This window comes from Pseudophryne corroboree, chromosome 5 (assembly GCF_028390025.1).
Source record: "Pseudophryne corroboree isolate aPseCor3 chromosome 5, aPseCor3.hap2, whole genome shotgun sequence".
Lineage (NCBI taxonomy): Eukaryota > Metazoa > Chordata > Amphibia > Anura > Myobatrachidae > Pseudophryne > Pseudophryne corroboree.
In genome coordinates, this window is record NC_086448.1 from 687,387,715 (window position 1) to 687,676,072 (window position 288,358).

At 43.5% G+C, this 288,358-nt stretch overlaps 1 long non-coding RNA gene across 1 annotated transcript; it reads right to left on the reverse strand.

Annotated features, from left to right (window-relative positions):
• Window positions 1-59,968: 59,968 nt before the first annotated feature.
• On the reverse strand, window positions 59,969-216,509 carry LOC134929330 (uncharacterized). Its single transcript, XR_010178478.1, has 4 exons — window positions 216,106-216,509; window positions 214,955-215,042; window positions 67,366-67,482; window positions 59,969-60,309 (listed from the first exon to the last, which is right to left on the reverse strand). It is a non-coding gene; the product is annotated as an uncharacterized LOC134929330 (long non-coding RNA).
• Window positions 216,510-288,358: the final 71,849 nt, after the last annotated feature.

Consider the following 288,358-nt stretch of genomic DNA (forward strand, 5'->3'; position numbering starts at 1 on the left):
TCTTGTCGTACAGTCTTTGATTTCTGCCTCTCGTTCCCAGAGGGGTATCCCTTCGTCAAGTCTGTTAATGGTTTAGCCATGACAGAATAATTTGGGATGAATCAATGGTAGTAACCGCAGAATCCAAGGAATGATCTTAATTCCTTTAATCAAGTAAGGCGGGGCCAGTTCCTCACAGCTCTCACCTTTTCTGGGTCCGTGGCTTTCCCATCCCTGCTTACAATGTGCCCTAGATACTCTTGAAACTCAGTTGACACAGGTGACACTTATCTGGTGATAATTTCAGCCCTCCTTCAAGTAGCCTGTCTAAAACTTTGAGGAGACTGCAATTATGTTCTTCCAGATTGGTTCCAAATACGATATCATCCAAATAAATGATCACCTCACGGTAATTCATGTCTCCGATGATTTTCTCCATGGCCCGCTGTAACATGGCCAGAGCTCCCTTTACTCCTTAAGGCATTTGAAAAAACTCTAAGAATCCCAAAGTGCATATACAGGATGTTTTTTCTCGGCCTTTGGGACACATCGGTATCTGGTAATACCCAGTACGCAGATCAAGCACTGAAAATAGAACACTCCCCTGTAAACAATCTAGGGCCTCATCGATACGGGGTACTGTGTATTGATCAGCCACTGTTCATTGATTCAATCGATACATTGATACATTGATTTAATCGATACATATCCGGATATTTCAGTTTTTCTTCCATGCCACGACTATTGGAGAGGCATATGGGCTTTTGGACGCCATTATTACTTGGTTCTCTAATAGCCCCTTTAAATGTTTCCTCACATCCTCGAAGTCTGTTGGGGTGATCCTCCGGGAACACTCCCGAAATGGTGTGTCGTCTTTGAGCTTTATACACTTCACTTCAGTAGAAATGACTTGCTCCCTGGACTTTAATTCCTCTACCAGGTGGTAACTTTCTTCCTGCGTGAGTTCACTTCCTAGAAAACAGATGTCAAAGAGGCCATCTCTCGCCTTAGAGGTGTCTTCCACTTTCACACAATATGACTGGGGTGGCCCATTGGTTGATCTCTCTTTTTTTTTAATCCCATCCATAAGAATAGGGTAAATTCTTGTGTTCAATAATTATAGGGGGCTCCTCTCTACCTTCTGGGACCTCTGAACAGACCAGTGCAATTAGGGGCACCTGCAGTTTGCCAATCTCATCCCCTCCCTCATGGCAAATCTCTAGGGTAATTGTGATATACCCTAAGTAGGGGTGTTTTTTAATGCTTAACCCCCAGATAGCAGCAGAAGGGGAATATCATGCAGATGTCTTCTATACCAGTTTTCAAAAACAATGGGGACTTGAGAGCCACTATCAATTAACACTTTGCAATGATGCCCATTTATCATGGCCTCCATTACCAGAGCAGGTCCCATTAGTCCCTCGGTCAGAACTCCATTCCACCAAGTGATCCCCATCGCACAGCGTCTAACCTTTAGGAGGCCTGTGTAGGGTCCACAGGCCTTCCCCATCCATTTCTCTGATTTTGACTCTCATTATTGGAGTCACTGAAGCAGTTATTAGATACTCAAGGGAAATATCGTCCGAGGTTGCACTCAAAGGCCCTGTGGCCAATTCTCCCACACCTGAAACACCCCCTACTATTGAAGTTACTCCGTCTTCCTGCTCCTCACATGGTTTCAATAGGGGCAGCACTTTGCAGATGGCTGCTGGTGCTTTGTTTTGCAATGAGTTGCTCTATTTTTTTATTTTGTTCTTCCATCATTTTCAAGATTTTATCCTCCAGTGGGTGAGTCTCAGCTATCGACTACACTATTTTAACCTTCATTATTGTTTTTTCCCTCATCTCGATTAACACTTCTTCCTGCTTCACTTCCTTTAACAATTCATTGAACCCCGGGGGAGGGTCCCTGATTTTGGAGCACCTCAATTTCTACGCTATGGAGTTGGTAGTTAAAGTGCCTTGTCTCATGCGACTTTTGTTTACTTCCTCTATGGTCATTCCCCACTTGTCCAAAATCTTATATAGGAGTTTGTCGATCCTTATCACATATGCGCTCAATTTTTTACCTGGGTCCTGAAAGGTGTGATGTAGCCTGGACATAAGATCCCCTACATCCTCCAACATACCATAGGTATAGCCTAATGCTTCCAGATATATCTCTAGTGTAGCATTAGGGTTTCCTCGTCTGGCCGCCTGTACAATCCCCATAGCAGGCCCTCTCAAACTCTTCACTACACACTGTAATTTAATCTTGTCAGGACACTGCCACTCTTCTGCCTGTTGTACTGCAGCCTCCTTCCAAGCTTCATATGTCTCCTCCCCGGTAGGTACTGGTACAATTCCCGAGAATATTCGCAGTCTGCGATATTTGCCCTCATAGTGCCATCTCTCTAACTGAGAAACCACCCTGTCTACCATAGTCTCAAACTGTCCTCCGTTTATGTTAGTATTAATGTTACTGGTGTCACTAGCATCCCCTACCTCAGATAGACCTGAAAGGGCAGAGAAAATACGAGCACTGATCGCCTCGTCATCTATCATACTGGTTCCAATAATAGACCATTTCTTCATGGTATCTTCATCAGCTACCACCATGAGCGGGATTAAATTAACATCTAACTCCCTTTCAGTTTCTATCAGTACTGCAATTCATCTCTCCAACTCTACATCCCAATTATCCGCTATAACAGGTCTAATTATTCTATATAAAGTGCCTACTTTCCATAATATTTCTTCATCTGCAACTTCTGTAAGGTCCCCTCCTACTCCTTTACACTTTCTCAGGTTTGTTCCCTTCCCCAGGCACCAAGTATGAATATTTTCCCCAGTGAACATCTCCACAGTCATGACTCCTATATTTTACAATTTATTAGATAGGATAAGTAGGGTATTTTCTATTTTCTCCAACCTACAACACCAGCACAGCTCACTGAGGATCTCAGCAGTGCCTCCACTTGTAGCTAGAGATGAGCGGATTCGGTTTTACTCGGTTTTACTCGGTTCTCAAAACCGAATCTTATTGGCTCACGGATGTCATGTGTTTTGGATAGCCAATAAGATTCGGTTTTGAGAACCGAGTAAAACCGAGTAAAACCGAATCCGCTCATCTCTACTTGTAGCCCTCCTGTGCTGGTCTTGATCCCGGGTCAGGTCTTTTATACTCTTTTAGCCTAGATCGGTCGGGCTATACTAATAAACTGTGCCTCCACTCAAACTAAGTTATTTATTTCAGGCCTGTTTGGGTAAGCCTATAATATGGTGTGAAGATATATGGGAATGGCAACCTATATACTCCCTTTGTAATTCATATACATGTACCAGTTCTCTTTTTCCCTTCTAGGTTGACCGATTCAGTGGGTTCGCCTTCACCTCGGTAGTGTTTCAGGATCAGTCAAACAATGGTAAGTATGGTAATAATATCTTATATAACAGGTAATCTTCATCCACAGAAACATTGACCTCTGAATTCTCAGGTTTACAAACCTCTATAGAGTGCCTCAGCTACTCTATTACCTAGGCCTATTCATTAAAACTCTTGCATGCACTACAGAAAATCCTTTTTACAAAATGACACAGTATTGGAGTGACCTGGGTACTCAATGTTACATTAGTGCACTGTTGGGGCCCTTACCTCTTGTATCCAAGTTTAATAGAAGTACAACAGCACTTCAGGGTACTCCTGGTTCCTTAATTTCCCTTAGGATGTATTAGCTGTCACTGGTAGGTCCAGAAGTGCACTCCCGTGACGTTGTTTAAATAGTATTTGAGTCTACGGCTCCCATCCCTGGAACCGGAGCTTGAAGGGGTAAATCCATACTAATTTACTTACAAGGAGTATAGGACAGCTATGCAAAGTTCTGTTCTGGTGGTGCATGACAACCTTGGTGCATAACAATTTAGGGTTGAGCCCTTCCTTAGACCCTTTCTTTACAAAGGCAGGGCATTAGTACAATATGCCGGTATTATCCAATAGTCTATGAACTCCCTGCCCACACGCAATGATTAATATGCAATGTCTTTCCTAATCAAATTAGCCCTTCCACCTCCGTTGAGTGCACACAGTCTATATATTATCACTCTCACCACTGGCTGGGTTAATGTCTCTACCTGAGTGAGCCAATGTCTTTGCAACAGCACCTCAATGTCAGCTATGAATGTAGATACGCCTCCTGCTGCTAGGCAATTGGTTCTTGGATGCTTTTACTTTCAATACACTTTGTCTCAAAATAAGCTATAGTCTCTATGGGCTATATGGTGCGATTTGCTTTTATCTCACCTCCTCTGCATTAAAAATTCTCCTTAAATAACGTGTAGCATTCATCTCCTATATATTAGCCCTGTGACTCTGTGGCTGCACTTCTAACGCTGGGTGGAGTCACAGACCCTGCCCTATCTGTGTCAGCACACCACATGACACACTATAGGAGAAGGGACCACCAGGAGACACACCATTCTCACTGACGGCCCACACTGCCAGGTAAGCAAACACCCACACACCCTCACCCCACTCTACTACACCCACCTTACCCACCACACACCCGCTACTAAGGCCGCCGCTAGCCCCCCCCTACCATCTCACTCCACGACCACACTGCACAGCAGCCTCCTTCATATCCACCCCCCTTCAGCAGCCAAGCAAAGTTCACCACACCTCCTGCCTGGCCAGCCGCCGCTGCCCGCCAAGCCACCATTCACTGCCTGTATTCCACTGCCCAGCCGCGGACTGCACAGCAGCCGCCACTGGGCGCCAAGCCGCAGCCGCTTCCCGGCCGCCCGCTCCCATACCTACGCTCCCCAGTCCACGGACGCCGCTTCCCCCCTCCCTCCCGTGGTTAGCTTCTGCTAGCCGCTACCCGCCACAGCTGCGGAGCCGCGAACGGCGCCTTTGTATGCAGAGGGGGGAGAGCTGAAAGGCTGACCGCAGACAGCTCTCACGGCAGCCGCGGTCCGTCTCTGAGAAGGCAGATTGCGTGGGGGGGAGTAATGCCCACAGGGAGGCCCCATAACTAAGCTGCGTTTAAGGCAGCAAACAGCTCAGGCTATTAAGCCTGTGAGGGGTCAGTGATTTACAGGACTGCTGAGCACTAACATGTGTGTGTATATATATAGGGGTGTAGAAATCTATATGGATGTGTGTATATTTCTGGATATATATTTCCTAATAAAATATGTTTGTATATGTGTGTGTGTATTGGAGTCACAGACCCTGCCCTATCTGTGTCAGCACACCACATGACACACTATAGGAGAAGGGACACACCATTCTCACTGACGGCCCACCCTGGCAGGTACGCAAACAGACACCCACACACCCTTACCACCCACCACCACCTACTACACCCACCTTACCCACCACACACCCGCTACCAAGGCCGCCGCTAGCCCCCCCCCTACCATGTCACTCCACCACCACACTGCACAGCAGCCTCCTTCACATCCACCCCCCTTCAGCAGCCCCGTCACCCTCAGCACACCGAGGTGTACCACTGATGCTTACACACATAACACCCCCTGCATCAGTGCCACTTACACACGTAACACCACCCTGTACCATTGACACTTACACACATAATAATGCCCCCCTTTACCAGTGACGCTTTCACACGTAACGCCCCTGTAGCAGTGCCGCTTAGACACCTAACGCCCCTGTACCAGACCCGCCTAAACATGTAACGCCCTCTATACCACTGCCGCTTACACACGTAACGCCCACCCTGTACCAGAACCGCTTACACACGTAACGACCCCTGTACCAGTGCCGCTTACACACGTCATGCCCCCTGCAGCAGTGACGCTTACACACGAAACGCCCTCTGTACCAGTGCCGCTTAGACACGTAACGCCCCCTGTACCAGTGACGCTTACACATGTAACGCCCCCCCTGTACCACTGCCGCTTACACACGTAATGACCCCTGTACCACTGCCGCTTACACACGTAATGCCCCCTGTAGCACTGACGCTTACACACAAAACGCCTTCTGTACCAGTGGCGCTTACACACGTAACGCCCCCTGTACCAGTGACACTTACACACATAACGCCCTCTGTACCACTGCCGCTTACACACGTAACGCCCAACCTGTACCAGTGCCACTTACACACGTAACGACCCCTGTACCAGTGCCGCTTACACACGTCATGCCCCCTGCAGCAGTGATGCTTACACACGAAACGCCCTCTGTACCAGTGCCACTTAGACACCTAACGCCCCCTGTACCAGTGACGCTTACACATGTAACCCCCCCCCTGTACCACTGCCGCTTACACACGTAACGACCCCTGTACCACTGCCGCTTACACACGTAATGCTCCCTGTAGCACTGACGCTTACACACAAAACGCCCTCTGTACCAGTGGCGCTTACACACGTAACGCCCCCTGTACCAGTGACACTTACACACGTAACGCCCCCTGTACCAGTGACACTTACACACGTAACGCCCCCCTGTACCAGTAACGCCTACACACGTGACACCCCTGTACCAGTGCTGCTTACACACATCATGCCCCCTGCAGCAGTGACGCTTACACACGAAACGCCCTCTGTACCAGTGCCGCTTAGACACCTAACGCCCCCTGTACCAGTGACGCTTACACATGTAACGCCCCCCCTGTACCACTGCCGCTTACACACGTAACGACCCCTGTACCACTGCCGCTTACACACGTAATGCCCCCTGTAGCACTGACGCTTACACACAAAACGCCCTCTGTACCAGTGGCGCTTACACACGTAACGCCCCCTGTACCAGTGACACTTACACACGTAACACCCCCTGTACCAGTGACACTTACACACGTAACGCCCCCTGTACCAGTGACACTTACACACGTAATGGCCCCCTGTACCAGTAACACCTACACACGTGTTATCACGCTCAAGAAAAGCACATCACGTCAAAGTACACATTACACCAACTGAACAACAAGGCCAGCTCCTTGGTGACACCCAACACTTTACTAAAAATGTTGTTTTCACTCAAATTTTTAACATGTAAACCATATCTTCACATACTTGCCTTGAACAACCATCTCCTCTATACATAACATTGACACCTACAATCTTACCAGCCTCCCCTATACACACTGCTCACCCACTCACAAAAGCCTGCACCCCATTCACCAGCACATTCCCTTTTGTCATACTACATCTACCCACAAACAAACCAACCATTCCACCACAACTTCACCATCTACTATTCTACTCCTTCACTTTTCTGTCCAGTTTACCGGGGCGTAGCCCCTTACGACGGTGTGAAGAGCGCCCGTAGGGCGCGATGAATCACCTAGTCATATATATATACAGTACTTCAGCTTATATAGATATAACACTTCACTTGTCTCCCTGAGCCCTGACTCAATGTGATGGAGTGGAGTACTCTCCTCTGGGTACTTTCATCAGTCAGTGTCTTTCTATGGGATTCAATGTCTCTAACAGGTTCACTCATTTACACATGGTATACTCAAATTACATAGCTATTCCTCCCCCTTGAGCTACTTGTGTTCTGACAGTTTGTGACACTCCCCCAACTCTTCCTATATCTAAGCTGATTTAGTGAGGTATTTGGCTTCCCTTCACTTAGGCCAATGGTGCTGATTCTGTCATTCAGTGTTTTACCTTACAGATACTCGAGCGGGGTTTGCCCTGAAGACAACCTGCCAGTCAGACCTATCTCCGCCCCCTGCACTCTGGTTCCCGATTTCAGTGATTCCCACACTTCACCGATTAAGTCGGGTGTCACCTCCTATACTGATAAGTGATCCCCCTGTCCTCCGTCACTGCTCCTTTCACTGCCCGCTGCCGCTGCTGTTCGGTTTACTGCCCAGTGAATGATGTGCACTGCTCAAGCCTCCTCACTGTTCACAGACTCCCGGCTCCCTCCCCTAACTGCCGCACCAGCAGTCCCTTTTATAATCTCCTCTCCAACCGCTCGTGACTCCTGCTCCTCAGCTATGGCATACGGATGATGCTGCCGTGAGGACATTCTAGCAGCTTCTTCCCCCTCAACTGTATTATAGCATACACTGCTATAAACCCTAACCTTCCCTGTTTTAATAAACTAGGCAGCACCTATTCCCTTTACCATGCCTACAGTGAGTGTTCCCCTCCTTTTACATAATTAGGCATGGTTAAACTCTTCCCTTGGTGATCTACACTATTCTCTTGCCTAGATCACCATATTCCAATCATCTGGGATATACTGAAAGTAGGGCCAGGTAAGGACCACATTTGAGAGTACCACCCTAGGGACTGTCCAGGGGGACCCTAACTGATCATACATGAGCATTAAAGGGGGTCGTCTGTGCCTTGTAGGACTATCTATCACCCCCTCATCACATCTTCTTCCCCATAGGGTGAGTAACTATCAATTCGTTCCTGCACATCACTACTTTCTTCATTCAGAACCCCTCCTTCAAAAGCTCTGGGATTAACATAGGGATCTCCCAAATCACCATAAATGACTCCAATATCCTATATATATATATATATATATATATATATATATATATAGATAGATAGATAGATAGATAGATAGATAGATAGATAGATAGATAGATCATAATTAAGAGATACAGGTGATATTTTAAGGAAAAATTTTATATTGGAAATATGGATAGATGCTTATTAGTTAGTGTTTAAAGAAAAAGGTTTGGAGGCTGTGGCATATTTTTTAGATAAGGATGATACAGATCCCAAACTAAAGAAACTTATATTGGAGAGTATCACATTAATTTTTACTAATAATTATTTTAATGTAACTTATTTTCTGCAAGTCGTCAGTATGATGATGAGAGTGGAGAGGCAGGATTTACATCAAGAAAAGAATAAGAATAAGGCAAAAGTCAATAGGTATGATTGGGCATTTATTACAAAGTATGTCCATTTCCATACACAAATAGAGAGGATTTTTAAAAGAAATTGGTGCCTCTTAAGAAAGGGTGTAACTTTTAAGAATCATTTGCCTGAATATCTCTCCTTCATCTACAGACGAGCAACAACTATTAAGGATAAGCTTGTCAGGAGCACATGAAATAAAAAGAGGTAGTGTATGCAGCAGAGGTTTCCACAGATGTGGAAGTTGTCTGCCACGTGGAACTACAAGTAGTAAAAAAAATGATAGAAAGATCACTGAATTTGAGGTTAATTAATTTATTTATAAAATTAACCAATTTTTGAAATGCAATTCAAAAAATGCAGTCTATATAGTCTATTCAATTAGTGTCGGATTTTCCGAAAAGTTTGAAAAACAGCACTTTTTGACTTTTTTAGGTCGAATTTGGATTCGAATTAGCCTTGGATCCATGTGTTCTGTCGAATTTGCGGGTGGTTCTGACAGTTTTTTGGCCTGTTTTCGACAATGTCAATTCGACTTTAAAAAAGTTGAATCGGCATTGTCGAAAACGGGCCAAAAAGTTTCGTAATCGCCCGCAATTGAATAGGGGGTGTCGGATTAGAGCCAGATTTCCGACTTGTCAGAAATTCCGACTATAATTGAATAGACACCTATGCTGTGTAATTGTTAAAATGTAAGTGTTCTGATATACACGAGAAAACTCCAAAACCTTTAAAAACCTGTAAATCAAAACACATCTTGTATATAACATAAGAAACAGTCTTTTGTCTCATTCAGTATATTAACATTTTAAGAAAAAACATAAGTGCAAAGAAAGTAAAATTCTAGCTTTTTGGCCAATAGAACAAGTAACCGATATTCAGAAAAGTAGGGATTTAGATAACAGATTCTCTAAAACAGAGATGAAGTGGGTGTTTGATCATAAGAATATGATACCAAGAGTATTGGATGCCGATTTCGAGTTAAAGTGATTTTTAGTAAAACGTTTTATTTATAACATATTATACCTGTTTGTTTTATCATTTGTACTGTGTGTCCTTTTTAAATGTACTTAATTGTATTATAGGATAATGTCATATAATATTTTCCATCAGGATAGTAACATAGTAACATAGTATTTGAGGTTGAAAAGAGGCAAAATGGCCATCGCATTCAACCTGTTTATTGTATTAAGTTGAGTTGATTTTAATGTACCTGCTGAAGAATGTTTTATGACTAGTTTACAACTACAAATTACGTTACACCCGGATTAACAACTTCAATATTTTAACTGTTGTAGCCTTGGATATCCTTTTCAATCAGAAATTCATCCAATCCCCTTTTAAATGCATTTACAGCGTCCACCATTACCACCTTCCCTGGGCAAGGAATTCCAATCCTTATTGCCCTAACAGTGAAGAACACTTTCCTCCGTTGCGTGTAGAATTTTCTCTCCTCCAGCCTCAGCGATTGCCCGCGTGTCCTAAATAGAGTTCTTTTAATAAATAACTCCTCTGATAACTCTTTGTAGTGTCCCTTTACATATTTGAAGACATTGATAATGTTTCTTCTTAGACGCCTCTTTATCAGTGTATACATGTTCAACCTAGTACTCCTTTCCTCGTAATCCAGTCCCTCAAGCCCTTTAATCAATTTAGTAGCTCGCCTTTGAACCCTCTCTAGTTCACCGATATCTTTTTTATACAGTGGTGCCCAAAACTGAACACAATATTCCAGGTGCGGACGTACCAATGATTTGTACAGCGGAAGAATTACATCCTCGTCCCTTGTCTCAATTCTCAATTATGCACGCTAACACCTTACTTGCCTTCTTTACTGTGCTTTGACATTGTATACGGTTATTAAGTTTATTATCAATGAGTACCCCCAAATCCTTTTCCAAAACTGTTACCCCTAGACTTTCCCCGTTTAATATGTAGGATGCAAGTTTGTTTTTAGTCCCAAAATACATAACCTTGCATTTTTCTATATTGAACCTCATTCTCCATTTAGATGCCCAGATTTCAAGTTTAGATAAGTAATTCTGTAGAGACTCCACATCTTTTTCTGAATTAATTACCCTACACAGTTTAGTATCATCTGCAAAGATTGACACTGTGCTTTCCAGGCCTATTTCTAGGTCATTGATAAATATGATGAACAGTAGCGGTACGAGAACGGACCCTGTGGTATTCCGCTGAGAACTGATGTCCAGCTTGAGTACTTCCTATTGACCAGTACTCGCTGTGCCCAGTTTTCCAGCCAGTTACTTATCCATGTACAAACAGTTTTTCCTAGGCCAAGCTCTTTTAATTTGATGATTAATCTCCTGTGAGGCACTGTATCGAAGGCTTTTGCTAAATCTAAGTAGACCACATCCACTGCTTTTACTTGGTCAAGATTGTCGCTCAATTCCTCATAGAAATTAACTAAGTTACTTTGACATGATCTGTCCCTCACAAACCCGTGCTGGTTCTTGCTAATAATCTTAGTGGTCTGCAGATACTCCTGTATGCTATCCCTTAGAATTCCTTCCAATATTTTCCCCAATATAGATGTCAAACTAATCGGCCTGTAGTTACCCAGATGATTTTTGGATCCCTTTTTAAATAATGGCACTACCTCCGCTATACGCCAATCCTTCAGTACCATGCCAGATCTAATTGAACTATTGAAAATCAAGTACAGGTGTCTTGCTAGTTGTGACCTAAGCTCCATATGAACCCTCGGATGAAGTCCATCCGGGTCAGGTGATTTATTAATCTTTATTTTGCATAATATCTCCCTGACTACTTCTTCACTTAAACAAGTATCTAACCACGAAACATTACTGTCACTATCACTATGCACTACTCCCACCATCAGTTCTTCTCTGATGAACACTGACGAAAAAAATTTGTTCAGTATTTCTGCTTTTGATTCGTCATCATTTAACAATACTCCAAATTCATCTTTTAATAGACCTATGATCTCCTTTCTTAACCTTTTACTGTTTATGTATTTTAAAAAAAAATTAGGATTGGTTTTACTCTCTTAAGCAATTAGCTTTTCGTTATCAATTTTAGTTGCTTTTATTGCATTTTTGCATCTTTTATTGCATTCCTTGTAGTACTGGAATGAATCCTCCTTTCCATTAGATTTAAATGCCTTGAAAGCACGCCTCTATTATCGATTTCAGCCTTGACCTTCTTGTTAAGCCACATCGATTTGAGTTTGGTACTCCTGCGCTTACTGCCCATGGGGATAAATTTGTGAATATTGCTGTCCAGCAACCCTTTTAAAGCATCCTACATTTCTGAAGTGTTCTTGCTATGAAACAAAACTTCCCACTCAATGTCATTTAATGCACATCTCAGCATACTGAAGTTAGCCTTCCTAAAGTTAAATGTTTTTGTTGAACCCTTATAGCAATGTTTCCTGAAACTGATATCGAATGTGATCATATAGTGATCACTGTTACCTAAGGTCTCCCCAACTTTAGTATCCGATATGATGTCCACATTATTAGTATTTACTAGATCTAAAGTAGTTATACCTCTAGTTGGGTCCTCGACTAAATGAGACAAGTAGTCATCTTATAACAGATTTAAGAACCTGTTGCCCCTAGCTTTAACACCATGAATCGTTACTTCAATTAATATCAGGATAATTAAAATGCCCAATCACTAGGATGTCCCCCAATCCCACAGCCCTTTCGATTTGCTGCAAGAGTTGTTCTTCCTCATGTATGCTAACATCTGGCTGTTTTAGCAGATGCCTATAACAATTTTTTTTGCATCTATACCCCCACTTAAGATTTCAACCCATAATGACTCCATGTTATCACCTGTCCCCTCATAAATAACCTCCTTTAAGTACGGTTTAAGAGACAGTTTAACATAAAGACATACACCTCCTCCTCTTTTGTTTACCCTGTCCCTCCTGAAAAGAGAATACCCCTCCAAGTTTGCAACTCAGTCATGAGAGTCGTCCCACCATGTTTCCGTAATACCTATAATATCATACTCAGCCTTTGATGCTAACAATTCCAATTCCCCCATTTTACCTGCTAGACTTCTTGCGTTTGCAAGCATACATTTTAGTTTAGTGGTTCCCTTATCTGCTTGTTTTTTCAAAGGTATCTTATCATGGTTTACTAGAGCCTCCCTAGAGTTACTCTTGCGGACTGTCCTTCTCACTTCCTTTCCACCCCCACCATACTTAATACTGCCCACCTTACTCGTCTCTTTGATCATCCAGTGTTTTGGCCTAAATTTTCCGCCCTGACATAAGTATTATCCCTTATGCTACGTACATCTTTTTCTATATTCTGTAAAGATGACACATAGATGTTGTTGGTTAATGCTTTTGCAATACATTTGTTAGTACCCTTTTTAGAACCCATGCTAATACCCTTGCCAGCTGCTCTTCCCCCCCTTCTCCACCCCATTTAGCTCACTACCACCATCTTTACTATTTTCGCTGCACGACCCATATTTTCTAACTATACCCTCCCCCCAGGCTCCTAGTTTAATAGCTCCTCCAACCTACTAACCATCCTTCCCCCCAGCAACGCAGCCCCTTCCTCATTCAGGTGCAATCCATTGCGACAAAAAAGATGGTGCCTGACTGAGAAGTCCACCCAGTGTTCCAAGACACGACCCCCTCCTTCCTACACCAGTCTCTCAGCCACACATTTGCCTTCCTAATCTCCCTCTGCCTCCCTGGGCTAGCGCGTGGCACCGGTAATATTTCGGAGAATATTACCGTAGATGTCCTTTCTTTTATTTTCTGGCCTAGGTCTCTATAATCTTTCTTAAGGACATCCCACCTGCCGCTAACTTTGTCGTTTGTGCCAACATGCACCAAGAACGTCGGGTCTTTCCCAGCCCCTCCCAACAATCTATCTACCCGGTCCGCGATATGCCGTAGCCGAGTAACGGGGAGACAACAGACCATACGGCGATCATGATCCCGGTAGCAGATTGCCCTATCTGCCTTCCTGATGATAGAGTCCCCTACCATCAACATCTGTCTGGGTGCCTCTCTATTTTTCATCCCATCTGAGCCAGAGTAACCACTCCTCTGGTTTCTAGAGGGAGCAGTCTCCTCCCGTTCCGTAATTTCCTCACTATCATCCACCGAATTTTCGTCCAATCGGGCAAATTTTTTTGGGTTTGATAGATCAGAGATGTCATGCCTCTCCCTCTTTTTTTTCCTTCTAACAGTGACCCAGCTGGCTACCTGATTTTCCTCATCTACTGGTGACCCCTCCCGCAACTCATCCACCGTTCTATCTAAACCTTGCTCGAGATTATGAATATCCCTCAGTCCCGAAACGGTTTGCTCTAGATCAGTTACCTGGGCTTCCAGGGCAACCGTTCACACACATCTTGCGCAAATGTATTCGCACTCGGACGGCTGCTCCAGGTGCGCATACATCTTGCACGACACACACTGAGTGAGATTCTCAATCACGGCCCCTCCCATCGTTTGAAAACTCAACTCTCTATTACCTTTAGAAGAACAATGCAAACAATACAAAACTATTCAATATGATATTGACTATGACCTAGCTGTGAAGAGAATCAGTATTCACAACACAGCAGAAACAGTCAATTCAATTACATATACAATACAGTAGATATTCAACACTTATCTGAGTGGGCCTTCTCCTGCGTCTCCGATACTCCTCCTTGCAGATGCTCAGCTCTCCGCACCTCCTTCTTGCTAGCTGCCGTGCACCTGGCATGTGCTTCGTCCACAGTTCACAGTCCACACTCACGCAGTCTGTGGCTGCCGCAGCACACCCTCACACTCAGCAGCAGCCCTCACACCCTATCTCTCCCCTAGCAACACACTCTCACTCACTCTTGCCCTGCAACAGCACCCCCACTCTCTCACCCCTCAGCAGCGCCCACTCACTCACTCACTCACTCACTCACTCACTCAACAGCCCTCTGACTTCCTTCCTTCTTTCTTTCACACCCTTTTTCACACACTGAACGTGGCCCACACACACTTACTTGCACTCACACACTCACTCACTCACTCACTCACTCACACACTCCACTGGCTGCTAGCATCAACGGTCCGGTAGTGGTAGGGTCCTCACTTTTACACACTCTCCTTCACTCTCCCTCACTCACAGCAGTGTCAGCACATACACAGCACACACAGCAGTGTCAGCTCACACACAGCAGCGTTAGCACACACACAGCACACAACCAGCAGCTGCCTCACACACTCACAGCACACTCACAGCAGCGGCGTCACACACTTTCAGCACACTCAGCAGCGGCGGCAGCAGCAGCGATCCCCTGCTGCCTGCTCTGCTGTAATCCGCTGTACTCAGCCCTCAGCCCGCTCCCGGCTCGCGGCACCCGGCACACGTCCTCCTCCTCCGCTCACATGCGCGTGCGCCCATCCCTGCTCATTACTTCTGCCAGTAGTATCTGCTCGTCACTTCCGCCAATAGAAGGATGATTGTTATATGGACGCCGAGTGGAATGCATGTTGCGAAACAGGAAGGGGAGTCAGTGGAACCTGATTCTGGACCAAAAAGGATGTTTATTGCTGGTTGGAACACATCGGGGGTCATTCTGAGTTGATCGCTCGCTAGCTAGTTTTAGCAGCCGTGCAAACGCTATGCCGCCGCCCACTGGGGAGTGTATTTTAGCTTAGTAGAAGTGCGAACGCTTTTGCAGCCGAGCTCTGAAAGAAAAGTTTGTGCAGTTTCAGAGTAGCTCTGAACCTACTCAGCGCTTGCGATCACTTCAGCCTATTCATGTCTGGATTTGACGTCATACACCCACCCAGCGAACGCCCAGCCACGCCTGCGTTTTTTCAGACACGCCTGCGTTTTTGCAAACCCTCCCCGAAAGCGGTCAGTTGACACCCAGAAACACCCCCTTCCTGTCAATCTTCTTGTGGCCGTCAGTGCGACTGAAAACTTTGCTAGAACCTGTGCAAAACAACAATGGACTTTGTACCTGTACGACGCGCATGCGCATTGTGGCCCATATGCATGCGCAGAAATGCCAATTTTTTACCTGATCGCTGTGCTGCGAACAACGGCAGCTAGCGATCAACTCGGAATGACCCCCATCATGCGTTAAATACAGGTGCAAAGAAGGAAGCAGAAATTACATCACAGCGTGCACTACTTTAGAATGCAATATGCTTTCCATTGCGCAGCAGTGGTGGCTTGAGCCTAAACAAAAGGATTTACATAGCAAAAGGCATGCAGTCCAAGTATCCGCAGTGTCAGGGAAGGAAACGGAAACATGTTGCAGCTTTAGCTTGGACATAGGGAGTAACTGGGACTCTCATTTACAGTTTCTGCATGTCTGACCCTTCTCACACCATCTTGCCATCTGGTAGGCATTCTCACACACTGGGACAGTTTCTGTTTTTATCATTTGTAATAAGTTTTTTAGTAAATTTATGAAACAGTATTACGCTAAGCACAATTTATCTTTATGCTATACTTCGTTTGGAAGGTCTACTCTGAAGTCATAATAAGTATTTATATCTTATGTGGAGTGTGAAGTGCTGATTAATCTTCTTATGGAAATTCTGCTGTGCTGATTATTCCTCTGTGTTGAGCTAAAGTAAAAGGTAACCTCTTTACCAGAGGGGTGTCAAAAGGTGTGTGATTGAAGTGTCATTTGGATTGGGCTATTCTCTACATTAACTTTTCCAACAGTGGAGTATTTCACCTGTGGTGGATATACATAATACTGTCAAAGCAATGTACACTATGAAATATTTCTTGTTTCTTTGAGGGCATAAGGATAAAAGAGAGCACCATCACCAAAGAATACTCCATTATCTACCTATGTATTGGCCTAATACTACTAGTGATTGCTACAGTTTGATTTACAATAATCCAGATAATGTCCAAGTGCCTCAATTAACGGATTACAGCCTGCTTACCTTGCCCTACCCTGTGTGGTTCAATAAAGCCTTAAATTCACTTATCTCTGTGGTGCATGTGTGCTTCTAGTATTAGACACACACACACACACACACACACACACACACACACACACACACACACACACACACACGCGCACACACACACACACAGCAAATTCCTTGTGAACTGTGACAGGGTGGCAGCTTTTTCATATCTGGCTACCCTATTGTACTAGTCACTTTGGGCCTTGTACCTGTCACCTGTCAGGCAATCGATTTTGAAGGAGACGTAGAAAGCTGCCATACACAGATGAATCTTTCAGTTCTGGACATCATTACTACAGCTTAATGTCACTCTCAATGTGGTTGGAATTCTGTGGAAAATAGTGAAAAATGTGTTAGACTCTTGCACTGGGAACACCTTGGCATTAGAACACATGTAATGCACATTGAAGATATCAATTACTAAAACATTGCAAAATTAACCATTAACATGCAGCGAGAATTTGATAATGTGCCCGGGCCTATTACCTATGTTAATGTGGGTTAGTTTTTTGTTCATTACGCTCCAACCCTGGCTTTTTCTGCTCTGTGTTTTAATCTGAGGTAGCCAAAGTCTACATTGATTGTCCAGTGTGTTAGATGGTGGAACCTTTACATCAACTCAAGGCCTCTTAAACTAATTGGGCGTCAACTGAAAACAATAGAATATATTTAATTTTAACCCTATAGAACTTCATTAAGAGGATGTAAGTTTATTTTAGTAGTGGTAGACTATTACACTAGATTTCCTGGAGCTTTCCCATTACACACTATCACTGCTATACTAGAGGCTAATTGATTTATTCTCCTGAGCGAGCCTAACTGAAGTTGTCCAAACAGATCATATCTCATGCCCAAGCTAATGCAAGGGGTCCGGAGGCTATGGAAAGTCTTCTTTGTCTGCATTAGCAGACTTGTGGCTTAGATAAGTAATTTAATTATACTTTTAAGGCTATGATTAAAAGATTTGTCAAGACAGAAGAATTTGGTTGGACTTTGCAGTTTGGAATATTAACTAGGCTTTGAGGGGCTTTTTTTATTTTTTACAATTACACCTTCTATATGAAAGGAAACTTGGGGTATACTTGATTTGTTGTGGTATTCATGAGAAGAATAGACTTTCATAGAGGAATATATTAAATGTGTGTAACAGCCTGGTATATTGCAGGCTTACATACAGAATGACAAAATTAACTTTTGAAATTACTTAACATCCAACTAGAAAAGGAAATAAAGAAACCTTATCTCTTAAAGGTGATGAAAGAGCAAGACAGTTTATGTGTACACCCCATGGGTGATATTCATTTAGGTCCCCAGGTCATGGGTAGCCACTTGTCAGAATCCTTTGTAACGAAACATTACTTTACAATAACCAAGAAGAAACTTTAGGTATCTCGGTAAGTAGTTTATAAATGTATTATCTGACAGAAAAACCAATGTGGTAAAGCATAGAGTAACATTTTTTACACCGCCAGAGCTTACCAATGAACCAGTTTAAAAAGCAGCTCAGGAATTCTAAGGATAGAAGTCCTTAAAGAGTAGAGATGAGCGGGTTCGGTTCTCAGAGAACTGAGATCACCCAAACTTATCTGAGTAGATCCAAGATGGAACTCGGACCTCCCCACATGCCTCGGAATCCAAAACGAGGCAAAATATCATCCTTTCAGCTGTTGGATCTCATGGGTTTTGGATTTTGGCGCCAATTTCAAAGTTCCATTGAAATCAATTGGCTGTCTGCTGATTGACTGAGAACCGTCTCTTACAGCGTTGTTGCTAAACCATCTGTGCCTCACTTGAGGACCATTTGAGAAACACAAACAGACTGCAATTTCCATCTTTTATAGAAGAACCCATACGATCAGTGCTTAAAGTGGTCCTGGAGAGGTGATGGAACTCATTTAGACCGCCACCTAACCCCCCCCTCCCACCACCACACACACACACACACACACACACACACACACACACACACACACACACACACACACACACACATTAAGCGGGGCCAGTGCTAATGTTTTTGCCACCTTCCTGCCCTATTTCCCATACTTTATAAAACTATATTGATTTCACAAAGAAACAGCACGGTACCCCCAATTCAAATTACACCACACAGTAGCACAATCTTAATCATATGACACTGCATGTAGTGCCCCTAATTTATATTACACCACATAGTAATGCCCCTTATTATGGTTACATCAATTAGTAGTGCCCTTTAATCATGTTGTTTTACAAAATGGTACCCTTTATACATGTTATGCACTCAGAAGTGCCCCTTATATGCAATACCCACAGTAGTGCCCCTTATACACAATTCCCACAGTAGTGGTGCCCCTTACACATAATGCCCACAGTTCTAGTGCCCCTAACACATAAGGACCAAAGTAGTGCCACTTATACATATAATTCAGCTCATCAGCAACACTAGCACTGCCTTCATCATCAATTGACAGAGGAATTACATGTTGGAATTACTGTTGGAATTACTGTGCAGGGCAATGGAGGAGGTGAAACTAGTTCCCCCTACCATAACAAGTTCCACCTCGTACCCCCCCACTTCAACCCCTGCATACGATAGAAAGGCACTGAAACAATTTGACTTCATTGCCAATTTGATCTATTGCCTATTGTAATTGATTGGGACTAGTGAGGCCAATCCTGCGCCATTTTTTCAATTCCAGGGATCAGGATTGAAAAATGATCAATCCCAGGATTTCCGAGATACCCGGGATTGGGTTGTCAATGTTCCACCCGCCCGGCCCCCACCCCACTGAAACTTACCATTCTCAGGTTCCACTTACAGAGGACTGCGGTGCTGTGCAGTGAGGTGGGGGGAGTCTGGGTGGCGCACACGGCTGATGTGAGGCTGCGCTCCATGACCTCTAACATCATGTCACATTGTGCAGTGCACACAGCAGGGGGCAGAGGGAGCCGGCCAGTGTCTGAGCCTGCTGAAGAAGCTCAACGCTGCCTGCCACTGAAAATAAGAGGGAGCTTGCTAATCCCGAACAATTTTAGACCTAACTCCCCGGATCCTGCTGATCCCGAGATTGACCACCATAATTGGGACACAAAATATTTATTCTGACACAAAGTGACCTGTTAGCAACTGGCCACAGAATTGTTTTATTATGTGATTGTTTGATTTTATCGCATTGCTTTTTATTGAATGTGCATTTTTCTTTTGTAAATAAATGTAGAATAAATTTTTATAAAAACTGTTGGTATCATGTTAGTGGATGCTGTTTCATCCAAATGCTGTCTCCTTTTTAAAAACCACATTGTATGCGAGCATTGTATCCAACCCGTACTGTATTTGACCCACACTGTAACCAACCCGCACTGTAACCAGAAGTGTGTCCGACCTGCACTGTATTCGACCCGTACTGTGCATCCCACACTGTAACCTGCTCTGATTCCAAAGTATTCCACATCAGCAGGATGCTGTTTTTATGGTTGGGGAGATTTAGGGGGGCTGCTCAACAAGAAGACTGATTGATTGTGGGCATTACATGGGCACAGAGTGCCAGTCATCAGTGGCCCCAGGAGGGAGGAACAGATTGGGCACTGAAAATAGGCATGTGCACTTGTGTAGGGGGCATCCACATCTGCTGTTGCTATTTTACATATGGTTTAGTTTTTTTTTTTGCTGTTTGTTGACTACTATTACTTTTGAGCAAGTATATTCCACATACGAAGCAATTAATGTGTTGGATTATTTTCTATTGAAAGTGCTTGTGAGTTGGTTTGATTGGTTATTACTAATACATTGCTAATTTGCAAAACATTTTTAGTCAGAAGAAACTGCCGTGTGTTTGTGATGCTGCTCTGTTGCTTAGTTTAGCCTATGGCCTATGTTGGTGAACAATATTGTGAGCTGGGAGGTGGTAAAAATAGACTGTAAATGACTGAAAATGAAAGTTATTGAAGTTACTAATACTGTAGGAACAAAAAAAAAATGCCCAAATTATGTAATTTTAGTTGTTTTATCAATTTTTTTTTAATACAGATCCAAAACCAAAACATGGTGGTTGGCATACATCTCTATTAAAGAGTCTATGAATGGGCATTGTAGCCCATTTGTCCTTGTCTTGGCTGTTGGAACCATTTTATCTGTATAGTTCTATAGAGAGAATAGTGTCTCTAGATTTGATTCCTATCTTATGCCACATGTGAATGAGTTCTTCAACAATCATGGGACTGCATAGTGCTTTTCCACCCTGTATTTTGCAAAAGGGTGTTTTCAGCATCTGATGACCAATCATGTTGCTGATTTTACAGATAATAAAAAGAGCATTAAGAGATTTTTAAAGCAAGTACTGTATCTAGCATGTATTATAGAAATGCTTACTTAAAGCCTATTGATAACAAAGGCTTGGCTCTGAAAGATGCCTGTGGCCCACAAAGACAGATATGTAATCTTTCCTTGGCTTAACAGGCTACTACAATATATGAGTTTTTTTTCCAATTTCTCTACTTTAACAGCACTTTTACCAATTTGTTGAAAATTTGGGCAACAATAGGCAAGGATAGTGGATAGTGGAATTTTACAACTTAATGCAGACTATTTGTCAGGCATATGGGTGGAGTGCCAAGCTTTCCCTGGGCTTCTCACAAAACAACCTACAACCAGGAGCTATGTGGCAGGGTGGAGATCTGACACATGCTTGGAAGGAGTAAAGACCTCATAGACTCTGATAGCTCCAACAATTTCTCATATAATTGAGTGTGACTGTGCCCTTTTTAAGGGCCTCTATTGGTCTACATCAAGGAAAAAGTGCATAGTGATGTTAATTAGAGCTGGATACCTAGACTCCTATCATTACCTGGAATATATATATATATATATATATATATATATATATATATATACAGTTGTGCTCATAAGCTTACACAACCTAGTAGAATTTGTGATTTTCTGGCCATTTGTCAGAAAATATGAATGATAACTCACAAACTTTTCTTTCACTCGTGGTTAGTGGTTGGGTGAAGCCATTTATTGTCAAACAACTGTGTTTACTCTTTTTAAATCATAATGACAACAGAAACTACCCAAATGACCCTGATCAAATGTTTACATACCCTGGAGATTTTGGCCTGATAACATGCACACAAGTTGACACAAATGGGTTTGATTGGCTACTAAAGGTAACCATCCTCACCTGTGATCTGTTTGCTTGTAATCAGTGTGTGTGTTTAAAAGGTCAGTGAGTTTCTGGACTCCTGAAAGACCCTTGCATCTTTAATCCAGTGCTGCACTGACATGTCTGGATTCTGAGTCATGGGGAAAGCAAAAGAATTGTCAAAGGATCTGCGGGAAAAGGTAATTGAACTGTATAAAACAGGAAAGGGATATAAAAAGATATCCAAGCAATTGAGAATGCCAATCAGCAGTGTTCAAACTCTAATTAAGAAGTGGAAAATTAAGGATTCTGTGGAAAGCAAATCACGGTCAGGTAGACCAACAAAAATTTCAGCCACAACTGCCAGGAAAATTGTTCGGGATGCAAAGAAAAATCCACAAATAACTTCAGCTGAAATACAAGACTCTCTGAAAAAAAGTGGTGTGGTTGTTTCATGAGGCACAATAAGGAGGCATTTGAATAAAAAATAGGCTGCATGGTCGAGTTGCCAGAAGAAAGCCATTACTACGCAAATGCCACAAAGCATCCCACTTACAATACTCCAAACAGCACAGAGACAAGCCTCAAAACTTCTGGAACAAAGTCATTTGGAGTGATGAGACCAAAATTTTACTTTTTGGCCACAACCATAAATGTTACATTTGGAAAGGAGTCAGCAAGGCCTATGATGAAAGGTACACCATTCCTACTGTGAAACACGGAGGTGGATCGCTGATGTTTTGGGGATGTGTGAGCTACAAAGGCACTGGAAACTTGGTCAAAATTGATGGCAAGATGAATGCAGCATGTAATCAGAAAATACTGGAGGAAAATTTGCACTCATCAGCCCGGAAGCTGCGCATGGGACGTACTTGGACATTCCAACATGACAATGATCCAAAACACAAGGCCAAGTCGACCTGTCATTGGCTACAGCAGAATAAAGTGAAGGTCCTGGAGTGGCCATCTCAGTCTCCTGACCTCAATATCATTGAGCCACTCTGGGGAGATCTCAAACATGCAGTTCATGCAAGACAGCCCAAGAATTTACAGGAACTGGAGGCTTTTTGCCAAGAAGAATGGACAGCTTTACCATCTGAGAAAATAAAGAGCCTCATCCACAACTACTACAAAAGACTTCAAGCTGTTATTGATGTTAAAGGGGGCAATACACAGTATTAAGAACTGGGGTATGTAAACTTTTGATCAGGGTCATTTGGGTAGTTTCTGTTGTCATTATGATTTAAAAAGAGTAAACACAGTTGTTTGACAATAAATGGCTTCACCCAACCACTAACCATGAGTGAAAGAAAAGTTTGTGAGTTATCATTCATATTCTCTGACAAATGGCCAGAAAATCACAAATTCTGCTAGGGTATGTAAACTTTTGAGCACAACTGCATATATACTTGCTGTACCCTTGCTCCCTTTGCACTTAATGCCATGTTCCTGGTTGCTGTGCCATTTCTGTGTGATTCCTGCTCCGCTGACACTAAAAGACATCTACTTGGAACCTCTGTGTCTATTCATTACTGACTCCACAGTTCCCCCTACTCAATGGTGGTCATTCCGAGTTGTTCGCTCGCTGCCGATTTTTGCAGTGCAGCGATCAAGTGAAAAAATGTCAAAAATGCGCATGCGCATGGTACGCAGCGCGCATGCGCTAAGTACTTTCACACAAAACTTTGTAGATTTACACAAGCTCGAGCAACATTTTTTTCATTGCTCGAGTGATCGTAGTGTGATTGACAGGAAGTGGGTGTTTCTGGGCGGAAACTGGCCGTTTTCAGGGAGTGTGCTAAAAAACGCAGGCGTGCCAGGTAAAAATGCAGGAGTGGCTGGAGAAACGGGGGAGTGGCTGGCCGAATGCAGGGCGTGTTTGTGACGTCAAACCAGGAACTAAACGACTGAGCTGATCGCAGTCTAGGAGTAGGTCTGGAGCTACTCAGAAACTGCAGGGAATTATTTAGTAGCAGTTCTGCTAATCTTTCGTTCGCTATTCTGCTAAGCTAAGATACACTCCCAGAGGGCGGCGGCCTAGCGTTTGCAATGCTGCTAAAAGCAGCTAGTGAGCGAACAACTCGGAATGACCACCAATGTCTCTCATCAAGGCTTCTGTTAGTACACCACAGGGTTTCTACTAGGGATGAGCGGGTTCGGTTCCTCGGAATCCGAACCCGCCCGAACTTCAGTTTTTTTTACACGGGGCCGAGCGACTCGGATCTTCCCGCCTTGCTCAGTTAACCCGAGCGCGCCCGAACGTCATCATCCCGCTGTCGGATTCTCGCGAGACTCGGATTCTATATAAGGAGCCGCGCGTCGCCACCATTTTCACACGTGCATTGAGATTCATAGGGAGAGGACGTGGCTGGCGTCCTCTCCGTTTATAGAGAAGAGAGTGAGACAGTAGAGAGAGACACAGTAGTAATTTTGGGGAGCATTAGGAGGAGTACTAGTAGTTACTTGCTGAAGTGATAGATAGTGTGACTGTATTATCTGACTTGTGGGGGAGACACTGACAGTGGGGAGCAGTTAGAGTCTGAGAGCAGGACTCAGGAGTACATATAACGTACAGTGCACACTTTTGCTGCCAGAGTGCCACACTGCCATTGTGACCACACTGACCACCAGTATAATATATATTGTGATTGTCTGCTTAGGAGTACTACTTGCAAGTTGCTGATAGTGTGACCAGTGACCTGACCACCAGTTTAATAATCACCACCAGTGAGTTTAATATATATATATATATATATATATATATATATAATTGTATATAATATATATATAATATTGTATACCACCTACCCGTGGTTTTTTTCTTTTCTTTCTTCTTTATACATACTACTATAGTAGCTTACTGTAGCAGTCTGCGGTGCTGCTGAGCTGACAGTGTCCAGCAGGTCCGTCATCAGTCATTACATAATAAATATATATACCTGTCCGGCTGCAGTACTAGTGATATTATATATATATATATATATATATATATTGATTTCATCTCATTATCATCCAGTCTATATTAGCAGCAGACACAGTACGGTAGTCCATGGCTGTAGTTACCTCTGTGTCGGCAGTCGCTCGTCCATCCATAAATGTATACCACCTACCCGTGGTTTTTTTTTTCTTTCTTCTTTATACATACTACTATAGTAGCTTACTGTAGCAGTCTGCGGTGCTGCTGAGCTGACAGTGTCCAGCAGGTCCGTCATCAGTCATTACATAATAAATATATATACCTGTCCGGCTGCAGTACTAGTGATATTATATATATATATATATTGATTTCATCTCATTATCATCCAGTCTATATTAGCAGCAGACACAGTACGGTAGTCCACGGCTGTAGCTACCTCTGTGTCGGCAGTCGCTCGTCCATCCATAATTGTATACCACTTACCCGTGTTTTTTTCTTTTTCTTTCTTCTTTATACATACTACTATAGTAGCTTACTGTAGCAGTCTGCGGTGCTGCTGAGCTGACAGTGTCCAGCAGGTCCGTCATCAGTCATTACATAATAAATATATCTACCTGTCCGGCTGCAGTACTAGTGTGATATAATATATATTGATTTCATCTCATTATCATCCAGTCTATATTAGCAGCAGACACAGTACGGTAGTCCACGGCTGTAGCTACCTCTGTGTTGGCAGTCGCTCGTCCATCCATAATTGTATACCACCTACCCGTGGTTTTTTTTTTCTTTCTTCTTTATACATACTACTGTAGTAGCTTACTGTAGCAGTCTGCGGTGCTGCTGAGCTGACAGTGTCCAGCAGGTCCGTCATCAGTCATTACATAATAAATATATATACCTGTCCGGCTGCAGTACTAGTGTGATATAATATATATTGATTTCATCTCATTATCATCCAGTCTATATTAGCAGCAGACACAGTACGGTAGTCCACGGCTGTAGCTACCTCTGTGTCGGCAGTCGCTCGTCCATCCATAATTGTATACCACCTACCCGTGGTTTTTTTTTTCTTCTTCTTTATACATACTACTATAGTAGCTTACTGTAGCAGTCTGCGGTGCTGCTGAGCTGACAGTGTCCAGCAGGTCCGTCATCAGTCATTACATAATAAATATATCTACCTGTCCGGCTGCAGTACTAGTGATATTATATATATATATATTGATTTCATCTCATTATCATCCAGTCTATATTAGCAGCAGACACAGTACGGTAGTCCACGGCTGTAGCTACCTCTGTGTCGGCAGTCGCTCGTCCATCCATAATTGTATACCACTTACCCGTGTTTTTTTCTTTTTCTTTCTTCTTTATACATACTACTATAGTAGCTTACTGTAGCAGTCTGCGGTGCTGCTGAGCTGACAGTGTCCAGCAGGTCCGTCATCAGTCATTACATAATAAATATATCTACCTGTCCGGCTGCAGTACTAGTGTGATATAATATATATTGATTTCATCTCATTATCATCCAGTCTATATTAGCAGCAGACACAGTACGGTAGTCCACGGCTGTAGCTACCTCTGTGTTGGCAGTCGCTCGTCCATCCATAATTGTATACCACCTACCCGTGGTTTTTTTTTTCTTTCTTCTTTATACATACTACTGTAGTAGCTTACTGTAGCAGTCTGCGGTGCTGCTGAGCTGACAGTGTCCAGCAGGTCCGTCATCAGTCATTACATAATAAATATATATACCTGTCCGGCTGCAGTACTAGTGTGATATAATATATATTGATTTCATCTCATTATCATCCAGTCTATATTAGCAGCAGACACAGTACGGTAGTCCACGGCTGTAGCTACCTCTGTGTCGGCAGTCGCTCGTCCATCCATAATTGTATACCACCTACCCGTGGTTTTTTTTTTCTTCTTCTTTATACATACTACTATAGTAGCTTACTGTAGCAGTCTGCGGTGCTGCTGAGCTGACAGTGTCCAGCAGGTCCGTCATCAGTCATTACATAATAAATATATCTACCTGTCCGGCTGCAGTACTAGTGATATTATATATATATATATTGATTTCATCTCATTATCATCCAGTCTATATTAGCAGCAGACACAGTACGGTAGTCCACGGCTGTAGCTACCTCTGTGTCGGCAGTCGCTCGTCCATCCATAATTGTATACCACCTACCCGTGGTTTTTTTTTTTATTTCTTCTTTATACATACTACTATAGTAGCTTACTGTAGCAGTCTGCGGTGCTGCTGAGCTGACAGTGTCCAGCAGGTCCGTCATCAGTCATTACATAATAAATATATCTACCTGTCCGGCTGCAGTACTAGTGTGATATAATATATATTGATTTCATCTCATTATCATCCAGTCTATATTAGCAGCAGACACAGTACGGTAGTCCACGGCTGTAGCTACCTCTGTGTCTTTTAGTTGTGCCTATTAAAATATGGAGAACAAAAATGTTGAGGTTCCAAAATTAGGGAAAGATCAAGATCCACTTCCACCTCGTGCTGAAGCTGCTGCCACTAGTCATGGCCGAGACGATGAAATGCCAGCAACGTCGTCTGCCAAGGCCGATGCCCAATGTCATAGTACAGAGCATGTAAAATCCAAAACACCAAATATCAGTAAAAAAAGGACTCCAAAATCTAAAATAAAATTGTCGGAGGAGAAGCGTAAACTTGCCAATATGCCATTTACCACACGGAGTGGCAAGGAACGGCTGAGGCCCTGGCCTATGTTCATGGCTAGTGGTTCAGCTTCACATGAGGATGGAAGCACTCAGCCTCTCGCTAGAAAACTGAAAAGACTCAAGCTGGCAAAAGCACAGCAAAGAACTGTGCGTTCTTCGAAATCCCAAATCCACAAGGAGAGTCCAATTGTGTCGGTTGCGATGCCTGACCTTCCCAACACTGGACGTGAAGAGCATGCGCCTTCCACCATTTGCACGCCCCCTGCAAGTGCTGGAAGGAGCACCCGCAGTCCAGTTCCTGATAGTCAGATTGAAGATGTCAGTGTTGAAGTACACCAGGATGAGGAGGATATGGGTGTTGCTGGCGCTGGGGAGGAAATTGACAAGGAGGATTCTGATGGTGAGGTGGTTTGTTTAAGTCAGGCACCCGGGGAGACACCTGTTGTCCGTGGGAGGAATAGGGCCGTTGACATGCCTGGTGAAAATACCAAAAAAATCAGCTCTTCGGTGTGGAAGTATTTCACCAGAAATGCGGACAACATTTGTCAAGCCGTGTGTTGCCTTTGTCAAGCTGTAATAAGTAGGGGTAAGGACGTTAACCACCTTGGAACATCCTCCCTTATACGTCACCTGCAGCGCATTCATAATAAGTCAGTGACAAGTTTAAAAACTTTGGGCGACAGCGGAAGCAGTCCACTGACCAGTAAATCCCTTCCTCTTGTAACCAAGCTCACGCAAACCACCCCACCAACTCCCTCAGTGTCAATTTCCTCCTTCCCCAGGAATGCCAATAGTCCTGCAGGCCATGTCACTGGCAATTCTGACGAGTCCTCTCCTGCCTGGGATTCCTCCGATGCATCCTTGCGTGTAACGCCTACTGCTGCTGGCGCTGCTGTTGTTGCTGCTGGGAGTCGATGGTCATCCCAGAGGGGAAGTCGTAAGCCCACTTTTACTACTTCCACCAAGCAATTGACTGTCCAACAGTCCTTTGCGAGGAAGATGAAATATCACAGCAGTCATCCTGTTGCAAAGCGGATAACTGAGGCCTTGACAACTATGTTGGTGTTAGACGTGCGTCTGGTATCCGCCGTTAGTTCACAGGGAACTAGACAATTTCTTGAGGTAGTGTGCCCCCGTTACCAAATACCATCTAGGTTCCACTTCTCTAGGCAGGCGATACCGAGAATGTACACGGACGTCAGAAAAAGACTCACCAGTGTCCTAAAAAATGCAGTTGTACCCAATGTCCACTTAACCACGGACATGTGGACAAGTGGAGCAGGGCAGGGTCAGGACTATATGACTGTGACAGCCCACTGGGTAGATGTATGGACTCCCGCCGCAAGAACAGCAGCGGCGGCACCAGTAGCAGCATCTCGCAAACGCCAACTCTTTCCTAGGCAGGCTACGCTTTGTATCACCGGTTTCCAGAATACGCACACAGCTGAAAACCTCTTACGGCAACTGAGGAAGATCATCGCGGAATGGCTTACCCCAATTGGACTCTCCTGTGGATTTGTGGCATCGGACAACGCCAGCAATATTGTGTGTGCATTAAATATGGGCAAATTCCAGCACGTCCCATGTTTTGCACATACCTTGAATTTGGTGGTGCAGAATTTTTAAAAAAACGACAGGGGCGTGCAAGAGATCCTGTCGGTGGCCAGAAGAATTGCGGGACACTTTCGGCATACAGGCACCACGTACAGAAGACTGGAGCACCACCAAAAACGCCTGAACCTGCCCTGCCATCATCTGAAGCAAGAAGTGGTAACGAGGTGGAATTCAACCCTCTATATGCTTCAGAGGTTGGAGGAGCAGCAAAAGGCCATTCAAGCCTATACAATTGAGCACGATATAGGAGGTGGAATGTACCTGTCTCAAGCGCAGTGGAGAATGATTTCAACGTTGTGCAAGGTTCTGCAACCTTTTGAACTTGCCACACGTGAAGTCAGTTCAGACACTGCCAGCCTGAGTCAGGTCATTCCCCTCATCAGGCTTTTGCAGAAGAAGCTGGAGGCATTGAAGGAGGAGCTAAAAGGGAGCGATTCTGCTAGGCATGTGGGACTTGTGGATGGAGCCCTTAATTCGCTTAACAAGGATTCACGGGTGGTCAATCTGTTGAAATCAGAGCACTACATTTTGGCCACCGTGCTCGATCCTAGATTTAAAACCTACCTTGGATCTCTCTTTCCGGCAGACACAAGTCTGCTGGGGTTCAAAGACCTGCTGGTGACAAAATTGTCAAGTCAAGCGGAACGCGACCTGTCAACATCTCCTCCTTCACATTCTCCCGCAACTGGGGGTGCGAGGAAAAGGCTCAGAATTCCGAGCCCACCCGCTGGCGGTGATGCAGGGCAGTCTGGAGCGACTGCTGATGCTGACATCTGGTCCGGACTGAAGGACCTGACAACGATTACGGACATGTCGTCTGCTGTCACTGCATATGATTCTCTCACCATTGAAAGAATGGTGGAGGATTATATGAGTGACCGCATCCAAGTAGGCACGTCAGACAGTCCGTACTTATACTGGCAGGAAAAAGAGGCAATTTGGAGGCCCTTGCACAAACTGGCTTTATTCTACCTAAGTTGCCCTCCCACAAGTGTGTACTCCGAAAGAGTGTTTAGTGCCGCCGCTCACCTTGTCAGCAATCTGCGTACGAGGTTACTTCCAGAAAATGTGGAGAAGATGATGTTCATTAAAATGAATTATAATCAATTCCTCCGTGGAGACATTGACCAGCAGCAATTGCCTCCACAAAGTACACAGGGAGCTGAGATGGTGGATTCCAGTGGGGACGAATTGATAATCTGTGAGGAGCGGGATGTACACGGTGATATATCGGAGGATGATGATGAGGTGGACATCTTGCCTCTGTAGAGCCAGTTTGTGCAAGGAGAGATTAATTGCTTCTTTTTCGGTGGGGGTCCAAACCAACCCGTCATTTCAGTCACAGTCGTGTGGCAGACCCTGTCACTGAAATGATGGGTTGGTTAAAGTGTGCATGTCCTGTTTATACAACATAAGGGTGGGTGGGAGGGCCCAAGGACAATTCCATCTTGCACCTCTTTTTTATTTCATTTTTCTTTGCGTCATGTGCTGTTTGGGGAGTGTTTTTTGGAAGGGCCATCCTGCGTGACACTGCAGTGCCACTCCTAGATGGGCCAGGTGTTTGTGTCGGCCACTAGGGTCGCTTATCTTACTCACACAGCTACCTCATTGCGCCTCTTTTTTTCTTCTTTGCGTGATGTGCTGTTTGGGGAGTGTTTTTTGGAAGGGCCATCCTGCGTGACACTGCAGTGCCACTCCTAGATGGGCCAGGTGTTTGTGTCGGCCACTAGGGTCGCTTAGCTTACTCACACAGCTACCTCATTGCGCCTCTTTTTTTCTTCTTTGCGTCATGTGCTGTTTGGGGAGTGTTTTTTGGAAGGGCCATCCTGCTTGACACTGCAGTGCCACTCCTAGATGGGCCAGGTGTTTGTGTCGGCCACTAGGGTCGCTTAGCTTACTCACACAGCTACCTCATTGCGCCTCTTTTTTTCTTCTTTGCGTCATGTGCTGTTTGGGGAGTGTTTTTTGGAAGAGCCATCCTGCGTGACACTGCAGTGCCACTCCTAGATGGGCCAGGTGTTTGTGTCGGCCACTAGGGTCGCTTATCTTACTCACACAGCTACCTCATTGCGCCTCTTTTTTTCTTCTTTGCATCATGTGCTGTTTGGGGAGTGTTTTTTGGAAGGGCCATCCTGCGTGACACTGCAGTGCCACTCCTAGATGGGCCAGGTGTTTGTGTCGGCCACTAGGGTCGCTTAGCTTACTCACACAGCTACCTCATTGCGCCTCTTTTTTTCTTTGCGTCATGTGCTGTTTGGGGAGTGTTTTTTGGAAGGGCCATCCTGCGTGACACTGCAGTGCCACTCCTAGATGGGCCAGGTGTTTGTGTCGGCCACTAGGGTCGCTTAGCTTAGTCATCCAGCGACCTCGGTGCAAATTTTAGGACTAAAAATAATATTGTGAGGTGTGAGGTATTCAGAATAGACTGAAAATGAGTGGAAATTATGGTTTTTGAGGTTAATAATACTTTGGGATCAAAATGACCCCCAAATTCTATGATTTAAGCTGTTTTTTAGGGTTTTTTGAAAAAAACACCCGAATCCAAGACACACCCGAATCCGACAAAAAAAATTCGGTGAGGTTTTGCCAAAACGCGGTCGAACCCAAAACACGGCCGCGGAACCGAACCCAAAACCAAAACACAAAACCCGAAAAATTTCAAGTGCACATCCCTAGTGTCACAACTGAGGGCCTGAGCTGACGGGAGGCAGCCTCAGTTGTAGGGGCTGAGATGTACCGGAACCTGGGAGGTAGTATCAGACCCCTGGACATGTAAGTAACATGAATAATAACTGCCCGAAGGCGTGACCACGACAACTTAGATAAAAGTCAATGATGTTTATTATGACAACTCCGCATCACAGCAGCAATAAAAGAAAACGTAAAAGTCAGCAAAGAATAAATACAGTTCCTGAGTACTACAGCATGGCAGGAGCCACAGGGCACTGGTAGTGTGAGATAGTTCTTATGATCTTCTAGATGGAAAGTCCTTACCAGGCCCGGCTGTAGCAATGGAGATAACCCAGGATTGTACCAGCTGGTGTTCCAGGAAGAGCTGGGTTGCTGAAGGTAAAACAGCTGCTGTGGATACTGGCTGGAACCAGACTGTTGTTAGCACGGAGTGGATACTGGCTGGAACCAGTTAAATAATAAATGAACTTTGGGAGCGATGAAATGTGAACTGAAATGTAGAACTTGAGAGCGGAGAAATAATAATTCCGGTGGAGAGTGGTAAAGTGTAGAAAGGACACCGGCCCTTTAAGGGAAGCTGTACTCTGCTGGAAGCTGAGGCTGGAAGCAGGTAGTGTTGTAGCTGGAAACAGATGAATCCACAATGGATTGGAGAGTCAGGCTACATCGCAGGTGGAATGCTGGTGCGGGTCTCTATGGTGGAAGTCTTGAGACAGGAGCTGGAACCTGGAAGACAATCATAGAAGAGAGACAAACAGGAACTAGGTTTGACAACCAAAGCACTGACGTCTTCCTTGCTCAGGTACAGCTTACTTATACCTGCAGCAAGGAAGGGGTTGGCTAGGCAATTATGCAAATCAACAACACAGACAGCAGATTGGTGGAAATGATCAGATGACAGAATCCAAGATGGCTGCGCCCATGCAGACACTTGGAGGGAAGTTTGGTTTGTAATCCATGTGGTCTGGGAAACAGTAATGGCGGCGCCGGCCACTGGAGACAGGAGACGCCAGGCTGATAGATGCACATTTAACCACGCGGGCACAGCGGAGGCCGCGGCTGATGAAAAGACCACTCTGCATGTGGAAACTCAGGAACAGCGGAATCCGGTCCTGGAACGCTGAGCCCGCCTTAGGAGGCATCTGAAGGGTAAGTAATGGCGTCCAGATACCCGGATCGTGACACCTAGTTTCTACTCAGTGCTGATTGTTGTTCATCGCTGTTAGGTAAAGCAAATCTGCAATGATAAGCTGTCATTGTTTCAGATGCAATAGTGGATCTTAACATTTCTTGGTAAGAAGATGTACTACCTGTGATTACTGTAAGAGTAATAGAGGACCATGACTTGTCTGATTCAAGCATCTTTCAGCAATGATCCACACTTGCTTTAAAAACAAATTGGTGAAATATCTTTACAGTTGTTTCCTAGGGGATAGTTGAGTTCAGTTAAGAATGGAACATCTAGTTTTTTCCCTGAATATGTGGTTATCTGGCCTTTCCATGTTTTAGCTCACTGAACTGTTGTGCCTATACTACTTACTCTGCTTTTTCAATCTCTCCAAGCTGCTTGCATTAATCCCAAACCTTGCAAACCTCCATGACGGAATCAATCGATCATTGCAGCTGTTTGATGTTAAATAAAAGGTTGGTCTTGAGGCATATAGATCGCAAGATGATAACTAAAGCTGCTTTGACTCTGCCTCTGGGGCTTAATACAAATAGAAAAATGTAAAATCATTTGGAGTCAGCCTGCAGTTGATGTTTTATTTTTTATTAAATGCATCCAGTTTCCACCCTTGTCTTGCAACCGGTTATTATAAGCAGGTTAGATAGAAACCTTTCAGACTAAATATACTCAGGCTGCTTTCGGAATTGCTCAAGTTATTCGGTGAAGTCTATGTGATTTTAAGCTATGGCCATTTAACCCAAATAAGATGAAATTGAATCTCATGGTTACTGGCAATAATGCTCGAAATGTCTTGACATTTATTTAACCCCTCCCCTGCCAGTGTCTCCTGAAACACTGTAGAGCAATGCCGTGCTGACGTCTTAACCAATCAGAGACTAAAAATAAAAAGAGAAAGAGGTTATGCCTTGAAGCTGAGAAAATAAAATAAAGTGAAATAAATCAAGCATGTGCACAGCTGATGGGAGCTTTTCTGAAACCAAAAAGGCAGATGTACTGATGTATCAAGTCTCCTACCAAGTGGAAGAAAAGCATTTCCCTATGAAAGCAGACATTCTATTTCCTGTTTCCAGTTGTTGCTGAATTATTTATCCATGTTTGTCTAGCACTGATGCATCTGCATTTTCTAGATAGAAAACATTTTATTTTTACTTGAACCTCCTTTGATAGTAGCCAATACATTCAGCAAGTGTACAGGAACAGCATTTGTAGATACCATAATACTTATAAATATAATAGTAAAGAACAAGACAATCAAGCTAAACATTCAGTTTGTGTATTATTAACAGTATGCAGGGGTGCCAAAATGTTTTGTGGTTGTGAAGGAGCATAAAAAATAAAATTGGCACCCCTCCTCCCTGCTTTTCTTTTTCCCCACCACCCCCAAGGCACCCCCCCTCCCCGGTGCGGGGAGCGCTTACCACGCAATCCCCGTGGAGACTCCTACTTTAAAAAGTGCGCTCTGTGCTGCAGCAGCATGCTGCCCCCTGTCCTGTCTTAATTGGCTCTTCACTGATGCATTACTGGGAGGAGGTGTAGCAATGCTGAGCCTGCTGCGACATCCCAGCCTCCTCTTAGTAATGCATTAGTGAAGAGCCGACTAGGACAGGACAGACTTTTAAAAATAGGAGTCTTTACGGGGAACCCATGGTAAGTGCTCCCACACCCCAGTGCCTGCGCTTCTGACATGTTTGGGGGGGGGGTGCTTCCCCCTTGCTCCTTCCGTTCCAATGCCTCTGACAGTGTTTGCAGTCCAACCAGGGGAGAGGTGTACTGCCCACCCTGCACCCACATTCTACACTGCTACCCCTGGCCTGAGGAAACATGTACATGCAGAGTAAAGTTGTGGCTAGAGAACTACTCAATAGTTGGTTAATACTGCATGGGTGTAGCTTTGAGACTCCATCACACACCTGATCCCATGCTGTAAATTTTCTCCTTTATGGTCCAGCAAGAATTGACCTGCATTCTAAACAGAGCCAGACAGCGCAAGAGTAAAGCTTTGTGCATCATTAACTTATTTTTCTTGTGTTTTATACCATATAAAGTGTTAATTATGTGCCATTTAGGGGATACAGTCACCTTGTTTACTTTCCAAATGTTGACACCACTATGTTGATCGTTATGGTTGAAATGCTGACATCTGCAGAATGTCTACAGTATAGATAAATGAGATTCTGCATGGAGTGTGAAGGTTAGGCTACAGGACCGAAGGGGAGTATGTTGTACTAGTGGGACGGTTATGGTTAGGCTACAGGACAGGAGGGTTAATGTTAGGCATTTGAGGGAGTGTTAGAGTTAGTCAATGGAATGGTAGGGTTAGTGTTAGGCAATGTTCACCTGACTGCCAAACTCAGAAGACACTACAGGAGTCATGGAGATCCACTACTGGGTTTGTGAAGGCGCTGCAACGGTACATACTATACTGTTCTGTCAACATTCTAATTCTAATTAATATTGACATGCTGCATGTTCCAATTGCCAATTGTTGTTAAACGGCAACCACTTTGTGAACCCCAGGGATCACAAAAAATATACAATCAAGCAGCGTCTCGATTGCAATAGCAACTTTGTAGTGTATGTTTTGATCTGTCCTTGTAAATTGCTCTATGTAGATAAGACAAACAGGATGTTTAAAGAGAGGTTAAGCCAGCATCGCTTATCCATCAAGAAGAGCCTTAATGTCTCTACAGAGATGAAGGAGTTAACTAATCTACAAGAAGCAAGACATTTCAAAACAGCAAAACACACCATCAATCAATTGAAGTGCTGCATCATAGACCATATCCACCGCTCCAAAGAGGAGGAGACAGAAACAATATCCTAATTCAAAGAGACATGCAATGGATTCACAGAATCAAGGGGGTCATTCGGAGTTGATCGTAGCTGTGCTACCATCAGGCACTCAGACATGTGGGGGGACGCCCATCACAGGGCTAGTCTTCCCTGCATGTCAGTGCCGGTTCCCCCCCTGCAGAAAAGCAAAAGCATCGCACAGCGGCGATGCTTTTGCATTTAAGGAGTAACTCCCGGTCAGCACAGCTCCTGCGGCTGGCCGGGAGAACCTCTTCGCTGCCCAGGTCGCAGCAGCTGCGTGTGATGTCACGCAGCCACCGTGGCCCGCCCACCCAAAGGTCCGGCTACGCCTGCGTTGACCGGACCACGCTCCCTAAACGGCAGCTTAACACCGCCGTCCAGCCCCCTTCCACCCAGTGACCGCCTCTGCCTGTCAATCAGGAAGAGGCGAGCGCTAGGCAACGACAGCCTTCGGCCATCTGGCATGTGCCGGTGCATGTGAAGTTTTGACCTCCATTCTTAAACTGCTGATAAAGCGGGTCAGTACTTAATACTCATGGGTACTTTGGAAAATAGATCTGTTACCATAGTCTCTTTTTATGCACCTAATTCGAATCAGGTGGCCTTTATTAGGAAATTGTGCTTAATAATCTAAAAGGTTTGTGTCGGTTCCCTGATCCTACTGGGTGACTTCAATTTAGTAATAGATCCGAAACTAGATAAATCTACTCAATCATCTTTAACTAAATCCAGAACTCGGCTTGGCCCTTCACTAGCGCTACGTAATGTATTGGCTGAGTTCGACCTATATGACATTTGGTGCATTCACAATCCCTCCGGTAGAGACTATACGTTCTTCTCACCAGTCCATAATTCTTATTCACGTATAGACCTGGTGCTGTGTGATAAATGGACCTTACAAGATTCTGGTACAAAAGATATTTTACCCATCACCTGGTCCGATCACGCACCGTTGTATTGGAAATGGAATATTGACAATACAGCCATACCCTCTAGACCGTGGTGACTATCTCCGCATTTATTGTCTGACCCATTGGCAAAAAAGATTATCTCTGACTGTATCTCTCTTTATACAGATACTAACTCCCCCTCTGATACTTCTTTGCAAACCTTCTGGTGCGCTTTTAAGGCAGTAGTCCGCGGTTCCACGGTTCCGCTATTCAGGCTGGAGCTACACTTAAGAAACAAGCTAAACAACTCCACCTAGACCTAGAACATAGACCTAAAGTAGCTGAAGATAAAAATAAGCAGCACCCTACTCGAATCTTACGCAAGGAACTTCCTGAAATTCGCAGCCAGTTACAAAAACTCTTAGCTATTAGAAACCAAGCAGCTTTAAATAGACTACGACAAAAATTCTACTTAGTTGGTAATAGACCTGGTAAAATGCTCGCTCGCAGACTACGAGCACAGCAGGCTCTTAACAGAATTAAATTTGTCTTTTCCTCTACAGGTTCTAAACTAGCAAATCCCTTGGATATAGCTAATCAATTCGCAGAATATTATACACAGCTATATAATTTACATTCTGACCCCCACATGTTCCAACCTACCTCTGCATCTATACAGACCTTCCTATCCTCTGTTAATCTTCCCTCTTTGACTCCTGACCTGCTAGACACCTTCAACGCCCCGTGGACCACACTCGAAGTTGAGTTGGCGATTAAATCTCTCCCTACAAACAAGGCCCCTGACCCCGATGGATTTATTAATGATTTCTATGTTACCTTCACAGATCGTCTCTCTAATGTTTTTAGCTTTCTTATTTAATGAAATCACCCATGTTGGCTCTTTCCCTAAAGAAATGCTGGAGGCCCAAATAGTAGCTATCCCCAAACCCAGAAAAGACCCTGCCTATTGCCAAAATTACCGTCCAATTGCACTGCTTAATAGTGATGTAAAGCTTTGCTCTGAAAAGATAGCATCACTTCTTAATGCTTATTTACCCTTGTTGATTCATCCTGACCAGGTTGGGTTTGTGTCTGGCAGGCAGGCCTCCGATAACACCCGCAGAGTCTTTAATTTGATAGACAGGTCCTCTGAAACCGACGGATTTCTTTTATTATCTCTAGACACTGAGAAAGCGTTTGACAGACTAAATTGGTATATGAGTACTGTTTTGGCTAAATTTGGTTTCTTGGATCAGATAATGTCATCAATTTTAGCATAATACAGTTTGCCAACCGCAAGAGTGTTTAGTAATGGCTTCCTGTCAGATGCATTTCCAATCTCTAACAGTACACGCCAGGGTTGCCCTCTCTCACCCTTGATATATGTCCTTGGGATTGAACTCCTGGCTGCTAAAGTTAGATAGGACACAGCATTTCCCGGCTTGACTCATGGTCAACTTTCTCACAAACTCTGCCTCTTTGCAGATGATGTGCTTTTATTTGTATCTCGCCCTTCCTCCTCCCTCCCTCATTTACACTCCTTACTAAATAGTTTTAGCGAAGCCTCATATTATAAATTGAACACTACTAAAACTGACGCTTTACCTATTCACCTATCAGACACAATCACGGCTGCTTTACGCTCTCAATATACATATATCTGACTCGCTTACATATCTTGGGATACATATTTCCCCTTCCACCTCTAAAGTCTTTGACGTGAATCTACCTCCCCTGATACTTACCTTTCAAACCTTGACAACTTCTTGGCTTCTCTATGAAATATCCTGGCTAGGACATTTATCTGCCTTTAAAATATCTTTACTTTCTAAGCTTATGTACTTATTTCGCACCATACCTTATTCCTTCCCTACATTTTATCTTGATAAATGTAGAATTATTTTGACAAAATATTTATGGAAATCACATCCCCCTAAAATGACTAGAAAGATCCTCCCTTGGCACCAAGGAGGTCTTGCTCTCCCTGATTTGATTTTATACCAAGAAGCTTGTCTGCTTGATCAAATTAAATCCTGGAAACTGCCCCATTCCGACTCCTTGTGGGCACACATTGAGAATGTTAGCTGCATAGATTACCCCCTAGAAGACTTGCCGTGGACTCCAAAAGCATTACGCCCTATAAACGTATCCATTCTATATTCTACGATCTCATCTTTACGGGTATGGAATAATTTAATCAGCAAACTCCCTGGCTATTCTATCACTTATGCAGCTCTTTCATTAAAGGCTGTAAGTAAGTTAATATCCAATTTAAATACTTCTGTATGGATTGCTTGCAATAATCATACCCTCTGTGATTTATTGGATGGAACTATTTTTCTTTCCTTTACCCAGATACAAGATAAATTCTCCCTTCTGCATATTGAACTGTTTCACTATTTTCAAATCAGACATTGGTTTAAGAGCTTACCCCACTCACAAACTCATCCCAGCTCTATAGTTCAATCTGTTTTATCCTGCGTGTTATTGCTTGCATCCTCTAATGTTATATCTTTTTGGTACAATATGCTCATAACATTAACTCCATCCCAAAAGTCTAATGCCCAGAAACGCTGGGAGAAGGATTTAGATATTTCCCTTTCTGAAGCACAATGGGAGAAATTATACTGTTTAACATTCCACATGTCAAGATGTTTAAACCATTCAGAAATGTACGTATGTAAAATTATTGAATAGATTATATCTGACCCCAGATAGATTGCATACCTTCTGGCCTTCCTGCTCTCAATTTTGCTGGAGGAATTGTGATGACATAGGCCATTTATTTCATGTTTTTTGGTCCTGTCCCTTTCTCCAATTTTTTTGGGCGGACGTGTTCAAGGTGATAAATAAAGTTTTACAATTGCCTCTTAGCCCATCCCCCACTTTGGCACTTCTCCATATATATCCCGCTACAGTTCCAGTTTCCCAAAGGTATTTATTAGGCCATATCTGTATAGCAGCGAGGGCAACATTAACCCAAGCTTGGAAACAACCGGTAGCACCTCCTGTCCTAAAAGTATTTCATAAGATTCATTTTCATTATACCATGGAAACTGAATATATGCCCTACTCTTCTTCCACCTCCTCACCTATTCTGAAATGGCTACATTGGCATGAATACGTCACAGTTGGAGACAGTGCTGCCCTTATATCACATCCAGCCAAGGTATCCCCTCTACAATTTAGCCTGAACGAAAACCCTATTTCCTGATTTCTCAATTATTTTTTCATCTCTGTGGTTCCCTTGGACGTGATAACTGTAGCATTATTGCTTTCTCTCTTTTGATATTTGAGATAGGGTTGATAAACCCTATTAGTCTAGTTCTGTGATTTTATTTGTCTACTGTACCAGATTACCTGGTTCGCTAATATATTCCTTGTATTCTATTTTTCTTTTCCATAGACATGTTTGACTTTATTGACGTGTGCATCCCCCCCTTTTTTTGCTGTGTCCCCCCCTCCCTCCTTCCTATTCTTTTCTGTACCCCCCACCTGTTATAAATTTCAATAAAAATGATTGATGTTAAAAAAAAAGTAATAAGAAGCCCTACTGTAGGACTTAATGTGTAATGGGCATTGTAGTGTGTGGCATAATGTATCATGGACATTGCAGTGTGTGTCATAATGTGTCACAGGAATTACGGTGTGTGGTATACTATATCACGGGCATTGTGGTATGTGGTATAATGTCTCATCGGCATTGCAGTGTGTGGCATAAAGTATAATGGGCATTGCAGTGTGTGGCATAAAGTATAATGGGCATTGCAGTGTGTGGCATAAAGTATAATGGGCATTGCAGTGTGTGGCATAGGGTATAATGGGCATTGCGGTATGTGTCACAGGCATTACGGTGTGTATTATACTATATCATGGGCATTGTGGTATGTGGTATGATGTCTCAGGGGCATTGCAGTGTGTGGCATAATGTATAACGGGCATTGTGGTGTGTGGCATAGGGTATAACGGGCATTGTGGTATGTGTCACAGGCATTACAGTGTGTGGTATACTATATCACGGGCATTGTGGTATGTGGTATAATGTCTCAGGGTCATTGCAGTGTGTGGCATAATGTATCACGGACATTGCAGTGTGTGGCATAATGTATCACGGACATTGTGGTGTGTGTCCTAGTGTGTCATAGGCATTGTATGTGCTATAATGTATCCAGGGCATTGCAGTGTGTAACATAATGTATAACGGGCATTGCGATGCGTGTCATAATGTGTCACAGGCATTACGGTGTGTGGCATAATGTCTCGGGGGCATTATGGTGTGTGGCATATTGTGTCATGGGCATTATTGTGTGTGGCATAATATCTAAGGGCCATTGCAGCATGTGACATAGTGTGTAATGCGCATTACTATAAGGAGGAAAAATGACAAATAATGTAAGGGGCATGAAGCAGGATTATTATTTTTTCCTTTGGTGGCCAACGTCTGGGCATGTAGGTTGCAAACTGGGGTATTAGGTAGTATTTTCCTGCAATGCCACGCCCATTTATGCAAAGCCACGCCCATTTATGCAAGGTCGTGCCCCTTTTTTGCGGCTCGTGCCTTCAGCGCGCACAGATTCATCGCTTTACTAGCGGCAATTATGATGGGGGGGGGGGGGCGCCAGAGAATGTTTTGGCTTGGGGGAGAAAAATTTCTAGTTATGCCACTGAGCCTAACCCCCCTTCTGCTGCCTAAATCTAACTCCCCCCCCCCTCCCCCCGTGGCAGCGGAATTTTGATACTGGCATCCCGTTTGGTGTCGATATTTTGATGCTGGGATTGTGTCAGCGCGTCGGGATTTAGCCTGCCAGGGTTCCGTTCGTCGGGAAGCTAACTGCTTCCCTTTTTGCTTATATATATATTTTACATACAGTAGGAAACACAACTTTTCTCACCAACACAAAAGTCCTGTCTAAATTCCAGAGCAAATAGTGCAATGGGCAAATCTGCAGTATTTTACCATTCAGAGATATATAGGGGGTCATTCCGAGTTGTTCGCTTGTTATTTTTTTTTCGCAACGGAGCGATTAGTCGCTAATGCACATGCGCAATGTCCGCAGTGCGACTGCGCCAAGTAAATTTGCTATGCAGTTAGGTATTTTACTCACGGCATTACAAGGTTTTTTCTTCGTTCTGGTGATCGTAATGTGATTGACAGGAAGTGGGTGTTTCTGGGCGGAAACTGGCCGTTTTATGGGTGTGTGTGAAAAAACGCTACCGTTTCTGGGAAAAATGCGGGAGTGGCTGGAGAAATGGAGGAGTGTCTGGGCGAACGCTGGGTGTGTTTGTGACGTCAAACCAGGAACGAAACTGACTGAACTGATCGCAGATGCCGAGTAAGTCTGGAGCTGCTCAGAAACTGCTAAGAAGTGTCTATTCGCAATTCTGCTAATCTTTCGTTCGCAATTTTGATAAGCTAAGATTCACTCCCAGTAGGTGGCGGTTTAGCGTGTGCAAAGCTGCTAAAAGCAGCTTGCGAGCGAACAACTCGGAATGACCCCCATAGTCCAATAAAAATGACAACATGAAACTGTGGTTTCATTATTAGCCAAAAACATGTGTATATGGCCTCCTCTATGTATATAAAGGACTAAGAAATGTGATGTGAGTTTTGCAATTAAAAATAACAGAAAGGTTATTGGGCTATTGATTGAGAATAAGCCAAAGTAATCTGTAGAATCTATATCTGCTACAATTTTTATCCTGGCTCATCCATAAACAGAAATGTAAGAAATTGTCATATATTGGATTGCTTACTATTGATCTATGATTGTCACCCAACCAATCATTATCATTTATCATAGTATTAAACACACATTAGAGTATTAGACATAAATCATGTGTAGCATGTAAAAAACAAGATTCCCAATAATTCCAGTGATGCAGGATTTATCAGCACCAAAATAATGTTTAATTATTATTTAAATATTGTCTCACATCTAAATGAGCAATGTATTTTACTTTGCCCATAGGTGGGAACTAGTACTTTTGTAAAAAGCTTGTGAATCTGTAATAAGGAAAACAACAAGAAATAATTATTTTCAACAAATAACAGAAGTGGTGATGTAACAGCACTGAGGTCTTGGGTACGATTCCCATCATGACTATAGCTGTGTGGAGTTTGTATATTCTTCATGTGCTTGCCTGAGTTTCCTCCAGGGACTCTGTTCTCATCTCACAATCTAAAAATATACTGGTAGGTCTATTGGCTCCACCCAAAAAATTAACCCACTGGTGCAGGGACTGATGTAAATGGTTAAACATTCTCTATAAAGCCCTGCAGAATATGTGTCCTATATAAATAAATGGTAATAAATAAATAAATAAATAAATATAACAGCTTATTAAATTACAAATTGCCACCAAACCCCCAAAAATAACAAGAAATAAATCTAAAACATGTCTTATGAATAAAGGTAATGACTTGGTCCTAACAATATCAGCACTAATTACAAATTACTTTAAAAGACTGTGATATGTATTCATGAATACCAATGCGAGTTACCCCTTTATCAGTAGCGGATCTTGCCACGGGCAAGCAGGACTTTTGCCCGGGGCGCCGCCTTCCGGAGGGCGCCGGCGCCTTCCGGAGGGCGCTGCACCATGGCAAGATCCGCCACTGTGCCCCCCGCAGTGCCCCCCGCTGTGCCCCGCCCCCCGCTGGACCCCCGCTGTGAAGGGAACCAGACACTACGTGTCTAGTTTCCCTTCGTGGAGAGGACCGTTGCTGTGCGGTGCGCGATGATGTCATCACGCACCGCACAGCATTGTGGCACAGACGCTAGGGGTCATAATTGACCTCTAGTGTCTATGCATACGAGGAGAGGAGCGGCGCCGGCGGAGGTCTGGAATCAGGAGCGTGGATGTAAGTATACTTTTTTATTTCTTTTCTTTCAGTGGTGCTACAAATGGGGGCGTAACTGACCATGCCCCATATTAAGCCACGCCCCTAACATTTTTTTTCCCGGGGCGCCACAAGGGCAAGAACCGGCCCTGCCCTTTATATAACCTTCAAAGACTATGGTGAGGTACTGTAAGCCTCAAAACAAGTATACACAGAATGTGATCACATGTGCAATGCTGGTATTTTGTATACAAACACTAAATACTTAAGGGGATAAGAGAGTAAACAAATTTAAAGATAAAAATATCAATTTATTCTAAAAATGCAATTTATAAAAATAACAATTTATTCTAAATAAGTAAAACAATAGTAAAAAGCTGATTAGCTGTATATATTACACCAATATGCACAATCACACAAGTCTGGCCTAATTCATATGAATGGGACATATACTGTATAACATCAGCTTCATGTAAGTATGCAGTATGACAGTTTTTTGTCTATAGCTCACAAAGAGCAGTAAAATGATTGGAAGTGGATCATACCCAGCTGGACAGACAGGATCCGCACGTGGTGTACAGCAGAGTATTTCCAGACAATACTCTGCTTTGGCTCCCAGGCAGTCCAAAAACAGATAAAACAGGTCCACAGCTAAGTAGCTGCATGTACAGGTCCTGGCCATCACGGCCATAGAGCTCTTGGTCTCTTCTTCAAGGTTGTCTTATTATATAAGATCTGTGTTAAGGGCCCCATACACTACAACGATATGTCTGAGGCTGAAGTTGGATGCGATTTCCCTTGAACTCTCCCGGGAACTTCCCAGGAGTGGTTCCATACGATTCCATACTATTTGGTACATGTGTGGCTATTTTTGCATGCGAACTGTTGCATGCGATATGTCATGCGGTAACATATCGCATGCGATTTATCACAATGCATTCACATGTACCATAAGATATATCTGATGGGCTGGATTAGGGTGCTAGGGTGGCTGGGCCAAATTGGCATATAAATATCAGCAGCCATTTTAGCCATGTGCACACTGCTGCTTTGTGATTAGTGAGGCTGGTTTATACCTTCTGAGCATTCCACATTGCTTCTGTGCTACCTGCTTTGTTTGGCTTGTTTCAACAAAGTGCTATACCCTATTCTGTGATGGATACCTACAGGCAGGGCCGGTGCTAGGGTGTTCGGCGCCTCCCTGCAAACTATAAAATTGCGCCCTCCCATATTCCGTTGGCGTGCGCCGGGAAAAGGGGTGTGGTCTCACAACTAAGGGGCATGGCCACACAATAGTACCCCCATTTAAAATTACGCCACAATGTAGCACAATCTTATTAATCTTATACGTAATGCCCCACCCGTAGTAGTAGCGTCCTTATATGTAATGCACCCCAGTAGTAGTAGCATCCTTATACATAATGCACTCACAGTAGTAGTAGCATCCTTATACATAATGCCCCCCAGTAGTAGTAGCATCCTTATACGTAGTGCCCCCCCAGTAGTAGTAGCATCCTTATACGTAGTGCCCCCCCAGTAGTAGTAGCATCCTTATACGTAATGCCCCCCCAGTAGTAGTAGCATCCTTATACATAATGCACCCAGAGTAGTAGTAGCATCCTTATACGTAGTGCACCCCCAGTAGTAGACGCGTCCTTATATACGTAATGCCCCCCCCAGTAGTAGAAGCGTCCTTATACGTAGTGCACCCCCAGTAGTAGACGCGTCCTTATATACGTAATGCCCCCCCCAGTAGTAGAAGCGTCCTTATACGTAGTGCACCCCCAGTAGTAGAAGCGTCCTTGTACGTAATTCCCCCCTAGTAGTAGTAGCGTCCTTATACGTAATGCCCCCCCCCCAAAGTACTAGTAGCGTCCCTATACGTAATGGCCCCCCCAGTAGTAGCATCTTTACATGTAATGCCCCCCCCCCCCCGTAGTAGTAGCGTCCTTATGCATAATGCCCCCCCAGTAGCAGCATCCTTATACGTAATGCCCCTCTAGTAGTGGTAGCATTGTTATACGTAATGCCCCCCGAGTAATAGTAGCGTCCTTATATATAATGCCCCCAAGTAGTAGTAGCGTTCTTATACGTAATGCTCCCCCCAGCAGTAGTAGCGTCCTTATACGTAGTGCACCCCCAGTAGTAAAAGCGTCCTTATACGTAATTCCCCATAATAGTAGTATCGTCCATATACGTAATGCCCCACAGTAGTAGTAGCGTCCTTATACATAATGCACCCCCAGTAGAAGCCTCCTTATATGCAATTCCCCCGTAGTACTAGTAGCGTCCTTATAAGTAATCCCCCCCCCCCCAGCAGTAGTAGCGTTGTTACGCGTAATGCCCCCCCTGTAGTAGCGTCCTTATACGTAATGCACCCTCCCAGTAGTAGTAGCGTCCTTGCATGTAATGGCCTCCCCCAGTAGTAGCGTCATTATACGTAATGCCCCCCCCAGTACTGGCGTCCATAAAGTGCGCGTACGCAGACATACCTCACACACACAATTCACACATATATACACACACATACACACCCACCCACCATATGCACACATACACACTCACCATACACACACACACACACACACACACACACACACACACACACACACACACCACTTACCTAAGCCAGTCTCCCTCTGTACTGCAGCCTGGTCAGTGTAGCTCCGCCCCTTCTGTCCCGTTTAGCCCCGCCCCCTTTCGGTCCGTTTAGCTCCGCCCCCTTCTGTCCCGTACTCAGCCGCTGTCACACGGGGAGGGGAGGCAGGAGGTATTTGATTCTGCAGGCGCTGCTGCCAGTGACTGTCATACAGTGACAGACACTGCAGCAGCAGCAGCAGGGGGGACAGGACGGCGCAGCAGTGAAGGGATTCAGAGCAGGGAAAGCGCCTCTCTGTCCCAGCGCCTCCCTGCACTGCATCCCTTCGCTGAGCGGGTAGCGCCGGGCCTGCCTACAGGTATCAACTTCTGTTAGCCTATGGCTATATGAGGCTGAAACGTGACAAGGATCTAAAATGGAAGAGGGTGAGGTCTGTTTGGAGCAAGGAGTGGCTGCTGAAGAGGGGAACTCTCTCTCACATGTCGCTCCTGACCGAGATTAAGGATAATAACCCTGAAGATTATCGCAACTACCTGCGAATGGATTATGATATCTTCCAGGAGTTGTTTGGCCTTGTGACTCCCTACATCGAGAGGCAGGACACCAAGATGCTGAGGGCCATCACTGCTGAGGAGAGACTGACTGCTATGCTGAGGTACCTGGCTACAGGGCGGTCGCTGGAGGACCTGAAGTTCGGGACCCTCATCTCCCCCCAGGCTTTCGGTCGGATCATCCCTGACACCTGCAAGGCCATTGTCAAGGTGCTGCAGGACCAGTATTTAAAGGTAAATAAAATACACATCATACCTGTTCAGTTTCTTAAACTGTTTATAGAATAATTTATTTTTTTCATTTTAAACAACTGTGCAAAAACTATGCAATGATTTGCCAACATGGCACATATAAATATAAAACATGACATCAAAATTTGGATATATATGTTATAAAATAGATAAAATGATTAAATAACAGTTTATTTTACTTTGAATTCTCAATACATATGGTGCTGTACTTTCACTCCTAAGATGAAGGGCTATATGGTGTTTTGGTCACAGATTTGATTGGGAGAATACACACATGCTGTAAAGTGCAGAATGAATGGGCCTGGCCCCATTATTATGCACCTATAGCATGCGTGTATCCTCCGCCAAAAATCTGCCCCCAAAACACCATATAGCCTATACTGCACCATATTTATTGGGAATTATAAGATGCCTACAAAAATTCAAACTGAGTCATGTCCTTCTCTGCCTCCAGCATAGCAGAGTATATGGCGGAGGAGCAGGTGGGTGGGGGAGTAGGCTGGGGTTGGGTGGGCGGAATAGGCTGTGGTTGCGTGTGTGGAATAAGATGAGGTTGGGTGGGCAGAATAAGATGGGGTTGGCAGGGCGGAATAGGATGGAGTTGGGTGGGAGGAATAAGATGGTGTTGGGTGGGCGGAATAGGATGGGGTTGGGTGGGAGGAGCAGTGACAGGAAGGCGGTCAAACAGTACAACATTGTCATGTAGTTGCACTTTTCGGGCCTTGTTAAGCATCTTGAAATTGAGATGCTCAACCTGCTCTGCTTCCCAGGTGGCAGGTTGCGCATAGCAGAGGCCATGAATTCCCCAAATTTGGTGTAGTGGTCAGGGGGCTGGACAAGTGTTGCCTTGATTTCCTCAAAGATGAGGTCTTTGCCCTCCTGCTTGGGGTTGACGCGGTGGAGTAGCTGGTGCTGCAGGACTATCTGGTTCTACAGGGGTAGCTGGTGCTTCAGGGATAGGATCAAGGGTCTGGGATTCCTCCATATCCAGGATGAGACTGAGGTCTGGGGTGGTGGGAATCTCCACACTTCTACTCTGTAGTAAATAATAATAAAAATACACTGTTTAAATACATGTTTTAATTTTTTATGCCTATTTTTTTAATCGCTCCCTGCAAGTACATCAGAATGGCAAGCCGTGGCAGAGGAGTTTGCCACCACCTGGCAATTCCCTAACTGTAGGGGAGCGATAGATGGTAAACACGTCCGCATCAACCCTCCTGCAAACAGCGGATTCCTTATTATAATTATAAAGGGTATTTCAGCATCGTGCTGATGACAGTGGTGAATGCCAACTATGAATTCATCTTCATTGATGTTGGCAAAAACGGACGTGCATCAGACAGTGGCTCACTAAAGAATACCACCTCCTACGAGCGGCTCACCACAAAGACCATGAACTTGCCATCTAGGGAGCAAACAAAGCACGGCCTCAGTTTTGTTTTTGTGGCTGATGAGGCATTCGCACTCCATGAGAACATTATGAAGCCGTACCCCCAAAGGCACCTGACAAGAGAGAAGCAGATCTACAATTTATAGGCTATCCAGGGCACGCCGAATTGTAGAGAACACTTTTTGGCATCCTGTCTTCTTGATATTCATAATGGCTATCAACTTGCAGGTGGAGAAGATAGATTGGGTGGTGACTGCATGTTGTGTCCTGCATAACTATTTGCGCAGAAACACCACCCAGCATAGGACACTGCCCAGAGCAGTGCCAGGAGACCCAGACCCAGAACACCCAGAGGAGACTTCACCGTTTTCCTTTGTGGAACCACCTTCATTCCATTCTAGGGCGATTGTACGGGCAAAACGGTGTGGGTGCAGTCGATTGGCAGGAGGACCACATTTTAGTGGACTGTGTTGGACTGATGGAACTTGCAAAAGCTTTAGTGAACCTTTTAATAACCTATTCCAGAAAATATACTTACAGATGCCGACAGAGATAGTTCACCCTCTTCAGGCTCTGGTGTGGCAGTCCGAGGGAGGGAGATGAATCCTGTCCGGGTAGGCTCCTGGTCCAGGACAAACTCCAGAAAGGGGTTGTACCAGAGCGAGGTCTTGTAAACCTGGGCGGAACCAGCTCCAGACCTCTTTGACTGTTCCATTTTTTTGTGTTCTTTGAGGAATCTTTTTCCTAACCCAGTCCTTGTTAGCACTGGACACAAAGGGCCTGCAGTAATCCACTAGCTCCTCCAAGGCTGCATTCTGCCGCACTTTATCTGAATACCCCTTCGCTTTGATCTTCCATAGACATTCATGGCTACAGTACATGTCTAGTAGGCCGGTGATGAAGTCTATGTCTTGATCCAGAGACATACAGATGTGTCCACATACATCTTTGCTATATCCCGCCATGTATGACACAGTTTTGAATGCCATAGACTCAGAGATTTAGACATGCCTTGTGATTTTCCTTAATTTGCTTCTTTAATATGTTACTTTATACATATTCTATTATGGCAAACAAAAATTTTCAAGTTCATCCACTCGCTACTCGTGAAAAACAGCTTAGCCGTGTTTTGCTTGTTGTGCCAAATTTGTAAAAAAGCAAAATTGTAAGTGGACACATCTGTATCTATAAGGAAAAAAAAGTTGTGCAAAAACTGTTATATATTTTCTGTTTCAAAATGTTTTTACATAAGGTATATGGTTAAATGGTTATATGGTTTTATGGTTTTATGGTTATATGGTTATGTGATTATATGGTATATGGTTAAATTTGGATAATATTTGTTTTTAAAATAAAGTTGTTTTTTCTTTTTCAAAATGATTTTACTTAAGTTTGAAAATATACTTTCGAAATGTTTTGATATATGGTTAAATTTGGATAATATATGCTTTTAAAATAAAGTTGTTTTTTGAAAATAGTTTCCTCATTACCCAGACATCAGTGGTGCAGCATTGGGGTACAGTGGTGGTGAAAACACATGGCCATTAGGGGGTTAAAATTAATTTGGGGACACAGAAACATAAGATGCAGCATTGGGGTACAGTGGCAGTGAAAACACATAGCCATTAGGGGGTTAAAATGACTTTGAGGACACAGAAACACAAGGTGCAGCATTGGGGTACAGTGGCGGTGAAAACACGTGGCCATTAGGAGGTTTTAAAATGACTTTATGCCCACAAAAATGAATAACATGTGAACAAGAATTTAGAATACATTGGTGGACAGTGTGATATACATTGGTGGACAGTGTAATATACATTGGTAAACAGTGTGATATACATTGGTGGACAGTGTGATATACATTGGTGGACAGTGTGATATATATTGGTGGACAGTGTGATATACATTGGTGGACAGTGTGATATGCATTGGTGGACAGTGTGATTACATTGGTGGACAGTGTGCTAGGTGGACAGTGATTGGTGGTCAGTGTGGAAATACATGCTTGGGGCAAAGTGAAATCCAATCAAATCAGATATATATGATGAGCTCTCCTCCTGCTGCATCGCTGCTGCTGCTGCCTCTAATGGGAGTGTCCTGATGGGAGTGTCCTAAGAATGCCAGTCAAACTTCCTATGATATATTGCATGCGATACATCGCAGGCACAAAAAAAAAACACCTTTTTCTATACAATTCCATGTGATTATGATATACCATGAGTGCAGCACTTGCGACCCGACACTAACGGGACCGCGCATCGAATCAGATCGGAAGGAAAACACATACGATTTGACACCTTTCATCTGATATATCGGACCGAAAGGTCGAAATCGCATGTAATTGGGCATTATCGTTCTAGTGTTTGGGGCCCTTTACTACATTAGCAATTATTATTATTTTTTAATATGCCATGCAGTATCTGGATCTTTGAACGACAGTTTAGGGACATAACCACCCAGCAAACCTTTGCACGGTTGGAGCCAGTCACATCAGCTAGAAAAACCTTATTATTAAAAATACAAAAAAAGAAAGGACAGGCATATAATGTTCCTATTCACAGAAGAAAGTTATACTGCAGTGAACAACAGATGCTCAGGATCCCGAAAGTCCCACTGTACCCTCCTATCACTGGTTAATGAGAAGATGTTTAAGTATATATAGACTTTCAAGTCAGACATTCCCTACACCTTGAGAAAGATCCATCCTGAATCAAAACACATTGGTGAGGATATCTGGCATCTACATTGATGACCTACCCTCAAGAAAAGGAAGGATTTTCATGCAGTGTGACTTTTGGTATCCCGGGATCTGTTGTTTACTGGAAAATAACTTATAATAATAACCCTATTTGCCTTTTCTTTTTTTTGTATTTTAAATAAAAAAGATTTAATATGGTAACCTTGTTTTTTTTTTTAATATACTGTATCAATACATTTTGCTGAGTTACTGGAAAAACAAGAAGGTGGTCCTGGTTTTTACACAAGATATCTGTGATGTGCCTTATTACCAGCTGAATATTAACAACCCCAAATATTATTCATTACACATGTGGTGGTCTAGAACCTGACACAAACGATACCATATACAGCATATGCCTGATTATCAGCTGAAAACTGTAAGTACTATGTGTGGCAGGCAACCCCAGTTAAAATATTGAATATCTGGGTGATGGTTAAGAAGATCACACATTAGAAAAAGAACATTTAATTTTATCCAGCGCTGTATTATAAAAGGATTACACGATTGATTATTTGTATAGATGTGCGGCTGGCACTTTTTTCGTGTTTTGTGATTTGGTTTTGGTTCTAATTCCACTTTCGTGTTTTGGTTTTGGCTTGGTTTTGCCAAAACCACCCTTTCATGTTTTGGTTTTGGTTTTGGATCTGGATGATTTTTGAAAAAAAAACATAAAAACAGCTAAAATCACATAATTTGGGGTTAATTTTGCTCCTATGGTATTATTAACCTCAATAACATTAATTTCCACTCATTTCCAGTCTATTCTGAACACCTCACACCTCACAATATTGTTTTTAGGCCTAAAAGTTGCACCGAGGTGGCTGTATGACCAAGCTAAGCGACACAAGTGTGCGGCATAGACACCTGGCCCATCTAGGAGTGACACTGCAGTTGCAGACAAGATGGCACTATTCAAAAACTAGTCCCCAAACAGCACATGATGCAAAGAAAAAAAAGAGGTGCACCGAGGCTGCTGTATGACTAAGCCAAGCGACACAAGTGTGCGGCACAAACACCTGGCCCATTTAGGAGTGGCACTGCAGTGTCAGACAGGATGGTACTTTTCAAAAACTAGGCCCCAAACAGCACCTTATGCAAAGATGTAGAAGAGGTGCAATGAGGTAGCTGTATGACTAAGCCAAGCGACAAACAATTGACCCATCTAGGAGTGGCACTGCAGTGGCAGGCAGGAGGGCAGATATAAAAAAAAGGCCCCAAACAGCACATGATGCAAAGAAGAAAAAAAGGTGCACTGAGGTTGCTGTATGACTAAGCTAAGTGACACAACCACCTGGCACATCTAGTAGTGTCACGCAGTGGCTGAATGTCGAGAGTGGGCCACAATTGTTCAGTCCACTGACATCATCTCCAGTATGCCCCTGTCATTTTTAAAAAATTCTGCAATTGGTGTACTTATACGGCAGTACCCCAGGACTAATACAGCAGTACCCCTGGACTCATACGGCAGTGTCAGACAGGATGGCACTTTTTAAAAACTAGGCCCCAAACAGCACCTTATGCAAAGATGTCGAAGAGGTGCAATGAGGTAGCTGTATGACTAAGCCAAGCGACACAAACAATTCCAACTGGAATTAAACGTCCAAATCACTGGAATTATACGTCCAATCACTGGAATTAATTGGCAAAATCACTGTAATTAATAATTATATGTCCAAATCACTGGAATTATATTGTAAAATCAATGTAATTATACGTCCAAATCACTGTAATTAATTGGCAAAATCACTGTAATTAATAATTATACGTCCAAATCACTGGAATTAATTGGGAAAATTACTGTAATTAATAATTATACGTCCAAATCACTGTAATTATACTGTAAAATCACTGTAATTATATGTCCAAATCACCGGAATTAATTGGCAGAATCACTGTACTTAATAATTATACGTCCAAATCACTGTAATTATACTGCAAAATCACTGTAATTATATGTCCAAATCACTGGAATGAATTGGCAAAATCACTGTAATTATGAAATTATACATCCAAATCACTGGAATTAATTGGCACAATCACTGTAATTAATAATTATACGTCCAAATCACTGGAATTATACTGAAAAATCACTGTAATTATACGTCCAAATCACTGGAATTAATTGGCAAAATCACTGTAATTAATAATTATACATCCAAATCACTGGAATGAAATGGCAAAATCTCAGTATCGCCTGCCTAGTGAAGTGGAATCTAGATGTGATTTGGTACTGGGGACACAATACCTCCATCAATTGTCTAAATCCCAGTGCACTAATGGCGGATACTAGACGCACGTCTAACACCAACGTAAGTGTCAAGGCCTCAGTTATGAGGGCTTCCATCGTCATGTGTAGCTGAACCACTAGTCATGAACATAGGCCAGGGCCTCAGCCATTCCTTGCCACTCCATGTCATAAATGGCATATTGGCAAGTTTACGTTTCTCCTCAGACCATTTAAACTTCTTTTTTTGGGTCTTTTTACTGAACTTTGGCTTTTTGGATTTTACATGCCCTCTACTATCACAATGGGCATCGGCCTTGGCAGACGACGTTGATGGCATTTCATCATCTATGTCATGGCTAGTGGCAGCAGATTCAGCACTAGGAGGAAGTGGTTCTTGATCTTTCCCTATTTTATCCTCCAAATGTTTGTTCTCCATTATTTTTCTGGAGTTATATAACACAATATGCGGCACAAGAGAGTGCACTCCTACACCTCACAGGGCAAACCCTGTAAAAATAATTTTGATTAAATGTTAATAACCCCTTTTTTGGAGTAAATAATATACAGCACAGGACAGCACCACTGAATTTATATGGCAGCACCACTGGACTGGATTTATACGGAATTATATGGATTTATATGGAATTATACGGCAGGATAACTGGAATTATACGGCAGTATCACAAATTATACGGCAATATCACAGGAATTATACGCCAGTATTCCGAGAATTATATGGCAATATCACAGGAATTATACGGCAATGTCACAGGAATTATACGACAGTATCACAGGAATTATATGGCAGTATCACAGGAATTATACGACAGTATTCCGAGAATTATACGGCAATATCACAGGAATTACACGGCAATATCATAGGTATTATACGCTAGTATCACAGGAATTATACGCCAGTATCATGGGAATTATATGGCAGTATCACAGGAATTATACACCAGTATTCCGAGAATTATACTTCAGTATCACAGGAGTTATACGGCAATATCATAGGAATTATACGCCAGTATTCCAAGAATTATAATGCAATGTCACAAGAATTATACGCCAGAATTCTGAGAATTATACGGCAATGTCACAGGAATTATACACCAGTATCACGGGAATTATACGGCAATATCACGGGAATTATATGCCAGTATCACGGGAATTATACGGCCGTAACATTGGATAAATGGCAGCAGAGGACACCACCACTGTGACTGGTCACTGGACTGATGCTGCACAAGACATTTCCCCTGGTCTAATGCAGGACAACACAGCACCACTGAAAGGGACTTATACAGCTACACTGGATATATGGCAGCAGAGGACACTACCACTGTGACTGGTCACTGGACTGATGCTGCACAAGACACTTCCCCTGGTCTAATGCAGGACAACACAGCACCACTGAAAGGGACTTATACAGCTACACTGGATATATGGCAGCAGAGGACACCACCACTGTGACTGGTCACTGGACTGATGCTGCACAAGACACTAGCCCTGGTCTGATGCAAGACAACACAGCAAAAATGCAAGGGACTTATACAGCAGCCAGCAGCACTGGGGACATATAGCAGCAGAGGACACCAACACTGTGACTGGCTGGACTGATGCAGCATAAGACACTGACTACACTGGACTGGACTGAGCAGCACAACACAGCACAAGACTCGCCACCCCACTTTCCCGCCCCCACACAGACACCGAGAATGGAGACACGTCCTCTCACTACACTCTCCAAGACTGGAGTGAAAATGGCGCGACGCGCAGCTCCTTATATGGAATCCAAATCCTGTGAGAATCCGACAGCGGGATTATGAAGTTTTGCCTCATTCGGGTTTCCGAGTCAGGCGGGAAAACCCAAGCCTGACTCAGAACCGGGCTCAGAGCGTGAAGTTCGGTACAGTTCGGTTCTCTGAGAACTGAACCCGCTCATCTCTAATTATTTGTTGTGTTCTTTCTCTTTTATGTTATGTTGGAACTTGAACCCTCTGTGAAAAGAGAGAATCTGGTTAACAGGGGAATATTATCTATTTTATATTGTTACCAAGCATAATTATACAGTACCTGATCCATTTTTAAATCTATGTATTGTGTGGTGGAGTTATGGTGTAGCTCCTTGTATTTAAGTATATAGGCTGCATTGGTTTGCGCACCGAAAGATACCAATCTTTTCTATACTTGAGCTATGGGTCCAACCACATCTTCCTGAGGAGTTTTAACATGAGTTACTCAGGTAGTTTTTCTTGTCTACCAAAGAGAAGGTAACAAGATCTGAACTATCACCTTTGAGCACTTTTTCAAAGGGGTGACTTCGCAACTGGTTAGAGTGAGGCCATCTGATTTTTTTTACACATGATGCAATACAATCTCTGCACCATTTTTTTACATTTTGTTGAATCCTAATCCAAAAAAATATTTTTCTCAGACTAAGGCTACCAAAAGAATCTGATTGGTCATGACAGGCCTTCAACAGCATAGCAGCTTTATGTTTCATAATTACAGCCTGTGTTGCTTGATTGCGTATCTTGAGTTCTACACTGCATCTGACTATGAGTCATTTTCTGATGAGCAGTAAAGTTCTTTGTCACCCCACCTATCTTAGAAATGAGCTCTCAGTCTATAGTTGTCTCCATTCTACTCCTTCTACATCCAGCCTAGGGCCTTCTTGCCCTTCATCTTAAGCAGACATGGCTTCTAAAACTAAGGCAGTTGGTGAACTGAAAGTAGGTGACAGGAAGGCTTCTGTACTCTTTCTCAGCAGTTCTCATCTTTCTCATTTTCCTCTGCAGTGGGTAGACATGATAATACATGTTGGTTTCTCCCACTAAGGTTTGTGATGGTAAAATGAACATTAGCCAATTTAAAGGTCCATCTCTGCTCGGGTGCATGTATGCAGTATGACAACAGATTATTATCTGTAAATACTACAATAAGAGTGGCCACTTGGAAGTCCTTTCATTTTTCAGTAATTACCCACACCAATGCCAGACACTCTTACTTGAAAGCACTGCACTCAGAGCTGCCAACAGAATTTGTGGGGCCCAGGACTGACAAAATAGACAGGGCCCCTCCACCCCTATGTGATGTAATACATTGTGACGTTACATATAGGTGGAGTGTTGTGGACCTACAGGAATGGTTTACAGAGAGCAGATGCGCAGATAAGACTTTTTTTAAGAAGTCCTCCTTGCGCATAAGACTGCTGTTGATTCACAGACTGGCGCAGCTCTACAGGTATTGGCGGTGGGAAACAGGGGTAGGCCCTCCTCTCTGTAAGGGCCCGGGACACCAGTTCCCACAGCCCCACCTGATGGGTGCCCTGACCACACTCCTTCTTTCTGTTTAAGAGGCATTGACTGGTGTAGCAATGGCTCATTCACAATGCTATAAAATGCCTTTTTATTTTGCCTTCATTTGTATTTTAGATTTTGTATACAATTTCCTAACACGCTACTAAGAAATAAACACACAAATATATTTATATTGGATATTTACTGAATATTTCCCGAGGACAGTACACTAATATGAACATAACATTTTTCAAACAGTAACATGGTAAATAATTAAGTTACATGTACATAACTATCTTTCAAGCAGATGGATTAAAGAAAAAATAACAAAAAAAGATAATTTAGCAAAATAAATTTAAATAAAACTCAGCAATACATGGTTGATCCTCTTTGTAGACAAAAAAAGGGATGTTATCCTGAACACATGAACGTAGTGATTGGTGCTGCTCAAATCGTTTTTGACTATGAATTATTTACATATTTAATTTTAGATTTTTATTCAATTGAATAATCCATTGGAGACCAAATTCTTGTTTCCATTGGGAACTAGTAACACAACTGCCTTGGAAAATTGCAAACAGATTTCCATAAATTTGAATACATACGCATCTCTATTAAAATTTAACAATATTATGTCCAACGGCTTCTCAAATGCTTCCAGGTTACGGTAATTAAGTGGAAGTAATAATTGGGATTGTATTGGATGTCTTAGATGTGAGAGCTTCTCTTCTTTATCAAAGGTATTTTTAATTAGGTGTTAATCTCATTGCTGATTTTTTTTTCTTCTTGTCTTTTTCTCTCATTTCAATACATGAGAAAATAACTCAGACAATCTCAGCAAATAATGCAACCTGTCATGAGAAAAGCATGGTCCTTTTAAAAATATTGTGTTTTCACTGTCAGGATGTGTTGCATACTACAGACACAGCATTTACGCTTGACAGACAATTATAAGCCAGGTATGCAAATTTCAAGACTGAATCGAGATTACATTTTCCTCTGATACTTACCTTATATCTGTCATTTATATTAACATATAGAACTATAATGCATATTATGATAGTTTTCAAGCTTTTGAACTAATCTGTGAATAATAAATGTACATTTTAATAATAAAAATAATATATAATTATTTGGCATAAATGTTTTCACTTAGGAAATTGTGGTCAAAAGGATACTGTATGCCTAATGTGGTGCTCATAGCAAAAGTGCATGGTACACATTCAGTAAAAAGGACATATGGTCAATACTGTTTAAATAAGACAGTTGTCCATGTCTATCACAGTCTGGTGTCCAGAACCAACAGTACATCCTTATGATTACCACATGCAATGCCAATGTCCAACCAGATATACATAACGTAGCAATAAAACCACCCCATGATTATTGTATAAGACACTATCATGCCCCTAATGAAGTTACCAGAAATGCTTTGAGGGGCTAATACAGAGTCACGCGCTACTGTGACCACTTTTGCGTCTTGCCATAGACATGTCTGTAATTTAATGCTAATGCTAGTATCCCTTCTTCTGGAGAACAGCAATGTATATGAATGTGCAAAGACTGAGATGCCTTCTTTAGCTGCTGTAATACCATTGGGTCAACTTTAGACATAGCCATTAGTCACACCATCAAGACCTGCAGCAGCCCTATGCTGGGTGCAAATTCTCTGTCCTGGTATGGCCTCCAATGTGAGCAATTAAGCATCTTGAAATCCCAGCCAGATCAGCAACACACCTACGACACTGCCATAACATGCCCGAAAGCCATAGGCTATTGTCCCTAGTGTACTACAGGTCCTTTCATGCTAAAATCCCTGTAAATTGTTGGGAATACTGATGTTTGTAGCAGAGCTGGATTAAGACCCTATGCAGCCCTAGACAAGATACTAGTCCCACCTCCCCTCATCAGATTAATTCAAACTGCTATTTATCTACCCTCTACATGTCTCCAACATTAAATAGGAAAAAAACAGATCTATACACTGCAATTTTAAATCCAACTGCAGAGATGATCCTCAGGATAACTAATCCACATTACATATAAAAGACTACAAATAGGGAATAACCAAGTGTTGCATTTTTCTTTGTTTCTGAATCACAACATCTACGGGTGATTAACCAATAATGGATCATAAGTTGAGAAAGGATTCCTTGTACCTAAGCTCACCTTGCCCAGGTGTAATAAAGCCTTGAAAGGTATCTTTATCCTTGAATGCACATCTCAAGATATTACATATCATCCAAGCCACTTCAGTGTGGAACTCCTCAAAGATAAGTAAGAAAATAGCTCCTCATATTGTTTTAAAGTTTAAAACATGTAATTCAGAGCACACTGAAGTATGCATATAGAAAAATCAACAATAAAATAACAGCAAAGAATGATATAAATTACGGTATTTGGTTGATAGATAGACAGTGTCTAGTTAGACAGTCAATAGATAGACACCATATGTTAGACAGACATTAGGTCAACGGGGTCAAAAGGTCGACAAGGTCAAAAGGTCGACATGAAAAAGGTAGACAGTACAAAAGGTAGACAGGGTCAAAAGGTCGACAGGGTCAAAAGGTCAACATCAAAATGGTTGATATAAAAAAGATAGAGATTTTTTTTTTAAATTTGACATGTTTTTGGACTATTTCATACCTTCTCTATCCATGTCGGCATAGAGTTGGTTATAAACCTTGTGGCGAGTACAGCGAGCCACCGAGCCAGAAGTGTGGCGAGCGAAGCGAGCCCTGCGAGGGTATGTCTTTCTACAATTGGGGATCCAAGATGACAAAACTATCCACACAAACCACAAAAATGCAAAAAACATGGTGTCTACCTTTTTTATGTCGACCATTTGACCCTATCGACCTTTTGACCCTGTCGACCTTTTGCACTGTCTACCTTTTTCATGTCGACCTTTTGACTCTGTCGACCTAATGTCTGTCTAATATATGGTGTCCATCTATTGACTGTCTAACTAGACACTATCTATCTTTTATACCAAACCCATAAATTACTGCTTACCAAATGTGACCTTTTAGAGAAAGACATGAGGGTTATAGGTGGAAAATCCTGGGTTAAACTCCTCTCCCTTCTGGTGTGTGAGCTCTTAAGATCCCTTGGGGATAGCAGCAGGCTGTCTCTACCACCAATGCATTTCGGACTGAGTCCTTTGTCAAGGTGTGTAGGAGCATTGCCCATCTTACATATTTATACCCTAAAGTGGGTCATGTGGTACAAGTCCCTCTTATGACCGGCATACATTTTAAATAACTTAAAAAGTGACCTAATAGATCAAAAGGAAAGCAAATATGATATTCAGTATTACAAAGATTGGTATACTCATAATAAGGGTGAAAAATGAAACAAAAATATATACAGAAACGCATGAAAAATGACATATAAAGTTAGTTGCCATTGCACTTTATATAATCCTTTCAGCAGCCTACTGTATAAGTCCGAAATGGAACATTGAAAGTCCAAGAAAAAAACATTTAAGGTAAAGCAAGATGTCCCATAAGTCCATTCCGGTACTTGTAATTGATGCTGGAGTCTTACTACAACTTCCGCGGTCTATTTCTAGTATTTGGAACACATCCGGAAGTGTCCTTTAAAATGTACATCCGGTATCCTGCAGCAACCGTCCGGAAACAGAAAGTTGTCACTGGAAAGCATACTTCCGGGTTTCATGCATTCCAGCGCTGGTTTTGGTGCATTCCAATGGGAAATCGTATAGAAAGAGGATTAAAATGATAGAAAACAGGTATAAGAGATGAAATACAATAAAAACAACATTCCAAACAGATGTTTAGCGAAGTTAATGCAATTCAAGGACATTACATATAGAATATTATAAATACATAATAACCTGCTTATTTTTCACAAAAACCATTTGGTTTCAAATTCAGCATTCAGACCACTGGATCAAAGTGTGCAATTCATAGTGCGCATTTCAACTCTCGCTAGATCACCCTCCAAATCATTACTCCTCCATCTGGGGGTTATGGTTTTGATTACACAGGAAGATACCAATTTTTTTTATATTACAACCATGTACCTTCTTAAAATATGAGGAGACATTATGAGTCTCCAGGCCTTTTAGAATATTTCTCTGCTGTTCTGCTTATCTAATCTTAAGCATATGGTTGTTTTTTCCTATATATTGCTTCCCACAGGAACATTCTAACAGATAAATGCAGTTTTAGTATGACAAGTGACAAAATCTCTAATTGGATAATGTTTTCCTGTAATATTTGATTTATATTCAACCATTTTATTGCTAACACTCTTAACTGTTTTGCACAAAATGCATGAACCACATCTGTAATTTTTTTTTAAACTATAGCTTTGGGTGAATAAAGGTTCAAATGAATACTCTGTACTAGTTTATTCTTAAGGTTATCAGCCCATTGGTATATGAACACTGAGCAAACCTTGTAGGTCGTAATCTTGGAGTAAAACACTCCAATGTTTCTTAAGGATGCTTTCTATTTGTTTAAATTGACTATTGTATTTGGTAATTAAACTGACACCTAGCATGTTCTCTTTATTTTGTTGTTCCACATTTTTGTTGAAAAAACTCTCTGTTTACTTCCTTAATTTTAACACGTGCACATTCCACTTCTTTTTCTTTATATCTCTTGGCTACAAATAGTTTTTTCAAAATGTCTGACTGCATATCATAGTCCACCACATCCATACAATTTTGCCTAATGTGCTAGAATTGTCCCACAGGGATGTTTCTGAACTAACTAATGTGATGATTACTCTCATAATTTATATATGAATTACAGTCTGTATGTTTGATGAAGTTCTTTATACAGATCTTCCCATTTTTTATGAAGATTGTGAGATCCAAAAAATTTACCTCCGAATCACTTATATTAAATGCGAGGGCAATATTCCATGTGTTGCTGTTGAGGTACAGTATGTACAAAAAGAGTCAAAAGACTCTCTGTTGCCTCTCCAAATAAATTTTTTTTTAATTTATCTAGTAGGCTCAGGATACCAGACTGTCCCCAAGAAAATGCCCCCTCTCCCCACACTGAGGTGGCGGTCCAGTGGTCCATGAAGAGGTTGGCATAGCTTGGGACCAGCCTGTGTCCATGGCAGTCTCTGTCAGTTGCAATAAAATAGAATCCAAAACCCAAACATAATAATTTCTTAGAATGAACTCAATTGCTTCTATAATAAAGGAATTGAGGTCTGCTGGTAATTACTCACCATCCCAAAAATATTGAGACTTTCGAGCCCCATATCATGTTGAATTATAGTATATAATGATACCACATTGGCTGTGACAAGGCACCAACCTTGTTCCCACTCAACCGTGGATAGATGTTCAATAATAGAAATTGTATCTTTTAAATATGATGGGGTTTTAATGACAATGGGTTGAAGTAGATGGTCTAGGAAGTGTGATAGATTGGAATTAACAATGGTGCCTCCCACACTTGGTCTACCTGGCTGTTTTTTGTCTCATTTATGAACCTTAGGTAAAATATACAAAACAGGGATGGATGGTTTGTCAATTGTAATATAAAGCAGAGTGTACAGGCAAATTAGTTTGTCTAAGCTATTTCCTATCCTATCTGTCAGATACCCACTTAGTTGTTTTTATAAGCGTGTGCATCGCACAATTGTCTTAAAACTTCTGCATTTTAATCTTCTATATCCAAAATCACAATTCCTCCTCCTTTATCAGCATGTTTCAATACTATATTTTTATTATTCCTTAATGACATGATGGCTTCCTTACTCAAATTGCTGTTTCTCTCCTTTTTAAAATTCATATGATCCAAATCTTCCTTAACTAGTGTTCAAAGGTTTCTACAAAACATCCTTTTTTGTGTTTTGGATAGAAAGCGGATTTGTGTTTAAAAACTGGGATGATGGTTTTTGGTTTTGGGTGTGTCTTTAGACTTAACTTTCTCACAAATCTCTGTAGTTCCAAAAAATACTTCAAATTGGTCAGAGCTGCTACTGGGGGCAAATTTGAGCCCTTTTTCTAAAACCCTTTGTTCATGCTCATTAAGAGTGTATTTGCTTAGTAGAGATTTCTGTTTTCATGGCTGAGGGAGCATCAACTCCATCAGTGGTAGCTACTGTATGTTAGAACTGACCCCCTTAATCTTTCTCCTTCTTTTGCTGTTTCGGAGTCTTAGTTTCCAACCTCTTTTATTGCATTTCTTAATCTTCTTACATTGGGTGATTTCATCCAGCATTGGTTAATCACCTGTATTTGTTGTGATTCAGAAACAAAGAAAAATCCAATGCTTGGTTATCCCCTATTTGTAGTCTTTTATGTCTCCAACTTTAATTTCCCTTTTTCCTCATGTTCAACAATATGACAATAAATGCATGTTTGTAAAGAAAAAAAGACCCTCACTCAGTCTGCGCAATTAAACACACCTGGCTGCCTTATTTCACCACAAAAAGGGGACAAACACAAACTTTGCAATATCAATAGAAAAACAATGAAGTGGAAGACACTGGCGCTAGGTGCATATGATGCATATATAACACAAGAGTGAAAGTGGTTCCTGTTTATATAGCCATTTCATTAACCATAGTATGAATGAATTTACAACTGTGTTTTAGGCAAAATATAAAACACACTTTATATACAGTATCTTCACGATTTGCATTACTATCTCATAGCTGGGTTTGTCAGCTGTGAGATAGTAATCCAAATCGTGAAGATTTTCCCTTTATGAGCACACACCTTGTTAAGGTGAGGGAGGATCTAATTTGCCATCAACATGTTCTGGATACCTCTCAGTGATATACAGCAATTTTATTTCTGTACAACATTTTTTAATGTGTATGTTACAAACTGTGTCAATAAACCAATAATTGGTACTATTGGCCCTTGTGGCCTTCTGTTTGGGTGATTTTTTCTGGTGAGGGGATATCAGTTCTAGGATCCCAGGAGAATAAACTGTGCAAAGATTTCTTCAATCTACAGTCTGCACCAATTGGGTCAGTGGCGCACGCGGGGGGGGGGGGGGGTTCCGAGTACCTGGAAACCCCCCCTGTTGAGCAGAGTTTTCTATTTTGAGACGGAAGCAGCTTTGTCTCCATCTCAGCAAAAGCCAAGACCGCGATCGCGGAGCCGAAGCAGCAATGGAGAGCTATTGAGTTCTCTGCTTAGAGAATGTCCCGGGGGAGCTGCTGGCTGCGCATACTCAGCCACAGCAGCTCCCTCCATCCTCACACTGCCGCCCTTCTGCTCCCAGTCCCTGGTGGATCATGTAAGTTAGAAGTCTGTATTTGCATGTTTGTATATATGTAAGTATGTGTGTTTGTGCGCTGGTGTGTGTACAGTATGTATGTACTCAGAGCCGGCGCTACCCGCTCAGCAAGGGTATGCATTGCAGGGAGGCGCTGAGGTGAAGAGGCGCTCTCCCTGCTCTGCTACCCTGCCGCTGCGCCTGTCAGTCTGGATGACAGGTAGCAGCTCTGGCAGCGAGTAGCGCGGCTCCCTCCTCTCCTCCTCCCCAGTGAGACGGCAGGCACTGTGCAGACTCACCCCTCACATAGCTCTGCTGCCGCCGCCGCCATCCCGCGGTCCGAACTATATTGGGGGCGTGTCCTAATCGCGGGAGGCGTGGCCACGCCCCCTTATGGAAAAAGTGGTTTTTTTTAAATCTTTATGGCGCCTGATGATCCCTGAGCCCCCTCCCCACCTATACAGGAACAGGCAGAGGCTCAGCAATATGCTGCTGCCCAGTAAAGAGGGATGGTGGTGGGAGAGTGCGGTAGACCAGGGTTCGTGCTGGGCCACTCCATAAGTCCCAGGCCTGGGTAATTAGTACACCTCCCCCCCCCGTCATCACTGCCGACATCCTACAGCCGCTGAAGTAACAGAGCCTGCAAGAAGGCGGAGAAGGGAGAGGAGGAGCAGCGCCAGAGCAGGGACCTCCTGCAGGTACTTGGGCCGCACTGTGGGGGGAATGAGTGGCTGTACCTGGCATAGCGGGTCATTCAGAGATGAACGCAGATGGATGCATATGCAGCCAGATCTGCGTTCATCTCTGCACATGCTGAGGGCCGCCCAGCACAAGGCAAGGCCGCCCAGCATGTGTGGCGCCGCCTCCCGATGCATCCGCAATTTGATTGAGGACGCATCTGATCTAAGGTTGACCCCTGGCAGTGAAGCCTGGTCAGCAGCCATTTTTTATGGGAGCAGCTGTGTGTGACATCCGGGCCTGCCCCCTTTTTTACCGGCGTCACCCCCGCAACACCTTAACTCCGCTACGCTGTCGCCTATCAATCACATTGTGGTCGCATCCATTGGGGAAGCGACCGCAATGTGTGTGGCCTCATACCCACGGCGCATGCACAGTTTGCTGCCACTGGCAAATTGCGCTGAGGGCCGCTATTACAGCGGGGTCTCAATGACCTTCATAATGTGTATAATGGGCTGTATCTGGCATAATGTGTATAATGGGCTCTACTCTGGCGTAATGTGTAACAGCGGCTCTCCTGTATGGCGTAAGGTGTATAAGGGTACTACTGTACAGTGTAATGTGACTAATGGACACTACTGTGCAGTGTATTGTGACTAACGGACACTACTGTGCGGTGTAATGTGACTAACAGACGATACTGTGCAGTGTAATGTGACTAATGGACACTACTGTGCGGTGTAATGGGACTAACGTACACTACTGTGCGGTGTAATGTGACTAGCGGACACTACTGCGGTGTGATGTGACTAACGGACACTACTGCGGTGTAATGTGACTAATGGACACTGCTGTGCGGTGTAGTTTGAATGACGGTCGCTGCTGTGCAGTGTAATGTGACTAACGGACAATACCGTGTGGTGTAATGTGACAAACGGACACTACTGTGTGGTGTAATGTGACTAATGGACACTACTGTGCGGGGTTATGTGACTAACGGACACTACTGTGCGGTGTAATGTGACTAACGGACACTACTGTGTGGGGTTATGTGAACTGGTACTATTCTGTGGCCCTATATTTTTGGCGCGCGCCTTCGCCGCACACTGTTCCTATTCTGAGCATGGCCAGAGGAAACTGTTGCCCTGAGCTCTTCAAGATCTAGAACTGGCCCTGTCATCGATTTTTAAATGTGAATAAGGGGCACTATTATGTGGCATAATATGAATCAGGGGCACTATGTTTGGGTTAATGTGCATAAGATTGTAATACAGTGTTGCGTAATTTGAATTGTGGGTACCATTGTGGTCACGCCCCTTCCTTTTGTGATCACACCCCTTTTTGGAGTGCGTGCTATCCCTTTTTTACGGATGGGAGGGCGCAAATTTATTATTTGCAGGGGGGCGCCAAACACACTAGCACCGGCCCTGTATGTACTGTATGTGTGTTTGTGTATGTATAAATGAATGTGTGCTATAGAATGTGTATATATATATATATATATATATATATATATATAATGAAAATCGTCACTCCTATACCAGGATAACAAATCACATCAGTCAGCCAAAATAGTGCAACGATTTGGGTATTTATTGTTGTTTGTACTGCCCGACGACGGGTAATAAATACCCGAAACATTGCACTATCTTGGCAACAGAGTGCAGATTTGCATTCTTTATATTTTGCACATACCTCTGAGCACCGTGACAGATGCAACTGAATGAGTGAGAGTGCCAGCCTATCGATATATATATATATTTGTATATACAGTATATACAGTATATATATATATATATATATATATATGGAGAAATGAAGAAGCCGGCGCTCGGGTGGTATAAGCGGTACTAATTTTTAAAAAAAATTTTTTACAACGAGCACCTAATTTTTAACCTATAACACGTCTCAATATTTCTTTGAGTGGCAGCTTATGAAACAGAAATTAGTGTTTGTTAGACACATAAAGGTAAATATAAGAAGAGGAGAACACAAGCGCCAAAATGTGTTATTTCAAAATTATATAAAAGGTGAACACGGATAGGTGAGGTGATAGGTTTGACTTGATCACTTATCTGGTTTATATGTGCAATGATCTGTCATCCACAAGTTGAAGTCCAACTACTGACGGACGAAACGCGTTGGGACGCTTTGCAGAGATCCAATTTATGGACAGATAAGCTTTATATGATTTTATTTCTTGTACGTGTGTCATTCAGCCATTTTTATATTATTGTATTAAATCTATGTTTTTAAATTTACACTGTTGTGGCTAAAGAAATATTTATTAATGGGAAATAGCTAAAATCCCTAATTATGCCGCTCTGACCCAGACAGTGTATATATGACATGTTTTATGAATGGTACACACTATGTTTTGCTTTGTCTCTATTTCCATGTACTGAATACAAACTGGTGGATGACAGATCATTGCACATATAAACCAGATAAGTGATCAAGTCAAACCTATCACCTCACCTATCCGTGTTCACCTTTTATATAATTTTGAAATAACACATTTTGGCGCTTGTGTTCTCCTCTTCTTATATATATATATATATATATATATATATATAGTACACATGCAGGCACATATACATACACACCCACGGAAACCCCCCTCGCTAAATCCTGCGTTTGCCACTGTGGGTCCGTTATTTTGGAAGATTTAAAGATTTAATATCCAATGAATATAGCGCACTAGGGAATTTTTGTTTTATATATATTAGACCCAGGTAGGTGGCACTCACGGCAGGAAAGAACAACAGGAGTCTTGTTACTGCTGTCAATGTTTCAATGTTAGATCAACATTTTCGTCAGGACAAACAAGTCAAACAAACAACATACCTTTATTACCTCTTCCGACTCTGCTTGGCGTCATCTGCCCGCCGCGTCCTGCTTCATCCAAAATGACATCATCTGCAGACGCTGGCGTCCGGCGCCATAGCAACAGACCGGAGTACACTAGACAATAAAAACAGTGCATAAAACCAGTGAATATAAAAACAGTGCAAATAAACAACATTAGGAACATTGTACAACATCCATAATACTACAACAATGATATTAAAGTAATAATCCGATCAGCAGCAGTATACCGTGTGGAAATAACAAAAATGACACCTGATGAAAGGCAGATAATATATAAATAGACAATTATCAACATGTGATGCATTCCAATAATATAAAGTCACAGTACAACGTACCACCATGAAATCGTACTCCACAGCAGTATCATTATGGCATCCAAAATTATACTAGCATCAACAGGGCATCTTTTCACATGATATATAGGCTAGAAGATACAGACCCGATCCACAAAGCCAAACATATTAGCTGCCTTTCATTAGGTGTCATTTTTGTTATTTCCACATGGTATACTGCCAGGGGCGGTTTGGGATCGGACACCAGCCCGGGAAAGTTATGGAAGCAGCCCTAATGGGGGTGGAGTCTGTTGAGGGGGAGGGGGTCTGTCAAGAGGGCAGGGTCACTCCTCAGAGGTCCTGATTCTGAGATAGTTGGGGCCTCTTTTGCTTTACGTTATGTTAATGCTTACCTGAGACTTTATGCATGTGCTGCTACAATGGCCTTCCCTGATGTAAATCATTACGTTTGAATATACAAGGACTGATATGCCCACTTTCGGTGTTTACTGACACTGCAGTCATGCCTTTAATCTACTACTGATTTTATTGATTTTTCATTCTACAAACCCCTTTTTTTTAACCTTATATGTTTCAAAGTACAAGGAGGGGGAGCACATACTACATACAGCACAGTACATGGATGGAGCACATACAAGTAGTGAAACACAGACACAGGGGACCAGAGCAGCAGAATCTGTCCCAGTAGCCAATCCGCCCCTGATTACATTAGTGATGAGCGGGTTCGGTTTCCGAGAAACCGAACCCACCCGAGCTTTACCTTTTTTTACACGGGTCCGAGCAGACTCGGATCCTCCAGCCTTGCTCGGCTAACCCGAGCGCGCCCGAACGTCATCATCCCGCTGTCGGATTCTCGCGAGATTCGGATTCTATAAGCAGCCGCGCGTCGCCGCCATTTTCACACGTGCATTGAGATTGATAGGGAGAGGACGTGGCTGGCGTCCTCTCCGTTTATATACGAGACAGTTGATCTGATTGCTTTGCTTTGCTTGTTTATTTTACTATTGTGGGGAGGATTGGGGACCAGCTGTTAGGAGGAGTACAGTGCAGAGTTTTGCTGATAGTGACCACCAGTTTTTTATCCGTTCTCTTCTCTGCCTGAAAAAAAGCTCCATACCATATCTGTGCTCAGTGTGCTGCATGATATATCTGTGCTGAGTGCTCACACTGCTTAATTGTGGGGACTGGGGAGCAGCTATAGCAGGAGTACAGTGCAGAGTTTTGCTGACAGTGACCACCAGTATACGTTTGTCTGCCTGAAAAACACTCCTGTGGCTTTTTTTTTATACTAGTAGTTTAGCAGTTTGCTGACAGTGTCCACCAGGTCCATTATACTGTATATAGCAGTACGGTAGGCCACTGCTGTACCTACCTCTGTGTCGTCACTCGTCATCCATAAAGTATACTATCCATCCATCTACATTGTATACCTGTGGTGGCTTTTTTTTATACTAGTAGTTTAGCAGTCTGCTGACAGTGTCCACCAGGTCCATTATACTGTATATAGCAGTACGGTAGGCCACTGCTGTACCTACCTCTGTGTCGTCACTCGTCATCCATAAAGTATACTATCCATCCATCTACATTGTATACCTGTGGTGGCTTTTTTTTATACTAGTAGTTTAGCAGTCTGCTGACAGTGTCCACCTGGTCCATTATACTGTATATAGCAGTACGGTAGGCCACTGCTGTACCTACCTCTGTGTCATCACTCGTCATCCATAAAGTATACTATCCATCCATCTACATTGTATACCTGTGGTGGCTTTTTTTTTTATACTAGTAGTTTAGCAGTCTGCTGACAGTGTCCACCAGGTCCATTATACTGTATATAGCAGTACGGTAGGCCACTGCTGTACCTACCTCTGTGTCGTCACTCGTCATCCATTAAGTATACTATCCATCCATCTACATTGTATACCTGTGGTGGCTTTTTTTTTATACTAGTAGTTTAGCAGTCTGCTGATTGTGTCCACCAGGTCCATTATACTGTATATAGCAGTACGGTAGGCCACTGCTGTACCTACCTCTGTGTCGTCACTCGTCATCCATTAAGTATACTATCCATCCATCTACATTGTATACCTGTGGTGGCTTTTTTTTTAATACTAGTAGTTTAGCAGTCGGCTGACAGTGTCCACCAGGTCCATTATACTGTATATAGCAGTACGGTAGGCCACTGCTGTACCTACCTCTGTGTCGTCACTCGTCATCCATAAAGTATACTATCCATCCATCTACATTGTATACCTGTGGTGGCTTTTTTTTTATACTAGTAGTTTAGCAGTCTGCTGACAGTGTCCACCAGGTCCATTATACTGTATATAGCAGTACGGTAGGCCACTGCTGTACCTACCTCTGTGTCGTCACTCGTCATCCATTAAGTATACTATCCATCCATCTACATTGTATACCTGTGGTGGCTTTTTTTTAATACTAGTAGTTTAGCAGTCTGCTGACAGTGTCCACCAGGTCCATTATACTGTATATAGCAGTACGGTAGGCCACTGCTGTACCTACCTCTGTGTCGTCTCATGTCATCCATAAAGTATACTATCCATCCATCTACATTGTATACCTATGGTGGCTTTTTTTTTTAATACTAGTAGTTTAGCAGTCTGCTGACTGTGTCCACCAGGTCCATTATACTGTATATAGCAGTACGGTAGGCCACTGCTGTACCTACCTCTGTGTCGTCACTCGTCATCCATAAAGTATACCATCCATCCATCTACATTGTATACCTGTGGTGGCTTTTAGTTGTGAGCATTAAAATATGGAGAACCAAAATGTGGAGGTTAAAAAAATAGGGAAAGATCAAGATCCACTTCCACCTCGTGCTGAAGCTGCTGCCACTAGTCATGGCCGAGATGATGAAATGCCATCAACGTCATCTGCCAAGGCCGATGCCCAATGTCATAGTACAGAGCATGTAAAATCCAAAACACAAAAGATCAGTAAAATGCCTCAAAAATCAAATTAAAAGCGTCTGAGGAGAAGCGTAAACTTGCCAATATGCCATTTACGACACGGAGTGGCAAGGAACGGCTGCGGCCCTGGCCTATGTTCATGGCTAGTGGTTCAGCTTCACATGAGGATGGAAGCACTCATCCTCTCGCTAGAAAAAAGAAAAGACTTAAGCTGGCAAAAGCACAGCAAAGAACTGTGCGTTCTTCGAAATCACAAATCCCCAAGGAGAGTCCAATTGTGTCGGTTGCGATGCCTGACCTTCCCAACTCTGGACGGGAAGAGCTTGCGCCTTCCACCATTTGCACGCCCCCTGCAAGTGCTGGAAGGAGCACCCGCAGTCCAGTTCCTGATAGTCAAATTGAAGATGTCACTGTTGAAGTACACCAGGATGAGGATATGGGTGTTGCTGGCGCTGGGGAGGAAATTGACAAGGAGGATTCTGATGGTGAGGTGGTTTGTTTAAGTCAGGCACCCGGGGAGACACCTGTTGTCCGTGGGAGGAATATGGCCCTTGGCATGCCTGGTCAAAATACAAAAAAAATCAGCTCTTCGGTGTGGAATTATTTCAACACAAATGCGGACAACAGGTGTCAAGCCGTGTGTTGCCTTTGTCAAGCTGTAATAAGTAGGGGTAAGGACGTTAACCACCTCGGAACATCCTCCCTTATACGTCACCTGCAGCGCATTCATCATAAGTCAGTGACAAGTTCAAAAACTTTGGGTGACAGCGGAAGCAGTCCACTGACCACTAAATCCCTTCCTCTTGTAACCAAGCTCCTGCAAACCACACCACCAACTCCCTCAGTGTCAATTTACTCCTTACCCAGGAAAGCCAATAGTCCTGCAGGCCATGTCACTGGCAAGTCTGACGAGTCCTCTCCTGCCTGGCATTCCTCCGATGCATCCTTGAGTGTAACGCCTACTGCTGCTGGCGCTGCTGCTGTTGTTGCTGCTAGGAGTCGATCGTCATCCCAGAGGGGAAGTCGGAAGACCACTTGTACTACTTCCAGTAAGCAATTGACTGTCCAACAGTCCTTTGCGAGGAAGATGAAATATCATAGCAGTCATCCTGCTGCAAAGCGGATAACTGAGGCCTTGGCAGCCTGGGCGGTGAGAAACGTGGTTCCGGTATCCATCGTTAATTCAGAGCCAACTAGAGACTTGATTGAGGTACCTTGTCCCCGGTACCAAATACCATCTAGGTTCCATTTCTCTAGGCAGGCGATACCGAAAATGTACACAGACCTCAGAAAAAGACTCACCAGTGTCCTAAAAAATGCAGTTGTACCCAATGTCCACTTAACCACGGACATGTGGACAAGTGGAGCAGGGCAGACTCAGGACTATATGACTGTGACAGCCCACTGGCTAGATGTATTGCCTCCCGCAGCAAGAACAGCAGCGGCGGCACCAGTAGCAGCATCTCGCAAACGCCAACTCGGTCCTAGGCAGGCTACGCTTTGTATCACCGCTTTCCAGAATACACACACAGCTGAAAACCTCTTACGGCAACTGAGGAAGATCATCGCAGAATGGCTTACCCCAATTGGACTCTCCTGGGGATTTGTGACATCGGACAACGCCAGCAATATTGTGCGTGCATTACATCTGGGCAAATTCCAGCACGTCCCATGTTTTGCACATACCTTGAATTTGGTGGTGCAGAATTATTTAAAAAACGACAGGGGCGTGCAAGAGATGCTGTCGGTGACCCGAAGAATTGCGGGCCACTTTCGGCGTTCAGGCACCGCGTACAGAAGACTGGAGCACCACCAAAAATACCTGAACCTGCCCTGCCATCATCTGAAGCAAGAGGTGGTAACGAGGTGGAATTCAACCCTCTATATGCTTCAGAGGATGGAGGAGCAGCAAAAGGCCATTCAAGCCTATACATCTGGCCACGATATAGGCAAAGGAGGTGGAATGCACTTGTCTCAAGCGCAGTGGAGAATGATTTCAACGTTGTGCAAGGTTCTGCAACCCTTTGAACTTGCCACACGTGAAGTCAGTTCAGACACTGCCAGCCTGAGTCAGGTCATTCCCCTCATCAGGCTTTTGCAGAAGAAGCTGGAGACATTGAAGGAGGAGCTAAAACAGAGCGATTCCGCTAGGCATGTGGGACTTGTGGATGGAGCCCTTCATTCGCTTAACCAGGATTCACGGGTGGTCAATCTGTTGAAATCAGAGCACTACATTTTGGCCACCGTGCTCGATCCTAGATTTAAAACCTACATTGTATCTCTCTTTCCGGCAGACACAAGTCTGCAGGGGTTCAAAGACCTGCTGGTGAGAAAATTGTCAAGTCAAGCAGAACGTGACCCATCAACAGCTCCTCCTTCACATTCTCCCGCAACTGGGGGTGCGAGGAAAAGGCTAAGAATTCCGAGCCCACCCGCTGGCGGTGATGCAGGGCAGTCTGGAGCGAGTGCTGACATCTGGTCCGGACTGAAGGACCTGCCAACGATTACTGACATCTCGTCTACTGTCACTGCATATGATTCTCTCACCATTGAAAGAATGGTGGAGGATTATATGAGTGACCGCATCCAAGTAGGCACGTCTGACAGCCGTACGTATACTGGCAGGAAAAAGAGGCAATTTGGAGGCCCTTGCAGAAACTGGCTTTATTCTACCTAAGTTGCCCTCCCTCCAGTGTGTACTCCGAAAGAGTGTTTAGTGCAGCCGCTCACCTTGTCAGCAATCGGCATACGAGGTTACTTCCAGAAAATGTGGAGAAGATGATGTTCATTAAAATGAATTAGAATCAATTCCTCCGTGGAGACATTCACCAGCAGCAATTGCCTCCAGAAAGTACACGAGGACCTGAGATGGTGGATTCCAGTGGGGACGAATTAATAATCTGTGAGGAGGGGGATGTACACAGTGAAAGGGGTGATGAATCGGACGATGATGATGAGATGGACATCTTGCCTCTGTAGAGCCAGTTTGTGCAAGGAGAGATTGATTGCTTCTTTTTTGGTGGGGGCCCAAACCAACCAGTCATTTCAGTCACAGTCGTGTGGCAGACCCTGTCGCTGAAATGATGGGTTCGTTAAAGTGTGCATGTCCTGTTTATACAACATAAGGGTGGGTGGGAGGGCCCAAGGACAATTCCATCTTGCACCTCTTTTTTATTTCATTTTTCTTTGAATCATGTGCTGTTTGGGGAGTATTTTTTTGAAGGGCCATCCTGCCTGACACTGCAGTGTCACTCCTAGATGGGCCATGTGTTTGTGTCGGCCACTTGGGTCGCTGAGCTTAGTCACACAGCTACCTCATTGCGCCTCTTTTTTTCTTTGCATCATGTGCTGTTTGGGGACTATTTTTTTCAAGTGCCATCCTGTCTGACACTGCAGTGCCACTCGTAGATGGGCCAGGTGTTTGTGTCGGCCACTAGGGTTGCTTAGCTTAGTCACACAGCTACCTCATTGCGCCTCTTTTTTTCTTTGCATCATGTGCTGTTTGGGGACTATTTTTTTCAAGTGCCATCCTGTCTGACACTGCAGTGCCACTCCTAGATGGGCCAGGTGTTTGTGTCGGCCACTAGGGTCGCTTAGCTTAGTCACACAGCTACCTCATTGCGCCTCTTTTTTTCTTTGCATCATGTGCTGTTTGGGGACTATTTTTTTGAAGTGCCATCCTGCCTGACACTGCAGTGTCACTCCTAGATGGGCCAGGTGTTTGTGTCGGCCACCTGTGTCGCTTAGCTTAGCCATCCAGCGACCTCGGTGCAAATTTTAGGACTAAAAATAATATTGTGAGGTGTGAGGTGTTCAGAATAGACTGAAAATGAGTGGAAATTATGGTTATTGAGGTTAATAATACTATGGGATCAAAATGACCCCCAAATTGATTTAAGCTGTTTTTTAGTGTTTTTTGAAAAAAACACCCGAATCCAAAACACACCCGAATCCGACAAAAAATTTCCGGTGAGGTTTAGCCAAAACGTGTCCGAACCCAAAACACGACCGCGGAACCGAACCCAAAACCAAAACACAAAACCCGAAAAATTTCCGGTGCACATCACTAGATTACATACATAGCCACCACATTACATACATAGCCACCATATTATTACAGGAATAGCAACACATTACACGTAAAGCACCACATCACACGTATAGCACTGCATTACATGTATAGCACCGCAATACACGTATAGCACCGCAATACACAAATAGTACCACATAACATGTATAACACCACACTACACGTATAGTACCACATTACCTTATTAAACAAATAGCACCACATAACATATGTAGCCACCGCATTACGGCCCTCATTCCGAGTTGTTCGCTCGGTAAAAATCTTCGCATTGCAGCGATTTTCCGCTTAATGCGCATGCGCAATGTCCGCACTGTGACTGCGCCAAGTAAATTTGCTATGCAGTTAGGAATTTTACTCACGGCTTTTTCATCGTTCTGGCGATCGTAATGTGATTGACAGGAAATGGGTGTTACTGGGCGGAAACAGGCCGTTTTATGGGCGTGTGGGAAAAAATGCTACCGTTTCCGGAAAAAACGCAGGAGTGGCCGGAGAAACGGAGGAGTGTCTGGGCGAACGCTGGGTGTGTTTGTGACGTCAAACCAGGGACGACAAGCACTGAACTGATCGCAGATGCCGAGTAAGTCTGGAGCTACTCAGAAACTGCTACGAGGTGTGTAATCGCAATATTGCGAATACATCGTTCGCATTTTTAAGATGCTAAGATTCACTCCCAGTAGGCGGCGGCTTAGCATGAGCAAATCTGCTAAAATCCGCTTGCGAGCGAACAACTTGGAATGAGGGCCTACATACGTAGCCACCGCATTTGCGGGGTAATTCAGACATGATCCTAGCAGCAAAGTGGAGCAGGACGCGGCGGGCGGATGTCTCCAAGCAGAGTCTGAAGAGGTAATAAAGGTATGTTGTTTGTCTTGTTTGTCCTGACGAAAATGTTGATCTAACATTGAAACGTTGACAGCAGTAACAAGACTCCTGTTGTTCTTTCCTACCGAGAGTGCTGCCTACCTGGGACTAATGTTCTACTGGACTGGGGGCTCGCTGTTGCACATGGAGGGCACCAGTGTTTGTTTTCTTTCATATTGTCTGTGTGGTGTGCCGCTTTAAGTGCTGCATTATATATATATATATGTATATATATATATATTAGAGATGAGCTGGTTCGGTTTGTCAAGATCCGTACCCCCCCGAATTTCACGTGGTTTACACGGGTCTGAGGCAGCCTCGGTTCTTCCCGCCTGACACGTAAAACCCGAACGGGGGAAAATGTCATCACCCCGCTGTCAGTTTCTCGCGAGATTCGGATTCCATATAAAGAGCCACGCATCGCCGACATTTTCACTTGTGCATTGTCGATTGAGCGGAGAGGGCGTGTCTACGTTCTCTGCCTGAAAAGCTCAATAGCTGTGCTCAGTGTGCTGCATTGGGGTGACCACCAGTATATAGTAGTATAGTACAGTAGGCCATTGCTGTATTTTGCAGCTCCGTGTCAGACTTAGTTCTAGTATCCTGATCAGTGCTCAATAACTGTGCTGCATTGTGGTGACCAGTATATAGTAGTACAGTGCTGCATTGTGGTGACCACCAGTATATAGTAGTACAGTACAGTAGGCCATTGCTGTATCTTGCAGCTCCGTGTCAGACTCAGTTCTATTCTCCTGATCAGTGCTCAATATCTGTGCTGCATTGTGGTGACCAGTGTATAGTAGTACAGTGCTGCATTGTGATGAACACCAGTATATAGTAGTATAGTATAGTAGGCCATTTCTGTATCTTGCTGCTCTGTGTCACTTCTATTCTCCTGATCAGTGCTCAATATCTGTGCTGCATTGTGGTGACCAGTATATAGTAGTACAGTGCTGCATTGTGGTGACCACCAGTATATAGTAGTACAGTACAGTACTCCATTGCTGTATCTTACAGCTCTGTGTCAGACTCAGTTCTATTCTCCTGATCAGTGCTCAATATCTGTGCTGCATTGTGGTGACCAGTATATAGTAGTACAGTGCTGCATTGTGGAGACCACCAGTATATAGTAGTACAGTACAGTAGTCCATTGCTGTATCTTGCAGCTCCGTGTCAGACTCAGTTCTATTCTCCTGATCAGTGCTCAATATCTGTGCTGCATTGTGGTGACCAGTATATAGTAGAGATGAGCGCCGGAAATTTTTCGGGTTTTGTGTTTTGGTTTTGGGTTCGGTTCCGCGGCCGTGTTTTGGGTTCGACCGCGTTTTGGCAAAACCTCACCGAATTTTTTTTGTCGGATTCGGGTGTGTTTTGGATTCGGGTGTTTTTTTCAAAAAACCCTAAAAAACAGCTTAAATCATAGAATTTGGGGGTAATTTTGATCCCAAAGTATTATTAACCTCAAAAAACATAATTTACACTCATTTTCAGCCTATTCTGAACACATCACACCTCACAATATTATTTTTAGTCCTAAAATTTGCACCGAGGTCGCTGTGTGAGTAAGATAAGCGACCCTAGTGGCCGACACAAACACCGGGCCCATCTAGGAGTGGCACTGCAGTGTCACGCAGGATGTCCCTTCCAAAAAACCCTCCCCAAACAGCACATGACGCAAAGAAAAAAAGAGGCGCAATGAGGTAGCTGTGTGAGTAAGATTAGCGACCCTAGTGGCCGACACAAACACCGGGCCCATCTAGGAGTGGCACTGCAGTGTCACGCAGGATGTCCCTTCCAAAAAACCCTTCCCAAACAGCACATGACGCAAAGAAAAAAAGAGGCGCAATGAGGTAGCTGACTGTGTGAGAAAGATAAGCGACCCTAGTGGCCGACACAAACACCGGGCCCATCTAGGAGTGGCACTGCAGTGTCACGCAGGATGTCCCTTCCAAAAAACCCTCCCCAAACAGCACATGACGCAAAGAAAAAAAGAGGCGCAATGAGGTAGCTGACTGTGTGAGAAAGATAAGTGACCCTAGTGGCCGACACAAACACCGGGCCCATCTAGGAGTGGCACTGCAGTGTCACGCAGGATGTCCCTTCCAAAAAACCCTCCCCAAACAGCACATGACGCAAAGAAAAAAAGAGGCGCAATGAGGTAGCTGACTGTGTGAGAAAGATAAGCGACCCTAGTGGCCGACACAAACACCGGGCCCATCTAGGAGTGGCACTGCAGTGTCACGCAGGATGTCCCTTCCAAAAAACCCTCCCCAAACAGCACATGACGCAAAGAAAAAAAGAGGCGCAATGAGGTAGCTGTGTGAGAAAGATAAGCGACCCTAGTGGCCGACACAAACACCGGGCCCATCTAGGAGTGGCACTGCAGTGTCACGCAGGATGTCCCTTCCAAAAAACCCTCCCCAAACAGCACATGACGCAAAGAAAAAAAGAGGCGCAATGAGGTAGCTGTGTGAGTAAGATTAGCGACCCTAGTGGCCGACACAAACACCGGGCCCATCTAGGAGTGGCACTGCAGTGTCACGCAGGATGGCCCTTCCAAAAAACCCTCCCCAAACAGCACATGACGCAAAGAAAAAAAGAGGCGCAATGAGGTAGCTGACTGTGTGAGTAAGATTAGCGACCCTAGTGGCCGACACAAACACCGGGCCCATCTAGGAGTGGCACTGCAGTGTCACGCAGGATGTCCCTTCCAAAAAACCCTCCCCAAACAGCACATGACGCAAAGAAAAAAAGAGGCGCAATGAGGTAGCTGTGTGAGTAAGATTAGCGACCCTAGTGGCCGACACAAACACCGGGCCCATCTAGGAGTGGCACTGCAGTGTCACGCAGGATGTCCCTTCCAAAAAACCCTCCCCAATCAGCACATGATGCAAAGAAAAAGAAAAGAAAAAAGAGGTGCAAGATGGAATTATCCTTGGGCCCTCCCACCCACCCTTATGTTGTATAAACAAAACAGGACATGCACACTTTAACCAACCCATCATTTCAGTGACAGGGTCTGCCACACGACTGTGACTGATATGACGGGTTGGTTTGGACCCCCCCCCAAAAAGAAGCAATTAATCTCTCCTTGCACAAACTGGCTCTACAGAGGCAAGATGTCCACCTCATCTTCACCCTCCGATATATCACCGTGTACATCCCCCTCCTCACAGATTATCAATTCGTCCCCACTGGAATCCACCATCTCAGCTCCCTGTGTACTTTGTGGAGGCAATTGCTGCTGGTCAATGTCTCCGCGGAGGAATTGATTATAATTCATTTTAATGAACATCATCTTCTCCACATTTTCTGGATGTAACCTCGTACGCCGATTGCTGACAAGGTGAGCGGCGGCACTAAACACTCTTTCGGAGTACACACTTGTGGGAGGGCAACTTAGGTAGAATAAAGCCAGTTTGTGCAAGGGCCTCCAAATTGCCTCTTTTTCCTGCCAGTATAAGTACGGACTGTGTGACGTGCCTACTTGGATGCGGTCACTCATATAATCCTCCACCATTCTATCAATGTTGAGAGAATCATATGCAGTGACAGTAGACGACATGTCCGTAATCGTTGTCAGGTCCTTCAGTCCGGACCAGATGTCAGCATCAGCAGTCGCTCCAGACTGCCCTGCATCACCGCCAGCGGGTGGGCTCGGAATTCTGAGCCTTTTCCTCGCACCCCCAGTTGCGGGAGAATGTGAAGGAGGAGATGTTGACAGGTCGCGTTCCGCTTGACTTGACAATTTTGTCACCAGCAGGTCTTTCAACCCCAGCAGACCTGTGTCTGCCGGAAAGAGAGATCCAAGGTAGGCTTTAAATCTAGGATCGAGCACGGTGGCCAAAATGTAGTGCTCTGATTTCAACAGATTGACCACCCGTGAATCCTTGTTAAGCGAATTAAGGGCTGCATCCACAAGTCCCACATGCCTAGCGGAATCGCTCCGTGTTAGCTCCTTCTTCAATGCCTCCAGCTTCTTCTGCAAAAGCCTGATGAGGGGAATGACCTGACTCAGGCTGGCAGTGTCTGAACTGACTTCACGTGTGGCAAGTTCAAAGGGCATCAGAACCTTGCACAACGTTGAAATCATTCTCCACTGCACTTGAGACAGGTGCATTCCATCTCCTATATCGTGCTCAATTGTATAGGCTTGAATGGCCTTTTGCTGCTCCTCCAACCTCTGAAGCATATAGAGGGTTGAATTCCACCTCGTTACCACTTCTTGCTTCAGATGATGGCAGGGCAGGTTCAGTAGTTTTTGGTGGTGCTCCAGTCTTCTGTACGTGGTGCCTGTACGCCGAAAGTGTCCCGCAATTTTTCTGGCCACCGACAGCATCTCTTGCACGCCCCTGTCGTTTTTTAAAAAATTCTGCACCACCAAATTCAAGGTATGTGCAAAACATGGGACGTGCTGGAATTTGCCCATATTTAATGCACACACAATATTGCTGGCGTTGTCCGATGCCACAAATCCACAGGAGAGTCCAATTGGGGTAAGCCATTCCGCGATGATCTTTCTCAGTTGCCGTAAGAGGTTTTCAGCTGTGTGCGTATTCTGGAAAGCGGTGATACAAAGCGTAGCCTGCCTAGGAAAGAGTTGGCGTTTGCGAGATGCTGCTACTGGTGCCGCCGCTGCTGTTCTTGCGGCGGGAGTCCATACATCTACCCAGTGGGCTGTCACAGTCATATAGTCCTGACCCTGCCCTGCTCCACTTGTCCACATGTCCGTGGTTAAGTGGACATTGGGTACAACTGCATTTTTTAGGACACTGGTGAGTCTTTTTCTGACGTCCGTGTACATTCTCGGTATCGCCTGCCTAGAGAAGTGGAACCTAGATGGTATTTGGTAACGGGGGCACACTGCCTCAATAAATTGTCTAGTTCCCTGTGAACTAACGGCGGATACCGGACGCACGTCTAACACCAACATAGTTGTCAAGGACTCAGTTATCCGCTTTGCAGTAGGATGACTGCTGTGATATTTCATCTTCCTCGCAAAGGACTGTTGAACAGTCAATTGCTTACTGGAAGTAGTACAAGTGGGCTTACGACTTCCCCTCTGGGATGACCATCGACTCCCAGCGGCAACAACAGCAGCGCCAGCAGCAGTAGGCGTTACACGCAAGGATGCATCGGAGGAATCCCAGGCAGGAGAGGACTCGTCAGACTTGCCAGTGACATGGCCTGCAGGACTATTGGCATTCCTGGGGAAGGAGGAAATTGACACTGAGGGAGTTGGTGGGGTGGTTTGCGTGAGCTTGGTTACAAGAGGAAGGGATTTACTGGTCAGTGGACTGCTTCCGCTGTCACCCAAAGTTTTTGAACTTGTCACTGACTTATTATGAATGCGCTGCAGGTGACGTATAAGGGAGGATGTTCCGAGGTGGTTAACGTCCTTACCCCTACTTATTACAGCTTGACAAAGGGAACACACGGCTTGACACCTGTTGTCCGCATTTCTGGTGAAATACCTCCACACCGAAGAGCTGATTTTTTTGGTATTTTCACCTGGCATGTCAACGGCCATATTCCTCCCACGGACAACAGGTGTCTCCCCGGGTGCCTGACTTAAACAAACCACCTCACCATCAGAATCCTCCTGGTCAATTTCCTCCCCAGCGCCAGCAACACCCATATCCTCCTCATCCTGGTGTACTTCAACACTGACATCTTCAATCTGACTATCAGGAACTGGACTGCGGGTGCTCCTTCCAGCACTTGCAGGGGGCATGCAAATAGTGGAAGGCGCATGCTCTTCACGTCCAGTGTTGGGAAGGTCAGGCATCGCAAACGACACAATTGGACTCTCCTTGTGGATTTGGGATTTCAAAGAACGCACAGTTCTTTGCGGTGCTTTTGCCAGCTTGAGTCTTTTCAGTTTTCTAGCGAGAGGCTGAGTGCTTCCATCCTCATGTGAAGCTGAACCACTAGCCATGAACATAGGCCAGGGCCTCAGCCGTTCCTTGCCACTCCGTGTGGTAAATGGCATATTGGCAAGTTTACGCTTCTCCTCCGACAATTTTATTTTAGGTTTTGGAGTCCTTTTTTTTCTGATATTTGGTGTTTTGGATTTGACATGCTCTGTACTATGACATTGGGCATCGGCCTTGGCAGACGACGTTGCTGGCATTTCATCGTCTCGGCCATGACTAGTGGCAGCAGCTTCAGCACGAGGTGGAAGTGGATCTTGATCTTTCCCTAATTTTGGAACCTCAACTTTTTTGTTCTCCATATTTTATAGGCAGAACTAAAAGGCACCTCAGGTAAACAATGGAGATGGATGGATTGGATACTAGTATACAATTATGGACGGACTGCCACGGTTAGGTGGTATAAAAAAACCACGGTTAGGTGGTATATATTATAATAATAATACAATTATGGATGGACGGACTGCCTGCCGACTGCCGACACAGAGGTAGCCACAGCCGTGAACTACCGCACTGTACACTGGTTGATAAAGAGATAGTAGTATACTCGTAACAACTAGTATGACACTATGACGACGGTATAAAGAATGAAAAAAAAACCACGGTTAGGTGGTATATATTATAATAATAATACAATTATGGATGGACGGACTGCCTGCCGACTGCCGACACAGAGGTAGCCACAGCCGTGAACTACCGCACTGTACACTGGTTGATAAAGAGATAGTAGTATACTCGTAACAACTAGTATGACACTATGACGACGGTATAAAGAATGAAAAAAAAACCACGGTTAGGTGGTATATATTATAATAATAATACAATTATGGATGGACGGACTGCCTGCCGACTGCCGACACAGAGGTAGCCACAGCCGTGAACTACCGCACTGTACACTGGTTGATAAAGAGATAGTAGTATACTCGTAACAACTAGTATGACACTATGACGACGGTATAAAGAATGAAAAAAAAACCACGGTTAGGTGGTATATATTATAATAATAATACAATTATGGATGGACGGACTGCCTGCCGACTGCCGACACAGAGGTAGCCACAGCCGTGAACTACCGCACTGTACACTGGTTGATAAAGAGATAGTAGTATACTCGTAACAACTAGTATGACACTATGACGACGGTATAAAGAAAGAAAAAAAAATACCACAGTTAGGTGGTATATATTATAATAATAATACAATTATGGATGGACGGACTGCCTGCCGACTGCCGACACAGAGGTAGCCACAGCCGTGAACTACCGCACTGTACACTGGTTGATAAAGAGATAGTAGTATACTCGTAACAACTAGTATGACACTATGACGACGGTATAAAGAATGAAAAAAAAACCACGGTTAGGTGGTATATATTATAATAATAATACAATTATGGATGGACGGACTGCCTGCCGACTGCCGACACAGAGGTAGCCACAGCCGTGAACTACCGCACTGTACACTGGTTGATAAAGAGATAGTAGTATACTCGTAACAAATAGTATGACACTATGACGACGGTATAAAGAATGAAAAAAAAACCACGGTTAGGTGGTATATATTATAATAATAATACAATTATGGATGGACGGACTGCCTGCCGACTGCCGACACAGAGGTAGCCACAGCCGTGAACTACCGCACTGTACACTGGTTGATAAAGAGATAGTAGTATACTCGTAACAACTAGTATGACACTATGACGACGGTATAAAGAATGAAAAAAAAACCACGGTTAGGTGGTATATATTATAATAATAATACAATTATGGATGGACGGACTGCCTGCCGACTGCCGACACAGAGGTAGCCACAGCCGTGAACTACCGCACTGTACACTGGTTGATAAAGAGATAGTAGTATACTCGTAACAACTAGTATGACACTATGACGGTATAAAGAATGAAAAAAAAACCACGGTTAGGTGGTATATATTATAATAATAATACAATTATGGATGGACGGACTGCCTGCCGACTGCCGACACAGAGGTAGCCACAGCCGTGAACTACCGCACTGTACACTGGTTGATAAAGAGATAGTAGTATACTCGTAACAACTAGTATGACACTATGACGACGGTATAAAGAAAGAAAAAAAAATACCACGGTTAGGTGGTATATATTGTAATACAATTATGGATGGACGGACTGCCTGCCGAGTTCCGACTGCCGACACAGAGGTAGCCACAGCCGTGAACTACCGCACTGTACTGTGTCTGCTGCTAATATAGACTGGTTGATAAAGAGATAGTATACAATACATACAACAATATACTACTATACTGGTGGTCAGGCACTGGTCACCACTAGTCACACTGGCAGTGGCACTCCTGCAGCAAAAGTGTGCACTGTTTAATTTTAAATTAATATAATATTATGTACTCCTGGGGGCTCCTGCTATAACAACCTGCAGTGCTCCCCAGTCTCCCCCACAATTATTATAAGCTTTGCCTTTTATACATTGATGTGCAGCACACTGGGCTGAGCTGAGTGCACACAGACTGAGTCACACTGTGTGACTGGCTGCTGCTGTGTATCGTTTTTTTTCAGGCAGAGAACGGATATAGCAGAGAACGGATATATTATATTAAAATAAATAAAAGTTAACTAACAACAACTGCACTGGTCACTGTGGTAAACTCTGTCTGACTCTGCACAATCTCTCTCTCTCTTCTAATCTAATTTCTAATGGAGAGGACGCCAGCCACGTCCTCTCCCTATCAATCTCAATGCACGTGTGAAAATGGCGGCGACGCGCGGCTCCTTATATAGAATCCGAGTCTCGCGAGAATCCGACAGCGTCATGATGACGTTCGGGCGCGCTCGGGTTAACCGAGCAAGGCGGGAGGATCCGAGTCTGCTCGGACCCGTGAAAAAAACATGAAGTTCGTGCGGGTTCGGTTTCAGAGAAACCGAACCCGCTCATCTCTAGTATATAGTAGTACAGTGCTGCATTGTGGTGACCACCAGTATATAGTAGTATAGTACAGTAGTCCATTGCTGTATCTTGCAGCTCCATGTCACTTCTAGTATCCTGAAGAGTGCTTAATATCTGTGCTCAGTGTCAGTGCTGCATTGTGGTGACTAAAAGTCCAGTATCTTGTGCTGCATCTTGCTTCTTGCTGCTGTAGGGTGCTGTGGTAGTGTCCTGTCACTGTGCATAGGTCATCATCATTCCAGTCACAGTGGTATCTGGTATCTAACTAGTGGTATCTTATTCCAGACATTACTGCCGTCTAATTCCAGATACATTACTGGCATATAATTCCACACATTAAGAAATGGAGAACAAAAATGCGGAGGGTAAAAAAGGGAAAGATCAAGATCCACTTCCACCTAGTGCTGAAGCTGCTGCCACTAGTCATGGCAGAGACGATGAAATGCCATCAACGTCGTCTGCCAAGGCCGATGCCCAATGTCATAGTAGAGAGCATGTAAAATCCAAAAAACAAAAGTTCAGTAAAATGACCCAAAAATCTAAATTAAAAGCGTCTGAGGAGAAGCGTAAACTTGCCAATATGCCATTTACGATACGGAGTGGCAAGGAACGGCTAAGGCCCTCTCCTATGTTCCTCATGACTAGAGGGTCAGCTTCACATGAGGATGGAAGCACTCATCCTCCCGCTTGAAAAATGAAAAGAGTTAAGCTGGCAAAAGCACAGCAAATAACTGTGCGTTCTTCTAAATCACAAATCCCCAAGGAGAGTCCAATTGTGTCGGTTGTGATGCTTGACCTTTCCAACACTGGATGGGAAGAGGTGGCTGCTTCATTTTCTCCCGCCACTGGAGCTGCCAGGAAAAGCATAACATTTCCAAAACATCACGCTGGCGGTGATGCAGGACAGTCAGGAGCGATAGCTGACATCTGGTCCGGACTGAAGGACCTGCCAACGATTACTGACATGTCGTCTACTGTCACTGCATATGATTCTGTCACCATTGAAAGAATAGTGGAGGATTATATGAGTGATAGCATCACTGTAGGCATGTCAGACAGTCCGTACGTATACTGGCAGGAAAATGAGGCAATTTGGAGGCCCTTGCACAAACCGCCTTTATTTTACCTAAGTTGCCCCCCCTCCCCCTCCAGTGCGCACTCCAAAAGAGTGTTTAGTGCAGCCGGTAACCTTGTCAGCGATCGGCGTAGGAAATGTGGAGAAGATGATGTTCATCAAAATTAATTATAATCAATTCCTCCGTGGAGACATTTACCAGCAATTGCCTCCAGAAAGTACACAGGGACCTGTGATGGTGGATTCAGTGGGGACGAATTAATAATCTGTGAGGAGGGGGATGTACACAGTGAAAGGGGTGAGGAATCGGACGATGAGGAGGAGGTGGACATCTTGCCTCTGTACAGCCAGTTTGTGCAAGGAGAGATTGATTGCTTCTTTTTTGGTGGGGGCCCAAACCAACCAGTCATTTCAGCCACAGTCGTGTGGCAGACCCTGTCGCTGAAATGATGGGTTTGTTAAAGTGTGCATGTCCTGTTTCATACAACATAAGGGTGGGTGGGAGGGCCCAAGGACAATTCCATCTTGCACCCCTTTTTTTATTATTTATCTTTGCATCATGTGATGTTTGGGGCCAATTTTTTTAAGTGCCATCCTGTCTTACACTGCAGTGCCACTCCTAGATGGGCCAGGTGTTTGTGCCGGCCACTTGGGTCGTTTAGCTTAGTCATTCAGCGACCTCGGTGCAAATTTTAGGACTAAAAATAATATTGTGAGGTGTGAGGTGTTCAGAATAGCCTGGAAATTAGTGGAAATTATGGTTATTGAGGTTAATAATACTATGGGATTAAAATTACCCCCAAATTCTATGATTTAAGATGTTTTTGAGGGGTTTTTGAAAAAAAACACCCGAATCCAAAACACACCCGTATCCGACAAAAAATTTTAAGGGAGGTTTTGCCAAAATGCGTCCGAATCCAAAACACGGCCGTGGAACCGAATCCAAAACCAAAACACAAAAATATGTATATATATATATATATATATATATATATATATATATATATATATTTATGTGGTAGAAGCCAGGGTTCCCTAAAGTGACTGTATGTGTCTCTCCATATCGATAAGGAATCAGGCGGCACTCGTTGGACTTTTGAAGAATCAAAGTATATTAAAATTAAGCAGCTACAGTACAAGCATGGTCTGACGTTTCAACGGCAGTAGGCGTTTTTTTCAAGGTGCAGTGCATATAATAACATGCCAACGAGTGCTGTCTGGTTCTTTATCAGTATGGAGGGACAAACACAGTCGTCTTAGGGTACCCCAGCTATTACAAAAAAGGAGGGCACCACGGTTATTGTCACCAGCAACATCCAAAGTTTCAATGTAGACTGTTGTTTTATCACCACATATTGTAGATACACAATGTGCACATCCAAAAATAAAGTGCATAGTTTAAGCAGCAAAGCAAAGACTGGTTAAGCATAGTAGCAGCATACACTGCATTGCAATGGAGTACATATCCAAAGTATTAGGGTTGTAGAGTTTCAAAAATGCCAGTCATCCTGCATATTGTACGCCACAGCTCGATAGGAGTTTCGGTGTACAGCAAACACCTACAGTAAGTCATGTTTCCTGTGGGCGGGATGGTTCGGATTTTATGTTTATTTTACAAATGTTCACCTTTATTCAGCATCATCATTGGTTCACTTATCCCCAAGATTACAGTAGCTTATAAAGTATGGTTCTTACTGCACTTGTAAATAGAATCTTGATAAAATAATAACAAACTAGTTGATGGGTTTCCTAACTTATCTGTAATTTTGTCACTGGAAACCCATCATGTTTGTAAATGTAGCCCAATGTCTAATAATACAATAACAGGAAATGTCAAAAATGGTATGGCACTCATGGTCGACACCCATTAGGTCAACACCTATTGGTCGACAGTGGGTAGGTCGACACTACAAATAGGTCGACATGTCCATTAAGGCAACATACACAAGGTCGACATGAAAAAAGGTCGACGTAGATCTTTTTGATTTTTTTTTTATGTAGTTTTCTCTGTCAAGTGACCGGAAACCCCAATTAGTGCACTTCGTCTCCTTGCATGGCGAGCTTTGCTCGCCATGCTGCGGGCAAGGTGCATCGCTTCACTGCCGCTGCGCTCGGCCAGGTTACCGTTCCCAATCATAGTTCATGTGGATCATAAAGTATGAAAAAGTAAAAAAAAAAACAATGTCGACTTTTTTTCATGTCGACCGTAGGCATGTCGACCTAATGGCCATATCGACATATTTGTAGTGTCGACCTACTCACTGCCGACAAATGGGTGTCAACCTAATGGGTGTTGACCTAATTGCTGTCGACCTGGAGTCTGGATACCGTAAAAAATGCCTTAACGTCAAATGTTTTCTTTACTTTACAGTTCTATAAAAAAACCACACACAAATAATACCTGTAAAAGCATTTCATTCAATGTTATTACTTGCTAAAATTCTTTTATAAAGATTCTTCTAACAAGAACAATATTAAAGAAGTTATCTATGCTTTATGTGTATTAAGAAAGCTTTAAAGCCGTAGACTTTAATGTTCAAAACCGTTTTGAACTTGGAGCTAGCTATTCACTGTACGTTTCCTACAATGCTTTGAGGTTAAATCAACCTGCTAGAAATGTGTTTTGCTTCCTCCTTGCAAAATCCTTGAAAAAGTTTTTCTCTGTTATCAAAACCTTTTTTTTTTCTTTAGGAGGAAAAGGGCAAAAAATCATATAAAAGGTAAAAACAATATAAAATCCCAAATATATACCTGTTCCTTCAACAAAAAAAAGAAGTATTGTATAATAATAATAATAATAATAATAATAATAATAATTATTATTATTATTATTGGAATTATTATTATTATTATTATTGGAATTATTATTATTATTATTATTATTGTTATTATTATTATTATTATTATTATTATTATTCTTAAATTGCAGATTAAATTGACCAAACATTTTTTAATATTGTTCAAAATCAACTTTCAGAAACCCTCTTCTCCTAGTGGCTCTTTACTGTTCACAGTTATTGTTATATAAAATTATAAAATTTTCTTTCTCTTATGGAAATACCCATTTTCTCTTAAACCTACAGTACATGTGCAGTTACAGTACTTGGAATGTGTTTATTGTCTTTAAACCATGTGGAGATGTCAAGTGGAGAAGTTGTCTATAGCAAATAATCAGATTCTACCTATTTTATAGAATGTGTTTGATAAATGTTGGCTAGATGCTGATTGTTTTTTCGTAAGGGATCTTGATATATAAACCCCCCCCCCCCACCACCACCATTTGTCCATGTTTTCATAATGTGTAATATACAAGGGAAAGAAATGAATATCAATGTAGGGGTCTCAAGTTACATATTGAAAAGGTAACTACAGCTCAGACATGTCTGGATGATCCTCTAGTCTAGCAGTTAGGTGTTTGTAAATGACAGGGTCAGTGTACAACACCTTTTAATTAAAGCTACAAGATTTTAGTTGACTGTCTGATTGGCAGAATGTATCATTATATCAATTTGAATTAGTCTAGTAGAGATGAGCGGGTTCGGTTCCTCGGAATCCGAACCCGCCCGAACTTCATTTTTTTTTACACGGGTCCGAGCGACTCGGATCTTCCCGCCTTGCTCGGTTAACCCGAGCGCGCCCGAACGTCATCATCCCGCTGTCGGATTCTCGCGAGGCTCGGATTCTATCGCGAGACTCGGATTCTATATAAGGAGCCGCGCGTCGCCGCCATTTTCACACGTGCATTGAGATTCATAGGGAGAGTACGTGGCTGGCGTCCTCTCCGTTTATAGAGAAGATAGTGAGACTAGAGTAGAGAGAGACACAGTAGTAATTTTGGGGAGCATTAGGAGGAGTACTACTACTTGCTGAAGTGATAGATAGATAGTGTGACTGTATAATGTATATCTGACTTGTGGGGGAGACACTGACAGTGGGGAGCAGTTAGAGTCTGAGAGCAGGACTCAGGAGTACATATAACGTACAGTGCACACTTTTGCTGCCAGAGTGCCACACTGCCATTGTGACCACACTGACCACCAGTATAATATATATTGTGATTGTCTGCTTAGGAGTACTACTTGCAAGTTGCTGATAGTGTGACCAGTGACCTGACCACCAGTTTAATAATCACCACCAGTTTAATATATATATATTTATATATATATATATATATATATATATAATTGTATATAATATATATATAATATTGTATACCACCTACCCGTTTTTTTTTTTTCTTTCTTCTTCTTCTTTATACATACTACTATAGTAGCTTACTGTAGCAGTCTGCGGTGCTGCTGAGCTGACAGTGTCCAGCAGGTCCGTCATCAGTCATTACATAATAAATATATATACCTGTCCGGCTGCAGTACTAGTGATATTATATATATATATATATATTGATTTCATCTCATTATCATCCAGTCTATATTAGCAGCAGACACAGTATGGTAGTCCACGGCTGTAGCTACCTCTGTGTCGGCAGTCTCTCGTCCATCCATAATTGTATACCACCTACCCGAGTTTTTTTTTTTTCTTTCTTCTTTATACATACTACTATAGTAGCTTACTGTAGCAGTCTGCGGTGCTGCTGAGCTGACAGTGTCCAGCAGGTCCGTCATCAGTCATTACATAATAAATATATCTACCTGTCCGGCTGCAGTACTAGTGTGATATTATATATATATATATTGATTTCATCTCATTATCATCCAGTCTATATTAGCAGCAGACACAGTACGGTAGTCCACGGCTGTAGCTACCTCTGTGTCGGCAGTCGCTCGTCCATCCATAATTGTATACCACCTACCCGTGGTTTTTTTCTTTTCTTTCTTCTTTATACATACTACTATAGTAGCTTACTGTAGCAGTCTGCGGTGCTGCTGAGCTGACAGTGTCCAGCAGGTCCGTCATCAGTCATTACATAATAAATATATCTACCTGTGAGGCTGCAGTACTAGTGTGATATTATATATATATATATATATTGATTTCATCTCATTATCATCCAGTCTATATTAGCAGCAGACACAGTACGGTAGTCCACGGCTGTAGCTACCTCTGTGTCGGCAGTCGCTCGTCCATCCATAATTGTATACCACCTACCCGTGGTTTTTTTTTTTCTTTCTTCTTTATACATACTACTATAGTAGCTTACTGTAGCAGTCTGCGGTGCTGCTGAGCTGACAGTGTCCAGCAGGTCCGTCATCAGTCATTACATAATAAATATATCTACCTGTCCGGCTGCAGTACTAGTGTGATATTATATATATATATATATATTGATTTCATCTCATTATCATCCAGTCTATATTAGCAGCAGACACAGTACGGTAATCCACGGCTGTAGCTACCTCTGTGTCGGCAGTCGCTTGTCCATCCATAATTGTATACCACCTACCCGTGTTTTTTTTTTTCTTTCTTCTTTATACATACTACTATAGTAGCTTACTGTAGCAGTCTGCGGTGCTGCTGAGCTGACAGTGTCCAGCAGGTCCGTCATCAGTCATTACATAATAAATATATATACCTGTCCGGCTGCAGTACTAGTGTGATATTATATATATATATATTGATTTCATCTCATTATCATCCAGTCTATATTAGCAGCAGACACAGTACGGTAATCCACGGCTGTAGCTACCTCTGTGTCGGCAGTCGCTCGTCCATCCATAATTGTATACCACCTACCCGTGGTTTTTTTTTTCCTTTCTTCTTTATACATACTACTATAGTAGCTTACTGTAGCAGTCTGCGGTGCTGCTGAGCTGACAGTGTCCAGCAGGTCCGTCATCAGTCATTACATAATAAATATATCTACCTGTCCGGCTGCAGTACTAGTGTGATATTATATATATATATTGATTTCATCTCATTATCATCCAGTCTATATTAGCAGCAGACACAGTACGGTAGTCCACGGCTGTAGATACCTCTGTGTCGGCAGTCGCTCGTCCATCCATAAGTATACTAGTATCCATCCATCTCCATTGTTTACCTGAGGTGCCTTTTAGTTGTGCCTATTAAAATATGGAGAACAAAAATGTTGAGGTTCCAAAATTAGGGAAAGATCAAGATCCACTTCCACCTCGTGCTGAAGCTGCTGCCACTAGTCATGGCCGAGACGATGAAATGCCAGCAACGTCGTCTGCCAAGGCCGATGCCCAATGTCATAGTACAGAGCATGTAAAATCCAAAACACCAAATATCAGTAAAAAAGGGACTCCAAAATCTAAAATAAAATTGTCGGAGGAGAAGCGTAAACTTGCCAATATGCCATTTACCACACGGAGTGGCAAGGAACGGCTGAGGCCCTGGCCTATGTTCATGGCTAGTGGTTCAGCTTCACATGAGGATGGAAGCACTCAGCCTCTCGCTAGAAAAATGAAAAGACTCAAGCTGGCAAAAGCACCGCAAAGAACTGTGCGTTCTTCGAAATCCCAAATCCACAAGGAGAGTCCAATTGTGTCGGTTGCGATGCCTGACCTTCCCAACACTGGACGTGAAGAGCATGCGCCTTCCACCATTTGCACGCCCCCTGCAAGTGCTGGAAGGAGCACCCGCAGTCCAGTTCCTGATAGTCAGATTGAAGATGTCAGTGTTGAAGTACACCAGGATGAGGAGGATATGGGTGTTGCTGGCGCTGGGGAGGAAATTGACAAGGAGGATTCTGATGGTGAGGTGGTTTGTTTAAGTCAGGCACCCGGGGAGACACCTGTTGTCCGTGGGAGGAATATGGCCGTTGACATGCCTGGTGAAAATACCAAAAAAATCAGCTCTTCGGTGTGGAAGTATTTCAACAGAAATGCGGACAACATTTGTCAAGCCGTGTGTTGCCTTTGTCAAGCTGTAATAAGTAGGGGTAAGGACGTTAACCACCTCGGAACATCCTCCCTTATACGTCACCTGCAGCGCATTCATAATAAGTCAGTGACAAGTTCAAAAACTTTGGGCGACAGCGGAAGCAGTCCACTGACCAGTAAATCCCTTCCTCTTGTAACCAAGCTCACGCAAACCACCCCACCAACTCCCTCAGTGTCAATTTCCTCCTTCCCCAGGAATGCCAATAGTCCTGCCGGCCATGTCACTGGCAATTCTGACGATTCCTCTCCTGCCTGGGATTCCTCCGATGCATCCTTGCGTGTAACGCCTACTGCTGCTGGCGCTGCTGTTGTTGCTGCTGGGAGTCGATGATCATCCCAGAGGGGAAATCGTAAGACCACTTTTACTACTTCCACCAAGCAATTGACTGTCCAACAGTCCTTTGCGAGGAAGATGAAATATCACAGCAGTCATCCTGCTGCAAAGCGGATAACTGAGGCCTTGGCATCCTGGGTGATGAGAAACGTGGTTCCGGTATCCATCATTACTGCAGAGCCAACTAGAGACTTGTTGGAGGTACTGTGTCCCCGGTACCAAATACCATCTAGGTTCCATTTCTCTAGGCAGGCGATACCGAAAATGTACACAGACCTCAGAAAAAGAGTCACCAGTGTCCTAAAAAATGCAGCTGTACCCAATGTCCACTTAACCACGGACATGTGGACAAGTGGAGCAGGGCAGGGTCAGGACTATATGACTGTGACAGCCCACTGGGTAGATGTATGGACTCCCGCCGCAAGAACAGCAGCGGCGGCACCAGTAGCAGCATCTCGCAAACGCCAACTCTTTCCTAGGCAGGCTACGCTTTGTATCACCGGTTTCCAGAATACGCACACAGCTGAAAACCTCTTACGGCAACTGAGGAAGATCATCGCGGAATGGCTTACCCCAATTGGACTCTCCTGTGGATTTGTGGCATCGGACAACGCCAGCAATATTGTGTGTGCATTAAATCTGGGCAAATTCCAGCACGTCCCATGTTTTGCACATACCTTGAATTTGGTGGTGCAGAATTATTTAAAAAACGACAGGGGCGTGCAAGAGATGCTGTCGGTGGCCAGAAGAATTGCGGGACACTTTCGGCGTACAGGCACCACGTACAGAAGACTGGAGCAACACCAAAAACGCCTGAACCTGCCCTGCCATCATCTGAAGCAAGAAGTGGTAACGAGGTGGAATTCAACCCTATATATGCTTCAGAGGTTGGAGGAGCAGCAAAAGGCCATTCAAGCCTATACAATTGAGCACGATATAGGAGGTGGAATGCACCTGTCTCAAGCGCAGTGGAGAATGATTTCAACGTTGTGCAAGGTTCTGCTGCCCTTTGAACTTGCCACACGTGAAGTCAGTTCAGACACTGCCAGCCTGAGTCAGGTCATTCCCCTCATCAGGCTTTTGCAGAAGAAGCTGGAGACATTGAAGGAGGAGCTAACACGGAGCGATTCCGCTAGGCATGTGGGACTTGTGGATGGAGCCCTTAATTCGCTTAACAAGGATTTACGGGTGGTCAATCTGTTGAAATCAGAGCACTACATTTTGGCCACCGTGCTCGATCCTAGATTTAAAACCTACCTTGGATCTCTCTTTCCGGCAGACACAAGTCTGCTGGGGTTCAAAGACTTGCTGGTGAGAAAATTGTCAAGTCAAGCGGGACGCGACCTGTCAACATCTCCTCCTTCACATTCTCCCGCAACTGGGGGTGCGAGGAAAAGGCTCAGAATTCCGAGCCCACCCGCTGGCGGTGATGCAGGGCAGTCTGGAGCGACTGCTGATGCTGACATCTGGTCCGGACTGAAGGACCTGTCAACGATTACGGACATGTCGTCTACTGTCACTGCATATGACTCTCTCCCATTGAAAGAATGGTGGAGGATTATATGAGTGACCGCATCCAAGTAGGCACGTCACACAGTCCGTACTTATACTGGCAGGAAAAAGAGGCAATTTGGAGGCCCTTGCACAAACTGGCTTTATTCTACCTAAGTTGCCCTCCCACAAGTGTGTACTCCGAAAGAGTGTTTAGTGCCGCAGCTCACCTTGTCAGCAATCGGCGTACGAGGTTACTTCCAGAAAATGTGGAGAAGATGATGTTCATTAAAATGAATTATAATCAATTCCTCCGTGGAGACATTGACCAGCAGCAATTGCCTCCACAAAGTACACAGGGAGCTGAGATGGTGGATTCCAGTGGGGACGAATTGATAATCTGTGAGGAGGGGGATGTACACGGTGATATATCGGAGGATGATGATGAGGTGGACATCTTGCCTCTGTAGAGCCAGTTTGTGCAAGGAGAGATTAATTGCTTCTTTTTTGGTGGGGGTCCAAACCAACCCGTCATTTCAGTCACAGTCGTGTGGCAGACCCTGTCACTGAAATTATGGGTTGGTTAAAGTGTGCATGTCCTGTTTATACAACATAAGGGTGGGTGGGAGGGCCCAAGGACAATTCCATCTTGCACCTCTTTTTTCTTTAATTTTTCTTTGCGTCATGTGCTGTTTGGGGAGTGTTTTTTGGAAGGGCCATCCTGCGTGACACTGCAGTGCCACTCCTAGATGGGCCAGGTGTTTGTGTCGGCCACTAGGGTCGCTTATCTTACTCACACAGCTACCTCATTGCGCCTCTTTTTTTCTTTGCGTCATGTGCTGTTTGGGGAGTGTTTTTTGGAAGGGCCATCCTGCGTGACACTGCAGTGCCACTCCTAGATGGGCCCGGTGTTTGTGTCGGCCACTAGGGTCGCTTATCTTACTCACACAGCTACCTCATTGCGCCTCTTTTTTTCTTTGCGTCATGTGCTGTTTGGGGAGTGTTTTTTGGAAGGGCCATCCTGCGTGACACTGCAGTGCCACTCCTAGATGGGCCCGGTGTTTGTGTCGGCCACTAGGGTCGCTTATCTTACTCACACAGCTACCTCATTGCGCCTCTTTTTTTCTTTGCGTCATGTGCTGTTTGGGGAGTGTTTTTTGGAAGGGCCATCCTGCGTGACACTGCAGTGCCACTCCTAGATGGGCCAGGTGTTTGTGTCGGCCACTAGGGTCGCTTATCTTACTCACACAGCTACCTCATTGCGCCTCTTTTTTTCTTTGCGTCATGTGCTGTTTGGGGAGTGTTTTTTGGAAGGGCCATCCTGCGTGACACTGCAGTGCCACTCCTAGATGGGCCCGGTGTTTGTGTCGGCCACTAGGGTCGCTTATCTTACTCACACAGCTACCTCATTGCGCCTCTTTTTTTCTTTGCGTCATGTGCTGTTTGGGGAGTGTTTTTTGGAAGGGCCATCCTGCGTGACACTGCAGTGCCACTCCTAGATGGGCCCGGTGTTTGTGTCGGCCACTAGGGTCGCTTATCTTACTCACACAGCTACCTCATTGCACCTCTTTTTTTCTTTGCGTCATGTGCTGTTTGGGGAGTGTTTTTTGGAAGGGCCATCCTGCGTGACACTGCAGTGCCACTCCTAGATGGGCCAGGTGTTTGTGTCGGCCACTAGGGTCGCTTATCTTACTCACACAGCTACCTCATTGCGCCTCTTTTTTTCTTTGCGTCATGTGCTGTTTGGGGAGTATTTTTTGGAAGGGCCATCCTGCGTGACACTGCAGTGCCACTCCTAGATGGGCCCGGTGTTTGTGTCGGCCACTAGGGTCGCTAATCTTACTCACACAGCTACCTCATTGCGCCTCTTTTTTTCTTTGCGTCATGTGCTGTTTGGGGAGTGTTTTTTGGAAGGGCCATCCTGCGTGACACTGCAGTGCCACTCCTAGATGGGCCCGGTGTTTGTGTCGGCCACTAGGGTCGCTTATCTTACTCACACAGCTACCTCATTGCGCCTCTTTTTTTCTTTGCGTCATGTGCTGTTTGGGGAGTGTTTTTTGGAAGGGCCATCCTGCGTGACACTTCAGTGCCACTCCTAGATGGGCCAGGTGTTTGTGTCGGCCACTAGGGTCGCTTATCTTACTCACACAGCTACCTCATTGCGCCTCTTTTTTTCTTTGCGTCATGTGCTGTTTGGGGAGTGTTTTTTGGAAGGGCCATCCTGCGTGACACTGCAGTGCCACTCCTAGATGGGCCCGGTGTTTGTGTCGGCCACTAGGGTCGCTTATCTTTCTCACACAGCTACCTCATTGCGCCTCTTTTTTTCTTTGCGTCATGTGCTGTTTGGGGAGTGTTTTTTGGAAGGGCCATCCTGCGTGACACTGCAGTGCCACTCCTAGATGGGCCCGGTGTTTGTGTCGGCCACTAGGGTCGCTTATCTTACTCACACAGCTACCTCATTGCGCCTCTTTTTTTCTTTGCGTTATGTGCTGTTTGGGGAGTGTTTTTTGGAAGGGCCATCCTGCGTGACACTGCAGTGCCACTCCTAGATGGGCCCGGTGTTTGTGTCGGCCACTAGGGTCGCTTATCTTACTCACACAGCTACCTCATTGCGCCTCTTTTTTTCTTTGCGTTATGTGCTGTTTGGGGAGTGTTTTTTGGAAGGGCCATCCTGCGTGACACTGCAGTGACACTCCTAGATGGGCCAGGTGTTTGTGTCGGCCACTAGGGTCGCTTAGCTTACTCACACAGCTACCTCATTGCGCCTCTTTTTTTCTTTGCGTCATGTGCTGTTTGGGGAGTGTTTTTTGGAAGGGCCATCCTGCGTGACACTGCAGTGCCACTCCTAGATGGGCCCGGTGTTTGTGTCGGCCACTAGGGTCGCTTATCTTACTCACACAGCTACCTCATTGCGCCTCTTTTTTTCTTTGCGTCATGTGCTGTTTGGGGAGTGTTTTTTGGAAGGGCCATCCTGCGTGACACTGCAGTGCCACTCCTAGATAAGCCCGGTGTTTGTGTCGGCCACTAGGGTCGCTTAGCTTAGTCATCCAGCGACCTCGGTGCAAATTTTAGGACTAAAAATAATATTGTGAGGTGTGAGGTATTCAGAATAGACTGAAAATGAGTGGAAATTATGGTTTTTGAGGTTAATAATACTTTGGGATCAAAATGACCCCCAAATTCTATGATTTAAGCTGTTTTTTAGTGTTTTTTGAAAAAAACACCCGAATCCAAAACACACCCGAATCCGACAAAAAAAATTCGGTGAGGTTTTGCCAAAACGCGGTCGAACCCAAAACACGGCCGCGGAACCGAACCCAAAACCAAAACACAAAACCCGAAAAATTTCAAGTGCACATCTCTAGTCTAAAGATGTATAATAATTGATGCTTAGACTGTTTACCTTACCATACCAATGCTCTGGAACTCTCAACCTGTATAATCTGGAATGAAGACATTATTCAATTATTTGTGGCAAATCATTTGTTATTCTATAATACAACATTCAACATTTTAAGTAATTGTATATTTTGAGATTTGTGTGCAAAGTATGATACATAAATATTACAATGTGGCCTATGTCAGGTATATACAGTACAGATGGAGCACATCTGTGTTTTAGAAACTGTGTAGATCTGGCATAAGGCAAAATGGGATTGCTGCAGTGTATCTAAACCCTCACACAGCTAATCCACAGTATTATTAGAACAGCTGCAATAATAAATATTTACACCAGCTGGCACATTAAAGTATCACATATGAGTGTTATTGCTTTCCACATTTAAGTAGGTCCTGATTATTGTTATTATACTGTAGCAATTGTGATGATGTGGATATACATTAAACAGTGCAATAATATCCAGTTATTCATGACATGTGATATTATAATGCTCTGTATGTCACTGCATAATCACAGTATGCACTCTACAGTAAAGAGTACATTCATTAATTTAGGCATAGGGAGGAATTCAATTAGCCGCAGTAATTTACCATGGCTAATTGATACACCCAGGGCTATTCATTTAGCCCCGATGCTGGCACTTATCGGGGATTATTCTGTGGGGCTGGCTAAAGTCCCGAAAAAAATCCCTGATAAGTGCCCTGTTTTCACACCATGATCTTGAAAACACATAGGTCTGGGAATTTATCCTGGATCCTATGTGTTTTTGTGCCAAAAAATAACCCAGCTTAAATTAAATTGCCGTAAAAAAAAACATTTGGGCAAAAATTTGCGGTAAAGCCCATTTTTTGGGTGGCATAATTGAATCCCCCCTTGGTGTTCTTCCTGGTGGAACTCTATACAGTAGATTTGGTATAGTCTTGCCATAGTCCACAGAGTACACAGATTTGAAATGAGGCACCAAGGGCCCACCAGTGTATGCAGTGGTAGGGACCCAAGCTTAAGTTGTGGCCAGCCATCACTGTGGGACTTGGCCAACCATTAGAGAAGATATGCAAAAAACAGGACCCCTTTATAAAGGAGGGGGCAGGTGTGTAAGGCCCAATCACTTTGATGGCAGGAGGGCTAATCTTGGTGTAATTTCCATAGAGACAAACCAAGCACCCAAGTTCATCCATGATACTGCTCCAACAAGCTACTGACCCCAAGAGGAGAGGGCAGGGCCCTCAGACAGTGAGACCCATTGGGGATTACCCCTGCACACCTGTAGGCCAGTCTTTCTCTGAGAGTACAATAGAGTAGGCATTTCAACCATGTTCAAAGGTTTCATGCAACTGAAACCAGATACTACTATTATAATAGGAGGTGTCAATATTCATATTTTTTTTTTAAAGATTTTAATAGATTTAATAGATGTTTGCCCTTGGCTCCAGATTCATTAGAACCGTCCCTGCTGGTCGTCGACCTTGTGTTTGTAAGGATCAACCCATTTTGGCAGTGTCGTGGGAGCATCTTTGGCAGGTAATTGAACTGCCATGCATGATCGAAGCTTTTGGACCAACATCTATTGCACCTACAGTAGCATCGGGCTGGCGCAGGTCTAGATACTAATGGCAGCAGTGGGTGGGACAGGCTCTGACATTCAGTAATTCAAATTTTCTGCACACTTTATAGAATTCTTGCATTAGCATGTGACAGGAAGTAGAAAGCCATGGGCATACAGAAAAGGGATCGCAGGTGCTTCCGAATCAGGCCCTAAATCTTTTCAGAGTACTGGATATCTGCATTTCTTTCCCCTTTTGAATTTTGTATGAGGGCAGGAGTCTGCATTTACGGGTTTTTTTTTCATTCTAGCTTCCTTTATTTTTCTAAATGTGGTTCTTTCCATATCTTTGGATAATAACTGTCTGTGACTATACCACCAGCAGCACTGAAGACACAGTTAGTTAATATAGTAAATATAGTAAGTAGAGATGAGCGCCTGAAATTTTTCGGGTTTTGTGTTTTGGTTTTGGGTTCGGTTCCGCGGCCGTGTTTTGGGTTCGAACGCGTTTTGGCAAAACCTCACCGAATTTTTTTTGTCGGATTCGGGTGTGTTTTGGATTCGGGTGTTTTTTTCAAAAAACACTAAAAAACAGCTTAAATCATAGAATTTGGGGGTCATTTTGATCCCAAAGTATTATTAACCTCAAAAACCATAATTTACACTCATTTTCAGTCTATTCTGAATACCTCACACCTCACAATATTATTTTTAGTCCTAAAATTTGCACCGAGGTCGCTGTGTGAGTAAGATAAGCGACCCTAGTGGCCGACACAAACACCGGGCCCATCTAGGAGTGGCACTGCAGTGTCACGCAGGATGTCCCTTCCAAAAAACCCTCCCCAAACAGCACATGACGCAAAGAAAAAAAGAGGCGCAATGAGGTAGCTGTGTGAGTAAGATTAGCGACCCTAGTGGCCGACACAAACACCGGGCCCATCTAGGAGTGGCACTGCAGTGTCACGCAGGATGGCCCTTCCAAAAAACCCTCCCCAAACAGCACATGACGCAAAGAAAAAAAGAGGCGCAATGAGGTAGCTGTGTGAGTAAGATTAGCGACCCTAGTGGCCGACACAAACACCGGGCCCATCTAGGAGTGGCACTGCAGTGTCACGCAGGATGGCCCTTCCAAAAAACCCTCCCCAAACAGCACATGACGCAAAGAAAAAAAGAGGCGCAATGAGGTAGCTGTGTGAGTAAGATTAGCGACCCTAGTGGCCGACACAAACACCGGGCCCATCTAGGAGTGGCACTGCAGTGTCACGCAGGATGTCCCTTCCAAAAAACCCTCCCCAAACAGCACATGACGCAAAGAAAAAAAGAGGCGCAATGAGGTAGCTGTGTGAGTAAGATTAGCGACCCTAGTGGCCGACACAAACACCGGGCCCATCTAGGAGTGGCACTGCAGTGTCACGCAGGATGGCCCTTCCAAAAAACCCTCCCCAAACAGCACATGACGCAAAGAAAAAAAGAGGCGCAATGAGGTAGCTGTGTGAGTAAGATTAGCGACCCTAGTGGCCGACACAAACACCGGGCCCATCTAGGAGTGGCACTGCAGTGTCACGCAGGATGTCCCTTCCAAAAAACCCTCCCCAAACAGCACATGACGCAAAGAAAAAAAGAGGCGCAATGAGGTAGCTGTGTGAGTAAGATTAGCGACCCTAGTGGCCGACACAAACACCGGGCCCATCTAGGAGTGGCACTGCAGTGTCACGCAGGATGTCCCTTCCAAAAAACCCTCCCCAAACAGCACATGACGCAAAGAAAAAAAGAGGCGCAATGAGGTAGCTGACTGTGTGAGTAAGATTAGCGACCCTAGTGGCCGACACAAACACCGGGCCCATCTAGGAGTGGCACTGCAGTGTCACGCAGGATGTCCCTTCCAAAAAACCCTCCCCAATCAGCACATGATGCAAAGAAAAAGAAAAGAAAAAAGAGGTGCAAGATGGAATTGTCCTTGGGCCCTCCCACCCACCCTTATGTTGTATAAACAAAACAGGACATGCACACTTTAACCAACCCATCATTTCAGTGACAGGGTCTGCCACATGACTGTGACTGATATGACGGGTTGGTTTGGACCCCCCCCAAAAAAGAAGCAATTAATCTCTCCTTGCACAAACTGGCTCTACAGAGGCAAGATGTCCACCTCATCTTCACCCTCCGATATATCACCGTGTACATCCCCCTCCTCACAGATTATCAATTCGTCCCCACTGGAATCCACCATCTCAGCTCCCTGTGTACTTTGTGGAGGCAATTGCTGCTGGTCAATGTCTCCGCGGAGGAATTGATTATAATTCATTTTAATGAACATCATCTTCTCCACATTTTCTGGATGTAACCTCGTACGCCGATTGCTGACAAGGTGAGCGGCGGCACTAAACACTCTTTCGGAGTACACACTTGTGGGAGGGCAACTTAGGTAGAATAAAGCCAGTTTGTGCAAGGGCCTCCAAATTGCCTCTTTTTCCTGCCAGTATAAGTACGGACTGTGTGACGTGCCTACTTGGATGCGGTCACTCATATAATCCTCCACCATTCTATCAATGTTGAGAGAATCATATGCAGTGACAGTAGACGACATGTCCGTAATCGTTGTCAGGTCCTTCAGTCCGGACCAGATGTCAGCATCAGCAGTCGCTCCAGACTGCCCTGCATCACCGCCAGCGGGTGGGCTCGGAATTCTGAGCCTTTTCCTCGCACCCCCAGTTGCGGGAGAATGTGAAGGAGGAGATGTTGACAGGTCGCGTTCCGCTTGACTTGACAATTTTGTCACCAGCAGGTCTTTCAACCCCAGCAGACCTGTGTCTGCCGGAAAGAGAGATCCAAGGTAGGCTTTAAATCTAGGATCGAGCACGGTGGCCAAAATGTAGTGCTCTGATTTCAACAGATTGACCACCCGTGAATCCTTGTTAAGCGAATTAAGGGCTGCATCCACAAGTCCCACATGCCTAGCGGAATCGCTCCCTTTTAGCTCCTTCTTCAATGCCTCCAGCTTCTTCTGCAAAAGCCTGATGAGGGGAATGACCTGACTCAGGCTGGCAGTGTCTGAACTGACTTCACGTGTGGCAAGTTCAAAGGGCATCAGAACCTTGCACAACGTTGAAATCATTCTCCACTGCACTTGAGACAGGTGCATTCCACCTCCTATATCGTGCTCAATTGTATAGGCTTGAATGGCCTTTTGCTGCTCCTCCAACCTCTGAAGCATATAGAGGGTTGAATTCCACCTCGTTACCACTTCTTGCTTCAGATGATGGCAGGGCAGGTTCAGTAGTTTTTGGTGGTGCTCCAGTCTTCTGTACGTGGTGCCTGTACGCCGAAAGTGTCCCGCTATTTTTCTGGCCACCGACAGCATCTCTTGCACGCCCCTGTCGTTTTTTAAAAAATTCTGCACCACCAAATTCAAGGTATGTGCAAAACATGGGACGTGCTGGAATTTGCCCATATTTAATGCACACACAATATTGCTGGCGTTGTCCGATGCCACAAATCCACAGGAGAGTCCAATTGGGGTAAGCCATTCCGCGATGATCTTCCTCAGTTGCCGTAAGAGGTTTTCAGCTGTGTGCGTATTCTGGAAAGCGGTGATACAAAGCGTAGCCTGCCTAGGAAAGAGTTGGCGTTTGCGAGATGCTGCTACTGGTGCCGCCGCTGCTGTTCTTGCGGCGGGAGTCCATACATCTACCCAGTGGGCTGTCACAGTCATATAGTCCTGACCCTGCCCTGCTCCACTTGTCCACATGTCCGTGGTTAAGTGGACATTGGGTACAACTGCATTTTTTAGGACACTGGTGAGTCTTTTTCTGACGTCCGTGTACATTCTCGGTATCGCCTGCCTAGAGAAGTGGAACCTAGATGGTATTTGGTAACGGGGGCACACTGCCTCAATAAATTGTCTAGTTCCCTGTGAACTAACGGCGGATACCGGACGCACGTCTAACACCAACATAGTTGTCAAGGCCTCAGTTATCCGCTTTGCAGTAGGATGACTGCTGTGATATTTCATCTTCCTCGCAAAGGACTGTTGAACAGTCAATTGCTTACTGGAAGTAGTACAAGTGGGCTTACGACTTCCCCTCTGGGATGACCATCGACTCCCAGCGGCAACAACAGCAGCGCCAGCAGCAGTAGGCGTTACACGCAAGGATGCATCGGAGGAATCCCAGGCAGGAGAGGACTCGTCAGAATTGCCAGTGACATGGCCTGCAGGACTATTGGCATTCCTGGGGAAGGAGGAAATTGACACTGAGGGAGTTGGTGGGGTGGTTTGCGTGAGCTTGGTTACAAGAGGAAGGGATTTACTGGTCAGTGGACTGCTTCCGCTGTCACCCAAAGTTTTTGAACTTGTCACTGACTTATTATGAATGCGCTGCAGGTGACGTATAAGGGAGGATGTTCCGAGGTGGTTAACGTCCTTACCCCTACTTATTACAACTTGACAAAGGGAACACACGGCTTGACACCTGTTGTCCGCATTTCTGGTGAAATACCTCCACACCGAAGAGCTGATTTTTTTGGTATTTTCACCTGGCATGTCAACGGCCATATTCCTCCCACGGACAACAGGTGTCTCCCCGGGTGCCTGACTTAAACAAACCACCTCACCATCAGAATCCTCCTGGTCAATTTCCTCCCCAGCGCCAGCAACACCCATATCCTCCTCATCCTGGTGTACTTCAACACTGACATCTTCAATCTGACTATCAGGAACTGGACTGCGGGTGCTCCTTCCAGCACTTGCAGGGGGCGTGCAAATGGTGGAAGGCACATGCTCTTCACGTCCAGTGTTGGGAAGGTCAGGCATCGCAACCGACACAATTGGACTCTCCTTGTGGATTTGGGATTTCGAAGAATGCACAGTTCTTTGCTGTGCTGCTTTTGCCAGCTTGAGTCTTTTCATTTTTCTAGCGAGAGGCTGAGTGCTTCCATCCTCATGTGAAGCTGAACCACTAGCCATGAACATAGGCCAGGGCCTCAGCCGTTCCTTGCCACTCCGTGTGGTAAATGGCATATTGGCAAGTTTACGCTTCTCCTCCGACAATTTTATTTTAGGTTTTGGAGTCCTTTTTTTTCTGATATTTGGTGTTTTGGATTTGACATGCTCTGTACTATGACATTGGGCATCGGCCTTGGCAGACGACGTTGCTGGCATTTCATCGTCTCGGCCATGACTAGTGGCAGCAGCTTCAGCACGAGGTGGAAGTGGATCTTGATCTTTCCCTAATTTTGGAACCTCAACATTTTTGTTCTCCATATTTTAATAGGCACAACTAAAAGGCACCTCAGGTAAACAATGGAGATGGATGGATTGGATACTAGTATACAATTATGGACGGGCTGCCGAGTGCCGACACAGAGGTAGCCACAGCCGTGAACTACCGCACTGTACTGTGTCTGCTGCTAATATATAGACTGGTTGATAAAGAGATAGTATACTCGTAACTAGTATGTATGTATAAAGAAAGAAAAAAAAACCACGGTTAGGTGGTATATACAATTATGGACGGGCTGCCGAGTGCCGACACAGAGGTAGCCACAGCCGTGAACTACCGCACTGTACTGTGTCTGCTGCTAATATAGACTGGTTGATAAAGAGATAGTATACTCGTAACTAGTATGTATGTATAAAGAAAGAAAAAAAAACCACGGTTAGGTGGTATATACAATTATGGACGGGCTGCCGAGTGCCGACACAGAGGTAGCCACAGCCGTGAACTACCGCACTGTACTGTGTCTGCTGCTAATATATAGACTGGTTGATAAAGAGATAGTATACTCGTAACTAGTATGTATGTATAAAGAAAGAAAAAAAAACCACGGTTAGGTGGTATATACAATTATGGACGGGCTGCCGAGTGCCGACACAGAGGTAGCCACAGCCGTGAACTACCGCACTGTACTGTGTCTGCTGCTAATATAGACTGGTTGATAAAGAGATAGTATACTCGTAACTAGTATGTATGTATAAAGAAAGAAAAAAAAACCACGGTTAGGTGGTATATACAATTATGGACGGGCTGCCGAGTGCCGACACAGAGGTAGCCACAGCCGTGAACTACCGCACTGTACTGTGTCTGCTGCTAATATAGACTGGTTGATAAAGAGATAGTATACTCGTAACTAGTATGTATGTATAAAGAAAGAAAAAAAAACCACGGTTAGGTGGTATATACAATTATGGACGGGCTGCCGAGTGCCGACACAGAGGTAGCCACAGCCGTGAACTACCGCACTGTACTGTGTCTGCTGCTAATATAGACTGGTTGATAAAGAGATAGTATACTCGTAACTAGTATGTATGTATAAAGAAAGAAAAAAAACCACGGTTAGGTGGTATATACAATTATGGACGGGCTGCCGAGTGCCGACACAGAGGTAGCCACAGCCGTGAACTACCGCACTGTACTGTGTCTGCTGCTAATATAGACTGGTTGATAAAGAGATAGTACACTCGTAACTAGTATGTGTATGTATAAAGAAAGAAAAAAAAACCACGGTTAGGTGGTATATACAATTATGGACGGGCTGCCGAGTGCCGACACAGAGGTAGCCACAGCCGTGAACTACCGCACTGTACTGTGTCTGCTGCTAATATATAGACTGGTTGATAAAGAGATAGTATACTCGTAACTAGTATGTATGTATAAAGAAAGAAAAAAAAACCACGGTTAGGTGGTATATACAATTATGGACGGGCTGCCGAGTGCCGACACAGAGGTAGCCACAGCCGTGAACTACCGCACTGTACTGTGTCTGCTGCTAATATATAGACTGGTTGATAAAGAGATAGTATACTCGTAACTAGTATGTATGTATAAAGAAAGAAAAAAAAACCACGGTTAGGTGGTATATACAATTATAGACGGGCTGCCGAGTGCCGACACAGAGGTAGCCACAGCCGTGAACTACCGCACTGTACTGTGTCTGCTGCTAATATAGACTGGTTGATAAAGAGATAGTATACTCGTAACTAGTATGTATGTATAAAGAAAGAAAAAAAAACCACGGTTAGGTGGTATATACAATTATGGACGGGCTGCCGAGTGCCGACACAGAGGTAGCCACAGCCGTGAACTACCGCACTGTACTGTGTCTGCTGCTAATATATAGACTGGTTGATAAAGAGATAGTATACTCGTAACTAGTATGTATGTATAAAGAAAGAAAAAAAAACCACGGTTAGGTGGTATATACAATTATGGACGGGCTGCCGAGTGCCGACACAGAGGTAGCCACAGCCGTGAACTACCGCACTGTACTGTGTCTGCTGCTAATATATAGACTGGTTGATAAAGAGATAGTATACTCGTAACTAGTATGTATGTATAAAGAAAGAAAAAAAAACCACGGTTAGGTGGTATATACAATTATGGACGGGCTGCCGAGTGCCGACACAGAGGTAGCCACAGCCGTGAACTACCGCACTGTACTGTGTCTGCTGCTAATATAGACTGGTTGATAAAGAGATAGTATACTCGTAACTAGTATGTATGTATAAAGAAAGAAAAAAAAACCACGGTTAGGTGGTATATACAATTATGGACGGGCTGCCGAGTGCCGACACAGAGGTAGCCACAGCCGTGAACTACCGCACTGTACTGTGTCTGCTGCTAATATATAGACTGGTTGATAAAGAGATAGTATACTCGTAACTAGTATGTATGTATAAAGAAAGAAAAAAAAACCACGGTTAGGTGGTATATACAATTATGGACGGGCTGCCGAGTGCCGACACAGAGGTAGCCACAGCCGTGAACTACCGCACTGTACTGTGTCTGCTGCTAATATAGACTGGTTGATAAAGAGATAGTATACTCGTAACTAGTATGTATGTATAAAGAAAGAAAAAAAAACCACGGTTAGGTGGTATATACAATTATGGACGGGCTGCCGAGTGCCGACACAGAGGTAGCCACAGCCGTGAACTACCGCACTGTACTGTGTCTGCTGCTAATATAGACTGGTTGATAAAGAGATAGTATACTCGTAACTAGTATGACTATAAAGAAAGAAAAAAAAACCACGGTTAGGTGGTATATACAATTATGGATGGGCTGCCGAGTGCCGACACAGAGGTAGCCACAGCCGTGAACTACCGCACTGTACTGTGTCTGCTGCTAATATAGACTGGTTGATAAAGAGATAGTATACTACTAATATTATATATACTGGTGGTCAGGTCACTGGTCACTAGTCACACTGGCAGTGGCACTCCTGCAGCAAAAGTGTGCACTGTTTAATTTTAATATAATATTATGTACTCCTGGCTCCTGCTATAACCTATAACTGGCACTGCAGTAGTGCTCCCCAGTCTCCCCCACAATTATAAGCTGTGTGAGCTGAGCAGTCAGACAGATATATAATATATATAGATGATGCAGCACACTGGCCTGAGCCTGAGCAGTGCACACAGATATGGTATGTGACTGACTGAGTCACTGTGTGTATCGCTTTTTTCAGGCAGAGAACGGATATATTAAATAAACTGCACTGTGTGTCTGGTGGTCACTCACTATATAATATATTATGTACTCCTGGCTCCTGCTATAACCTATAACTGGCACTGCAGTAGTGCTCCCCAGTCTCCCCCACAATTATAAGCTGTGTGAGCTGAGCAGTCAGACAGATATATATAATATTATATATAGATAATAGATGATGCAGCACACTGGCCTGAGCCTGAGCAGTGCACACAGATATGGTATGTGACTGAGTCACTGTGTGCTGTGTATCGCTTTTTTCAGGCAGAGAACGGATTATAAAGTAAACTGCACTGTCCTCACTAGTAAACTCTCTCCACTCAGTCTCTACACTTCTACAGTAACAGTACTCCTCCTAGTCAGCTCCAGTAAATCTCTCTCAGTCTCTTATAATCTAAATGGAGAGGACGCCAGCCACGTCCTCTCCCTATCAATCTCAATGCACGTGTGAAAATGGCGGCGACGCGCGGCTCCTTATATAGAATCCGAGTCTCGCGATAGAATCCGAGCCTCGCGAGAATCCGACAGCGTCATGATGACGTTCGGGCGCGCTCGGGTTAACCGAGCAAGGCGGGAAGATCAGAGTCGCTCGGACCCGTGAAAAAAAACATGAAGTTCTGGCGGGTTCGGATTCAGAGAAACCGAACCCGCTCATCTCTAATAGTAAGTAGAACATACTAAGGAAAGAGTTTGTGTGGTAAAGGTGGATAATACAGGTGAATGGAGAAGCTTATTTTCTGACAGTATTCATTTTGGCTCATCAGTGCTTTTGTTTTCTGATGCTACTTTATGTAATAACAGATTTTTTTATAATTACAATTTTATATATCTACGTTCGGAAATAGGAAAAAAAAGTAATTGAAATAATTTCAGATATGTATAAAATAAACACCTGAAGAACATACAGGGAGTTCAGAAAGTCCTTCCGCAGTGACTGTGTGCTAAGCAAGTCTCCCCGCAGAGAATGTGTGCTAAGTAATAATTGTTTTTAAACACTTTATTTACATGAAATTAAATCATGCTGCAGAGTCTCTGGTGGCTCTGTGATTCCCCACTGGCCTCCCACAGGTGCAGAGGAGATCTGCAGCCAGAGACAGCGCTCACTGCAGAGGGACTTTTTGAACTCTCTGTATTATATAAACTATTATAGAGCTTCTACCAACATGTAACTTGCTATGAGGTTTTTTTTTTACCTTTGCGTTGTACAAAGCACTGGGGATCACAATTTACTGTACACATTTTACAGAATTGGATAGATCATGTCCATTGTTTTTATTTTTTTTTCAAGTCTTCATTATTGCAATCATATAGATGTTTTTCTCTTCCCTAGGAGTTAAGGGGTTATTCAGGTTTGTCAGCAAACGAAAAAAATAAGCAATTGGGCAAAACCGTGTTGCAATGCAGGTGGGGCAGATGTAACAAGTGCAGAGAGATTTAGATTTGGGTGGGTTATATTGTTTCGGTGCATAGTAAATACTGGCTGCTTTATTTTTACACTGCAATTTAGATTTCAGTTTGAACACACACCACCCAAATCTAACTCTCTCTGCACATCTTACATCTGTCCCACCTGCAGTGTAACATGGTTTTGCCCAATTGCTTACTTTTTTGGTTTGCTAACAATCCTGAGTAAGGTCCTTATTTTTTTTATTATCATGATTTAGCATATTTCATTAATACTGTACACTCACTGCATGAGGTTGTTGTGACTGATACATTTGAGTTTTCTTTTCTTACACAAATGCTTATAGGCTTGTGTAAGTTTCCTTGGCAATGCCAAACCAGACTTCTTTTCTGATGTGGCATCTTCCACCTGTAGTGTATATAATGCAGGGTTGTGATGAAATAATCATCTCCATTCTTGATCATTTCTACACGCTTGTCAGTTTAAATGCTTATCAGCATACTGTATGCTATGGCTGCTAATTCTTCATCACCTACAGCGTCATTTTCTAACTGAGTTTCATCCTCATTAATTAGCATATCTTTACTCCTGTCATCAATACGTATTTGACCAGGAAAATCTTCACCGTTTACTGCATCTTGCAGATATATTTATTTTAAGTCATTGGTTTCAAGAGGACAGCAGCTTACTGCAGTGATCACCCATACCCACTGATGCATGCAGCTTAATGACTTCACTAGCGTGTGCTATAAGAGTAGTGAAATCGCTGCTGATGCCACATGCTTAAATACTTTGTGGCATCATTGAAGTGACACATCCATTAGTTATCATTAGTTGCCATCATCTTGCAAAACAATTAAATAACATTTCCTATTTCCAACTACAGTTATATGTAACATGATCATTGATTGTGTTTCTGCTGTTGTGGCAAATGGTTCTGCCTTTATAACGTGGTAAGATCATTTCATGGGCTATGAGATCAGTTACAATTTTACTGTACATTACTAATATACATTTACTATCTTGGTAAGTGTGCTAGACTCCCTGTACAATGAGATAATTAAAGGCCATGAGCATTTTTTCCAATATTCCATATTTTGGCTGAACTGGACTACTTTTTAGACATGAATAGTGTGTGAGTTAATGTAAAGGGGGTCTGATTGGATTTTGGGTGTGATTAAGTGTGTTGGAAATGTATTAGTCCTTATTCTGATTTTTTAAATGTTGGAGACTTTGCAAACTGGTGTCACAAAGCACTGCTAAGCAGGTCCTACTTCTCTACAAGTAGCACAATGGGGGTCATTCCGACCCGATCGCTCGCTGCAGTTTATCGGAGCGCAGCGATCAGCATGGAATTGCACATGCGCTGGTGCCGCAGTGCTTCGTGCATGCCGGACGGCCGAAAGGCGTTGTTCAGTAGCGATCGCCTCTTCCTGATTGACAGGCAGAGGTGGTCGCAGGGCGGGAGGGGGCTGGACGGCGGCGCGGTCCGGCCAACGCAGGCGTGGCCGGACCGTTGGGGGGGCGGGCCGCAGCAGCTGTTTGACGGCTCACGCAGCCGCTGCAGCCAGTGGCAGCGACGATCAACTCCCGGCCAGCCGCAGGACCTGCGCTGGCCATGAGTTATTCCACAAGTACAAAAGCATAGCCGCTGTGCGATGCTTTTGTATTTGTGTGTGTGTGTGGGGGGGGGGGGGGTGGACTGACAAGCGGGGTGGACTAGCCCTGTGCTGGGCATCCCCCCGCATGTCAGGGAAGATGATCGTGTGCTAAATTTAACACAGCTATGATCAACTCGGAATGACCCCCAATATGCCCAACAAGAAAATGTCATTTATATGGCGCACTCACCACTGTAATAATAGAAAAAGGACTTTAATACTCCCATATGTTGACACTTTGATCCATATCAGAAATTTGTTAAGACCAGCAGCATAACAATTCAATAAGTAACATCCATATTGTACAGCAGGAAACCATCACCTTACCTCTCTTCCATTAGATAGCCACCATACAAATGCTAGTGCCAGATTTCCGCACACCACTGGAAGTGGACTGCGTTCCAACTACCAGAAGTATGCGTTCCACCACCAGGGGCCTTATGATGTGCACAACGAGCCTCGATGTTGCCTCCGCATACAGCCTAGTCACAAAACACATCACCAGGTTCCCCTTGGGGATTTAAAACAAGGAACAGTATTGTGTTCATCCACTTTGGTCTCCACAATCATGGGGCCCATGATGACATCACTCCAATCATGCACTGTTGTATACTCAAAACAGGAACATATAGCAGATAATCACAGTACCTGGAATATCAACATAGCTCCTTAGAAAAGGATATATTTAAGATATAAATATGCAAATGGGTTTCAGCTAACAAGTTATCATCATATTACCACATAGGTGTGTTGGGATGGTGCTAGTCAAGGACCACAGGCATCATAGCATGCCACTAATATAATAATTCACACAGGTATATATGACAATAAAAAAATGAAAAAACATGAAAAAATAGAAAAATATGGAAATTATACAATTGAGATATCAGGCACAGAAACTTTTTTAATAATAAAATGGATTTTTCAAAGCTATGTTTGTTTAGGCCGTTTGGAAGAACAGTCCCCAACTTGTAAATCCATTTTGCCTTCAGATACCTAAGTAACAACTCTCTGTTACCTCCCCTTGATGGTACACAGTCAATTATATGGCATTTAAGAGCAGATGGACAAAGTGATTGCCTTATTAAACTGCAGTGATTTGCCATCCTCTCTCGGGATGTACAATTAGTCATACCAACATATGCATGTCCGCAGGGACAGACTAGAAGGAATATAACATGATCCATCAGACAATGTAATATTGATATCTGCTCTTTATAGCCATCCCATTATGTGAATGTGGAAACATTGACCCTGGAAGGAGTGAGCTGCACATCATGCAACCAACGCACTTGTAGCAGCCAGGCTTAGCCATGTAGAGCCATGATTTATGAACTATCTTTGAGTAAGACATAGACTGCATCAACAGTTTTAAATTCAATCCATGTGATATACCATCATGGATGGTCTCATCAAACTGCTCCCACAAGCAGTGTCAGTAGCAACTATATGCTAATTCTTTTTATAGACTGCCTTGTCTGTGCTGGGGTGTGATTGAAAGTACTAACAATGGTCATTCTTGTCACCTAATCTCGTCTGGTCTTTCAGTATTTTACGTTGAGCCCAAGTTAAACATCCTCCTATGACCTTGTGGTAGTAACACATTTGTTTAAATCATTCTGCCAATTCAGGTAGTTGAATTTTAGCTGTTAGCAGATTGGTATTATGTCTCAGGACCCTTTATAATTGTGATACTGGCAAGCTGTTTTTCAACTCAGGAGGGTAATTGTTCGTTGCATAGTGAGATGTGTTCCTGTCAGTTTCTTTCCAAAAAAAGGTTGTACTCAATATCTGGCCAACAAGATGCACTGAAATATCCATAAAAGCCAATGTCTCCACACTGAATTCCTCAGTTTCCCTCCAAATTGGAAAAATATTGTTGATAAATAACCTTTAAAACAATATTTTATCACCAAACACAGGCATATGTTTTAACTTGTACATATGCATAAATATATTTGCATACACTGGCACGATGCTGGAACCCATCGCAGTTCCCATAATTTGCAATAATATTCATCATTGTACATAAAATGATTGTTATTTAATACAAATCCTAACAATTCCACTAGGAATATCACATGTTGTCCCTGAATTCATTTCTCAATCAGCAAGTGTTTTACGGCAGTCAAACCCACATCATGAAGAATTATTGTAAATAATGAGTTAACATACCGTACGTGAAGCTAAAATGGCATCCTCCAGTAAGTCACCTATTTCACATAATTTTTCAAGGAAATCACATGAATCTTTTAGGAAACTGGGGATTGTGGGTACCACCATATGCAAAAAGCTATCTACAATTTGAGAGATTGTCTAGAGGAGGAATCCCCTGGCAGAAATTATATGCCAACATGGAGGGTTAAAAGTGTCTTGTAGACCTTCGGAAGTGTGTAAGAAATCAAACACACTGGAATATCTATCTTTAAAGATCAAGAATACCCTCCTCCAGCCAACCACAACTTACCGCCTCAGTCAATAATCTATCAATTCTTCTCTTACTACCCATCATCAAGTTGCTATCCAGCTGCACATACGTAGAACAGTCATAATATTTCACAGTTATAATCATCCCAGTCCTGTATTCCAATTGCCCTGTCCTCATCTGCAGGGAGAGTTGTGATAGAGGTATTTTCCTTGAGAGAGCGCAAGGCACATCTTTGCAATGATGAAAAGTTATTAATAACCGGTTTATACCTATATTCATCTCATCATTCATCAACAGAAAAATAGTGCGAATGCTTGCATTTGTAGACTGAGGATCAAAAGATCCAGGTTTCTTAAATTGCAATATCATCATTTGAGTGTTCTGTTTATTTTTATTTGTGAAGAATTCCCACAGTCGTAACTTGTGATCAAATTTAAAAGTATCTACATTAAGATCAAAGTCATCATGTCCATTACTGGGAATAAACGAAAGACCCAAAGATAAAAGGGAGTACTCTGTGTTTATGGGACTTGTGTTTATGGAACTTGTGTTTCATGTAGTATTCTCCTGTATACCTAAAAACCAGCAGGTGGTAGAGAGGCATAAGCTTTGGAGTCAGATGCTGACTGTGATGAGGCAGAATCTACTGTATATGCCACTCTGCGGCATGCAGTTGAGGAAACATTTGGTTACTCCTTTCACTGGTACTCCCAGAGAGCCACCCTTAGACCTGGTGGTTGTTGTAATCAAAGTTAACTGTGTTTAATTTCTTCCTTTTAAAGGAGATAAGATCTCTCTTATAACCTTCAACCTGTGTCTTCAGTTTATCACCTAAATCACTGAATTTATCAGAGATTAATACCATTAAGCTGCCTGGTTCAAATTTATCAATATCCTCCTGAATATTAGTTAATTTGTTCCCAACCTCCTCTACCACCAAGATGATCAGATCTGTTGACCATTTATTTAGTACTCCACACTATCTGCTGCAAAATGCAGCAATGGTTCTGCCGGTGATAGAGACATTAATAATTCAATATATATATATATATATATATATATGCCTCAGGACATTGACCTCTAATGTTGGGAGGCCCAACTATGTGCAAATTACTACAATGACAAGTGGGCACTGTCACTGTTCTTCCATCCTTGATATTACAGATATTTGGGAGCAGGAGGAGCCAGAATGCTGTGTCGGTCACAGACATCAATGGGAGGCAGGAGGAGTTGGACTCTGACAATGATTATGCGGACAGAGGCAGGTGGTGCTGTTGTGGATATCAGTCTTACGGGAGGAGCCAGGAAGAGTGAGAAAAGACAAATTAGCTACTTTATGTGCAAATGCATAAAGGAGCTTTGCGACAGACTTAGACATTTCTCGGTATGGTATATGCAGCAGAAAACAATAACTGATACAAACAAGCAATGGCAGCAACCAGTGGGAGCTCCAGAGATGGGGTTTCAGCACAGTCCAACATTCAAATAGGGGCATCACATCAACTGTCAGTGAGTCCCAGTCGGTGATGTTTGGCAGCATTTGGGATGGCAGTTTGCGTTGTTCCCCTATTTGAATTTTGGACTGTGCTGCAACTCCACCACCAGGGCCGCCACTGTCAGCACCCATCACTTTCATGCAATCAAATTGAAAAACCATGCCATCATTCTGAAAACATTGATGACTGCAAAAATCACTTGTCACTGGCCATCCCTACTCACAAGTCCTTCATAGGCTAAAAAGCTGAATGAGAACAGTCGACAGAGAGAAAGCAGCTGAGCTTATGGATAAAAACCTGTTTTTTTTAACACTTTTTACTTTCTGCATTAGGCACTACTGTATGTAAAAAACTATTTGTTCAAAAAGGATTGATACTCTTTATCAAAGGAAGGCTTAGAGAAATAAGGCAAGGTTCTGTATAATAATTACAATCATTTGATATGATTCTCAAAGACAGGTTGTAGTTATTCAGCTGCATCCATTGCACTTCACCTGCCATGACTTCTCAATGAACATAGAAAACTCCACTCATAATACAGTATGTGTTGAGTGTCACATGATTAGCGTTACAGGGTGAGTGACATGATGAATGATGAGTAATGGTTATCATCTGTTGTGTGATATCTGAGGAGTATGAGACATTATGTGTGACTATATTTATATATCATAATTTGTCAGAGTGGAGTGCCTACTAAACAGCAGTATAATACATTTAGAAGTTACAGCCAGGAGAGTATCAGCTTCTAGGTGGCTGCTAGAAACTAGTTAGGAAAATAAACCTTGGAAGTAATGTTGCTCTTGATTGAGGGTGTGCAGTGCTCATGGGCCTCTGGGTCCAGGTGGCACCCACGTACCCTGCACCCAGAGTATCCTTACCTTCTGCTGGCAAGTGAGTGACTCTTCCTCCATGGCGCCATTTTTCCAGTGACATCTTCAGATAGATGGTGCTGCTCAGTGAAATAGAAAACTGTTGCACTGTGATAGAGCTTTTGCTTTCTTGTGTTAAATAGTTACATAGTTAGTGAGGTTAAAAAGAGGCAAAATGCCCATCGGGTTCAACCTGCATTCTGTGTTAAGATGTGCATATTATAATGCTCATGCTGAAGTAATGGTTTAGTATCAATTGACAACTATGGTTCTAACCAATCCCAGATATATAATGTCACTATGTTAAGAGCTATAGTCCTGGATACTTTTTCCAGTTAGAAATTTGTCCAATTTGTTTTTACATTTATTTACAGAGTCCGCCATTATTACCTGTTCCGGCAGGGAGTTCCAAATCTTTATTGCTCTTACCGTGAAGAACCCTTTCCTACGTTGTGTACGGAATTTTCTCTCCTCTAGCCTCAGTGAGTGCCCACGTGTCCTATTCAGAGTTCTTTTAATAAACAAATCGCCTGCTAACTCTTTATAGTGACCCTTTACATATATGAATATTAATAATGTCTCCTCTTAGTCGCCTCTTTTCTAGTGTACACATATTTAACCTAGTAAGCCTTTCCTCGTACTCCAGTGTCTGTAACCCTTTAATCAATTTAGTGGCTCACCTTTGAACTCTTTCTAGCTCCCCTATTTTTTATAATATGGTGCCCAAAATTGAACATAATATTCCAGGTGGGGACGCACCAAAGATTTGTACAGCGGCAGGATTACATCCTCATCCCTCATCTCAATGCCCCGTGTTATGCATGCAAGCACTTTAGTTGCCTCTTTTGCTGCATTTTTACATTGTGTACTGTTACTAAGCCTATTATCTATGAGCACCCCCAAAATCTTTTTCCACCACAGTTACCCCTATATTTTCCCCATTTAGAGTGTGGGATGCAAATGTGTTTTTTAACCCAAAATGCATAACTTTGCATTTCTCTATATTGAACTTCATTCTCCATTTAGACGCCCAGGTTTCAAGTTTAAATAAATAATTTTGTAGAGAATCCACATCACTTTCTGAATTAATTATCTTACACAGTTTAGTATCATCTGCAAAGATTGACACTGTGCTTTCCAGGCCTATTCCTAGATCATTGATAAATATATTAAACAGTAGCGGGCCAAGTACGGACCCTTGCGGTATTCCGCTGACTACTGGTGCCCAGCTAGAGAACATCCCATTGACTACTACATGTTGTACTCTGTTTTCCAGCCAATTACTTATCCATGTACAAATAATATATCCTAGGCCATTCCCTTAATTTGATGAACAGTCTCCCGTGAGACACTGTATCAAAGGCTTTTGTAAAATCTAAATAGACCACATCCACTGCTTTTCCCTGGTCAAGCTTCTCGTTCACTCCTCGTAGAAGCTAATTAAGTTAGTTTGACATGATCTGCCCCTTACAAACCCATGCTGACTTTTGCTAATAATTTTAGTAGTATGCAGATACTTCTCTATGCCAGTGATTTTCAACCTTTTTTTACTCGCGGCATACCGAACAATATTTTAAAATTGTCAATGCACACCATCAGTTCCCCACAGAAAAAAACAAAACACACACATTGGCCCTCACAGTAATAAAAAAAAATCCACACATACATTGGCCTACACAGAAAAAACAATCCACATTGCTCCCCACATAAATCATGTTGCTCCCTACATTAATCCTATTGCTCCACACATAAATCAATCACATTTCTCCCCACATAAATCCTATTGCTCCCCACATGAATTTATCCCATTGTTCCCCCCATAGATCCATAAATTCTTATTCTCCCCACATAAAACTTATTGAAATCCTATTGTTCCCCACAGGAGAAATAAAATAACAAAATTTTTATTATCAGCTGTCCTCCTCCCTGTCCCTCAGTGGTGGGGGTGTTCATGTGGAGTTCTGTGAATACTGAGCAGCGGGCGGTTGGGCAGGTGTGGATGTGGGTGGGCAAGGAAAGCCTTCTATGCAGGCGGGAACTGGAAGATGTGTATGCAGGCGTGTGGCCTGGCTGGGTGGTAAGACGCGGTGGCCGTGACCTATGATATTACATAGTTTTCAAGGCACAGGTCATGTCCAGAGTACGACTGATCCTCTAAGAAGAGCCTAGGCCAACAGTTCACTCTGAAGGTGCAGGAAGCTGCTCTGGCTCTGCGGCACACCTTGCAACTGGTCGCGGGACACTAGTGTGCCACGGCACACTGTTTGAAAAAGCCTGCTCTATGCTATCCCTCAAAATTCCTTCCAATATTTTATCCACTATAGAGGTTAAACTAACTGGTCTATAGTTACCAGGATTATCTTTAGTTCCCTTTTTAAATAAGGGCACTACCTCAGTTATGTGCCAATCCTTTTTTACCATGCCTGATCTAATAGAACTATAGAAAATCAAGTATACAGGTTTTCCTAGCTGTGACCTAAACTCCATAATAATCCTTGAATGAATTCAATCTGGGCCTGGTGATTTATTAATCTTTATTTTGCTTAGTGTCTCCAGGACTACTTCCTCACTGAAGAGTTTCAAGCCAAGAGTCATTATCTTCACTATCGTTAAGCACTACTTTCACCCTCTGATCCTCCTTGGTGAATACTGAGGAAAAAAAATTGTTCAGTATTTCCGCTTTTATTTTGTCATCGTTTATCAAAGCTCCCAGTTCATTTTTTAATGGGACTATGCGCTCTTTCTTTAACCTTTTACTGTTTATGTACTTATAAAAAATTTTAGGATTGGTTTTACTCTCTATAGTGATTTGCTTTTCGTTTACAATTTTAGCTGCTCTTATTATTTTTTTGCGTCTTTTGTTGCATTTCTTATATACAGGAATGACTCCTCCCCACCATTAGATTTATATGTTTTGAAAGCACCCCTCTTTTTAGCCATTGCTACTTTGACCTCCTTGTTAAGCCACATTGGTTTATGTTTAGTACTCCTGCATTTACTGCTCATGGGAATGAATTTGTGAATATTTCGATCAAGCAACCCTTTTAAAGCATCCCACATTTCCGTTGTCTTTACCTTGAAACAAAACTTCTCAGTCAATGTCGTTTAGTGCCAGTCTTAGCATACTGAAGTTAGCTTTATTAAAGTTAAATATTTTGTTTGATCCCTTATAGGTATGTTTCTTGAAACTGATGTCGAATGTGATCATATAGTGATCACTGTTTCCCAAGGTCTCCCCAACACTAATGTTTGATATAATGTCCACATTATTAGTAATAACTAGGTCCAGAATAGTTTTACCTCTAGTTGGGTCCTCTACTAATTGAGTAAAGTATTGATCCTTTAATGTATTTAAGAACACGCTTCTCCTAGTTTTTATACATGAATCGTTACTCCAATTTATATCAGGATAGTTAAAATCCCCTAACACTAGGATGTCCCCCATTCCTGCAGCTTTTTCAATTTGCTGTAAGAGTTGTTCCTTCTCATGTATGCTAATATCTGTTTGCTTATAGCACATGCCAATAACTATGCTTCAGTGCCCCCACTAGTGATCTCAACCCATAGAGACTCCACGTTATCCCCAGTCCTCTCGTAAATTACATCTATGTAATATACCATATTCCCAAATGTGTATACCATATTCCCAATATGTGTATGTGCCATATTCCCAAATATCACTGGGAAGATGGCACTCCTGAGGTGGTGGGACCCACTTGCTGGCACAAGATACAGTGAGATGCGGGGCTGGGGAGGGAGACTTCTGCTCAGAGGAGGTGGTCCGCCACACATGGACCGCCTCAGGCTTTAATATGCCCATGCCACTTATATGATTCTTCATCACCGTGATGTAGTAAAGTGTAACATATGACTGCAGAAGTCACTTGATAATGATAAGTATCTTGCTGAATATATTATTTTAACTAATCAACAGAAGTGATATTTTATATAAAATTAACATTTCAATAGAAAAAGTACACAATAACACTTCTTTTTTCTTTAAAATTTTGTTTAATTTCAGGGTAGGTGTGGCACCTTCATTAATGTATACAGGTTTAGTATCCCTTATCCAAAATGCTTGGGACCAGACGGATTTTGGATATCGGATTTTTCCGGATTTTGGAATAATTGCATACCATAATGAGATATCATGGTGATGGGACCTAAATCTAAGCACAGAATGCATTTATGTTACATATACACCTTATACACACAGCCTGAAGGTCATTTCAACCAATATTTTTTTATAACTTTGTGCATTAAACAAAGTGTGTCTACATTCACACAATTCATTTATGTTTCTTATACACACAGCCTGAAGGTCATTTAATACAATATTTTTAATAACTTTGTGTATTAAACAAAGTTTGTGTACATTGAGTCATCAAAAAACAAAGGTTTCACTATCTCACTCTCATTCAAAAACGTCCGTATTTCGGAATATTCCGTATTTCGGAATATTTGGATATGGGATACTCAACCTGTACTATACAAAGTATCAAATATATATATTATTTTCCTAGAGTGTAGTTATATTATTTAATTTTCTAGTATGACTTTTCTCCACAAGCATACTGTTATTAGAGATGAGCGGGTTTCGTTCCTCGGAATACGAACCCCCCCCCCCCCCCCCCCGAACTTTACCCGTTTTACACGGTTCCGAGGCAGACTCGGATCCTCCCGCCTTGCTCGGTTAACCCGAGCGCACTCGAAAGTCATCATCCCGCTGTCGGATTCTCGCGAGATTCGTATTCTATATAAGGAGCCACGCGTCGCCGCCATTTTCACTCGTGCATTGGAGATGATAGGGAGAGGACGTGCAGCGTTCTCTCAGTTGTGTTCAGTGTGCTGCAAATACCTGTGCTCAGTGTGCTGCAAATATTTGTGCTCAGTGTGCTTGCAAATATCTGTGCACAGTGTGCTGAAAATATCTACGTTCTCTGCCTGAAAAACGCTCCATATCTGTGCTCAGTGTGCTGCAAATATCTGTGCTCAGTGTGCTTTATTGTGGGGACTGGGGACCACCAGTATTATATAGTAGGAGGACAGAGTTTTGCTGACCAGTGACCACCAGTATTGTACGTTCTCTACCTGAAAAATGCTCCATATCTGTGCTGCATTGTAGTATATAGTAGGAGGACAGTGCAGAATTTTGCTGTGACCACCAGTATATATAAAGCAGTATGGTACAGTAGTCCACTGCTCTACCTCTGTGTCGTCAAGTATACTATGCATCCATACCTGTGGTGCATTTTAGTTGTGCGCAGTATATATAGTAGGAGAACAGTGCATAATTTTGCTGACCACCAGTATATAATATATAGCAGTACGGTATAGCAGTCCACTGCTCTACCTACCTCTGTGTCGTCAAGTATACTATCCATCCATACTTGTGGTGCATTTTAGTTGTGCGCAGTATATATAGTAGGAGGACAGTGCATAATTTTGCTGACCAACAGTATATAATAAATAGCAGTACGGTACAGTAGTCCACTGCTCTATCTACCTCTGTGTCGTCAAGTATACTATCCATCCATACCTGTGGTACATTTTAGTTGTGCACAGTATATATAGTAGGAGGACAGTGCATAATTTTGCTGACCACCAGTATATAATATATAGCAGTACGGTACAGTAGGCCATTGCTATTGATATATTACTGGCATATAATTCCACACATTAAAAAATGGAGGACAAAAATGTGGAGGGTAAAATAGGGAAAGAACAAGATCCACGTCCACTTCGTGCTGAAGCTGCTGCCACTAGTCATGGCCGAGACGATGAAATGCCATCAACGTCGTCTGCCAAGGCCGATGCCCAATGTCATAGTAGAGAGCATGTAAAATCCAAAAAACAAAAGTTCAGTAAAATGACCCAAAAATCAAAATTAAAAGCGTCTGATGAGAAGCGTAAACTTGCCAATATGCCATTTACGACACGGAGTGGCAAGGAACGGCTGAGGCCCTGGCCTATGTTCATGGCTAGTGGTTCAGATCCACATGAGGATGGAAGCACTCATCCTCTCGCTAGAAAACTGCAGTGCCACTCCTAGATGGGCCAGGTGTTTGTGTCGGCCACTTGGGTCGCTTAGCTTAGCCATCCAGCAACCTTGGTGCACCTCTTTTTTTCTTTGCATCATGTGCTGTTTGGGGACTATTTTTTGAAGTGCCATTCTGTCTGACACTGCAGTGCCACTCCTAGATGGGCCAGATGTTTGTGTCGGCCACTTGGGTCGCTTAGCTTAGCCATTCAGCGACCTTGGTGCACCTCTTTCTTTCTTTGCATCATGTGCTGTTTGGGGACTATTTTTTGAAGTGCCATCCTGTCTGACACTGCAGTGCCACTCCGAGATGGGCCAGGTGTTTGTGTCGGCCACTTGGGTCGCTTAGCTTAGCCATCCAGCGACCTTGGGGCACCTCTTTTTTTCTTTGCATCATGTGCTGTTTGGGGACTATTTTTTGAAGTGCCATCCTGTCTGACACTGCAGTGCCACTCCTAGATGGGCCAGGTGTTTGTGTCGGCCACTTGGGACGCTTAGCCATCCAGCGACCTTGGTGCACCTCTTTTTTTCTTTGCATCATGTGCTGTTTGGGGACTATTTTTTTAAGTGTCATCCTGTCTGACACTGCAGTGCCACTCCTAGATGGGCCAGGTGTTTGTGTCGGCCACTTGGGTCGCTTAGCTTAGTCATCCAATGACCTCAGTGCAAATTTTAGGACTAAAAATTATATTGTGAGTTGTGAGGTGTTCAGAATAGACTGGAAATGAGTGGAAATTATGGTTATTGAGGTTAATAATACTATGGGATCAAAATGACCCCCAAATTCTATGATTTAAGCTGTTTTTGAGTGTTTTTTGTAAAAAAACACCCGAATCCAAAACACACCCGAATCAAACAAAAAATTTTCACGGAGGTTTTGCCAAAATGCGTCCGAATCCAAAACACGGGCGCGGAACCGAATCCAAAACCAAAACACAAAACCCGAAAAATGTCCGGTGCACATCTGTTATTACAGTTTTACATTTATTCTTAATGAAACCCATATCAATTTACTTGCTAAAGATTGTCACTCTCACCTACATCAAATCTAGAGATACAGTACAGGTTGAGTATCCCTTATCCAAAGTGCTTGGGACCAGAGGTATTTTGGATATCGGATTTGTCCGTATTTTGGAATAATTGCATACCATAATGAGATATCATGGTGATGGGACCCAAGTCTAAGCACAGAATGCATTTATGTTTCATATACACCTTATACACACAGCCTGCAGGTAATTTTAGCCAATATTTTTAATAACTTTGTGCATTAAACAAAGTGTGTGTACATTCACACAGTTCATTTATGTTTCATGTACACCTTATACACACAGCCTAAAGGTCATTTAATACATTATTTTTAATAACTTTGTGTATTAAACAAACTTTGTGTACATTGAGCCATCAGAAAACAAAGGTTTCACTATCTCTGTTCTACTCCAAACATTCCGTATTTCGGAATATTCCGTATTTCGGATTATTTGGATATGGGATACTCAATGTACTAACTAGCATTTGTCATTTTACAGGCTTTATACTTAGGAGCTAATTGGTGGGCACTTTATCTCTCTCCAAGCTTTGATAGATCTCCCCCTTCACCTTTTTCATCCAAAAACTTCTTAAAAACATTCCATCACACTAAATATGTGAAAATATATGCAGACACACTGAGAATATGACTCTTGATAACGAGGATAGAACAATAATCAATATGTTATAAGTAGTGATGAGCGGGTTCGGTTCCTCGGAATCTGAACCCCCGCCCCCCCCGAACTTCACCCTTTTTACACGGGTCCGAGGCAGACTCGGATCCTCCCGCCTTGCTCGGTTAACCCGAGCGCGCCCGAACATCATCATCCCGCTGTCGGATTCTCGCGAGATTCGGATTCTATATAAGGAGCCGCGCGTCGCCGCCTTTTTCACTCGTGCATTGGAAATGATAGTGAGAGGACGTGGCTGGCGTCCTCTCACTTTGTTTCAGGGGGCTGCAGTGCAAATATCTTTATTCTGGGGACCAGCAGTATTATAGGAGGAGTACAGTGCAGAGTTTTGCTGACCAGTGACTACCAGTATACGTTGTCTGCCTGAAAAACGCTCCATATCTGTGCTCAGTGTGCTGCATATATCTGTGCTCACACTGCTTTATTGTGAGGACTGGGGACCAGCAGTATTATATAGGAGGAGTACAGTGCAGAGTTTTGCTGACCAGTGACTACCAGTATACGTTGTCTGCCTGAAAAACGCTCCATATCTGTGCTCAGTGTGCTGCATATATCTGTGCTCACACTGCTTTATTGTGGGGACTGGGGACCAGCAGTATTATATAGGAGGAGTCAGGGGCGGATCCAGATAAAAATTACAGGGGGGGGCACAATAAGGGGCGTGGCTTCGTTGGAATGGGCGTGGCTTCGTTTGAATGGGCGGGGTATTGCAGGAAAAGACTACCTTATACCCCAGTTTAGCAACCTGCACGCCCAGACGTTGGCCACCACAGGAAAGAAAAATAATCCTGATTCATGCCCCTTACATTATTTGTCATTTTTCCTCCTTATAGTAATGTCCAGTATACATTATTCCACATACTGCAATGGCCCTTAGACATTATTCCACACACAATAATGCACATGACACAATATGCACACACTGTAATGCCCCAGACACATTATGCCACACACCGTAATGCCTGTGACACATTATGACAGGAATCGCAATGCCCGTTATACATTATGCTACACACTGCACTGCCCCTGATACATTATAGCACATACAATGTCTGTGACACATTATGCCACACACTGCAATGACCTTGAGACATTATACCACAATGCCCGTGATATAGTATACCATACACCGTAATGCCTGTGACACATACCGCAATGCCCGTTATACCCTATGCCACACACCGCAATGCCCGTTATATATTATGCCACACTGCAATGACCCTGAGACATTATACCACATAGCACAATGCCCGTGATATAGTATACCACACACCGTAATGCCTGACACATTATGATACACACCGCAATGTCCGTGATACATTATGCCACACACTGCAATGACCCTGAGACATTATACCACATATCACAATGCCAGCGATATAGTATACCATACACCGTAATGCCTGTGACACATTATGACACACACCGCAATGTCCGTGATACATTATGCCTCACACCGTAATGCCCATTACACATTAAGTCCTACAGTAAGGCTTCTAATTACTTTTCAAATACCTGCTCGTTGTCAGGGGTTTCATGCACTGGGTGTCATGCTCGTTGCCAGGGGTTTCATGCTCTTGGTTCCATGCACGGTGCCAGGGGTTTTCATGCTCAGGGTGTCATGCTCGTTGCCAGGGGTTTCATGCACTGGGTGTCATGCTCGTTGCCAGGGGTTTCATGCACTGGGTGTCATGCTCGTTGCCAGGGGTTTCATGCACTGGGTGTCATGCTCGTTGCTAGGAGGTAGTCCTTGTTGCTAGGGCTGTGCTCCCAGTGCCACATATGTCCCCAGTGCCAGATATTCCCCCACAGTGCCAGGTACTCACATGCCCCCAGTGCCAAATATAGCCCCCCCCATGTGCCAGGTACACATATACCCCCAGTGACAGATATTCCCCGACAGTGCCACATATGCCCCCAGTGCCAGATATCGCCCCCCCCAGTGCTATATATGCCCCCAGTGCCACATATGCCCCAGTGCCAGATATTCCCCCCCCAGTGCCACATATGCCCCCAGTGCCAGATATTCCCCCCCCAGTGCCATATATGCCCCCAGTGCCAGATATCCCCCCCAGTGGCATATATGCCCCCAGTGCCAGATATTCCCCCCAGTGCCATATATGTCCCCAGTGACAGATATTCTCCCCCCCCCCCTCCCTGCCAAATATGCCCCCAGTGCCAGATATTCCCTCCCCAGTGCCATATATGCCCCCAGTGCCAGATATTCCCCCCAGTGCCATATATGTCCCCAGTGCCAGATATTCCCCCACCCCCTCCCTGCCAAATATGCCCCCAGTGCCAGATATTCCCCCCCAGTGCGTCCCCCCCCTTCCTCCGCCGCCGCTGCTCCCCCCGCTCCCCTGCTGTTAGGAGGGACACGGAGGGCACAGTGCACGCCTCCCTGTGTCCCTCCTGTGTCTCCGGCGGCCGCGGGTCACTGTAATAAAGGAAGTGCTCACGAACGGCACTTCCTTTATGAGACCAGCGGCCGCCGGAGACCCAGGAGGGACACAGGAGAGGCGCGCACTGTGCCCTCCGTGTCCCTCCTAACAGCAGGGGAGGAAACGAGACCGCAGACTGACATGCGGACGCTCGTCCGCATGTCAGTCTGCACTGAAAATGACAGGGGGGGCACGTGCCTTGGTGCCCCCCCCCTAAATCCGCCACTGGGAGGAGTACAGTGTAGAGTTTTGCTGACCAGTGACCACCAGTATTATACGTTCTCTGCCTGAAAAATGCTCCATATCTGTGCTCCGTGTGCTGCATATATCTGTGCTCACACTGCTTTATTGTGGGGACTGGGGACCAGCAGTATTATATAGGAGGAGTACAGTGCAGAGTTTTGCTGACCAGTGACCACCAGTATTATACGTTCTCTGCCTGAAAAACGCTCTATATATGTGCTGCATTGTAGTATATAGTAGGAGTACAGTGCATAATTTTGCTGACCACCAGTATATAATATATAGGAGTACGGTACAGAAGGCCACTGCTCTACCTACCTCTGTGTCGTCAAGTATACTATCCATCCATACCTGTGGTGCATTTCAGTTTTGCACAGTTTGCTGACCACCAGTATATAATATATAGCAGTACGTACAGTAGGCCACTGCTCTACCTACCTCTGTGTCGTCAAGTATACTATCCATCCATACCTGTGGTGCATTTCAGTTTTGCACAGTTTGCTGACCACCAGTATATAATATATAGCAGTACGGTACAGTAGGCCACTGCTCTACCTACCTCTGTGTCGTCAAGTATACTATCCATCCATACCTGTGGTGCATTTCAGTTGTGCGCAGTATATATAGTAGTAGGCCATTGCTATTGATACTGACATATAATTCCACACATTAAAAAATGGAGAACAAAAATGTGGAAGGTAAAATAGGGAAAGATCAAGATCCACTTCCACCTCGTGCTGAAGCTGCTGCCACTAGTCATGGCTGAGACGATGAAATGCCATCAACGTCGTCTGCCAAGGCCGATGCCCAATGTCATAGTAGAGAGCATGTACAATCCAAAAAACAGAAGTTCAGTAAAATGACCCAAAAATCAAAATTAAAAGCGTCTGAGGAGAAGCGTAAACTTGCCAATATGCCATTTACGACACGGAGTGGCAAGGAACGGCTGAGGCCCTGGCCTATGTCCATGGCTAGTGGTTCAGCTTCACATGAGGATGGAAGCACTCATCCTCTCGCTAGAAAAATGAAAAGACTTAAGCTGGCAAAAGCACAGCAAAGAACTGTGCGTTCTTCTAAATCACAAATCCCCAAGGAGAGTCCAATTTTGTCGGGTGCGATAACTGACCTTCCCAACACTGGACAGGAAGAGGTGGCGCCTTCCACCATTTGCACGCCCCCTGCAAGTGCTGGAACGAGCACCCACAGTCAAGTTCCTGATAGTCAAATTGAAGATGTCACTGTTGAAGTACACCAGGATGAGGATATGGGTGTTGCTGGCGCTGAGGAGGAAATTGACAAGGAGGTTTCTGATGGTGAGGTGGTTTGTTTAAGTCAGGCACCCGGGGAGACACCTGTTGTCCATGGGACGAATATGGCCATTGACATGCCTGGTCAAATTACAAAAAAAAAATCACCTCTTCGGTGTGGAATTATTTTAACACAAATGCGGACAACAGGTGTCAAGATGTGTGTTGTCTTTGTCAAGCTGTAATAAGTAGGTGTAAGGACGTTAACCACCTCGGAACATCCTCACTTATACGTCACCTGCAGCGCATTCATCATAAGTCAGTGACAAGTTCAAAAACTTTGGATGACAGCGGAAGCAGTCCACTGACCACTAAATCCCTTCCTCTTGTAACCAAGCTCCTGCAAACCACACCACCAACTCCCTCAGTGTCAATTTCCTCCTTACACAGGAAAGCCAATAGTCCTGCAGGCCATGTCACTGTGAAGTCTGACGAGCCCTCTCCTGCCTGGGATTCCTCCGATGCATCCTTGAGTGTAACGCCTCCTGCTGCTGGCGCTGCTGTTGTTGCTGCTGGGAGTCAATTGTCATCCCAGAGGGGAAGTCGGAAGACCACTTGTACTACTTCCATTAAGCAATTGACTGTCCAACAGTCCTTTGCGAGGAAGATGAAATATCACAGCAGTCATCCTGCTGCAAAGCGGATAACTCAGGCCTTGGCAGCCTGGGTGGTGAGAAACGTGTTTCCGTTATCCACCGTTAATTCACAGGCAACTGCAGACTTGATTGAGGTACTGTGTCCCCTGTACCAAATACCATCTAGGTTCCATTTCTCTAGGCAGGCGATACCGAAAATGTACACAGACCTCAGAAAAAGAGTCACCAGTGTCCTAAAAAATGCAGTTGTACCCAATGTCCACTTAACCACGGACATGTGGACAAGTGGAGCAGGGCAGACTCAGGACTATATGACTGTGACAGCCCACTGGGTAGATGTATTGCCTCCCGCAGCAAGAACAGCAGCGGCGGCACCAGTAGCAGCATCTCGCAAACGCCAACTCGTTCCTAGGCAGGCTACGCTTTGTATCACCGCTTTCCAGAAGAGGCACACAGCTGACAACCTCTTACAGAAACTGAGGAACATCATCGCAGAATGGCTTACCTCAAATGGTCTCTCCTGGGGATTTGTGACATCGGACAACACCAGCAATATTGTGTGCGCATTACATCTGGGCAAATTCCAGCACGTCCATGTTTTGCACATACATTGAATTTGGTGGTGCAGAATTATTTAAAAAATGACAGGGGCGTGCAAGAGATGCTGTCGGTGGCCCGAAGAATTGCAGGCCACTTTCGGCATTCAGCCACCGCGTGCCGAAGACTGGGGCACCAGCAAACAGTCCTGAACCTGCCCTGCTATCATCTGAAGCAAGAGGTGGTAACTAGGTGGAATTCAACCCTCTATATGCTTCAGAGGATGGAGGAGCAGCAAAAGGCCATTCAATCCTATACATCTGCCTACGATATAGGCAAAGGAGGGGGAATGCACCTGACTCAAGCGCAGTGGAGAATGATTTCAACATTGTGCAAGGTTCTGCAACCCTTTGAACTTGCCACACGTGAAGTCAGTTCAGACACTGCCAGCCTGAGTCAGGTCATTCCCCTCATCAGGCTTTTGCAGAAGAAGCTGGAGACATTGAATGAGGAGCTAAAACAGAGCGATTCCGCTAGGCATGTGGGACTTGTGGATGGAGTCCTTCATTCGCTTAACCAGGATTCACGGGTGGTCAATCTGTTGAAATCAGAGCACTACATTTTGGCCACCGTGCTCGATCCTAGATTTAAAACCTACGTTGGATCTCTCTTTCTGGCAGACACAAGTCTGCAGAGGTTCAAAGACCTGCTGGTGAGAAAATTGTCAAGTCAAGCGGAACGTGACCAGTCAACAGCTCCTCCTTCACATTCTCCCGCAACTAGGGGAGCGAGGAAAAGGCTAAGAATTCCGAGCCCACCCGCTGGCGGTGATGCAGGGCAGTCTGGAGCGAGTGCTGACATCTGGTCTGGACTGAAGGACCTGCCAACGATTACTGACATGTCGTCTACTGTCACTGCATATGATTCTATCACCATTAAAAGAATGGTGGAGGATTATATGAGTGACCATATCCAAGTAGGCACGTCAGACAGTCCGTATGTATACTGTCAGGAAAAAGAGGCAATTTGCAGGCCGTTGCAGAAACTGGCTTTATTTTACCTAAGTTGCCCACCCTCCAGTGTGTTCTCCGAAAGAGTGTTTAGTGCAGCCGCTCACCTTGTCAGCAATCGGCGTACGAGGTTACTTCCAGAAAATGTGGAGAAGATGATGTTCATCAAAATGAATTATAATCAATTCCTCCGTGGAGACATTCACCAGCAATTGCCTCCAGAAAGTACACAGGGACCTGTGATGGTGGATTCCAGTGGGGACGAATTAATAATCTGTGAGGAGGGGGATGTACACAGTGAAAGGGGTGAGGAATCGGACGATGATGATGAGGTGGACATCTTGCCTCTGTAGAGCCAGTTTGTGCAAGGAGAGATTGATTGCTTCTTTTTTGGTGGGGGCCCAAACCAACCAGTCATTTCAGTCACAGTTGTGTGGCAGACCCTGTCGCTGAAATGATGGGTTTGTTAAAGTGTGCATGTCCTGTTTATACAACATAAGGGTGGGTGGGAGGGCCCAAGGACAATTCCATCTTGCACCTCTTTTTTCTTTCATTTTTCTTTGCATCATGTGCTGTTTGGGGACTATTTTTTGAAGTGCCATCCTGCCTGACACTGCAGTGCCACTCCTAGATGGGCCAGGTGTTTGTGTCGGCCACTTGTGTCGCTTAGCTTAGCTATCCAGCGACCTTGGTGCACCTCTTTTTTTCTTTGCATCATGTGCTGTTTGGGGACTATTTTTTTGAAGTGCCATCCTGTCTGACACTGCAGTGCCACTCCTAGATGGGCCAGGTGTTTGTGTCGGCCACTTGGGTCACTTAGCTTAGTCATCCAGCGACCTCGGTGCAAATTTTAGGACTAAAAATAATATTGTGACGTGTGAGGTGTTCAGAATAGACTGAAAATGAGTGGAAATTATGGTTATTGAGGTTAATAATACTATGGGATCAAAATGACCCCCAAATTCTATGATTTAATATGTTTTTGAGGGGTTTTTGTAAAAAAACACCCGAATCCAAAACACACCCGAATCCGACAAAAAATTTTCAGGGAGGTTTTGCCAAAATGCGTCCGAATCCAAAACACGGCCACGGAACCGAATCCAAAACCAAAACACAAAACCCGAAAAATGTCCGGTGTACATCACTAGTTATAAGATCTACAAGATGAAAGTGACCATTCAGTAATACCAATACACGATACAGCAAAATAAAATTGAGTAAAGTAAACCTTTTCCCCTGATATACAGTAGGCATTTGTCCCAAGTACTCTAGATATTTTCTTTTTCTTAATTTAGTATCTAAGGAATTAACAAAATATATATAAGAATACATAGGGCTGGAGTTCGGCGCCCCCCTGCAAGCTATACACTTGCACCTTCCTATAATTTACAAAGGGACAGAGTGCATCAAAAAAGGGATATGGTCTCACACAGAAGGGGCGTGGCCACACAATAGTACCCCCATTTAAAATGCCCCAGTTGTGGCGCTGCTTACACCTAATGAACCCAGTAGTAGCACCGCTTCCACATAACACTCCAGGAGTAGTGCAGGTTACACGTAACGCCCCCTGTAGTAGTGCCGCTTACATGTAATGCCCCCAGTAAAAGCACCACTTACACATAACGAACCCTCTAGTAGAGCCGCTTACACATTATGATCCCAGTAGTAGTGCCGCTTACATGTAACGCTCCCAGTAGTAGCTAAGCTTACACATAACGATCCCAGTAGTAGCACTGTTTACATATAACGCCTCCTGAAGTAGCGCAGCTTACAAATAATGCCCCCAGTAGTAACTCCGGTTACACATAATGCCCCAGTAGTAGTGCAGCTTACACATAACGCCCCGGTAGTAGTACCGCTTACACATAACGAACCCAGTAGTAGCGCCGCTAGCACATAATGCCCCAGTAATAGGGCAGCTTACATGTAACACCCCCTGTAGTAGCGTTGTTTACACATAATGCCCCAGTAGTAGCGCCGCTTGCACATAACACCCCAGTAGTAGTACAGCTTACATGTTACACCACAGTAGTAGCGCAGCTTACACATAACACCCCAGTAGTAGCACAGCTTACACATAACGAACCCTGTAGTAGCACCGCTTACACATAATGCCCCAGCAGTAGCACAGCTTACATGTAACGCCCCAGTAGTAGCGCAGCTTACACATAATGCCCACAGAAGTGCAGTTTATTAACATCCCTCCCTCCCCGCACACATACATAAATACACACACATACATACATACATACATACATACATACATACATACATACACAGACTTTCTCACTCTCCTTACTTTCTGCTCTCCTTTCTGCTTTCCTTTCTGCTCCTTACACATATTCCGAACACTACAGCACAACCAACCCACTCACATGCACATAGCACTCACACTGCAACTAACACTGTGACCTCTGCCTCTGCTTGGTTACAGATGTGTCCTCATAAATAGTGCCTCAATGCTAACGTCGGGCACACCTTTTGTTTTATGAAAATGCATCTTATTTGCATTGCTATATGGCTAGGATACACAAGCAGCTTCTGCTGATTAAAATTATATCAGCATGCCTATATACTGTGTGAGACTCTGGCTGTATATGAAATGCTACACACAGAATATATGCCGCATATCATTTTAATCAGCAGAAGCTGCTGATGCCCCTAGGCACACCTAATGCCCTAGGCAATTGCCTATTTGCTATGCCTATGGCCGGTTCTGGCAGTGGGGATGCAGAGCAGGAAGAGCACCTCTGCAGCCTGGCGCCTACCTGCACTGCATCACTTTGCTGAGTGGGTAGCGCCAGAGAATACAAAACAGTATACACACAATTTGAGTAAAGAAAAGAATCTCACTATAAAGGAAATATAGGATTGGAAACACATGCTGGTCAAAACTTTGACAAATGGGAAAACATTGTCAAAACATGTATCTTGCAGAAGCAAATAAATAGTTAAGTAATCCTGAATGTTCTAAAATGCTTATATTCAATCCTACAACGAACATTGAAAAACACTATCAAAACATAACATCAGCCTCCCAGTTCCCGGGCCCCAGTGACCTGCATGAAGGTGCCACTCCAGGGACACCCGCAGGCAAGAGGTACTCTTCGTCCGGGGATCTGGGGAGTCGGTGGATGTGTGCATCCCTTGTCCCTGTACACCAGCGCAGGATTAATTATGAATGCGCAGAAGTCCCTGTCCCGCCGCTGAATGTGAAGATGAGACTCGGGAGGGACTGGTTAACAACCGCTGAGCTGCGGGGCCAATGCAGTAGAAGCAGTAGCGGATCTTGCCGGAGGGCGCCGCACCAGGGCAAGATCAGCTGCTGCTGTGCCCCCCGCTGCCGCTGTGAAGGGAAACTAGACGCGTAAGGTGGTGCTCCAGGGACACCAGTAGGGCAGAGGGTGGGGGTGAGGGAGGAGGAGTGCACCCCTGTACAGTGTGTGTGTGTTAGTGCCCCTTGTCTCTGTACAATGTGTGTACTGTATGCGTGTGTGTCAGTGCCCCTGGTCCCTGTACAATGTGTGTGTGTGTGTGTGTGTGTGTGTGTCAGTGCCCCTGTTCCCTGTATACTGTGTGTGTCTGGGTCAGTGTGCCCCTGGACCCTGTAAAATGTGTGTGTGTTAGTGTGCCCCCGTCCCTGTACACTGTGTGTGCATAAGTCAGTGTGCCCCTGGACCCTGTACAATGTGTGTGTGGGTCAGTGTGCCCCTGGTCCCTGTATACTGTGTGTGTGTGTGTGTGTGTGTGTGTGTGTGTGTGTGTGTGTCCCTGTAAAATGTGTGTGTGTGTCAGAGTTTCCCTGGCCCTTGTACAATGTATGTGTGTGTGTGTGTCAGTGCATGCTCATGGTTCCTGTGTGTGTGTGTGTTTGTGTTCAGTGTGCCCTCTATATAATCTATTTATAAAACCAGCTAAAAACATGTAATTTTTGCAATCTAAAATCCCAAATTTGGATTTAAAATCCAAATTCCGAACAATGAGAAGATCGGAATCGGGACTCAGTTTGTCTCGGATCCCCTCACTGGAACTGAAACAGGACTCGATTCAGATCGGAATTGCAAAATTTGGGTGGGTTAGGATTTCTAAAGAACCGACCGACACATCTCTATTACAAATATATTTAGACAGAATTGGGCAGCAATTATATTTGGATACTTTATTGCCACACATGGACTGCTTATGTTACAGCTGTGACACTGTACAAACCGTAAGACCAACACCAACCATGTATCAACTTATATGCATGTTGAATAAGACATGATTATCTTTGATACAAGTCTGTAAATGTATCTGGTATTCGGTCTCTAGGTCGGCAGTGTCTAGGTCGACAACTATTGATCGACAGTAACTAGGTCGACAGGGTTTCTAGGTCGACAGGGTCTCTAGGTCAACATATTCTAGATCGACAGGTCAAAAGGTCGACATGAGTTTTTCACATTTTTCTTTTTTTGAACTTTTTCATACTTAACGATCCACGCGGACTACGATTGGGAATAGCGCAGCGAGGCACCTTGCCTTCGCTGGCCATGTGAGGGGACACGGTGCACTAATTGGGGTTCCTCGTCACTGTACTGAGAAAACGACACAATAAAAACATAAAAAGCTCATGTCGACCTTTAGACCTATCGACCTAGACCATGTCGATCTAAAGACCCTGTCGACCTAGAAAACATGGTGACCTAATTACTGTCGACCAATAGTGGTCGAACTAGTTACTGTCGACCTTCCATACCACTCCCCTAATATATTGTGATAGCTACAGTATTATTAAAATTGCATGGAATAACTAGGCAATAGCTGGGGCGCTGACACACTGCGGAGACAGTGTTCTGTTTTTCTATATATATAATAATCGTGACTCCAAATACATTGAGTGTTGCTGGGCAAAAACTACAACCCTAACACGCTGTATGTATCCAAAGCAGATACATGACAGAATCTACTATCACAGCAATAGGCTGCTCTAGCTGCAGTCTCAATAATAAACAGGCTTTGGCTTTAGTTTCTGCTGTTTTTCTTTAATTAAATGCATAGCAGTAATTTGATATATATATATATATATATATATATATATATATATACACAGTGTATATATATATATATATATATATATATATAGTCTCTCAGGGTTTAAAAGTGGCAGATTATTCAATCTGAACCTCCATTACAATATACAGTATGAAATATCTTTCTGGAGACAGTATTATATTGGAATACATAAACTACTGTACCACAGTGAATGATACGTACAACATAATTCCACGGTCCAAATAGGATTGGGATATACTGTAACTATCTTAATAGCAAATGTGCTTTATAACAGATATGGGTCATCTACATGGGGGTACTAATATATAACTACATAACTTAAAAAATATCAGAACATTGCTATAAAACAAAGAATACCGTATAATAATAAGCAGAGTTGAGCTGAGTTGGAAATTATTTATATAAACTTGAATATAAAATCTTGGTACTGCATGCAAGATCACCCACAAGGCGGGCTGTGGCGCACAGCAATACTAACTGAATATATTTGATACATACAGTATACTAGATTGCACTGCAGGGATGCAGTCAATATACCTGCTGTCGGGATCCCGGCGTTCAAGAGATCGACACCGGAATTCCGACACACGCTTGGTATTTCCACTCGGTTGGTGGGTCCACTGAGGTGAGCAAAGTGAGCTACCGGGCTCAGCGTGTGGGGAGCGTAGCGAGCCCACGAGCGAGCTCACTTTGGAGATTCCGTCAGACAGGATTCCGCTGTCGGTATAGTAAGAGGCGTCACCGGGTGTGCTCGCAGCACAAAAGGGGGCGTGGTCACAAATAAAGGGGCATGGTCTTATGGGTCGGCACTCCAGGGGCGTGCCCAGCATCTACGGAGATGCTGGGCTGTACTGGGCTGCCCCCGGAGACTGTCTGCAGCGTTGTCGGCTCCTCTGCTATGACAGGAGCTGTGTGCTGTAGCAGAATTTCACACTGCACCTGGCTCCTGTCACTGCGGAGGAGCCCACAGATTGGTGTCACCCCCTTCTAGGCATCACACCGGGGTGCTGGCCGCACCCCCCACACTCGCCTTGTGACGCCACTGGGTACAGTGACAGCCAGCATCCCGTCTGCCGGGATAATATATATGCAGGGCCGGTTCTAGCCCTTGTGCCGAACCGGTCAAAAATAGGGGTGTGGCTTCATACAGGGGCATGGTCAGTTATGCCCCACTGTAGAGTTGTGCCCCCATTTGTGCCCGCTGTAGAGTTGTGCCCCCATTTGTGCCCCCAATAGAGTTGTGCCCCCAGTTAAGTAGCGCCGTTAAACAAAAAAATACAAAAAATAATAATTAATTAATACTTACTATCCCCGCTCCTGATTCCCAACCACTACTGACCTTCACCGGCGCCGCTCCTCGGATCTATGGGAGAGACGCCATGACGTCTCTCTCATAGCACAGCAAAGACACTAGAGGTCAATTATGACCCCTAGCGTCTATTTGCCAGTCCCACAATGCTGTGTGGTGCGCGATTATGTCAACACACACCGCACAGCAAAGGTCCTCTCTACGAAGGGAAACTAGATGGGTAGCGTCTAGTTTCCTTAACAGCACCGCACAGCACCGGGGGGGCACTGACCAACAGTAGCGGATCTTGCCATGGCGGCGGCGCCCTCCAGAAGGCGGTGCCCCGGGCAAAAATCCTGTGTGCCTGTAGCAAGATCCGCTACTGATTATATGTATCCTGCACTGCATTATATGTGCAGGTTTTTTTTAATACTTATAGATTTTCAGCAGAGTGTATCTGTACAGTATGCTATTTATGGGTTGAAGCTGATTACTATGCCTTATTGGACTTGGAAACTGTTAATAGGTTAGTGAGCACTTTTGAGTGAATTGGCCAGGGCACTGGGTGTGAGTCATGCCGTTGCCGACATTTAAATGTCATGTCAATGGCAATTTGCACCCTTCGTCCTCAATTGAATCCTCCCCCAGCTTTGTGCTTTGTTTACATACTGTAATTGGATTGAGAATTTTTTGCAAATACTGTACATTTGTGTGTTGGATTCTGCTAGCCCTTACGGAGCTGCAGATACAATGTGCTATAACGGTCACTTTGCAAATGTGCAATCCTACAGTTCAAATGCTCTTTTGTGATAATGTGTGCTTCTACTTATGTAAATCAAGGAGAGTTTTTATTAAAGTGCCTGAATTCATAAGCCATGAGGTGGCCAGAAATGTGGCATGTATATGTACTTATATAGATATGCATGATTCTGGCACTTATGCTCGCCTGTGGTGCGTTTTAAAGCATGCCAAATAGAGTAAGAGCGCCTGCCTACAATTGTGAACAAATGCAGGCTGGACATATATGCCTGAGAAGGTAGTCAGGGACTGGCTGTCATATTGTAAGCTGGAAGTCAAACACATAGCACAAGCCCACAGGCAGTAACCCATCCTTAAAAGGTGGTTTTAGGTTTAGTACATGGGACTGAGTTAGCAAACATCAAAAATATGTTTGTTTTTTTCTCCTGGAATAAACACATGTTTTCACTGGTAAATAGGCATTTTTCCACTGCACTAATTATTCATGGGGTTACCTCTCCTATTTACCTAGCAGCAAGGTGGCACTGCTTGTTCTTGTAACATTCTCAAAAGCATTAACAAATGAATAAACCATTTTATATGCAGTACTGCTCAAATTATTATTTTTATTAACAAAGTACTAGATTATACATCACTAAAGCTCACCACAGTCACTTATGGGGAGACAGAGGCCCTTATGGAGGAGGAGGCACACAAATGAGTTGCGAAACACAAATGAGGTGGGAAGGCAAACATGGAGCGGAAACACACATGGTGGGTAGGCAGAGCCACACTTGGGGGAGCAAAGGCAGGAACAGAGGCACAAACACACATGAATGCACAGAGGGAATTAGGGATGGGCTGGTGAGGAAAGGGACAGAGAACCTTGGGACCATGTTGAGCCAGGCTCAGGGTTTTGAGCAGACACAGGCTTCTTGACACTTATTGCTGGCTGTCCTGTTCTTGCTGCTCATTATTATTATTATCCTTTATTTATATGGCGCCACAAGGGTTCCGCAGCGCCCAATTACAGAGTACATAAACAATCAAACAGGAAAACAGCAACTTACAGTTGATAACAGTATAGGACAAGTACAGGGTAAATAAACATAGTTACATCAGCAGATGACACTGGAATAAGTATCAGGTGGCAGAAGACTGCTGGATTTGGTGCAGTTGAAGATTATTAAAGTAAGAAAGGATAAGCACATGAGGGAAGAGGGCCCTGCTCGTGAGAGCTTACATTCTAAACATTCTACATTCATTGAGCTGTCCCAGCACAAATTAGAGGAATCTGTCAATAACATTTGCTGAGTACAATTCAGCCCAGCCAAGAGAGGGAGTAGGTGGAGGAAGATCTATATTATTGGCCTGATAGAAGGGAAGTAGATGGGGGGGGAGGGAATGCACTGTGCTTCTTGTTCCTATGTAATAAATAATGGCAATACATGTTCCTCATGCACTATGGCTGTAGTCATACAGAAGCCAGCCCAAGGTACTGAAAATGGGACTGGTTTGGGGAACATCGGTCTCCAGGCCCCTGGGCCCAGCCTGCTTTTGCTGTTAGCCAATGGCAAGTGCAAATTGAAGATGATGATGAGGGGGCATTTCCAGCACAAACAAACCATTTGTGATTGACTGCTTTGAAGATACTGCTGAGGCTGATTGCTACTTTTTTTTTTTTAATTGCTAACTCAAATACTATGCTTTTGTGTTTAAGTAACAATTTTGTTTTATTCTCATACTCAAGATGGGGATAATTTGACATTATATCACATTTCAAATGTGTATTTTGCACAAACCAATGGCTATAACCATGGGCACAAATGTATGTGACGTACTCCTGGTGACCCGTACATACTTTGTGATGCTTGCAGATTTACTCAAGATTGTGTCTTTTTTAGTGAACACAATTCACTCCTGCTTTTTTTGACAAACACTGCATCTGTCTATCATGGTCAGGGAAGAGAGGCCCCAGAATCAGACCCTGAAATGTACCTGTCCAGGCGCTGTTGCATCTTCTCCAAGGTGCTGCGAGGGTTCGAGGGCACTGGTCTCTGGGGTTACAGCAGCTGCTATTAGTGTTCTGACCTCTGGGCTTCTGGCTGCAGTGTCTGGTGCTCTGTCTTCATGCCAGTCTCCATGTGCTGCCTGTGCGTATGGACCTGGCGTCCCACGTTCCTGCCATCTGGGACATCAGCTGACTGACTGTTTCATCAATAGGATATCGCTCCTGGGTTCTCTGCAGCCTCAGCCAATACATATCAACCAGTTCCTATAAAGGAACTCTCAGGGCAGCCAGCAGATTGCCAGTGCAGCAAGACTCATAGCTCTCAGCATGAGCTCTGTCCACGTGCTCCACAGTGCTCTCACACAGTATTATCTGATGGTGTCGCATGTATCAGTTGTTGCCAGTCCCAGTCTGGTGTACAGTCAAGTCTGCGCCGGTCTCAGTCTGATGTACAGTGAAGTCCTTGCCAGTTCAACTCACATGTACAGTGAAGTCCTCACCAATCCTAGTCCAGTGTACAAACAAGTCCTCATTGGTCCCAGTCTGGTGTACAGCCAAGTTCTCACCAGTACCAGCCAAATGTACAGTCAAAGTCCTCACTGGTTCTAGCCTGATGTACAGCCTAGTCCTCACCAGTATCACCACGGTGTACAGCCAGGCCCTTACCAGTTCCAATCTGGAGTACAGCCTTGTTATCATTGGTTCCATCTTGGTGTACAACCAGGTCCTCATCTGAACCAGCCCAATATGCAAGCCAAGTTCTCACCGGTACCTGCCGGTGTACATCCAAGTGTTCACCAGTTTCCTGCCAAACTTTCATGGGATCCAGTCACTTTTCAGACTATAACTGGTCCCTGCATAACCTTAACCGTTCTAACCAGCACATGTGAAGGAACTATATCTTGACTCCTCATTTTGTACATTTACCTGTGACGCCATCTCCAAACCCTGACACCACAAACAAGACAAAACCCTGAAAGTGTCTACTATTCACTGAAATTGCAAACTGTGCTGGGTGAAAGAAAAGTTAATCATGTTGATTAAGACAGACTTTACAAAGTTTTTGTTTGGAAAATATAAATAGTATTCAGGTCCAGTGTTAAATCATACAAATTTCCAAAACTTTCAATTTATCCTTTAAACTGAAAATAATCTCTTGAGATGGTGACATACAGGGGTGCGCCTAATTTGGCAGAGCTTTACAAATACAATTTATTGAGTGAAAAGTTTCATATAAGATAAAGTGGTGGAGTGGGTATATTTTTATGGATAGCCTTTACATGAGGTGGATTCCAAGGGTATTTCCTTTCAGGGATTCACCTTCCAGTTCTAAAGTGGTAACTGGTGGGCTCTCTCCATGTTATATTCACTATGCAATTGGTAATTTAAACATAGAAACATAGAATTTGATGGTAGATAAGAACCACTTGGCCCATCTAGTCTGCCCTAAACACATGTACATGCACACACGTACCCACTAGGTTCAACTTTTTTTCAGGAGCCAATAAGCCTACTTGTATATTTTTGGATTGTGGGAGGAAACCGGAGTACCCGGAGTAAACCCATGCAAGCACAAGAAGCATATACAATCCGTACTTTGTTGTATGCTTCACTTATATATGCAGTGCTACAGAACTCTTGTGGCACCATATAAAAAAAGCTTTGCAATCAGGGATAGTATTTAAAATAAGTATATTATGATTATTTACTGTGGCCATGTCTTGTTAGGTAGAATTCAATACTTCCCACCAAAAAGAGTGCAATATCAAACATAAAAGTGTTTCTGGGAACTATAGAAAATAGATATTAATGGTTTAACTCATAATATAAACATTTTTTTATTGTAATACTTGAGATATAAATAAAAAGTGGAATGTGTTAGACATTCCCTAGTTAACAATATTGAATCACAAGACAAATCTTGTTAACATGAAAGTCATCACTTTATAAACACGGTGTTGCATTAATATTCATATCTGTGCACTGATATTTAACCAAAACCATATTTATTGTATAAGTGAAATGTATTTTGTCATACACCAGCTTTATGTATAGACCTAGAGTAGTGATGGGGAACCTTTGGTGCTTCAGCTGTTGTTGAACTACACATCCCAGCATGCCCTGCTACAGTATTAGCATAGCCAAATAGCAAAACTGTAGCAGGGCATGCTGGGATGTGTAGTTCAAGAACAGATGGAGTGCCAAGGTTCCCCATCACTGACCTAGAGTGAGAAGTGAATACTAGCACTTATGAGTACTGTATCTTCAGTGCAGCTCTGTAACAGGGCTTTGGAGTGCCCTGTGCTGGTCCCGCCCCCTAATCACATGACATCATGACATTGTGTAGAGGGGGCTGGGCAACTGTCACCAGGTAAGTGCAACACCAATTGGAGCATCTTGATATGAAGTCTTGAATTATCATTATTTTATGTATATTTATGTATTTCCAAAAGACTCCCTTTTCCCTCCAATATATGTCTATTAATAAACAAATAAAAAAAAAACACAATACAGGATACGAAATGGTCGAGTAATAGCGCAGTATAAAAATATATATAGACTCACACAGATTATTCATAAAAACAGATACAAACTGTAGCGAGAGAGTTCAAAACTGTACCCAGTATAAATCAGTAAGACATTTAAAGAAAACAAGAGTTAGACAGGTCAACAAAGACATCAGGCAAAAAGGCAGACTACAGGACAGAAGGGGAAGGAGAAGTGTGTGTGTGTGTGTGTGTGTGTGTGTGTGTGTGTGTGTGTGGGGGGGGTTTGCAGAATTGGAAGCCCTAGAATACAGATACAGTCAGGATTGGACTGGCCACAATGGGTACAGGGGAAACCACTGGTAGGGCCCATATTATGCATATGTTACCTTATACTGCACAGGCCTATGGCGTTTTCGCTACACTGCATTGCTGTTATTAATCTCATGCATTATCATGCACGCACTAACAGTATTTACTACACATACTTATCAAGGGGCCCATACCATGCACTCTCTAATGGTTTTCTAAGCCTCTGTGGCCCCCTCTGGAGACTGACCAAACCCCTAAACTTAGGCCGCTACCACTGCATTACCCCGGTGGGCCCTTCATGCTCCAGTCCGACACTGGATACAGTACAGAGGATATTACAGTCACGCTGTCCACCTGCAATGGCAACTGTAAAAGCTCAGTCACATGGGAGAGAAAATGGGGAAACCCAAACTCGGGTTACATTCGTAAGATATGACTGTGAGGATTTAAATTACAACCAAGGGTGCCGAGTAGCCGTTAAATCCTGGATCCTCTCTGGGGTTACTCAGAGATCCTATATTGACCAATACATGTCAATGTGAGTAAACCATTCTTTAATGGTGGGAGGCGATGTAGACCGCCAGTGAACCGGGATTACAGCTTTCGCAGCACTTAGATCCCGTTTTTTTTTACTTTTTCTAGCATATTTATCAAATTGTAAATGCGTTATGAAATTGTGTTTTGACTTATAAAACATCAAATAATGAGCAGTTTCATAATGGGAGCATGCTGAAATGTTTTCCAGTTAAAAATTTACTTTTTAATAAAGGCAACGAAGTTAGAAACAAAGAATTTTGACAGCAGATAAGAAACACTTGGCCCATCTAATCTGCCTATGTACATGCAAATAATTACACACTAGGGTTAATTTTTATCAGGAGCCAATTAAACTACCAGTATATATTTGGATTATGGGAGGAAACCGGAAGAATCCCACACAAGCATGGGGAGAATATACAAACTCCACACACTTAAAACCATGACCTCAATACTGTGAGGCAGTAATCCCTTACACCAAACGTACTAGGTTGAACAAAATGCACTTAATTCAGTTTTTTATGCATTAAAAAAAAAATGACACTGCAAATTAAAAGCATAATCAAAATAAAACAACATTAATGCTTACAAGCAGGGTTCATGGTCAACTACTTTATAAAATTGAAACATGAATTAAATAAAATATTCCCCAATACCCTCATCTGCCACTTTATGATAGAGAAAATCATTTTGTCCCACTGTAACTGAAGGGGAACGGTTATACCTTTTTAATCCAAGAAATATCCTTAATTTTTCATCCAAGAAGAAACCAAGAACAGATCTTCTTTATTCCAATGGGTAATCTGCTGCAAAGTTACATAAAGAACCATTATGAAAATGCAAACTGCTTTGCTCAGAGCTCAGATGCAGAATGAGAGGATTATCAAGGGTATTTTATATGGTACCCAATCCTGATAATGCCTCATTTACACTGAAATTTTAGGTCTAATCTGGGTTATTGAACATGATTTTAATCCTTGTCACAGTTGCTCAGACCCTTTTCACACTGCACCTTGTATCTGGGTTATTCCCGGGTTGGCGCCTTTCACACTGAACCCGTGTCTGCCCTGCAAAACAGCAGTAGCTATGGGCAGAACACATTGGATAATATATGAAGAAATTTAAATTATACCACTATTGGCACTATGTAGAAACAATTTGAAATACAAAGATATGCAAACAATTTATACAACTACATGTATTTGAGACAATACGTTCCTTGTGAGAGCCAGAAATAATGTTCAACAGTCGTTGCCAATAGAACTGAAAAGTGCTCTTGTTCACTCAGTAGATATGTGGAAACAATAGACAAGTAGACAACCAATGCGTACTACATTCTTTTCATTAGTATGTATCAAGCAAAGTAAAATTATTCTCTAAGGCATATATAAAGGTTACTTTAAAATGGTACACAATTATCCTTCCCAGTAGTAACTTGCAGTCAAGCATACTGCACCCACTCCCTAATAAGAAGATGTACACATATAAAGGTTCATTTTTCTTTAGGTCACATAAATGGTGGGCATTCCCCAAACTCACAGCATAAAGGAAAATTAAATTCACATAAAGGTACAGTATCTTTCTTGTTTAGAGGGAAGTGTGTACCCTAACTTATAGTGCCAAAGGTTATATGAATCCCATAAAGGTATCTGTTTTAATTTTCAGTATTCTACACCAGACCCTTCTCAGTTCCTTCACATAGTAATAGGTATATATTAAAAGCCAGCTGTAAAATCCCAAAAAGATTTAATGAAACTTTAAAAAGAATCAAATCACAAACATATGGCATTCAACAAGTATCCAAAAAATATTCATAGATTGTCCATATGGTGCACAGCAGTATCCAATATTACAAAAGAATTCAAGCAGTACAAAAATATAAGAACCCCCTCAAAACAAACAAACAACCATCTAGATTCCATAAAGGTAAGAAGCAAAATTAATTTTTATTGAAAGCTCTGTTATCTACTCCTCATAAGAGCTTAATAAATCTCCCGGGGAGATCCATTATATCGGGGGTCAACTTGATTTCAGCAAACTTGGTTCAATTTATTTATTATATGCTACAACCATTAGTGATACTCAAAAAATCCCACCTAAAAGATATGAAAGACTTTTTACTATGACTAGATTCTATTGAATGGGTGGATAACTGTTATTTTGTGACTGCCTATGTAACCTCCCTTTACACCATAATTGATGACAAGTTTTCTGTAGAGGCAGTTCGTTTTTATCTAGAGAAGTTTGATATAGCGAAAGACCTTCAAGAATTTGCGCTGTAAGGGATATGCTTTATTTTGAATAATAATATTTTCCTCTTTAAAGATACTTTTTATATTGAAAAAACAGGAACAGCAATGGGCACCAGGTTTGCTCTGAGCTATGCGAACTTGTTCATGTGTTTGTGGCAACTTGATACCATCTGGTCCAACAACCCATTCAAAGCGAACCTGATGTCATTTTCACGCTATATTGATGACATTTTTTAGATTGTGGAGAGGGGAGAATGAAGTCCTGCATGAGTTTTGTTAATTCCTTAATTCCAATGATAAGAATATTAACCTCTCATGTGACATAGTTAACTTCTTGGACATCACTGTCTATATTCAGGATGAAAAAAATGAACACTAAAAATTACACCAAACCCATGGATTTGGGTACATACATAGCAGCTACCAGTTGTTATCCTGAAAATTGGCTAAATTCCATCCCCAGTGGTCATTTTAAGAGATTGAAGCATAACTGCACTGAAGATAGTACAGTATTTTTAAACTTCAAGCTAAAAATATGACAAATTTAGAACTTGTAGATACAATGAGGGGAAAGTTAACAAAGCAATGCTGTAAGTGAACAAACTTAAATGCAAGGAATTATTTAAAACAAGCAAAATGGAGACAAAAGACAGCAAGTTCTAATGGGCGTTTAAACTGAATACAATGACCAACACAGATCCATTGAAAAAGTGATAAAAAGACCCTGGGACTCTTGAAAAAGGATCCTTTAATTGGCATCCTCTTTCCCAAAAGGCCAGTTCACATCTACAACAAAGTATCTTATAATGTCACCATAAATTATAAATACAATAGGGGAGCGACCCCTTTGAGTAGTCAGATCTTTAAATCCTGTGTGAACAAGACTTTATGTCCTATTAGATCAAGGGGATCCTAGAACTTCCACACAATCAGGAGAACCATAAGTTGGTATAAGATACTAACTGGCTGATATTATTCTATATTAATAACAGTGTTAATTTAAATCATGCAGTCTGTTTGCTCTGATACTATATAGGCAATCAAGGCTGACCACCAACTTGAAATAGATATTTAGTCTGCAGTCATGCTCTCCCACCAGATAACAGTATTAATGCCGCTGTGCTAACTCTGTCTGCCTGGATCTGCTGGTTAAGCTCACATGCAGGGGCTGTGAATCACGCATCTGCATGCTGAGAGTGCATGTGCCTGTGTGAAGTCACTCTGCATCCCATTGCCATAATCTGTTTCTGTGGATGCCATTACCTAGCTGAATCCACTGTTAATGCTCCGGTGCTGTGGCTGTAAATCACCGGTCTGCACACTGTATAACTAAACCTATAAAAGAGATTTAGAAGAATACTCTTTCTTGGAAGTTCTTTAGAAAAGTGTTTCTTTATGGGCTAACATGACTTATCCACCCTGGTATGAACCTCTTTTCCTACTTATCTCCCTATTGCAGTCTGTATCAATCTCACCCTGGGCTAGGCGGACCAGGGTGAGATGGGCAGCGGCTCAAAGGTTGGTTACATATGCATAACAATATAGCTCAAAGTAGCATTCTTCATTATAATTAATAATAATAATAACAATAATAATAAAAGCAATAAGATGTCTTTATGCATCTGTCCTGCTTGCGTGACTGCTAGACCATACATCAGACTGTAACACTTGATTGTTTGATATCAACTGGATGATATAATATATTCTGTAATAACAGTGTCTCGGATGTACCATTTACTGGATCCACCAGTGTCTCCAATGTCTGAAACAGAGTTGCGTCACTTCATTGTCTACAAAACTTAATTTTGAGCAAGAATTTATTTTGATCATCTCATCATTTTATGCTTTAGACCTTCAACTGCTGGGTCAATTGAATTATCAGCTATAGAAGCGCTGATCACTCTTGCATTCAATGCAAAAATATGGCCAATGGTTATTTCATTGGACTCTTGTAATTCTAATGCAAAATGTCATGCTGTCATTGATGTCAGGGTCTCAAATGGGAAGGGGGGGAGGTGCCCTGGGCACTGGATTGGAGGGGGTGCCGAGGATCTCTGGCTGACAGGAGAGTTCTGTGTGTATGTACGTTGGCCAGGACAGAGTGTCCTCTGGCTAACCTGCTAATTAGCAGGGGTGCACTGCATCCTCCACACCTAGGTGTGATGCTCGTGTATAGCCTTGTCTGACACTCTGTACCCTCAGCCTGTGTCAGTATGGAGTGTGAGTGAGCAGGGCTGGCAGGGGGAGAGGCAGGGGATAAAGTGTAGTAAGACGATGATTGCAGGAGTTTTGTGAGGGTACCTTCTCTCAGCCAGCATATAGAGCAGAGCAGAGCTTAGTACAGAGAGCATTGGTGGCAGGGAGCAGAGACACACCCTGTGCCACTGAGAATGAAGTGGGGCAGCCACAAGAATGGAATTACCTCAATGTTGGTGCTCCTCTTTGTATATACTGTACTAATACTAATTTTTCCCACCAGTACTTTAATTTCCCTGTCTTATAAAGTTGAACATTCTTCTAAGCTCCCTCTCTTTGTATATGGGAAAAAGAAGAGTATTGCTTCAACAGCTTGCTGCAGACCACAGTCTAAATCCCAGTGCGGACTCCTTGAGGCCTGGACAAATAATTTCAGGGGAAATGTATCAAACCTTCTAAAGAGTGGCTAAGTAGAGTGATTGCCCATAATAACTAATCAGCTTCTACCTATCACTTTATAGAATGTACTTGATAAATGCTGGCTAAAAGATGATAAGTCTCTATGGGCAACTTCACTTCTGAATTAAAAATCAATCAGTTAAATTCAGTTGTTATTTAGAGAAAATAAAAGATTTGGATTTTATTTATAAGAAGTGTGTTCGTGACATCCTTACTGATAATTTGTGCGGCTCTAAACCTCATCCTCTTCAAATCAGGCAGAAAATATGCCCCTCTCTTCTTGCAACCTTGTATTAGCCGGCTTCTTGCCTAAAGTAATGCGCGGTTTGTCAAGTCATGTTTCACACATTCCCCGTATCCAGGGAATAAATTCTTTGTTATCTTTATCCTATTTGCATTTGCATTCATAGTCCAAAGCTTGCTTCTTTCACACTTCTTCAATAAATTAATTCACATTTTTCATAAATGTTTTAATGCTCAACATAACTGTTATATATATCATCATTTTATATGATAATATAATTATAATAATAAAGTATACAACTACTCACATCAGCCTTGACCACAGGTTTTACATTCCATTTTAAACATTGTTTTCTATTCTCGAAAATATGTTATATTTCCCATTCTTATTATAATGATCCACCAGTTATCAGTGTCAGTCGCTTGCTTAAGAGTTAAAAATTGAGTTTTCTATATTGAGCTCATTTCTATAGTAACTGAGACTTTATATGGGCACCTAATAATTAGAAAGTGCTAGAAGGTATAACAATATAATGAATCAAAACTGATAGACTTGAGGGTTTCCATAGTAACAGGTATAATTATGATAATCGGTTCCTGGCGTACCCTCAGAACAGTATACATCCAGTTAAATGCAATAAACATTAGGCACTATTTAGTGAGCTGTGGTACTGATTAAAAGAGCAAGATTCTGCGACGCTAGTAATAAAATTGCCTTCAACATTGCTTCTAATAAACTAACCTCGCAGTCTCCCAGGCTCTAATAGAGACCTGTTTTGAAAAGCTGTAAAAAAAAAAAAAATCTGTCTGTATTTCTGTCTGTCTTTTTAGTGACAATAAAGGCACAACATAATACAACACATGCAATTACAGTTGTCACAATGGACATCTCTCTCGCTCTTCTCTACCTCTCTCTAATATATACAGTATATATAAAATGTCATGGTATAAATTAAGAACAGAAAACCTTGTCATCATGATTGGACACATTAGATCACATGACCATGCATTATTTCCCAATGGGGATCATTCCGACTTGATCGCATGGTGCACTTTTTCGCAGCCGTGAAATCGGGTCGGAACTGCGCATGCGCTTTGGCCGCAATTCGCAGGCGCGTCGTTGCCCAGTGCCAGCCATCGCCGGGCAGCGATGCTTCTTACAAGGAAAGTGGTCGCAAGCGGTGGATTGACAGCAGTAAGGCGGATCCGGCCGTCAACTGACCGTTTTCGGGGAGTGGTGAGTCCAACGCAGGCGTGTTGAGGCGTTTGGAGGGCGGATGACTGACGTCAATTCCGGGACCTGACACGCTGAAGTTATCGCAACAGGTAAGTAAGTCTGACCCTACTCCTATCCTGCACAAAACTGTTTTGCATATCATGGCTGCACAAGCGATCGTAGCCTTGCTATGCAAAAATCCACTCCCTCATAGGTGGCGTCTGCCTGATCCCATGGGCAGCAAAAAGTTGCTGCGTGCAATCAGGTCAGAATGAGGGCCAATGACTGAACAGTTAGCAGCGTAACTGTACACTTGAACTACTTCCAACTGTCATATGGCCATCTGGTAATTACAGCACCAATCAGAGAGACACTACTCACAGAAAAGCAGTGCATCACCACATCACTGCACATTACTGCCTCGCTGACAGCAGCAAATCCCTGCTTCACTGACAGCAGCACAGTACCACCTCACTGGCAGCAGCACATCCCTGTGTCACTGACAGCAGCACATCACCATCTCACTGACAGCAGCACATCATTGCCTCACTGGCCACAGCATATCCCTGCCTCACAGACAGCAGCACATCACCACCTCACTGGCAGCAGCACATCCCTGCCTCACTGACAGGAGCCTATCCCTGACTCACTGACAGCAGCATATGCCTGCCTCACTGACAGCAGCACATCACCGCCTTACTGGCAGCAGCAGATCCCTGCCTAATTGACAGCAGAACTTCACTGTCTCACTGACAGCAGCACATCCCTTCCTCACTGGCAGCAGCACATCACCTCCTCACTGGCAGCAGCACATCCCCTCCTCACTGATAGCAGCACATCACCACCTCACTGAAAGCAGCACATCACCACCTCACTGAAAGCAGCACATCACCACCTCACTGAAAGCAGCACATCACCACCTCACTGAAAGCAGCACATCCCTGCCTCACTGACAGCAGCACATCCCTGCCTCACTGACATCAGCACATCCCTGCCTCACTGACAGCAGTACATCACTGTTTCACTGGCAGCAGCACATCCCTGCCTCACTGACAGCAGCACATCCCTGCCTCACTGGCAGCAGCACATCACTGCCTCACTGACAGCAGTGCATCACTGTCTCATCGACAACAGCACATCACTGCCTCACTGACAGCAGCCTATGCCTGCATCACTGACAACAGCCTATGCCTGCCTCACTGACAGCAGCACATCCCTGCCTCACTGAAAGCAGCACATCCCTGCCTCACTGAAAGCAGCACATCCCTGCCTCACTGACAGCAGCACATCCCGACCTCACTGACAGCAGCACATCCCTGCCTCACTGAGAGCAGCACATCCCTGCCTCACTGACAGCAGCACATCCCGACTTCACTGACAGTAGCCTATCACTGCCTCACTGACAGCAGCACATCCCTGCCTCACTGACAGTATCCTATCCCTGCCTCACTGACAGCAGCCTATCCCTGCCTCACTGACAGCATCACATCACCACCTCACTGGCAGCAGCACATCCCTGCCTAACTGACAGCAGTGCATCAATGTCTCATTGACAGCAGCCTATCCTTACCTCACTGACAGCAGCCTATCCCTGCCCTATTGACAGCAGCACATCCAGGGGTATTTTAAAAGAGGAGGAGTCCTATGTGCAGACTCCGGGTGGGCCACCTCCTCTCCACGGTGCTGAGAGCTCCGGCATTGTGCAGGAATCTACTGCACATGTGCAGGTCTCCGTAAACATGGTGCTGCCATGGTCCGGAGACAAAGTTCCTATGGCACATGTGCACCATCCATTTTGGGAGTGTTATTTGCCGTGACCATTGTGGGACTTCAGAAAGGTAAGTATAAAACAACATGGGTGCAGTGTGTGCGGGGTGGGTCCCCCCTGGACCCTGGGGCCCATGTGTATGGCACACATTGCACCCATGATAGAAATGCCAAAGAGCAAATCACTGCCTCATTGACAACAGGACATCACTGCCTCACTGAATGCAGCCTATCCCTGCTTCACTGACAGCAGCACATCCCTACCTCACTGACAGCAGAACATTGCTGTCTCACTAATAGTAGCACATTTTTGCCTCACTGACAGCAGCACATCACTGCCTCACTGACAGCAGCACATCCCTGTCTCACTGACAGCAGCACATTCCTGTCTCACTGACAGCAGCATATCACTGCCTCACTGACAGCAGCACATCCCTGTCTCACTGACAGCAGCACATGCCTGCCTCAGTGACAACAGCACATCCCTGAGTCACTGAAAGCAGCACATCCCTGTCTCACTGACAGCATAATATCACTGTCTCACTGAGAGACCTACGCATTTCTGACAAAAAAATTACAACGGTTTTTTTCACTAAAGCTGAGCGATATAAAAATAAACAATGACCTGATAACTACATGTACTGTAATCTGAGGAGCCTGATGGTACTAGTATGGTCAGCTCAGCAAAACTAGAGTGGATAGACACTGGAGAGATAGGTCAGCTCAGCAGCACTGGAGTGGATGGACACTGCACAGATAGGTCAGCTCAGCAGCACTGGAGATAATAGACACTGGAGAGATAGGTCAGCTCAGCAGCACAGGAGTGTATAGACACTGAACAGATAGGTCAGCTCAGCAGCACTGGAGAGGATAGACACTGGACAGATAGGTCAGCTCAGCAGCATTGGAGTGGATAGACACTGGACAGATAGGTCAGCTCAGCAGCACTGGAGTGGATGGACACTGCACAGATAGGTCAGCTCAGCAGCACTGAAGAGGATAGACACTGGAGAGATAGGTCAGCTCAGCAGCACTGGAGAGGATAGACACTGCACAGATAGGTCAGCTCAGCAGCACTGGAGAGGATAGACACTGGAGAGATAGGTCAGCTCAGCAGCACTGGAGAGGATAGACACTGGACAGAAAGGTCAGCTCAGCAGCATTGGAGTGGATAGACACTGGACAGATAGGTCAGCTCAGCAGCATTGAAGTGGATGGACACTGCACAGATAGGTCAGCTCAGCAGCACTGGAGAGAATAGACACTGGAGAGATAGGTCAGCTCAGCAGCACTGGAGTGTATAGACACTGGACAGGTAGGTCAGCTCAGAAGCATTGGAGTGGATAGACACTGGACAGATAGGTCAGCTCAGCAGCATTGGAGTGGATAGACACTGGAGAGATAGGTCAGCTCAGCAGCATTGGAGTGGATGGACACTGCACAGATAGGTCAGCTCAGCAGCACTGGAGAGGATAGACACTGGAGAGATAGGTCAGCTCAGCAGCACTGGAGTGGATGGACACTGCACAGATAGGTCAGCTCAGCAGCACTGGAGAGGATAGACACTGGAGAGATAGGTCAGCTCAGCAGCACTGGAGTGGATGGACACTGCACAGATAGGTCAGCTCAGCAGCACTGGAGAGAATAGACACTGGAGAGATAGGTCAGCTCAGCAGCACTGGAGTGTATAGACACTGAACAGGTAGGTCAGCTCAGCAGCACTGGAGTGGATAGACACTGGACAGATAGGTCAGCTCAGCAGCATTGGAGTGGATAGACACTGGACAGATAGGTCAGCTCAGCAGCACTGGAGTGGATGGACACTGCACAGATAGGTCAGCTCAGCAGCACTGGAGAGAATAGACACTGGAGAGATAGGTCAGCTCAGCAGCACTGGAGTGTATAGACACTGGACAGGTAGGTCAGCTCAGAAGCATTGGAGTGGATAGACACTTGACAGATAGGTCAGCTCAGCAGCATTGGAGTGGATAGACACTGGAGAGATAGGTCAGCTCAGCAGCATTGGAGTGGATGGACACTGCACAGATAGGTCAGCTCAGCAGCACTGGAGAGGATAGACACTGGAGAGATAGGTCAGCTCAGCAGCACTGGAGAGAATAGACACTGGAGAGATAAGTCAGCTCAGCAGCACTGGAGAGGATAGACACTGCATAGATAGGTCAGCTCAGCAGCACTGGAGAGGATAGACACTGGAGAGATAGGTCAGCTCAGCAGCACTGGAGTGTATAGACACTGAACAGGTAGGTCAGCTCAGCAGCATTGGAGTGGATAAACACTGGAGAGATAGGTCAGCTCAGCAGCACTGGAGAGGATAGACACTGCACAGATAGGTCAGCTCAGCAGCACTGGAGAGGATAGACACTGGAGAGATAGGTCAGCTCAGCAGCACTGGAGAGGATAGACACTGGACAGATAGGTCAGCTCAGCAGCATTGGAGTGGATAGACACTGGACAGATAGTCAGCTCAGCAGCATTGGCGTGGATGGACACTGCACAGATAGGTCAGCTCAGCAGCACTGGAGAGAATAGACACTGGAGAGATAGGTCAGTTCAGCAGCACTGGAGTGTATAGACACTGGACAGGTAGGTCAGCTCAGCAGCATTGGAGTGGATAGACACTGCACAGATAGGTCAGCTCAGCAGCACTGGAGAGGATAGACACTGGAGAGATAGGTCAGCTCAGCAGCACTGGAGAGGATAGGCACTGGAGAGATAGGTCAATTCAGCAGCACTGGAGTGTATAGAAACTGGACAGGTAGGTCAGCTCAGTAGCATTGGAGTTGATAGACACTGGACAGATAGGTCAGCTCAGCAGCACTGAAGTGGATGGACACTGCACAGATAGGTCAGCTCAGCAGCACTGGAGAGAATAGACACTGGAGAGATAGGTCAGCTCAGCAGCACTGGAGTGTATAGACACTGGACAGGTAGGTCAGCTCAGAAGCATTGGAGTGGATAGACACTGGACAGATAGGTCAGCTCAGCAGCATTGGAGTGGATAGACACTGGAGAGATAGGTCAGCTCAGCAGCATTGGAGTGGATGGACACTGCACAGATAGGTCAGCTCAGCAGCACTGGAGAGGATAGACACTGGAGAGATAGGTCAGCTCAGCAGCACTGGAGTGGATGGACACTGCACAGATAGGTCAGCTCAGCAGCACTGGAGAGAATAGACACTGGAGAGATAGGTCAGCTCAGCAGCACTGGAGTGTATAGACACTGAACAGGTAGGTCAGCTCAGCAGCACTGGAGTGGATAGACACTGGACAGATAGGTCAGCTCAGCAGCATTGGAGTGGATAGACACTGGACAGATAGGTCAGCTCAGCAGCACTGGAGTGGATGGACACTGCACAGATAGGTCAGCTCAGCAGCACTGGAGAGAATAGACACTGGAGAGATAGGTCAGCTCAGCAGCATTGGAGTGGATGGACACTGCACAGATAGGTCAGCTCAGCAGCACTGGAGAGGATAGACACTGGAGAGATAGGTCAGCTCAGCAGCACTGGAGTGGATGGACACTGCACAGATAGGTCAGCTCAGCAGCACTGGAGAGGATAGACACTGGAGAGATAGGTCAGCTCAGCAGCACTGGAGTGGATGGACACTGCACAGATAGGTCAGCTCAGCAGCACTGGAGAGAATAGACACTGGAGAGATAGGTCAGCTCAGCAGCACTGGAGTGTATAGACACTGAACAGGTAGGTCAGCTCAGCAGCACTGGAGTGGATAGACACTGGACAGATAGGTCAGCTCAGCAGCATTGGAGTGGATAGACACTGGACAGATAGGTCAGCTCAGCAGCACTGGAGTGGATGGACACTGCACAGATAGGTCAGCTCAGCAGCACTGGAGAGAATAGACACTGGAGAGATAGGTCAGCTCAGCAGCACTGGAGTGTATAGACACTGGACAGGTAGGTCAGCTCAGAAGCATTGGAGTGGATAGACACTTGACAGATAGGTCAGCTCAGCAGCATTGGAGTGGATAGACACTGGAGAGATAGGTCAGCTCAGCAGCATTGGAGTGGATGGACACTGCACAGATAGGTCAGCTCAGCAGCACTGGAGAGGATAGACACTGGAGAGATAGGTCAGCTCAGCAGCACTGGAGAGAATAGACACTGGAGAGATAAGTCAGCTCAGCAGCACTGGAGAGGATAGACACTGCATAGATAGGTCAGCTCAGCAGCACTGGAGAGGATAGACACTGGAGAGATAGGTCAGCTCAGCAGCACTGGAGTGTATAGACACTGAACAGGTAGGTCAGCTCAGCAGCATTGGAGTGGATAAACACTGGAGAGATAGGTCAGCTCAGCAGCACTGGAGAGGATAGACACTGCACAGATAGGTCAGCTCAGCAGCACTGGAGAGGATAGACACTGGAGAGATAGGTCAGCTCAGCAGCACTGGAGAGGATAGACACTGGACAGATAGGTCAGCTCAGCAGCATTGGAGTGGATAGACACTGGACAGATAGTCAGCTCAGCAGCATTGGCGTGGATGGACACTGCACAGATAGGTCAGCTCAGCAGCACTGGAGAGAATAGACACTGGAGAGATAGGTCAGTTCAGCAGCACTGGAGTGTATAGACACTGGACAGGTAGGTCAGCTCAGCAGCATTGGAGTGGATAGACACTGCACAGATAGGTCAGCTCAGCAGCACTGGAGAGGATAGACACTGGAGAGATAGGTCAGCTCAGCAGCACTGGAGAGGATAGGCACTGGAGAGATAGGTCAATTCAGCAGCACTGGAGTGTATAGAAACTGGACAGGTAGGTCAGCTCAGTAGCATTGGAGTTGATAGACACTGGACAGATAGGTCAGCTCAGCAGCACTGAAGTGGATGGACACTGCACAGATAGGTCAGCTCAGCAGCACTGGAGAGAATAGACACTGGAGAGATAGGTCAGCTCAGCAGCACTGGAGTGTATAGACACTGGACAGGTAGGTCAGCTCAGAAGCATTGGAGTGGATAGACACTGGACAGATAGGTCAGCTCAGCAGCATTGGAGTGGATAGACACTGGAGAGATAGGTCAGCTCAGCAGCATTGGAGTGGATGGACACTGCACAGATAGGTCAGCTCAGCAGCACTGGAGAGGATAGACACTGGAGAGATAGGTCAGCTCAGCAGCACTGGAGTGGATGGACACTGCACAGATAGGTCAGCTCAGCAGCACTGGAGAGAATAGACACTGGAGAGATAGGTCAGCTCAGCAGCACTGGAGTGTATAGACACTGAACAGGTAGGTCAGCTCAGCAGCACTGGAGTGGATAGACACTGGACAGATAGGTCAGCTCAGCAGCATTGGAGTGGATAGACACTGGACAGATAGGTCAGCTCAGCAGCACTGGAGTGGATGGACACTGCACAGATAGGTCAGCTCAGCAGCACTGGAGAGAATAGACACTGGAGAGATAGGTCAGCTCAGCAGCACTGGAGTGTATAGACACTGGACAGGTAGGTCAGCTCAGAAGCATTGGAGTGGATAGACACTTGACAGATAGGTCAGCTCAGCAGCATTGGAGTGGATAGACACTGGAGAGATAGGTCAGCTCAGCAGCATTGGAGTGGATGGACACTGCACAGATAGGTCAGCTCAGCAGCACTGGAGAGGATAGACACTGGAGAGATAGGTCAGCTCAGCAGCACTGGAGTGGATGGACACTGCACAGATAGGTCAGCTCAGCAGCACTGGAGAGAATAGACACTGGAGAGATAGGTCAGCTCAGCAGCACTGGAGTGTATAGACACTGAACAGGTAGGTCAGCTCAGCAGCACTGGAGTGGATAGACACTGGACAGATAGGTCAGCTCAGCAGCATTGGAGTGGATAGACACTGGACAGATAGGTCAGCTCAGCAGCACTGGAGTGGATGGACACTGCACAGATAGGTCAGCTCAGCAGCACTGGAGAGGATAGACACTGGAGAGATAGGTCAGCTCAGTAGCACTGGAGAGAATAGACACTGGAGAGATAAGTCAGCTCAGCAGCACTGGAGAGGATAGACACTGCATAGATAGGTCAGCTCAGCAGCACTGGAGAGGATAGACACTGGAGAGATAGGTCAGTTCAGCAGCACTGGAGTGTATAGACACTGAACAGGTAGGTCAGCTCAGCAGCATTGGAGTGGATAAACACTGGAGAGATAGGTCAGCTCAGCAGCACTGGAGAGGATAGACACTGCACAGATAGGTCAGCTCAGCAGCACTGGAGAGGATAGACACTGGAGAGATAGGTCAGCTCAGCAGCACTGGAGAGGATAGACACTGGACAGATAGGTCAGCTCAGCAGCATTGGAGTGGATAGACACTGGACAGATAGTCAGCTCAGCAGCATTGGCGTGGATGGACACTGCACAGATAGGTCAGCTCAGCAGCACTGGAGAGAATAGACACTGGAGAGATAGGTCAGTTCAGCAGCACTGGAGTGTATAGACACTGGACAGGTAGGTCAGCTCAGCAGCATTGGAGTGGATAGACACTGCACAGATAGGTCAGCTCAGCAGCACTGGAGAGGATAGACACTGGAGAGATAGGTCAGCTCAGCAGCACTGGAGAGGATAGGCACTGGAGAGATAGGTCAATTCAGCAGCACTGGAGTGTATAGAAACTGGACAGGTAGGTCAGCTCAGTAGCATTGGAGTTGATAGACACTGGACAGATAGGTCAGCTCAGCAGCACTGGAGAGGATAGACACAGGAGAGATAGGTCAGTTCAGCAGCACTGGAGTGTATAGACACTGGACAGGTAGGTCAGCTCAGCAGCATTGGAGTGTATAGACACTGGACAGGTAGGTCAGCTCAGCAGCATTGGAGTGGATAGACACTGCACAGATAGGTCAGCTCAGCAGCACTGGAGAGGATAGACACTGGAGAGATAGGTCAGCTCAGCAGCACTGGAGAGGATAGGCACTGGAGAGATAGGTCAATTCAGCAGCACTGGAGTGTATAGAAACTGGACAGGTAGGTCAGCTCAGTAGCATTGGAGTTGATAGACACTGGACAGATAGGTCAGCTCAGCAGCACTGGAGAGGATAGACACAGGAGAGATAGGTCAGCTCAGCAGCACTTGAGTGGATAGACACTGGACAGATAGGTCAGCTCAGCAGCACTGGAGAGGAAAGACACTGGACAGATAGTTCAGCTCAGCAGCACTGGAGAGGATAGACACAGGAGAGACAGGTCAGTTCAGCAGCACTGGAGTGTATAGACACTGGACAGGTAGGTCAGCTCAGCATCATTGGAGTGGATAGACACTGGACAGATAGGTCAGCTCAGCATCATTGGAGTGGATAGACACTGCACAGATAGGTCAGCTCAGCAGCACTGGAGTGGATAGACACTGAACAGATAGGTCAGCTCAGCAGCATTGGAGTGGATGGACACTGCACAGATAGGTCAGCTCAGCAGCACTGGAGAGGATAGACACTGGAGAGATAGGTCAGTTCAGCAGCACTGGAGTGTATAGACACTAGACAGGTAGGTCAGCTCAGCAGCATTGGAGTGGATAGAGACTGAAAAGATAGGTCAGCTCAGCAGCACTGGAGTGGATGGACACTGCACAGATAGGTCAGCTCAGCAGAACTGGAGTGGATGGACACTGGAGAGATAGGTCAGCTCAGCAGCACTGGAGAGGATAGGCACTGGAGAGATAGGTCAATTCAGCAGCACTGGAGTGTATAGAAACTGGACAGGTAGGTCAGCTCAGTAGCATTGGAGTGGATAAACACTGCACAGATAGGTCAGCTCAGCAGCACTGGAGAGGATAGACACAGGAGAGATAGGTCAGTTCAGCAGCACTGGAGTGTATAGACACTGGACAGGTAGGTCAGCTCAGCAGCATTGGAGTAGATAGACACTGGATAGATAGGTCAGCTCAGCAGCACTGGAGTGGATAGACACTGGACAGATAGGTCAGCTCAGCAGCACTGGAGTGTATAGACACTGAACAGATAGGTCAGCTCAGCAGCACTGGAGAGGATAGACACTGCACAGATAGGTCAGCTCAGCAGCACTGGAGAGGATAGACATTGGAGAGATAGGTCAGCTCAGCAGCACTGGAGAGGATAGACACAGGAGAGATAGGTCAGTTCAGCAGCACTGGAGTGTATAGACACTGGACAGGTAGGTCAGCTCAGCAGCATTGGAGTGGATAGACACTGGACAGATAGGTCAGCTGAGCAGCACTGGAGTGGATAGACACTGGACAGATAGGTCAGCTCAGCAGCATTGGAGTGGATAGACACTGGACAGATAGGTCAGCTGAGCAGCACTGGAGAGGATAGACACTGGACAGATAGGTCAGCTCAGCAGCTCTGGAGTGGATAGACACTGGACAGATAGGTCAGCTCAGCAGCACTGGAGAGGATAGACACTGGACAGATAGGTCAGCTCAGCAGCACTGGAGAGGATAGACACTGGACAGATAGGTCAGCTCAGCATCATTGGAGTGGATAGACACTGGACAGATAGATCAGCTCAGCAGCACTGGAGTGGATGGACACTGCACAGATAGGTCAGCTCAGCAGAACTGGAGAGGATAGACACTGGAGAGATAGGTCAGCTCAGCAGCACTGGAGAGGATAGACACTGAACAGATAGGTCAGCTCAGCAGCATTGGAGTGGATGGACACTGCACAGATAGGTCAGCTCAGCAGCACTGGAGAGGATAGACACTGGAGAGATAGGTCAGTTCAGCAGCACTGGAGTGTATAGACACTAGACAGGTAGGTCAGCTCAGCAGCATTGGAGTGGATAGAGACTGAAAAGATAGGTCAGCTCAGCAGCACTGGAGTGGATGGACACTGCACAGATAGGTCAGCTCAGCAGAACTGGAGTGGATGGACACTGGAGAGATAGGTCAGCTCAGCAGCACTGGAGAGGATAGGCACTGGAGAGATAGGTCAATTCAGCAGCACTGGAGTGTATAGAAACTGGACAGGTAGGTCAGCTCAGTAGCATTGGAGTGGATAAACACTGCACAGATAGGTCAGCTCAGCAGCACTGGAGAGGATAGACACAGGAGAGATAGGTCAGTTCAGCAGCACTGGAGTGTATAGACACTGGACAGGTAGGTCAGCTCAGCAGCATTGGAGTAGATAGACACTGGATAGATAGGTCAGCTCAGCAGCACTGGAGTGTATAGACACTGAACAGATAGGTCAGCTCAGCAGCACTGGAGAGGATAGACACTGCACAGATAGGTCAGCTCAGCAGCACTGGAGAGGATAGACATTGGAGAGATAGGTCAGCTCAGCAGCACTGGAGAGGATAGACACTGGACAGATAGGTCAGCTCAGCAGCATTGGAGTGGGTAGACACTGGACAGATAGGTCAGCTCAGCAGCATTGGCGTGGATGGACACTGCACAGATAGGTCAGCTCAGCAGCACTGGAGAGGATGGACACTGCACAGATAGGTCAGCTCAGCAGCACTGGAGAGGATAGACACTGGAGAGATAGGTCAGCTCAGCAGCACTGGAGAGAATAGACACTGGAGAAATAGGTCAGTTCAGCAGCACTGGAGTGTATAGACACTGGACAGGTAGGTCAGCTCAGCAGCATTGGAGTGGATAGACACTGAACAGATAGGTCAGCTCAGCAGTACTGGAGAGGATGGACACTGCACAGATAGGTCAGCTCAGCAGCACTGGAGAGGATAGACACTGGAGAAATAGGTCAGTTCAGCAGCACTGGAGTGTATACACACTGGACAGGTAGGTCAGCTCAGCAGCATTGGAGTGGATAGACACTGAACAGATAGGTCAGCTCAGCAGCACTGGAGTGGATGGACACTGCACAGATAGGTCAGCTCAGCAGCACTGGAGAGGATGGACACTGCACAGATAGGTCAGCTCAGCAGCACTGGAGAGGATAGACACTGGAGAGATAGGTCAGCTCAGCAGCACTGGAGAGGATAGGCACTGGAGAGATAGGTTAATTCAGCAGCACTGGAGTGTATAGAAACTGGACAGGTAGGTCAGCTCAGTAGCATTGGAGTGGATAGACACTGCACAGATAGGTCAGCTCAGCAGCACTGGAGAGGATAGGCACAGGAGAGATAGGTCAGTTCAGCAGCACTGGAGTGTATAGACACTGGACAGGTAGGTCAGCTCAGCAGCATTGGAGTGGATAGACACTGGACAGATAGGTCAGCTGAGCAGCACTGGAGTGGATAGACACTGGACAGATAGGTCAGCTCAGCAGCATTGGAGTGGATAGACACTGGACAGATAGGTCAGCTGAGCAGCACTGGAGAGGATAGACACTGGACAGATAGGTCAGCTCAGCAGCTCTGGAGTGGATAGACACTGGACAGATAGGTCAGCTCAGCAGCACTGGAGAGGATAGACACTGGACAGATAGGTCAGCTCAGCAGCACTGGAGAGGATAGACACTGGACAGATAGGTCAGCTCAGCATCATTGGAGTGGATAGACACTGGACAGATAGATCAGCTCAGCAGCACTGGAGTGGATGGACACTGCACAGATAGGTCAGCTCAGCAGAACTGGAGAGGATAGACACTGGAGAGATAGGTCAGCTCAGCAGCACTGGAGAGGATAGACACTGGAGAGATAGGTCAGTTCAGCAGCACTGGAGTGTATAGACACTGGACAGATAGGTCAGCTGAGCAGCACTGGAGTGGCTAGACACTGGACAGATAGGTCAGCTGAGCAGCACTGGAGTGGATAGACACTGGACAGTTAGTCAGCTCAGCAGCACTGGAGTGGATGGACAGATAGGTTAGCACAGACCATCAGCAGCACATAACTCTCTGTTGTCTGCTGTGAATTGACGCCCAAATCATCACTGCAGGGACTTATGTGGAATGTAAAACCCATAAACTCCAACACCAGGATGATGACGTTTTGCCCCATTTTGGAATCCGAGCCTTGCGGGAAAACTGAAACCAGGGCTCAGATTCCCGAGGATCCATGAAGCTTGGGTGGGGGCAGTTTTCCTAAATCCCACATCTCTAGTTGTAATAGGTGTTTTCACATATCATCTATGTCATTATGATCTGCATATACATACAGTATGTTGTGCTAGAAATTATTAATCCTCCTGGTGTGTCCATTGGATTGTGGATATTAATGCAGATGGAAAATCTAATTTAATTCCCATGTTTTATGTTTTTACAAAATACTTTCCAAATTTATAAACTAACTTAATAGGTTTGGAACTATGTGTATAGGCAACCCATGGGGGCATATGTTTTATTTGATGGATAATCCTATAATGCTAGCAAGGATGTAGGGGTCAGATCTTAACTGTAATGGAAATGAATCATTCCATAGAATTGATCCATTGCAGTTCACGTGACAGTGGAGTCTTTCAAAGATGGAATAGCAAAAAAAATCCATGGAGACATTTGTCAAGGGCTCTTCTGGGGTAGGAAGTGATAGAAGATGTTGAAGAGTATTATGAAGAGCAGATAAAATATTCCCCACATCTGTTTTTATTTTTTTTAAACTGGACCTTTAGTTACTTGTATAAATCAGTATTTTGAACACATTTGCCTCTTCCTGGGACTGAATTATAGTCTTTCTGTCACAGGGAATTGAACATTTCAGACATTGGTTTTTCCAGCATTCTACCGGGCACTTTATCTGAGTCTTTATTTGCCATCAAATTGTTCTTTATTTTTATTGCTGTTCCTAATGTGGATAATCATCATAGCCCATTTTCTATGTGAAGTTTAAACACTCAGTGCCACATTACTATTGTAACAAGTTGAAAAAAGGGGGGTGGGGCTGGACTGCACACCCTATTACAAAAGATATCAAGAGGTGCTATCATACTGAGGCTTCTAATACTATGCTGGAGGAAGAGAGATGCAGATGCACACTCCTAGTACTAAGAACACTGATAGTATAAATAATTTAAATATACCCTCACAATCAGTGCCGTAACTAAGCATTTTAGCGCTGTGTGCAAGAAACGGCATTGGCGCCCCCCCTAGGCAAGATAGGGGCAGTGTATATAGGGGCGTGGCCACAAAATAATACCAATTCATACTACGGTGCACAGTAGTCTCCATTATTCAAATTATGCTGCACAGTAGCGCCACTACACCAGGTAGAGCCCCTTTTTACACATTACGGCAGACAGCGTCCCCCTTTTTACACATTACAGCAGACAGTCCTCCTTTTTACACATTACAGCAGGCAGCATCCCCTTTTTACACATTACGGCAGACAGTCCCCCTTTTTACACATTACAGCAGGCAGAGTCCCCCTTTTTACACATTATGGCAGATAGCGTCTCCCTTTTTACACATTACAGCAGACAGTCCTCCTTTTTACACATTACAGCAGGCAGCATCCCCTTTTTACACATTACGGCAGACAGTCCCCCTTTTTACACATTACAGCAGGCAGAGTCCCCCTTTTTACACATTATGGCAGACAGTCCCCCTTTTTACACATTACAGCAGACATAGGCGGATCCAGGCCAGGGGGGGGGGGGGGGCACTCGGGCACATGCCCCCCCTGTCGTTTCTGACTTCTTATTTTCAAAGGGAGAACAGCAGCAGCACTACTGCTATTTCCGTCAGTCAGATTTGATAAAAACGCCGGCAGGCACTAGGACACGCCACGGCTCTAACAGCAAGTCCATGTGGAAACCAATGGGGAGGCTGGAGCTGCACTGTAACCTACCTCTCCCACTGCTAGCCAGCCAGAGTCCAGCCCAGGCGCGGGGTTCAAATGCCAGCATCGAGTAAGACTGTTACCTATGATGGTGCAGAAGGTTTCATTAGCCCTCATTGCACCACACAGTATCCCAGCACTTCCTCCTCCACTTCCTTTACCACCATGCTAGGTGCAGTCACACTCAGCCTCAGCTTTGAGAAGGCGGCCTGTGTGATCGTGACAGGGCTGTTCTGCAGAAGTCTTATGCTGCTTGTTGGAGATCCAGCTGACTGCTTCTGCTAATCAAAGATGGGCAGTTCGTGTCCTGCAGTCTGAGTCTCACTGCAGTTCCCAAAACAAGGTATGCTGCACCTGCCACCACCAACTAAAAACTATAATAATTATATTGTGCTGGGGCGCCTTCCAGGCTCCCATACCTAATGGCACAGGTGACCAACATTTCAAGGCCCGCTGAGCCTTTTCATTAGGGTGAAACATTGGCAATAAACCAGGATGCGCTCCTACAACCAATCATTACCTGATGGTGTATTCTTTGAGGCCACGCCCCCTGTGATACCACACCCCTTATCTGCGAGCACGCGTGCATTAGGTGCATGTAAATATAACTATTACAGTTCCCCTATCTTGGTGCCCCCCCTTCATTTTCTTCTGGATCCGCCCCTGACGGCAGACAGCATCCCCCTTTTTACACATTACGGCAGACAGCGTCCCCTTATTACACATTACTGCAGACAGCGATCCCTTTTTACACATTACGGCAGACAGCGTCCCCCTTTTTACACATTACGGCAGCCAGCGCCCCCCTTTTTACACATTACGGCAGCCAGCGTCCCCCTTTTTACACATTACAGCAGACAGCGTCCCCCTTTTTACACATTACGGCAGCCAGTCCCCCTTTTTACACATTGTGGCAGACAGAAGAGAGAGAGAGAGAGAAAGAGAGAGGGAGAGATACTTACCATCTCTCCCCGCTGGCAGTCAGGCTGCTCGTGCAGACAGATCCATTCCCGGGCAGCGAAGAAGGAGGAGGAGGGAGGGGGACTGGAGCCGCAGCAACGCTATGTAATTGGTGGAGGCGCTGCTGCAGCAGCCCCCTCTCCTTCCGCATTGGCTGCCCGCCGCTGTGAATGCTGGGATGAGGGAACCGCATCCCAGTATTCACAGCAGCGCCGGGATGACATAGCGCTAGAGATGAGCGGGTTCGGTTCCTCGGGATCCGAACCCCCCCGAACTACACCCATTTTACACGGTTCCGAGGCAGCCTCGGATCTTCCCACCTTGCTCGGTTAACCAGAACGTGCCCGAACGTCATCATCCCGCTGTCGGATTCTCGCGAGATTCGTATTCTATATAAGGAGCCGCGCGTCGTCGCCATTTTCACTCGTGCTTTGGAGATTGAACGGAGAGGACGTGGCTGCATTCTCTCCCTGAAAAGCTGAAAATATCTGTGCTCAGTGTGCTGCAAATAATCTGTGCTCAGTGTGCTGAAAATATCTACGTTCTCTGCCTGAAAACGCTCCATATCTATGCTCAGTGTGCTACAAATATCTGATCAGTGTGCTGCATTGTGGCGACTGGGGACCACCAGTATATAATATATACTTTTCTATAGCTTCTATACTGCTTGTCAGGACACGTGTCACAGTTACACCGCTCTGTACTGATATACAGTAATATTATATATACTTTCCTATAGCTTCTATACTGCTTGTCAGGACACATGTGTCACAGTTACACCGCTCTGTACTGATATACAGTAATATTATATATACTTTTTTATAGCTTCTATACTGCTTGTCAGGACACATGGGTCACAGTTACACCGCTCTGTCTGTACTGATATATAGAATAATATATATATACTTTTCTTATTTTCTATAGCTACTATACTGCTTGTCAGGACACATGTGTCACAGTTACACCGCTCTGTACTACTACTGATATACAGTAATATATATACTTTTCTATAGCTTCTATACTGCTTGTCAGGACACATGTGTCACAGACAGTTACACCGCTCTGTACTGATATACAGTAATATTATATACACTTTTCTATAGCTTCTATACTGCTTGTCAGGACACACATGTGTCACAGTTACACCGCTCTGTACTACTACTGATATACAGTAATATATATACTTTTCTATAGCTTCTATACTGCTTGTCAGGACACATGGGTCACAGTTACACTGCTCTGTACTGATATACAGTAATATTATGTACACTTTTCTATAGCTTCTATACTGCTTGTCAGGACACATGTGTCACAGTTACACCACTCTGTCTGTACTGATATATACAATAATATATATACTTTTCTATAGCTTCTAGCATTACAGTGCAGCATTTTGGTGACTAACAGTATATAGTTGTACAGTAGGCCATTGCTGTATCTTGCAGCTCTGTGTCACTGCAAGTATCCATCCATTCCATTTTCTTCCAGTGATTTGGAACAATAATACCATTGATTAGAACGAATAATTCCAGTGATTTTGTCATTTTCTTCCAGTGATTTGGACCAATAATACCATTGATTAGAACGAATAATTCCAGTGATTTTGTCATTTTCTTCCAGTGATTTGGACCAATAATACCATTGATTAGAACGAATAATTCCAGTGATTTTGTCATTTTCTTCCAGTGATTTGGACCAATAATACCATTGATTAGAACGAATAATTCCAGTGATTTTGTCATTTTCTTCCGGTGATTTGGACCAATAATACCATTGATTAGAACGAATAATTCCAGTGATTTTGCCATTTTCTTCCGGTGATTTGGACCAATAATACCATTGATTAGAACGAATAATTCCAGTGATTTTGTCATTTTCTTCCAGTGATTTGGACCAATAATACCATTGATTAGAACGAATAATTTCAGTGATTTTGTCATTTTCTTCCAGTGATTTGGACCAATAATACCATTGATTAGAACAAATAATTCCAGTGATTTTGTCATTTTCTTCCAGTGATTTGGACCAATAATACCATTGATTAGAACAAATAATTCCTGTGATATTGAGGTGTTTGTGTCGCTTAGCTTAGCCGTCCAGCGACCACAGTGCACCTCTTTTTCTCTTTTCTTTGCATCATGTGCTGTTTGGGGCCAATTTTTTGAAGTACCATCCTGTTTGACACTGCAGTGCCACTCCTAGATGGGCCAGGTGTTTGTGCCGCCCTCTTGGGTCGCTTTGCTTAGTCATCCAGCGACCTCTGTGCAAGTTTTAGAACTAAAAATAGTATTGTGAGGTGTGAGGTGTTCAGAATAGACTGGAAATGAGTGGAAATTGTGGTTATTGAGGTTAATAATACTATAGGATCAAAATTACCCCCAAATTCTATGATTTAAGCTGTTTTTGAGGGGTTTTTTAAAAAAAAAACACCCGAATCCGATAAAAAATTTTCAGGGAGGTTTTGCCAATACACGTCCGAATCCAAAACACGGCCGCAGAACCGAATCCAAAACCAAAACACAAAACCCGAAAAATTTCCGAGGGACATCTCTACATATCGCTGCTGCGGCTCCAGTCCCCCTCCCTCCTCCTTCTCCTTCCCTGCCTCCGGCGCTGCTGCTCTCCTCCAGCGCGGCACATGGCAGAGAACAGGTGGCTTGTAATGAGTCAATTTGACTCATTACAAGCCACTGGCCATGCGTCCTCAGGGTAACTGCACTGTGTGCCAGGCACACCTGGCACACAGGTAGTTACGGCACTGCTTACACTTAACATGGAGTATAATTGAAATTCTTAGCACACATTTGCGCAAGTATGCGGTCCCATGTACCGTGACCAGGTGACTTCATCACAGGGGTCCCTAACATTCCTAACACTATCACATTAAATAAATTTATTGAGGACTATTAATCAGCAGAATTTGCTAACCATTAGCATGCATGCTGGGGGCCGCCCAGAGCTTGGCAAGGCCTCCCAGCATGCTGACCGGTGCCTCCCCCCATGCTTCAAGCAGAAATTGCGAACAGCATACAATTTCTGCTTGTTAGCAGAAATTAAGGATGACTTCTGCCGGTGCAGCTTAGCTGCGGCCGCAGGAGTCCCGGCGCCATTTTTGCTGTTGCAGCGGCTGAGTGTGACGTCACGCAGCCTCTGCGGTTGCACCCCCGACACCCCCCCGTTTGCGCGTACCAGCCCATCATTTGGGCTGGCACGCCCCCGCAACGCTCCACTTCCACCCAGAAAACGGAGCGTTGCTACCCTCCTCCCGCCCCGCTCCGCGACCGCCTCTGCCTGATTGACAGGCAGAGGCAATCGTATTTTCTGCGGCCCCCCCGCAGAAAATGCGGGTGCATGCGCAGTAGGACCTGCTGCGCATGCGCCCGCGGCCCCTCAGCAAACATTCCGTACGAATCGCTACTTGCAGTTCATACTGAATTTGCCCCCATGTACCTTCGGTGGAAGCTGATTGATTGTTGTGGACAAATTCTCCATTTGTCCACCTCTTTTCATTGCTTGATAAATCTCCCCCACAATAACAAACAATTTCTGTAATACTGTAACTCCTCTTATTAGACTGGCCTTTGTGCAAGTAATGCAAATCTAGTTTTGTGCTGTTTGTTTTCTTTAATATAGTGTAGTCACCTTAATGAATGTTGCAGTAATAAAATGTTAGGTTAAATCTCTCTGTTATGATTTGGGTCAGTGGAAGTACAAGCCTGAATGTATAATAGTCTCTCTCCTTTTGTATTGTACCTTGTGCACATTGCCAAGAGACAAAACTATCAAACAATTAGTGATACAGCTTCCTATTATTTAGCAGCACAGATAAAAAGTGACTGTGGGAGACATAAAAATCTGCCAATATAACAATACTGAGATATTGTCTAATTAGTGATTATACAACTGCCTATTATTTTACAGTAACAGCACGGTGAAAAGTGACTGAGCAAAACGGAGAAAAAGTGCCAAGATGCAGATCTGCCATGTAGAGACATTTATACTAACAATATAACAGGAACATCTTGTAGACTTGTGTGCAGATATTTCAGCTTCTCTAATACTGTAGTTACAAATATATCCTTCCTAAATCTGAATTCAGACATATATATCCATTAGGCATAATTTCGTCTTCTTAACAGGAAAATTAACAACAGGCTTCCCATTATGTTTTTACTATAGATACAGTATAAGCAAAACTATTCTCTATTTTTAGAATGTGACGAGTTTTTGGAGATTGTTCAGTGTTTTTGCCAAAATTTGGCATGTGAAAATTAAGATTTTCATGCAACTGTACTAAAATACATTTGCCAGAAGATGGTCTCTGATAAGAACCCATTCTGGCAGAAATGCTGGAAGCGGTGCGATAGCATGTTTTTATGTTGCTGTTTACGTGAGGTACAATTTGCATTTTCAGTGGGGCTTCTTGTACTTTTGTGTCTCTTGGGCATGTAGAGGATGTATAGCATAGCTTATACTGTACATACCAGAGGTTCCCAAACTGTGTGCCGTGGCTCCCTGGGCTGCCTCGAGACACTTGCAGGGGTGCCCTGGGTTGGTGGTCCAGGACCAATTCAAATTATTCATGGTCAATATAATAGGCAAAACCAGTGCTGGTGGCTGCCAGTCATAAAATATGTTGCCAAACAGAAGCAAATCTTGTCCCTCACCACACAACTGACCCTAAGGATGACATATAAACGCGATCTACTTAATGGCCCTCATTCCGAGTTGTTCGCTCTGTATTTTTCATCGCATCGCAGTGAAAATCCGCTTAGTACGCATGCGCAATGTTCGCACTGCGACTGCGCCAAGTAACTTTACTATGATGAAAGTATTTTTACTCACGGCTTTTTCTTCGCTCCGGCGATCGTAATGTGATTGACAGGAAATGGGTGTTACTGGGCGGAAACACGGCGTTTCAGGGGCGTGTGGCTGAAAACGCTACCGTTTCTGGAAAAAACGCAGGAGTGGCCGGGGAAACGGTGGGAGTGCCTGGGCGAACGCTGGGTGTGTTTGTGACGTCAACCAGGAACGACAAGCACTGAAATGATCGCACAGGCAGAGTAAGTCTGGAGCTACTCTGAAACTGCTAAGTAGTTAGTAATCGCAATATTGCGAATACATCGGTCGCAATTTTAAGATGCTAAGATTCACTCCCAGTAGGCGGCGGCTTAGCGTGTGTAACTCTGCTAAATTCGCCTTGCGACCGATCAACTCGGAATGAGGGCCAATGTAATATTTCTTTCTAAATTTCTCAATAAGTCATTTTTGGCCTAGGGGTGCCGTGAAAAAAATTCTAATATTCTAGGGCGCCGTGATTCAAAAAAGTTTGGAAACCACTGGTACATACAATACCTTGGCCCATCATTTTTGCCTCTATTAAATCTGCCTAGAACTAGTAACAAGCATCTGCAGTGTCAGACCCTCTTTCAACCAGCACTCTCTTATGTGAAGAGATATATTTTTCTCTTTGAACTGGTTATTTCACCCACCATGCTTCCAAATTCACATGCTACAATATCCATACCTTGTGCAGTGACTATGGCTGCCTCAGAAGAGATCACCAGAAAAATGGTGCCAATGTTAATTTCCCGGAGATATGCGCATGTGTGCTAGAGTCTACCATATACATAAGCATGTGGAGGGGTGCTCGGACACCGCACATGGTCCCCATTCAGCTATAACATTAACTTTAGGAATGAAAAAGGGTATCCAGTCAGCTTGTCGACAGTGAAAATATCAGCATTCATAACGTCGACACAGGAATGTCGACATTTAGGATCTCAACAAAGTTAAAATGAAAACATCATAAATGCCGACACCTGGAAAATGTTGACATGGGCAGAATGTTGACATATGAACTGTCCACATTGTCAAAATGTTAACATGAGCATTAGGTTTAGGCGTTAGGGTTAGGGATTAGGGTTAGCATTAGGGATAGGCTTACCTTAAATCACACTGTTGACAATCTGAACGTGTCGGCATTTCATAAGTGTTGTCATACTGAATATTGGCATGGTCAATGTCAACATGATGAATATCCTGTATTTACATGTGCAAGGTCAACATAATGACCATTAGGTGAATATTATGAAAGGTCAACATGTTGAATGTCAATCTTTAGACCATGGGTCTTCAACCTGTAGCCCTCCAGCTGTTGTGGAACTACACATCCCAGCATGCTCTGCTCAGGTTTAGCATGCCTTAATAGCAAAACTGTGGCAGGGCATGCTGGGATGTGCAGTTCCGCAGTAGCTGGAGGGCCACAGGTTGGAGACCCATGCTTTAGACTGTAAACTCCATGAACAGGGCCCTCCTCTTCTCATTACCTACTACCTTATACACCAGCTACGCTCTACACCTCTTTCTTGGGCTCCCTGCACCTGAACTCCACTCCTTTGTTCTTTTTGTTTCTTCAGTCGACCTAGTGCCAATAACTGCGCCCATGCTAATGAGTACAGGTTTCATATTACACAGAATTTCCAAGGCACCCTTTGCATTAGCTCTGTGATGAGAACGGTTGTGCTATTTGCTACTTAACTATTGTATTATACAATTCTCTATACTGTACTGTTTTATTGTTTGCCCTCTGTACAGGGCTGTGGACCACTTGTGTCTCAATATACAGTAAATAATCTTTAATAATATACCTGACCCATGAAAAAGTATTTTAATGCTGTAAGGGGAGCAGTATATCTGTCATCCATTAAAGGAAGTGTGTAATAAATTTGCTGCCATTTTGTGCTGAGGCAGCGAATCAGTAAGTCATGTTTTCTGGCTTCTGAGAAGTCTGTATCATTAACTGCAGGTAGTGTCCAAACACTCTAAGGCATGTAGTAAAAGTAATTGCAGGCTGACCTGGGTGTATAGAAATGGAGCGTGTCCTCACCCCCTATATATCGTACAGAGAGAGCATAACAGTGCCATCCACCACCTTTATTCAGGAAGCAGTTAACCAACCAGACCACAAAAAGCACACACACACACACACACACACACACACACACACACACACACACACACACACACACTATATACCTTCCTTTACTAAATGTGTTCATAAATGTCCAGCATCCTTTACCATAAACTGGTAAAACAACACAGCAGTCTATACTGTTCTTCTAGCTCACCATTTGCAGTACAGAATGCGTTCCAGATCATAGGTCGACAGTGAATAGGTTGACAGTCAATAGGTTGACCCCATATAGTGAACATGCATTAGGTCAACAGGTACAACAAGGTTGACATAGTCAATAGGTCAACATGTAAAAGGTCAACAGTTCTCAAGGCCAATAGGCTCAAAATAGGCTCAAAATCAGGTTCAAATGGTCAACGTGACAAGGGTTGACACACATATGGTCGATGCACTTTTTTTCATATTCAGTACCATCCACATGGACTACGATTGGGAATAGTAACCTGTGCCAAGCACAGCAGTAGTTGACCAAAGCACCTTGACCGAAGTATGGCTTACATGTGGTTAAACTTACACAATGACCTAAAAAAACTTGTGCTAACCTTTTTTGTGTTGACTATTTCCAGATCGACCTTTTGCTTGTGTTGATCTTTTGTACCTGTTGATCTTTTGTGATGTCTACCTTTTCCATGTCAACCTTTTGATCCAGTTGACCTACTGTATCTTGACCATATGGGGTTGACCTATTTCTGGACAACCAAATGATCCACACTTGTACAGAATTAGGTGCAAATAGTGTCACAGTGACAGCAACATTAACCAGAAACCTCTAATTTGAGGAGTGACGCGGATTTTACGCTCCACCTAGATGTTTCTATCATGCTTGTCCCATATTTTTTTTCATTCAAAATGGCATTATCAATTGCTCAATACGAAACAGGTGCAGGCATTGTGGCACAGTGGTAGATATTGCTGCCTCACAGCATTGGGGCCATGGTGCCAGAGCCGGCCCTAGGCATAGGCAAATTAGGCAAATACCTAGGGCATTTGGTATGCCTAGGGGCACAAGCAGCTTCTGCTGATTAAAATGATATGTGGTATGTCTATATTCTGTGTGTAGCATTTCAAATGCAGATACAGCCACAGTCGTACACAGAATATAAGCATGCCGCATATGATTTTAATAAGCAGAAGCTGCTTGTGCATCCTCGTCACATAGCAATGCAAATAAGATGCATTTTCATAAAAAAGGCACCCAACGTTAGCAGAGCTGCCAGCTGACTCACGCCAGGCATTTCCTGCTCATAGCGTATTGAGGCAAGATGTATGAGGACACATCTGTATCCAAGCAGAGGCAAAGGTCACAGTGTTAGCAGCTGTGTGTGTGTGTGTGAGTGGGTTAGTTGTGCAATAGTGTTCTGCATATGTGTAAGGGGTATTATATGTGTCATGTGTATAAATGCATTAATAATGTGCGGCATATGTGTAAGGGGCACTATGTGTGTCCTTATGTGTATAAGAGCATTAATAATGTGCGGCATATGTGTAAGGGACATTATGTGTATAAGGGCAATAAATAAAGGTTGGCATAATGTGTAAGGCACATTATGTTTATAAGGACATTAATAATGTGTGTCGTGTGTAAGGGGCATTACTGTGTGGTATTATGTGTATAAAGGCATTACTAATGTGTGGCATTATGTGTATAAGTTTCTCTACTGTATGGCATAACATATAGAAACGGCACTACTGTGTGGTCTAATGTGAATAAAGAGCAATATGGTGGGGTGTAGTGTGAATAAGGAGCAATTCAGTGTGATGTAATGTGAACAAGGGGCACTACTGTGAGGAGTAATGTATATAAGGTAAAGTGGTACTACTGGGTGATTTTAACGTGAATAAGGAGCACTACTGTGATTAGTAATGTATATAAGGTTAAGTTGTACTACTGTGTGATGTAACGTGAATTAGGGACACTGTCACATGATAAAATGTGAATAAAGTTGCACTACTGTGTGGCGTAATTTGAATTGGGGGTACTATTGTGTGGCCACGCCCCTTCCCAGCAAAAACACTCCCCTTTTGGGTTGTGCACCGAATGAACGCACTGTTCCTATTTAAAATATAAGGGGTATGAACACCAAAATGAGGACTGCTATGGGTGAGTGGTGATGGTAATGGGAAAGGGGTGCAGAGTCAGAGGTGGAACTAGCGAGGTTTCTAGGGGGCACCAGCCAAAATCTTGCCTAGGGCATCATATTGGTTAAGGCCGGCTCTGCATGGTGCACTAGATTTGTGGTATTTGTATGTTATACCCATGTGTGTATGTGTTTCTTCCAGGTGCTCTGGTTGCCTCCCACAATACAAAAACATATTGGTAGGCTTATAGATGTTGATTAAATATAAATTAGTGTGTTTGTGTGGTAGTTTTTACATGTAGATTAAGTTATCGATTTCTAATAAACTAGGTACAGTACATTATTTATTTATATTATAGAGGAGCAGGTATCCTGTTACCAGAATCCTGATGGATCCCTATGGTAAGTATTGGGGTTATGGTTAGGTTTAGGGTTAGGCACTAATGGGAGGGTTAGGCTACAGGAAGGGACAGTTAGGGTTTGGCTGCGGAAGGGGATGGTTAATGTTAGGCTGCGGGAGGGAACAGTTAGAGTTAGGCTGTGGGAGGGGTGTGTTAGGGTTAGGATTAGGGTACAATGCTTAACAAAATCAATCAGAATTTTGTACATTGGGATGCTGTAATTCTGACTATCTGCATGCTGAGTGCTGGGATAGTGTACCGAACCCATTCCATGCTAACAATTTCCAGTCTAATTACAATGATTAAATTGGGCATTCTGCGAATGCATTACTTGGTCCCCAGTTTTCAGTGGATCCACTTGTATTTGAGTTGTCTATTTTAGTCCTATGGAATAAAGGATGCTTTGCTATCAGTGGCGGGTTTACCTTATGGGCTGCAGGACTGTGCCCCCCCCCAGGTAAAATCTGCCACCTACCCCAGTGTCAGTGAAGCCAGATACAGTCCGTGACTGCACTGACTTCACTTTGACTGGCAGTGACTTGCCATTGAAAGTCTTACCTGTTAGTTACAGACACACAAGGCAGTCCCATTGGGAATTGTTTCCTCAATCTGGGACTGCCAGTCCAGGCTGCGATAAACCACTCCCTGCCTGCCATGCAGCCCAATCCAGTTTCTATGGGCTGCAGTCCACAGAAGCCAGGGGTTTGCACGATCGCACCACGGTGTCTGCACATGCGCCGGTCCCGGCTCCTGCCAATCCTTTGAACAGGTGCCGGGACCTGGATCTGGCTGTCTCCTCTTATCTTCAAGCACAGTGGTGGGGCCAGCCCCCCCCCCCCCAACTAAACGTAAGTAGGAGCCTCCCCTGTTTGCCTTCTTTTCCAAATTCAATTTGCTTCCTTACCTAGTCTACTTTTATGAAGGAGGAGTTTTTTGGCTGGTTTCTGGAGATTCCTTAGTGACAATAATAAACACAAGTTATTAATGAATTTTTAAATGTTTTCATTGTGACTTTTGTAGTGTTTCCATTGTTGAGGCTCTGGAGGTGGATACAATTCTGAGTAAAATATGCTCATTTGGAACTTATAATGAAAATGACACTACATGTCAGTTTTAATGTTGCTTTTCTTTTTGCCCTTCTCCATCACCTACTCCAAGAAGTGAATTAGTCATCTGATCAGTAACCCATTTGTCCTCATCAGCAAATAGATAATTGTTTATGGTTTACTGATCAGAATGTTCCAGCTAACTGGTTTTACAGTTAAAGATGTTTTTTTATTACACATACGCCAACTTACATATTAATTTACTTTGTCACTGCTGTTTTCAAGTGCAATCTATGGCTTTTTTTGTTTTATATTTAGAGATCCTTTTCTCCCTGGCTGGCTTGTTAAGCTATTTTATAATAATTAATAATAAAAGATTAATTATCTTTTGTTAGACACCACAAAGTAAATGCATTTAAAACAGAAAAGCTTTGTGTCCATTTTTAATTAGGAAATACATTATTATTACAAATACATAGATTATTAATGACAGCAATCATAATGATATTTTTTTTTGTTTGTTTTACTTTACTGTGGCACAAATCTGGGACATGGTTGTTTCACAAAGTTTTCCCTAGTCTGTAAATTATACTATTATCAGTACACCAATAGACGGGCACTTTAAAGGAGAAGGGGCCCGTGTGCAGCCTCCTCCATACGGGCCCCCTCCTCTCTGCAGGAGCACTGTAGAGTCTGAGCACTAGAGGGCTTAGTCTGTACTGCGCATGCACAGATCTCTGGGAAAATGGCGCGGCGGCCATTTTCCCAGAGATTTCTCTACTGCTCATGCACAGAACTCCATGAAAATGGCCACTGCGCATCCATTATAGAAACGCCAGTGCCAATAGATATATTTGTCTATTTGTACAACTATTCTTAAACTACTGTAAGTATATCAGGAGGCAGAACACCAATTAGTACCAAAGTATATTTGGAATGGATTTCTGGGTCTATGATTGGTAAAACTGTTAATTATACTCGCACCTCTAAGCAAGCGAATTTCAAACTTAATTGAATCATGGCGTCCTAGAGAATCATAATTTTGTCAAGGCACCCCTAGGCCAAATGTTTTTTTATTGAGATATTTAGAAAAAAATATTAAATTAAGTAAATTATGTTTATAAGTCATCCTTAGGTTCAATTATATGGTGAGGGATAAGATTCACTTCTGTTTGTCCATATATTTTATGATTGGCAGCCACCAGAACTGGTCTGCCTATTACATTGACCATAAATAATTTGGATTGGTCCCAGGCCACCAACTCAGGGCACCCTTGCAAGTGTCTTGAGGCACCCAGGGTGCCACGGCACACAGTTTGGGAACCATTGCTCTAAGCTATGTTTTATTATTACCCTAATATCCTGCAAAGTGTAACAGCAGAACCTTCCAGCTACATGCATTTGCAACCAGTGATAGAACAACAGGTATTTCCATGCTGTCATTTTACATATTATAACCATATTAAATTCTTCTATAAATGCAATCTCTAGTTCATATTTTTGAGGCACCAAATACTACACAATAACAATTACTATACAGGTAAAACTGATGGCCTGATTCAGGGTTTTACTGTATTTCATGCTTACCATACTATCCCTTTTTAAAGTGAGACACACATGAATTATACAAGTTCTACGGCTGATTAAAACCAGGTTAAATTCATGATTGAAGTCAGCCAGCCACAGAACCTGCATATTTCATAAGTGTCTTGGTTTAAAGGACCATACCATACCTCCATTTAATGGAAAGGACCCAGCCCCCAACTGTCCTTAGTTTGTCAATTAGGCTGGGCTTAGGGGGCACTGTGTGCAAGGAACGAATCCCGCACATGCGCACTTTTCCGACTATCGGACTTGTACGCTAACTAACGGGTTAGCATACAAATCAGAATCAGCCCTGAGTGGACTGTTCTGTGTTTGCAAATAATCTATTATGGGATCAGCAGTTGCAGCATGCACGGGATATAGGTATATAGTGCTCAGCCTGTCTACCTTCAATAAGCCCACCCCCAGACTCCTGTGAAACCTTTCAATGGGAGTCTGGGAGCGGGTTTATTGAAGATAGACAGGTTGAGCACAGTGTGCCTGTGTCCAATGCGTGCTGCGGCTGCTGATCCCCGGGTAAGGAAGCCAGCACATATGTTACATACAACTTTAAATGTATTTTTAAATGTTCTACCAGGCCCTTGCTGCAGTCTTTAATTGGCACAGCAACCCAGGGGCAGCAGCCGCCGGTGAATCACGCCCAACTCCCATCACATAAAATAGATCACAGGTTATGCACACACCAGTCCTAGAATCAATGCTGATTCCAGTGTATATGAAACCCATGCTGTGCATATTATACACACGCTGGAATAAGTGAAGCAAATACACCACATGAACAATTAGAAGTATTATAGTAGCACTACTACTACTACTACAGAATGGGAAATTATATATATATATATATATATATATATACACACACATTGCATGTTCCTGCAGTGGATGGCACCCGGCAGATTGATTACTGTTAAGCAGATTAGTACATCCCCTGACGAAGACTGTGATAGGTCGAAACGCGTTGGGCGTGGCTATCTGCTGAGGACGTTGTGACGTCACCCGCCGGGTCCGGAGCCAACGAGACAGTTCCAGCTCGGTTGAGCGCTATTCTGAAGGCCGTGTGGACCTCGCTGAGTTTGGATACTTTTACTGCAATGTATGTGGATATTACTCTTTTTATATAAAGTGAATGATTTTACGTTTACCGGTGCGCTCTCCTTATTTTGTTTCTAGTACCAATACCAATTACTCCCTGGCTGGGAGTGGGATTGAGCAGCACAGAACTAACAATTAATAGAGACTCTGGAGACATGGACATGCAGCGCAGGAATTGAATCCTGTTTTCATATATATATATATATATATATATATACACACACACATTGCATGTTCCTGCAGTGGATGGCACCCGGCAGATTGATTACTGTTAAGCAGATTAGTACCGAGTATCTCGAATTGATATTAGAGATGTGAGGCTGGCACTTTTCATGTTTTGTGTTTTGCTTTTAGTTCTAATTCCACTTTCGTGTTTTGGTTTTGGCTTAGTTTTGCCAAAACCACCCTTTTGTGTTTTGGTTTTGGATCTGGATGATTTAAAAAACAAACAAACAAACAAACAAACAAACAAACAAACAAACAAACAAACATAAAAACAGCTCAAATCACAGAATTTGGGGGTCATTTTGCTCCTACAGTATTATTAACCTCAATAACATTAATTTCCACTCATTTCCAGTCTATTCTGAACACCTAACGTGTACAGTAACGCACATAGTGTACCTCATTTCGTGCCCATGTGGGCTCCACTATGTTGGCAAATCAATCCGCACTATGAGGGAAAGAATGGCTCTACACAGATCCTCGATCAAACAGGCCCTTCAGGGAAAACAGTCTGAGCAACCTGTGGCCAGACACTTTGTGTCAGCAGGCCACATGTTAAGTGACCTTAAACATCTAATCATTGACCATGTACCAAAGAATGCTAGAGGAGGAGATCAGGATCGTAAGCTCCTTCAAGTGGAAACAAGATGGATCTATGAACTTAACACCATAAACCCTATGGGACTAAATGAGAAGTTCTCTTGGAACATTTTCCTTTAAGCTGTTGATCCCTGAGGGAGCGAAGGGAATAATCTCAGTGACAGATGGAGAGATTTTTATTTTAATAGATTTTCTCTAGGCAATATAACCTGACTAAGAGATACGTAGATCCAAAGCGGACGCAGGGCCTTAGTCTTATTAGTTAATGCATGGCCGATTCCCTTTGCAGTCGTTTTCTATTCCTTTTCCTTCCCTTTCTCCTTTGTTTTGCGCATGTTTCACATCCCCTTACACTTTGTTCACTCACTTTATTCCCTTTTTTTCCCCTCTTTCTCCCCTTAATAATCCTTCCCCTCTGTTTATCCTGACCCTCCTCCCCACATCCCCGTGACACGAGACACAAATGGAACCGGTGGTTGTTTCCCCAGGAACATAGTTGGTGACACCAACACCATATTACACTTGATGCACATATATACACCGTGTCCCTTGGCGTATTGTATCGGGCTAAAAAATATGTTCTTTATTAAAATTGGCCTGTATAACCAGGGGGACATATACTAGGGGGAATACACAAGTCCTTTAATTTTTTAATTTTTTCAACTTTTTCCACAGTATTTGTCTGCCCCAGGGCCACATCATATCTATAGTGACCGAGGTCACACATGGTCACTAATCTGTAGCTACAATTGAAAAATCTAACAACTTTAATGTAGAGTTGACACATGAGTAATTGAGTAGGTTTCATAGTATATTTACAGATATGGCCACATTGCTTCCGTTCTCTGTCTATAGCAATCTTAGATTCTCTTTATTAGGTTGTAGTTTTACTATTGAACAATATGTCCATACATATTATATTTTATACTAACTAATCCCTCCTATACAATATAGCTATTGATTAAGTTTGTAAACTTCTGTAAACTTTTGTGGAAGGTGCTCCAAGGGACTATATATCCTGCCTCCGCTTTTGGATTTTACATTTGTTATCTTTCATTGTAGTTTTGCCATTGACATTATATGGTGGAGGATTTCTGTAACATTAAGGAACACTTTTTATTACACTGTTGTTGTTTTGTCGCATTGCCCACAGGTAAACAAGTTCACTACCGCTGACCGAGCCGCCCAGCATCTCGGTTGCTATGGCGCACGGCGGGCGCACGGCGTGTGACGTCATCGGGGAGGGACGGAGCACAGAGCGGGAATCCGTACCTCCGGCCTGAATGCGGTGCACGGCGGGCTTCTCCTCTTTATAAGGTAATTACACATTTGTTTTAGTTTGTTATTCACCTTGACAAAGGGGCGTGTGAGCCCCGAAACGTTGGGAATTTATTCTTTGTGAAATACAGTTTTTGCTTGATTTAAAAATCCCTTGAGTGCCGCTGCTGTTTGGAAGAAGAGTCTATATATATATATATATATATATATATATATACGCATTGCATGTTCCTGCAGTGGATGGCACCCGGCAGATTGATTACTGTTAAGCAGATTAGTACCGAGTATCTCGAATTGATATTAGAGATGTGCGGCTGGCACTTTTCGTGTTTTGTGTTTTGCTTTTAGTTCTAATTCCACTTTCGTGTTTTGGTTTTGGCTTGGTTTTGCCAAAACCACCCTTTTGTGTTTTGGTTTTGGATCTGGATGATTTAAAAAACATAAAAACAGCTAAAATCACAGAATTTGGGGGTCATTTCGCTCCTACAGTATTATTAACCTCAATAACATTAATTTCCACTCATTTACAGTCTATTCTGAACACCTCACACCTCACAATATTGTTTTTAGGCCTAAAAGTTGCACCAAGGTGGCTGTATGACCAAGCTTAGCAACACAAGTGTGCGGCACAAACACCTGGCCCATCTCGAAGTGGCACTGCAGTTGCAGACAAGATAGCACTATTCAAAAACTAGTCCCCAAACAGCACACGATGCAAAGAAGAAAAAAAGGTGCACCGAGGCTGCTGTATGACTAAGCCAAGCGGCACAAAATCCTGGCCCATCTAGGAGTGGCACTTCAGTGTCAGACAGGATAGCACTTTTCAAAAACTAGGGCCAAAACAGGACCTCATGCAAAGATGTAGAAGAGGTGCAATGAGGTAGCTGTATGACTAAGCCAAGCGACACAAACAATTGGCCCATCTAGTAGTGTCACGCAGTGGCTAAATGTCGAGAGTGGGCCGCAATTGTTCGGTCCACTGACAGAATATCCAGCATGCCCCTGTCATTTTTTACAAATTCTGCAATTGGTGGACTTATATGGCAGTACCCCAGAATTAATACAGCAGTACCCCTGGACTCATACGGCAGTGTCAGACAGCGACACAAACAATTGGCCCATCTAGGAGTGGCACTGCAGTGGCAGACAGGAAGGCAGATATCCAAAAAAGGACCCAAACAGCACCTCATGCAAAGATGTCAAAGATGTGCAATGAGGTAGCTGTATGACTAAGTCAAGCAACAAAAACAATTGGCTCATCTAGGAGTGGCACTGCAGTGGCAGACAGGAGGGCAGATATTAAAAAAAGGCCCCAAACAGCACATGATGCAAAGAAGAAAAAGGTGCACCGAGGTTGCTGTATGACTAAGCTAAGCGACACAACCACCTAGCCCATCTAGTAGTGTCACGCAGTGGCTGAATGTCGAGAGTGGTCCGCAATTGTTCAATCCACTGACAGAATCTCCAGCATGCCCCTGTCATTTTTAAAAAATTCTGCAATTGGTGGACTTGACAGACAGGAGGGCAGATATCCAAAAAAGGACCCAAACAGCACCTCATGCAAAGATGTCGAAGAGGTGCAATGAGGTAGCTGTATGACTAAGCCAAGCGACACAAACAATACCAACTGGAATTATACGTCCAAGTCACTGGGATTATACGTCCAAATCACTGGAATTAATTGGCAAAATCACTGTAATTAATAATTATACGTCCAAATCACTAGAAATATACTGCAAAATCACAGTAATTATACGTCCAAATCACTGGAATTAATTGACAAAATCACTGGAATTAATAATTATACGTCCAAATCACTGGAATTCTACTGCAAAATCATTGTAACTATACGTCCAAATCACTGGAATTAATTGGCAAAATCACTGTAATTAATAATTATACGTCCAAATCACTGGAATTATACGTCCAAATCACTGGAATTATACGTCCAAATCACTGGAATTAATTGACAAAATCACTGTAATTAATAATTATACGTCCAAATCACTGGAATTATACTGCAAAATCACAGTAATTATACGTCCAAATCACTAGAATTAATTGGCAAAATCACTGTAATTAATAATTATACGTCCAAATCACTGGAATTATACTGCAAAATCATTGTACTTATACGTCCAAATCACTGGAATTAATTGGCAAAATCACTGTAATTAATAATTATATGTCCAAATCACTTTAATTGGCAAAATCACTGTAATTAATAATTATACGTCCAAATCACTGGAATTAATTTTCCAAAATCACTGTAATTAATAATTATACGTCCAAATCACTGGAATTAAATGGCAAAATCTTGGTATCGCCTGCCTAGTGAAGTGGAATCTAGATGGGATTTGGTACCAGGGACACAATACCTCCATCAAATGTCTAAATCCCACTGCACTAATGGCGGATACCGGATGCACATCTTACACCAACATAAGTGTCAAGGCCTCAGTTATGAGAGCTTCCATCATCATGTGAAGCTGAACCACTAGTCATGAACATAGGCCAGGGCCTCAGCCGTTCCTTGCCACTCTGTGTCGTAAATGGCATGTTGGCAAGTTTACGTTTCTCCTCAGACCATTTCAATTTCTTTTTTTGGGGTCTTTTTACTGAACTTTGGCTTTTTGGATTTTACATGCCCTCTACGATCACATTGGGCATCGGCCTTGGCAGATGACATTGATGGGATTTCATCATCTATGTCATAACTAGTGGAAGCAGCTTCAGCACTAGAAGGAAGTGGTTCTTAATCTTTCCCTATTTTATCCTCCAAATTTTTGTTCTCCATTATGTTTCTGGAGTTATATAACACAATATGCGGCACAGGAATGACTGATGGTGGATGGCCAGGACACTACCACTGGTCTGATGCAGCACAACACAGTAACACTGTAAGGGACTTGTTGTTGTTGTTATTATTATTATTATTATAATACGGCAGCAGTGGACCTATAGCAGCAGCATATACCACTGTAACTGCCTGGTCACTGGATTGACTGATGGCCAGGACACTACCACTGGTCTGATGCAGCACAACACAGCAACACTGTAAGGGACTTGTGGTTGTTGTTGTTATTATTATTATTATTATTATTATTATACGGCAGCAGTGGACATATAGCAGCAGCGTATACCACTGTGACTGCCTGGTCACTGGAATGACTGATGGCCAGGACTCTACCACTGGTCTGATGCAGCACAACACAGCAACACAGTGAGCGACTTGTTGTTATTATTATTATTATTATTATAATACTGTAGCAGTGGGCATATAGCAGCAGCATATACCACTGTGACTGCCTGGTCACTGGAATGACTGATGGACAGGACACTACCACTGGTCTGATGCAGCACAACACAGCAACACTTTAAGGGACTTATTATACAGCAGCACTGGACATATGGCGCAGAGGACACCACCACTGTGAATGGTCACTGAACTGACTGATGCACGGGACCCTAGCACTGGTCTGATGCAGGACAACACAGATAATTATACAGCAGCACTTGGCATATGGCAACAGATGACACCACCACTGTGAATGGTCACTGGACTGACTGATGCCCAGGACACTACCACTGGTCTGATGCAGGACAACAGAGCAACACTGTAAGGGACTTATTATACTGCAGCACTGGACATATGGCGTCAAAGGACACCACCACTGTGACTGATGCAGCACAACACAGCACCACTAGACATATGGCAGAAGAGGACACCACCACTGTGACTGATGCAGCACAACACACCACCACTGAACTGATGCAGCACAACACAGCACCACTGGATAGCACTGAACATATGGCAGCAGAGGACACAAGCACTATGACTGGACAGATTCAGCACAAGCCACGGACACTGAGAGAACGGAGTCACATCGTCTTTATACACTCTCCAATGCCGGAGTGAAAATGGTAGGATGATGACATTTTGCCTCGTTCAGGTTTCCGAGTCAGGCAGGAAAACCCAAGCCTGGCTCGGAACCGGACTCGAATGGTGAGGTTCGGTACAGTTCGGTTCTCTGAGAGCAGAACCTGCTCACCTATAATTGATATCCTGGCACTCCTGTTGCAGTGCTGTCTTGATTCTGTGCCCTCCACTGGGTGTGACCCCTGTATGCACCGACGAAGAAATGAGGCGGCACTCGGAGACTTTGTTAAGCATCAAACACAATGTGTATTCAGTGATAACGTTTCGGGGACATGGTCTGAAGAAGTGGAGCACGTCCCCGAAACGTTACCACTGAATACATGTTGTGTTTGATGCTTAACAAAGTCTCCAAGTGCCGCCTCATTTCTTTGTCTGTATATATATATATATATATATATATATATATATATTGTAACACTGTAGGGGAACTGGACCCCGTTTATTGGGGTATATGGCAGTAGGCAGCAGCTGAGAAGTCATACAAGTCCAGTTTTTAGGGTGCAACTGGCCACAACCAGCTTTATTAAATAGAAAACAAAACAAACATCAAAAGAAAATACCTTACCTGTCCGGCACTAACTAAACACAAGACGTTCCTTACTGTCTCTAAACAAAAAAACACAGAGTTCTCCAGTAACACTGTGTGGCTCACTTGTGTAAGGAAGCGTATTTCTCTCACAGAGATCCTGCAGTCTTCCCAGGCAGTCTGCCCACACTAATCAGGCTAGCAGCCCTATAACCCACTTACACAGCTGAAACCCTGATTAGCCCTCTGTGAGGCCAAAGACCCGAACTGGGCCCAACGTCTGGAACTTGTCCTATCTTTCTTTCAGGGCCCTTATCCAGCTTTTACAATAAACTGAAAAGGTTCTGACAAAACAAAACACTTTCCTAGAAGTTTTCATTTTTCTAATACAGGTAAGACAAGAACCTGGGACAAACATACCTGCCCTCAAACACTAATCCAGTGTTCTTGTCACATATCCCCCTCCCCTGTTTCGACCTAGGGGCCAGAACACTTGTAGCCCCCAAACAGAAGATGCGGGACAATGCATCTGCGTTGGCCAATTGTGTACCCGGTCTATGTTCAACAGTTAACTTAAAATCCTGCAATGCTAGAAACCATCTAGTTACCCGAGCACCTCTATTTACATACATCCATTTTAAAGGGGCGTGATCTGTCACTAGTCTGAATTGTCTACCCAAGAGGTAATATCTCAAGGTATCTAGTGCCCACTTATTGGCCAAAGCCTCCTTTTCCACAATGGCATGCCTTTTTTCATGCTCATTGAGTTTCCTACTCAAATAAATGATAGGGTGTTCATCCCCATCTCTGGTTTGGGACAACACAGCACCTATCCCTACCTCTGAGGCATCTGTCTGTACAACAAATTCTTTAGAAAAATCTGGTGTTATCAATACCGGTTGTGAACACAAAGCCACTTTTAATGTTTGGAACGCTTTTTCTGCATCAGGGTTCCATTTCACCATCTTCGACTGCTTCCCTTTGGTAAGGTCTGACAACGGCACTGCTGTGGTCGCAAAATTGGGAATAAACCGTCTATAGTACCCAGTTATTCCCAAAAAAGCCCTTACCTGTTTTTTATTCACTGGACGAGGCCAGTTTTGAATAGCATCAATTTTATTCAATTGGGGCCTAATCAGACCTCTGCCTATGGTGAAGCCCAAGTATTTGACATCCTCCATTGCGAGGCAGCACTTCTTTGGGTTAGAAGTTAGCCCTGCCTCTCTGATTGAGTCCAGTACTGCTTGCACTTTAACCAACTGGGACCCCCAGTCTGTACTGTGAATTAGCACATCATCCAAATAGGCAGCTGCATATTTTCTATGGGGCCTCAAAATTTTATCCATCGCCCGTTGAAAGGTTGCTGGAGCCCCATGCAACCCAAAGGGTAACATCTTATACTGGTATAGCCCCTCCGGAACCGAAAAGGCAGTTTTTTCTTTTGCGCTATCAGTTAAAGGTATTTGCCAGTACCCTTTGGTCAGGTCCAACGTGGTGAGAAACCTGGCTGTTCCCAGCCTTTCTATAAGCTCATCCACACGGGGCATGGGGTATGCGTCAAATTTGGACACCTCATTTAACTTAACGAAAGTCATTACAGAAGCGTATGCTACCGTCTGGCTTCGGGATGAGAACTATGGGACTGGACCACTCACTGTTAGACTCCTCTATGACTCCAAGTTCTAACATGGATTTAACTTCTTTAGAAACAGCTTCTCGCTGAGCTTCAGGAATCCTATATGGCTTTAAATGGACGCTGACCCCTGGTTCTGTGACAATGTCATGTTTTATTATGGTCGTTCGGCCAGGCAGCTCTGAAAATATCTCCCTATTTTGGATGAGAAATTCTTTAACCTGATTGTTCTGATCAGCTGATAATGTCTCTGACACCTTTACTGTGGGAAGCAACCGAGGTGAAGACACCGAAGGACAAGGCTCCGCTGACAGAGACAACCTATCTTTCCAGGGTTTGATTAAGTTAACATGGTAGATTTGTTCGGGTTTTCTCTTTCCCGGTTGGTATACTTTGTAATTAACCTCATTCACTTTTTCCCTAATCTCAAATGGACCCTGCCATTTAGCTAGGAACTTGCTTTTCACAGTGGGTACCAAAACAAGAACTAAGAAAAAATTCCCGTATCTTGGCACTCCGGTTATATACCCTCTGTTGAGCACTTTTGGCCTGTTCCATGTGCTCTCTGACAATAGGTACCACAGCTGCAATCCTATCCTGCATTTGTGTTACATGTTCAATAACGCTTCTATAAGGAGTGGGCTGTCCTTCCCACGTCTCTTTGGCAATGTCTAACAGCCCTCTGGGGTGTCTACCATACAACAAATCAAATGGAGAAAACCCCATAGAGGACTGAGAAACTTCTCTGATGGCCATTAACAAGTAGGGCAACAAACAATCCCAGTTTTTTCCATCTCTATCAACAACCTTTTTTAACATACTTTTTAAAGTTTTATTGAACCTTTCCACCAACCCATCAGTTTGGGGATGGTAGATGGACGTCCTGAGGTGAGTGACCTTAAATAATTTGCACAATTCTTTCATGATCCTTGACATAAATGGAGTACCTTGGTCAGTCAAAATTTCTTTTGGTATTCCCACTCTACTAAAAACCTGCACCAGCTCCCTAGCTATCGCCTTGGTTGTGATAGTGCGTAAAGGGATAGCCTCAGGATATCGAGTGGCATAGTCCATAATTACCAGGATATACTGATGGCTCCGAGCGGACTTTAACAAGCGCCCCACAAGATCAATGGCTATTCTGTCAAACGGGACCTCTATAATAGGCATGGGAACTAGTGGGCTCCTGAAATGGGGTCTAGGGGCATGATACTGGCATTCAGGACAGGAAGAACAATATTCAGACACTTCTTTATATACCCCTGGCCAAAAGAACCTTTGTAAAACTCTTTCAGTGTTTTTTTCCGCCCCTAAATGTCCTGCTGTAACGTGACTATGAGCTAAATCTAGTACCGTTCTCCGATAAGGCTGGGGAACTACCAGCTGTTCCACCACATCCTCACCCTTTTTGACAATGTGGTACAAGAGCTCATTACAGATGGCCATGTGGGGATACATAACTCTGTCACCTGGTACCACAGGTTCCCCATTAACAATCTTAACATTCTCTCTAGCCTTTATCAAGGTAGGATCCTTTAACTGTTCAGACGCAAACAGATCCTTCTTTACCTCCAGGTCAGGCACGCTTTCAGTTCTAACTACTATGTCTCTATTCCCAGCAAGGGGGTCCTCACTGGACTCCCCATCTGTCACTTCCCCAGCCAAACTAGCAAAAGGCAAAGGGTCAGAAAGTTCCGAAGACACATGTACATCCATAAAATCACCGGTATTATCAACTGGCTCTTTACTTCTCACATCTGTTGATAAACGTGATTCCCACAGTTTCCAAAAATGAGGAAAATCCCTCCCTATTATGGCCTCATGCACCAAGGTGGGGACCAGTCCTACTTTAACCATTGCTGACCCACAACAAGTTTCTATATTCACTTCAGCAGTGACATAATGTTGGGTATCCCCATGTATGCAAGTTACCCCAATAGGTATTTGCTGGACCTTTAAGGGGTTCACTAACCCAGCTTTCACGAGGGTAACTAAACTTCCTGAATCTAGCAAGGCCTCTACCTGGTTACCCTCTAAGAACACATCACACATTTGTTTTTCCAGCTCAGGTGAAGGTACCACAGTACAGGCTAACCTAGCAAAGAAAGACATTCTATGACATTCAAAGGCAGCATCACATTGCATGGGTTCTTGCATGACTGGGCAATTGGCAATAACATGACCTGGCATACCACACCTAAAACATTTAACCACATACACCTAAAACATTTAACCACATGATTATCAACCCGTTTGGGCAGCATAGACCGTTCTAGCCCCATTGGCCTGTCTCCAGGGCCAGTGTTTACAGTTTCTCCAGCCTTGCGTTCTCTTAGGCGCCCAGCAACGTTTTCCCACGGAACAGTCTTACCAGTCTTTACTGAAGGGCGCTGTCAAGGATCTATGGGTTGCTGGGTGGTCATCAGTAGTTCCTCTGCCGCCAAATACCTCTCTACCATGTCCACTAATTGGTCAGCAGTATCCGGGTTTCCATGGCTCACCCACTTGCGCATAACCACGGGCAAAGATCTCAAATAGCGGTCCATGACGACTCTTTCAACCATCTGGGGACCAGTTAATGTCTCTGGCTGTAACCATTTTTTTGTTAGCTGAATACGGTCGTGCATCTGGGAGCGTGGAGGCTTCTCCATGGCGTACACCCAACGGTGCACCCGTTGTGCTCGTACTGACAGCGTGACTCCCAGGCGGGTCAGGATCTCAGTCTTTAGTTTATCATAGTCCCGAGCCTCAGCAGGGCTTAAATCAAAGTACGCTTTCTGGGGCTCACCTAACAAAAAAGGTGCCAGCAGACTGGCCCACTGTGCTTTCGGCCAGTTCTCATGCTCGGCAGTCCTTTCAAATGTGGTCAGGTTGGCCTCCACATCATCAGCTGTCTGTTGGCCTTCTGCTGTAGTCTCCAATTTTCCTCCATAGCCACCTGCTGCTGTCTGTTGGCCTCCTGCTGAGCCACTGTAGCTTGCAGCAGGGCTTTAAGCAGTTCCTTCATGTCGACAGATTTTTCAGGCGGCTTTGTAGCTGCTTTCACCCAGGACATATATCAAACCCTCGGGGGTGAGTCTCAGCAACTTCACACTGGGCTGTATCTGCATAAACCACCATTTTCTGCAGGCCTCATAAAGCTGCTGCTTTCACTTATGCGCAGAACGGAATGCTCGCATTCTCCACCAAGTTGTAACACTGTAGGGGAACCGGACCCCGTTTCTTGGGGTAGATGGCAGCAGGCAGCTGAGAAGTCATACAAGTCCAGTTTTTAGGGTGCAACTGGCCACAACCAGCTTTATTAAATAGAAAACAAAACAAACATCAAAAGAAAATACCTTGCCTGTCCGCCACTAACTAAACACAATACGTTCCTAACTGTCTCTAAACAAAAAAACACAGAGTTCTCCAGTAACACTGTATGGCTCACTTGTGTAAGGAAGCATATTTCTCTCACAGAGATCCTGCAGTCTTCCCAGGCAGTCTGCCCACACTAATCAGGCTAGCAGTCCTATAACCCACTTACACAGCTGAAACCCTGATTAGCCCTCTGTGAGGCCAAAGACCCGAACTGGGCCCAACGTCTGGAACTTGTCCTATCTTTCTTCCAGGGCCCTTATCCAGCTTTTACAATAAACTGAAAAGGTTCTGACAAAACAAAACAATTTCCTAGAAGTTTTCATTTTTCTAATACAGGTAAGACAAGAACCTGGGGCAAACATACCTGCCCTCAAACACTATTCCAGTGTTCTTGTCACAATATATATATATATATATATATATACTGCTCAAAAAATAAAGGGAACACTAACATAACACATCCTAGATCTGAATGAATGATATATTCTTATTAAATACTTTGTTCTTTATATAGTTGAATGTACTGACAACAAAATCACACAAAAATTATCATTGGAAATCAAATTTATCAACCCATGAAGGTCTGGATTTGGAGTCTCGCTCCAAATGAAAGTGGAACAACACACTACATGCTGATCCAACTTTGATGTAATGTCCTTAAAACAAGTCAAAATGAGGCTCAGTAGTGTGTGTGGCCTCCACATGCCTGTATGACCTCCCTACAATGCCTGGGCATGCTCCTGATGAGGTGGCGGATTGTCTCCTGAGGGATCTTCTCCCAGACCTGGACTATAGCATCCCTCAACTCCTGGACAGTCTGTGGTGCAACATGGCGTTGGTGGATGGAGCGAGACATGATGTCCCAGATGTGCTCAATTGGATTCAGGTCTGGGGAATAGGCGGGCCATTCCATAGCATGAATGCCTTCGTCTTGCAGGAACTGCTGACACACTCCAGCCACATGAGGTCTAGCATTGTCTTGCATTAGGAGGAACCCAGGGCCAACCGCACCAGCATATGGTCTCACAAGGGGTCTGAGGATCTCATCTCGGTACCTAATGGCAGTCAGGCTACCTCTGGTGAGCACATGGAGGGCTGCGCGGCCCCCCAAAGAAATGCCACCCCACACCATTACTGACCCACTGCCAAACCGGTCATGTTGGAGGATGTTGCAGGCAGCAGAACGTTCTCCTTGGCGTCTCCAGACTCTGTCACATCTGTCACATGTGCTCAGTGAGAACCTGCGTTCATCTGTGATGAGCACAGGGCGCCAGTAGCGAATTTGCCAATCTTGGTGTTCTCTAGCAAATGCCAAATGTCCTGCACGGTGTTGGGCTGTAAGCACAACCCCCACCTGTGGATCTCGGGCCCTCATACCACCCTCATGGAGTCTATTTCTGATCGTTTGAGTAGACACATGTACATTTGTTGCTTGCTGGAGGTCATTTTTCAGGGCTCTGGCAGTGCTCCTCCTGTACCTCCTTGCACAAAGGCGGAGGTAGCGGTCCTGCTGCTGGGTTGTTGCCCTCCTACGGCCTCCTCCACGTCTCCTGATGTACTGGCCTGCCTCCTGGTAGTGCCTCCATGCTCTGGACACTACGCTGACAGACACAGCAAATATTCTTGCCACAGCTCGCATTGATGTGCCATCCGGGATGAGCTGCACTACCTGAGCCACTAGTGTGGGTTGTAGACTTCGTCTCATGCTACCACTAGAGTGAAGCACCGCCAGCTTTCAAAAGTGACCAAAACATCAGCCAGAAAGCATAGGAGCTGAGAAGTGGTCTGTGGTCACCACCTGCAGAACAACTCCTTTATTGGGGGTGTCTTGCTAATTGCCTATAATTTCCACCTGTTATCTATTCCATTTGAACAACAGCATGTGAAATTGATTGTCAATCAGTGTTGCTTCCTAAGTGGACAATTTGATTTCACAGAAGTGTGATTGACTTGGAGTTACATTGTGTTGTTTTTTGAGCAGTGTATATATATAAATATATAAGGGTCTTCTCTCGAGAGAATTTACTACACGCGAGAAACATAAATACTGAGGGTATTAATATATATACTTACTTTCTTCACCTGACTAAGAATACTAATTATCTTGCACCGAACATACACAAAGGGTGTATCTGCACTAATTGATGCATGTTTAAAAATCGTATCCACCATACAAAACATCATCAGCACAATTACTTTATGTAGTGGAAATACTACACTATTATTGTCAATATATCTGTTTTCCATATCTTGGCTGGTGTACTGGATTACTGGAGAATCTGGATGATCGAGTCACCAGGACGACTATAACGTAGAAAGACATTATTTATAAGTTGAAATCCTGATTGGTTTCCGGTACGCATATTGATTTACCATCTACACTAGGAAAATTTGTATCACTGAAGGCGCTGGGTCCTACCACTTTTCTAATTTCTGCACTTGGACATTGAAATAGGGTCCATACTTACAGGACTTTTTTCAGCAGCCATCTTAATTGAAGAAGTGATTTATTAATGTATTAATTTATTTATTGTACATTGTTAATACACATTAGACTTTTACAACAGGTAGCAGCGCTAATTACACTACTATATCTATATATATTTATATATATATACACATATATATATATATATATATATAATAAATAAAACATGAATATACAGTACAATAATGCATATACAGACAACTGGAAAAGACTTTAACAGAAGTTGTACAAAGAAGTAAAACATACATAACATTAAACATTTTTTTTAGCATTGTTGGGACTGCTGGGTCACATATTTCCAAACCATCCTTAGCTTGGTTAATGGATTGGTTCACTAAATTGAAGCTTAGCTAACCATAACAATTCACTTCTTCAGTCTAGAGCAGAGATGACGGTTTCCAAGTGGGTGGTAGAGCAGTTAGCAAAAATGTAATTTAGCTCAGCTTAATTACAGTTAGCGCTAGAAATAAAGTTTTTACTGTTGTGTATAAATAAATGTACTGTACAGTATATAACTCTATGTTGATCTATATTTTCTCTTGAAACCAAAAAGTGTTGTAATGATGAATTTTCATCTAATTTATGTTTCTCATGCTGACATTTTGGCCAATGCAGTCAATTTCTATGTATAGCTACTTATTTCACTTTACTTGATTACATGATACAGACCATAGCTTGCTCCTATAACCATGGCCCTCATTCAGTATAGGTCGTTTGTGCGATATCCTGCACAGTTTCCCGATTATTGGACAACTGCACAGGCGCAGGACCCATTTTACAACAGCCTCTGCCTGACTGACAAGCAGAGGCATTTTGGGGGCAGGGTGGAAGTGGAGACCGCCTGCGCTTCCATAAATGGGGGGTCAACCCCAGTTTCCTGGAGTCGCGGGGTCAAGGTCTGCATCTCAGATGAAGATTTCATGGTCCCCAGTAAGTTGAGGCTTACTCAGCTGGCAGTCTGCAGGGAACATCATGAGCATCGGTCGATGTTGATCTCAGGCTGCGACGTGGTCGTAGCATTGGGATTGCAAATGCAGCAAGGAGGTGTTTAATGCCTCTTATTGCATTTGCTTTACTGTGGATCACATTTACAAAACTGCCTGCAAGCAGCTTTACAATAGAGATAAGCGGGTTCGGTTCCCTGAGAACCGAACCCCCCTGAACTTCACTACCCGAGCCTGGATAGGGTTTTCCTGCCTGACTCGGAAACCAGAATGAGGCAAAACATCATCATCCCGCTATCGGATTCTCATGGGGTTTGGATTCCATATAAGGAGCCGTACATTTTCACTCCAGCATTGGAGAGTGTAGCGAGAGGACGTGTCTCCGTCCTGAGTGTCTGTGCAGGAGGGAAAATGGGGTGGTGAGTCCAGTGCTGTCTTGTGCTGCTCAGTCCAGTGTAGTGTCTTATGCTGCATCAGTCCAGTCACAATGGTGGTGTCCTCTGCTGCCATATGTCCAGTCTAGCTGTATAAGTCCAGTGCAGTGGTGCTGTGTTGTCCTGCATCCTTATAGTGGTAGTGTCTTGTGCTGCATCAGTACAGTCACAGTGGTGGTGTCCGCTGCTGCTATATGTCCAGTGCTGCTGTATAAGTCCAGTCCATTGCAGTGGTGCTGTGTTGTGCTGCATCAGTCCAGTGGTGGTGCCCCTGTGCTGCTGTATAAGTCCAGTGGTACTGCCGTATATGTCGAGTGATACTGCTGTGTATGTCCAGTGATACTGCCGTATATGTCCAGCGGTACTGCCGTATAAATCCAGTGATACTGCCGTATATGTCCAGTGGTACTGCCATATAATTCCAGTGATACTGCTGTATATGTCCAGTGGTACTGCCGTATAAATCCAGTGGTACTGGCATATAAATCCAGTCCAGTGATACTGCTGTATATGTCCAGTGGTGCTGCCGTATAAATCCATATATGTCCAGTAGTACTGCCGTATATGTCCAGTGTTACTGCTGTATAAATCCAGTGGTACTGCCATATAAATACAGTCCAGTGATACTGCTGTATATGTCCAGTGGTACTGCTGTATAAATCCAGTGATACTGCCGTATATGTCCAGTGGTACTGCTATATAATTCCAGTGATACTGCCCCATATGTCCAGTGGTACTGCCATATAAATTCAGTCCATTGATACTGCTGTATGAATAAAGTGGTACTGGGGTATAAATCCAGTCCAGTGGTACTGCCGTATACAGTAAGTCCAATCCAGTGGTGCTGCCATATAAGTTCAGAGGTGCTGTCCTGTGCTGTATATTATTTACTCCAAATAAAGGAGTTATTAATATTTAATCCAAATAATTTTTACAGGGATTGCTCTGTGTGGTGTAGAGGTACTCTCTCCTTTGCTGCATTTTGTTATATAACTCCAGAAAAATAATAGAGAACAAAAATTTGGAGGATAAAATAGGGAAAGATCAAGAACCACTTCCGCCTACTGCTGCTGCTGTCGCTGTTGTTGTTGCTGCTGGAAGTCAATCGTCATCCCAGAGGGGAAGTAGGAAGACTACTTGTACTACTTCAACTAAGCAAATTACTGTCCAACAGTCCTTTGCGAGAAAGATGAAATATGACAGCAGTCATCCGGTTGCAAAGTGGATTTCTGAGGCCTTGACAGCTATATTGGTGTTAGACGTGCGTCCAGTATCCGCCATTAGTGGGACTGCAGTGCCAACACTAGATGGGCCAGGTGTTTGTGCTGCACACTTGTGTCGCTTAGCTTAGTCCTACAGCTACCTCATTGCACCTCTTTTACTTCTTTGCATGATGTGCTGTTTGGGGACAATTTTTTTTTAAGTGCCATCCTGTCTGCCACTGAAGTGCCACTCCTAGATGGGCCAGGTGCTTGTGCCACACACTTGTGTCACTTAGCTTAGTCATACAGTTACCTCATTGCACATCTTTTAGTTCTGTGCATGATGTGCTGTTTGGGGCCTAGTTTTTTTTAAGTGCCATCCTGTCTGTCACTGCAGTGCCATTCCTAGATGGGCCATCTGTTTGTGCCGCACACTTGTGTCGCTTAGCTCTTAGTCATACAGCTACAGAACCTCATTACACCTCTTTTACTTCTTTGCATGATGTGCTGTTTGGGGACTATTTTTTTTAAAGTACCCTCCTGTCTGCCTGCAGTGCCACTCCTAGATGGGCCAGGTGTTTGTGCCGCACACTTGTGTCACTTAACTTAGTCATACAGCCACCTCAGTGCAACCTTTTGGCCTAAAAACAATATTGTGAAGTGTTCAGAATAGACTGGAAGTGAGTGGAAATGAATGTTATTGAGGTTAATAATACCGTAGGATCAAAATTACCCCCAAATTCTGTGATTTTAGCTGTTTTTATGTTTTTTTCAAAATCATCCAGATCCAAAACCAAAACCAAAATACGAAAGGGTGGTTTTGACAAAACCAATCCAGATCCAAAATACGAGAATGGAACCAGAACCAAAACCAAAACACAAAACACGAAAAGTGCCCGCCGCACATCTCTACTTTACAAAGGGGCCATTTCAAAGTAACTAACATTACATATCTACTGTTTGTTATGTAAGCAATGATGTATAAAATATACTATTACCTGATAAGTGTAATAAAATTTACTTTTATATGTGTAATTTACTTTCTTTGTTGAAAAACTTGGGTTGACATTTAATAAAATATTCTGGTGGAACTTTAATATTTTAATATTTATTACATAGATGTTCTTGTAACTAATGTTACACACATGTAACTTAGAGAAATATATTACAGGAAAAAATGATCTCTTTACAGTATACTAAGAATAAACTAAATTCTCATTTCTTAGTAACTTAGAGAAGTAATGTTTCTCAACACATTTTTTAAAAAGTTAGAACTTCATGCCATGAATGATTAAAAGACCTCAGTGTAAAACATTTTTTTAATAAATTTGTTAAATGAGGTAAATGGACACTTTTCCCTTTACAATAGCAATAGTCATACATATGATTATGTTTGTATAAATATTTAAATGGTCATACGCGCACGCAGGGGGGTTTCCGCTATCGCACAGCAGCTGACGATTTTTTACAAATCTTTTACATCCGCCAGAGACTAGGCTCAGGAAGTGTGACTCCCTGCGCAGCTGCAGCATCAGCCTCTGTTAAATTAAGCACTGAGAGGCTGGCTGCTGGCAAGTAGCTGGGACTTGAGAGGTCAGCAGCACATGGTAATGGCGCTGTTTTTGAGTCTTCACTCCCTGTAAGGAACTCAGTAGCAGCAGCGAGGTGATGTGTTTGAATGTGCTGAGGTGGATACTCTATATATAAAGTATGCTCTCCTTGACCAGCATGAGTTCTGTCTATGGGGGGGCAGATGGGTCATGGTGCCACTTCTATCTGTCTTTGGGGGTGTTGCCATATAGACCATTACATAACAATATAATTTAGTAGGTACCAAAGTTAGAACAAATTATGTAAATTAAATAATATGATTTATTACCCAATGTGATTTTAACCAGTTAAGAGTGTGTGTATATATATATTATTGTAAGGTATAACTTAAATAGGTTTGAATGTATTAGTCTTATGTTTTGAGAATTTAGTAGCATGTATTTCTGTGTGTTTTACTGCAAGATTATGGGTCATTATGTAAGAGACAGGTTTTCTCTGTGTAAGCCATATAGCCAGAATACACAATATATTGAGCATTACACAAATTCATCCCTTCCATTCCATTATTCATATCTGTATTAATCAAAGGATTAACGTCTGATCTGCGCTATACCAAGTACAATTAAATCAAAGTTTACATGATATGTAGATATATGTATACTGTATACTTGATTCACACACAGCAAATAAATAATCATAACTTGGTGGATAAAGTCAATAGGTCACCTAGCTCAGGTCTCATAATATGCAAACAGTTACTGGTATGAACAGGGTACATTGGAATTCACAATCAAAGATCTTCATACCTTTAGAGAGTACATCAACCAGCTGGCCTATTGTCCAGTTATACTGCTGGCCAGAGGCAATGATAATATAGGATCAAACGCACTATAAACAGGTCACAATCATTTATGCTAACACCCTAGGGCCTAGGCGAAATAGATCGTTTACACATCCATACAAAGGTAGATCTCTGATGGATAAAGGAATACCAAACTTTATGATCCCAAAATTCTCTACATGCTCACCACCGTGGGACGGAGTTAGCAGAGAACGTTTTATTACACTTTGGAATCTGTCAAAACCTATAATTATGTACTCCATTGGAAACTGTGGGCATATACTAGTTTTGAATTGGTAGAATATAGGATATAAGGGGCAGTCTGATAGATAGAGAGTTAGAAGGAGAGGAGGAAGGAACGAAGTCCAGAGGGAGTCAGGATCCTAAGACGGTAGCTATGAATTATGCCCTCACATATTCTTGCAAGTGTATAGTATGTGTATTAATTGTTTAAGTTTGTAAAACTGTTTGTGTTTTATGTATGTACCATGGTTAAGGAAGTTTAGATAAATTATAAGATTTATTATCATTGTGTTATCTTATCTTGTAATTTGTATCACCTATAATAAATGTACTAGACAAAATAGAGCTGGTATTCCAAGTCTTGAACTCATTTTCGGAATCACTAAAGTTATACATGAAATCTGCATATATTATATAAGGCTCTGCAAGTTGGGACAACTGACTTGTAGTCAAAGTATAGTACTTATATGTTCAATGAGCCAGGATTATATATCTCTGTAAAGTATATTTAGGCTTTGCCTGGAAATATTTCCTGGACAGTAGAGATATAGCTCCTTTAATCTGAGCCAATCACAGGTATGAAAATAGGAACGTCCACGCATTACATATTGTGTGATTGGACCAGTACTAAACATCACCCCTTTTGTTATGAGCCCACCTATTTGTAAGCCTATTATAATATATTTGCAGATATAAAATACATAAACCATTATATCAATATATGATATAATAAATATATGTTATATAAGATTCCATAAATCAACATTGGCGACCACGGAAGGGACTTGGAATTATTCAGTATCAATTTTGACTAAATACAATATTTAGGGGCAGCGCAAGGGCTATAAGCCCGCTGGGCAAAATACAAGATCACAGTGGAATAAGTTGCAAATGACTAGAGAATTTTATTTTCTAAAAAAGGCCTAAAGTAAGAAATTAAAAAACACGGGTGTTAGAGTTTAACTTATCAGGCTAGCGAACAGATAAGGGAGGATACCACGTGCAAAATATAGGAAATATTGTTCCCAAATACTAAAAGTTTGTAATTCTCAGTGATAGAATACATATAACGAAAGGGAATAAATCTGTAAAATGGCTACAATGTCAAATATAGACAGCATTGTAGTGAAATACATCACAAAGCAAAAGTGTACAGACTTTGCTTGTGATGCCAAATTAAAAGAAAACCCATGGAGCTATGTCCAGGGTTTGTTTGATGATGAAATTAAATCATCAAAGAAAAGGAAACAGAAAGGAATAGCCATTGCAGGCTTGTATGCAGCCTGTTTGGCTATGGATGCTAAATTAAGCAGTTTAGCTAAAACCCTACAAAAATGTAGAGAAGAATCTAATTTAAAAGAAACAGAAAGCAAGGAAAAAATAGATCAGCTAAATATCCAAATTAAAACTTTAACAACACTTAATGACATGGGTAAAATCTCCCAGGATGAAGTGTTACAGAAACATAAAAATGCTCAGAGGGAATCCACAGAATGTAGGAGAGCTCTAACAGAGGTTACAACAGAGAGAGATGAGATAATAAGTGCATATAAAGTTATGCAGGGACAGCTCACAGAATGTATGAAAGGGAAAGCAATTGACCATACCCCTTGTGTGGACAGGGAGATGCAGCTTAAGCAAGAGATATCTGTTCTGAAAGGACATATTGCTGCAAACATTAGGATAGGAACTGCAGCCACTGCCCCATATCCTATCTATGCATATGAAAGAGAACAATGGGACACAAATCATGAGGACAGAGAGGACTGCTGGGGAGAGGGGAATTCTACTGAATCTACCCTCAGGGTACCCATAGCAATGGGAGAGTTTGCAGAATCAGCAGCGAATAGGGAGTGCTCTATATTAATAGGCACAGATAGTAGTGATGAAGAAGTACAGACAGAAATTGAGGCACACAGGGCTCATAAACAGCCAGCATTCCTCACTGAGAGTAGGAACACCCTATTGGGATTCAATAGTGAAGGAGAGGCCATTCACTCAAGGGCCCCTAGTGCCAATCATCCCCCACAACCCATAAAAACACTTATGGGAGTGGCAGATATGATTGGAAAAATGAGTTCAGGAGAACACATCACCTCCCATGCAGCTAATGTTCAGCAGAGGTGTGAACTTCTAGGAATTAGAAATCTCACTGATCAGGTTAAGGTACTGCAATTAACAATTCCATTAGCTGCTTGGAGCGCTTTGCCAGATCTGATTAAAGAAGGTAAAGGTACATATGAAGAAACTGTAGAGGAGCTACAAAAGATAATTAACCCTTCAGTAGCAGGCACAATGGTTGCATATGAAATCAAACAGCAAAGTGAGGAGAACCCATTAATATATGCAAATAGATTGTGGGCAGCATATAGTGCAGGAAACAGCAAAAATTACAACAGTCAGAAAAACAGCAAAGATTTCAAAAACTTGTTGGTGCATAACTCGCACCCCACAATTAAAGCTAAGTGTGAACACTTGATAGATACCGTAAAGCATAGCTATGATAAAATAATGGGATTAATGCAGCGGTCCTTTCAAGCAGTACAGGCCAGTAAGCAACGTAAGATGGCAGAAAGGAATGAGAAATGTGTTATAAAGAGGGTTGCAGCATTAGAGTCAGAAGGTAAACCAATGGTGGTTGAAGGGCCCCACATTCCAGGGGAGGTAAACACACCATTTAACCCACGATGGAACACAGGGTCACAAAGGAGAGGGGGAATGTTTAAAGAGAGATCCATTTTTAGAGGTGGAGGTAGAGGATACCAAGGACATTCAAATGATGGAGCTTGGAATAGACACATGGGTTACTCACAACATTTTGGGAACAGAGGAAAGGACACAGAGTTTAAACACCAGGGTCCCACTTACACAGAGCTAAGACACCAGCTACAGGCCATAAAAGAGAAGTATGAGAATTTAGAAAAAGCAAACAAAGTGCAGCAAGCTGACACACAAAAGGAGAAAAATTGACAGTCAGTGGCCCCAAGGATAGTTGCACCAATCACTTTAGATAGGTGCGGGCGCCCTCAAGTCTCGGTTCTGGTCAGGGGCCACCAGCACACAATGTTACTAGACACCGGTGCCGCCATATCAATCCTACATGATGATCAGCCACATCACTCTCCTCTGTCAGCAGGAAAAACAATACATCTCCAAAGCTTTGCAGGGAATAAGGTAGATACAGTGCTGTCAAACCCTCTCCAAATACAAATAGGAGATGTATCTGCAATTCACACATTTGCATTAGCCTCACTGCCAAGTGAAACTAATTTATTAGGGTCTGACTTTATGATCCCTAATGGGTGTATATTGGATCTGACTAACCTTTTACTTCTGCAGAGTTCTCCTAATGTAACACCTGAGGTTGTAATTATACCAGATTCCCATGTAATTGCTGCTGTAAAACCCAATAATGCGAAATATGATGTGCTTAAGGCTAATGTTGATCATCCTGACAAAGATTTGGTATTACCATTACTTGAACAGTTTCAGGATGCTTTTGCTAAACACAAACATGACTGTGGGAAGGTAAACAAGGTGATTGAAGTCAGTGGTCTTGACCCTCCCCCACAGAAGCAGTACAATTTCCCACAGGAGGCCATAAGCTTCATTCAAGAAACAATTGACTCTCTGTTAGAGCAGCGTGTAATCAGACCATGTGTATCCACTAACAATGCGCCAATATGGCCAGTACGGAAACCGGATGGTTCCTGGCGGCTCACAATTGACTACCGCAAACTTAATGGCCTTACGCTTAGCTGCGCACCCACTGTTGCGTCAATGCCAGACATTCTAAAAATGTTAAGCCCAGAGCATAAATGGTTCACAGTTTTAGATATTTCAAATGGGTTTTGGTCTCTGCCTCTATCTGAAGAGTGTCAATACAAATTTGCCTTCACATTTCTGGGAAAGCAATACACGTTTACATGTCTTCCACAGGGCTTCCATAATTCTCCATCATTTTTCCATACTACGATGAGAGAAATTTTAACTGATTTTTCTTCCCACAAGAATTTATTGCAGTATGTAGATGATCTCTTACTAGCAACAGAGACAAAGGAAGAGCATCTTCAGCTACTGGGAGAACTCCTTGGCATCCTCAAAGACGCAGGTTTGAAGTGTAACCCATCTAAAGCTCAGATTTTACGGGAATCTGTTTCCTTCCTGGGGATCAGTGTTACGGCTGATGGGAGAACAATATCGGCAGATAAGGTAAAAACCATCCTTCGTTTACCCCTTCCTGTCAGCATACCTACACTGAGATCCTTCCTGGGGTTGGTAAATTACTCTAGGTCCTTCATTTCTGATTTTTCACAAATATCTGCACCTCTCTATTCTCTCCTCAAAAAGGATATAAAATGGGAATGGACCCCCAGTCACACAAAGGCAGTAGAAACATTAAAAGAAGCACTAGCTAGTGCCCCTGCCCTTGCAAATCCAGACCCACAGTTACCCTTTCACTTAGAGACAGCAGCAACAGAAACAGCCATGTCTGCAGTCCTGTCACAGGAAATACATGCACAGCAAAGGCCCATAGCTTATGCATCAAAGTTACTGACACCAGTGGAATTAAAATACTCTGTGTGTGAAAAACACCTTCTTGCCACATTTTGGGCAGTAAAACAGTTCACATACATGATAGGCCTGAACCCTATCATCTTACATTCCACGCACACACCAACAAGGTTCCTCCTCACAGACAGAATCAAAGATGGGAATGTCTCTAATGCCAGGTTAGCACATTGGGCCCTTTTGTTGCAGGATCGAGATATAACAGTGAAGGCAACTAACAGTCCATCCACCTGTGCATATGGACTAATATACCAGGGACTGACACACACATGTGACTTACTCCCAGCTGACCATTCAAAACATTTGTTTAGAGCAATGCCACAGGAGGCTACAGCCCCTGAACAAACCACCCAGATCTTTACAGATGGTTCATGTTTTTATGTACATGGGTCACCCCATGCAGGTTTTGGTCTGTACATAATGCATCCCCAAACCACACCACAATCTGTTTTTCGATCTTGTGATGTAAAGTCTGCACAGTACGCTGAGCTGGCAGCAGTAGCACATGCCCTTGAATTATTCCAAGACCACAAACATGAAATCGCATTGTACTCGGACTCAGCATGGGTGTGTAATGCCCTTACTGAATTTTTGCCCTTTTGGCAAACTCATCAGTATACCTCATCTGATGGAAGCCCTCTTAAATATGCAGACCTTCTCCAGTACATAGTTTCCCTGGCACAGAGTCTAACACATGTCCCCTGGGTCTGTAAAGTCAAAGGGCATTCACCTGCATCACCACACCATGAACAGAATGAAATGTCTGACCTTTTAGCCAAACAAGGGGCACAAGAGGGGGAGCTGTGGCAGATACCGAAAGCAAGCCCAGAGCCAAAAGTGTGCCCTCTTGTATGTGCAGTGGCAAAAAGGCCAGAGATGATAAATGCACCAGACATTTCAGAGATCCAAATGCAGGACCCTGAAATTAAAGAAATCATACAAAAGTTGAGGAATGAGGAGTTGGACTTAACAGAGGGAAATACATTGGCAAAACACACACCAAATCTAACACTAACAGAGGACAAGGAAATGCTTATCCACAATGGGGAAGATACAACATGGGTAGTCCCAAAAGAGTACAGGAATGAAATGATATATCTTGTACACGACCTCCCCACAGGTGGACACCAGGGTGTAGAAAAGACACAGCAGAGACTAAAAACAATAGGTTGGTGGCCAGATATGGTAAAAGATGTACAGCAATACTGTGACAACTGTGTGGTATGTGCCCAAGTTAACCCAGCACCTAGAAAGATAAATGCTCCACTGAGAATCCAGAGAAGGGAAGGTCCCTGGAATGCCTTACAAATTGATTACATGGGCCCTCTGCCTGCCACAGCTAAAAATAACAAATACGTGTTGGTTGTGACTGACCTATTTTCAAAATGGGTAGAAATTTTTCCCTCTAAAAGTAACACAGCTCTGAGCACAGCAAAAATTCTGGTTGATCAGATATTCACACGGTGGGGCCTTCCAACATCGGTTGAATCAGACCAAGGTTCACATTTCACAGGTAATGTGATGCAAACATGCCTGGAAATGCTGGGAATAAAACAAAGCTTCCATGTCCCTTTTCATCCTGAATCTTCTGGACAGGTGGAACGTGCCAACAGACAGATCAAAACTATGTTGAGAAAGTTTGTTGGCATAAATGGTAAGAACTGGGATAATTTGTTACCCCTAGTGGCAATGGCAATAAGGGCCACACCTTCATCAGCGACCCGATTGACCCCCTTTGAATTAATGACAGGCAGGCAAATGAGATTGCCAGAGCACCTTTGGATAGATCTACACACCCCTACTATTGATAGACTGTCAATGGATCAGTACCTTACAAAACTGCAAAAAGCACTCACAGAGGTTCATCTGTTTGCAGCACAGCATTTAGGGAAAGCACAGAGAAAAGCAAAGGCTTATTTTGACAAAGGTGTAAGAGAAAATTGTTGGGAAGTTGGAGAAAGGGTCATGTTTCTAGAACTCCGACCCACAGACCATGGTCTGGGCAAGAAATGGAGAGGACCATTTTCAATAGTGGACAGACTGAGTCCCTCAGTATACAAATTAAGAATCAACGATGCAAAGAAAGTGCAGGACAAATGGGTACATGCCAATCAGATTAAACTGTACAAAGGAGAAGGGTCAACTGAGTAGCGCATCTCTCTTTCTTTCTTATAATTTTATTTTGTTTTGTTTTGGTTTTACAGAAAAATGAGAATCCCGACTTTGGTCCTGTCCTTCGTGGTGAGCCTCCAGATCCAGTGTACCAGTGAGGTCAACATTTCAATTAGAGTGGAAGCCAATCCGATTCACTGTAAAGAGGGAGAATCCATCCTCCTTCCAGTGTCAGTACAAGGCACAACAGGGAAACAGGTATCCTGGTGGGGCCCAGCAGACAAAGAAATTAAAGCCTGGGATAATGGAAACGCAGGAAACTCACCACATTACATGGGTAGAATACATGTTTTTCCAAATGGATCACTATTGCTTAGCCATGCAAACCCTACAGACACAGGAACCTGGATATATGGTTTTATCATCCCCATTCCCATGTATGGGAATCCACCCACAGTAAAGAGGACTTATGTTCCTGGGAGCATCACACTGAATGTGTCCCAGAAAAGAGACCCTACTCCCCCAAGTACCACAACAAAGGCTAAATCACTGCCATCTACTAAAACAGCTGAGTGCCCACCAACAAGTGAAGGACCCACAAGTGGCCTTACTGCCACCTCCATTCCTGGTTCCTTGATAAACAATGTACAATATATACATGTACCAGTAGTCCTAAATCTATCAAAATGGAATATGGCAGAATTTGGTTATTGTGTAAATAGTAATGTTTCTTTATTCTATGCTTCATTACTAGTAGATATTGTTGCTTCTCACCAGAGCAGAACTCAAGACCCATACACAGGACAGGCAACCCCTAACCAAAAAGGTATTTTTAGATCCAGGAAATTACAAAGCTTAGATGGGATCATTGGATCCATCCCTGGACTGTTTGGTTCCGGGATGTCAATTTGGAATAGGGCGGATTTGGAAGTCATCCGCAGACACATAGGCAATTTTGAGCAGAAAGAGGGGCAATATGTTTTGAAGCCTGTCCTGCAGGGCATTGAGGGTCTGGCCAGTGAAGAAAAATTTACTGTTTATAACATGCATGATATAGCAAGATTGTTTTCAGAGACCCAAGCCAAGATAAACGAAATCATTGAACTGAACAATAGAGAAGCCAGACAAAATCAGGTGGGGAAAGAAATAATATGCACTGCATATGGTAATTATGTCCTCAACGCAATCACACATGTAATTAGAGACCTACAATCTGGTAGAATACCTGACATTTTAAGAGATAATGACCTGACCAATTGGTATTGCTCGCAATCTGACATTGGGCATGGGGAAAATACCCCAAGAGATGGTTGCAGACCTCTGCCCATCTCCACAATTAGGAATTTAGGCACTGTGACCCCCCACCCAAATAGAGGTTCACCCCGTTGTTACAACAAGCAGCAACCTTGTGCAGTCAGCGATATCCTATATGTCTCCTTTACCATTTCTCTACCTGTGTTCGACCCAAGCAAGTCTTTATTTGACAAACTGTCTACAGTTCACTCCATTGGATATTTGGAAAAGGACATTTACAAAGAGCGGCTGGACCTACCAGAACTACTGGTCCGAGTCGACGACATCTGGAAAGTTCCACATACTGCTTGCTGTGCAGTCAAGGGAAACCAATACTTGTGTCGCTGCAATGTTTTCGAAATTGAGACGCCAATCTGCGGCCTAGAATCAAGTAAACCAAGTACCCTAATCACAGATATAAATGAACTTGCCACCATTCCCAGCAAAGATATGGATATGGGAGGACCTGAACACAGTGCAAAGCCAAATACATCAACCAGCTATACAGCCAGAGACATTGCTTGTCCAGTGCAGCTAACAAAATGGAGAACTCCAGCGGTGAAGGTTACATACAACATGAATGGACAGTACTGCATAGTCACAAATCACGGAGAGTTCTTGTATGGGGAAAAGTCATGTCCAGTGCCAAACCCAAATTTCTGCTTTAGCCCACATGAGTATACCACCATTGGTCAGACGGTTATCACCCCAATCCCCGTTTATGAAGAGGACATAAATATAGATAGTGAACCAGAAATCTCAAACCTTGGAGAATATATACCTGTGTTCAACATACACATAGATAGTTTAACCTTAGATTTACAGAAACTCCTGGATAGGAAAGACACACACATAGTTCAAATTAATAACATGGTTGAGAAGGCAGATGCCACACTAAATAAATTACTGCATGATGGAGATTTTGAAATAACCATGACAAACACCTGGCTGGAGATTGGTTTAAAGGGCTTGCTGATCGGTCAAACAATCTTGCTAATCATTTTAATTTCACTGATATTGTGGCTTAAGCGCCTTATAAGGCAGGAACGCAGTAAGCTAGAAAAACTGGTAGATGCAAGATATAAGCAATTATTATGTTAATGTATGTGTGGCCATCATCATCAATTCTCACGGCCACAAGGGGGCGACTGTTGCCATATAGACCATTACATAACAATATAATTTAGTAGGTACCAAAGTTAGAACAAATTATGTAAATTAAATAATATGATTTATTACCCAATGTGATTTTAACCAGTTAAGAGTGTGTGTATATATATATTATTGTAAGGTATAACTTAAATAGGTTTGAATGTATTAGTCTTATGTTTTGAGAATTTAGTAGCATGTATTTCTGTGTGTTTTACTGCAAGATTATGGGTCATTATGTAAGAGACAGGTTTTCTCTGTGTAAGCCATATAGCCAGAATACACAATATATTGAGCATTACACAAATTCATCCCTTCCATTCCATTATTCATATCTGTATTAATCAAAGGATTAACGTCTGATCTGCGCTATACCAAGTACAATTAAATCAAAGTTTACATGATATGTAGATATATGTATACTGTATACTTGATTCACACACAGCAAATAAATAATCATAACTTGGTGGATAAAGTCAATAGGTCACCTAGCTCAGGTCTCATAATATGCAAACAGTTACTGGTATGAACAGGGTACATTGGAATTCACAATCAAAGATCTTCATACCTTTAGAGAGTACATCAACCAGCTGGCCTATTGTCCAGTTATACTGCTGGCCAGAGGCAATGATAATATAGGATCAAACGCACTATAAACAGGTCACAATCATTTATGCTAACACCCTAGGGCCTAGGCGAAATAGATCGTTTACACATCCATACAAAGGTAGATCTCTGATGGATAAAGGAATACCAAACTTTATGATCCCAAAATTCTCTACATGCTCACCACCGTGGGACGGAGTTAGCAGAGAACGTTTTATTACACTTTGGAATCTGTCAAAACCTATAATTATGTACTCCATTGGAAACTGTGGGCATATACTAGTTTTGAATTGGTAGAATATAGGATATAAGGGGCAGTCTGATAGATAGAGAGTTAGAAGGAGAGGAGGAAGGAACGAAGTCCAGAGGGAGTCAGGATCCTAAGACGGTAGCTATGAATTATGCCCTCACATATTCTTGCAAGTGTATAGTATGTGTATTAATTGTTTAAGTTTGTAAAACTGTTTGTGTTTTATGTATGTACCATGGTTAAGGAAGTTTAGATAAATTATAAGATTTATTATCATTGTGTTATCTTATCTTGTAATTTGTATCACCTATAATAAATGTACTAGACAAAATAGAGCTGGTATTCCAAGTCTTGAACTCATTTTCGGAATCACTAAAGTTATACATGAAATCTGCATATATTATATAAGGCTCTGCAAGTTGGGACAACTGACTTGTAGTCAAAGTATAGTACTTATATGTTCAATGAGCCAGGATTATATATCTCTGTAAAGTATATTTAGGCTTTGCCTGGAAATATTTCCTGGACAGTAGAGATATAGCTCCTTTAATCTGAGCCAATCACAGGTATGAAAATAGGAACGTCCACGCATTACATATTGTGTGATTGGACCAGTACTAAACATCACCCCTTTTGTTATGAGCCCACCTATTTGTAAGCCTATTATAATATATTTGCAGATATAAAATACATAAACCATTATATCAATATATGATATAATAAATATATGTTATATAAGATTCCATAAATCAACAGGGGGCAGATTGATCTTAGTGCACATACTGTATTTGTCAGGGGGGTTGAATGGTCATAGTGCCAGTACTGTCTGTGTGTGGAGGGAGATGGTCGTGGTGAAGGGACTATCTATAGGGAGGATGGTCGTGGTGCCAGAACTGTCTGTCTATGGAGGGGATAGGTCATGGTGCCAGTACTGTCTGTCTAGGAAGGGGGGGGGGGCTGGTTGTGGTGCCAGTGCTGTCTGTCTATGGGGGTGGTCGTGGTGCCAGTACTGTCTGTCTATGGGGTTGGTGGAATGGTCGGGGTCCCAGTGCTGTCTGTCTATGTAGGGGAAGGGAGGGAGCTGGTTGTGGTGCCAGTGCTGTCTGTCAATGGGGGTGGTCGTGGTGCCAGTACTGTCTGTCTATGGGGTTGGGGGAATGGTCGTGGTGCCAGTGCTCTCTGCCCATGGGGATGGGGTGGAATGGTTGTGGTGCCAGTGCTGTCTGTCTATGGGGGGTGATGGTTGTGGTGCCAGTGCTATCAGTCTATGGGGGTGGGAGGAATAGTCATGGTGCCAGTGCTGTCTGTCCATGGGGGGTGGAATGGTCGTGGTGCCTGTGCTGTCTGTCTATGTGGGGAGGGGTGGGAGGAGTTGTGGCGCCAGTGCTGTCTGTCTATGGGGGGGGGGGATTTAGTCCTTTTTCATTGGTCTGTAACCAAGTATTTGGAAACCCCCCCTTTCAAAATCCCGCATTTGCCACTGATGATGTACCATAAATTTCCAGTTATGTTTATACTTAATATTTATCAAACTAGGCATATGTTTTTATAGCTTATGTCACATAATATAACTGTTACACAAGAATATACATTATACCCTCTGCCAGCGGTGCAAGTGGGCGGGTACGGCGTACCCTTAAGATTTTAGCTGTGTATACGCTGTACCCACCACCGCCGCGCTGCTGCTCCCTCCCTCCGCTGCTACTCACCGCGCTGGATGTGAGGGGAGGAGAGCGCAGAGTGTGCCTCTCCTGCCCCTCAGTGTCTACCTTCAATTCAGCGTCGGCCCGTGATCAAATCAGAGCTCGCGGACCGGCAGCCAAGGCTCCTGGTTGGCTGCTGGACCGCGAGCTTTGATTGGCCCACGGATCGGAGCCTAATTGAAGGTAGACACCTGCAACGCTCGACCACCGCCGGATACTGAAGGGCAGGAGAGGCGCATGGTGCACTTTCCTCCCCTCACACACAGGACAGCAGCAGTGCGGTAAGAAGCAGGGGAAGTGGGGGGGGGGGGCATGTGTGCCTGGCACTGGCAACATACTTGGCACTGGGAGCATATCTGGCACTGTGGGAGCATTTCTGTATCTGGCACTGGGGGCATATCTGGCACTGGGGGGACATGCGGATCTGGCACTAGGGGCCTTTCTGTATCTGGCGCTGGGGGCATATCTGGCACTAGAGGCATCTCTGTATCTGGCACTGGGGGCATATCTGGCACTGTGGGGGCATTTCTGTATCTGGCACTGGGGGATAATGTATATCTGACACAGTGGGGGCATTTGTGTATCTGGCACTGTGAGGCAATGTATATCTGGCACTCTGGGGGCATTTGTTTATCTGGCACTGTGGGGCAATGTGTATCTGGCACTGTGGGGCAATGTGTATCTGGCACTGTGATGCAATGTATATCTGGCACTCTGGGGGCATTTGTGTATCTGGCATTGCAGGGCAATGTGTATCTGGCACTGTGAGGCAATGTATATCTGGCACTCTGGGGGCATTTGTGTATCTGGCACAGTGAGGCAATGTGTATCTGGCACTGTGGGGCAATGTATATCTGGCACTGTGGGGCAATGTATATTTGGAACTGTGGGGCAACGTGTATCTGGAACTATTGGGGTCATATGTGTATCTGCCCTTCCCCCCATATGTGTATCACGCCCCCATTTTCATTGGCCACACCCCATGTGGCATTTGGCCACACCTATTTGTTTGCGCGCGCACACAGTACCTATAAGACATTTTTTCTACTTACACCACTGTCCTCTGCAGTATAACAATAACATTTAATAAAACTCAATATTACATGGCAAATCAGAGAAATAATGTTTGCCACGCAATTTACGTGGCTCTGCCAAAGTACACAGCACTAAATCTGTGCTTACGATGTCAATTTCCACCTTTCTCAGGAAAATCATAATAATCCTGTAAAACCAGCCCCACCTTCTCTTTTCAAGTATTGTACAGTCAGAAAGGTTTCATTACTGATAATAACAATGTTTCCAATGTAGTGTTTGTGATCCCCTTTAACTGTAGTGTGCTTCACTACTACAAAAGAGTTAACAAGTGGAACTGTGACATGAAATTTGAATTCTTGGGTATTGGGCATGTTTGTATAATCACATACCATGCATTATACAAAAACGGCAAAAATTGTGAACAATTTTTTTTGTGTCGACTCTCTCTGTCAATCATTTTTACATCGACCATATCACTGTCGACCTTGTTGCATCAACCTTTTCACCCTGTCGACCTTTAATGTTCTAAACAGGGCTTAAAGTGATCCTGGAGAGGTGGTGGAACTCATTCACCGTACCAACTAACCCCCACCCCCCTTCCCCTGGAGCCAGGGCCAGTGCTAGTGTTTTTGGCACCCCCTCCAAACTAAAAATGAGTGCCCTACTTCCCATACTTTATAAAGGGACATTGATCTTACAAAGAAGCTTCATAATCCAATATAATAGTACCCCCTGATTCATATTACACCACATAGTAATGCCCCTTATTCAGGTTACATCACTCAGTACTGCCCTTTATTCACATTGCACTATATAATGGTACCCTCTATACATGTTATGCCACACAGTGGTGACCTTTAGATACAATACCCACAGTGGTGCTCCTTATTCCCACACTTGTAGTACCCTTCACACAGAATTCCTACAGTTGTAGTGCCCCTTACACACAATGCCCACAATAGTAGTGCCCCTTACACACAATGCCCACAATAGTAGTGCTCCTTACACATAATGACCACAGTAGTGCCCCTTATACACATAATGCCCACAGTAGTGTCACTTATACACAGAATGCCCACAGTAGTAGTGCCCCTTACACACAATGTCCACAATAGTAATGCCCCTTACACACAATGCCCACAATAGTAGTGCCCCTTACACATAATGACAACAGTAGTGCTGCTTATACACATAATGCCCACAGTGTGCCTCTTATTCACATCTCTGCCTCTGTCACTCCAGCAGCTCACCACCTATGTCCCTCTAGCAGCTCCATGCCATGTATCCCTCCAGCAGCTTCCCCACCTCTCTTGTCCCTCCAGCCGCCTTTCATCTTGTCTTCAAGATGCACAAAGCCTGCTCCTCTTCATGGCTCATCTTCACTTCAGCAGCGGTCACAGCATGACATCACATACGCTGTGCCATAAAATCCACTGGGACCAGAGGAAGGGATGAAGGCTGTCCAACAAACACAGTATGTGTGAGTACCAGGAGGGGTAGGCTGCAGATGTAGGAGGACCATGGAGCCATCAGGACCTGAGGAAGGGAGAGGTGGCTGCAGCTCATCAATAACACTAGCACCTCCTACCTCATCTATTGATGGAGGTGATCGGGCAAGTTTTTCTGTTGGAATTACTGTGCAGGGAAATGGAGGTGGTGGAACTAGTTCCCCCTACCATTACCTGTGGTGGAACTCAGTTCCACCTTGTCCCCCCCCCCCTTTCACCCCTGGTTCTAAACAAATGTAATGATCTGAAGAAATTTAATTACTTTAATCCAGGGGGTCCCGTGCTCTGAACTTGGAGTCAAAATATTATCCTACTATATAATTGTCAATACATACAGAATGATGACTCCTTATAAGCCCCTCCCCACTCCACTAATGGTCACTGATGCTGCAGCATGGTCATGAGCCACCAATGTGGTTTATTCCTGTTTGTGTTACGTGTAACTGCAGCCTGTCTGCTGTGTGTGGTCTGTGCAGTTTCACCTGTCAGATAATTAGGCCATGTTTTCCTGCATTCTCTGTGCATTTCATATTCCTGCAGGTTCCCTGTGTGTTCAACATCAGCTGCAGTACAATTAGGAGTTTTGTCTGTGTGTGTGTGTGTGTGTGTGTGTGTGTGTGTATGAGTGTGTGTGTGTGTGTGTGTGTGTAGCTGAACAGATGCATTGAATCTCCTCATCAGAGGGCATAGTTTTCCTGGCTGCTATAATTGGCAATTTCTCCTAATATTACCCAGTCTGCCCTGAATCCTATGCCGGTTATAGCTTGAAGCTTATGCTTCCTGATAGTGCCTGTGTCCAGTCCCTGTTCCTTGGTGAATCTAGAATCTGTACAGTTGTGCTATTATATCACTGGTGATACCCGGTCCAGTTAGAATCGTATGTGTACTCGGTCCTGCCAGAATCCTGAGTTCAATACCTGTCACCTGAGTTCCTGATTGTGCATGTGAGACCTAGCCTGGAAGTACTTTCAGACAGCTCCAGCCTTAACTTGCCTGGAATCCAGGGGTCTCCTGCAGCTAATTTATCTTGTTATTTGTACTTTGCCTTGCTCTGCCAAGCTCCTTTAGGACCTCACTGCAAAATTATTTATTATTCATACCATCCTATGCATTGTTGCATGTATTTACGGTCTTGTTGCTGATAACACCCAGTGCATTGTACATGTATATATGGATTTGTTGCTAATAACATCCTGTGTATTGTAGTATATACATATTGATTGTGTTAAGATTACATTCCAACCTGTGCATTGTTGCACTCATGTGCATTTAGTTATTTCTCACTGTCCGCGTGTAGTGCAGTGGTATCTAGATAGGGTTCAGTGTATGTCTCACCATACTGAAACCTACTCTTGCCCAGCCTCCAATAGCACCTTGTCTATACATAAAACCAGGGGGCATCTGAGTACAGGATGGACCTAATCTGCCCTGGAAAGGCAGCTGCTATATGCAAAGTCTTTGGCTGCAGGAGGCTAAAAGACTGCTGGGCAAGGGTAATTGCGTGAGCATCACCAAGAACCATCAGATAGCCCATAGCACACTGTAGTTCACATAACAAATATGACCCCCTAGCACACAGTCTGTCACAAAGTAGTGTCATCCTGGGAGCCAATTAGTGGGAAATGCAGGCAGCTCACACCACATCGCCAACACCTTATACATACAGCATGGGGTTAAATGCAAGATGAGCATATATTTCATGTATGAGATCCTCCGTCTATTACTTGCCTCTGTCTTTGCAAACTAAAAAATATGAAAGCGCAAAAAATGTCCAAAGCGATCCCTTGCCCTCAAATGATCATCACCCTACCAATGCTTCCACCTTTTTGTATATTTTAAAATTTCAGAATTTCATAAATAAAAAAAATAAAAAAAATTAACTACAATTTTCTAGAGCCCATTGTATTTTCGCATTCGATTTGCTTTCCTCTAGTAGGTTTCTAAAAGAGGACATAGTTTTAGATAAAACATTTATTTAGAGTATGATATTGACTTAAACACACATGTAACATTAGTTAGCATTTATAAGATAAGCTATTTTATTTAATGGCCATCAATGGACATTGAAGTTTTGGTTAGATGTCCAGAATCCTCATGAACCATGTACAGTAGTATCTAAAAATTACACATTTTACAAAGCTGAAGGAAACATATTCATGTTTTGTAACTAACAGTTATAGTGATGCTCACATTCAATATTCAGCTTCAGACACTGATTGCTCTTGTATGTGGACACATGTGGCTAACCACAATATACTAATAGTAACACCACCTACTGTAGTGATAAATTGTGCAACTCCCATTTGCAATGTAGGAAAATCAAACATTAAATTGCATCCTTTATCAACATTTTCTTCTTTAGAATAATGTTAACTTTATATAATGTTCTCTCTACTTAATAATGTAGATACCAACAGTATATCTATGAATGGTGTTGCTCCACCTATAACCTAATTTGAGGGACACAGAAAATGCATATTGAAGAAATTAATTTTTTTACTAAGTTTGTCCCTTTTTTTTTGTGAAAGGCCCAATTGCGATCCATTCTGAATAGGGAACTATGTTTTTACTCCCTTTGTAATTAAAATGTATCATGCAGTTCCTTTTTAACCTCTCTGAGCAATTGTAGCTCCACTATAAAATCCACCCATTATTTTCATACTAAGTATGGTGGATGATAAATGTACAGTACATTACAAAAGGTATAAACGTAAAATATTATCAACATCTAGATTTTGGCACAAAGTAATAAGCAAAACATTGTTCTGTAAAATTATATATTACTAGTAACCAGCCAGTCAAACTGACGAAACAAAATAGCAGTAATGTCAGTACTGGCGGATGTGCACACTCGAATAGAGCAAACAACTGAATTGCCCCGTCGGGCGCCGTCTAGTGGCTGCCAGCGCGCAAAACAATTGAATTCCCCCATAGAGGTGAGTAGCAGCGTTAGCCTTTTGTTAGATACGATTTTCTTGTTCCAAACCTTAAGTGACATGAGATGTGAATACAAATACAAGCCTCTGTGTTCATAGAAACAGAATTTGATGAGCAGATGAGAACCACTTGGCCCATTTAAACATATGAACATGCACACACTTACACACTATGGTTAATTTTTTTTCAGGAGGCAGTTAACCTACCAGTATATTTTTGGAGTATGGGTGAAACTGGAGTGCACAGAGGATGCCCACACAAGCATGGGGAGAATACACAAACTCCACACAGTAAGGGCCTTGGTGGAAATTGAACCCATGACCTCAGTGCTGTAAGAGGGTAATGCTAACCATTACATCATCTTTAATAAGTAAGAGTGTTTCCACAAATCATTTTTTACAATAACAAATAGTATATCCAGTGTAAGCTATTGTGATTCTGTTTCTTTTATCAGAACCTGAGAGTTGTCACTAATATTACAATAATGACTTAACATTGAGATCTAATATCTAATATCTAAACATATATTTATAAATACACTACTTACTCTGGACTTGAACCTTATGAATGTTAGGGTCACCTGGCCATGGTAGGTAGGATGGCCTATATTTTTTGGCCAAAAATTATACTAATAACCTCAATTTTACTCCTTGTTAAATTGCAAAGTTTATTATAATTGTTCTGATTGCCAGTGGTCTTAGTGTTTAGAGTGTGCACCTGCATTTCCTCTTACATCTCATGTCACCAGCAGTCTTTAGTATTCACAGTCCAAATGACTAGAAGAAAGGACAGTACATTCTGCAAAGCACCTGTTAGGTACATTTTATAAAGATGGTTACAACATTTTTATGGCATTTCTCAATTTGCCAAATAGTCTGAGAGATAGGCTCCCTTCTCCTGCTTAATGCTTCTGTCCAAGCACACCCACACCATAATTCCCTCTGAGTTCAAGTTGAGAACAATGTGCAAGATGCTCTACAGAACTCCAGGTTGTGGCCCAAAGCTACTCATGATAAAACATCCCATCATTTAAGACTGTTGTCCCCAGGACAGACTTTCCACATTCAGACCCCTGTTTGGTTTGACAGAGACAGGAATGTGCAAGCATCTTCGAACATGCCCAAGAGCTATGTGGTGTAATCTGGTGGTGTTTTACAGGGGCAGTTTAACAGAATAGGGGGCCGTGAGCATTCTTTTTGCAGGTGCCCTCCTCTCTGTGGTGCAGTAGACTCTGGTATTGTGCTCAGTTCTCTGGAAACATGGCGCCTGTCATATTTCCAGTGACTAAGTTACAGTATACTGTGCATGTACAAATCACAAGAAAAGTGGCTGCTGAGTCATTTTCCTGGTGCTTTGTGCTGCAGCCACAGTGCCTGATGCTGGACTCTGTAGAGGTAAGTAGATAAGCCAGTGGAGCCTTGTATAAGTGCAAGAGGGGGGTGCCAACACCTTCACCTATCATCATGGACAATGAGAACACCTATCATCATGGACAATGAGTCCCCCGAAGAGACACCTATTGGGGTGCAGGACAGTCCCGTGTCCTTGTGTAACCCCTCTATTCACCCAGGGGTACCCTGTATCACTGCCCAGTGCCTCCACCTAAACTATTTGGGATTCTGGTATATCTCCCCGGCTAGTTTAGGACTGCCGTTTGTGATTGTGTTGGAGTAATTTCCACCCAGTACACACTCTACAGGAGGAGTGAATAGTGTTTTAATATGATGAATTGCTTAATAATAAAGTACCTCATATCACGGCGTTACCTTTTACACCTTCTATTTCTTCGCTGCAGGTTCTTCCTTGGATGTGGAAACAACGTCACCGGTAAGTATTCTGAAGGTTAGTTTATTACCAACAGGTTTAATTCTACAACAATTAGGGTTATATTGATGGTACTCACTACATAACATATAATACATATACTGAAAAAAAATATTCCACCAATACAATCAGTAATGCATGCAAGACACAAAAACTGTGGGTGAAGCCAAAAAATGTACCTAGAGTGACCCGGGTACTCATACATGAATTATATATATACTCAGTTACTTGGGCCCGCGGTTATAGTGTGCACACTGCAGTTCATTACGATTATGATAGAATTGTATCATTAAATATAGGTCTGTTAGACAGTACACTTTCCAAGCTGCAAATTATATTAGAAGTCTAATGGGTTCACCGCTCCTATTGTTACTCCCGTGCAATTGAAGTGGCTTTCCGTTTAAATTTGGCTGGTCCTCCTTGCTTCTGCTATTGGGATGGCTTGAAGGGTATTTAATTGTATAATACAGACCCGCATTCAGGGAGTCTTTCAGTGGTACTCCGTGTTCCTAGGATTTTATACTCAACTCTTTCGCTGAGTCCTCATCAGAGCTGTACTATTACTGAAGATATCTTGTTTTCTGGAGCTAGACTTGGGTTAACCAGTAATGGCCCCAGTTATACGCAATAGGACCCTATGCACTATCCACTAGTGGGTTATATGCACGGACAGTATCCATAAATATTGACTGTTAAGGTATTCAGTTTCAGGCAACATCACCGAGTATCGCAGATTCCACCTCCTCTCACCATCTCGTTAAGTAGTAGTATAATTGTAGAAATTATAATTTCTCGAATATAGTTCAAGTTGTCTGGTGTATTATGATTCTACTGTTTTGGGCACGCCTCATCTGATTTTAATGGTTTAGTAGTCTACAGATGATTACCAGCACTGTATGGCAGTCATGTGAGAACAGCAGGGAACATCAGATTATACTCTTGGTACCTAATAGGAGTGTTAAATATGTTTGGCAATTATAGCTTCCTCCTGACAGTTTCTAGTCCTGTCACCTTTACATCATGAGCTCAGATAGGTGCTATACCTGTGTGCAGTGTGGCTGTCTTAAACACTTACGTATTCATCTGTCAGCCTGAAAGGGGAATAGCCTCTCCCTCGACTCCTCCTCCCAACTCAATTATTGGCCAGGACAGCTGCCCTTCAGTCTCTATGAGGCTGTGTCCTCTATCCAGCAGCTCCGGAGGGTCGCGTCGCTCTTAGTATCCCAGCTCCACCTCCCTCCTGGATCTCTGCCTTGCCAGTACGTACCGCCCACTCACTCAGGAGGCGGACTTCAGTGCGGCTTCTGACGGGGCATAGACGAAATCCACCCGCCTCTGTTCGGCTTACAGCAGATTGATCAATGCGGGTGGCAGGGAGCTTTGTGGATACACTCCCCCAAATCTTTCCATAAGTTCACCTCTCCTTTATCATCCAGTGCTCACACCTCCGCTGCTGCTCTGTCTCTCCTCTCTGCGCCACCAACCGACGACCTCACACGAGCAACCGTTTTTTTCTCTTCCCCGCGAGTCAGTCTCAGCTCACCCCCCAGGCAGTTACCCTTGGGCACGGGGAGCCTCCAGCTCAACCTCTCTGTCCCTCGCGTGCCACTCTATGCCCCCGAATATGCAGTCATTGGTTACTTGTTCACATCCCATTGAAATTCATGCATTTACAAATAAATAAATATACAATAACTATTACAAATCATTTATGTACACATATAATATATACATATGTCACGAAAGACCACTGTGGAGCATAAATACTATTGAATACCCTCATACATACTAGGGGTTACACTTGCCCAATTGTAAGCCCATTCAGACACTGGCCACACAACTACCCCCTTTCTTTGTCTCCAAGTTTGGAACAAGTTCCAGGCTAATACAAAATACAAGACTATTTTACTTAATCTCCAATTTTTCAGTTTATGTTTGTTCTTTGTTGGACATTGCACATAACTTGTGTTTTGTTGTGTTGTGTTGCTGTAATGTGGATAGTGGAAGTTGCATCACTGCTATCCACTTGTTGTTCTGGTATTGCATTTGCAGCCATTATTCAGCATGATTGCAGCTAGTAAATTCACACTTCATCAGGTCTCCAGAGTCCTGTAGTGATTTGCACATAGTCCACTGTACACAGCTCAGCACTTACTGTACTTGATCCTTCCATTGCCATTTGTGTTATACACTCAATGGCAAATGCAGAATATCTAGAGGGGGTTTGCAGTCCACAATCTCCCACTCTGCAGAACATTGGAGCAAGTGCGGGAGTCTGGGGGAACAGTAGAAGACCCTAATGACGACCATGGACATTAATGTAAACAATGGTCTTTTTATACAGTGGATGCTGCATAGAATACAGAACTTAACACTATAGATGGTCTATAGCATAGGCTGTATCAAACATTTAAATAATATAAATAAGTGGTCAGGAAAAGGTAAAACATATAATAAATAAATACACAAACATAATAGAACCAGTACTTTCTAAACACACATTCTGCCACCTCATGATGAGGCTCCTGTCTCTTCTTCCTGTTACCTACTCCCGGGTCCAGTGCACTGATTGAGGATTCAGATCCACACACACAGCAAACTTGGTAGAAGAAGCTGCTACCACTGGGCATATGCAGCAGCTCTGCTCTGTCACTTACACTGCATGATGTGGCGGCAGCTCTAGTAATCATATTTGATATCATTGCCAGTATCGGACTGGGGCATGTAAGGCCCACCGGGGAAATGCAGTGGTAGGGACCCATGTTTAGGGGTGTGGCCAGTCTGCAGAGGGTGTGTGGCCTACCACCTCATTGGTTTCACTAACCATTAGAGAGTGCAACGTCTGGGCCCCTTCATATATACAGTAAATTCAGCTGCTGCATGCATGATAATGTACCAGATTAATAATGGATTAATAACAGCAATGCACTGTCGAAAATAGACCATAGTCCAGTTAAGATTTCATATGTATAATGTATATTTCAAGTGCACAGTCTGTAACCTGATCCTTAGAGCAGGAGGTGGGGCCCCCAGGCAAAGGGGCCCACCTGTGGTTTCCCATGTACCCCTTTGGGCCAGTCCAAGCCTGATCATTGCTATTGTTGTCTTAAATTGATCCACTTGCCAAGACGAGGGGGTTTTCCCTCTGTGTTTGCCTATGGACATTTGCAAGACTAACACAGCTTTGACGTTGCAATGGCTCTTTGAATAACATAAAACAGTAAGACAGATATATTTCATTATAATATCCACTACCTACAACTGTACTCCCTTTTCTTTGTAATGTGCTCACAGTGTGTGCAGTTGGTCTGAATCTGACCTCAACATCATTGATTTAAAAATACAAGATATGTACCGCATTTACTTTACCCATAGGATATGCTTCACATTTGACTTTACGTTATGTATTTTAGTCTCTTTGGCAAATCCTTAACGTCTACGAATTCTTTTACAATACCAAGCCTGCACTTGTAAAGTAGCATAAAGGATGATATTATACTATTTGCAGTTGAATCCCTACTAGGCATACTGTAACATACATATGAAAGAAGGGTTGATCAGAGGAATATAGGAAAGGAAAAAACAGAGTGTCAGGGACTGGCAAGAGTCGATGAATTTCCCTGCAAGGCAGCTTGTACTGACATAGTAATATCTCTGAATCTTCGGATGTCATTTTGAGCAATGATGGTTGTACTGGGAGGAGGGATGGTGAAAAGGACAGAATCGTTTTCTGTGAAGTGAATCAATGGCTACAGAAAATTAAATTCTAAATAAATGCAGTGCTTTAAAACACTCTGTGATATAAGGCAGCTTTACACATTACAAATGGTCACCTTTAGCTGTTCCTAAATAATCACATTTAAATTATTGATGCATATAACACAGTGTCACTGTAGGTAGTTTCTAAATTAAACTGACATTTTGGTTTTAGGATGCTACCCCAGTAAGTAAGGCAGTTGCTGTGATCACTGAGCCATTTTCACTATATGTTGCTAATTGCTATGTTATTTTCTTTTTGTGCTTTTTACTTACATAATCACGTGCCTGGTTTATTAACACCGTATGGTAGAATACTGTATTGCATTATCTTCCAAATATAAAATCAAACAGCATGGACTTTCACAGAATGTCTCATTGTCCTGTTCTTTGCCTCCTTAAAATAGATGGCAGATAACACAAAAAACAGACTATCAGTGCACATGCATCTAAATGACACTGTCTGCACTATTTTACTTGACTTATTCCTTATTAGTGATATTTCGTACAGTAATAAAACTAAATAATTACCATATAAACTGTTTCGCCTTTCTTTGCAAGACATTTTTATGTTTCGTGATACCAATGCAATGTTTGATGGCCCCATGTAAATGTAAATGCCTGATAGGTTCTCCTTTATTTTTATATGTTCAGGCTATGCTAATCACAATGAACGTCGCTGACATACACATGCCAACTTGTGTTTCTTTTTACAAGAAAAATATGTGACTGTCTCAGCAGGAGTTGCCTCTGACCTCACATAACAGCCCTTGAGCTGTCCACAGGACAATTTGTTAAAGGGAGGCCACAGATGGTGCAGGTATACAATTATTGCAGCTTGAGATACTGCACAGTAATAATTGATGTGTAGAATAATAATGTGTACTAGAGAAACAGCGTGAATAATATAAAGCATAAATAATACTAATAAAAAGATATAGAGCATATTATTCAATAGATAAATAAAAAGGATAGATAGATAGATAGATAGATAGATAGATAGATAGATAGATAGATAGATAGATAGATAGATAGACAGATTATATCTGTATCATAAAACAGCAGTATTGTAAATCTGATAGAATTATAATCTGCATATTAAACACATACTGTACACACATAAACTGCATCTTGAGTAAACTACAATATTCTAACAGTAAAGCATAATAACATAGCAAAGCTAAGTTTAGAGCCCAGTTCAGATACTAATACTATGCACTACTACATTTATAGTTTGCCACTGTCTAGGTAAGATTTAGTTATTTGCATTGTGCATATATGGTATACCTTTTTTGTTTAACCTATTTATTAAAATACATCAAATATATATATTTTTAAAGCATAGTTTTTTTTGTTTAGTCAGTACAAGAAAATGAAGAATATGTGCTAAATGCCTTAGAGCATTATGCACATAATTAAAATGATTTGAAAATATTTTCCAGAAAATAAACTCTTGATTTCCTGCTTATTAACACAAGGATTACAAAATGTGATGTCATGAATTATTCATGCAATTTCCTAATGTAATCATGTTTCCGCAGTGTTAAGGCTCAGTAAGTGGTATACTATGGAAAATATTATCTGGGAAGGAAAAAATATATTGCTTGGTGTTATTGTACATACAAAGAGATTCAACGTCATTTACCAAATAAATAATAATTTAGGTTTTAAAATATGTAAAAATCACAGTAGGGTGGCATATTACATTGTTCTTTAAAAAAAAAAAAAAAACCCCAATAGGCTAAAATTGTCGACCACAATTTCTTCTGGTTGTATTTCATCTACCCTAGTGTTCTGTCTGCAATTGTACACTTCAAACTAGTGCCATGACTATGCTGCTTGCTAGAGATGTGTTCTGTTGTTTCAATAATCTACACAGCAAAACCACAGCAACATGCAAGGGATCGATAACAGCTATATTAACATAACTATGCTGAAAACAAAATAAAATCATTGCTACAATCTTACTACTTACAGATTAATTATTAGCTCAGAGATCTAAAGCAGGGTTTCTCAACCTTCCCCCCTACAGTGTATTCGTTTATACTAAGTACCCCCTAATGTATGTAAATTTATTCAAGTTTTCCCTAATCTGAGTATACTTATACCAAACCACTCCTTGTAGATTTGCATGGTACCTTTTAAACTCTACTGTTTAGTTTTAAATGCATTTTATTGTTTAGTAATACATATAGTGTTATTTTTAGTTTATATGGTAGTACCCTTTGAATGTATCGGAGGCCTTCTTGTGTAATATTTTAATTATTTCTTCAAAATGTAATAATGTGTGTTTGTGTGTATGTTTGTATATATGTGTGTATGTATGTTTGTATGTATGTGTGTAAGTATGTGTGTGTATATATTGTGTATATATATATATATATATATATATATATGTACAGTACTTAGCCCAAACATATTTTGCTGCACTTTGCAAGCTAGTGATAAAATGGTTATACATATAGACGGGTGTAGTACGGCCGGTCAGCTTACCGACGCTGGGATCCCGGCAGCATACCAACGCCGGGATCCCGGCGGGGAGGGGCGAGTGCAGCAAGCCCCTTGCGGGCTCGGTGGGGTTCTATTCCCACTCTATGGGTGTCGTGGACACCCACGAGTGGAAATAGTCCCTGTTGGTCGGCATGCCGACCATCGGGACAGTGACCCGTCGGGCTGGTGGAGGAGGTCATGTGACTGTCGGTCAGCTGACCGGCGGTCACATGAATACCACCCATATAGACAAGCAGAGTTATAGGATGACATACTTTAATACATGAGGATATGTGGTCTATATTTCATAGTGGCCAAACCAAATTGCAATGGTGAAGTCATTCTTGGTGGGCTTTATGATTCAGTTACCCAATAATGTTGGTTTGATGTCAGATGGTTGTAGTATTGAAAAAGAACAGGAAAACTGTGTAGAGGGGTGGTGACAGGGTAGATTACAGTACCTTATAAGGGATGTACTGAGGATCCCAATGGTCGGGACACCAGTGGTCAGAATCCCGATACGGGAATTCTGACGCTCAGAATGCCGATGGATTCCCAAGGTGAATATTAGTATTAGGGTGAGACACTAGGGAGAAGGTTAGGGGGTGGTGGTTAGAGTTAGGCTGCGGGAGGGGACGGTTAGGGTTAAAATAATTATCGTATCCATCTGCATTCTGAGTGTTGGATTACGCTGTCAGGATCCAGACTGCTGGTATTTTGATACCAAGCCCCTTATACAGGTTACATAGCTGGATCAGGAATATGAATAATGGTGTGTTATCAGGGAATACATGAAGGTTCGGAGGCCAGAGGTAAGTCTCGCTGTGCAAGTAAAGGCAGTAGGTGCAGCCTGAAAAATAAAGTTGTATAACCGTGAATGGGAGCAGTAATGAATGTGGATAAGTGGAAGGGTCGTGTTGTAAGATAAATGGAGATGAAGGGATGTATGGTGCCCTAGTTTTGATGATAACCTTGTATTTTACCAAACTCAATATAAAAGAGAAGTATTTTCTTTTTCTTTTTGGTAAAGTTTAGGTAACCAATGGCCTGTAGGGACTGACAGATCTGAGCAGTTGTAAAGGATCATTTTTCCAGAATGCATAGCGTTGATGCCCTAGAGTCTAGGGCCTAGACTGACAGAATGAAGTAAAGAAATTCCACAGTAATACTGTAGCTCTAGTAATCAATGTTCATTGATCAAATACAGTATTAAATGAAACCACAGCATTTCATAGGTACTGAGTTTATAGTAGACTAGCTGAATACCTGTACTTCGCTACAGAATTTCAAGTATTTCCATGGGTATAACTTTAATTTTGAAGGACTTCCTGGTAAAGTAATTAGACTTGACCATGCCACTAATCCGAGGCTACCACCACGGCCGCAGCCCAGTTGAGAGAAATACAATGGGGTACATAATGTGGTGCCCCAGTTCTGCAGCCCAGTTTATGCCCTTAAGCTGCCCCATAGGCCCCCGTGCCATCTGGAAGGGAAGGCAGGCAGAGGAAATGTACAGTAGATGTAACAATATATATGTGTTTATGTGGCGGAGTGCTGCCTGATATTTATATAGACTGTACATTTGTGACAGTGGCACAATAGCTATACGACCAGCATGTGGGGTCCAGGAACCCTCACCCACGTGATGACTCCAGGAGGGACACACAACCAGGGGAACAGAGCGTGCAGAGGGGAAGATGTTAGGAGAGCAGGAGGCGCGGCAGCCAACTTAGGAAGGGAGAGCGGGTCTGAGCAACTTACCCGGAGTGAGGTCGACGCCCTGCTGTGGTAAAGATGCAGCCTGATATCCCCGGCTGCCGCTGGAGCGGCTCCACAGCTTGCGGCGGCCAGGAGAAGGAGGCAGAGCTTAGGCAGGGAAGAGGCGGGTTTCACTGCGGGAGACCGCCTTGGAGGGTGTGACGCAGCTCCCTTGAAGAGACAGGACCCGACCTGATACCCATAAAAGGCGAGGTAGGCGGATCTCCTCTCCCCCTTGCAGCTTAACAGTAAGCAATATCTAGACAGACGGCGTGTGAGGTCGTATCACTGCACCGACCAAGTGGGTCCTGCCTACACCTCCCACAGGTAGCCTGGATGATCGAAGGGGGAAGTGGGCTTACAGGAGGTGGCGAGCCATGGCTGTGTAACAAGCAGCAATGCTGGCCATGCCTGGGTTTATTAATCTCCGCGACCCATGAAAACTATGGTTTTTTACATGCCACCCCCTTCCCGCCCCTACCTCTAGGGGTGCTAAGTAGAGATAAGCGGGTTCGGTTTCTTTGAATCCGAACCCGCACGAACTTCACTTTTTTTTTCACGGGTCCGAGCGACTCGGATCTTCCCGCCTTGCTCGGTTAACCCGAGCGCGCCCGAACGTCATCATGACGCTGTCGGATTCTCGCGAGACTCGGATTCTATATAAGGAGCCGCGCGTCGCCGCCATTTTCACACGTGCATTGAGATTGATAGGGAGAGGACGTGGCTGGCGTCCTCTCCATTAGAATAGATTAGAAGAGAGAGAGAGAGAGAGAGATTGTGCAGACAGAGTTTACCACAGTGACCAGTGCAGTTGTTGTTAAGTTAACTTTTATTTAATATATCCGTTCTCTGCTATATCCGTTCTCTGCCTGAAAAAAACGATACACAGCAGTCACACAGTGTGACTCAGTCTGTGTGCACTCAGCTCAGCCCAGTGTGCTGCACATCAATGTATAAAAGCTTATAATAATTGTGGGGGAGACTGGGGAGCACTGCAGGTTGTTATAGCAGGAGCCAGGAGTACATAATATTATATTAATTTAAAATTAAACAGTGCACACTTTTGCTGCAGGAGTGCCACTGCCAGTGTGACTAGTGGTGACTAGAGATGAGCGGGTTCGGTTTCTTTGAATCCGAACCCGCACGAACTTCACTTTTTTTTTCACGGGTCCGAGCGACTCGGATCTTCCCGCTTTGCTCGGTTAACCCGAGCGCGCCCGAACGTCATCATGACGCTGTCGGATTCTCGCGAGACTCGGATTCTATATAAGGAGCCGCGCGTCGCCGCCATTTTCACACGTGCATTGAGATTGATAGGGAGAGGACGTGGCTGGCGTCCTCTCCATTAGAATAGATTAGAAGAGAGAGAGAGAGATTGTGCAGACAGAGTTTACCACAGTGACCAGTGCAGTTGTTGTTAAGTTAACTTTTATTTAATATATCCGTTCTCTGCTATATCCGTTCTCTGCCTGAAAAAAACGATACACAGCAGTCACACAGTGTGACTCAGTCTGTGTGCACTCAGCTCAGCCCAGTGTGCTGCACATCAATGTATAAAAGCTTATAATAATTGTGGGGGAGACTGGGGAGCACTGCAGGTTGTTATAGCAGGAGCCAGGAGTACATAATATTATATTAATTTAAAATTAAACAGTGCACACTTTTGCTGCAGGAGTGCCACTGCCAGTGTGACTAGTGGTGACTAGAGATGAGCGGGTTCGGTTTCTTTGAATCCGAACCCGCACGAACTTCACTTTTTTTTTCACGGGTCCGAGCGACTCGGATCTTCCCGCTTTGCTCGGTTAACCCGAGCGCGCCCGAACGTCATCATGACGCTGTCGGATTCTCGCGAGACTCGGATTCTATATAAGGAGCCGCGCGTCGCCGCCATTTTCACACGTGCATTGAGATTGATAGGGAGAGGACGTGGCTGGCGTCCTCTCCATTAGAATAGATTAGAAGAGAGAGAGAGAGATTGTGCAGACAGAGTTTACCACAGTGACCAGTGCAGTTGTTGTTAAGTTAACTTTTATTTAATATATCCGTTCTCTGCTATATCCGTTCTCTGCCTGAAAAAAACGATACACAGCAGTCACACAGTGTGACTCAGTCTGTGTGCACTCAGCTCAGCCCAGTGTGCTGCACATCAATGTATAAAAGCTTATAATAATTGTGGGGGAGACTGGGGAGCACTGCAGGTTGTTATAGCAGGAGCCAGGAGTACATAATATTATATTAATTTAAAATTAAACAGTGCACACTTTTGCTGCAGGAGTGCCACTGCCAGTGTGACTAGTGGTGACCAGTGCCTGACCACCAGTATAGTAGTATATTGTTGTATACTATCTCTTTATCAACCAGTCTATATTAGCAGCAGACACAGTACAGTGCGGTAGTTCACGGCTGTGGCTACCTCTGTGTCGGCAGTCGGCACTCGGCAGGCAGTCCGTCCATCCATAATTGTATAATTATATACCACCTAACCGTGGTATTTTTTTTTCTTTCTTTATACCGTCGTCATAGTCATACTAGTTGTTACGAGTATACTACTATCTCTTTATCAACCAGTGTACAGTGCGGTAGTTCACGGCTGTGGCTACCTCTGTGTCGGCAGTCGGCAGGCAGTCCGTCCATCCATAATTGTATTATTATAATATATACCACCTAACCGTGGTTTTTTTTTCATTCTTTATACCGTCATAGTGTCATACTAGTTGTTACGAGTATACTACTATCTCTTTATCAACCAGTGTACAGTGCGGTAGTTCACGGCTGTGGCTACCTCTGTGTCGGCAGTCGGCAGGCAGTCCGTCCATCCATAATTGTATTATAATATATACCACCTAACCGTGGTTTTTTTTTCATTCTTTATACCGTCATAGTGTCATACTAGTTGTTACGAGTATACTACTATCTCTTTATCAACCAGTGTACAGTGCGGTAGTTCACGGCTGTGGCTACCTCTGTGTCGGCAGTCGGCAGGCAGTCCGTCCATCCATAATTGTATTATAATATATACCACCTAACCGTGGTTTTTTTTTCATTCTTTATACCGTCATAGTGTCATACTAGTTGTTACGAGTATACTACTATCTCTTTATCAACCAGTGTACAGTGCGGTAGTTCACGGCTGTGGCTACCTCTGTGTCGGCAGTCGGCAGGCAGTCCGTCCATCCATAATTGTATTATAATATATACCACCTAACCGTGGTTTTTTTTTCATTCTTTATACCGTCATAGTCAGTCATACTAGTTGTTACGAGTATACTACTATCTCTTTATCAACCAGTGTACAGTGCGGTAGTTCACGGCTGTGGCTACCTCTGTGTCGGAACTCGGCAGGCAGTCCGTCCATCCATAATTGTATTACAATATATACCACCTAACCGTGGTTTTTTTTTCATTCTTTATACCGTCATAGTCAGTCATACTAGTTGTTACGAGTATACTACTATCTCTTTATCAACCAGTGTACAGTGCGGTAGTTCACGGCTGTGGCTACCTCTGTGTCGGAACTCGGCAGGCAGTCCGTCCATCCATAATTGTATTACAATATATACCACCTAACCGTGGTTTTTTTTTCATTCTTTATACCGTCATAGTCAGTCATACTAGTTGTTACGAGTATACTACTATCTCTTTATCAACCAGTGTACAGTGCGGTAGTTCACGGCTGTGGCTACCTCTGTGTCGGAACTCGGCAGGCAGTCCGTCCATCCATAATTGTATTATTATAATATATACCACCTAACCGTGGTTTTTTTTTCATTCTTTATACCGTCATAGTGTCATACTAGTTGTTACGAGTATACTACTATCTCTTTATCAACCAGTGTACAGTGCGGTAGTTCACGGCTGTGGCTACCTCTGTGTCGGCAGTCGGCAGGCAGTCCGTCCATCCATAATTGTATTATAATATATACCACCTAACCGTGGTTTTTTTTTCATTCTTTATACCGTCATAGTCAGTCATACTAGTTGTTACGAGTATACTACTATCTCTTTATCAACCAGTGTACAGTGCGGTAGTTCACGGCTGTGGCTACCTCTGTGTCGGAACTCGGCAGGCAGTCCGTCCATCCATAATTGTATTACAATATATACCACCTAACCGTGGTTTTTTTTTTCATTCTTTATACCGTCATAGTCAGTCATACTAGTTGTTACGAGTATACTACTATCTCTTTATCAACCAGTGTACAGTGCGGTAGTTCACGGCTGTGGCTACCTCTGTGTCAGAACTCGGCAGGCAGTCCGTCCATCCATAATTGTATTACAATATATACCACCTAACCGTGGTTTTTTTTTCATTCTTTATACCGTCATAGTCAGTCATACTAGTTGTTACGAGTATACTACTATCTCTTTATCAACCAGTGTACAGTGCGGTAGTTCACGGCTGTGGCTACCTCTGTGTCGGAACTCGGCAGGCAGTCCGTCCATCCATAATTGTATTACAATATATACCACCTAACCGTGGTTTTTTTTCCATTCTTTATACCGTCATAGTCAGTCATACTAGTTGTTACGAGTATACTACTATCTCTTTATCAACCAGTGTACAGTGCGGTAGTTCACGGCTGTGGCTACCTCTGTGTCGGCACTCGGCAGGCAGTCCGTCCATCCATAATTGTATTACAATATATACCACCTAACCGTGGTTTTTTTATACCACCTAACCGTGGCAGTCCGTCCATAATTGTATACTAGTATCCAATCCATCCATCTCCATTGTTTACCTGAGGTGCCTTTTAGTTCTGCCTATAAAATATGGAGAACAAAAAAGTTGAGGTTCCAAAATTAGGGAAAGATCAAGATCCACTTCCACCTCGTGCTGAAGCTGCTGCCACTAGTCATGGCCGAGACGATGAAATGCCAGCAACGTCGTCTGCCAAGGCCGATGCCCAATGTCATAGTACAGAGCATGTCAAATCCAAAACACCAAATATCAGAAAAAAAAGGACTCCAAAACCTAAAATAAAATTGTCGGAGGAGAAGCGTAAACTTGCCAATATGCCATTTACCACACGGAGTGGCAAGGAACGGCTGAGGCCCTGGCCTATGTTCATGGCTAGTGGTTCAGCTTCACATGAGGATGGAAGCACTCAGCCTCTCGCTAGAAAACTGAAAAGACTCAAGCTGGCAAAAGCACCGCAAAGAACTGTGCGTTCTTTGAAATCCCAAATCCACAAGGAGAGTCCAATTGTGTCGGTTGCGATGCCTGACCTTCCCAACACTGGACGTGAAGAGCATGCGCCTTCCACTATTTGCATGCCCCCTGCAAGTGCAGGAAGGAGCACCCGCAGTCCAGTTCCTGATAGTCAGATTGAAGATGTCAGTGTTGAAGTACACCAGGATGAGGAGGATATGGGTGTTGCTGGCGCTGGGGAGGAAATTGACCAGAAGGATTCTGATGGTGAGGTGGTTTGCTTAAGTCAGGCACCCGGGGAGACACCTGTTGTCCGTGGGAGGAATATGGCCGTTGACATGCCAGGTGAAAATACCAAAAAAATCAGCTCTTCGGTGTGGAGGTATTTCACCAGAAATGCGGACAACAGGTGTCAAGCCGTGTGTTCCCTTTGTCAAGCTGTAATAAGTAGGGGTAAGGACGTTAACCACCTCGGAACATCCTCCCTTATACGTCACCTGCAGCGCATTCATAATAAGTCAGTGACAAGTTCAAAAACTTTGGGTGACAGCGGAAGCAGTCCACTGACCAGTAAATCCCTTCCTCTTGTAACCAAGCTCACGCAAACCACCCCACCAACTCCCTCAGTGTCAATTTCCTCCTTCCCCAGGAATGCCAATAGTCCTGCAGGCCATGTCACTGGCAAGTCTGATGAGTCCTCTCCTGCCTGGGATTCCTCCGATGCATCCTTGCGTGTAACGCCTACTGCTGCTGGCGCTGCTGTTGTTGCCGCTGGGAGTCGATGGTCATCCCAGAGGGGAAGTCGTAAGCCCACTTGTACTACTTCCAGTAAGCAATTGACTGTTCAACAGTCCTTTGCGAGGAAGATGAAATATCACAGCAGTCATCCTACTGCAAAGCGGATAACTGAGTCCTTGACAACTATGTTGGTGTTAGACGTGCGTCCGGTATCCGCCGTTAGTTCACAGGGAACTAGACAATTTATTGAGGCAGTGTGCCCCCGTTACCAAATACCATCTAGGTTCCACTTCTCTAGGCAGGCGATACCGAGAATGTACACGGACGTCAGAAAAAGACTCACCAGTGTCCTAAAAAATGCAGTTGTACCCAATGTCCACTTAACCACGGACATGTGGACAAGTGGAGCAGGGCAGGGTCAGGACTATATGACTGTGACAGCCCACTGGGTAGATGTATGGACTCCCGCCGCAAGAACAGCAGCGGCGGCACCAGTAGCAGCATCTCGCAAACGCCAACTCTTTCCTAGGCAGGCTACGCTTTGTATCACCGCTTTCCAGAATACGCACACAGCTGAAAACCTCTTACGGCAACTGAGGAAGATCATCGCGGAATGGCTTACCCCAATTGGACTCTCCTGTGGATTTGTGGCATCGGACAACGCCAGCAATATTGTGTGTGCATTAAATATGGGCAAATTCCAGCACGTCCCATGTTTTGCACATACCTTGAATTTGGTGGTGCAGAATTTTTAAAAAAACGACAGGGGCGTGCAAGAGATGCTGTCGGTGGCCAGAAAAATTGCGGGACACTTTCGGCGTACAGGCACCACGTACAGAAGACTGGAGCACCACCAAAAACTACTGAACCTGCCCTGCCATCATCTGAAGCAAGAAGTGGTAACGAGGTGGAATTCAACCCTCTATATGCTTCAGAGGTTGGAGGAGCAGCAAAAGGCCATTCAAGCCTATACAATTGAGCACGATATAGGAGATGGAATGCACCTGTCTCAAGTGCAGTGGAGAATGATTTCAACGTTGTGCAAGGTTCTGATGCCCTTTGAACTTGCCACACGTGAAGTCAGTTCAGACACTGCCAGCCTGAGTCAGGTCATTCCCCTCATCAGGCTTTTGCAGAAGAAGCTGGAGGCATTGAAGAAGGAGCTAACACGGAGCGATTCCGCTAGGCATGTGGGACTTGTGGATGCAGCCCTTAATTCGCTTAACAAGGATTCACGGGTGGTCAATCTGTTGAAATCAGAGCACTACATTTTGGCCACCGTGCTCGATCCTAGATTTAAAGCCTACCTTGGATCTCTCTTTCCGGCAGACACAGGTCTGCTGGGGTTGAAAGACCTGCTGGTGACAAAATTGTCAAGTCAAGCGGAACGCGACCTGTCAACATCTCCTCCTTCACATTCTCCCGCAACTGGGGGTGCGAGGAAAAGGCTCAGAATTCCGAGCCCACCCGCTGGCGGTGATGCAGGGCAGTCTGGAGCGACTGCTGATGCTGACATCTGGTCCGGACTGAAGGACCTGCCAACGATTACGGACATGTCGTCTACTGTCACTGCATATGATTCTCTCAACATTGATAGAATGGTGGAGGATTATATGAGTGACCGCATCCAAGTAGGCACGTCACACAGTCCGTACTTATACTGGCAGGAAAAAGAGGCAATTTGGAGGCCCTTGCACAAACTGGCTTTATTCTACCTAAGTTGCCCTCCCACAAGTGTGTACTCCGAAAGAGTGTTTAGTGCCGCCGCTCACCTTGTCAGCAATCGGCGTACGAGGTTACATCCAGAAAATGTGGAGAAGATGATGTTCATTAAAATGAATTATAATCAATTCCTCTGCGGAGACATTGACCAGCAGCAATTGCCTCCACAAAGTACACAGGGAGCTGAGATGGTGGATTCCAGTGGGGACGAATTGATAATCTGTGAGGAGGGGGATGTACACGGTGATATATCGGAGGATGATGATGAGGTGGACATCTTGCCTCTGTAGAGCCAGTTTGTGCAAGGAGAGATTAATTGCTTCTTTTTTGGGGGGGGTCCAAACCAACCCGTCATATCAGTCACAGTCGTGTGGCAGACCCTGTCACTGAAATGATGGGTTGGTTAAAGTGTGCATGTCCTGTTTTGTTTATACAACATAAGGGTGGGTGGGAGGGCCCAAGGATAATTCCATCTTGCACCTCTTTTTTCTTTTCTTTTTCTTTGCATCATGTGCTGATTGGGGAGGGTTTTTTGGAAGGGACATCCTGCGTGACACTGCAGTGCCACTCCTAGATGGGCCCGGTGTTTGTGTCGGCCACTAGGGTCACTAATCTTACTCACACAGCTACCTCATTGCGCCTCTTTTTTTCTTTGCGTCATGTGCTGTTTGGGGAGGGTTTTTTGGAAGGGACATCCTGCGTGACACTGCAGTGCCACTCCTAGATGGGCCCGGTGTTTGTGTCGGCCACTAGGGTCGCTAATCTTACTCACACAGTCAGCTACCTCATTGCGCCTCTTTTTTTCTTTGCGTCATGTGCTGTTTGGGGAGGGTTTTTTGGAAGGGCCATCCTGCGTGACACTGCAGTGCCACTCCTAGATGGGCCCGGTGTTTGTGTCGGCCACTAGGGTCGCTAATCTTACTCACACAGCTACCTCATTGCGCCTCTTTTTTTCTTTGCGTCATGTGCTGTTTGGGGAGGGTTTTTTGGAAGGGCCATCCTGCGTGACACTGCAGTGCCACTCCTAGATGGGCCCGGTGTTTGTGTCGGCCTCTAGGGTCGCTAATCTTACTCACACAGCTACCTCATTGCGCCTCTTTTTTTCTTTGCGTCATGTGCTGTTTGGGGAGGGTTTTTTGGAAGGGACATCCTGCGTGACACTGCAGTGCCACTCCTAGATGGGCCCGGTGTTTGTGTCGGCCACTAGGGTCGCTTATCTTACTCACACAGCGACCTCGGTGCAAATTTTAGGACTAAAAATAATATTGTGAGGTGTGAGGTATTCAGAATAGACTGAAAATGAGTGTAAATTATGGTTTTTGAGGTTAATAATACTTTGGGATCAAAATGACCCCCAAATTCTATGATTTAAGCTGTTTTTTAGTGTTTTTGGAAAAAAACACCCGAATCCAAAACACACCCGAATCCGACAAAAATAATTCGGTGAGGTTTTGCCAAAACGCGTTCGAACCCAAAACACGGCCGCGGAACCGAACCCAAAACCAAAACACAAAACCCGAAAAATTTCAGGCGCTCATCTCTAGTGCTAAGGTGGATTTTATCCCCACATTATTTTTTTCCATATTGAAATTCATATGTGTACCAATTTTGGTGAAAAGTGCTCCAGGCATTCCAGAGTTACAGATGGAGCCTCGCTCATCTAGCCTTCTCTGGTGCGCTATGGTGCACCAAGGCTTATTAGCATAAGCCTTTCATCTATTGTTCTCGGCTGCAATACAATACAGAGAGAACAATACAGCAGGGGATTATGTCATTACAGCAGGGGATTAAGTCTGACAGCACTGGCTCAATTAATCTGAGCGCGCTGGCAGGGAGCTACTCGTCGCTGCCCAGGTCGCAGCGGCTGCATGTGATGTCACGCAGCCTCCCGGATCGCACCCCCTAAAATGGCGGCCTGCCCCCTCCCTCCCTGCGACAGCCTCTGCCTGTCAATCAGGCAGAGGCGATCGCAGGGCTAAAACAGCCGTCGTCTGTCTGCCATGCGCCAGTGCATTGCGGCGGATGGCGCAAGCGCACTTCAGACCTGATCACTGATGTGCGAACACGCACAGCAGCGATAAGGTCTGAATTAGCCCCTAAATTCCTACAATTTACACCTCATTGCTTCAGTTACTATTTGTTCATCTGTGAATCCTTAACACTCCTAGGGGATAATTCAGAGTTGATCGCAGCAACAAATTTGTTAGCAGTTGAGCAAAACCATGTGCACTGCAGGGGGTGGCTTATTTTGTTTCTGTGCAGGGTAAATAATTGCTGCTTTATTGTTACACTGCAATTTAGATTGCAGATTGAACACACCAAACCCAAATCTAACTCTCTCTACACATGTTACACATGCCCCCCCTGCAGTGCAAATAGTTTTGCCCAACTGCTAACAAATTTGCTGCTGGGATCAACTCTGAATTAGACCCCTACTGTAGTTCAGTAGTCTTCAATTAGCATATCCTGTTAAGTCGGCCTGCAATTAACCTCCGCTTTGCCGTGTATCCAGTTCTCATCAAGTCCTGTTGTCTTGAGTTACACCAGCCTGTTTGCTATTAACCTCAGCTTTGCCAAGTCATTCTGCATCTAGTCTGTCTGCAACTAACCCTGGCCTTGCCAGCTGCTACTCTCCAGATTAATTACCTAGTAGTCTCCAGCCTATTTTGTGAGCCCCTACTACTAGAAGTTTTAACCCAGGGCCCCCCTATGTACCGTTGTGTGTGTTGTGCACTAAGGGAACAGCTGGGGGCTGTTATTGGCAGAATATCCTCTCACCGGCTCTAGGAGTCTCATACACATAGTGCTGGGGTTCCCTATCACTTAAGCTAATACGAGACTCTGGTCAACTAGTCAACTGGTCATGTGTGTGCAGCGGAAACCCGTGCCACAGTACAGCATTTGTAACCAAAATCATAATTAGTAGCTGCACTTGCACCAACCCCATGCCAGGTGCAAGAGATCAGTCAGAAACAGGCTTCCATTTCCCATATGCACAACTCAGAATTGCACAGAGATTTTGATACATGACCATGACACATCCATGACACTCTCCCACAAGTTAGAGCAATTTCGTGTAGTTGCATTGCCACCACCCATTTCCTTTCCCAAATCACTTTATTTCATGGAAAAACAGATCCGGCCAAGTTCTCTCTGTGTGTAAATTCACTTCTGCACAAGTGCTGTATGCAAAATAATTCCATTTGCACCGATGCTAGATCTGTCTGCCAGACATGTTGTTACTCTAAGTAAATTATTACTGTAGCAATACAATCACCAAACAATCAAATCTAACAACAATTTCCTCACAGGCAGAGAGATTGCTACTGTACATTGTGTTTTGGTGGATGGATTTCAAGATGACATCTCATTTGGACCATTCCTTTTGGTTAGCTTAGGGCCCCATGTACATGCTAATATGGTCATTTGTTTACCAGAGTTGTTTGGTCAGCAATGGTCATCTTTCAGACCTTTGGATAAATGTATTCTAGGCATGAATCATTACCGAGGTGAAGCCGAAAGCCACTCCGACAAGCTGTACTAACATCTTGTCTGCCAAAGTGAAGGAGTATAAATACCCCCCTTCGGCGATCCCTGCAGCGCACAGTCTCCCAGCCCTATTTACTTCAATACGCATGCACGAGATATCGCAAATCATGCAAAATCTCCTGTGTAGCCTGGAGTCCTGATGCCTCCACAGCCAGGGCAGTCGAGAGCCAGGCTGGGCACAGGTACTTTTCAAGGGGCGTGGCCTAATTGCAGGAGGTGTGGTCATGTACCCTAAGAAAAATAATAATGAAAAAATAGTATTTTAAGCACCTCCATGGCCACACTGCAGCCCAGTACACAGCAGCGTGTTCTGGGCTGAGGAGAAGAGCTGCAGCTGCTGCTGCTGCCAGGTAAGGGGGTGGGGGCCTGGGCCCCTACTAGACCCTCACTGGGCCCTCCATCAGACCTGGGCCCGGGTAATTTGTACCTTCTCCCCCCTCTCTCGACACCACTGTCCACAGCCAGGGACATCTGTGTCCCTACTGTGAAGACAGGGCAACACCACCTGCAGCTGTCAATATCAATAGTTACTGCCTGTTCACACATTGCCCTGGATATTGGTGTGCTATATTTTAGCCGAGCCCGCACTGCCAGTGTCATACATGGGGGAGAAGCACATAACGTGCGCTGATACCACTTCTCCCCCATAATGGAGGATAATGCATTTACCTGCTGATTTCTTATCAGCCAAATACAGTATCTGACATTTTTAGAAAAGTTTGATTAAAAATAATCTAGTTGGCAGTCTATATGTATTGTTGCCAAATATCAGACATGTATAAAGATGCATACTGTACATGCATATATTCACACTCGGTGCATAACTAGGTGCCCCAAATCTGTAGTGCAGATGTACCCATGGGCCTGATTCTGATTTGGAAGTGAAGCAAAAAAAACAAAACAAGTACTTTTGTATCTGGAACAAACCATGATGCCATGCAAGGGGAGCAAATACAGTTATCAATTTTCTTTGCAGGGTTAATTCTGGCTGCTTTTGCATCTAGCCCATATATGTTATTATTATCAGTTATTTATATAACACACACATATTCCACAGCGCTTTACAGAGAATTTTTGTCCACTCACATCAGTCCCTGCCCCAAAGGAGCTATATATATAAATCTATATTCCCTATCACATGTACACACAGAAACATTCACGCAAGGGTTAATTTTGTTGGGAGTCAATTAACCTACCAGTAAATTTGGTAAATTTTTGAATTAGGAGAGGAAACCGAAGAACCTGGAGGAAACCTACACCAGTACGGGGAGAATATACAAACGCTGCATAGTTAGGGCCATGGTGGGAATCGAACCCATGACCTCAGTGCTGTGAGCCAGTAATGCTAACCATTACACCATCCGAACTACCCATACACCAGCCGTACTGCCCATGTTAGACAGCTTTATTTTTACACTGCAATTTAGATTTCAGTTTGAGTACACCCTACTGAAATCTAAATCTCTCTGCACATGTTACATCTTCCTCACTTACAATGCTACATAGTTTTGCCCGATGCGCAGTTACTATATTGCTTTTAATTGTTTACTTTCAAATCAGACCCAGGCCCTGTATGGAAGCTGAAATCTAGTTAAAGTCGATTCACTAGTACCTCATTTATCAACGTGAAGTGCTCTTTTAATTATAAAAATTTAAGTTGGAAACGACTACATACTGGTCCTAGCTGGTGAATCTCTGAAACCTTTTGTCTGCCAGGTAAAACTGTTCCACATGCCACGTCTGGCACAAGGGTGTGGGGTTGCTGAACCCAGCTGTAGTGTATCACAAGGGATGAATAATTAATACATAAAAAAATGAAATGTTAATTCCATCTTTTATAGGGAAAAAGAAAAAAAACTAATTTTAAAATTCGTGAGATTAAATAATCCAATAAAAATACACAATTCATTTTGTATAGGTAATATGTGAATTATACTAAACTTGCTCTTTGAGTGTTTTTTCTCAATTCTCCAAATTAGCAATCTAACCAGAATATTGTCACAATACCGTGAAAGAAGTGGGAAAATAATGTTAATTTCTAGCATAATAATCTAAAATGTATGTGTCATAAAAATATGTGTCATGTGGTATCTGTGTCAGCATACTGTATACAGTGTATGTCACAGTATTAAAACTCAAGTGAACCTTAATATAGGGCTTCCCCGGGGCCAGTTGTTCCTTTTACAGAAATTGCTTTTCTCTAACGCAGCTCTTGTGAGCTTTGTAGCATGATTAGTTTTTAAGTATTAAAAATAATTTGATGTACAGTATGCATTTTATGTAAATTCATTTCTACATCTGATATTTCCAAAAGTTTACAGAGCTGTATATTAGAAACTATAGGAAGTATACAGTTAATAATATGCAAAACAATATTGTATTTTTAGTTTAATATTATTTTACGAAATGTATCTTATGCCCATAAATATTGTTAAAAAGAACTGATTTTTTTATGTATCACATCAGTACATGGGAAATGGCGTGACATGATTTGAACAATTTCCAGTAATATTGCGCTGGAGATAATAATGAGTTGTTCTTTGGGCTTTTGTTATAATCTAATTTTTTTTTTTATATTAAAAGCCTTATATTATAGATTGCTATCTTTTAGGATTTAGGGCCTAATTCAGACCTAATCGCAGCAGCAAAATTGTTCTCTAATGGGCAAAACCATGTGCACTACAGGTGGGGAAGATATAACATGTGCAGAGAGATTTTGATTTGGGTGGGGTGTGTTCAAACTGAAATCTAAATTGCAATGAACAGATTAAAATGTCTATCATAGACTGTTCTCCATTCATGCGCATACACCAACATCCATAAAAGAAATAACTGACACTGACACCAGAATAATGTTTGCCAATAGAATTGTCAGCTTTTATTAAACAAATGGTATGGTGGCAAGGAGGGACGGCCTATTTAAATAAAGTCCCTATCTATTCTAAACCTTTTAAACCTTTTAACTGTGGCTGACCAAAACACAAGAGGAGGCAAGGGCCCAACTTCAGCCCGGCCTCCATCGCATAACAAGGGGGGTTTTAAGGCCCCAATTTCAGACCAGCCCCCATCATATCACAAGGGGAGTCTTTAAAGGGCCCAATTTCAGCCCAGCCCCCCACTCATCACAAGGGGCCATAATGGGCCATTTGCCACCCCTTGTGTTACTTGCTCTTTATCGGGAATACCGTGGCCAACTCTCCACTCAAGGTATTCCCCAACTCCCAAACAAAAGGTGCTCAGGTGTGTACCAACTCCACCAGAGACCGAAGCCCACCTGGTCCGATGGAACTCCGGCCCCGTAATGTATCAAACTCCACCACCTTCACATCTCCTGAGCACCTATAAAACTCTTAAAATTACAGCCACAATTTCAGGCCGTCCCAACCCGCCACAGTTTCAACGAAACCCCCGCCACCATACCTCTACCTTAAACTATTCTTACTACTCCTAAATCCTCCTACTTATCAATAAAATTCCTGACTAAAAACAGCGAACAACAAATCCTCCATAAAAATTTCCATACCCCTCAAATTCAGGTGGACACCATCGGCCATGTAAAGATGAGGGGCAGAAACTGAAATTGAGGGATGTGGGACCACAAACCCCCAATTTTCACTAACAGCCCTGCCCACCACAGAATTGATCCGGCGCCGGACCAACTCTATGGCAGCTGGTCTGTCTGCATCTCTCCAAACCAAACGAGGGATAATGTCTGACCATCCCACACTCAGAAAGCACAACCTATTCTGCAAACTAACTAAGTCCCTGACTATAGTTTTACGAAGATCCAGACCAGTCCTTCTGGACAAATCATTTCCAGCAACATGGAACACCACCCTCAGTGGGTATCCCGACCTCTCCGACTGTTGCCAAAATAGGGGCATGACTTGCTCCCAGCGAAGTCCCCTCACACCGATCCATCTGACAAGATTAGCTTCAGGGGACTGAAGGCACTCCACACCAGATCTTTCACCATAGTAAACATATGAGTGCCCCATAATCCAAATCAGACACTCGTCCAAGCGCAAATCTGAAAATACAAAGGCATTCACAGAACCTTATCATACAAAAAACCCCTAACACAAAAATCTTGCAACAACATTACCCAAAAAAACATCCCATTATAAACTTACTAAAAATGGTTTTATTTTTTTATTTTTATTTTTTTATTAAATAGTTTAATTTGGCCTCGAAGGTGAGAATTTTTGAAGCGGGGATGACAAAAAGGGGTTGGGTAAGGGGGATCAGACTTGATGAGAGGCGAAAACACACCTGCCAAGCGGGTATGAACCCCGAGGCTTAAGGCACTTGACAGGATAAAAAATTCCTCAAGACCCCCAAATATGGCGAGTGGCTGAAACCTCAAGTCTGATTTTTAATCAAACAGGTCAAAACCTGATATATTTCCGAAATACATCAGACTTCCACCTCCCCAGAGCTCTAATTGTCGCCGCACCTATCCGAAATTAATGGGTACCGTATCTCGATACCGGCAAACCCATCGTGCAAATACAATGTTCCAGCACCCATCTGAATTGAAATTGAGTCACCGGCATACCATCCAAATGCTGCAACCATGGACCTGGCATATCAGTCCTTGTTTTCACATAAACCCTCGCCAAGGACACAGGACAAATCTCCTTGTCGTCCACACATCTCAAAACAACCCAACAACCTTTGCCCAATTGGTCCGTTTTGGAACGTTGTACTTTGCACCATAAGCCTCCATCTTCCAGTGACACATGTTCACGAAGCATAGGTGACATCGCTGTTTTCGAAGCTGACACCAGTTCACTGACTCTAAAGGCCCCGAAAAAGGCCATAACGAAACACAATTTAAATAAGAGTGCTTCATAATCAGATGCACAGACATCATGCAACACGACCGCCATGCGCCGCAATATTGAAATGGTTATTGGCCTTTGTGCATCTTGTACAGGGGGCATAACTCGAGCCCACCCTTTAAGAATCTTTGCTAGAAAGAAAGATTTAGTAAAATCATGCCGGCCTTCAAGTTTCAAGAAATAAGAAAGAGCAGACAGTAAACGTGTTACAAACCCTCTTGACCTGCCTGCTCTAAAACACTCCCAAACGTAATCCAATAACATTGCATAATCGGTCTTACCTTGTTCCTGATGCAAACGAACATATCTTACCCACTTTCCCATAGCATTTCTGTACCCTCGGAGGGTGGAAGGAGCCAAGGATCGCAGAGCTAAGCCCTCCAATCCGGGTGTATCACCTGCCAGGCATAAGACGGGCAAGGGTCACCAGATACATTCGCATCCGGAGCTAGCACCCTAAACCTGCGCTACTTGAAACCCGATAGCGCATCTGCCACACCGTTTTCAATGCTTGGAACATGCCTAGCGCAAAAACTTATATTTGATTGAAGGCAGCGCAAAACTATCTGACCCAACAATCGCAGTACAGGAAGGCCGGAAGCTCTCTGACTGTACCACACCCAAGTTATCACACCAAAAAACTACTGACAAGTTGGTCAAGGCCTCATGCCATAACTCCAGAGCAACCATGATAGGGAATAATTCTAATAGTAACATGTTGCTAGTGAGTCCCTCTTCAAACCAAGTTTTTGGCCATGGGGAAGCACACCACCTACCTTCCAAGAATGCTCCAAAACCCATAGAACCTGCTGCATCGGTGAATAATTGCAACACAACATTGGAAATGGGTATGGACTGCCAAATGAGAACACCATTAAAGGTGGCCAGAAACTCCTCCCAAATGTGTAGATCCCTACGAATTTCTTTGGATAATCTTATAAAATGACTGGGTTTTTTAACACACTCGCTGTGGCTCTCTCTAACTTCCTGCTGAAGACCTTACCCATGGGTATAACTCGGCAAGCAAAATTGAAAGACCCCAATAATGATTGAGCTTGTTTCAGCATCAACTTGCCGTTTGCCAATGCCACAATTATCTCTCCTTTTAATTTGTCTATTTTTTCCTTGGGTAAACGACAGCAACCCTCTATGGTATCAATTTCGATTCCCAAGAAAGTCAACACCGATGTGGGACCTACAGTCTTCTCCTCAGCTACTGGGACCCCAAATTCCTTCAACAAAGACAAAGCATTTAATAAAATGTTGCCACACGTCAGTGGCGTAACTACTGCCCCCGCAGTCCTCGCGGTGGCTTGGGGGCGAGGGGCTGCGGGGGCGCCACTGATTTACAGCAGACTGACATGCGGACGAGCATCCGCATGTCAGTCTGCTTTCTCCCTCCCTCCGCCGGTTGTTGCAGGGACACGGAGGGCACAGCCGCGCCTCCCTGTGTCCCTCCTGCTGCATCATCTCCGGCGGCCGCGGGTCTGATAGGGAGAAGTGCCGTCCGTGAGCTCTAATTGGCTCACGGACGGCACTTCCCCCTATTAGACCCGCGGCCGCCGGAGATGATGCAGCAGGAGGGACACAGGAGAGGCTGTACCCTCCGTGTCCCTCCAAAAAGCGGCGGCGGGGGGGGATGATATCTGGCACTGGGGGGAATAACTGGCAGGGGAGGGATATCTGGCACTGGGGCATTGTCTGGCACTGGGGGCATATATGGCACTGGGGGGGATATCTGGCACTGGGGCATTATCTGGCACTGGGGGGGAATATCTGGCGGGGGGGGGGTGGATGTCTGGCACTGGGGGGAATAACTGGCAGGGGGGGGGATATCTGGCACTGGGGCATTATCTGGCACTGGGGGGGAATAACTGGCAGGGGGGGATATCTGGAACTGGGGCATTATCTGGCACTGGGGGCATATATGGCACTGAGGGGGAATATCTGGCAGGGGGGGGATATCTGGCACTGGGGCATTATCTGGCACTGGGGGCATATATGACACTGGGGGGGAATAACTGGCAGGGGGGGGATACCTGGCACTGGGGCATTATATGGCACTGGGGGCATATATGACACTAGGGGGGAATATCTGGCAGGGGGGGATATCTGGCACTGGGGCATTATCTGGCACTGGGGGCATATATGACACTGGGGGGAATAACTGGCAGGGGGGGGGATACCTGGCACTGGGGCATTATCTGGCACTGGGGGCATATATGACACTGGGGGGGAATAACTGGCAGGGGGGGATATCTGGCACTGGGGCATTATCTGGCACTGGGGGCATATATGGCACTGGGGGGGAATATCTGGCAGGGGGGGATATCTGGCACTGGGGCATTATCTGGCACTGGGGGCATATATGGCACTGGGGGGGAATATCTGGCACTAGGGGCATATATGGCACTGGAGGGGGGGAATATCTGGCACCGGGGGCATATATGGCACTGGGGGGGGGTATCTGGCACTGGGGGCATATATGGCACTGGGGGGGGGGCATATCTGGCACTGGGGGCATATTTGGCACTGGGGGCATATTTGGCACTGGGGGGGAATATATGGCACTGGGGGCATATTTGGCACTGGGGGGGAATATATGGCACTGGGGGCATAGCTGGCACTGGGGGGCATATGTGGCACTGGGGGGGAATATCTGGCACTGGGGGCATATGTGGCACTGGGGGGGTATATGTGTACCTGGCACATGGGGGGGGCTATATTTGGCACTGGGGGATGTGAGTACCTGGCACCGTGGGGGAATATCTGGCACTGGGGACATATGTGGCACTGGGAGCACAGCCCTAGCAACGAGCATGACACACAGTGCATGAAACACCTGGCAACGAGCATGACACACAGTGCATGAAACACCTGGCAACGAGCATGACACCCAGTGCATGAAACCCCTGGCAACGAGCATGACACCCTGAGCATGAAAACCCCTGGCACCGTGCATGGAACCAAGAGCACGAAACCCCTGGCAACGAGCATGACACCCAGTGCATGAAACCCCTGACAACGAGCAGGTAATTGAAAAGTAATTAGAAGCCTTACTGTAAGACTTAATGTGTAATGGGCATTACGGTGTGTGGCATAATGTATCACGGACATTGCGGTGTGTGTCATAATGTGTCACAGGCATTACGGTGTATGGTATACTATATCGCGGGCATTGTGATATGTGGTATAATGTCTCAGGGTCATTGCAGTGTGTGGCATAATGTATCACGGACATTGTGGTGTGTGTCATAATGTGTCAGGCATTACGGTGTGTGGTATACTATATCACGGGCATTGTGGTATGTGGTATAATGTCTCAGGGTCATTGCAGTGTGGCATAATACATAACGGGCATTGCGGTGTGTGGCATAGGGTGTAACGGGCAGGGCATTGCGGTATGTGTCACAGGCATTACGGTGTATGGTATACTATATCACGGGCATTGTGGTATAATGTATCACGGACATTGCGGTGTGTGTCATAATGTGTCACAGACATTGTATGTGCTATAATGTATCAGGGGCATTGCAGTGTGTAGCATAATGTATAACGGGCATTGCGATTCCTGTCATAATGTGTCACGGGCATTACGGTGTGTGGCTTAATGTGTCGGGGGCATTACAGTGTGTGCATATTGTGTCGTGCATTATTGTGTGTGGAATAATGTCTAAGGGCCATTGCAGTATGTGGAATAATGTATACTGGGCATTACTATAAGGAGGAAAAATGACAAATAATGTAAGGGGCATGAATCAGGATTATTTTTCTTTCCTGTGGTGGCCAACGTATGGGCGTGCAGGTTGCAGAACTGGGGTATAAGGTAGTCTTTTCCTGCAATGCCACGCCCCTTTATGCGAAACCACGCCCATGCCAATGAAACCACACCCCTTATTTTGCCGTGCGCGCCTTCGGCGCGCGCATATTTATCCCTTTCCTGCTCCCAATTATGTAGCATGAAGGAAGGGGGGGGGGGGGGGGTGCCGAAGAGTTTTTTGGCTTGGGGGAGAAAAATTTCTAGTTACGCCACTGCCACACGTGTCAGATCCAGCTGGACCCATGAACAAAAAATCATCTAAATAATGAACAATTCCAGACTGCCCTGAATTTTTTGAAATGCACCAATGCAAAAAACTGCTGAATTTTTCAAAATATGAACAAGATATAGAGCAACCCACTGGGAGACATCTATCAACATAAAAACCGTCATTCAGACGGAAACCTAAATAACTAAAAAATTCCGGATCAATGGGCAACAGCCGAAAGGCCGACTCTATATCAATTTTACTCATCAAAGCCCCTCTACCAAATGATCTCACCTTGGCTAAAGCATCCTCAAAAGACTGATAAATTACCATGGACAAACTCTCAGGAATTGCATCATTCACTGAAGACCCTTTTGGAAATGATAAGTGCTGAATTAGTCTGAATTTACACGGAGTCTTTTTTGGAACAACCCCCAACTGGGGACAAAATTAAATCAGGCAATGGGGGGCAACTAAAAGGCCCTACCATCCTACCCAAAGCAACCTCCTTATCAACTTTTTCTTTTAAAATAACTGGGAACTCTTGAGCCGAACGGAAATTGCAAACTTGACCACATTTAACTTGGCCTTTTATAGGCAACAGAAAACCCTTTGAAAAACCTAACCTTATCAACTCGGAATCCTCTCTATTTGGATAATGATCCAACCAATGCAATAATTTGTCCAATTTAACTGGAGTAGGTGCCCTACTTAGGCCCAGCAGTTGCCGGGATTCGTTGTTGCTGCTTGTGCAAACTCCCTCTCCCACTGGCCGTTTGCTGGCAGTTTTTAATGGGGTGGGTTCCCTCACAGCGGATACAAACATGCCGAAAACGACACCTGAACCCTAGGGTACATTGACTATTATTGAAAGCATAACATTTGCCTGAACGATTCTTACCCACCATCCATCTGTTACTGGAAATACCTCACTTCTCAGCCAGACCCTCTAAACCACTTTTAAGAGGTTGGGTTACATCTACAAACATTTCCATATCTTTTTTACCAAAATCTATGATTTCCTTGCCATTCTGTTTTCTACGAAACTCCTCATCATAGGACCTCCATGCTGTTCCGCGCCCAGATCTGGCCAATTCGTGGAGCAAATACATATATTTAATTATACTCATGTGCTCTTGAGGCCTAGATTCCAAATAACAAGCTGCAAAGATAAGCATGCCCTTCTGCCAATTAGAGTAAGACTTATAAGCCTCCTCACCTATACCTGATTTCTTTCTAGCCGCCTCTAATGCTTTTTTCGCTTTACTAGTTAAAGCAAACATATTCACAAATTTGCCCTGTCTAATCCGCTCCCTAATTCTGGGCCGTATTCCTCTCAACACAGCAGTATTAGGGCATTGCAAAGAATCCTCGGGACCCTCCTCCGAGGACATGCTGGAGCTACTGTGTCTGCGCCTTCTTTTATGTCTTTCTTTGCAACCACTGCACCTGCTATCAAATGAACATGAGGACTCAGAGGAAGAAGTAGATGAATCCCTATGACTTCTACGCTAATGCTTACGTTTTTGTGATGCTTTTTTCTTGCAAGGTTTTTCCTTAACTGCACCCATATTACCTGAGCTAACCACTGCATCATTTTGACGCGCTGCAGGGTGCACATCCGACTCACCATAAAGACCTCCCTCGTCCAGGGCAGACTCTACCACAGCCACCGATTCCCCAGAATCCTCTTGTACTTCAGGGGCTGCAAAGGACTCCGCTGGAGAAATGCAAGGAGAAACATCTACCAGAAACTCATTAGCATTCATATTGCCCCTATTACTTCTGCCCGTTCTGGCCTGTGAAACAGCAGCCCCTAAATCACAAACGCCATTCCTCTGCAAACCGGAGGGATTCTGTTCCCCCCAAAAATTCCTTTCAGTGTTATTAGCAGTCAGCATCGGGACCAGTGCAGATATAACCGAGGTGCATATAGACGCTACCTCAGACGAGTTGAATACAGCGCCATTACGTCCGTAACGCACCACATCAGCGTATGACCTCCCCGGCACTGTGTCCCTCATACTTTGTACCTCAGGGGCCCCTTTATTACCCCTAATATTACCAGTGGCGGGCCTTTCTTGCTGCCTTCCAGCATTTCTAATACCCGATGTGCCCGCGCGCTGGCCCGCTACAACCGTGTCAACCCCATTATCTATTGAACTAACCGGACCCCTGTTAATTACTCTGTTAGGTGCTCCCTCTCCTTGCACCAATTCTTGTACCCTTGTTACTCTTTCATTTTGCTCACCTCTAGAAAGAACGGTACTGCACCGACCACCTCTGGCAGCCACGGACCCCCGCGGGCCCACGGGGCGACCGCGGCGTACCTCCGGCACATGCACTCCTGAGGTAACTCCCCGGGATGTTAATATTCTCCCCAACACCCTGCTCCGTGACTCCACCATAGCACCGACACTTCGCGACATTGTATTAATGGTAACTGGTTCCGTAGAATCGATTCCCAACGCTCGAGTTGAACCAACAGCTCGTGACACAGACGCGCTGCTGACCCGGCCTCTGCGTGACGCAGCTTCGCCCGCCAAAGGCCTCTCAGGCGGTCGAGTCTGACCCCTGGCGGCGGTATTACCAACATTATTCCTAGCCTGACTCCGTGTTTGTGCTGCCAGCTGCTGTCCCCTCCCTCACACTAAAACAGCAGCGTCCCTTTCCCCGCCTTCAATCAAACGGACAGAGTCAAAGAACAAAAGGGGGTGAAAAGATTAAAGATTAGTAAAGATTGAACGGAAATAAGAAGAAAAATACCACAAATTCACAAATAATACACAGTTCAGTACAAAACAAACGCAGAGCACTTCACTGTTCAATTTTTCTCTGAGGAAAAGAGGGAGAACCTATTCAGTCCTCTCCTTATAAGGGCTAAGCCCCTCCCATCACCAGATTCCTCAGTCAACTCATAGGCCCATTGTTACCATGGATACCTCCACTTATCACAGCTGCTTCATTCAGCCTGCTATTCAGAATTTTATGTCACTACAGCCATATAAAATGTCCTCCGTTCTCTAAAGCAGCCAATATTTACTCTGCACAGACACAAAATAACCCACCCAAATCCAACTCTCTATGCACATGTTATATCCCCCCCCCCCCCTCCACCTGCAGTGCACATGGTTTTGCCCATTAGAGATCAAATTTGCTGCTGCGATCAGGTCTGAATTAGGCCCTGTGCCAGATCAAAACTTCAGGTTTAGCCATAGTGGAATTTGTTTAAGGGGATCCAGGTATTATTGGAAAAATATAAGGGGTATATTTACTAAAGTGCTGGTTTACAGAAGTGGAGCTGTTGGCCATAGCAACCAATCAGATTATACCTATAATTTATCTAGTACCTTCTAGAAGATAATAGCTAGAATTTGATTGGTTGCTAAGTTTTTGTAAATATACTCCTATGAGAATACACTTCCAAAGCTCTGATAAAAGATTGGGCCAAGAACAAGGCTTTGTCTATGTTTTTAAGTAGTTTTGTTTTTTTACACCAGAATTTACGAGCCCTAACAGCAGTAATGATTTTGCCAAGATAATTATGTGTACTGTGCTTTAGTATCCTTGAGTTTTGCTGACACTCTATCAGAGGGTGTGTGTAGTATAATGAATATGCAATAAAACCATTACAGTCTGTCTGACATGAAAACATTTTGCTTGGGGACCTTAGAACAGCATATTGATGGTTGTGACAGAAATGAAACGAGAAATCATGACAAATTGTCCTCATCTGAAGATCATACGTATGTTGTGATAGCCTTGGCAAAGTCATCATCTAACAATTATTTAATATGCAAACATGAAATTGAAATTTTGCATTTAATTATTCAATCCTGAAGGAACCGTGGTTATTGCTGTTTCTGAGGCAGCCGTGGCTTGTACTACTGATTTTGTGAAAAAGAAATAATGATTATTATTATACAGTAATTGTGCATCTGTAAGATTTTACTGGGTTTACCCTGTATTTTTATAGTATGAAAGTCTTCGCCTTTGAGTGAATGTACAAGTAATAGCAATAAACAATCACATAATTTGTTCCTGCTGTGTCTACAAACTTAATCTGAGCTGTAAAAGAGGATCTGTATATTACAAAGCAAACACATTTTAGGCTTCTGCTATTAAAGTCTATTCTGTTAGTGTCACCACATCAAGATTCTTTGCTGAGATTTTGCTTGGAGGAATTAGGTGTTGAATATATTTAAAAGGTGTAGTAAGTACTTGCTATAATTTTACCAAATATTGAAATGAGAAAAAGTGACTCATAAAATAAAAAGCAATCAGATTCCTACAGAATTCTACATTAAACTAAGACATAAAAAGAAGTTCAATACTGAGACACAAATGTGTGTTTTGCTTTGCTCATGTTCTTCATAATATGCAATTTGTGCCTGGTTGGCATAGTAACTGTAATATACAGATGTGTCCTGACCTCCTCATACACTCAGAGCCGGCGCTAGACGCTTAGCAAAGGGATGCAGTGCAGGGAGGCGCCAAACTTTAAGAGGCGCTCAGCCTCTCCCTGCTCTGCATCCCTGCTGCTGCCGCTGTGCCTGTCACACTGGATGACAGGTAGCGGCGCTGGCAGCTTGCAGCGCGGCTCCCTCCCTCTCTTCCTCCCCAAAAAGCGTGCACGCAGTGTGTGGCCTCAGCCCACACACAGCGCCACTGCCGCTGACATCCCGAGCTGCCTAGAGGGTTGGGGGCATGGCCTAATCGCGGGAGCTGTGACCACGCCCCTTTGTGGGAAAAAATAATTTTACAAAAAAGTATTTTCAGTACAAGCAGGGTAGGTGCAGTGCCTGAGCCCTCAGCGCCTCAGCCAGGGTCAATTCGAGAAGGGAGTGTGATCACTGTGATCACAATCCCCCCACCCACCCATACAAGAACACACAGTGGCTCAGCAATAACAGCAGCCTCTCTGCCCCACTGCAGCACAGCACACTGCAGCATGTGCTGTGCTGCCAAGATGAGAGCTGCTGCTGCCCAGTAAGGTGGGAGGGGGGTGGGAGTGCAGGGGACCAGGGCCCCTCCGGGCCCCTCCATCAGTCCCAGGCCCAAGTATTAGTACCTGCTCCCTCCCCCTCTCGGGGTCACTGACAAGATCCTACAGAGCCACTGGAGTAACGGAGCCTGCGAGAAACCGGAGGAGAAGGGAGAGAAGGAGCAACGCCCGAGCCGGGACCTCCTGCAGGTACCGGGGCCGCACTGTGGAGGGAATGGGGGCTGTACCTGGCATAGGAGGTCATTCAGAGATGAACGCAGATCGCTGCATACGCAGCCGGATCTGTGTTCACCTCTGCTCATGCTCAAGGCCGCCCAGCACAAAGTACTGTGCAGTGTAATGTGACTAACGGACACTACTGTGCAGTGTAATGTGACTAATGGACACTACTGTGCAGTGTAATGTGACTAATGGACACTACTGTGCAGTGTAATGTGACTAATGGACACTACTGTGCAGCGTAATGTGACTAACGGACACTACTGTGCAGTGTAATGTGACTAATGGACACTACTGTGCAGTGTAATGTGACTAATGGACACTACTATGCGGTGTATTGTGACTAGCGAATACTACTGTGCGGTGTAATGTGACTAACGGACACTACTGTGCAGTGTAATGTGACTAACGGACACTACTGTGCAGTGTAATGTGACTAATGGACACAACTGTGCAGTGTAATGTGACTAACGGACACTACTGTGCAGTGTAATGTGACTAATGGACACTACTGTGCAGTGTAATGTGACTAATGGACACTACTGTGCAGTGTAATGTGACTAATGGACACTACTGTGCAGCGTAATGTGACTAACGGACACTACTGTGCAGTGTAATGTGACTAATGGACACTACTGTGCAGTGTAATGTGACTAATGGACACTACTGTGCAGTGTAATGTGACTAATGGACACTACTGTGCAGCGTAATGTGACTAACGGACACTACTGAGCAGTGTAATGTGACTAATGGACACTACTGTGCAGTGTAATGTGACTAATGGACACAACTGTGCAGTGTAATGTGACTAACGGACACTACTGTGCAGTGTAATGTGACTAATGGACACTACTGTGCAGTGTAATGTGACTAATGGACACTACTGTGCAGTGTAATGTGACTAATGGACACTACTGTGCAGCGTAATGTGACTAACGGACACTACTGTGCAGTGTAATGTGACTAATGGACACTACTGTGCAGTGTAATGTGACTAATGGACACTACTATGCGGTGTAATGTGACTAGCGAACACTACTGTGCGGTGTAATGTGACTAACGGACACTACTGTGCAGTGTAATGTGACTAACGGACACTACTGTGCAGTGTAATGTGACTAATGGACACAACTGTGCAGTGTAATGTGACTAACGGACACTACTGTGCAGTGTAATGTGACTAATGGACACTACTGTGCAGTGTAATGTGACTAATGGACACTACTGTGCAGTGTAATGTGACTAACGGACACTACTGTGCAGTGTAATGTGACTATCGGACACTACTATGCGGTGTAATGTGACTAGCGAACACTACTGTGCAGTGTAATGTGACTAATGGACACAACTGTGCAGTGTAATGTGACTAATGGACACTACTGTGCGGTGTAATGTGACTAATGGACACTACTGTGCAGTGTAATATGACTAATGGACACTACTGTGCAGCGTAATGTGACTAACGGACACTACTGTGCAGTGTAATGTGACTAATGGACACTACTGTGCAGTGTAATGTGACTAATGGACACAACTGTGCAGTGTAATGTGACTAACGGACACTACTGTGCAGTGTAATGTGACTAATGGACACTACTGTGCAGTGTAATGTGACTAATGGACACTACTGTGCAGTGTAATGTGACTAATGGACACTACTGTGCAGCGTAATGTGACTAACGGACACTACTGTGCAGTGTAATGTGACTAATGGACACAACTGTGCAGTGTAATGTGACTAACGGACACTACTGTGCAGTGTAATGTGACTAATGGACACTACTGTGCAGTGTAATGTGACTAATGGACACTACTATGCGGTGTAATGTGACTAGCGAACACTACTGTGCGGTGTAATGTGACTAACGGACACTACTGTGCAGTGTAATGTGACTAACGGACACTACTGTGCAGTGTAATGTGACTAATGGACACAACTGTGCAGTGTAATATGACTAACGGACACTACTGTGCAGTGTAATGTGACTAATGGACACTACTGTGCAGTGTAATGTGACTAATGGACACTACTGTGCAGTGTAATGTGACTAACGGACACTACTGTGCAGTGTAATGTGACTATCGGACACTACTATGCGGTGTAATGTGACTAGCGAACACTACTGTGCAGTGTAATGTGACTAATGGACACAACTGTGCAGTGTAATGTGACTAATGGACACTACTGTGCGGTGTAATGTGACTAACGGACACTACTGTGCAGTGTAATGTGACTAACGGACACTACTATGCGGTGTAATGTGACTAGCGAACACTACTGTGCGGTGTAATGTGACTAGCAAACACTACTGTGCAGTGTAATGTGAATTGGTACTATTCTGTGGCCCCTATATTTTTGGCGCTTCCCCATGCTGGAGGAAGTGGCATGTGTAAAAGGGTGCTCTATCTGGAATAGTGTGAGACTGGCTCTACCTGGTGCAATATGTAAAAGGGGGCTGTATCTGGCGTAATGAATATAAGGGGCACTACCTGGCGTAATGTATATAAGTGGTACTATTGTGTGGTGTAATTTTGAATAATGGAGACTACTGTGCATCATAATTATTTTACTCCCCTATATTTTAGGTCATTTTTTTATGACCGTATATTTATGGATCTTGAGGGGGAGGGAGGCACCAAAATGTCTAGTTACAGCTCTGAGGATGAGATCGGTCACATTTGTTTTTGTAGAAAGACGCAAAATTGATAGTTTGCAGGAGGGTGCCGAACACCCTAGCACCGGCCCTGCATACACTATTGGGACAGTCACGCCAAACAGCCCTTCTCAGCGCACCAGTTCCCAAGCAAACCGGTTTACGCCAACCGTCTTTCCCGCATATTTTTCACATCAATGTGTGTTTTACATACTCTCCAACATTTTATACATAAAAATCGGTACAAATTGGGAAAGGGGGCATGGCCACATGTAAAGGGATGTGTGGCCACGCCCCCTTTCCTATACTTTCAATGGAAGTTTGGAGAGTCAAAAATCGGTACAGACCCTAAAAAAGGTACTGTACCTGCCAAAAAGGTACAGATGGAGGGTATGGTCGTAGCTGCAATGTGATGTGATAAATGTGATAAATGCCATCACCAGACTGAACTAATTAAGTTGATATGCGACACTTGTACATCTGAATGAGTCTGAATCTGCTACGAAGTGCTATGATGCAGTGGCCACAGCTTTTCTTCCTGCCATGTCCTGCTGTGTTCATCTGCCTCTTTGTACATATTTAAAACTAAGAGGTCTATTTACTAAGCCTTGGCAAGAGATAAAGTGGAGAAAGATAAAGTACAGACCAACCAGCTCCTAACTATCGTGTTACGGGTATGCAGTTATAATCCCATCTGTCGGGATCCCAGGGGTCGAAATCCTGCCGCCGAAATCCCGACAGCCATTGAAATGCTGATGGTCGGAATCCGGACTACCAAGCCAGAAACCCCATTTGGGTGGTGGCCCACTCCACCACCCGAGGGGGAATACAACCTTGTGGCAACCGAAGGTCGCCACCGGGCCCGAAGCATGGCGAGCGCAGCGAGCCTTATGAGGGGACACGCTGTGCTCATGGTTGGGATTCTGGCTGTTGGGATTTCGGTGTCGGGATTTCGACTGCCAGGATCCACTCAGTCGGGAAATCATACTGATCCCATGACACGGGCTGTGTTTGAAACATGACAGGAGTTGGTTGGTTGGTACTTGTCTCTCTCTTCACTTTATCTCTCTCCAAGGCTTAGTAAAGAGACCCCTAATTCCTGTGCAGTTAAAGTTGCAGCCTGGCGCCTCTGGTACAGAGTGAGTGGTGTTACGCTGCATTACCAGTGTGTATAAGACACAAATGTAAAGAAAAAGTTGCTGCGCTACACCATTAGGCTCACTTGTGCCAGGCAACTTGGGCTGCATGGATTATTGAGGCTGGGTGTATGAGGACACTTCTGTAACTGCCAAGGGAGTATTCGTTTTCTGGGTGCTTACTTACTTATATTACATACATTAGTCCAATATCTCATTCTGGGACTGAGTGCTAGTTGCATGCATGCCCAAAACTGTACACATAATGTATAGCATGCATACTCACCGTGGCTGTTTCTTTCTTACCTTGAAATAGGCTGGTCTGGATGTCAGTTGGGTGACTACCGTGTGAATGTACGCAGATGTGTAACCAGACTCCTGTGTTATTATTAGGTGTGCTTATGACAATAAGATGCCTATTTCTGATGGATCATTTGCACCCAGAATGGTTGCGGTGTGTCATCTATAATGATGACAGATCCAGATGTGGACAGTGGGCACTGCAGCTACTATGCTCATGAAGCGGCGTGGATACTCACACCCACTCACAAGCATAAAGTAGTAAGGGGTCTATTTACTAAGCCTTGAATAGAGATAAAGTGGACAGAGATAAAGTAACGGGCAATCAGCTCCTAACTGTCATGTCACAGGCTGGGTTTGAAAAATGACAGGAGATGATTGGCTGGTTATTTATCTCTTTCACTTTATCTCCATCCAAGGCTTAGTAAATAGATCCCTTAATCTGGCAGATGTAGCCATGCACACTTGCAGTCACTTTGCTTGCAGCTCAAAAACAGGCTTTCTGTTTTAAATGTATAAAGTTCTTATCAAGTAAAAACAAATTAATTGTGGGTTTTTGCTTTAGAACCAATCCCACCCATTGGTTGGAGAACAAGAGGCTATAGACAAACACTGTTAATAAGTACACTTTGCTACAGTATTACAGAATATTGATAGAAAGCCAGCTGAACTTCACAAGCCGCAGGTATAATGTGCCCAGTATGATAGCAGGAGAACATATAATATGATATTGATGAAAATAATGAAAGGAAAATCATACAGTACTAATGTGATATGTTATTAGAATAAGAATGTAATGAGTCTCTCTTTTTCTGGCTCCCTTCTCTAACACCATTTCATCTGTTAGGCTTCCTTGTATGTCTTGTATTTATACTATTATTGTCAAGGCTCTGTATTTTTATCTTTATTTTTTACATAGCTGGCAAAGTAAAACTATTAATTAGATATACAGTAAAGTGATATATGTATCTTGATTTATGGAAGATACTGTCCGTTTTGATTAATTTGTGCACGAGGCCTTATTCAAGTTTGTTAGCAAACCAAAAAGCAAGCTACTGGGCAAAAACATGCTGCACTGCAGGTGGGGCAGATGTAACATGCGCAGACAGATTTAGGGGTACGGGTTGAGTATCCCATATCCAAATATTCCGAAATACGGAATATTCCGAAATACGGAATTTTTGAGTGAGACTGAGATAGTGAAACCTTTGTTTTCTGATGGCTCAGTTTACACAAACTTTGTTTAATACACAAAGTTAAATACACAAAGTTATTAAAAATACTGTATTAAATGACCTTCAGGCTGTGTGTATAAGGTGTATATGAAACATAAATGGATTCTGTGTTTAGACTTAGGTCCCATCCCCATGATATCTCATTATGGAATGCAATTATTCAAAAAAATACGGAAAAATCCGATATCCAAAATACTTCTGGTCCCAAGCATTTTGGATAAGGGATATCTCAACCTGTATATTTATTTACTAAGGTGTGAGTTTTTAGAAGTGGAGATGTTGCCCATATCAACCAATCAGATTCTAGCTATTATCAGATTATATCTAGAAGATGCTAGATAAATGATAAGTAGAATCTGATTGGTTGCTATGGGCAACATCTCCACTTCTAAAAACCCACACCTTAGTAAATATACCTCTTGGATTTGGGTGGGGTGTGTTCAAACTGAAATCTAAATTGCAGTGTAAAAATAAAGCTAATATTTGTTGGCTATATGCAAAAGCAGCCAGTATTTATCCTACAAAGAAAAAAATATAGTATAAATGTATTTCCTCCTCTTGCATTGCAAAGTGGTTTGTTCCAGATATAAACATACATGCTTTTTCTGCCTTGCTTCCAAATCCGAATCATGCTCTTGGTGTGACCCATATATGACGAAGGTTAAGCATTCATGAAATGCTTTCCCTACCACAAATGGGCTGGTCCTTAGTAGAGATGTGCACCGGAAATTTTTCGGGTTTTGTGTTTTGGTTTTGGGTTCGGTTCCGTGGCCGTGTTTTGGGTTCGAACGCGTTTTGGCAAAACCTCACCGAATTTTTTTTGTCGGATTCGGGTGTGTTTTGGATTCGGGTGTTTTTTTCAAAAAACCCTAAAAAACAGCTTAAATCATAGAATTTGGGGGTCATTTTGATCCCAAAGTATTATTAACCTCAATAACCATAATTTCCACTCATTTTCAGTCTATTCTGAACACCTCACACCTCACAATATTATTTTTAGTCCTAAAATTTGCACCGAGGTCGCTGGATGACTAATCTAGGAGTGGCACTGCAGTGTCACGCAGGATGGCCCTTCCAAAAAACACTCCCCAAACAGCACATGACGCAAAGAAAAAAAGAGGCGCAATGAGGTAGCTGTGTGACTAAGCTCAGCGACCCAAGTGGCCGACACAAACACCTGGCTTATCTAGGAGTGGCACTGCAGTGTCACGCAGGATGGCCCTTCCAAAAAACACTTCCCAAACAGCACATGACGCAAAGAAAAATGAAAGAAAAAAGAGGTGCAAGATGGAATTGTCCTTGGGCCCTCCCACCCACCCTTATGTTGTATAAACAGGACATGCACACTTTAACCAACCCATCATTTCAGTGACAGGGTCTGCCACACGACTGTGACTGAAATGACGGGTTGGTTTGGACCCCCACCAAAAAAGAAGCAATTAATCTCTCCTTGCACAAACTGGCTCTACAGAGGCAAGATGTCCACCTCATCATCATCCTCCGATTCATCACCGTGTACATCCCCCTCCTCACAGATTATCAATTCGTCCCCACTGGAATCCACCATCACAGCTCCCTGTGTACTTTGTGGAGGCAATTGCTGCTGGTGAATGTCTCCATGGAGGAATTCATTTTAATGAACATCATCTTCTCCACATTTTCTGGAAGTAACCTCGTACGCCGATTGCTGACAAGGTGAGCGGCGGCACTAAACACTCTTTCGGAGTACACACTTGTGGGAGGGCAACTTAGGTAGAATAAAGCCAGTTTGTGCAAGGGCCTCCAAATTGCCTCTTTTTCCTGCCAGTATACGTACGGACTGTCTGACGTGCCTACTTGGATGCGGTCACTCATATAATCCTCCACCATTCTTTCAATGGGGAGAGAATCATATGCAGTGACAGTAGACGACATGTCCGTAATCGTTGGCAGGTCCTTCAGTCCGGACTAGATGTCAGCATCAGCAGTCGCTCCAGACTGCCCTGCATCACCGCCAGCGGGTGGGCTCGGAATTCTGAGCCTTTTCCTCGCACCCCCAGTTGCGGGAGAATGTGAAGGAGGAGATGTTGACAGGTCGCGTTCCGCTTGACTTGACAATTTTCTCACCAGCAGTTCTTTGAACCCCTGCAGACTTGTGTCTGCCGGAAAGAGAGATACAACGTAGGTTTTAAATCTAGGATCGAGCACGGTGGCCAAAATGTAGTGCTCTGATTTCAACAGATTGACCACCCGTGAATCCTTGTTAAGCGAATTAAGGGCTCCATCCACAAGTCCCACATGCCTAGCAGAATCGCTCAGTGTTAGCTCCTCCTTCAATGTCTCCAGCTTCTTCTGCAAAAGCCTGATGAGGGGAATGACCTGACTCAGGCTGGCAGTGTCTGAACTGACTTCACGTGTGGCAAGTTCAAAAGGTTGCAGAACCTTGCACAACGTTGAAATCATTCTCCACTGCGCTTGAGACAGGTGCATTCCACCTCCTATATCGTGCTCAGTTGTATAGGCTTGAATGGCCTTTTGCTGCTCCTCCAACCTCTGAAGCATATAGAGGGTTGAATTCCACCTCGTTACCACTTCTTGCTTCAGATGATGGCAGGGCAGGTTCAGGCGTTTTTGGTGTTGCTCCAGTCTTCTGTACGTGGTGCCTGTACGCCGAAAGTGTCCCGCAATTCTTCTGGCCACCGACAGCATCTCTTGCACACCCCTCTCGTTTTTTAAATAATTCTGCACCACCAAATTCAAGGTATGTGCAAAACATGGGATGTGCTGGAATTTGCCCAGATTTAATGCACACACAATATTGCTGGCGTTGTCCGATGCCACAAATCCACAGGAGAGTCCAATTGGGGTAAGCCATTCTGCGATGATCTTCCTCAGTTGCCGTAAGAGGTTTTTAGCTGTGTGCGTATTCTGGAAAGCGGTGATACAAAGCGTAGCCTGCCTAGGAAAGAGTTGGCGTTTGCGAGATGCTGCTACTGGTGCCGCCGCTGCTGTTCTTTCGGCGGGAGTCAATACATCTACCCAGTGGGCTGACACAGTCATATAGTCCTGAGTCTGCCCTGCTCCACTTGTCCACATGTCCGTGGTTAAGTGGACATTGGGTACAACTGCATTTTTTAGGACACTGGTGAGTCTTTTTCTGAGGTCTGTGTACATTTTCGGTATCGCCTGCCTAGAGAAATGGAACCTAGATGGTATTTGGTACCGGGGACACAGTACCTCAATCAAGTCTATAGTTGGCTCTGCAGTAATGATGGATACCGGAACCAAGTTTCTCACTGCCCAGGATGCCAAAGCCTCAGTTATCCGCTTTGCAGCAGGATGACTGCTGTGATATTTCATCTTCCTCGCAAAGGACTGTTGGACAGTCAATTGCTTGGTGGAAGTAGTAAAAGTCGTCTTACGACTTCCCCTCTGGGATGACCATCGACTCCCAGCAGCAAAAAAAGCAGCACCAGCAGCAGTAGGCATTACACGCAAGGATGCATCGGAGGAATCCCAGGCAGGAGAGGACTCGTCAGAATTGCCAGTGACATGGCCTGCAGGACTATTGGCATTCCTGGGGAAGGAGGAAATTGACACTGAGGGAGTTGGTGGGGTGGTTTGCGTGAGCTTGGTTACAAGAGGAAGGGATTTACTGGTCAGTGGACTGCTTCCGCTGTCGCCCAAAGTTTTTGAACTTGTCACTGACTTATGATGAATGCGCTGCAGGTGACGTATAAGGGAGGATGTTCCGAGGTGGTTAACAACCTTACCCCTACTTATTACAGCTTGACAAAGGCAACACACGGCTTGACAAATGTTGTCCGCATTTCTGTTGAAATACTTCCACACCGAAGAGCTGATTTTTTTGGTATTTTCACCAGGCATGTCAATGGCCATATTCCTCCCACGGACAACAGGTGTCTCCCCGGGTGCCTGACTTAAACAAACCACCTCACCATCAGAATCCTCCTTGTCAATTTCCTCCCCAGCGCCAGCAACACCCATATCCTCCTCATCCTGGTGTACTTCAACACTGACATCTTCAATCTGACTATCAGGAACTGGACTGCGGGTGCTCCTTCCAGCACTTGCAGGGGGCGTGCAAATGGTGGAAGGCGCAAGCTCTTCATGTCCAGTGTTGGGAAGGTCAGGCATCGCAACCGACACAAATGGACTCTCCTTGTGGATTTGTGATTTCGAAGAACGCACAGTTCTTTGCTGTGCTTTTGCCAGCTTAAGTCTTTTCATTTTTCTAGCGAGAGGCTGAGTGCTTCCATCCTCATGTGAAGCTGAACCACTAGCCATGAACATAGGCCAGGGCCTCAGCCGTTCCTTGCCACTCCGTGTGGTAAATGGCATATTGGCAAGTTTACGCTTCTCCTCCGACGATTTTATTTTAGATTTTTGAGTCCTTTTTTTACTGATATTTTGTGTTTTGGATTTTACATGCTCTGTACTATGACATTGGGCATCGGCCTTGGCAGATGACGTTGATGGAATTTCATCGTCTCGGCCATGACTAGTGGCAGCAGCTTCAGCACGAGGTGGAAGTGGATCTTGATCTTTCCCTATTTTTGGAACCTCAACATTTTTGTTCTCCATATTTTAATAGGCACAACTAAAAGACACCTCAGGTAAACAATGGAGATGGATGGATACTAGTATACTTATGGATGACGAGTGACTGACGACACAGAGGTAGCTACAGCCGTGGACTACCGTACTGCGTCTGCTAGTATAGAGATGATAATGATATAAAAAATATATATATATCACTACTGCAGGTATATATAATATAATGACGGACCTGCTGGACACTGTCAGCAGACTCCTAAACTACTAGTATGAAGAAGATAGAAAAAAAACCCCCACCACAGGTAGGTATACAATTATGGACGAGCACTGACGACACAGAGGTAGCTACAGCCGTGGACTACCGTACTGCGTCTGCTAGTATAGAGATGATAATGATATAAAAAATATATATATATCACTACTGCAGGTATATATAATATAATGACGGACCTGCTGGACACTGTCAGCAGACTCCTAAACTACTAGTATGAAGAAGATAAAAAAAAAACCCCACCACAGGTAGGTATACAATTATGGACAAGCACTGACGACACAGAGGTAGCTACAGCCGTGGACTACCGTACTGCGTCTGCTAGTATAGAGATGATAATGATATAAAAAATATATATATATCACTACTGCAGGTATATATAATATAATGACGGACCTGCTGGACACTGTCAGCAGACTCCTAAACTACTAGTATGAAGAAGATAGAAAAAAAAACACTACCACAGGTAGGTATACAATTATGGACGAGCACTGATGACACAGAGGTAGCTACAGCCGTAGACTACCGTACTGCGTCTGCTAGTATAGAGATGATAATGATATAAAAAATATATATATATATCACTACTGCAGGTATATATAATATAATGACGGACCTGCTGGACACTGTCAGCAGACTCCTAAACTACTAGTATGAAGAAGATAGAAAAAAAAAACCACCACAGGTAGGTATACAATTATGGACGAGCACTGACGACACAGAGGTAACTACAGCCGTGGACTACCGTACTGCGTCTGCTAGTATAGAGATGATAATGATATAAAAAATATATATATATCACTACTGCAGGTATATATAATATAATGACGGACCTGCTGGACACTGTCAGCAGACTCCTAAACTACTAGTATGAAGAAGATAAAAAAAAAAAACCACCACAGGTAGGTATACAATTATGGACGAGCACTGACGACACAGAGGTAGCTACAGCCGTGGACTACCGTACTGCGTCTGCTAGTATAGAGATGATAATGATATAAAAAATATATATATATCACTACTGCAGGTATATATAATATAATGACGGACCTGCTGGACACTGTCAGCAGACTCCTAAACTACTAGTATGAAGAAGATAGAAAAAAAAAAACCCCCACAGGTAGGTATACAATTATGGACGAGCACTGACGACACAGAGGTAGCTACAGCCGTGGACTACCGTACCGCGTCTGCTAGTATAGAGATGATAATGATATAAAAAATATATATATATCACTACTGCAGGTATATATGTAATATAATGACGGACCTGCTGGACACTGTCAGCAGACTCCTAAACTACTAGTATGAAGAAGATAGAAAAAAAAACCCCACCACAGGTAGGTATACAATTATGAACGAGCACTGACGACACAGAGGTAGCCACAGCCGTGGACTACCGTACTGCGTCTGCTAATATAGAGATGATAAAGATGATAGAGATGAACAAAAAAATATAACACTACTGCAGGTAAATATTTATATAATATAATGAATGACGGACCTGCTGGACACTGTCAGCAGAATGCTTTTATAGAATAAAAAAAAAAAAACACCACAGACAGGAGTGTTTAACTTTTTCAGGCAGACAATATACTGGTGGTCACTGGTCAGTCACACTGGCAGCAAAAGTGTGCACTGTACTCCTGCTATAACTGCACCCCAGTCTCCCCCACAATTCAGCTGTGTGAGCAGTGAGCACTCAGCACAGTCAGATATACATAGATATATCATGCAGCACACTGAGGCTGAGCACAGATATGGTATGGAGCGTTTTTTTCAGGCAGAGAACGGATTAAAAAAAACTAGCAAAACTCTGCACTGACTGTACTCCTCCTAACAGCTCTCCCCAATCCTCCCCACAATAAGCTAAGCAGCAATCAGATCAACTAACTACTAACAGTAACTATAAACGGAGAGGACGCCAGCCACGTCCTCTCCCTATCAATCTCAATGCACGTGTGAAAATGGCGGCGACGCGCGGCTCCTTATATAGAATCCAAGTCTTGCGATAGAATACGAGCCTCGCGAGAATCCGACAGCGGGATGATGACGTTCGGGCGCGCTCGGGTTAGCCGAGCAAGGCGGGAAGATCCGAGTCTGCCTCGGACCCGTGTAAAAAGGCTGAAGTTCGGGGGGGTTCGGATTCCGAGGAACCGAACCCGCTCATCTCTAGTCCTTAGCACCATCCCTTCTTATGTATACTTAAATACACAATGCCTCTGTAACCATATGTACAGTCATTAGGTCACAGTCATAGCTGCCATGGGTTAGGGTTCACTGTGTCTGGTTTACAAGTATCCCCATTAGAACATGTGTTCAGAATGATTCACTATTATTCCATACATAGAATAATTAATTACAGACCAAGTCAACTAGATTAATCCACCAGTGAATAACTAGGGAAGTCATAAAAATTCAACATGTGTAGGGAAATAAGTGCCTGACATTTACAAATCCTAAAGAATCACTCGAAGATTGGAAAGTTTTGGGTCCTTGAAACTTTTGCCCAAATGCAAATGCTCTGTACAATATTTGAAAGTTACATGATTTTAATATTTTATCTACTTCTTGCTAATGTCATAATTTATGGACCTGCTGGAGCTAGAATCCATGTCTCTGCATTAAAGACTTTGTGCAGTGGACCACAGGCTAAATTGTCTGATATTCATTCACAATAATCCAATCCTTTATAAACTGCTTCTTGCAGTCCAGTTACAGATAATTGTTAAACGTGACTTTCAGTGAGCATTCCAGGTTCTAGTTTTGCTTGCACTTTACTATTCATATTGACCCTGATGTCTTGGTACCTGACTTTGTCGACTGCCTTTATTGACTTGACTCGGTTCTTGGTTCTTATCATGTGGTTCCTTGATTCTGTATTGTCAAATAGTGGCTTCAATGTCCTCCCCTCTAGGGCATCCTTACTATCAAAATGTAGTCAGTTGTCAGCAATGAATTTTTGGTCACCCTACAGTACCTTCCATCTAACACAGAGCATGATGACAAACTAGTAGGAGGCTCCCTCTTTCATATAGTTCAGGAAACAAATTAATTGGGCACATTTATTTTAACCAAAAACTCCCCCAAAAGCCATGGTGATATGCTGGATCAAACAGCAACAACTGCTGTACACTGTGAATGGTAGTGGGGTGCAGTTAAATCCAACTGAGTAATGCACAATATGACTATTAAATGATCACACATCATCTGTTATATTTGTATTATACATGTTTTATTATGCTTTCTATCCCTTCACCTCCTGTGCATGTGAATTCTTATTCCCGTTTTACACCAAGCTTTTGACCTGGGCTATTGTTGGGTCGACTTAGGTCGCAGCTCAGTGCGAACGGGTCCTTGAAAAATAACCTGGGTCGAGCGCCCTGTACTTGTTATTTATTTACTGTAATGCTAAGTTTTGTCTCCCTGCACTGTCCTTTGTACGTCGCTGCGAAACACTTGTGGCGCCTTATAAATAAAATATAATAATAATAATAATAATAATAATAATAATAATTTCAACCTGGAAAGCTACCTGTCATCTCTAAGCGCTAGCAGAAAAGTGTCCCTGCACCCATGTACAGTGTGAACAGCACCGACTCAGTAATAAAAAGAGTCGACACAGCAGTGTGAAAGGGGTCTGTCCCCGGTCTTGCCCAGCTTAGAACCATGTTCCAAATCGCGGATCAGACCTGGGACTTTGGTATGAAAGGGCTATTACTTAATAACTCAATGTTGGCCTGTCTTAGTTATCAAAATATTATTTCTTTCTCCAGTTCTTTATGAATTGCCTTACGGTCACCCATAATTTGTAGCAACAGGGGTAGGGTTGGATGGAAGGTAAAATTTACCCCCCAGTTAAAAAATGAAAAAAAAATGTCAGCAATTTCTAGAAAAAAGTAGTGAAATTCGAGAAAGTCAAACAGTTTTGCCCATTTTTAAGCTTAAATTGATATAGAATTTAACATAGTGAACCTTGCTGAATGGTGAATCTCAAGTTGCCATACTGTAAATGGGGAAAGCAGACACCGATTCTCAGACAAATTAACATTAACACTGTATCCATCCTGATCACTCTCCCCATTTGGGCTTCCGTGATCTGGCCATGAGTTTTTGCCTGATGCTGCTGTAGGCCGGGGCTCTGTTCACTGCACCTTGCTTTCCACCAGATGATTAAACCACTATCTCTGCACCACCATTCCCAGGAACTGGGGCACGTATCCTGAATCCGGTACAATCCCAGTAAATTGGGGATTTAGAGCATTCCCTAGTATGCACCCTAAACATTAACCCTAATACCCTGTCTCTGGCCCTAATGCTTTAACAACCCTAGCCTCTGAGCCAAACCCAACCCTAACCCCAAACCTCTCCCTAATGATAACCTCTAACTTTAAAACCTTAACCCAAACTGTTAAACCAACCTAATATACTTTATAATAACCTTACCCCTAACCAGACCGCTAAACCAACCCTAAAATCTTATCACTATTGCCATAATCCAATCCCTGAAACTAACCCTAATACTCTAACCCAGTGATGGCTAACCTTGATACTCCAGCTGTTGTTGAACTACACATCCCAGCATGCCCTGCTACAGTTTTGCTATTTGGCCATGCTAAAACTGATGCAGGGCATGCTGGGATGTGTAGTTCACCAACAGCTGGAGTGTTAAGGTTAGCCATCACTGCTCTAACCCAAACCACTAAACCAACCCTAATACCCTATCCCTAATACTCTAACCCATAACCCAATCCTCTAGACTAGCTTGTATATTCTAACCCCAACCCTAATACCCCAATCCTGAATTTTGAATGGAGATTATTAACAGTGCGCCTTAAGCATGAATGACAAACACGAATGACAAACCTGGAAGTGCAAACATGCCTGTGACCATTGGGCCAATTAAATTTGATCTAATTTCAAACCGTAATATCAAACAAACCATGTTATCTCCTTGATTCTGTCAACCCCATTTTATTTTCAAAATACAAGTGCCTTAGAATAGTGTACAAACAAATGCAGTTGTGCAGCTAAAATTGAATAAGTAGGTGTTCATCCAATTAACACCAAACAACACATCAATAAAGCAAACAATGTTATGCAATAATAGTGTGCTCCCTACATTCCAAGTGGGATCCGGTCTCTAGGTCGACAGTAACTAGGTCGACAGTAGTTAGGTCGACCACTATTGGTCGACAGTAATTAGGTCAGCAGGGTCTCTAGGCCGCCATGCTCTAGGTCGACAGGTCAAAAGGTTGACATGAGTTTTTCACAATTTTTTTCTTTTTTTGACCTTTTTCATACTTAACGATCCACACGGACGACGATTGGGAATAGTAACCTGTGCCGAGCGCTGTGGTAGCGGGGCGAGGCACCTTGCCCGAAGCATGGCGAGCAAAGCGAGCTGTGTGAGGGGACATGGTGCACTAATTGGGGTTCCCGGTCACTGCACTGAGAAAATGACACCAAAAAACTCATGTCAACCTTTTGACCCGTCGACCTAGAAAATGTCAACATAGAGACCCTGTTGACCTAGTTACTGTCGACCTAGTTATTGTTGACCTTGCATACCACACCCATAACAAGTACCTTAAAACACTCAAGTGTCACAATTTGTGTATAAAAATAAAATTGGGGTTAATCATCCTATGGCTGCCGAAGTTCAAAGGTATCCAGCAAAAGTTTAACTAGAAGATAGTGCTGTGTAGACAATTCCAATCCAGTGAATGCAGGGATAACCTATATACTCCCCTCCTTCATTATTTCATATATCTGAAAAACGTGTCTCCTTTCCCCTGTTAATTAACACCATGGGTAGAGAGTACACATGAAGCAGAGACAGTAGTGCAGAGATCCTTATCAAATGTAAGCATTTAATAATCCAGTGCACTTACAATAAATAGCTAATAAAAAGCATGTAAACTCTCCCAAGTGGCAATACAGGAGAGTGTGGGTAATCCCTGGTGGTCCCAAATAGATGGAAGTATCTGGAACAGGTCAGAACCTCGCCTCACACAGAAGCCCACTTTTACCAGATGTTAGCACAGGAGAGTACCATTTTATTCACAAGACAAGTGTCTGCCAGCTGAAGTATGCAGGAGCCCAGATAGCCATGAGAGTGCACTCAACATCATAAACTAAAATGTTTGATATTCCACCAAAAATGTAATTTCAGTTTTGGTGGGATTATCCAGAATTGCTAAAATATTGTTTTAAAGATCGACAAGTATAATGAGCTAAGAGATATTTGAAAGTTTTCACATTAGAGGCCCATGCTGATTTTTTCCATAATAGAAAGTGTCTGACACACTATGGAGATAATAATGGTGGTCATTCCGAGTTGATCGCTCGCTAGCAGTTTTTAGCAGCCGTGCAAATGCTATGCCGCCGCCCACTGGGAGTGTATTTTAGCTTAGCAGGGATTGCAGAGCGGCTACAAAATAATTTTGTGCAGTTTCTGAGTAGCTTCAAACCTACTCAGCACTTGCGATCACTTCAGACCATTCAGTTCCTGATTTGACGTCACAAACACGCCCTGCCTTCGCCCAGCCATGCCTGCGTTTTTCCAAACACTCCCTGAAAACGGTCAGTTGACACCCAGAAACGCCCTCTTCCTGTCAATCACTCTGCGGCTGCCTGTGCGACTGAAAAGCATCGCTAGACCTTGTGTAAAACGACATCGTTCATTGTAATAGTACGCCGCGCGTGCGTATTGCGCCGCATATGCATCCGCAGAAGTGCCGCTTTTTTGCCTCATCGCTGCACAGCGAACGAATGCAGCTAGCGAACAACTCGGAATGACCACCAATATTTGGTACTCTTCCACTCAGGGCTATTTTTCACCATGAGCTCTCCAGAATGCCATTCCTTAAGGTATTTTGAAAAATGATGTCACCAGGAACGGAGTTCTGGAACATCTGGTCAGCATGGCTTCCGGCGTCAGCAAAATTTTATTTTCTTTAGTGGGCAGGTGCGAGGGTGAGGGAGGAATACAGTGTGTTCTTCTAGTGACGTAACAATAGCCCCCTGCAGTGACTTTGGAGTTTTGAGGGCTGTGGGGGTGTCCACCTGCAGCCAGTGTAAAAATAGGCCCTCCTAAAATGGCCACCGCATAGCAGGACACAAATGCTAGAAGTCCTCCTTGACCTCTAGCGTTTGTCAGTGAAGGGACAAATAGTGTTACCCAGAAGTTCCGGGAACGCTGGCGTTGCAGGGAGCAGATGCAGAACTGTATCTTCTCCCATGAAACTCCTGACATGGAGCATGAAACCCTATGCAGTGCATGAGACCCCTGGCAATGAGCTTGAGACCCTTTGCAATGAGCAGGAAACCCCTGGCAATGAGCATGAAACCCCTGACAACGATCATGAGACCCCTGGCAATGGGCATGAGACCCCTGGCAATGAGCATGGTTCCCAGAGCATGAAACTCCTGACAACAAACATGAAACCCTTGGCAATGAGCATGAAACCCCTGACAACAAACACTGAACCCAGAGCATGAAACCCCTAGCAATGAGCATAAAACCCTTGGCAACATGCATGAAACCCCTGGCAATGAGCATGTAGCCCCTGACAATGAGTATGAGACCCCTGACAATGAGCATGATACCCCTCTTGCAGAAAGGTCACGCCCCTTGCAGCGAGGCCAGACACACAAATGATTTATTCTTACAAAGGAAATTTCTTTATTCTTACAAAGTTGCCCAACCCACTGTAGCTCCTTCCACATTACCCAAAGCTCCATCCACCACTGCCCACCCCCAGGAATTTGTGAACCTATTTTTCTAGAAAAATAGCACTGCTTCCACTCATTGCCATTTCTTTCATTCCATGTAAAAGTGAAAACTATGAAAACAGAAAATGATAAAAACAATGAGGAGGAAGGTACACATGTAATTCACAGTTGTCATAGTTGCCAGGCAGCCAGTTTAAGACATGGGGAAGGGATGGTTTGGAGGGCGTGGCTTGGTATGGGGGGGTGGTTAAGGACATGATGCAGCAAAGGAGGTTGTGTGGGGTAGTGGCTATGAGATAGCTTCATGTAGGTTTAAGTTTACTGATTCCCTTTATGATTCTCTTTTGGACACCATGTACATTTCCGGCATTGTGAACATGTACAATAATTGCACAAAGCACCTACAGTAGATAGGCAGATCATTAGCTTACTCCTGAAGAGGTTCAAATTTGCATATAAAATATGTGCCATTCTATTTATAGTCTCAGTACATCATACGAATCTCCCCATGTGACCTACGTTACATTTTTCATAACCTGCTCTGCTGTCAATAATGACATATTTTTTCATTTAAATCAATTAAAATATGAAGTGGCTTGAAATATAATTTTCACAAGTCATGTGCTAAAACTGTATTAAAATGGCAACCTTAGGGGAAATAAAAATATATTATTAGCTACTACTGTATGTGTACATACAGTACAGTAAATAAATAAATAAACAAACAAACAAACAAACAAACAAACAAACACATTCATAGATACAGTACATTTGTAGGGAATTATGTCTATAAATAGAATTTTCTATTATTAACCAATCACCTTAGTAAATTAAAAAGTACATAGTCATTTAGCAAAATGCTAAAATCTCCGCATATTATTTTTATCCTAATAATGTAATAGGAAGAACATGATAGATTGGTCCAAATATTATTAATATTGGTAAATGCAACACCTGCTTCTTTGGCAGCCTCAGCCAGTGATCAGCTCATGCCTGGAAGATTTGATATGAGGAAGGTGATAACCCGGCTTGACATGAGGATGTACAGAATGTGCAGTGTATGATCTTCTTTTCCCCTACCCATTGCATTTATTACTTTTGTGCTGTCACCTCTGATTTGTGTGTTACAGGACATGTGGGATCAATAGGAATTTCTATGAGATTCTGTAGAGTCCGGTTGGTAATTGGTATTGCAGTACGAGCAAGTGCTGGCTTAAAGCTGTGAGAATTACATTGTACAGAAAATACACATATAATGAATGTGTTGATTTATGACCATATTTCTCAGAAAATTGAACCTCTCTTTTCTCTCTAATAGGTTTAGAATGTCACTGCCATGAAATAATCGCTGCTCATCACAGTTTTCAAATATGGAGGAGTCAGATCTTGAAATTCCAGTTTTTTGACAATTTAATCAAAACATTAACAAGAAATAAAATACACAATACAGCTGTATAGATTTTATTGTGATATGACTGTATTACACCAGACCACATCGGAGGCTTTCGTGTAGCATGTGAAATTGGCGTGATTTAAAAACAACTATTCTGAGCAATGGACAGCAGCCTAGGAAAGGCTTTCCCTGTGTTCTTGCGGCAGTCTACTCGGGTGACTTTAGGGATGAATATTTAATTACATGGGGCTAGAGTAAAGATGAGATCCCAATACCGCTAGTAGCTTGTAGCTTAAATAAAAACAGATTGTTCAAGAATAACGATTCTGTGTTGTGAAGACGTACAGAGTAAGAACATGTACTGAGACTTTCACTCTGCTATAGAGCACTGTACAGAGTCGCACTGCATACTTTCACACACGTATACATCCTGAGAATAATTAGAACCTCTCACATTTTACCCAAATCGGATGTAACTGTTACTGCATTTACTAAATGCATATTTTAACACTGTTTTCTGTGATCTTGTGAAATGTTAATAAAGCTGTATAAGTTAATTTAAAAAAAGGCAGTGCACAGTATAATGTAAGTTGTGCTGCTTATTTGTGCAAAATAAAGTCTATTCTTCTTCTTCTTCTTCTTCTTCTTATTATTATTATTACTACACTTATATAGCACCGGCATACTCTACACTACTTTACTCTTGATATATATATACATATATACCAAGTAGGTATCAGGTAGCTAGTCACATTGTAGCTGATTTGGAAGTAGTCGCAGCCATCCTTGCATATGTTGCCACAGTTGCATCTCTGACTTTAAGCTAACACTGTTACAAAGCCATTTCCTGTCGTGGGCAGCCCAGACGGTGTAATGGTTAGCATTACTGCCTCACAGCAATGAGGTCATGGGTTCGATTCCCAGCATGGGCCTTACCGTGTGGAGTTTTTATATTTCTCTGTGCTTGCAATGTATGCGTTTCCTATGGGTACTCTGGTTTCCTCCCACAGTCCGAAAATATACTGGTAGGCCAATTGGCTCCCGACAATACATGTGGAAGGGAATATAGATTGTAAGCTCCACTGGGGCAGGGACTGATGTGAAGGGCCAAAATATTATCTGTAAAGAGCTGCGGAATATGTGTGCATTATATAAATAACTGGTAATAAATAAATATACTGTACATACAGTGTTAGTATGTACAGTATAAGAAAGGGTTGACCATAAGCACTGTTTATTGCTTTAATTAAACCTGTGTATTTTACAGCAATTATATCTAGGGTGCCATTTGTACTGAGCCACTGGGTTAATCGTGAGTGGCGTTCAATAACACTGCACATTATGAAAGGAGAATTTATTTTCCAAGAAAACTGTACATTTATTATTTAGATTATTAATTCTAATAATTTTAGAAAAATACAGTTATAAATCTCCTGCACTGTTTTCCGCAGCGACTGATCATCCGTTTTCACACAGCTGTGCACGTTTGACCTTTCTAGCAGCTGGAAATCTTTCTAGGAAATCAAAGTATGCTTATCTATGGATTTATATCATTTTTATAGAATCTTTTAATGCATTAAAAATATAGATAAAAATAATATAAATCTATATATATATATATATATATATAGAGAGAGAGAGAGAGAGAGAGAGAGAGAGAGAGAGAGAGAGAGAGTTTGCATCAGGATAGACACATAATATTTTTGAAGAAATGTATGAACAGCGTACAGTACATGGTAATCAGTTTGGGTAATTAAAATGAGATTTAATCGTTGGTTTGTTTTATTTGTTTCAGAGCCTTCATTCTTGCTCTGGTTGTTTATAAATGGGCTATACTGCACCCTTATAGAGTCTTAGGTAGGGAGGCCAATCCCGGGCCATTTTTTCAATCCTGGGAATCGGGACTGAAAAATGCTCATTCCTAGGATTGAACTGTGATTAAATTTTCCTCACATCCCGCCCACGCCCATTTCAAGTTCAGGTAAAAAATAAATAAATTACATTCTCATTTTGCAGAAAAACGGTCCAGAGGCAGGCAGGAGCACAGTCTGGCGGAGTCCTCCTCCATTTAAGATGAAGGCAGGTGGGCTGGAGGGCAGCCACGCTGAAGAGGAAATACGACGGGCCGCTGGAGGGAAGGTGTGGGGATGCTCAGCGTGACCTCGCTGACGTCACGCCACACACAGCCGGCAGCCACAATAATGCACATGCACAGTTTAATCCCATGGATCCCGGGATTGGAGGCTCCAATCCTGGGATTCAAATTCCATCATTTTTGGCCTCAAATCCCAGGATCCTGCCGAACCTGATCCCGGGATTGGCCACCATAATTGGCAGTATAATGAAATAAATTATGTTGTTATAGTTTAAGTAGAATAAAAGTGAAATAATGAACGATATCCTGTTTTATAATCTGATACAGTAGTTACAGTACTGTATACATAATTTTTAACCTGTCTCACATCTCCTCCACTCCAGTGACGTGGTTAGCGTTAGGGAGGCCAATCAAGGGCCTATTTTCAATCCCGGAATTCCAAGTATACCCAGGATTAGGTTGAAGATTTTTAAATGAAAATCATTAAAATTTTCAGTGTTCCCCCCTCTTTCCAGACCTGCCCAGCCCACAGAACTACTCACCATCCTCAGAGTGCTGGCGGCGAGGTGCGGTGTGGGCAGCTGGCATCAGATTGCGCAGAGTGACCTCAAACTTCACGTCACGCTGCGCAGTGCGCACAGCCTGGTGCAGGGGGAGCCGGAAGAAAGGAGCTTGGCAGCGTCTGAGCCTCCTGAGGACACTCAACGCTGCCCGGCATTGAAAAAACAAGGGAACTTTCTAATCCCGAAATCCGCTCCAATCCCGGGATTGAATCCCGGCCTTCTTTATGCCTAGATCCCAGGATCCCGCCTGTACCTAAGGGAAGCAGGGCTAACCTTGTGTGTGCCGGGCTGATAGAGGAGTCCTGTCACCTGTCAGCGCTGATGATGACAGCTAAATACTGCCTCTAATTAACACACAGCTGTACATTTTTTCTGATTCACTGCTGTCTGTGAATTAAAGGCAGCTCACACCCGGTGTTACTGGCATGGTCAGTCTGCCTGACTGAATTCTAAACTGAGTCAAGCACAACGGGTGGAGGCCTCTGTCCCAGACAGAGCAGCAGCCAATGTGTTCCTATATGCACCAAGGTACATGCCCCCTGTTCTCCAAACCATGCAGGACATTGTGTTTCTGCCCCTGTTTTTACAGTGCCTCTACCTGTCACCCACTGCCTCCCCCTGTCACTCACTGCCTCCCCCTGTCACTCACTGCCTCCCCCTGTCAATCACTGCCTCTCCCTGTCACCCTCTGCCTCCCCCTGCCTTATGCTGTCATCCTCTGCCTCTGTCCCAGACAGAGCAGCAGCCAATGTGTTCCTATATGCACCAAGGTACATGCCCCCTGTTCTCCAAACCATGCAGGACATTGTGTTTCTGCCCCTGTTTTTACAGTGCCTCTACCTGTCACCCACTGCCTCCCCCTGTCACTCCCTGCCTCCCCCTGTCACTCACTGCCTCCCCCTGTCAATCACTGCCTCTCTCTGTCACCCTCTGCCTCCCCCTGCCTTATGCTGTCATCCTCTGCCTCTCCATGTCACCCATTGCCGTGCGCCACATTGTGAACTTGGGTTGGGGTTAAGGACGGGGGCCCAAATTATATTTTTGCACCTGGGCCCACCTCTCGCAAATTCTGCAATGGCCCTACAGTAGATAACTGACAAATTTCACATGTCTATTGTATCACAAAAAGAACTAACAGACCCCCTGTAACCCATTCTTCCTTTTTTGTCCTGTGACTGTTACCACTTGCGATTGGGAGTTGAGTACTTTAATAAATCTGAAACCCACTGGCTTGCTATCCCTACTGGTATATACATTACAATGAACTTACTGATGCTAAAAACCACTATCTATTGCTGCACTTGTTATTGTCATAAGTCAGTTTATCCCTTCTTTCAAGTTGAAGACTCTTTTTTTATTGTAAAGCCCCAATATGAAGTTGATTGTGTTTATTGTCACTTTACAGAAAATGAGTCAGTGTGAAGGAAAGTATCGTCCAAAAATGTGACAAACCTCAGCCAAAGTGGTAGTGTTGTAGATAGGAGTCAAAAATGTTGAAAAAGATAGAATGAATTGCCTACGTTGGCAGATGACAATATAGCTCGTGAATCTCTATCACCTTTATTAAATTTAATCTGTTGAATTCAAGTGATGGGGCAAAATTTTCTTATATTCAGTGTGCAGGCTTCCTGTATAGTCCTCCTTAAATGGGAGACCATGGGGGTAATTCAAATCTGATTGCAGCAGCAAATTAGCAGTTGGGCAAAACCATGTGCACTGCAGGGGGGCAGATATTACATGTACAGAGAGAGTTAGATTTGGATGGGTTATTTTGTATCTGTGCAGAGTAAATATTGGCTGCTTTATTTTCACACTGCAATTTAGATTTTAGATTGAACACACCCCAACAAATTCTAACTCTCTCTCTTCACATATTATATCTGCCCCCACCCCCACCCCTCCCCCTGCAGTGCACATGGTTTTGCCCAACTACAAACAAATTTGCTGCTGTGGTCAGATCTGAATTAGGCCCCTAATCCACTAGCTCTTAAAATCTGTATCCATATGGGGGATGTTTGGGCGTTATTGTCCACGCAATGCAAGCCACGCATTGGTAATGATGTCATTAGGTCAACCCCCTTTTCATCCCCTTAGGGGAGGTTTATTAAAATTCTAATTATGTAGTTTTCCTATTTCCCATACGAGGAATACCTATGTTAGATTTCAGCTTCCTAACATATCGGTAAGTAAAAGAATTAGTGAAGAGTCAGTCATTAAGTCAGTCATTGAGTGACAGATATGGTAAAAAGTGACAAGACGATTTTTGTAGTTTATTAAATTCTACACACTAGAGGTGCAATCCAAATATTGATCTGTCTGTTTGGGCATTATCGTTCACTCAACGCAAGCCACGCATTGGTGATCATTATGTCAACCCCCTTTTTAACCCCTTAGAAGAGGTTTATTAAAATTGTTATTAGTAGTTTTCCTATTTCTCACCTGAAGAATAACTATTTTAAATTTCATCTTCCTAACATATCGGGAAGTAAGAGAATTAGTGATGAATCAGTCAGTCAGTGAGTGAGGGCTTTCACATTTATATACTGTATATAGATATATGTATAATTCTCCCACAATTTGCAAAGAAGGGAAAATAATGTCTATTAATCTTACATTGGTTTTTTAATTAATCCTTCTGGATATTATCATTTTTTATGGTTTATGAAAAAGAAGCTTTGCAAAAAAATAAATGCAAGTGTTAATAATATAAAAATAAGGAAAGTAAGAAAATGTTTCTCACATTCATTATTCTGCTGTTATTTGCATTTGACTAGTCACTTTAGAAATATCATAAATGTGACATGCAATTATTTTTCTTGCGAAAACTTCTACCAGTATCAATAAATGACTATTTTTATGTGCCGTGGAAAATGTCAACAGCTGCTGATTCCAATAAATATGTACATTTTAAAAATTATCTTTAATGCAGCAAGGTTATGATTATAGAATACTGAGTGTACTGTATTTACAAAATATTACATTTAAATTTGCCAATATGCCTTAATAATAACTTGGCTAAACTAATTCTTATTTTATTTTGTTATATTATTATGTGTTTTGTTTTAAATTAGGTGTCCATAAATTTAACTATGTATAAATGAACTTACAATGATCATGCTGTAAACCCCAAATGATTTGTTTGCCTACCCTAAAAAAAGTATTATTATGCTGATTTTGTATGTTACCCTGTGCCATATTGATTACTGTTCACATTCATAGGCGTGCACACGGTGGGAGGGGCGCATGGTGCGCGCAGGCACCCCCTAATGTCCGTCCCCCCTACACGCTATGCCTTCAGCACAGTGATTGATGCTCATTCCTGTGCCCCCCTCCCACCACCCAGTCAGGACGGACTAATATTTACCTCTCCCGTCCACGCTCTCTCCCTCCACTCCCTCCACGCTCTTTCTCCCCCTCCCTCCACGCTCCCTCTCCCTTCTCCCATCCGTGCTCTCTCTCCCTCCTCCCATCCGTGTTCTCTCCCCCCCCCCCCTTTCAGCTCGCGCTCTCTTCTCTTGTGCTGGTGTGCATATGCAGCTCGGCCCACCACTCTCTAGTTCAGCCACTGGGTCAGGAAAAGGTTGGGGAAGTGTAAGCAGCAATAGGGTGCATCAGCAACTAGTACTCACGGTTATGCTGTAGATGACGGTCAGTACCAGCTGGCGGTCTCACCATTATATTTTATTTTATTTTTCTGGGGTATATTTTATATCTACTTTATTATTAGAAACTAGGGTGAAATTAGATTAAGCCATGTGATTTTACTGCAAGAATGTAAAATAGTTCTGGGCATGTCGCTGTGTGGTGCAAGACACGCCCAAAAGGCGTGGCTAGACACGCCCCTCCGGAGGTGCACCCCCTAATACAATTAGCTGTGCACACCTATGTTCACATTACTGTGCTGTTATTAGTACAGTATACTGGCCAATACAACTATTTATCATATCATAGAGGCTGGTAACTTTACACCTGGGTGGAGGCAAAGCTGTAGAAACTGGCTCTATGAACAAAAGGCAAGCCCATATGAATGTAGTTACTGCTTATCTAACTACTATAGGTACAAATTAATACCCCCAAATAATCACAACAGTATTATCCTTTTTGGGTGCAAGATAACCTGACCTTAATATATAAAACTATCAAACTGAGAACAAGCAGATTTCTTTGAAACATGACTCTCCTATAGATTTAAAATACATACAAAATATTACATGCTGTACAATAAAACAACAATATATGACTGTAACAATATGAGCTGAGTGGATGCTGTCACTCTAGGGTTTGCTCTTGGAGTGTCAAGGCACAGAGTCTAACAGACCCCACAGTCTTCATCAAGAACATCCACACGTTGGTATGAGATTTGCTGCAGGGAGGCTGCTTTTTTGTAACCTACTGGGCATGAAGGGTGATCAGACACAGCCAAGGTCACGGTCACAGGCACAGATGAAGAATGGAGTAACAGGCTGAGGTTTGGATCAAAGGCACTGCTGTAAATGGCATAGTAAGCTGGTTTGGGGCACGGGAAGATATCACAAAGCAAGCCAGAATCATACAACACAGATAAGAATGCTGAAACAGGTATGAAGACCTAGTATTCTGGCTTTGTGATGTGCTCAGAGTGCTGCTTATATACAGTAGGCAGATACTGGATTTTCATTTGTTGCCCCAAGCACTGCTGATCACATTACTTGCACTTTAAACCAATGACAAAGCTGTGAGCCCGCCTCTAGGGGAAGTGCTGGCCACAATGCATGAAGACACCACAACAGAAAGAGAGGTACTGTATGGAACAGGAAATGTAAATTATAGACCCCAAGCTGCCGACCCAGATATGCTGGAGCCGAGCTCTGTTTTGTGACAGTGACCAAGATAGAGGCATAAATCAATTCAATAAACATAAGCAGCTATTTAAAAACATAAAATAAGGCAGTACCAGATTACATCCAGTTCACAGGACTGAAGCATGGTGCAGTTAGTCAACATTAAAAACATAAAATTATTTGTCAGTGATACATTTTTGAACTATTGAACTATTCCTGGCATAATAATCCTTTTAAAAGATAGGATGTTGCGAGAAAGTTGGGTCTGAGATCTTTTTTTGTGCACTATACAATGAAAGCTGTGACATTAGATGACTCTGAAGGCATTTAAAAAAAAAAGTATTATTAGCAATTATACACAGGCTTTTCGACTTATGTGCTGCCCAAGTGTCTCCCTTATAACTCATTTGTTTCCAAAAGATATGCTGAAACCTATAGTTTACTTTAGATAACTAAAAAATCGAGATGGAGATCATATTCTGCATTAGCCAATTAAAGTTCAGCATCTACGACTATAGATTCTGACTGACCCTCCCAGCCACTCCACCCCCCCAGCACCATTAAAAGGCCACAGTTTCAGAACAGCAGGCCCTCCCCAAAAAGTTTGTGTGGAGCAGGGCCCAGAGTGAGGGGAGAATGGGGAGGAGCTAATTAGCTCAGGGTGACTATAGCTTAGGGGATATTTATCAAAGCTTGAAGAGAGATGCAGTGGAGTGAGATAAAGCATCCACCAATCAACTTCTGTCATTTTTCAAACACCGCCTGTAAAATTCAGTAAGAAGCTGATTAGTTGGTACTTTGGTGTGCTATGCATCAATGACCAAAATGCTGTCAATTTTTTAGGGGTTTAACTACATTCCCTATTCCCCATAAGCACTAAACAAAACTTTCTGGATCTTGGAACCAATTCGCCTAATAGAAGCCTATTAGCTTCTCACCTCAACATTCCGCAAGAGGGATCCAAGAGAATACAAGATGCAAAGTATTCCAACACCTAAGGAATTTGTTATCTGTTAAATGGTATAATTTGTCCGTTTGTTATTTTTCCCATTATGAATTGATCTTGTATACAGTATACTGGGGGAATTCAATAGTTTTTTTATTGGTTGCAGTTTCCATTATGCTATTCAATTGTTTGTGCTGTTGGGCATGAGATAGGTGGACACCCATTATTTCTGTTTTTAACCTCTATCTTTTGGGCATCCATATGCAGGACACCCAAAAGTTTGCTTGGGTTTAACAGCTTTACGTGTCTAAACCCGGTGCCTTTCAGTGCGACATCTGCAATCAGTAATGGGGACCCAGTAACTCGCGCCCAGGGGCACAAACAATTGAATATCACCTGACACTTCAGATGGGTGCTGCAGATACGAGAAAACAATTGAATTGCCCCAATTTATTTATTTCTTTTTAATAGTTTATTGAATGTGTAAGAAAGGATCAAAAATTTAGAAAAAATAATTGTATGCTGTTATAATTCAGAATTTCATGTTCTGATCACTGTCGATTTTTTCCCTCTAGTCATATACCAACAGAATGCTATCATGGCTATAAGACTTTTCCTGTGCTGCTCCTTGCCTCTAGAACTGCCAGACCCCAACATACACAATCATCTAGTAAAAACAACATAAGACTATTCTCAAACAGATACAGTAGTAATCTACTGTTATTATGTTATTACATTGCCTACATTCTAATCTATTATATTCACATATATAAAGTCTGTGTTTTCTACTGCATTTCTAATACATAAATAAATAAATAACTAGTACAGTATGCACCAAGCTGATTTTGTGATGAATGTTGATGTGTCTTGTAGGATTGGACCAAAGAAGTGGTTCCTGGAGAAAAGAAGCAATAAAGGAAACAATGACCTTGACTATATTCTTCATAGACTTTAAGACTTTCTGGGAAACAAAATATGAATGCAAACAAAACAACAAAATAATAAAATATTAAATTATCTATCATTCCCCTTTTAGTTAAACATCATAAAAAATATATAATTTGAATGACAATTGGCATTTATTTATTTATTAACCAGCATTCTGCCAGAGTCTACTGGGCATGTGCAAGTCTCCGTAAAAAACATGTCTCCCGCCATGTTCTGGATACTAAATTCCTACTGCGCGTGCACGGTGGCCATTTTGCCAGTGTTTTTTTTTTACCATGGCTGGACCTCCGATGCGGAACTGCGGAATGGTAAATAAGAAAACATGGGTGCAATGTGTGCGGTGTGGGCCTCCCTGGACCAAGAGGCCCATGTTCACCACACACATTGCCCCCATTATAAAAACGCTAATGTGCGTATGGCATTCAGTGTCACTGGAATGTAATGCAACACCATTGGGTAAGGGCTCCAAAACATTATTTTATACTCAATTGCTAAAATTGCACCGTGGTTCTTAGCTTAGGCAAAACCTTTTATTTATCAGATTCCAAATAGGATAATGGTGGTATTAGCTGTCCGCTATAGTCTAAGCTACATTATGCATGAATTCACTACAAAGAATGTAATATTTAAAATGGACCTTAACTATATAAAAAAAACACACTGAACATCTTCCTGAAAGTACAACTAGAATGATACAATGAAGGATGATATAAAGTGGAAATATGTAAGAGTGGAAATATGAAATATCTATGGCATAATTAGATTTCCCAAGTCACTATACAGGTCCTTGGTTACATTTTCCTAAGGTGCTTGCTACTTGATTGCCTTGAGCTGCAGAAGGCAGCTGGCACTGACTGATGATCCTAATGCTTGTCTGCTATATTTGGTTGAAAATCCTAAGCTATTAAATTCTAAGCTTCTACTAATACATGGATACATTTGATGAATTGTTACTTAAAACAATTATAACAAGTACAAATTAAAACCAGAAATAAATGTGGAAACAGAAAATTGCTGTTGAGCTTGTGAGTAGGAATTTTGAGTTGTTTTCATTATAATTCTATATAATCATAATAATTATATAGGCCAAATTAATAGCATGCCATTTTGCAGACATAGCAATGAGTTATATAGAATAAACTACCACTGACCCAGGAGTAACAGCAGGGAAAGGGTAACAAATTCGTCCTTGATGGGCAAGTCTAGCATTCTGGTCTAAGAAGTGCCCTTTACCCCTAATTAATATACGTTTCACAACATTCACTCAAAGAACCAAATGTATAGTATTGCAGTGCGAGACGGCTGGAGCTCTGAGATTCCGGCTGAACTCGTTCTGTTTTTAAAAGCAGCAATCATTTACAAGGCAAAAAGGTTGGTTTTGCCTTGTAAATGATTGCCGCTTTAAAAAAACTTACAAATTCAGGAATCTCGGAGCTCTGGCCGTCTCTCACTGCATTGCATCTGGCCCAATATTTCAAACGAAGTTCAATAAATTGATTTGTAAACAGGATGAGAAAACAGAATCGCATGGTGTCAGATTTCAGTTACTCCACCTTCACATAGAGACTATAGTGTGCAACAATGTTCTTATATAGTTGCACAAGCATTTAACAATACAAACATCCACTGTTAATCAGCAAACTATGATGACAAGTCAAGGCAATGGCTGCAGCTGTAATCCATTGTGGTGTGCACATGGCGCATCATCGAGTGGACATCAGCTGCTCCACCATACCCTATGATGGTATAGCATGTCCAACAGAATTAGCTGCCAGGGTCAATGGAACTGCGTCTTCTGGTCCACCGATACAAGCCATCCCCCCTGTCCTAGCTCAGGAATGTCTTTTGGCATTGGATGGAGATCTATGCAATTCTGATCTGCATCTGCCGGTGGTGACCATGCGCAGAGGAAACACATTGGGTGCCTACGCCAGATGTCACTACTCCGTCTACCTCTGAATCACTCTATGATCATCATAATCACTTACACCTTTTGTTTTATTTATATTTCTAGAGTTTTTACAAGTAGCTATTGTGCTTAAATACTTACAGTATATTAAATTTAAAGACAGAGAGATAATAATAATAATAATAATATTAATAATAATAATAATAAAAAATTATTAATAATATGGTTAGTAAATGATTTATTTTGCATTTTTGAAGGATTTTTGGCTATTTTTAACATTTTTCTTTCCGTCTTGTGAATCTCTCCTATTTATCCTTGCAGAGTATTTTTCAAGCTTATTTTAACCTTCCTGGATTTTCACTACCTGTCAAACCAACCACCACAGTCTTCAGACTTGTAAAAGTGACAGTTTATTTCCACATGCTGCTTTTTTTTATATGGACATAGCATTTGATATACTGCATGACACTATTAATAATTCATCCAGAGAAACCATACTGAACACTATATTTTTACAGTGTTTATAGAATTCTATTTTGATACCATTACGAAACAATATAAAGGACATGAAATGTTAATGACCAATTCCATTGTTTTCTTTTGGCATGAGGATTACCTGGAAGGAAGAAGCTGGCTGTTTTAATCTTCCACTTCCATGTCAAATAAAAAATAAAAATCAGAATTTAAAATGTTCTAAATTTCAAATGAGCATCAAGATCTGATAGGTATATTGTGGTTTCTGTAAGCAGCCGCAAAAATGCGCATATGCAATTCTGTCTATTTTTCCATAAAAGTAGCATGGTTGCTTCCTGCTTTAGGGAATGTGCCCCAATGCTGATGCAGAGAGTTTAAGACAAGTCGCCAATAATTACTCCAGCACTGGGGGCACTGAACTACAGTAAATGCGCATACTCCACTATATACACAGTAGTATATATCTCTATGGTCCAGCCAACCCTGTCCATATAATCGGTTTGATAGCGGTCATCATCATCAATGCACACTTTCATTAACCCTAACAGATCCATCTGAGAATAAGGATATTATGGTTCTGATTCAAAGTTGAACGATATGCCAATTTTTTTGCTACGGAACAATTATCGGTAAACTGCTAATGCATCACTGTCGCTATGCACATGTGTATTTGCTATTACAATTACAATGAGGATACATAAGCGAGTGATTGACAGGAAGTGGACAATTTGTGGGAGGTAATGTTGAGTGGCAGCAAAAAAAGAACACGTTGAGACAGATTTTGGGGCGTGTTTCACACACTACTGCAATTCTGTACACAGGATTCACATCTCCAACATCTTGTTTTCTGCACCCATTCTGAGTGACCATAGACTACGTGAAGAGTCAATGTTTTCTGTGTCAAAGGTCACATCTGTGGCAGCAATAGCGTACAACTCTGAATCACTTCCTATCTGTATACATGACTCTGTGTAGCCTGGAATTCCATCAACACTCACTGCACTTAGCCTATGTGAGCATGCCCAGATATAGTCCCCAGCTCCAAATATCTAGTGGCTTTTCAATGCAAGCCCCAGATATATCGTGGTTTTATTGTAAACCCCAAATCTCTGGTGACTTTCTGTTACAAATACCCCAAATAACTGGTGGTTTTACTATAAAGTCTTTAGCTGTCTGGTGGATTTATAAAGCAGAATCTCCTGGATTATAAATTACTAAACAGACCACAGGCCACTGGCGGCTCTATTATATAGACCATAGATCTGTGGGGACTATATAATGCAGGCCCGACAATATCCTATCTCTGTTGGTCACAAAATGCTGACCTTGGGAATGACACAGTCAGTCTCACACTGTCTCCTTGAGTAATGAAAAATATATTTTGATGTGCTGGGATGCAGTCATACCCATTGGACGACTCTCAGGCGTCCATCTCTGACATAACTCTGGCTTATTTGCAATTACTTGAGCACATCCTTTTTGTACACTCAGCTGTAACTCTAATATCAAACAAAAGCAATTCAAAGACTACATAGGGGCATATTTCCCAAACTGGTTTTTTTTCTGGAAAAAATCTCTCAAAAACAGCTGTTTTCAGGGGATGCTAACAAAGGCTAAGGGGTAAATTTAGTAACATTTGTGATTGTCCTGATTTCAGCCGAGATCAATCTTGGTTGACATTGGGCAGTGTTTTATGGGGGAGATTAGTAAAACACTGCCAGACATACAATGAAGTCCGGCCAGATCAGTGAGATCCATGCAGGGCTTTATTGTGTACAGTATCTAACAAGTTAAAAATAAATAAAAAAAACTGCATAGGGTCCCCCCTCCTAAGTATAACCAGCCCAGGCTCTTTGAGCCAGTCCTGGTTGTTAAAATACCAGGAAAAAAATGTATAAGGGTTCCCAGTATTTTAAAAACATGGTTCCAAAAATATGGGGGAAAAAGGAGATAGGGGTCCCCTGTATTTTTAAAACCAGCACCGGGCTCCACTAGATAAAAAGGTAATGACACAGCCGGGGGACACATTTATATAGGTCCCTGTGGCTGTAGCATTAGCCCTAACTAGTCAGCCCTAGCCAGGATTTTCTGGGGGAGTGGGGATCCCCCCAATAAAGTAGTCCCCCCTCCAGGCATCCAAGGGCCAGGGCTGAGGCTGGGGGCAATGCCTGCCAGTTCACAGCGAGTTTGTGTAAAAAATAGAATATTGTACTTTTCTGAGGTTTCTCCCTATAACCACAAGTTCAATTGGGGCTGACCCTTGCGGTTTCTCCAATTAAGTGGTTTCCACCATAGGAATGAATGTGGTTGAGCATCTCCATTCACTCCAATGGACAAATCATAATTGGCTGTGCCCTTGGAAAGCAAAGCAAATTAGGAAGTTTCTGCTATGGCAGATGGTCTTGATTGGCTGGCACGACCCTTTACTGACAGTAGTAATGTGAAGGGCCCGCAATCGCGTAGTAGGAGTGTATTTTAACAACCAGGACTGGCTCATTATATTATATTATTATATTATATTATATATTACATATTATATTATATATATGGTTATATTCAGGAGAGGGACCCCACACATTTTTTTTTAAACGCTTTACTACACTTTTACACAGATAAGCATGCACGGATCTCACTGATTCATACATGATTCTCCAAACACGCCAGCCAGAAGCAGGTCTATTTGAACATTTTATTTGTGTACAAATTCCATCCTTTTCTGGCAGTGTTTGGCTGTAGTTGGCAATGATTGAGAATACGAATCCTTAGTAAATTCCTGTATTCTATGAGATGTATGTGAAAATACAACCGTGTTTGGCCGATGGTTTATTGATTCAAATTTGTATGGGCAGCTGTGTATCTCAATTCAAATTGTTAGAACTCTGCCGTAATTGCTGTTTAGTTCATTACCAAGTTGCATTTTCGTACGAAAATGTAAACTCGAATGAAATCGTGACCTTAGTAAATTTCCCTATCATCTCAAAAATTGAAGAATGGTAGACCCCTACAGATATTTCATTTTTAATTGCAAAAGCCCCTTAGGTTTGTATGGGGGATGCTAAAATGTGAAATATACCACACTCCGATACATCTATTTAGATAGCGCTAGCCATTGTAGATTATGGGTTACCTATCGCAAAAGTTTCCAAAAGAGTAATCCATTGGATCCTTCCCCGGTAATCACATGCAGAAAGCACATTTTACAAACAGAGAGGCTCATAATGAACTTGCGTATGAATACTGGAAAACTATCATTTTTGGGACCAAGTCATGGTAATTGGTAAATATGCTCCAAAGATGGTGACTGATAACATTTGGAAACTAAACTTCAACATCAGTTCTGCACTTTCTTTTATCCAAACACTCCACATCATGCTGCTTCTTCTTCTTCTTACACAATATCTGCATATTTCATCCCTTCCTTAAGCAACAAGCTGATCCATTTTCTGTTATCTACTACATCCTCCTTCTACCTGTCCTCCAAATGACAAGACTATCTCATTTGTATATCTGCAGTCGGCAGCCCTCAGCCATGAGCTATACTATTCAAGAATAGCTACAGGTATATAAATAGTGGTGCTGGATTAGCAGATTCAGTGTATGAGCAATGACAGCCAACCAACAATCGCAGAGTGCTCTCATTATACTGTCACATTCTTCGAATATAACTCCAAATGTGACCCTTTATTAAGAACAATAGAGTCTATACCACAGAGAACCAAATTGTGATTACCAAAATTATTAAAACTGTTATGTTTTTACTACAATTATATTGGCTGGAAGTTTTATGAACAAAATGCAGCAACAAAAATCATTAACTAAATATAACTAATTTTTTGCACATCCTGCACTGTTTCTTTCTTCATGTTATACTTATTTTGAGATACCTTATCAGGTCACTGCCTGATTTTAAACAGCAGCAAAAATGTGCATGGAAATTTACCCTATATTTGATATACTGTATCTGTAAATATTTATAATATTTTTGTATTTGGTGTGTGCACCAGTGTTATTTTTTGACAGTGCCATCTTGTTCCTTTATTTACTTGTTATACCTAATAGTATACCTAATAGTATAAAGCTAGGTACACACCTGAAAAACTTTACTTATAGTATGACATATTATGAGAGATGTTGCACTCTTGATAACAATTAATTTTCAGTGTATACACTACTTACTGATTTATCATTCAAATCTAAGTGATTATACATCATAAACATTAGCAAAAGAGATATTTCAAATGAACTATTAGGCAGACACATGGGCGTAGCTATAGTGGGTGCAGGAGGTGCCATCTCTATGGGTCCCGGAGGCTTAGGGGGCTCCAAACACAGGTCATATAGTTGTCTACCAAGATTTTAGAATTTCCTGCTAAGCAACTGGGTCTGACCCATTTTCCAGCCCAAATGGGGTGACATTCCATTGTCAGTGAATGATATGTGAAGAGAATGTTATAATTGTAAGGGGACATTTAAGGTGGCATAATCTGAACTGGGCACTGTAATGTGGTAAAATATAAACTGTATGAACTATAGTATGAATTAATATGAACAGGGGACACTGTCATGTGGAATAATCTTCAAAGTGTAAAGATTCTAAGTGTGTTTTAAATTTATTAACTTAAATGGACTTATACTGGACTTAATATCAACAATATGCAAACCTTGAAAAGAATGTGAACAAGTAACGTTCATCTACTGCTACTACTGCTCCCATCAGACATTGATGCATTCGTTTCAATAGCACAGTTTTGCATAACATACTGTGAAATCAGCAGAAGTCATTTTGTTCTTCATCAGTCATCTTGTTCTTTTGTATTAATTCCAGTAAATGTTGTTTAGGATAGCTTGAGAAAGTGCTGTGAGAACTGCCTATACAAAAATGTTCACATACCCAGTGTCCCATGTAGATAATATATTGAGGCTTTTGTTCTTATTGGCTAACAACTGTAATTCTCAGACAACACCTGGTTGCTTGGAATTTGTTTGTTTTTTATGCAATGCCTGCTAAAACACTTTTAACACATGACTAATCATAATAAAATCGGAACAGCTCTGAGTCTTCAATGTGTACTGTTGTACTTTCTCTGTTCTCTTGGGCCGATGCTTGATAATGGTTTATCTGACCTCTCAGAGTGACCCGGTATTCCAGAATCCTGACTCAGGTTTGGATTTAACAATACTTAGGTTAGCATTAAGCCTGATTTAAGAGAGGATTTTATTGTAAATTTTGGATGGTATTTTCCTCTATCACCATTTGTTTGTTTAAGAATTTATTGTTGTTCACCCTAGTGGCTATTGGGGGAGAGGTCTCAATTAGTGAACAACAGACACACGTTTGTAACTATACTTATTATGGTATTGGAGGCTGATATAGCCACAGGCTGATTTAGTCAGTGTCAAAAATTCAAAGTGTTAAGATTGTAAGTGTGCTTAAAATTTTATAACTAAGATGGACTTATACTGGACTTAAACTGAATGAAAACTGAAGGAGAAACAACTACAACAACAATAACAGATGGACTACTTCACAACTTCAAATCTATGTTCATTTGTAACACTCTGCAAATCTCACTCTGTGATCACTATGCACCCAATTTGTATTTAGAACATTTGTAATATCATGATTTGTATGCTATTGTAAATACCTGTTTAAAATGAGGCATAGCTAGTAAAGGTGTACTGGGCTGGTGTCTGCATAGTCAAACAGTCTAATTTATCACCTTTCATCAGCTAAACTTTTCCCTTACTGTTAGCCTGTGCTTATTAGCCATAGTATTCCTTTAGAGGCAATCTAGGGTCAGCTTTCAACTTTTAACTTTAACAATTGCAACTTCATTACACGCTAAGCCTAAATATCTCTCATTTTATTTCAAACACACCATATACCACAAATAGCTTTTTTTTTCAAAACACTCCATGACATTTGCTCCAAAGCTGCTACATCCTTCATTCTCCCTGCAACTTTTTATACATTGCCTCCTCAATTATCTATTACCTTTATGCATTTAGCATGTAACAGACACAACCTATCACCATAAAAACATCCACAAAGATACTACAAAGATACTACAACTATCTCTCTCTCTCTCTCTCTCTCTCTCTCTCTCTCTCTCCTGATTCTACTAGCTGGTAACATATCACAAAATCCAGGCCCCATCACTTGCCCCACTCACATTCAGTTGATTTGCAGCAAAACAGAAATCCCGCTAACATCATAAACATAACATGTTTCTCATCACCGTCCAAATCACTTTGCCTTATGGAATGCAGACAACTTCCTGCCATGACCTCTTCATCTCTAATAACCTCAGTCTCCTGGCTTTAACAGAAACTAACACAATCAGACATGACCTACCCGGCAGCACTGTAACATGGCGTCTCCACTAAAAGCACACCTCCAGGCCTGGTAACAGTTAAGGAGGTGGAGTTGGGCTATTACTGTCCAAGTTTTTCACATACACAGTTCTACCACAGATGCCATCACTCACATTTACATAATTTGAACTACATTCTATCAGTTTTTTTATTACTTTCTCTCTGTGTATTGTAGCTATCACCAACTTGGGCAAATCAAACAATTTCTGTAAGTTTTCTCTGCCTGGCTCTTACTTCCTATCCTCTAGCATCCCCACCATCATCATGGGTGATTTCAAAATTTCAGAAGACATTACACTATCTCTTCATGCCTCCAAACTACTAACTCTACCCTCCTCTCTCTGCCTCTCCCAGTAGACTAACTCCTCTACTCATCAGTAGGGCCACTGCCTTTATCTTGTATTCACTAAACTATGTTCAGTTTCCGAATTCACCTTTCCCTCTCTCAGATCACAATCTTATCACCTGCAAGCTCTCCTCCATTACTTTAAACTCAATGTCACTGAAGTCCTCTATGCATCCTCAAATCCACAGAAATATTAACACAATTAATATTCAAGAATTTTGATTTCTCTGCAACAACTGCTCTCAACAATTTCTACATTTACTTTTCCTGAGACTGCTGTATCACACCTGAACCTGACTACAAATAGCCCTTTACGAAGTATCTCCAGGCCATCATACCCCATGTAAACATACTGTAGCTGTCAACCGTGGCGCTCTAAATTAACAAGACATCTACTGTATAACAATTCTCATGTAAAGTAGAACATCATTGGTGTACATCTCGTACTCCAAGCAACTTACTCACTTATAAGCCTACCACTCCTATTGTAATGCCTTGGAAACTGCCAAACAAACATATTTCCAATCTTATCTCTGTTTAAGCCTCTAACCCCAAGTGACTTTTTAATACATTTGAATCACTTTTCAACTCTCCCTCACCCAACTCACCAGCCACTATCAAAGACAAATCTTGATTCCTACTTCATGAACAAGATTGATAAGATGCAAAATGAAATGGTATGCTCTTTCTCTTTAATTTTTCTCACTCTACTTTCTCACTCTACTGGTATCTTTCAATCACTGTTCAAGCATGCAGTGATTACTCCCATTCTGAAAAAAAATAAATTCTGACCCTAACTCTCTCTCAAACTACTGTCCCATCTCTACAAACTACTGGAGAGACTTGCCTACACTTGCCTCACACACTTTCTTAACTTGTACAACTTATTGGACCCACTCCAATCAGGATTTCATTCCCAGCACTCCAATGAGACAGCACTGACTAAAGTAGTGAATGATCTGGTCACTGCTAAGTCTAAAGGCCATTACTCACTTCTTATTCTTCTAGATCTCTCTGCTGCATTTGACGCTGTTGTCCGCTCTCCTATTATGCAAACACTACAATTCATAGGTTTTCAGGAAACAGTCCTTTCTTGGTTCTCATTCTATCTAATCGCTCTATCAGTTTTTGCTTCTCTGAATCCACCTCCTCTTTGCTATCTCTACCAGTTGGAGTACTGCAAGGCTCAGTCTTAGGCCCTCTGCTTTTCTCAATCTATACTTCAGCTCTTGGCAAACTAATCAGCTCTACTGGACTTCAATATCATCTGTATACAGATGATACTCAAATCTATGTATCCTCCCCTGAATTGCCATCATCTGTTTTGGCCCACGTCACAGAATTCCTTTCTGCCATTTTATTATTATTATTATTATTATTATTATTATTAATATTTGAATGTCATTTTGCCACCTCAAACTCAATATTTCCAAAACAGAATTAATTGCATTACCACCGGCAAGTAGTAGTTACCAACCTAATATCTCTATCACTGTTGATAACTTGACAATCAACTTGACAATCAATCAACCCTACCCCACAAGTTTTGCTGCCTAGGTGTCATCCTTGACTCTGAACTGTCCTTTTTCCCCCACATTCAATCTGTCTTAAAATACATCTAAAAAACATCTTAAAATACATCTAAAAAACATATCCAAAATACGACCATATCTTACACAAGACACCGCAAAAACTGTAATCCACTATCTCCTGCAGAGAGAAGTCGATATGTTTTTTATTGATACCCATATAACTTAATATATTGTCTGTATAACACAACAGTGCATTATTACATAGTTTTATTTACTTGTGATTGTCTTAACTAAACAGAATTGTGGAATGTGTCCTCATTATAACAACAGTATGTACCCCAGAACATTTAGGAGTTAATGTACCATTATTTATTTATATATGTTCTTTTCATGGCATTTTAGTTTCATCATGCTTTACATCAATTTATTTATTTTCCTTTATAACTTGACCTTTTTAAATATATTCAAATGTAATTTGCTTTTATTTATAAGATGACTTTTCACTCCATCGTGTGAATTATACTTGTATTTCTAAACTGGGGCCAATATAAAAACTGTTTAATTACCAAGAAAAATTACACAGCAAAGTAAAAACTGATTAAGGCAAAGTCTCAAAGGAGAGATAGCACAATTCCAATGCATACAGATAAAAACATAAAAACAAATAAACAAATGGTTTACCAGAAACAACAGATACTGATAATTTTTCTCTTGGTATCAAAACAGAACAAAAAAAACAACAGTGCATTTTTTCATTCCATAGTTCTTTTTGACAGCTT